This window comes from Miniopterus natalensis, chromosome 5, assembly GCF_054644295.1.
Source record: "Miniopterus natalensis isolate mMinNat1 chromosome 5, mMinNat1.hap1, whole genome shotgun sequence".
Classification (NCBI taxonomy): Eukaryota; Metazoa; Chordata; class Mammalia; order Chiroptera; family Miniopteridae; genus Miniopterus; species Miniopterus natalensis.
This window is the reverse complement of record NC_142085.1, coordinates 17849073-18137430: the sequence shown is the minus strand read 5'-3', so window position 1 is coordinate 18137430 and position 288358 is coordinate 17849073. Positions and strand designations below refer to the sequence as shown.

The window sequence follows — 288358 nt, the reverse complement described above, 5'->3', positions numbered from 1 at the left end:
ATTCCTGGTCAGGGCACATGCCCAGGTTGCAGGCTTGATCCTCTGCAGGAGGCAGCCGATCAATGACTCATCATTGATGTTTCTATCTTTCTCCCCCTCTCCCTTCCTTTCTCTGAAATCAATAAAAAAATATTTTAAAAAAATTATCTTTGAGCATCAGTAATCTAATAAGCATCAGAGGATATATTAGAGATAAGATACCCTTAAAAGTGTGTACTTTAGAGCCAAACTCCCTAGGTTCAAATCCCAGCTCTGACCAATCCTAGCTGTCTGACCTAGCCAAGCTGTTTAATATCTCTGGGTCAGTTTCTTCATATATATAACATGGCGGGTAATAGCACCCACTTCACTGGGCTACTGTGAGAACTAAAAATTAATAGGAGGAAATTGATTGTGTTTGATACAGACTCTTTATCATTATTAAATCAACGACTAGCTTCCTCCAGCAGCATTTTGTCAAGTGCCATAGCAAGTAATATTTTCCAGATCCTCGAGCACTCTCAGTGTGGAGAGTAGACATGGAATTTGGTCAGTGGGTCACGTCCCGTCACTCTGGGAACTGCCCATGGCCCCACGGTGAGTTTATGTTACACTTGGACTTTTTCTTTAGAACAGGCATATTCATCCCCTGTCCGAGAGCTAAAGCAGTAGGGAAAGTATAATATATATATATATAATATATGTTATATATTTATATAGTATATATATAGTATACTATAGTAGCAATCCACTTTTCTACACATCTCATTCAATTCAAATATCCACAATACAATCATCTTAGACAGTCTCTTTATTACTTCTTGTCAGTTAATACCCGCAGGCTTTTCTGCATTTTATTGAGCCAGTGACTGCGCTGGGTAAGTCACCTTTTGTTATGTGTGAGTATTACTTACCTCCTGATTCCATTCCTACCTTCCTCCAGGCACAGATCCCTTCCCTTGCTAACCGTGATGTGATGAACATTAGACAGTGAATCTAATGCACAGGACCTCTGAATTTCTCAGGAAAATTGTGAGCAAATAAACAGAAGATATTAAAGTCCTGAGATAAGTTTGGTCCTGCTTATTTTGTTTTTCTGCTCATTTTTATAGAGGAAGGTGATTCATCATTTGAGTGTATAAACAGTGCTCCTGACAGGCACACAGCCATTATCTAGAATGTGAGAAGATTCATCTACCCGCATTTATAAAAACGAGAAATTTCTCTGGCCAGCTCTGGGTTATAAAACACATCACTGGATGTTCTACCTGATAATGCTGAGATCCCACAGAGGAAATTAGTTGTCATGAAATGCCCTTAATCATGGAAGTGGTCAAAGTTGTGCTTCACAGGGAACCTAGCATCGTAAAGCATCACATTAGGGAGAAAGAAGAGCACAGAAAAGGTATAGTATGGGGTCAGAGCTCTGGTCAGATTTTTAGAGGTGACTTGAGTCTCCGGTACTGAGCTGTTCTTAAAGGGGGGAGGAAGGGAGAGAGAGGGAGAGGGAGATGGAATTTTATTTTGTCTGTTTCTCTACAAGAAAGGGTGTTACATATCCAAATCAAGCAATTCTTAAAAGGATATTCTTTGCTTCATTTTTTGGCAGTTTGCCTTGTTTTTCTTCACCTGCCTCCCAGACCTCATAAATTTGAACACCACTGTGGGTGGTGCAGAGCACAAAGAGCTGTGTCCACAGGGCGCAAGGTGGGGAGAGTGGTGGTGAAATGGAGTTGCCTGGTCATAAGGCCACTAGGGTGGGAGAGTGCAAAGCCAGTGTTGGGGTGCCAACTTTGCCATTTGTGTGCCTTACACAAAGAACTGGGGTGATTATGGGAATATGCCCCCTCCAGTCTAACAGGAAATACCACAAAAAGTTAGACAAGGGCTAGTTGGAAGACCAGGAATATAAATCCTAAAAATATCAATATCCTTCCATACAGAGTGTATATCCCACTTTTCTCTTTGAACATTTTGTTATAAGAATTTCCCTGTAGCATTAAATAGTCTTTGAAAATGTCCATTTTCAATGGAGAAGAAAGGGGACATCTGTAATACTTTCAACAATAAAGGTTAAAAAATAGAAGAAAATGTTCTTTTCAACAACTGAATAGTAGCCATCATAAGTAATGTTAAAGTGTTCTCAATCATTTCTTTTTATGAGAGACTTAGGTTGTTTCTCACTGGGGAGCATTAGTAATAAGACTTTGGTGAATATTGTTATACCAGGATCTTTGTCTCCATCTCTGAAAGAATAAATTCTTTAAAAAACAAAATTACTAGGTCAGACCCTATATTCCTTTCTTAAGTTCTTTAATTAGACAACAAGCATTATTGGCAAAAATCGATACTGAAAACACACACACACACAAGTAACTCTTGTTAAGCCTAGAATTCACCTGGCAGAAGCATAAATATTAGATGGAAACAGAGAGTAGCCAGCAAAGCTTACAGTGCTGTGGAGTAGCAGACTATATGATTTGCAGAGGGGAGAAAGAGCATAGGCCATCCTGGTGAGTTGGTTAAGTATAAATAGATTAACAAAGTTTCTGCTGCTTTAGGTCTATAACTCGGGCAAGTCCCTTAGGCCCTCTAAACCTCAGTTTGCTCACTTGAAAATTGGGGGTGTTCACCATGTTCATGGATTGGAATACTTACTATTGTTAAGTTGAATGCTTTCCTTAAACTGATCTACAGATTAAATGTAATCCCCATTACAATCAGGACAATGTTTTTATAGAAATGGACCAGCTGATCGTAAAATGTATATGAAAAGGTGAAGGATATAGACCAGCTAATGCAATCTTGAAAAAGAAAAACAGTGTTGGAGGACTCACAGTACCTAGCCTCAAGATGTACTATAAATTTTGGTAATAAAGTTGGTGTAGTATTGACATAAGGATAGACAGACAGATCAATGGACCAAAACAGAGAGTCCAGAAATAGACCCACACTTATAAGAAGTATTGTTTTGACAAAGGAACCAAAGAAATTCAAAGGCAAAGAAATACCTTTCAACAATTGTTGCTGGAATAACTGGTTATCCACATGAAAACAAAGCAAAACAAAACAAAACAAAACAAAAACACCTTGGATCTCTATTTCATACCATACACAATACAACTCTATACGTGGTAGAAAGATCTCTGAATAACTATTTGAGAATCTTGAAGCAAAGTTGATAAGAGAAAGCATCTGCCCGCAGGCTCAGATCATGTCCTATCCTTAAATGTATCAGGATTAACTTAGTCTAGACTATGGCCTGGCCTTCAGTCGTTTCCCACACCTTATCAACATATTTACAGAGAAACATAAGTTCAAAGTCCAAAATTACCATGAATCTAAGGAGTACAATAACCTCACACTCAAAAGAGAACAAAATTCTAAAATAAAAGTATTGAGGTGAATCAAGAATTTTTATATAAATATAAATATTCTTAAAGAGATAATTCAAGATATTAACACTATAAAGAATAAGAAATCATTAAATTGGAAATATGTAAAGCATAATAGCTGGAAAATTACACAAAAGATGGAATGAAGAACAGGGCAGAAACAGATAAAAAATGAAATTAGTCAATTGGAAAATCAGACGTGAAGGAAATCTCTCAGCCCTCAGAAGGATAGAGATAGAACATAGAGAAGCTAAGCATACTCCTCCCTGACCCTATTATATAGTGTCCACCCTCTCTCGTCAAGAGAATTAAGGCCAGTTATCCCACCATTACTGTGACTCCCTTCTGATCCACTGGCATGAGAAGCCCAAAGCAGCCAGGTGGTAGATTCAGCTTCAAGTCAGTGGAGCTCTTACTTTGTCACTGGTGTAGACATATCCCTTTCTGGGAACTAGGGCCTCTAACCTAACAGAGCCTGAAGTTATGGGGATAGAAAGAACAAATTCTGCATGTGGGTCACTGGGAGCAATGGTGTGGGGACCACTCCTACTTCCACACCTTGGTTCCCAGATATGTGCATTCTAACTACTGGGGATATAGCACCATATAATGCCCTTGTTTTAGTGCATAAACTCCAAAATGGAAGACGACACTCTAACCCTCAGGGTGTGTTCTCTGAGAGGCCACTGCGTCATTCAACTATGCCAGCTGCATCTGTACCAACGGGCTCATTGCTACACCACTCGCAAGGAAATTAATCCCTTGTCTGAAGAAATGTTGTAGGACACCATGTTGATATGAGGCGTTCTGATGTCTTTTGATGGAGGTATTACTGACATAGGTGTAAACCTCAGTATGGACAAATTGTTGCTGTTTTGCTCAAGCGAAGCTTAGCACTCGTCTCTGATGCTGACATTCAGCAGTAACTAGATAGGCCTCGGTGAGCTGCATCCCATTCAATCAGGTGCCTGCATGCCTCCATCCTTGCCACAGTGACTGCTCATGGGCCTGTTGCACTAGTACTAGAATATATCTCTCATATCCACCATTTGGGGTCTTTCTGAGCTGAATTAACAGCCTGGTTCTGCCACTTAGTAGTTGTGTGATCTTAAATGAGTTAATCTCCCTGAGATCCCCTTCCCTGAGTGGGCACAGGGAAAGACCCATTTGGATTTCACCAGGCTGTAAGGCTGCTTGGAACCTTGCCTGATATCTGCTTGCATTTAAATAATAAGCATTATTATAATCCTAGTAATCGTGGTATTTACTCTATTTCATGCCCAAGCAGGTGTCCTTTGTACCCACCTCACCTGTGCTCCTCCTATTCCTTCATGCAGCTACCTAGTGGAGTTTGTTACTTTTTCAATGAGGCTTTAGTACCCATTCTGGAAAGTTTTAAAACGCCCCTCCTACCTTTCCTGTTCCCTTGCACCCCACCCCCTTTTCCATTGGCTTTGTGATTAATAAAAATGTGCAAGCACACTTGCGGCATATGACAATGAGGTCACCTCCAAAAAAGACAGGAACGCACACATGCATTCATACTGACATGCCTATTTCTTTTGAGTCACAGGCAGTGGTTTGATGACTGGTTCATATTCCAAAACTGGGTGGCACTGAAAACACCCGCCATGACAACACGTGCCACACAATGCGCTGAGAATAGGCCAATAGACGTTGCCAAGAAAACAAGGAAAGAAAAGCATACCATTTCTCAATGTGCACTAATAAAAAAACAAAAGTAATTTATACTTTTCAATGTATAAATTAGTCAAAGGAATGGCTGAGCCTTGGCAATCGCATGAGAACTGGCAATTCCTGCCAAATGAGTTAGTTAAAAAAGTAATGCTCATTTTAAAGTCAGTTAAACATTGACATAAATTAAATGTCAACGTGCTGGACCATGTGGCACCTGGCATCGCTGCTGATTTGAAATGATCCCTGCTGCTCTAGTCACAGTGCACCCTTTCTCAAAGACCTTCAGCTGCTCCCTACTGCCCACTGGATGAGTCCAAATTCCCAGCATATGACAATGAGGTCACCTCCATAAAAGTTTTCAAAGCCTTCCAGGACGAGGTCCCTATTCACTATTCCTAAATATACCTTGGATTTTCTCACCCCATGATTTTGCTTAGTCTTCTCCATCATTTCCATCCACTCTGTTGAAATTCCACCCACCTCTCAAGATCTTGCTTGAACGCCAGCCTCTTCATGATCCACTCTCATGCCTACTACTGCCATGAAATCCCAGTGTCTTCTTCAGTCAGAGCTAATTTCTCAGTCCCTTGTATGTCTGCACCGCCTCTGTTTGTTTTTCTCATGAACAAATTACTACATTTTGCCCCGAATTTAAATGCTTAGATATTTAGCTTCGGTTAAGTCACCCATTCTCACTGAATATAGTGAGTGGCCATGAGAAACTCAGTAATGTTGGTGAAGGTCTTCAAAATGTAATTCAACAACTGTTAAGCACTACACAAATGTAAAATGGTCTCATCACTCTATTTGGTTGATTCCACAGGATGGTCATCCTCCATTACATCACGTGGTTAAAGCAGGGCAATGGGGCCTTGAATGTCAGGTTCGTATTGTATACTTTAAATGAGTGAATGTCATGCTATGGGAATTATATCTCAATAAAACTCTTATTTAGAAAATAACAGGTTAAGCCTCCGTAACTGACGGGTGAGTCGGTTTACGCTGGCCCACCACTGTGAAAAGCACAGCTAACTCTGGCCAGTGAGCCCAGGCATGCATCCAACTTGGGTTCTAAGCAAGAACAGGTGAGTAAATCAGCAAAACTCCATTCCCATGAGATAGATTCTCCTATGAAACGGGGTCTCCCTTAGTAAGCAGAGACTTGGCCTGCAGATGGCTCACAGCAAGGTGTGGGGGGCAGAGTCCTTTGGGAAATCAGGCAGCAGGTGACAAAAGGTGTGGGTGAGTATAGGTGAAAGTGTCTTCAAGAATCGCAAGGCTCTCAAGGATTTAATATCAGCAAATTCATAAGACGTTGAATTTTCTGATGAATGTCAACATCGCATGTGGATTTTTTAGACCAAAGGCTACTCAGAGAAAAAAAAAAGAAGGAAAACTTGCAGTGCTTCTATCTGCCAAGTGTCCTCTTTGTCACCTGTGACTTTATAGCTCCCTTAGGTGAACTGCTGCTTAGTGACTGAAAAAGAGCAGAGCTAAGTTTAAGCAAATTATGAGATGCCCGCTTTGGGTGTGCTCCCTTTACTTTCTTTTCTGGTTTTCACGTTCCTCTAGGGTTCCCAGGCTACTTAGTCGCCCTCAAGAGAAAATGCTCAGCCGGCTGAGCCATTCCTCTCAGGGCCCTTCTCCCCAGCAATCTCTGAGTGAACAAGACAGACTTAGTCACACACACATGAGTAAAAGGCTAATTGAGATGGATCTTGCATCGCTCCTGGGAGAAAAGCCTTAGGGCAGAGAGATGAATTTCCAATTATGAAAATGCAGCCATCCAGAAATGAGGCAGGGAATGCCCTCCCATGATTTCCCCAGCCTCTGCCAAGAAAGAGATAAGGGCAGAGAGCTATTGCTACCTGCTTTGCATATTCATGAAGTATATAACACTTACCAAAGAACCCTCAAGCAAAGAATGTTTACATTTACATTTTAAATGTAAGAATCTAGAGTGGAAAAAATATGCTTTTGATCTGGGGGTAGGACAGTATTGTTTTTTAGGTCCTCCCACAGTCATAGAAAATTTGCAGAATTACAATACCCATGATAAGCCAATACTTTTTAGGATTAATGGTGAGGTTAAACCAAGTACTTTGCGGCTTCAAAGGGATGTGTTCTTTACAAAGAACTGAAAATGTGGTTATGGCCTAATGTTTTTACCTCACACACTACAAATGCATGTACAATGTGTACTTGTCTTCTTCTGAGAATGTCTTTCAAAACAGGCCTGAAACCAGATACCAAAAGACAACTGTCCCTTCTTCCTGCAACAACACATTCTAGGCTGAATTCATTATTCGACAAATGACATTCAGTTCTAACCTAGGAAGTAATTGTTTCTTTGCTGTGTAGTTTCCAGTCTTAGCTTCATTAGGCGAAAGAACATGAAAATCAGCAGAGCAGGGGGCCCCAAGAAGTTCCTGCATTTGCAAGTCTTATGTCCTGAACTAACATGCTCTGCTACACAGAGAAAATGACCAGGAAAAGGCAAAGGCCACTAGGCCTAATCACGTCCTTTTGGGGGGATGATCACAGAGTAAGGAGTATTTTTTGTTGTTGTTGTTGAGAAATAACTTATGTATGGTAAATTTTAATATTTTCAGATGTATAGTTCTCTGAATTTTGACAAATTTAGATAGTCCTGTAACCACCACCACCACAATCAAAACTCCCTCACATCAGAAAGTTCCCTTGTGCCCCTTTGGAGCTAATCTCCTCCCTTCATCCCTAATCCCTAGAAAGCATCAGTATGCTTTCTCTCCCATAATTTTGCCTTTTTAGAATGTCATATAAATGGAATCCTACAGCATCTAGCCATTTTTTTATCTGGCTTCTTTCACTTAGTGAAGTGCTTTTGAGACTTGTCTATGTTTTTCATTCCTTCTTAGTCCATTTATGGATATAGCACAATTTGTTTATCTGTTCACAGCTGCAGGACATTAGGGTGTTTCTAGCTTTTAATGATTATGAATAAAGCTGCTATTAAAATTTGCTTATAAGCTTTTGAGAGGATATCTTCTTCATTTCTCTTGGCTAAATACCTAGGGGTGGAATTCCTGGGTTGTATGATAAGTGCATATTTAACTTTATGAGAAACTTCCAGACTGTTTTCCAAAGTGGCTATTTCATTCCCACCAGCAAATGTATGATAGTAGCATTTGCACATTCCCATCAGCACTAGGTGTTGTCAGTTTCCTTGATTTGAGTCATTTTAATAAAAATTTGTGAACTTTTGATCTAGGCTGAGCTATAAAATTAAACATTCTGCTAGCTAACGTGTACTGGGTTGAACAGTGTCCCAATAAAGTTCACATTCACCTGGAACCTCAGAATGTGACCTTATTTGGAAATAGGATCTCTGCAGATATAGTTAGTTTAGTGTGGATGAGGTCTTGCTGGATTAAAGCGGGTCTTCATTCCAATGACTGGTGGAAGCTATGCAAAGATGGAGACAGAGAGGAGAGCCTCCTGTGAGGATGGAGGTATCTATCAGAGCTATGCGGCAGCAAGCCAAGGACACCAGAAACACCAGAAGCTAGGAGGGATAGGAGGAGTCTTCCTTAGAGCCTCTGGAGGGAATGCGGCCCTGCTGACATCTTGATCTCAGACTCCTAGCCTCCAAAACTGTGAGAGAATACATTTGTTGTAAGCCACCCAGTTCGCGGTAGTTACTGTAGTCCTAGAAAAATAATACACTATGGTACAATTTACAAAATACAATAATACAAACAAGTTTATTGGGTTATCTTTGACTTACATAAAGCTTTCAGAGGATAAAAGCATTATAATTATTTATGTAAAAATATAGCTCTAATTAGTATATATATATATCATTAGCAGCCAAAATTACTAATAGACATAAAATACTTGGACTAAGGCTTTGACTAATCTATAATTTATCTTTTTACTGAACTTCTCCTGATGAGTCCAAATTAGCAAAGTCCTACTGCTTATCAAAAACCAAGGTCAGTTCCAAGCTCGAGTCCCAGTGGTCCCTAACCTATGGTTGTTGAATATGTGAGATCCACATTTGGCAGAATGTTCTACAAAGGATTAAGAGACAGGCTTTCTTTTAGTTTAGTTGTTTGTTGTATAACATATTGCGACCTTACAGATTTTTAAAATTATAAAATCATTTGTTCATTTTCCCTGTATAGACCAGTTTTGAAAACAAAACTTCTGTGGCAGAGCCAGTCTTGGTTATTTCATAAAGAACAGATCGTATTTCAGTTTTAGCGCAAACTTCCTCCAGCTCCTGAGGAAGAGAAGAACCCAGCCTTCCCCTATTAGAGTGCCTTAGGCAGGCAGAGGGACCCCCATCCCCACCCCAAAATCCATGAAAGAAGTTGATTCTTCTGTCATTGCATTATTCAGAAAAATATCACCAGTTCAGTGACGATTATATTAATTCCATAATATAAAATAAAGGAAGAGCTACAGTCACTATCAGATTGTGACTTATGCTACCATGATTTGCTGAGTAGTTTCTGCAATTGGACAGGAAATGAGGCAACAGGCCCAGCAGGAGGGCTGGTAAAGAGTAAGCAGAAGTCCATGTTTATACAGCCGTTCCTCTTTCTGTACTATTTAAGCCAGATTATTTTTCCCCATCAGGGACGTAATTTGTATAACAAGCCTACCAGTTGAACACTAAGTGTCATTATACTGATATCTGGAAAGTGTGCCTGGCACTCACTGAGCCCCTCAGGAGTCATTTTCTGAGTTGTGGACAGTGGTTAACAGCTGTACCATCCTATTTCACAGGGGTAGCTGGAGAACACAATCGTGCCTCCATAAAAAGTTTGCAGAGCAAGTCGGAGTGTCATCTGAACAGAAGCCAACAATGTTCAGCGACCCGTACAAAAGGCCTGTTTTTCCCTACCTCTGTTCTCGAATCAGCATAAGCTGTTCTTTGAGTGTTTGGGGAGAACACAGGGTTGGCCTATTTTAGGGGGTGAAGCACTGATAATATTGGACCACCCGTTCCAAGTTTGGGCAATTTCAAAGGACAGGGCTTTGGAGATTTGGAACAACCTGTACAACTTCATTGTCACTGTGTCCAGCTAAACACAGAAACCAGCCTCCCTTTTAATCGCCATTCCATGTGTGAAAATCATAAACTCAAGTTGCTACAAATAAAAGGCCCCAGCAGATTACCCCAATGCCCTGTGGGAGGGTGTGACATAATCAGCAGGGAGCCAATGGGGTAGGGAACTCTCCCCTCTATAAGAAGTAGAAAGAAAGAGAAAAAACTATGACCAAAATGTTTGTCTCATTTAACTAAATATCAACAGGAATGTTATGCATTTTACAGCTCCAGTATACCAGACAGGAAACAGGAACGCCAAATGGAGGAGCCAAAGTCACTGGTTTTGCTTTCTGTTTTATGGGTTAATTAGATGTCAAAACTTAACTTGTGACAACCAAGCGGATATTGTCCATGGCAGGGTGGTCAGAATTAGGCCTGGGAATTGGGTAGATGAACGCATCCTTTCAGGGGAGCTCAAAGTCACTGCTATAATTGATGGTAATAGCAGTGGCATCAAATAGAGTTGGCATCAAATTGACAAACTGTGCACATTGCCCACCACACTCCCACTGGCCAAAAAATACCATCAATTATAAAAAAACTTGAAAAATTAACTCACTACAGTAAGGTAACAGAAGAAACAGGGCCAAAGACTTCCTGAAAGCGAAATAGGACCTGAAGTTCATAGCTTTACGGCTTATTTGGAAACAAAGCTAGAAACAGAGTCGGAAGCCCAGCTGCAACTATCAGCATAGCTGTTCCCCCCTCTGTTTGTGCAAATTAACCTAATCTGACGCTGGCCTGGTTCAGTTGGTTCATTCTCAGGTGCCTCCCTATGGCAGATCCCTGAGACCTCATATTGCAGAAACCTGGACAACAAACATCGGGGCTGGAGAGCTGACTAAATGAAATCCTTTCAAAGAAAATTTCTGTGAGGTAAAGCAGGTACCAACACCAACTAAGAAAAATAAAGAAAATTTCAGCTGATCAATGATGAATCTCTCATCATTGATGTTTCTCTCTCTCTCTCTCTCCCTCCCCTTCCTCTCCCTGAAATCAATAAAGATATATTTAAAAAAAAAAAAAAAGGAAAAAAACACACAAAAAAATCTTAACAGAACAGATAAGAGAATAAAAGTCGCTTTTAACAAAAACAGTGTGTGAGCCCACAAACCAGTGGGGTAGCGCATTATGATCTCTCTGCATCACTGACCACAGCACCAGCGCCCATCTAGAAAAGGCACACTTGGTGGGGGGGGGGTAGGACGCCAGGCACAGCAGGGGGTCCGCCCTCCCCCCCGGCCCCGCCCCCGGCGGGCCTCCCCGCGGGGTCCGCTCGGGCCTCTTGCTCCTGCTGGCTCCCGCCCCTCCGCCCTCCAAACGCAAGGCAGCACCGCCCGCTCCGCTGATTGACGGGCGCTTCAGCGACTCCCAGGAGTCCTCTGCCTGTACGAGTCTCCACCGGAGCCAATGAAAGCCAAGGGGCGGGGCCCGCGGCGGGACGCCGTGCGGGTCAGGTGCTCTGCGCGGAGGTTGCGTGCGGGAGAGCGGCTGCAGGTTCCGGGGGTCCCGCCCGCTCCCGCCAGCTCCCCGCCATTGCGCCGGGCCTGCGGAAGGGAGGCCCCTCCAGGTCCTGCCTCCCACTGCCCCAAGCCGATGCGGACGGGTCGGGTCGCCGCGAAGGTAAGAAGGGGCCAGCCTGCCTCCCGGGCACCCACGCGCCTCCCGTGGGCTCACGGTGGGCCCCCAAACAAACCCGGAGTCCACGCACAGCCCGGGTGCGGGCACCTGCCCGCCTCGGTGGGCGTTCCCTAGGCCGGGACCCTCCCCAGCGGCCAGGAGCGCATGCCTGGGGGGGCACGGGGGGGCGATGCATCTCCCTCTCGTCGCCGTGGACGCGCCCTGCACGCACCTGCGCATCCTCCACGTTCCCCCTCCTCGCGCTTCCCGGCGCCTCTGGCCGCCGGGTTTCCCAGGCTGTCGGGTGGGGTGCGGTGGGTGGCGCAGGGTTGGAGGCGGAGAGGACCGGGAAAGCGGGCCGGTGAAGTCTGGACCCAGAGCTAGGGATTCCGCCGCCGTGTCAGCGTTTTGTGCAAGGAAAAGAAAGCGGGCGGGTTCCCTTCGTCCCACCCCCACCCCCCTGCTGATTGCTCTGTGCCATCGAGGTGACAGTGCTGGTTCTGCTTCCAGCCATTCCGAAGCTTTACACAGCACGTACCTTTTGTTTTCCTTTGTCCCCGGGAAGCGTTTCTTTCCTGCCTACCCCAGTTGCTGAATGAATTTACTTAGAGGAAAATCAGGTGTTTTGTGTAGTTGATTCTTTTTTTAAGCTTATATTTGGTTCACATTAGCCTTCCTTGTGTTAGGAAGGTGATGGAAAAGGGAGAGAGAGGAAGGAACCACCGTCCTCATCCATATACGTGGGCAAATATATTTTCAGTTCCTTATTGGAACTGATTTTTAACGTCCTGTCCAGAATGGGAAACACTATTGCCATTTGAGAAATAGTTTTGTAATTTAATTTGTAATCGTCTTGAGACCAATACGTAAGACAATTTCAGTTTAACTAATTTAGTTCTGTGCGTGGTGAAATCATGATTTAAAAACAAACAAAATAGAATTATTGCATCTAAAAGCAAAGCAAACATGCCAAGCAGTTTTTATTTACCTATAGCTATAATATAGCAAGGCAAGACAGGGTTTGTTTTTGAGGTTTAGAAATGTCTGTAGTGTATTCAAATTAGGAAAACATCAAAGCTGAATTCAGGAGATTTCTTGGCACAAACTGTTGTTAGAGCCAGTTTTTGGAGCTTATAAATACCTAAATGCAAGAATGGACAGGAAAAGTAGACAGCAAAAGATCCTTGCTTGATTGCAAGCCCAATGAGGACTGACAAAATTTACATATGTATTTATGCATATTGCCTCTTATTAGCTTTCTTGAATAGAATAAAATATTTTTAGAAATATATGCAGATTGATAAAACAACAGCAGACCAACAGCCTTGGTCTAGAAAGATAATTTAATCTGGAAGTGCCTTTTCTACACTGATACGATTAAATGTTAAGGAAGTTTGACATTAGGAAGGTCAACATCTGAATAGACACCTCTCCAAAGAGGACATACAGATGGCTAATAGGCATATGAAAAGATGCTCAACATCACTAATCATCAGAGAGATGCAAATTAAAACCTTACACCTGCCAGAATGGCTGCCATCCATAAATAAGCAGCAGGTGCTGGTGAGGGTGTGGAGAAAAGGGCACCCTCGTGCACTGCTGGTGGGAATGCAGATGTGCAGCCACTGTGGAAAATAGCGTGAGTTACCTCAAAAAATTAAAATGCAACTGCCTTAAGACCCAGCTATTCCACTTCTGGGAATTTATCTGAAGAAACCTGAAACACTAATTCGAAAGAATATATGCACTCCTGTGTTCATTGCAGCATTATTTACAAGAGCCAAGATTTGGAAGCAGCCCAGGTGTCCACCAGTAGATGAGTGGATAAAAAAGCTGTGCTACATTTTCACAGTGGAACACTACTCTTCCGTAAAAAGGAAGAAGATTTTACCTTTTGCGACAGCATGGATGGACCTGGAGAGCATTATGCTAAGTGAAATAAGCCAGGCAGAGAAAGACAAGTACCATGTGATTTCACTCATATGTGGAATTTAATGAACAAACTGGACTAACAAACAAAATAGAGACAGACTCATAGATAGAGAGCAGACACACAGCGGGGGGGGGGGGGGGGAGTGTTGAGGGGATTGAGAAAAAAAAAAAAAAAGAATTCATGACTTTGGACAACAGTGTGATGATTGTTGCAGGGTAGAGGGGGTAGGTGGAGTGGAAGAGGGTATAGGATAAATGATGGGGAAAAAATAAAGAGAAAATAAAACAAATATGGAAATATCTACTAAAATAAATATTAAACAAATATGGAAATATCTACTAAAAATATGTTTCTGTTTATACTTAGAACCTAATTGGTTTAGTTTAAAGAAGGCTATGATTTGATTATTAATAAATGAATGCATATTATATTTCACAAATGTATTTGAATGTCACAAATTTATGTCTCTTCAAGAAACCAAGTTCATGTATTTTTACTTCTCTCTAGTAACATCTCTAACCATGATGAACCAAACATAGGCTTTGGCTTCCTAAATTTTTTTATTTACTTATTGGTTTTAGAGAGAACGGGGAAAGGAGAGAAAGAGACAGAAACATTGATTTACTGTTCCACTTATTTATGCATTCATTGGCTGCTGCTTGTATGTGCCCTGACCAGGAGTCAAACTTGCAACCTTGGCATATTGAGATGATGCTTTAACCAACTGAGCTACCTGGCCAGGGCAGGCTTTGGCTTTGAAAAATAGAGGTGTGTGTATATATTTTTAAAAGCATTATTGGATTTGCTGATGATACTCTCTTGTTGCTAAGTTCCTGTAGTAGGTCTAACAGTGATAAATATGTTCACAGGTGTTTGACTGTCAGATGTCTGGTAAACCTGACAATGTTTCTGAAAAGTTGTATGTAAATTATACCATATTTTAAAATGATGTTTTGGAACTTATTTGAGTAACTCCTTGGGAATGGTTTGATTTTTGATAAATTCTTGGAAAGTAAAACAGCTTCTAATGCACCCAAACTTCTTAGCTTTATTATATAGGTAGCCCCGAGGTCTCTTGTTTAAGGTGGAGTTCTGCCACATAATTCTTCCACGCTGCGATTTATGGTATAACTGGGATTACTAAGAACCATTACTCTCAGTTTTGAGTAAAGTATACAAAACAAAATGATCTACTATATGCTAGTAACTTCTCTATTTTTTTTATGCAGATCATCTTTTGCTGAACTGATCAGGTACTTTGAAAATGACCTCAAAACGCCTCCGGGCAGCCTTCATACTTGCTGCGTTAACACTTTCAGTTACATTTTCTCTCCAGCCGGACCAGCAAAAGGTTCTACTAGTTTCATTTGATGGATTCCGTTGGGATTACTTATATAGAGTTCCAACACCCCATTTTCATTATGTTATGAAATCCGGGGTTCGTGTGAAACAAGTGACTAATATCTTTATTACAAAGACCTACCCTAATCATTATACTTTTGTAACTGGCCTCTTTGCTGAGAATCATGGGATTGTTGCAAATGACATGTTTGATCCTATTCTGAACAAGTCTTTCTCCTTGGATAACATGAATATTTATGACTCTGAGTTTTGGGAAGGAGCAACGCCAATATGGATCACAAACCAGAGGGCCGGACATGCCAGTGGTGCAGCCATGTGGCCCGGATCGGATGTCAAAATACATGAGAGCTTTCCCACTCACTACATGCTTTACAATGAGTCTGTTTCATTTGAAGATAGAGTTGCCAAGATTATTGAGTGGTTTACATCAAAAGAACCCATCAACCTTGGTCTTCTCTATTGGGAAGAGCCTGACGACATGGGCCACCAGTTGGGACCTGACAGTCCACTCATGGGGCCTGTCATTTCAGATATTGACAGCAAGTTAGGATATCTTATACAAATGCTGAAAAAGGCAAACTTGTGGGACACTCTGAACCTAATTATCACAAGTGATCACGGAATGACCCAGTGTTCTGAGGAGAGGGTAATAGAACTTGACCAGTACCTGGATAAAGACCATTACATCCTGATTGACCGATCTCCAGTAGCAGCTATCTTGCCCAAAAAAGGTGAGTCTGTCTGAGTGTTGGTCTGAGAACAGGTCTGCATGTGCTCAGAGCAGTCGAGTGGGGAATTTTTGCTTGCCTGTGTCGTGGTAACATTCTGGAACTTAATTCTTAGACTCTGAAAAAACAAAATCTCTGTCTGTTTTTTGTTACTGAACCAAACTTGCGTTCACTTCTTGGTGAGCAAGATCCCAGACATTACACCAAGAGTGGTTTCCACACAAAGTGCAATTTATTTGCTGCTAAATAAGGAGCCCATGGTGAATAATTTCCAAAGCCCAACGTGGGGAGCCTCTGTGATTTTATCCTGTCAAATCAATGAATATTCATGATAGAAATGTTTGTCCTAGTTTGTAAGGGTGGTGTAGGGTAGGTGGGGGCGCAGTAGCAGGTCCTGCCTCTTCTTGCAGCTCACGTTCAGAAAATGGCATCCAGGGCCTCAGAATTGGGGACTTTAATATTGTATTATAATGAGTTCTTGGTTGCCTTGTGTGGGAAATAGATGCTTAACCTGTTTCAGCTGGTTCTTTTTTGCCTTCAGTGGTGTCTGCAACTGCTTACCTGGAGGCTAGCTGCTTCCTGGAAAATATGCTAACAGAATTTCTTTATTGAATTTATTGGGGTGACATAGATTAATAAAATTGCATACATTTCAGGTGTACGATTCTGTAATACACCATCTGTATATTGTGTTCATCACACCAAGTCAGGTCTCCTTCTAGCACCACTTATCCCCCCTTTACTGTCTTCTACCCGCCCCCACTCCCCTTTCCCTCTGGGAATCACTGTACTGTCGTCTGTGTCTGAGTTGTGTGTTTTTTTTCTTTGCTTAATCCCTTCACCCCTCTCACCCAGCCCCTAACCCCCTCCCCTCCGACAGCTGGCAGTAGCTAACAGGATATTTTATTTCCTCATACCAACCTGATGGTATCACTTGGAGTCTAATTTTTCACTTTTTCCTAGAATATTGCAGTCAGTACTGTCTGTATATTTTTGGCAGGTGGATTTAACCATTTGGAATCATTGACTATAATGAAAGTTGCAGCCTCCTCAGAAACAATGAGATGGGAAGATAGAAAATGAATGATTTCTTAGAAGCCCTAAAAGCCTTTGGTAGATCCTTAGGACCCGCTTAATAGGGAAGCAGTGGAGTGTAGGGAGGAGAAAGCCTTGGTCAACCTGAAATTTCATTTTCTTAACTCTAAGTAGGGGAAGTAATAACATGACCTTAAATTTTTCTAAATCTCCCCTTGAAGCCTCATATCAGTCCTGTCATCTAGTATTGCATCCCCAGATCACAGTGTAAGTTCAGAGCCAGACTCAGACTAACTGGTCCCACTTCTTTTTTATCAGCTCCTGAGGCTAGTCTAGGTATCAAATGAGAGAAAAGATTTGGAAAAGCTGAGTACCTCACAAATGAGAGTTCTACCCCTCACAGGGGAATTAAGAGGATCATAGGAAACAGTGAATGTTAAAATATGCATACATGCCTGCACACAAACTTCAACAAAGTCAGTATAAAATAGCAAGTTGTTTGTTGTTTCAGAAAATCCCATTAACGCGTCAGTTTTCTTTATAAGATTGGTTTGGTGTCGCCTTGTCCAGTGTGGGAGGCAGGGAGGAACCCCTACCAATGGATTTGAAAAGCAAGGAAAGGAGTGAAGACAGTGCCAGGGTTTACTGCATATGAAGGTATAGGGAGTGCTTTGACAAGACCTCCAGGGTTTTAAAGAACTTTTCCACTTTACAATCTGCTTTCCATCTCCAGCCTGTCCTTTCCCAACCCTCACCCTCTTCTCACCGTACTTTATCTAGAGATTCTCTACCTCTGCACTCAGTAACTACCAGAACGTAACCCTTTGTTTGAGTTTGGGTGTTGCAGTATTACCTGCGTTTGTGTGTGTAAGTTATTAAGAAATCTCAAATTAGAGATTTCAGGTTGTATAAAATGATCTATTGCATAAGGTGAATTTACTTAGAAGATTCATTATTTCTCAGTTTTCCCCCTCAAGATTTCTCAGAGGGGATGGGAATTCTAAAGTGTCTGGCTAGATTTCATTATGTGCAGCTTGCTGGCTTGTGACCTCGGTGGGGTGTCTGCATTGATTGACCTCCGTTGCCATGATTGTTTGATTGTAGCAGTGAGGGTTTTGTTCTGAGCGCCTCTCCTCCCTTCTCTTACAGGCAAATTTGATGAAGTCTATGAGGCACTAGCTCATGCTCATCCTAACCTGACTGTTTACAAAAAAGAAGAGATTCCAGAAAGATGGCATTACAAATACAACAACCGAATTCAACCAATTATAGCAGTGGCTGACGAGGGGTGGTATATTTTACAGAATAAGTCAGATGGCTTTATGTGTGAGTATGTTACAGTTGTTTCTTCCCATTCTGCATCTGTGTGTGCTAAAGTGGACTCGATGGATAATACAGCAGTTTATTTACTGATTGAATAACTAGCTAGTGTCATACATTAATAGCAAAATAAAGATCCTTGGGGCTTTAAAAAGGGGTTACCTCCTAAAAATGACATATTTACTTCTCTTGAAGCCAAACCAAAACTGTGCACAGTGACCTGTCCCACTAATTATAACCATTATGGTCCTGCGAAAAACATAACTGAAATTTATAAATTGAATTATTTTCTGTATCTGTTTTATATTCTGATTTCATTAGAATTTTTAATTGATTTTAGAGACAGAGATTTGTTGTTCCACTTATTCATTCATTCATTGGTTGGTTCTTGAATGTGCTCTGACCAGGCATCAAACACACATCCTTGGCATATTGGGGTGATGCTCCAACCAACTGAGCCACCCGTCCAAGGCCTGATTTCATTGGAATTGAAACTCTATTTTTTATTTGCAGTTATCAGCTTTCAATTTTTTGTTTTGCCCTCTTGTGGCTCTACCAAATGTAGGCCAGCTTTGCTTTACACCTTGGGAACATTTCTAAAACGAAGGAAATGTGTCATGGAAAATAATATATCAAGATGTGTTCTAATACCTAGCGATGTAATTTTGGAGATATTGCCAGTGAATAAATTTAGAATATAATGGAACTTCCATTTAAAATTCAGACGTGCAAAATAAGGTACTTTCTTTCATCCTTAGTGTGTGATTTTCTCTTCTCGTACTGTTTTTAACAAGCAAGCCAAATGGAGCAGTCATCCACAGGGCTTTACTAGTCTTCATTGTGTCTGTCATCTGCATATTTGCTCTCAAACTCTCTGCTTCGTATCACCAGTGATTGACCATTACAGACTGAATTCCCCAGGCTCCTTTGTGAACTGGTTTCAGGTTAGGGTTGGCCATTAGAACACCCTGACAGGAGTTTGGAAGCCAGGAGGAAGGGAGAAGCCGGGGTATCTGTACCCTTCTCCCTGCCTCAGGCTGTGTCCCTAACAATGGCTTCATTTCCATTTCCTCTGTGATCCCAGCTCCCTCTGGACAACTGTCTCTATGGCTTCAGCTGTTACTAAGTAGCCCTGGCTTTTGGGCTCTGGTAAAACCAGTCACCTCTTCCTGTGTCCCTCCAGCCCCGGGCTTCTAGGAGGTTCCCTCTGTTCGCAATCACTGGATAAGCTTCTCATCCCATGTTTGCTTCTCAGCTCTTTGGCACTTTTGTAACTAGTCTCCACATTAAACCCCCTCTATTGGACCCCCTGGCATGGGCTTCCTGGTTGATTTAGATATTAACACACACTACTGATCAGTTGTCAGTTCACTGGGATTTGTTTCTACTCTGTTAATTGAATGTTGAAGGAACCACATTGTGTCAAACTATTTAGAGATGCTTTTTAGGGTATTGGTCCTTGATATATATGAGATGTACAAAAATGTCCCTTTAGGTAGAATTAGGTTTCTATCATATGTATTGAGAAAATGAAAAGGAGTTGCCTGCCAGTGGCTCTTGTAATGTATACATAATTCATAGTGACAGATTATATGCCATAATGTAATTCATACATGTATGTAGTTTCTGGTCCTTAAAACTGGTTTTACATATAGATAATGATCTGTAAACCAGTATTTAACCGCACAAGGTACCCATTTTAAGAAGGCCTTTAAAAATAATTTCTTTGGCCATGAGAACAGTTGCCACCTTTCTGTGTTCAGATTTTCATGTATCGTGCAGTTAGCTCTTATGTTAGAAGTGTTGCTCAAAATTTTTCAGTTAACATGAATTTAAGGTGCTTTCTTGAAATTTGGTTTGGTGAACTACAGTTACACAATAGATCGGTCATACCTATTTTTGACAGAAAACCTTAATAATGCTTCTATTTATATTATATCGTGTTCACTTATTCAACAAAATAAATATTGACCACTGCAGTTCTTCTCAGCCTGAGTTCCAAAAGAAATTAAGCCCTGATGTTCAAAAGCAGAGGTTCTCAAAGTGTGTTTCCTGGACCAGCAGCATCCATATTACCTGGGAACTTGTTAGAAATGCAAATTCTTGGACTCAACCCAAACCAACTGAATTAGAAGCTGTGAGGGTAGAGTCTAGCAATCTGTTTTTACATGTCCCCCCAGGAGTCTCAGATACACTGAAGTTGGAGAACCACTGCCCTTAGGCATCCATTATTAAATGTTATCTACTGGATCAAGCCCTTATGGTAGGGGCTACCACTATAAAACAAAGTCCCTATTCATGGAAAAGGTTTTATAAGTCATAATGATTTCATTACAAATCTGATTTTCTAATAAAAAGTGGGATATGAGAGAATCACCTTTGTCTTCATGACTGAGAGTCTAGATCCCAACTTCTTATAGAAATGAACAGAACAATCATCCAGTCAATTGCAAACTCTATAATGGCATATTTCCCAATGTCGATGTTATCAATAGACTGGCATAGTACCCTGTCAAATAATTACAGATGATTTCTTAAATCCAGGTTATTTTTATTTGAATAAATGCAAAAGAATCATGGCGTTTAGAAAGACTTTTGGTAGATTTGGCCAGGCAGATTTGGAATCGCTTTGAGGAGATGACTAGGGGTCAGTTCATGACTTTCAGAGAAAATGATTTGAGATTTTTTTTTTTTTAAATGTTGTACTCTCCCTTTGGGTATCTCCCTGTAGCTGTGTAGGTACCAGAGGCTGATTTGCTAGTCATTGTCCTCACCAACTTTAAAATAAAGCCAGTCAGTTTTCTTAGGTTGCCATCTTATCAGCAGTAGTTCCTTCAACTTTGCACCCTGATACCATGCTAAGCACACATGCCTTTAAAATGCAGCTTTTATTATAGGGACTATAGTCAACAATATTAATAATAACTATCTATGGTGCCAGGTAGGCACTTGAATTATCAGAGGGAGCACTTTGTAACCTATATGAATGGCTAGCCACTGTGCTGCACACCTGAAACTAATACAGAAAAGGTGTTGAACACAAACTGTAATCGAAAAAGAAAATAAAAAATTGCAGTGCCATTCACAAAAATAAAAAGTAAAGTGCAGCTTTTATTATGCATGAGTTTTCACCTTTCAATTTTTTTTTAAATATATCTTTATTGATTTCAGAGAGAGGAAAGGAGAGGGAGAGAGATAGAAACATCAATGATGAGAGAGTCATTGATCGGCTGCCTAGCCCGCAGCCCGGGCATGTGCCCTGACCGGGAATCGAACCCCAATTGCCTGGATCCTAGGTGGACGCTCAACCGCTGAGCCACAGCCGGCCGGGCTTTCACCTTTCAATTTTGTATCACTTGGCAAGTCAGAAGACTCCTCAAGTTTTTACTTTACTTGTATCCACACTAAGGCACCAGTGCTAAGATCCTGATCTGAACCTTGAAAATCAAGATTTTACCCTCGAGTCGTGACCTTTATTTTTTTTCAGTTGTGGAGTGTAACTGTAACTAGAGGTTTGATTTTTGTGGGGGGTGTTTTTGTTTTTCTTTATTTTTTCCCCTTTTGTTAGTAATCATGGATTTATTGGTTAAGAGCACCTTTATCTTTTATCTTTAGAATAATCATTAGATTGTTCATTATCTTTAGAACAATCATTAGAACATAAAAGGTACCTAACAAGTAGTTTTACCTGCCACCAAAAAAAAAAAATCCATTCCAGCCCGGCCGGGCGTGGCTCAGCGGTTGAGCGTCGACCTGGGATCCAGGCGATCAGGGTTCGATTCCCAGTCAGGGCACATGCCCGGGTTGTGGGCTCGATCAGTGACTCTCACATCATTGATGTTTCTGTCTCTCTCTCCCCGTCTCCTTTCCTCTCTCTGAAATCAATGAAGATATATTTAAAAAAAAAAAAAATCCATTCCATTTTCCCTTGACTTGGCCCAGCTTTACCCCTTACCCTTCCTCCTGTGCTGCGTAAGGTCACGTTGGCCTGAGAAAGATTTGTGACCATTTGCCTTTTCAGTTCCTGAAGTGAATTGTGATGTTGGCAACAGCAAAGGTTGTTTGTGAAAGACTGTTTTAAAAGATTGGATAAAGTTTGCATTTACTTGTTCAGACTCTGACAGTACAACAGTTATTTCCATTTTAATGCCTGCAGGTTGGGTAACGTTTTCATGCATTTTATCTTTACAGTAGGCAACCACGGTTACGATAATGCATTAGCAGAAATGCATCCAATATTTTTAGCCCACGGGCCTGCCTTCAGAAAGAATTTCACAAAAGAAGCTGTGAACTCCACCGATCTGTACCCACTGCTCTGCCACCTCCTCGATATCCCTGTCATGCCGCACAACGGATCACTCAGGAGTGTCCAGGACCTGCTCAGTTCAACAGCTTCCAAAGCGAGTCCTCCCACGCAGAGTGCTCCACTCCTCCATGGTAGTGTCAGACCGGGAGAGTACACGCGAGGGGAGGCATACGCTTATTTCATAGGGGTCTCTCTTGGTAGCATTCTAGTTGTTGTATTTTTTATAATTTTCCTTAAACATTTAACTCACAGTCACATACCTGCCTTACCAGATATGCAGGCTGAAATAGCTCAACCATTATTACAGGCCTAATGCTACGTAGAAGTGGCGATTGTGTAATTATGTCAGTGTTTAAAGGTTTCAGATTCTAGGAAACTACTTAAATGTTTGCACAGACCATTAAGCAATTATATACATATTGAGGCACAGCCTCTTTCTCACACACATGCACACACATAGATGGACCAAAATACACATACCTCCAAAGGATTAAAAATGTGGAAGTGTGTTTCCATTGTTCTGTCTGGCTTAGGGAGAGAAAAGATCCTGCTTTATTTGGACTTGGCACATATAATGTATATATGTAGCAACTCTGCACTAGTTAACATACCTTATATATTGCACTTTAAATTACTCTCCTAATGGGTACTCTTATGTGAAATGCACTTTATTGACAATTATGTCTTATAACTTGGTTGAAAAAGACAACTTTTTACCCCATGTCACAGAATACTTGTCGTTCAAACTGAATGAGTTTCTGATAATTTCTGAGTAATGTAGAAATTTACTTAAATTGGGAGAGCAAGAAGAAAGTGAAAACTGTTGAAAATTAAATGGGACAACCTTTGTGCACTGAATTTTGAAGGGATGCACTCCTAACAGCAGGATGTATCTGGGCATCCCTTGTCCTATGTCTTTCTAAAGGACTTAGGTTGTCATTTTACACCCCCACCCCAAAAAAAGATTCAATTACTGGCAGACTCATTCTAAACATATTGTTTCTGTTATAAAATTCATTATTGCTATTTCCTGAATGGTCGTTTTACTGATTTTGTTATAACACCATGAATATACATTTCTTCCCTCTGTGGTCCAGCACTGGCCTGAATGTTAGAGATCAGGCATCATCTCAGCAATGTTTTCTCTTGTTCTATAATTACTTGCTGTTTTGAAAACTAAATCATTAATTACATTAAAAATCAAATTAGATAAAACAATGTTTGTTTATTTCTGGTAACAACATAGTAACAGAGCACAAGCATCTTTTAGATGCGAGTATTTGAAGATGCAGAATTAGCCTACACGCTATTAGGTAAAATGTAGGCCACTTAGTCCTTGAAAAGAGCTGTATGGAGCTTGGGGGAAAGAATTAGGCAGGACCATTGTTCACAGTCTACCCAGAACAGTGCTGAAGGGCCCCTGATGGCCAGAATAACTCTTAGAAGTAACAGGTGTTGAAACAAGAGGCGCCTAGAGTATAGCTTTGTTTCATGAAATATTTGACTACCTGCCCGTCAAGTGTTGAGTGGAATCAAAGATGAATCCAAGTTCACAAATAGACTTCACCTCCTGGGTAGGTTTTGACCAGCCTGGTCATCTCAGCTCCTCTCATTCTAACCACCTGGAGCTGTGCTTTGGATCTACTAAGTAGTTGGCAGATTGGAGAAGGGGAGGCATTACCTACGGTTTCTTGGAGGAAAGAGGAAGCCCACAAAGAACAGCTTTCCTCAAAGAAAGTAGAAACCAGTAGAAACACATGGCCCACAGAAAATGTTGGGATTTCCTGTATAAATATGCACCAGCTGGCTAAAGGGAACAATGGGAAATGTATTTCAGAAAGAAAGGATACATTAGATGTAGAGAACAAAGGTGGCATGGATAAAAATACAGTTGAGTTTAAGTGCTCCCTAAAATGAGGTGGGTGAATTATCTGTAAAATGATTCCAACAAAAAATGTTAGCACCTAATTCTCATTTCATTATATAACCTCTTAATAGGATAGAACAGAATCACTGGAAATGTACTATGGATTAAAAAGCTAACAAGTTAGATAGTAGGTAGCAAACTCAAGAAGTCTGAACTCAGCGTTAGAGATCCTAGAAATGCAACCAGTCACGTTGGCTTGTTTGTAGCCATCAACTTAACCTGCATTATTGAGATGCCAGTATAAGGACTGAAAGGAAACTGGTCTGTTTAAAACATATGTACTACTAAAGTGCTATCTGTTCATTGAATCTGTTTCATTAAATTCATTTTAGAAGGTGCTATTACCTTAGTAGTAAGGAGAAGGTAAATTCTGTAACTGATGAAATCATTTAAATTCTGATATGAAGACTTGATTATTGACATGTTCCTTTTATTTACAGATACTTATTTTCCTGTAAGATATCAGCAGGAGAGTTTACCTGAAGGAAAATAAAAGTTTAGGTTGCTGTGAAAAATCTAGTCACTCATCATTCTTTGATAGCTTCTTTTGTTTCAGTTTTACCCACGTCTTCATGGCCATTCTTTGTATGCAGTTAACAAAAATTAGCACCTAGAAATGAAATTTAGACAAGCTAATCTAATTATAAATCAGACTTTTTAGAAGGTCAGAGGAATGAAGTTCCCCCACCCCACTATTTTTGTTCAACATCCTCCATCAGCTATTTTGTACAATTACTCATTTGATAAGATTTTTCTTACTCAGTATATGCTTTGCTATTTCAATCCCTTTGCCACTTGTCATTTTAATTTAAAATGTCTTTAAATGTAAAATTGCTTTTCAAAGTGCTTTCTGACCTCTTAAGGTAAAACTAGGATCTTATTATCAGCTTCAGTTTCTTATAAAATCTTTATCGTTTCTAGAAAATCTGATGAAGATCCCAGCTCTCCTAGTTCTCATATTTTCAGCTCTTCATTAAGGGTGACATACTCAAGAAGCATAGTAGCATCAGGAGGGACCTAAGGGACCATTTGACCCCCTGATTTAACCAAAGCTATGAAGTGGCTTGTGTGACATATTAGTACAACTTGAAAGCAGGACCCAGGTATCCTGATCCAGTTTGGGGTTTAGGACCTCAACACAATGAACTTCGATGGGGCACAGTTCAGTCCATAAGAGGCAAGAAATGTAAAACAAAAACAATAAAAGCTCTTGGAAAAATGAGAAGCTGTTTAAGAAAATGTATTGATACCTCTAACTTGATAATTCTTTGTCTTCTACAAAGGTGGTCAGGGTTGGTATTGAGAAATCTTACGCCAATTTATGTTTCTCTTTCCCTCTCTCTTCCTCTCTCCCCTCTCCCCTCTCCCCCCTCTCCCTCTCCGTCTCCCTCTCCGTCTCCCTCTCCCTCTCCCTCCTCCCTTTCATAACATTTGTTTTTAAATCTTCGGTTCCCTGAAATTTTACACTTATTACCTAAGGACACTCCACTTGCCACTCAGGGGTCACTTTCATTTTTAAAGGCTTATAGTTCTTTGTTATTCTAGCAAATTCTCATTGTTTATGTTAGTTTATACTTTCCTTTAATTCATTTTCCTTTTACCCTTTTTGGCACTCATATTAGTTGGATGTTGGAACTTCTGAACTGGTTGATTATCTCTTATCTTCCAGCTCTTCTTTTTACCTTCTGTTACACCATTTGAGAGAGTTCGTCTTCCAAGCCTTAGTCCTTTTATTTTTTTACACATTGCAAGTTCTTATTTGTCTAAAGTTCTTGTTCTGTTTCTTTGACATACGTATTGCTATTTAACATCTTTTATTGAAGTAAAACATACTCAAAAAGTATATAAATACTACATGTTGTCAATTACCAATAAATGAACAAATTCATGTAACTTCGCTTTAGAAAAGGAATAAAAGATGGAAAATTATCAGCACTCCAGAAAGACCCCCCTTAAGACACAATCTCTATCCTGACTAGGAACAAAATACTTTCCTCTATTTTAAATTTTATCTAAATGGAATCATACAATATATTCATTAATGTTTGGCTTTTTTCACTCAAGATTAGGGTAAGATCCATGTTCTGTGTGTATTAGTGGTTTATTTTCATTGTTTCATGAAATTACATGAATGTACCACAATTTATGTATTGTTTTTGGATATTTGGATCATTTCCGGTTTGATGTCACTATGAGTAATGCTGCTATGAGCATTTTTAATGTGTTTTTTGGTGAATCTATGTATACATGTTTTGTTGGATGTATTATATGAATCCACAATTTAACCTGTTCTTTTCCAAAAGCAGAGTCTGAGACAAAGGCTTGTTATGCAGGCAATTTATTTGTGTAGTGTTCCCAAGAAACAAGAGTGAGGGACAGGGAGTGAAGGAGAGATGTAGAGAGAGCCTCTACAAGCGTAAGTTAGAGAATTGACCACTGTTCTGAGTGCCCAATCCCTCAGGACCTTCAGATGAACCTTATCAAATGTATCTCGGAACTGCGTGCCTGAGGAGTTGGAGAGGAAAGCAAAGCATTTACCCATCAGCCTCCAACCCCACTGGTTGAGTGGCACATGGGTATTAACTACAAGTACTTCTGGGTAGTTCACACACAAGTGCCAAATGTGATCTCATAGGCACCCAGTGCCATAGTGTCTGGGCTAGGAAGAAATACTAAGCATTGTTAGGTTGTGTCTGTGGGAAGCTGGTCTAAGCCAGGATGAAACTGGAGTAAAGGGTGGGTTGAGTGGATTTGGGGTGGTGTACAAGAGATGTCTAATACACCCACGTATGTATGGATTCTTCATTTTAACAAAGGTCATTAGTTCTGTTCATCTATTTTTCTATTCTTGTGTCAACATCATACTGTTTTAATTACTATAAGTTTATGATAATTCTTGACATCGGATAGAGTAAGTCCTATCATTTTACTTTTACTCAAGATTGTCTTGACCCTTTATGTTTCTATAAAATTTTGAGTCAGCTTATGCAATTCCATAAAGAAACCCTGCTGGAATTGCTTAGATGCAATGATAAATCTGAGAATTGCCATCTTTACAAGATTGAATCTTCCAACCTAAAAACATGGTATAGCTTTCTCTTATTTTGGTCTTTCTCAATTCTTCTCATTGTCTTAATTTTCTGTGCAAAAATTCTGCATGTGTTTTGTTAGACTTCTTCCTAGAGATTTCATGCTTGTTGATACCAATGTAAATCATGCCAGTTTTAAATTTTCATTTTCTGTTTTCTGCTGATATATAGAAATACACTTGATTTTTACACATTACTTGACCTTATTTCCAGCAATTTTGCTAAGCTCACTTCTAGTTTATCTGATTGCTTTAGACTTCCTATAAATGCAATCATGTCATCTGTAGATACAAGTTTTATTATTTTTCATTTCTTATATTACTTTTCTTGCCTTATTGCACTTGCTAGGACCTCCAATGCAGTGTTAAATAGAAGTGATTGGAGTGGGGACATCCTTGATTTGTTCCTGATTTTAGGAGAAAAAACATTTAGTATTTCACCATTCAGTCCATTAGCTAAAGATAGGTTTATGATATTTAAATATTATAATTCAGTATGATACTGCTGTAGATTTGTGGCAAAAGATACATTTTATGTGTATATGTATGTTCATTGTCAGCTTTAAGTTCCCTTCTATTCCAAATTTGGTGAGTTGTCTAGTTTCAAATAATACACAGGTGGTAAATTTGCCAAATTGTTTTCCCACATTTATTAACATAACCATGTTTTTCTTTTCCCTATTAATATGGATAACATTGAGTGACTTTCAAATATCAAACTAATGTTGCACTCCAGGGATAAATTCTATTTGTTCATGAGTATTATCCTTTTGAAATACTGCTGAATTCAATTAGATAATATTTTGTTAAGGAATTTTTGTTCATAGGGGTTGGCCTATGATTTTCTTTTAATATCTTCATCAGATTCTGGTAGCAGTGTTATACTGGCCTCAAAAAAACAATTAGGATGTGTTTCTTTTCCCTCTATTTCCTGTAAAAGTTTGTGAAAATCATTTCTTCCTTAAATGCGTGATAGAATTAATCAGTAAAACCATCTGGACTTGGAGTTTCCTTCGTGGGGATGTTTATGATAACAAATTAATTTTTGTGATAAGTATGACTACTAAAATTATCCATTTGGTTTTGTATCAATTTTGGTAAGTTGTATTTTTCAAGGAATTTGCCATTTTATCCAAATTGTCAAATTTATTGGCATAATGTTGCTAATATGTGCTAGCTCCTTTTTTTTCTTAGTTTTGTTAGGGGCTTATCAATTTTATTAATACAGGGTGTCCCCCCAAAAATATATACACAATTTAACAGTTGGTAGTTCAAGTTTGAAAATGAAATGTATTTTAATAAACACTGCCTTTGTAATTATTCAAAATGTGTGTATACATTTTTGACACACCTTATATTTTAAAAAACAAATTTTGGCTACATTTTCTTTATTACGCTTTTCTATTTCATTGATTCTAATTTTATCATTTTTTTCTTTCACTCATTTTGGATTTTCTCCATCGTTCTACTAGCTTCCTAAAGAAGAAGCTTAAGTCATTGATTTTGAACCTTTCTTCCTCTCAAAAACAGGCATACGAGGTTATACATTTCCCTCTAAATACTGCTTTAGCTGCACACTACAGAATTTGGTATGTTATAAATCATTTTCATTCAGTTGAATATATTCTCTCATTTGTACTATGATTTCTATTTAGAAATGTATTGCTTAACTTTCAAATATTTAAGGATTTCCTTAATCTTATAGAATCTAATTTAATTCCATTGTGGTCTGAAAACATACTTTGTAAGATTGCAAGTTTTTGAGATTACTTACTGAAACTTGCGTTATGGTCTTGCATATAATCTATCTTGGTGATAATTCCATGTGCATTTGAATATGTTGTCTGTACTTTGTGGCTGTAGTCTTCTCTAAATGTCATTTAAGTCAATGTGGTTGATACGATCACTCAGGTCTTCTATATCGTTGCTCATTTGTTTTTTCTTGGTCTGGTTGTTATATCAATTGTGAGGGAAGTGCTAAATTCTTCAGTCATGTTTATGGATTGTCTTTCTTTAGTTCCATCACTTTTTGATTCATGAATTTGTAAGTTCTTCTTTTAAGTGTGAACATTTATAATTGTTGTCTTCCTAATATATTAGTCCTTTCATCATTGTGAAGTGTCCCTATCTCTGGAAATTCCGGTCTTGAAGAGTACTTTATCTGATATTAATATAGGTATTCCAGCTTTCTGACACTTTGCATGGTATATAACTATCCTTTTGCTTTCCATTTGCAGTTTTGTACTTAAAGTGTATCTGTTGTAGACTGCATATAACTGGATCTTACTTTTTCATCCCATCAAAGTCTCTGCCATTTACTTGGAATGCTCAGTCTATTTACATTTAGCTATTGATGTAGTTGGATTTGATTTTCCATTTTGCTTTTTACCCCTCATTTGAGATTGGTCTGTTTTCTTTCTTTGGTGCTATTTTTACCAGGTTTGATATCAATGTTATATTCAACTCAAAAACTTACATATTTCTTTTTCTAAAAAAACAGTTTTATTAGGCAACTATATAACAAGCATATCTGCTAAAGAGGCACTAAAAAGATGATTATTATCTTTTAGGCCTGATACTTTTTTGTACAATAGTTTATAATTTCCTCAATGTTTAAAACAGAAATTGGTTTTAGTTTTCTTTCTCTACTGGAATCACTTTTGTTAAATATTTTTCCTAGAAAATTATCCATTTCATCTGCATTTTCAAGTTATTTGTGCCAAATCGTATATAGTAGGCTCTTATAATTTGTGTTTTGTTTGGTTTTTTAAAAAATTGTTTTCTTTCCTACTCCCCACAAACCCCCTTTTTGACTAGCTTTTCAGCCCCTCAGCTGCCTCTTCCAGAACTGATTCCATTAGGAGCTCACTTTCACAGATTTCTTCCTTCTTCTAAATCTTGGCCTTTTGACTCTCACTTTCTTGGTAATTCCTCACTGCCATAGCACAGACCTTTTATATTTTGCCCAGATTTCTAGTCCTCTGCAAGAAGGTAAGTTTGAATTAAATATTTGACCATTTTACTGGAAACAGAACTGCGTTTTGTTTTTTTTTAAATAAAAACCTTCACTGAAATTTTGTGTAAAAAAATTTCATGCTCCTCATTAGAAAATTCAAGTATGTATAAATCAATACTACTGGGTCTGGGTCTGACCTATAGGAACCCTTTTATAAAAATGTGTATTTGTGTCATGGAGTTGTCTAGAATTATTTTTGCGTTAATTTCTATTGATCCTTTCCACCACCTCTGTCTATAAAGGTGAAGTTAGCATGGTAGATATGAAAAGAATGCTGATTGGGTCAATGGCAGTTCAGATCTTTAACACAGGAGGGAGGTCTGAACTACAGACATATAGCTATAAACCATCATTATAGAACTGTCAGTGGATGAACCACTAGATTCAGCTTATTGATGGTTGAAATCAGATTTCAGAGGTGAAGGAGGTATAAGGTATGTGAAAAGTTAGGAGGTTTCTTCTTTGGGCAAGACTGTGCCCAAAGACTGGGTAGTTTTGGCCATGAGACAGACATGAGTCTCAGGACATAGCAATTTCAACACTAACCACTACTTACACACACACGTTATGATCAGTGTGTTTGTGTGTGTGACAGGACTCCAGGACCCAACAGGCTCACCTGGATTCTCACATAGTCTCTGAAGCAGTTTGTGTGTGTAGGACTATGATGATACCTATGGACAGGCACCAGGAAGGCTGGGGATGGGGCAAAGAAGTGAATCTGGCATCCAAACTTCAGGAAGTACAGGGCCTAGAAAATGGTTCTGGATCCAAGGACTCTGCAGCAAGAGTGAAACCATGAGTAGACCCAAGTGATTTGTTAGCTGTTCCACTTTTGAAATGCTACTGAACTCTTCCAGAGTAAAGGAAGTGCCTTTTATTCTCTTTCCCACAGTTCCTGGCAGTGTTTACAGAATGTACAAGTAGGAAATGAATTAATCGCTATTCTACTGGAGGAAACTTTGTTGAATCTACACTTACTTAGACATTAAATATTTATGGCTATGTGCAAAACAAAGTTTAAATACTATAATCCTCCCTTATCCCTAGTGTTTTCTAATCAGCTTTTTCAAACTTCTTTCTACTGTAATCCAATGAATTATAGTCCGAAAGCTCTGTGAAATTTATATTGGCTTTCTTTCCAATAATGTCCTTATGCTGGATTGTATACTTATACATTGTTTTAGCTTTTGTACACTTAATTCTGGTTTTTAAAAATCTGTAAAGGAATGCTTCTGTGGGTTTTTTCAGCATTACTAAGTCAAAATCTGTCACAGTGTGTATATTGTGCATAATGACAAATTTAAAAAATTATGTTGACTCTATATTTAGTAATACAGTAAAAATGTTTTGGTAGATTTTATTCAAATAAAATTTTAAATCATAAAGTAATTATGAATTCAAACTATAATCAAAATATTTTACTTTAACTTAAGGCACTACATACAAATTTTTTAAAGCAGACTCATGTCATTTTATTTACACACTATTTTAAGAATTGATAATAGACACTTTTCTCTCATCTTCGTCCTTCATTTGTAGCTTTATGTATTCACAGTGAAGTAAAACCCTCCAAAAGACATTAATTAAATAAAAGACGCATTCACCCTTAAAACTCACCGTATATGAGCTACGAGAGAGAAACCCAAGAACAATGCAAAGGCATTTTTAATTCTTCAGTGTTCCAAAAATGTATCTTTAACGTCTTAGACCAAGCTCCAAGGAACAGTAACAGGAAGCCTATAGTACAGAGCATTGGCCAGAGAACCTGCACACTAATGACAGCAGCAGAGCTGTCCCTGTTATAAGTAAATATACGTACTCTGAATTCACTGAGTTAATAAAAAATGCTTAATAAAAAGTTTTCCTATTACCTTTGAGTATTGTTGTCATAAACAAACGGCCAAATTCTTTCTACCACCCAAAAAACATAGCAGCATATTTGCGAATTATTTAGCAAAACATACCAAAACTTTAATGTAAAAGGCTAGCTTTCCTAAAAGATTTTCTCTGCATTAGAGGATCATTGGCTTTAACAGTGATAACGTTTTATAGATACAAATGGATTAACACAAATTTCAACATAATATATAAACATCTCTTTGATTAAATAAATTCTGTTCTTATCCCATGAACACAGATATAAAAATTTACGATTTTAATTAAAATTAATATTTTGAGAATGAAAAACAAGACAAATAGGTAAATTGTCTTTTGTTCAACAGTTAAGACACGGCATCCCTTTCTATTCCATCCTATATAAAATCTACTCGCAGGCTGGATGCCACGTATAGTTTGCTGAAACTCGTATCCACCAATCAAGCTACTGTGGTCACTAAAACTCACACCATTCCAAGGACCAAACTCAAATAGTATAAAATATCCTGCTACTATTGTAAAATACCCACGGCTTTAAATGTGACTGTCCTAGTCTTTATTGTTATTTAATGGCAAATGAAGTAGAAAAGAAAATTTTCTATTTCATTCAAACCAACTATTAACCTGTAGGAAAACTTTTATGAGGAAAAACTTAAGAAATATGTCAAAAAGAAAAATTATTCCTATTTGCTCTACTTCATTTATTTATTATGCTGTTCTTAGTCAACTTTGGACCAATAACAGCATGAACTATTTATGCAGGATGTGGAAATGCTTCTCCAGAAGCCCAGATATGATAGGCACAAAATACCAGGGACATGAAACCAGCAGTGGCCAAACAAGGTGAATTATATACTTGCTGATTAGCACCATTGTTCTTAACCATCACAGATAATCAACATTTATCAGGGCTGCATATTTACTGAAGGTTATTTTTGTATCTGCAAACCGGTTGCCTAGTTTATACTGTCAAAACTTTGGAGATCACACCATTAATATCAATTGCTTGCCTCAAGTCCTAATGAATGGTTCTTGAATCCAAGTTCTCTAATAGATATAATCTCATCTGCCACAATTCAGTTTCTTCATATTAATTTTGATTATTAGAAGGTATCACCTAGCACTCAAGCTAGGAAATGTTAGGCGATGCTGAGAGTTTATTCTGCTACTTAACATAAGACTAATGTAAAGAAGCAAAAGAGACTAAATTCCATTTTAAATATAACTACTATATTGTCTAAAGAATAAGGCATAAAAGTCCCAAAGGTTAACATAAAAATCGTTTTTCTCATTTCTGACCCATCAAAACCAGATTTGTAATCAGGTCATAAATTTTTCTGTAGCTCTTGGATACTTCTAATTATAATAATATGAGCAAGTTAAAAATGGTAACAAAAATTAATGAACTTTTAAAATTACTAGTTTAACTTTTGAGTTAGAAGGTAAACAAGTATGAACTGGAAATATAACCCTTCCGTAGGGCTGTGTTCTAGGGGAATGGGGAAGCCTACCTCTGGTCAAGTCTATCTTTGATCTTCCATAAGTCACATGAAGTGCACGCCCATACATGCTAACACACTTGTGCACACACACAAATAGCTTACACAAAGGCATTAAGCACAAACAGAAATGCACTTTTCCCTATTAAATTTCTTATTAGCAATAATCTTCAAAAGAAAACAGTTCAACAACTTAAGGGTCTTAACAAAGACACAATGGTGAAGACAGGCTTTGTAGTACACTGATAGTTTTTAATAATAACTTTTTGTAAAATAATATCTTCATGTGCTTGATCTTTTCTGCCTGGTTAACTGTTTTTATTAACCATCAGAGAGAATTTCCTAACCCAAGGGTTTACTTGGGATACAAACTCGACTAAAGGTAAATATAAAAATATAGGAAACTTTTCCTCCCTGATACACAAATTCTACTAATTACATAAAGATTCCATTGTTTAATTTACAAATATAAAAATTTATTAGAAAAGCATACCTACTTAATTTTGTTCTATTTTCATCTAAAGATGTATCAAATTTTCATTGCAAAAAGAAAAAGGCAGAGGCAGTATGTTTCTTAAAAAATGTTTCTAGTTAGATAAATAGTGTTAACTAATGATTTACTAGCAATTTTTACTATGGTCAGGATTTTTTGTTTGTTTTTGTATAGCTATGAACCAAAAGAAAACACAAAGAAAGGACAAAATAATTTTAGCGTGCTTGGTGTAAATGCTTTGTCTTTCAGAATATACTTTTCCAAAGTTATAACACCTTGGGTGTATCCTTGATTTTGTGACTAAGCAAAAACACCTCGAATAAACCCCAGCACACGTTACTCAATTAAAGGGTCATCATCATCTTGTAGCTGAAGTCGGGAAAACGGCTGCCGCCGGCCGGACAGTCTATTCTGCATGACAATGAAGAGGAACGTTAGGGTGGTTAAGGCCAAGAGTGCACCAATAACAATCCCAATGGCTTCAGGGAGTTTCACACACCACTGGTCAACTAACAAACACTGAATGTGGCCGAAGCTTCCATTATTGGGATGTGGTTGCAATCCCAGGATGTGGCACATCATTGGATAAATATCCACACTGTCAATTGTGCTGTATTTGTAGCCTCTGTGAAATGCAGGACCGTGGGCAGCCAGAAATGGATGCATACTAGGCAAAGAATTATCATAGCCATGGTCACCTACTGAGAAAGAACAAAATGATGTTAGTAAATAAGTCCCATCTTTCTATTACAAAATAACTTGCTTTATGTGTAAAGACACTGGAGTCTTTCTTGCCAGTGTGATTCCCATCCGTTAGAATTCTGGTCAGTTGGACCAGGCGGGCCAGAAGTAAAATTTTCTATTTTCTTCAACTCGGGCCAGAAGTAAAATTTTCTATTTTCTTCAACTCAGCCATGTTCCCTTTTTCATACACACACCCTGCTTCCAACTGGTCATGGAATCAGGCTTGAAAACTATTTCTCAGTCTTCTGTACTTATCTTTCAGTCCCAGCCCCACCTATTTCACCTGTTACTCTCCAGCACTGTTTGCAAAAGCCCACAGCAAACTGCACCAGTGATAAAGTGGTTGGGCTGAAAGTCCTGAATAACTGGGGAGAGCGGGAGCGAGTTAAAACCAGTGAACGGGAGGAGGTGAACCTGCAGACTTAATCTATGTCAACTGCTCATGTGATAAGAAATGGGGTTATATACTATACTTCTGGTTCACTGACAGTTATGCGATGAACACCTCAACCTGAGGGCCAGGTAATTGCGAATGGACAGCGGGATTCTTGTACTGAACGTGAAGTCTACCCAGATGACTCCAACTTGTAATGGCAGTAAAAGTCTAACTCAAGGAAAGGTGCAATGGTCCCTAACAGACTCCAATACCAGATGCTGAAGTTTATTTTAACAAATACGGCCACCTAATGTACACCACTTGCATTCAATAAGTTCCCACTTTCATATGAAGTGCAGGATTGAGTGATGACTATACCAGTGTCTGGTTTATTATTCTCTGTATGTTTAAAATACTTCAAAATAAAAACACATATGACCAATATAATAAAAAGCAGAATATAACACTATACAAATATAGATATTATGATTTCAATAGTGTACAAATATGCAAGTAATAGAAAACAAGATTAGAAGGGTAAAAAACTCCCACAATTAACATCTGTCTGTACCTCTTTGTTCTCTTTTCTAAACTTTTCTGTATTTTCTAAGTTTTCAACAATGGGTATATGACATAAATATAAATAATATGTAATTCCATTAACCCTGGTTTTATTTTTGCCTGATGCTTCTGAGTAGCTATAGATCAAAGATCTGCAGACAATAGCCCCCCACCACCAAATTCAGCCCTCCACTTGCTTCTGTAAACAAAATTTCAGTGCAATACCCCATGTCAGTTTATCTATACATTCAAAGGGAGACCAGCTGGCCCACAAAACCTAAAATGTGTATTTACTATCTGGCCATTTACAGAAAGTTTTCTGACCCCTGCTATCAATTACAAAATCAGATTTTTTTTTAAAGTATTCAAATTAAATGTAACATATGGATAAATGACCTTGTTTCAGGGAAGACCTGTAATTCTCCCCTATATAGTAGCTCAGTTTTAGGAGGGATTTTGATAAATCTATTTTGTTTACCCAGTACATTTTTGTTTGTTTACTTTCTGGTTCTTGCCCAATGTTCTAAACAGCTGTAGCATTCAGGTAAATTATTTCATCATTGGGGAAGACTTAGGGTTACCTGGACAAATTTTTTTAAACATGAAAATAAAAAGAAATTTGAACTAGCTAATCTCGTCCCATTTACTTTGTTTCTTTACTTTTATTTCTTTGTTTCCTTCTCTTTCATTTTCTACAAATGAGAACCCATCTTCAAAGTTACTGAGATTAACTGCAATTTTGGTAAGAAAGTAAAACTACACCTTCACCCTTAAGGTGACCCAACCTTGTAACGTAAGGGTGAAATTGTGGTTACTGTGAATTGCTATCAAATAAAAACCTGAGAATTGAATGAAGACCTCACAATTATATAGTTGAAAACTGAACTAACTGTACTGTGTCAGCATCTCTAAATAAAAGTACCCTGTTAACAGGACAATGTCAATATATGATTTATCCCTAGGACACAAGAGAAATACCCTAAGTTAATACTTACATTTTAGTGATGAATTATTTAGCACAATTGTCCAGCCTTCATCAGCAACCAAAATAACAGGCTGAATTCGATCATTATGTTGGTAATGAAACCTGGCAGGTATGTCTTCTTTGAGATAAACATTCATGTGAGAGCTACAGTTTTTTAGTTTGTTATAAACCTCTGTTGTATCTGAAGAAAAAGGAAACAGTAAAGGAAAAAAGTAATTGTTGATTGATAAGGAAAACATACCTCTAACTAAATAACTGGAAAAAAAATCCTGAACAATACCATCTATTGAATCACCTTTAATTCTCAAAAGAGAATAATCATGTGACAGTGTAGAGCATGCACACGCGCGCGCGCACACACACTTTTTCAAAGCATTCACAGGGCTCTTTTTTCATTTTGTTATTATTCCTGGTAGACTTTTTATACAAAGGGGACAATTTTCACATGTGTGTAATTAACTAGTTACATATTACAACACTAATTCTAAGATCAGTAAACAAAAGGTAAGGTATATCACACAAAAATTCAAGATGTTTTTAAGGGTAAAAATTACCTTTTTCCATTTGTGTGAATAATTACGAAATATATCCAAAAAACAAAGAAATAATCATTATGAACCTAAATCTTAAGGTAATTGTTTTAAAACTTGTAAAGTAGGAGGAAAACACATAATTCCACTCTGAGTAAGTGTAAGAACATATGACCCTGACCTGTAAAAGCCAGAGCCTCATTCTTTTACAAAGCCGGCCTTCCTGAATCCATGGCCCCATTCAAACACCCCTTGGCCAAAGTTCACTTACTTATTTTGGGAAGTATCGCAGCAACTGGGGTCAAATCTATGAGAGTGTAGTCTGAATGATCGAGGCAGAGATCCAAGTTTATCAGTCTGTCCTTAGAACACTGGGCCATCCCGTGATCACTTGTAATGATCACATTAAGATTTTCCCACAATCCTAACATCTTGAGTTTGTGGACTAAGTCACCAATAAGGTCATCTATTTCTTTCAACACTCTGCGCATGCTTTCTTTATCTTCGGGTCCATATTTATGTCCACTTGCATCTGGTTCTTCCCAATAGAGTGCTGCAAAAGTAACCGGTGGGTTCGAACTGCTCAGCCACGTGGTAATATTATTTAGTCTCTCCTTAAAAGACACTGTGGAGCTATAATTCATAAAATAGGAAGGTGTGGTATTGTGAATGGGTATATCGGTACCGGGCCACATAGCAGCAGCACTTGATCTGTTTTCCTGAAGCTCGTTGGTCACCCAAATAGGTACTGCCTCATTCCACCAGAAAGGATCCCTGTCATTAAAGTCAGAAAAATGTTTCTTGGTGATTACATCATACATGGAATTAGCAACAATGCCATGGCTTTCTTCATACAAGCCTGTCACAATACTGTAGTGGTTTGGAAATGTTTTTGTGATGAAAACATTTTTAACATGGTCTACTAAAACGCCTTCTTTGATAAAATTCTGGAGATGAGGAAATTCATAGTTCTGGAGATAGTCAGCTCTGAAGCCATCAAAGGACACCAGCAGTAACTTCGGCGGCAAACTATAGGAAGAATTACCTCTACAAGCCGTTATAAGTCCAGAAAATAAAAGTATTGTTAGTAACTTCATAGTGAATGTGTTGAAGGAGAGCAATCAGGGTTCCTAAAATACAAAAACACAATGCATAAGCAGTAATGCTACTTGATTTGAATTAGGTTTCAAAAGTTTAACCATTAGAAGAGAACCAACATTTATAAACTTTTTATATACCAGTTTGACCTCTATCAACTTAAAAATTAAATAATGTCATTTACTGAAAGGTAATTGAATAAAGCTAAAATTGGAAAAACTAAAAACTGCTGTTACTTGTCCAGTTTCCTACTTATATATGTCCTGTCCCTGAAGGGGAAGTGGGCCATTCTTATACTCCATATAATACTTGTGTTTGCCAACTTGCTTGTCTGCAATTAGAAATTTAGTTATTCTAAAAGTGTAATAAGAACAGATGAAGAAACATAAATTATCCTTTTTCACAAAATAGAAATAATGCCGAGCTTTCAGAGGCTCCAGAGAGGAAGATTATTTTTCTCATTTAATGGCTAGTACCTCAGACATAGGTGGTAGAAATTCTACTGTATTGGCTCACCACCAGTTCTTGTTGAAAAATACTGGCATACAATAGAAGAATAAGAAATAAATATGATTTGAGAGAACGGACCCACCTCCATCTGTACCTATCCAAAGGGACATGAGGCTGACAGTCAGGCAATGCCTACAGGGACTTGGGAGGCCACAGTAACTTCTGAAGAAATTCAACAGCTGTTGAAATAAATTTCATCACCACATCCCTCAGACTTCCCTCTCGCTGTCAAAGACATAAGTATTCTACCTAATACAGCAGGCTCAGCGCTCTCCCGGATTTTTCATTCTTTTTTTAATAATCCACGAATTACAAAAAGAGCTTTCTCCTAATCAATCTCCCTGCCTTCAGACTCTCTCTTCTTTGGGCCCTAGAAGAAAAGGATATGTGACTTAGGTAGAGTGCTTCACAGCAGACCAGCAGGATACCCCTCCATCCTCACGAGAGCGCAGCACAGGAGTGAGCCGGCAGGCTGGAGGGCTGGAGGTAAACGGAGCTGCATTCTCCGAGTTACAAGAGGTAGGGTCATATATTGAAAGGGAGAAGGGTGGTAAAAGGGTCGGAGGTTTGAGGAACACAGAGACATGGCCAGTGTGGAGAATGGGAGAGAGTACAAGGAAACAGTAGGCTTTGTGGTCAATGTTGACAGCGGGTGCCATGAATTTTTAGTGACACTGTTGATCGATTTTCTCTAGCAATTCCCTGGCTCAAGAATGAACAAAACAGGCAGCTGAACGTACCTGGGCTTGAAACTGAAGTCTGATGAAGGAAGCTGAAGTTGATATTATCTAATTCTAAAGAACGGCTGACATTTGAGCTGCAGAATTTAAACTGAAACTAACATAGATGCAAGCAGAGGGGCTTTTAGACTAGAGGTTCGGATGAAGTCAAAGAACTGGTGTTTTGAAAGTAACTTCTGGTGAGAATTGAAGGATGTGGGATTGTGGTTAGAGTGAGGTGAATGAATTCATCCTGTCAGAGTAAGAAGACTGGAAATATGGCCATGGGGATATGCATCTAGAGGTTCCAGGCAAAAACAGGAGCAACTTAACTAACACGATGATTAATTTCACAAGTCATTTATTATGTGTTCTTTCTCCCAACTAGACTGCAATTACTTGAAGGCAGAGACTTTTTTTCTTTCAAACATACTACCTAGATGATCTGTGTATGTAGTCACTCAAAAACAAACAGGGACTTAAAATTTTGAAGATCAAAGGCACAGAATCTTGTTTGTGAGGATCTCTGGGTCTGGAAAATCTCCAGCATTTTAACCTGAGATGAGCTGCCTCCTGAGTGTGCTGCATGGATCCTCTGCTGCTGGCCCATCCAGGAAACCAAAACCAGTAAACAATAACAAAAACCACCTCTCCAAAGAAACTAGTGACAATTCTAAGTACAAGGGACATTGCACAGACAGAGCTCCAGTCACACCGCAGCAGTTTCAGCTGTCAAGAATCTGTAATACTTTCAATAAAGATAAATTTTTTAAAAAAGAATCTAGATAGCAGTACTTCTCTTTTTATTCAGTATTTGGTGCCCCCCGGCCTAGTGCTTATGCACAACTCATCTCTTCCCTCAGAGTCACAGCTGGGTTCAGACAGCAATATCATGCTCCTGCCCTAAGTCCCAGTGATCGGGGAACTTGTGTGGGGGGCACACGGGTCTCCATGAAAGCTTGGAGAAAGCAGATTCCCTCGTTTCTCTCTGAATATAGCTACTTCCCCATACTAACATATCTGTTTCTATTAACAGTAGACTAAAACAGCAAATAAGTGGCACAGTATCTTAGAGATACTCATAAATCTATTTTTGTGAAAGTTCTTTATTTACTGGTCTGGCTCTTGCCCTGAGTAACTATTCTCATTTCCCAATCAATCCCACTGCACAAACTATTCTGCTGTCAAGTCAGATCTGATATAGTATGTAAAACTGAATACATTCTCTGCACCAACAAACCTTCTCACTTTCCTACGTTCCCTAACACCATTCCCTCGGTCACACAGAGGTGCTCCTGAGCACACCATCAGTTGCCAGACTAGTCAACTCTATGTTCATATCATCTATTACCGCAGCAGTTTTCAACCTTTTCCATCTCATGGCACACTTAAACTAATTACTAAAATTCTGTGGCACATCAAAAAATATATTTTTGGCCAATCTGACAAAAAATAGATATAATTTTGATTCATTCACACCAGACAGCTATCATTGTGTTGGCTGTTGTCATTTTTTAGTTTGACAGTCTAAGGGAAAAGACGTCAGTGCCCCTGACTAAATAGTCGGGCACTGCATGTTTTAAAAATTCTTGTGGCACAGGGTTGAAAATCGCTATACTACAGTATAGTAGACATATGAACCACTGAGTGGACCTTGCTAAAAGTTCAGCTGTCCAGCCCTGGTCTGTGTGGCTCAGTTGGTTGGAGTGTCGTCCCGTGCACTGAAGGGTTGAGGGTTGCATTCCCAGGTCAGGGCACATGCCCGGGTTGTGGGTTTAATTCCTGGTTGGGACACACAGGGGAGGCCACCACATCAATGTCTCTCTCTCTCTCTCTCTCTCTCCCTTCCTCTCTCTCTAAAATCAATAAAAACATATCCTTGGGTGAGGATTTAAAAAAAAAAAGTTCAGCTGTCCTGTCTCCACACCTAGGAAATGCTAATTCAGTCGGTCTAGAATAGAGGTCAGGACCCTGCATTATTAACAGCTATCCATTCTTTTCCATCTCCACTGCTGCCCTACTTCTTAAAGTCCTCAATATTTCCGGACCAGAACACTCTATCTTTTAACTGACCTTCTTACATCAATCACCCTCCCCTTTCTTACCTAACACCTGCTCCCAACTTATTTTTTTCTGGGCAGAGCCCTGTTCACGATGATTGCCTAATTTTAAAAAAATGTTCAGCCCTAGCTGGTTTGGCTCCATGGTTAGACTGTCAGCCCACAGACTGAAGGGTCCTGGGTTCGATTTCAGCCAAGGGCACATACCTCAGTTGCAGGCTCAATCCCCTGCCCAGAGATTCAGAATGCAGGGCTGATTCTTCTTAAGAAGGTACTTGTTACTATACAAATATTCAGCTTCTCTTCCTTTTTTCAGAACACTCTGGGTATTTACCTAGTTGTATAATACTATGAATAAATCTTAATCATTTTTTTTCTAGCCAAAGCCTCCTAACTCATGTATGCTTAGGCAACAACCAAAATTAAGAGCTAAAACTATATATGTATATTTTAAAAAACCTCTTAGAAGAAAACACAGGAGTAAATATTTATGACCTTGGGTTAGGCAAAGTCTTCTTAGATATCGCACCAAAAGCACGAGTTACAAAAACAGAATAAATTTGACTTCGTTGAAATTAGATACTTCTGCGTTTCAGAGGATACCATGAAGTAAAAAGACAATCCACAGAATGGGAGAAAATATTTTCAAATCATATATCTGATAAGGAATTTGTATCCAGGATATGCTAAAAAACTATAACAACTCAATAATCAAAAGTCAAATAATCTAATTAAAAATGAGGAAAGAATACTAAAAAACACTCTCCGAAGATACACAGATGGCAAACAAGCACATGAAAAGATGTTCAACATCGCCCTAGCCAGTTTGGCTCAGTGGTTAGAGTGGCAGCCTGCGGACTGGAGGGTCCCATGTTTGATTCCAGTCAAGGACACGTACCTTGGTTGTAGGCTCAATCCCCCACCCTGGTTGGGGAGCGTGTGGGAGGCAACCATTTGGTGTGTCTCTCTCACACTGATGTTTCTCTCCCTCTCTCTCTCTTCTACTCTCTCTGAAAAGTAATGGGAAAAATATCTTCAGGAAAGGATTCAAAAACAAAAACAAAAAAAACCCCACCACAATGAGATACCACTTCACACCCACTATGATGACTACAGCAATAAAAAAGATAGATAATAACAAGTGTTGGCAAGAATACAGAGAAACTGGAACTTTTATACACTGCTAGTAAGAATGTAAAATGGTACTACCACCACTTAGGAAACATTTTACATTTTGGCAGTTCTTCAAAATAAAATTACCACATGATCCAGTAATTCTACTACTAGGCATATGGCCAAGAGAAATGAAAACATTACTGTGAGTAAAACTTGTACACAAATACTAACTGCAGCATTATTACTAAGAGCCAAGAGGTAGAAACAATTCAAATGACCATCAAGTGATAAATGGATAAATAAAATGTGGTACATCACACAATGGAATATTACTTGGCAATAGAAAGGAATGAAGTACTAATATATGCTACAACTTGGATAAACCTTGAAACATTATGCTAAGTGAAAGAAGCAGTCACAAAAGATCACTTATTATATAATTCCATTTAGATAACATGCCTAGGCCAGGCAAAATTATATAAATGGAAAGTACATTAGTAGTTGCCTTGAGCAAAGGGTTGGGAGAAATGAGGAATAAATGCCAATGGGTATAAGGTTTCTTTGGGGGGTGATAAAAATGTTCTCAATTTGATTGTGGTGATATCACACAACTCTGTAATATTTTACACTTTAAATGACTGAACTGGATAGTATGTGAATTGTATCTCAATAAAACAATTATATATATACATATATATATATAAAGAGTAGAGGAAAATAAAATTATAATCTTAAAAGCAACTGAAAATGCCCTGCCTCAAAACAGGAAACATTTCTGAAGTCTCATTTTACCTCAAAAATTATGTGAAATTTATACGTCATAATACAGACTTGAGTGTTTTAATGTGAAAATATTTTATACTGCTTCCCATATGCAAAAAAACTTCACCAACCAACCAACCAAAAACAAGTGTCCACCCCTCTCTCACACAAAACACATATGAATCAAAATCTTTCTTCCCCAAATATTGAGTGAAAGGGATGCTCAAGATGCATGGGCTATCTATCCTGAGGTCAGTAAGCCCTTAATACACTGCTGGGATCCAAGTGCCCCAGTCCTTGTCTCCAGGATTAGAAGCACAGACAATGTGGAAACCACGAGGATCCCAACTGAGCTCATGCTTAGCAGATGGGCACTCTTAGGCAGATCTAACTTCTGGCTTCAGTTTCCTTGTGTGGAAAATGGGGATGCATGAAGTGTTACAGAACAGACCCTCAAATTTAGTTTCCTTTTATCCATTCTAGTTACAAAGCTGTTATATTACAAAAAAGTCTGTACTAGGACAGCAGATGGTATTATTGTGAAACTATAAAATAACTAGAAATAACTTAGTCTAATCCCTTCTTTTGAAATATGATGAAGCTGAATGTCAGTGGCTGCCCAGGCTCAGAAAGCAATCAGTAGCTTTACTGTGCTATTACAAATTTCATGTCCTCAACAGGTTTATGAGTCTAGTAACAGCAAGTTAACAAGTCTAGTAATAATCTTCAAACTATTAACAGAACGTTTCGTGCCAGAACATCTTTCATTAGCAGTGCCTGTATCTACGCCTTTCTAACGGGGAGTGTTAAAATATACTAACCTAAAATATAACTAAAACACCAGTGAGTTCTCAAGTAGTTTTCAATGGATGAAAATCACTAAGTGTTATATTAGAAAACATTGGGAGACATTCTGTAATTTTTCAAAGCAAAATAATAATAATAATAATAATAATAATAATAATGAAGGGAAAAGAAAACAGACTCATCTAGACTACTTCCAAATATCCCCAACAGCAACCAGAAGTAGTAGGTAGTCTTCTTCAATTGAGGGGACACAACGCTCCCCCTCACCAAGGATAACTTTCTTACCTGGATGGGAGATAGGTCAGGCAATCCTCACTGGCATTCTTAGCCCGTATGAAGTTGGGAGACTACAACAGTTACAGCATGTGGTGAAAGATACTTGTCACCATTAGCATGCCATCTGCTTCATTCTAAGCACTTCCCAAATATTATTTGCAATGAAACACACAGCTTTAAAACAGTATTGTCTATGCACACAGAAATCTTAGGTGGTTTCCTTTAGATGATTATTGGTTATTATCTTACGACTCTAAGGAAAAAACATAACGACTCTCTAAAAGCCTCTCAGTCTTTTTTAGGATACTAAATCCCTCTCCAGTCGTCCAGAGCACACGAAACTGTCCAGCGAGTTTCTTCGAAGCAGCTACAGTTACGTTACTTTCTACAGAATAAAACACACCCTCCAGGTGCTCCTCGTGTTTTGATCAAAATTTCTCCCAAATATTTTGCGGCTAATTTAAAAGGAGGAGACAGTTTATTTATATTAAATTTCCTTACATTGCCTGGGACAACGTCTGGGAAGAGGAAGGAAATCATAACATGAAAAAGAGCAGGTGACTTCCCATAGCACTTGGCAAGTCTGCAGGCTCCGGTGCGCCCGGCGGTTCAGCAAAACCCTCCCGGAGTCCGCGCGGGTCACCGCCGTCGGACGCGGGGCGCTCGGCGCTCGGGGCCGCCCCCGGGAAGCCCCGCCGCCGTCCGGGGGCCCGTGTGCCCGGGGGCAGTGTCCCGGCTACAAAAAGCACTCAGTCGTTTATCTAAATCGTCTGGTTTTGTGGGAAATTCGTTGCTAAATGGGATTATATAATTAGTAAGACCTCGAACCTAACGTTCCGACGGCGGCGTTTCTTCACAAGCGAAAGCCCGCCCCGCCCCCCGCTTTCACCTTCGCCCCTCCGCCGGCCTTGGGCCAACGCCCCTCTCTTCACCCCTCACCCCCCATCCTCCCCACCCCAACCCCAACCCCACCTGCTAAACCGTCCTTCCGCTTCCCACCCCGCCCCCCGCCGCGTCCCCGCCGGAGTCCCGAGAAGTGCTGGGAACCGGGGGGCCGAGGAGAAGGGGGTGTTTCCCACGCCTCTGCCGTCAAAGCCCCCCGAGGGCGGACAGGGGCGGCATCGCCCTCCGGAAGCGTGCGCGCGAGGCTCGCACTCACCCGCCGCCGCCGCCGCTTCTCCCCAGCGCGCGGCTCCGGCGCTCGTGGGTCCCGGGGCCGTGGGAGACCTGGCGGGACAGGGGCGCGGCTCAGCCGGCCCGAGGCGCCTGCGCAGTAGCGGGCGCCCCTCCGCGGGGAGCGGCTCCGCTCTCCCCGACCGCGCGCTGCTGGGGGCGCTGCGGCGCCGGCCGCCCGCCTGCGGCGCGCCGGGCGGCGGAATCTGAGACCTGTCCTCCGATTGGATGCCGGGGCCGCCGTAAATGTAACTCCCTTTCCCATTGGTTAGGCTCGGGAACAGCCTGGCGGCGGGGCTTCGGTGGCGTGGACCTGGCCTTGGAGGAGAGGTTCCTTCCTCTCGCCCCACGTGCCCCCCTTATGTGGCCCTAGGGCCGAGCGTCCTTCAGGGCACCTGAGCCCGAGTGAGTCCGGGAAAGGCCCAGGCTATTGCCAAGTCCACGCCTATTGCCACTGCCACTTTGCTCCTAGTTAATGTACACCCTGCGGCTTAGGTGTCCCCAGCAAAAACGACTTTGGCTGCCCCAGGGCCTAGGACAAATCTTGAGCAGCTGCGGCCTCGTCCCAGCGAGCTGGGGAAATACGATGTAGCTCTGCCACAGCCTCGCTGAGCACTTCACGCGTGAAGCTGAGGAGTAGGCAGCTCACAAGCCAAGTTACAAGAATCAAAGAAACATAGTCCCTGCAGGAGGGAATTAGTAATGGGCACCAGCAAAGAAATGGGCACGTCTTTAGACAGACTCCTGGGGGATTGTGCTCATCCCTTTCGTTGGAGGCTTAGTCAATGTAACGTTAAGCTTCCTAGTAGAAACAGAAATTACCAAACCGAAGTAGATTTATTTGTTAACACTTGGATTACCCAGGTACACTTGGCAAAGAGCAGGTAGAATCTTTTTTCTCTTTGTAGCTGCGTTGCCAGACACAGAACCTGGCGTGGAAAACTACTTACTAAATAACTATTGAATTTCATGGTACCGTTTAAGGTGCTCCGTATTCTAGTATTGAAAATAGTTTATCCCGTGTGATTCTGTTCCCTGACAGGAGCCCTGGCCCGGAGGGGGTCTGCCTAGGGCCAGCTGGCAGTGTGTGGGTTCTTGGCTTCGGGAAGAGCACACTTCACAGCATGAGTCCAGGTGACTATGAGGGTAGGTTTATTAAAGCCGGTGACAGTGAAATAAGGAAGGGCTTAGCAAAGAAGCAGCAGTGGGAAAGCCTAGGCTGGGCGGCTTTAGCTCACTGGGAAGTCAGAGAAAAGGAGACTTTGGAGACAGGCTCAGGGAGTTACCCTGGGGTGGGCTGCTGCTGCCCACTGCTCCCCTGGTTGCAAGTCTCCTGGGGTCCCTTAGAGTTCAGGAGATGCATGGGGGGGGAGAGGAAAAGGGGAGGGCGAGGGCTTGCTCCCCAGAGGGAAAGCTTGCACTGGGTCCTTTGCTTTGAGAGTTTTTCATCTCTCTTAAGGGCAGGAGTCTTAGGGGAGGTCTCTGGGGAGGGTTTCAGCAGAATATTCATCACTTTTTCAGGCGTGCTCTTTCAGGGTCCTGGCCTCCACTGATTGGTCAGTACAGGCCAGGAGGTCACTAGCCAATGCAGCTTATCCTGAAATAGCTATGGCATCACTTGTCTGGTTTTGCTGCTTTCCTGTGCCTGAGCTGAAATACAACTGAGTCCTAGATGTTATCTTTAGGGAGGAAAGGTCCAGGGGTCCAAACCGTATGACCATTGATATGATATGCTGGAGGAAGAAAGGTCCCCTGGGGGCAAGATCCTTGTTTTCCCACGTTTTCCAAGACTTTCTGCCCTGGTGACCTTCTGTACCTGGCCCATTGTCCTTGCTCTGCTTATGTCTGTCTAAGTGTCTGCCGCACCTGGATTATTAACCTGCAATAGTGGACCTTAGAAATTGTGGAGGTCCAGAAAAGTCACCCCAAGTGTGCCTCTGTGGTATTCAGATTGTTTTTAGCTGAAGGCAACTTTAGCCACCAACTCAGGAGATACTTCTGCCCCATCCCCCTTAACTGCCTAAAGACTGAATTAGAGACCTTGCCCATAAGAGATTATCAGCAATAACCTTTTGACCCACCTTTATAGCAGGACAAACTTTGATTTATTAAAAATCTGCTCTTCTTATCATCCTACAGTGACCCCTTGGAACCCCCAAGATTCATGACATCCCTAGTTCAGAATATGTTATATACCTCAGTTCCCCCTTTCTGTCTCTGAACCTCTAGTGCATGTGGGGGTCTCTGAACCAATGATGTATGCGGAGTTCCCATACATAAGTATATATTACATTTTTTGGTTATTTTCTCTTGCTAATTTATCTCATGATATTTGATTATTAGACCAACCAGAAGATCCTTCAGGTTCTGAGGTTGGCCCAATGGGTCTTTAGAGTAATGCCATCACCAAGACCCTGGAGTCCAGAGGCAGCTGCAGAGATGATTTGTGGCTAGATATATTCTACTGATTATAAGTTTGTACCTTTGCGAGTTAACTCCAGTGTCAAACTACAAGGCTGGCCTGTGCATTGCTGACTTGGGGCACCTTGGATTCCCAGGCTGTCAGAGCTGGAAAGCCTGGCAGAGGCCACGTGGTTCAGTCCCTAGCCCCTTCCAGACCTGAGTCTGAATACTCACTCTGCCACTCAGTAGCTGAGCAATCTTGGGTCAGTGTCTTAACCTACTTGAGTCTCCATTTCTCATTTGAGAAATGGACCCTCTTACAATACTGACCTCTTAGGGTTATTGTCAAGTACAGTAAGTGATGAAGCAAGTACTCATTACAGTGTCTGCCATGGTAAGTATTAGTGATTATCACTATGAAATGTCCTCCAAGCTGAACAATGAGATGCTTCCTCTCTCTGATGGCCTTCAGGATAATAGCTCCTGCGATAGATATGCCAGTTAACTAGAGGAATTCTGCTTGAGGCTTGAGCAGCCCCTTTGTCAGCAAAGGAAGGAGGGGGGATTGATACACACAAAGTAATAACTCCAGAATGAGACTCAAGTCAGGGGGAGTGGGAACCAGGAACAAAGGGTTTTAGAAATTTTGCGCTTTGACCCCTTTTTGGTGACTGTTTACAGTCCCCACCCACCTCTTCACCTCGCCCATCCTTCCTTCTCTTGATATATAAGACTGAATTTTGAGCTCTCATAATAAGATGTATTTGAAATTAGTTTTCTTATCTTCTTGAGCTAGGCCTGCACAGGAACCTTGTCCATGTAACAGGCTGAGTTCTGGGGAATTTCTATAATGTCCGGTTTAGTGAAAGAAAAAAAAAAATCAGGCATTTGGGGCACGTGATTGTGCATATTCTCTTTCCCTAGGTGTGTGATGGTTTCAGAAGAAGACAAAATTGACTGCCATGTAGATCGGGTGCGTAGCGGAGATAGCAGCTGGACGCGCTTCAGGAGAACAAGGCTCCCTTTAGCCACTGCCACTGCCCAAGTGACTGGGTTAGGTCAGGGAGTCCTCTGCGGCCTGGTCTCCTTCTTACAGGCAATGTGGCTGGGGACAGAGGGGCACAATGATTCCTAAGGCTCTCTAGGCTCTGAGCTTCTGTTATCCTCCAAATAGTTACTATTTCAGCCACGAATGAAACCTGTCTCAGATGGGCTTGAATAATAAGGAGATTTAGAATCTTGTTAAACAAGATGTACAGAGGAAGGGCAGGCTTCGGAACTCCTTAGATTAGCAACTCAACAATGGCACCACCAAGTACTGGGTTCTAACCCTCCACTCAGCTGTTAACAGAGTTGGCTTCTGGTTCCTTTGTGTTAGAGATTGAAATGAACTGGGAGCAAAAGCCTAAACCCATGATTTATGAATGAATGTTATGTCCCAGAGCTAACTGAGTTGGTTAAATTTACAAAAACAAAGTATAACTAGAGCCTTTGCCTCCACGGCCAATGTCAGGTTTGGAAGCAGCACTTAGAGGCAGGGCCACCCTCGCCCCACCCCTCTACTCCCCCACTCCTAGACTCAAGATTTAGCATTTCGTTATTAGCATAAACTCTTTTAAAATTTTGTATCCTGTTTTCAAAATCAAAGACAGCTCTTTATGAAATTCTTTCTCTTTTAAACTCCCAATTATACTGACAGGAGTGGGTCAGAAGTTAGAATTTACAGGGCAAAGTTTCAGAGCAAGAGCCACACCCTGCCTGATTCCTGTCCACCTCTCAGGAAAACAATTCCTGTCCACTGCTCGGCTCTCATTAAACAACAAAACCGAAACTGGTAAATTAAAAGTCAAATCAATTTTAACTTTCAATATATATTTTAAGTTTCACTTTTAATATGTATTAGATGTTAATGTAAAAAACATAATACAGGTTTTATCTTAAATATAAGTGGGAGAGGATCTCAGGAATCATATCAGAGATTTTGAAAGTTTATTTAACTAAAACTCTTCACCCGCTACATTTTCAGCAAGATTACATTTAAATAACAGAGTCCGACTGTAAGCTATTTTTAAAGGCTCCTATTAAAAGTGATTGTATAACATCCATTCTGCACTCTTAAGAAATTTTTTCAAGTATTTAATAAAGTTGTGCGAGAAACAGTATAAATTCTTTTGAGGCTTTCCTGTCTGGAAGGCAATGTGCTCAATTTATCAAAAGGTACAAAAATAAATAAGATTCAGTCCTGCCCTCCAGGTGCCTCTAATCTAGACAGCCAAACGGAGAGGCTTGTGCCTGCCCAGAATTCACTTGCCGGTCTTCTGATGGTCCCTTAGGAAAACGTTCCATTTCGCTCTTGGTCATGGGAGTCATATGGGGCCGGCCACAACTCCCCTCGGCTCCAGCACCGATGCCTAGGTGACCACCTATCCTGGTTTGCCCTAAATTGAGATGTTTCCTGGGACACTGTTGGTGCTGATGAGGCAGGATAGTAAGAAGCTATGAAAATTCCTTGGCAAATAGAATGGAGAAACTAAGACAGACAGCTGAACAAACTGGTCGTGCAATTTAGAGCCAGATGCAGAAGGTCACCTCCCTATGGAGAACATCTAGGCCTCAGTAGTATGTCAGCACCAGACCCAAAAAAGCAGCAAAGCCAGGTGGGCGACACCAAGACCAGCTGCAAGGACTAATGACCCTGGCACTGGTCAATCAGTGAAGACCACGACCCTGCAAGGGCAGACCTGGAAAACTAATGAGTGTTTTGCTGACATCCTTCCTGAAACCTCCCCTAATAGTCCCATCTGCAAGAGAGAGATGAAACCCTCAAGACAAAGGACCCAGCTCACTGGCTTCCTCCTGGGAGCACACCCACACCTTGCCCTTTCCCCTCTGCATCCCCAACAGGCATGCATCTCCTAAACTCTAAGGGTCCCCAAGAGATTTGCAACCAAGGGAGCAATGGGCAGCAGCAACTCGTCCTAGTCTAACCCCCTGAAACTGTCTCTAAGGCCCCCTTTTTTCTGACTTCCCAATGAGCTAAAGCAGCCCCACCTTGGCTCATTTCTTTCTATAGCATTTTTAAAGAACCAAAGCAGCCCAGCCTAGGCTCTCCTGTTGCTTCTGGAATAAGGTGAAGTTACATATAAATACATTTTCAAACAGCCCTTGAGCGGTGGCCAGGTAGTTTATTTGGGTAAGGCATCATCCTGATACACCAAGGTTGCAGGTCAGGGCATTTACAAGAATCAACCAATGTATAAATAAGTAGAATAGCAAATCCATGTCTCTTGTTCCCCCCCCCCTTCCTCTCTCTCAAAAATCAATAAATAAAAATTTTAAAAGAAAGAAAAGATTTTTTAAAACCAGCACTTATCCTTTGTACATTTGAATCATGCCTTAAAAATTAATTTAAAAATTCAAGCCCTGGCTGAGTAGCTCAGTTGGTTAGAGCGTCATCCTGATATGCCAAGTTTTTGGGTTCCATCCCCAGTTGGGGCACATGCAAAGAATCAACCAATGAATATAAAAATAAATGGAACCACAAATCGATGTTTCTCTCTCTCTATAGTCAATTAAAAAAAGAAATTAAAAAAACTTCAACTACACTTTGAGCTCTGTGATGTGTATTTTATTAGACCTTTCTTTTCAACCCATAATTTGAAAATGGCTGAAGTCATTTTGCACATAAGGAAGCAGAAAACATTAAAATAACCTAGGATGTGAGTTTTTCCTTCTATTAACTCACCTGTCAACCCTCTCCCCCCAACACACTTTTTTTTTTTGGTTTCTCAATATATCTAGAATGCACCTGGAATGAACCTAAAAATATTTCTTCCCTAAAAATGGTATATAATGTATGAAATGGTTATTTCTAAGGCTATTTAACTTTATGAATGACTAAAGAAAGTTAGAGGCAAAAAGATCCTCTTTAATTGAACTCAACCCTGCCTTTTACATGTAGAAGGCTTTAATTGCCTACTTAATTCTAAATAGCAAACTTGAAACAGCACTCCTTTCCTGAGGACATTCTAAAGCCGTCAGATTATAGTGCCCTCCTTTGTCTGGCTTTCTGAGGCGAGCTTGTATAAGCTTCTTGGGTAATTTAGAAACTGTCTAAGCAGAGGAGCAATCTTATAACTCAAGTTCCTTCCACCTGAGCAGACTCCTGTGGCACTAGTCACTTTGCAGGTTGGCACTGGTGCATGCCGACCCTGGGGCAATCAGTGAGCACAGAGACTTTCTCTTCTACAAGACGCATTTCACACCCCCAAAGCTTCCTTTGGTGGATTAGGCGGGAAAGGTAGGATGTCTCAGTCAAAATCTTTTCATTAGATACATTAGCAGGGTTTACTGTGTGTCCAACTCTGTGCTAACCCAGGGAAGAAGCATAGTCAAGAGTTTGCTTCTGCAAAGACCTTGCAATCTAGTTATCTGTCAACCCAACAAGGAGACTATCCAAGCAAATGCCTGGGGGGTGGTGGTCAGATGCATCATCTTGATTAAACTTATAAATCAGCCACTGCCTGGCCTTAATAACGTCCTGGACTGGCTTGGGTAAGAATGAAACTTAGTGTTTCTCTTGTTTCAGCAAGGGAGGAAAACATAGACTCATCAAATGTGAAAGCTGGAAAGTACCTTGGAAGGTATGTGAGCCCATTTGCTGGCCAGGTAAGGGGGCTGAAGCCTGGAGACGGCCAAGCTCAAGGTTACAGCTCCTTACCGTCAGACCTGGAACCTCCACCATTGCAAGTCCTGAGCTCTTTCCTCCTCTCTTCACGTCCTCATAACTACTTTTGTCTTTAAGCAATAGCTCAGTGCTCTGAGACAATTAAATAGAATGGCCCAGAGAGCAGACATTTGGAGAATTCTCAGCAATGTTCAGGCACCCAGGAGAGTGAAAGGCAGGTTTCCTTGTTTCCTTCACTATCAGGATGTATTCTTCATCTTAAGGCAAAGTTCAGGATGGACACACTCTGAAGCAGCTCCCCAGCTGATACCTCACAGTGGTCCCAGCATAGCATGGCCACTGTCCTGCAGCGGACCGCGGGATCCAGGTGGATGGAGAAGAAAAACACCACCAGCAACATTGCTGGTCAGCTGGCACCACTTCTGTGGCTGGTGCCCCAGGGCTGTAGAGCATGTGCACAGAGATAGAGAGGTTACCAGTGACCCAAGCTCCTCCCCCAGCTCTCAGGTGCTCTGAACCATGCTTCCCTGCCCCTGATGCCAATCAGTGTGGCCCAGCAACCTGACAGCTTATTTCTTTGCCTTCTATTTCTCTCCTGCTTGTGTGACCTGCCATCTCTCAGGGCATAACTAGTTAATTGGACCCACTCACAATGGGGAGGGCGTTGCTAAAGAGATGAACCGAGGTGTGGATGCCAGGAGGAAGTTCGTTCTGGCACATAGAGCCCTGTATTGGGGAGATCCACCATAGACTACGAGGCTTCGCTCTTGGGCTGAGATTAAAGGGTAGAGGGTCAGCCCACCAAATTAAGAGGATCTGATGTTGTGGGACGTTCCCAAGAAAGTGACCTATGATGAACCTGCTGGTCAGATCTAGGGTATAAAGTCAAGATTGGAGACATACTGTAAAAACCGGCAACAAGGTCAGACCAAGACCAGAAACAAGGCGGGCTTGACGCTGAGTCCTAGGGTGCTGGGAAAGAGCTTATTAAGTGTCCCCTTCTTAAGTCCAGCTTTGGTTCTAGCGAATGACAAGGGATGTGCTCAAGGGCCCATCTATGGTGAAAGGAGGGATGAGCAGCGGAAGACCAGGCAGGCCACGACGTGGTCATAGGCATTCTGTGCTTGAGTAAGGTCTATTCATTCCTGTGCCCTCAGGGCTATTTCCATGGCCTTAGCTCTTGGTCAAACCCACGTTGCTATCCCCTGCCTTGAATTGTCACCCTTATGAGCTTTCCTAGCCTAGGCCCTTATATTTATAGAACATTAAACTGAAAATAGCTAGAACAGGAGACATATAGCAATCACAGGCCCATAGCAACCATTTCAATTGTTTGGCAGATAATATGTACCAATGATCTTGGTGGTAAGGTTTATCTCAGGATAGGGAAGCGTATGTCTTGAGGCAGGAGGTAGATGAGCTCAGGGAGGTGGTTAAGAAGAATTTTCACTTTTTATTTTATATTTTTATGTAGTTTAAATTTCTTATATTGCACCTGCCTCCATGTATCTCTTATATAATTTAAAATAAAAAGTATATACAATGATTTTCCAAAATTAGAATAAAATGGAGTTGAGTCAGCTTGGGCCCCCATACATCACCCCCGCTGTGTTCTTAGTGGTGCGGAGCTAGAAGACGGAGGGGGAGCGGGGCTGAGGGGAGGGTGGCCGTGAGTCTGTCGCTGGGCAGAGCAGCTCCTGCCTCCTGTGCCAGTGCAGGTGGCACTAGAGCCAAGTTAGGAGCTAACTCAGGGCAAATCCCACAGCCTTCCCACAGCTCAGTTTTCTCCTCTTTCACATGAGAGTAGGTGCAATAATATCAGTCCCAGCCAGCTCACAGGGTTGAGGTTCTGTTTTGGTTCGGTTTCCTTTGGTTTTGCTTTTCCCTGGCTACTTGATATTTCCACCCATTGTAGCTGTAACCTAGTGACTGGAGATGGAAACAAGGTGAAGGGTCAAAGGCAGACAAAGTGACCGGAGCCACATTGGAACGAGTTCACGAACTGATACAGTTATGATGACCTCCTTCCACCCGGTATCTCCGGAGAGCCAAAAACAGGACCTAAATATTACCGTTTCCAAGAAAAGAGAACTAGCGGCAGCTGGTCAGAGTGGCGAAAGAGAGGTCTCAGCCCTGCTTTTGGTGGCCTTATGAATTTTTACGAACCAAAGGAAAGCACTGGAGACTTTCCTTGAGGTGCCGGTCTCTCCCCCTATCCTTTTAGAAGGCTCCATGGACAAAATACCATCCAAATGATCGCTATTCTTTAAGTCATGTTAATGAGAAAAATGTGCATTGAAAAAAAGTTCCCTTCCCTCCCTGGCGACAGGGCACAGAGAACACCAGCGCAGAGGCCCATGTAGCCACACATCTGTCCATAACTCAACACGTGCACAACGGCACACACCTGCAGTTTCTAATCTTACCGTGGAGCTAGCTTCATACTGTTCCTGAGCTTTAGACATACATATAAATACGCACACGTGTACATACTAAAACAAGTAAAGCAGTCTGGAAGTGCGGGAAAGAGAGTAAAAATCTTACCGCCCAGAGGTAACTGCTCATGGCAATTGTGTGTTGTGTGTATTTTTGAAATGTATGTTTTCTTTTGCCTATATTTCAGTTTTTCCTGTATTGATGCATCAGAAAGACCAGTAATGAAATCATAGCTCTCTAGTTTCCAGCCTTTCAATGTATAGTGATAGAGAGAAAACCCCTGTGCTCTCCTAACAGAAAGCCCTGCTGTGGAGGGAGGCCGCTTCCCTGGGGCTCTCTCAGTCACAGCCTGAGGGCTGCCCTGCAGTAGAAAGCATACTCCCTTTCTTCATTTTCCTGTCCCCCTCCTCACCCTAGGAGCAGGTCAAACATCCCAAAGGTCCAGAAAGTTCTGACATTCGGGCAGGACCCCTTCTCCTTCTCTGGGGAGTGTCTGCATATTTAGAATTCAGTGGGATGAACTCTGCCACCTTCCTGGACTTTAGTGTTTTGATTTGTCGCTGGCCTGACTCTTGCTCCATTTTCTTTCCCTTGCTCTAATTAGAGAAACTCTGAACCTGTAAATTCAGCAAAGTTTCTAATCCATCCGTTACGCGCCTGCTGTGTGCCCACCACCGCCACCTCCCTGGCAGGCAGCAGGGCAGCCAGTGCTGGATCCCAAGACCCGCTCCCAGGCTCTGGAGGATTCTCAGAGCCAGCTCCGTGTGGGCGCTGGACCCTGCTCAGCAAACAAAGAACAATTAGCACATTGTTCTCAATCTAGTTCACAGTGTTGAACCCTCTAAGCCAGGCACAAGCTCCCTCCTGGGGTACTTTGACTTTCTAATTGACTGGTGTTGACCCCAGGCTGGGGACAGGGGTGGGAGGAAGGAGGGGAGGAAGCGGTGATTACACCCAACCAGTCTGGGAGCCCTTCTGCACCTCCCATAGACAGGACACATGTAAGGGCCGCAATACAATTCTCATTTTTGTTTTTATTGTTTGCCACAATGACTCCTTCAATGCTACTTTTGAAATATCAAGCATAAAATTTTCTCCAAACAAATATTTTGGTGCCTGCCCTAAACACATGCTTAGCCTGCCTAGAAGGTAACCCAGCTGTGCTGACCAGACATACACACATCAGGATGCGGGAAACAGGCAGCATTCTCTTAGATATCAGCTCTTATAAGATTAAAATCATTTCTGCCAATAGGGTCTTATTATTTCTGGGAATCTAAAACCGAAGTTTGTTCTATTTTATTTATTATTTATTTACTTATTTATTTATCTATCCATTCGTCACCCAAGGATATTTTTTTTCCATTGCTTTTCAGAGTGAGTGGGAGAGAGAGAAACACTGATGGGAGAGGGACACATTGATTGGTTGCCTCCTGCATGCACCCTGACCAGGGCTGGGGATCGAGCCTGCAACCGAGGTACATGCTCTTGGTCAGAATCAAACCCTTCAATTCACGGGTGGACTCTCTAACCGCTGAGCCTAACCAGCTAGGGCGAAGTTTGTTCTATTTTAATGTCAACTCATCAACCTATCACACTTGGGTACATATGTCTAAGAGCTGGAAGAAAAGGACAGCCTCAAACCTTAAGAATCTTTAAACAGCATTCTTTTAAGTAAAATTATTTATTTTTGCAGTTCCATTTGAAGATTTTTAACTTGAAAAATTTAAGGTCTAATTATGTGATAAATATCAAAATCACCAGGAGAACATTTAAAAAGTACAGATGCGCCCTGGCTGGTGTGGCTCAGTTGGTTGGAGCATTGTCCCTTACACCAAAAGGTCGCTGGTTCGATCCCCCATCAGGGCACATACTCAGGTTGTGGATTTGATCCCTGGTCGGGGCACATGCAGGAGGCAACTGATCCATGTTTCTCTCTCACATTGATGTCTCTCTCTCTCTCCTCTCCTCTCTCTTCCTCTCTTTATAAAATCATTTTTTTTTAAAGTACAGGAGCCAGGCCCCTTCAATAGTCTCTTCAATAAATGGTGTTAGGAAAACTAGATAGTCACATGCAAAAGAATAAAAGTAGATCACTATCTTACATCATGCCAAAAATTAAGTAAAAATGGATTAAAGACTTGAACGTAGTATCTGAAAGCATAAAACTCCTAGAAGGAAACACAGGCAGTCAGCTACTGCACATAGGTCTTGGTGAAGACTTTTGTGGATCTGACACCAAAAGCAAAAACAGCAAAAGCAGAAATAAGCAAGCAGAAATATACATATACATATATATATGACCTGCATAGTAAAGGAAGCTACCAACAAAGTGAACGGACAAGGAGCTGAGAGAAAATAATTGGAAGTCATGTATCTGATAAGATGCTAATATTCACTATATATAAAGAAACTCATACAGCTAAAGAGCAAAAAATACAACCTCCCCCCAAAAACCCTACAAACAATCTGATTAAAAAATGGGCAGAAGATCTGAATAGACACGTTTCCAAAGAAGACATAAAGATGTCCACCAGCTATATGAAAAGATGCTCAACATTATTAATCAGGGAAATGTAAGTGAAAACCACAGTGAGATATCACCTCACACCTGTCAGAATAGCTATCACCAAAAAGAAAGGAATGACAAGTGTTGACAGGGGTGTGGAGAAAAGGGAACCTTCATGCACTGTTGGTGGGAATGCACACTGGAGCAGCCGCTGTTGAAATCAGAATGAAGGTTCCTCAAGAAATAAAAACCAGAACTCCCATATGACCCGGCAATCCCACTGCTGGGTATTTATCTGAAGAAATCCAAAGCACTGATTTGAAAAGATATATGCACCTCCAAGCTCACTGCAGCATTATTTACAAAAGCCAAGATTTGGAAACAACCTAAGTGTCCATTGGTGGATAAGTGTGTGTGTGTGTGTGTGTGTGTGTGTTTGTGTAATAAAAAAAAAAAAGAATGAAAACATGTCATTTATGACATGATGGACCTCAAGGCTTTATGCTAAGTGAAATAAATCAGAGAAAGACAAATATGATCTCACTTATATGTGGAATATAAAAAACAAACAAACAACACCTCCCCCCAAATTAATAGTTCTAGAGAACAGATTTGTGGTTACCGGAGTTAGGGGTAGGAGGTGGGCTTAATAGATAAAACTTTGTGGTTTTTTTAGTTTAAATAAATTGAATAAAAATGTTTAAATAGTAAATAAATAAATAGTTCAGGTGCCCAGGCCTTTCTCCCACCTGCCGTCCCATGTAGATTCACTTGTCCCGGGGTAAGCCAGCATCTCTATTGCCTTAAACCGGCACCCCACCCAGTAAGGAGGTGTGCCTGCACCAATTAGTGCAGTGACTGACTAGTCACTGGTTTCCATCTGCAATCAATTAACAAAAAAGGTTATCATTTCTGATCAACTCATCACACACACACACACACACACACACACACACACACACACAAAGATTACATGACAGTAAAATGTACCAGAGAGTTAGATTTATATTATTCTTAGAATTGCAGACATTTCTAAGTAAACTGTTATTGGTGAGGTACCTTCTGTGTCCCCACCTGTTGCTGGTGGAAGTGGAATTCTTGCGATATCGCAAGGAAAGAAAAGGAATTCCCTGAGACCTGCACGGGAGGATGAGTGGTATTTATTTCTGTGGAATTAAACCCCTGGGTTTCCAAGGTCCCATTTCCCTCCATCCCACCATGGAAAAAGTCCAATCTTGTCTTCAGCAGAGCAAGAATTAAGGCCACCGCCCAGAGTTTTCCCTCCATATGAAAGCACAGTCCAGTCCCGCACCTGGCTGGCTTAGCTTGTGTTCCCAGCTGCAGCCCGATGCATGTAAGGCCTGCCTGGCCATGGGCCATGTGGCTGCTTAAGGCCACATGTCAGGCAAGTGCAGGGCGAGTGCAGGTCACAGAGCAAGAAAGTTCAAGGGAGCAGGAGCGAAGTAAGAGAACGAGAGAGAGAGCATTCTTTATCTGGGGATTATAACTGGGGGATTAACCAATTAACCCTCAGGATTTTGTGGGCTTGCAGTGGCGCCCCTCATCCCCACCCAGCCAATTATCTTTTTCCCAGGTTAGACACAGGCAAGCAGCTTGCCTCAGTCACACTGACTTCACCGGGCATGCCTCAATCTGCCTCTTTGCCCGATTCCTTCCCGCAGCCATCTGCAGGGAATGGATCAGTGGTTCCCCGGGGAGTGTGGAGTTGCAGCTTCCTGGTGCAGCTGCCCAGATGACCATGCTTATAATGTCTGGCCTTCCTTTGCTCTCTTCCTATGATTAATATTAATAAACGAGCTAACTGCAATGATAATAAAACTCTCTCAATATATGTTACATTTTAGCCATCAAGACATTTCATGAGGGTACTTGTGAATCATATATAGCCTGGAATGCTGAACTTCAGGTCTCGGATGAGCTCTCCTGCTCTCCTAACCACTCTAGTTGCCACTGGCAACTTCAGTCCATGTTGACTTGTGTTTTTCAGGACGCCTAGAGAGCTTTTGTAAATAACGGAAGGTTCTGCACAGACCACTATTTCCAGGCTTTGCCAGATTGCTTTCCGTCTGCCTGAGCACACCTGGTTTATCTGCCCAGGCCGTGAGCAGCAGAGCTCTGCCCTAGCCCATCCAAACGGGCATCAGCGGAATCAGCCCGAGCTGGGGTTAGGGCAACGGATGTAGGCAGAAGTGTTTACTCACTGCTGCTGTTTTTTCATTTAAACATTTTATTATGAAAAATTGTCAAGCATTTAGAACATCTAAAGAACACCCATAAGTCCACCATCTAGATTCTAAAATAAACATTTTCTGTATTTATTTTACCTGCATGTCAAACCATCTGTCCTTCCATTAATTCATCTTGAAGTCAATGGTCCTGTTCCAGGGACGCTCAAGCAGCTCTGTGGAGGGGACCACGGAACAAGAAACTGAGGCCTCCTGCTGAGAGCCATCTGAGTGAGCCATGCTGGCAGCGGGTTCCGCAGCCCCAGACAAGCCTCCAAATGCCTGCAGCTCTATCCTGCACGACTGCAGCCTCCTGGGCCAGCCTGAGCCAGTTTCCACAGTATGAAAACAGTAGCCTAGGGCTGCACGGGCCCCCCCCACAGGCTCCATGCAGAAGCCTGGGTACAGCAGCAAGCAACGGATTGCAGCTGGGAACACAAGCTAAGCTAGCCAGATGCTGGACTGAACTAAACTTTAATACGGCACAAGATCTCTGGACACAGGCTCTGTTTCTGGCCCTGATTTTCCTTGACGAGACAGGCGAAGATGGGACATTGGGGAACTCCTTTAATTTTGCTTCCCTAATAAATCATCCTTTCTTGTGGGTCCTTGGAAACACTTTTTCTGGAGACACCACAAGAACCTCACTTCTACCGGCAATAAAAATGTGGTCCCTGAACCAGTTCTACTAGCGTTCTATGGGAGTTGTTAGAAATGCAGAATCTTAGCCCCACCCCAGACCAATTGAATCAGAATCTGCATTTCAACAAGGTCACCCGATGGTTCTGATGCACATTCAAGTTTAAGAAGCACTGTACCAGGGGATATAAAGGTACAAAAGATATGGTTATTGTCCTCTAGAATTGGGACAGGATAGAAATGGTGGTAGGGAGCTACCCCATGTAAGTTAGGTGGGGCTATAATAATAGGATATGGTGCCTGCACCATCAGTCATGAAATCAAAGCCTGGAGAGATCACAGAGGGCTTCAGGGCAAAGGCATCACTTATTTGGGTCACAAGCAATAGACAGAAAGGGAGGGGGAAGCTATTCTTAGCTGCACTGTAAGGTGCTTAACCTGGTTAAAAGCAAGGATTCAAGAATTAGATTGGGGGGGGTGGAGAATGCAGTGTTTGGACTAGAGTGACAGTCCAAATAAAAGAGAAAGATGTAAATACAGTGACCTCATGATTTCCAGTCTTGTACACTGTACACATACAAGATAGCATGTAGGTGGATAAATAAATGTACATGTTCATTCATTCAAGGAGACTTAGATTTTAGTTTGAGGCTTCAGGACATAGAACTAACAAGATAGAACCTATGTGCCGTGATTATTAACAGTGACAGCAGATTCTCTTCTGCCGTAGTAAAGAAACTGCAAACATTGAGAGGCAGGACACCAAAGGACCACAACATATTGGCATGGAAATTGAGGACAAAGAAAATTTTATGTGACTATCTATACAAATGTGTATTCACAGACACAAAATGAAACCACTCTGATTTTGGTGTGGGCAGTCCAGAAGTTAGGTAGATGTCACCACATATATTCTACTTGGTTATGGGCACTTAATTACTTAGGTAAGAAGATGGCCCAGGGCAGGAATAAAGCACATTTAAAGCTAGTTTGTAGATTGGCTCTAGAAAAAAAAATCATTAAAGAGAGAAAATCTTTAAAAGGACTACAAAGGGTTTTTGTAACTGGAATTGCCCCCCCAAATGCTATCCCACTTGTTTTTGTTTGTCATACAAGTCTAAGAAAACACCATTTGAATTTAATTTTCCCTAGAAAACTGAGTTATTGTAAAGTATAGAAAGGGACCTGGGCTTGGGATTCAAACAGACTTGGGGTGAGGTCTGGCCTCTCTGCTCACTGTCTGCCTGACCTTGGAGATGCTGTTTACTCTGAAACTCAGTTTCCTTGGGTGTAAAATAAAAAAAAATAAAAAAAATCTAATTGTTCTATAGGGTCATTGTGAAGATGGAACGTTCTTCACGAATTCCTTTCTTCTTTTATTTAAAAATTTAAGACTTGTTAAATGAACTGTACTTTTTAAAATGGGAAATGGAGCTTTAGAGGGACACATGCAAATAAAATATTTTAAACATATGTTTTGAATTTGAGACACCTCACTCGCAAAGCAGAATAAGATGGGAGAGAGCCATCAGACCAGGATACTGTGAACTGCGCCTGTCCCCTGGCTTTTTATCCAGGTGCAGCTCCGGGGCTGCGCGGGGCCCGCTCTGAGCGCGGATAACAGCGCCGCCTGGTGGAATATCACTGAAAAAACATTCAGAGCTTTCAAGTCGGGAGGGTGATTTCTGCATTCATCCTTTCTTACACATTACATGGGTTTGCCTTTGTTAAATCGCGCTCATTTTTATTGCATTATCTATCATTATGGTTCAGTTATAGACATCTTATATTTTCCCTGGCACTACAGATCTACTTTTGCAGAACATAACTTTTAAACTTTTTCTTTTCACGATCACAGCAATCTTGAGCTGTGGAAGTTCAGTGTCAGCTGTTAGGGCACCTGGGCCCTGTAACTTAGTGTTATAAACACTCACCAGGTAATACCTGTTTTACTGCATTCTCTGATAAATCATGCAAATTCCTGTCTATAAGTGTCTTTCGAAGGTTGCAATTATTGCAAAATGCTAAATGCAATTATCATGCTTTCGAGTAGGTGTCAGGGTTATTGAAAGAAAATAACTCCCCAAATACATAATAATTAATGCACAGTAGAACTAAGTTCCATTAAGATAACATGTCGTGAATATTTATGTTACTTATACATTCTTTCCCTTCCATAATCTCTTCATTCTGAGCTCTCAAACCAGCGTCGCTTGGCGGTGGGAGGAGGGTTGGAAACCAACACTCAACACGTCTACGTAATCTGCCAGGCTCTGAGGTTTTGCACTTTTTTTTTCCATTTAAACTTTCCACCAACATTTTGAGGCAGGTGTTATTTTCGCTTTTTACAAATAAGAAAACCATGGCTCAGAAAAGGTAAATGGCAGAGTCAGCATTTGAAGCCGGCCAAAGTTTCCTCTACCCTGTACTGCATGTTGCTAAAACAATGCGCTGTTCACTCTCCCTTCGTCTTCATAATTTTTGTTAAACACCTCAATAAACCTCAAGTTGTTTTCTTCCCACAATTTCATAATTTCTCTTCTCTGATTCCCACATCTGCCCACTCTGCACTCAGATGTACACCAAAACCCAAACAGAATTTAAATATGTGTGGACAGATTGAGTATACTATCGGCAGACAGAAAAATCTAAAGGAAAATCATCAGCAGTCTGAAGATCCCTTGCAGAACTTTTAGTGCGCCCTTCCCTGCTGTGACCTCGTCCCCGGCACAGTGACAGTGTCACAACCTGGGAAGTGCACAGAGCCAAGAACAATGAGTTTCCTGTTTTATTGCCGGTTGGTGGGGCCAATCACTTATTTAAACAAAATCCTTTTGCCTTTTAAAAAGCCATATGGTTCTGCAACAAAGAAAAATACCTTTGAATCTTAAATCAACAAATTATATCAGCTAATATTGAGTTTGCAATTTGAAAAATACTTTGCTAGTCTTATACAAATATGCTTGCATGTCATGTATATATACTATAGAATGTCAAACACTTTTTTTTGAAGTGAACACACGCTCAAGGTTTTATTGCCACGTGATACAACAAACTAGGAGCTTAGGACTGGATCCCTCGGCCCCTTCTCTTTCCATCTCCTCCCAGTTCAAAATGCTTGCATCTCTTTTCAACCAGCGTTCTCTTAGATCTGCAGTTGGGCACAATGCATTCGAGCCTCAGCACAGTCTTCTTTGTAGTTTTAGTCTTTTTTGCTAAAATGAACTTAGTCTGCTCAGCAGGCCCACTCTGCTTCCCTGCGCACCCGGAGGGTCCTTGCCTTTCTTGTGCCCTGTTGCTCTGTGGGGTTGGTGTTTGCCACCCTTCCTACAGAAAGTCCGGGGTTTTTAGGAATGTTTACCATGTTTGCGAGAGCGTTATGGGCATGGGAAGCATAGTGTTAAAAAATTTAAAAGCAGAATATGAAGTTGAACATGACTTCCATTAAAATACATACCTGTGGGTAGGAAAGGAATATGAGAATGTCGATGTAATTATCTTTGGGTGGTAGAATTGCAGCCTATTTTCATTATCTTTTTCTATAATCGGCATGAGTCACATTTATAATCAGAAAGAAATCTTCTTAATATAAAAATCTATCTTCGGTGCCACAGCAGGAACCCAAGAAGCTGCGAGCGGCAGCTGGGTACAGCTGTCGGGGGAGGGTGTGCTCCTTGCCGACTGACGCCAGGGCGTTGGCCTTGGCAGCGCTGGGCAGCAAACGCAGAGCTGCAGGGTGAAAGGACAGCTTCCCCGGCCCCCGCATCTCCAGCCCCGAGGAACTCTAGGGCTGAGGTTGCTTGGACACATTCCCTCCCTGTACCCGGGCTGAATGTGGATGTCCCATTGTAAAGTCCAATAGACCAAACGCTTCAATAAGCAACACCAGCTCCTAGAGAAGGTTTTCTCTGAGCACCTTTCTCTGTGTTGAATCCAGATGGAGTTTACATGGTTGTGGAGTTGACCTTCTTTCTGTATTATGTGTCTGCTCATCCTCAAGATCATCCAAGGAGCATAAAAGTCAGGTTTCTGATCCTGGCATTCAAGGCCGTATTCTCTTCTTCTCTATTATTTCCATAATCGGCATACTCCGCTCAGCCGGATTTACTCTCCATCATTATGAATTCTCAGCTCTGCATCATATTTCACACCTTCCCCTCCCGTGTCCACTCCACTTGTCCAGAGCTCATCTACCACCTAAGATACTCACTGTCCCTGCCCCTCCCCAGCCCAGAGTGACTTCTCCCTCTTTTGAAATTCTACAGCCCAAAGATCAGACCCCACTTACTTATCACTAAACATAATACGTCACACTGTCAATTAACTTGTCTTGTTGGAGCGTTATATCTTACGCTTAATCAGATTTCAACCTTTTAAAGTGCAGGGCTATCTCTTAGAGGCGTTTCATAACCTTCATATTTTCAGGTTTCACAGTTTTAGATAGATCCTCGAAATAAGACAGCAGAAGGTTTCATATTTTTATCTTAGGGATAAAGTTTAATAACAACAATAGCAGTCGCAGTAATATGGTAGTCCCCTTATCCAAGACTCTCAGCAGGTGACTGAGACCGCAGACAGTACCAAACCCTATATATACCATGTTTTTTTTCCTATAAATACATACCTTTTCACTTAAAGGAAACACTCTGTGTCTTTTCTTTGTCATATCTGAATTGCCAGCATCACTACTTTGGCATTTGGGGGCCATTATTAAGCAAAATAAGACTTAATACAAGCACTGCAAAGCCACCACCATTGGTCTGCTAATCAAGACAGCTGCTGAGTCACTAATGGGCAGCAATGTAGATACCGTGGATACAATGGCAAAGGGGTGACTAACGGCCTGGGTGGGACAGATTTCCTCACACTATTCAGAGAGACACACAATTTAAAACTTACAAATTGTTTATTTTTGGAATTTCCCACTTACTATTTTCAGACCATGGTTGACTGCAGGTAGCTGAAACCGTGGAAAGCAAAACCTTGGAAAGCAAAACTGGGGATGAAGGGAGATTACTGGAGTACCCATTGAAAGCCAGCCAGGCAATGCAATAAATAAGCTTCTTACCTACTTTATTCAAGTAAAACCTTCAATAACACATACTATTATTCTCATTTGACATACAGAACAGCTGAGAATTAGCAGAGATGACAGGAAGTGAGAAATAGATCTTCCCTGAAAAGTGGAAAATGAGTTTTTACCATTAGCCATTCATTCCTTTGGGTCAGCTTTTGCATTTTTTTTTGAACTGAAAATATTACTGAGTGAATAAGTCATTAGCTTGTTGAGAGGAAGTGGCTCATTCGAGAAGAAAAGTAGTGATGAGGGGAGGGGCGAGGTGGAGAAAAGAGGGCAGGAAAACAAGAGGAGGTATTGGCACCTGGAGAGAAACTTGCCCCCCTTAATATACCTCATTAGCCTTTCCCCTCTTTGGATTGTTTTCTTCCCCTTCCGAGGTCAAACATTCGTGGCGATGTTCCTGAAGCCCAGGCTAGGGGGTCCTGTTTGAAGGCACAGGTTTGCCAAACACAGCAGGGCCCAGTCCGTCATTCCGGCACCTGCTGAAGGGTGGCGAGTCTATGTTTGAGGATCTGCAGATTGGCTGGTACTGAACTCAAGTGAGGACTTCTGGCGAAAGTCAAATATTTGAGCTCTGTAGGAAATTTAGGCCTAGAACTTTCCCTATCCTCTCACCTTGAAATGTTAAGCAGATGCCAAGGCCTTTTCAAACAGCTATTTTGGGCATACCCTCTTCATCTGCAAACCACTGATCAGAGCAACGGTGAGGAGGGAGATCCAGGCAGAAGGCTGCCGCCTGCTGCGCCCCCCAGAGCTAAGCCAACCCCCTGCTGCAGGGGCCAAGCAGCTCAGAGGAACTGCTCCCATGGGAAACTCATGGCCACTGTGTCTTCGGTGTCCCCAAAATCTCAGCAGAGGGTTATCAAATCCGAGCATAAATGCAATGACGTGGAGAAAATCATATCCATTAGAATTCTCTGCAGTGAGGATACTGGGTCTGTTCCCAAGAAGTTCCTGGAAAGCCTACCTGGGAAGGAAGGTGAGAAGACCCCCCCCCCCCAAACCAAGGGTGAGTGGAGCTTGTCTGAAAGGTGGTCTGTGGCAGAGGCTGGGAGAGTCAGTGATTCCTCTGAAAGTGGAGGAAAGGAGAAAGGGAGGGGGAGAGGAGGTGAGTGGGATTTGGGGTGGTCCCGTTGAAATGATGCTCCCTGATGGGACTGCTTCCTCAGATCCCCAAAGCTCCATGAAAGCTATGAAATTTGGGGGTGTGAGTCGATTTCTTTTTATATAAAAACATGAAAAAGATGGCATCTTACACCTGAATGATACATGGATGGAATTGGATTCAGAGAAAGAAGTGAGGAAGGAAATTGTGAAACTGGGATTTTAAGGCCTATTTCCTCAAGTGTATAAAGACTGGGGAGGCCCTGGTGGATGCCTCAGTTACAGAAAGTGATGGAAAATTCTCAATCACCTTGCTGATGGTCGTCTCCAAGCGTTGGTGGCCAGGATGTTGCTGGCACCTTAGGCTTAATGCAAATTCCTCTGCCTGGCTTATTCCCCCTGACGGTTGTGTTCCAGGGAGTAGTGGGCTGGGTTTAACTATCACTTAATGACAGTAACCAGAGAGGTTTTGTCCCCAGAGGAGGACTTCTAAGGCAGTTGTTAACATGGGGCATTCCTTGCCCCTGGACTGTAGATGTGATCCTTGAAATCTTTTGCTCACGTACTCATTAAAAGAAGTAGTAGAAATCCTGCAACCTTTGGTATATTTGCAAGTGAACATATACGAAATTGTTTAGTATATACTCTTCTATTTCTGGCATCCTTCACTCAGCATATCGTCTGAGATTCGCTTTGCAGTCTGTATCAGTAGTTCATTCCTTTGTTATTGCTGACTAAGCCGTGCACCACTTAGTGACGAATCATTCTGAGAAATGCATTGTTAGGTGATTTTGTTGTTGTGTGAACATCATAGAGGGCACTTAACGCCAACCTAGATGGCTCCTAGGCTACAAACCTCTTTAGCCTGTTACTGTATTGAATACTTAGGCAATTATAATACAAAGATAACTATTTGTGTATCTACATATATCTAAACATAGAAAGGGTAGAGTAAAAATACGGTATAAAAGATTGTGTACCTGGGTAGGGCACTTACCATGAATGGAGCTTGAGGACTGGAAGTTGCCCTGGGTGAGTCGGTGAGTGAATGGTGAGCCCAGTCAGTGAATGTGAGGGCCCAGGACATTACTACTGTACACGATTATAGACTTTATAAACACTGCACACAGGCTACGCTAAGTTTATAAAACAGCACAAGATTAAACGAAGCACGTAAGAGAATGATGCAATCAAGGGATGGGGTAGACCCGAGAAGTGTGAAGCTGCTGCTTGCTTAATGCAGTGTATCGCTTCACAGCAAACCTTTTATAAGTAGAAAGAGTACATTCTAAAATAATAATAAAAGATATAGTATAGTAAATAAATGAACCAGTAACATAGCTCTTTATTATCACTATCAAGTTTTATTTACTGCACATAATTAATTGCACGTGCTATAATTTTATACGGCTGGCAGTGCGGTCGGTTTGTTTACATGGGTGTCACCACAAACACGTGAGCAATCCATTGCACTACAGTGTTACGAAGGCTATGATGCCACTAGGAGGCAGGAATTTGTCAACTCCGTTATAATCTTATGAGACCATCATTGTACATGCAGTCTAAGATTTGCTGAAATTGTTTAGTCATTAGGGTAAGTGTATGTTTAATTTTATAATAAACTGCAAAACAATTTTACAAAGTGGTTGTACGATTTTACATCCTCACCATCAATGTATGAGAGTTCCAGTGGCTCAACATCTTCACCAGCACTTGGTATTGTTTGTCCTTTTAATTTTAGCTGTTCTAGTGGTATGAAGTAACCTCATTTAATTGCATTTTCCTCATGGCTAGTAAGTAATGTTGAGCTTTTTAAAAATGAGCTTATTGGTCATTCATTTATCATTTTCTGGTGAAGTGTCTATTTAAATTTTTGCTCATTTAAAAAAATATAAATTGTAAGATAGTATGCTTAGCCTAAATACATCTCAATTACATTGAATGTTAATATACTAAACAGTCAAATTAAAAGGCAAAGATTGTCAGACTGGATAAAAATATAACTATCTAATGCTTTTATAAAAAGACACATAAAAGTTGAAAGTAGCCCTGGCCAGTGTGGCTCAGTTGGTTGGAGCATTGCCTTGTAAACTGAAAGGTGGCAGGTTTGATTCCTGGTCAAGGCACATACCTAGATTGAGGGTTCCATCCCAGTTGGGGTGCATGCAGGAGGCAACTGACTACATTGATGCCTCTCTCTCTCCATCTTTTTTTCTCTCTCTCTCTCCCCATTACTCTCTTCAAAATAAAAAAACAAAACAAAACAAAACAAACATATCTTCATGTGAGATTAAAAAAATAAAATGGAATGGAAAGTAAAAACCTGAGAAAATATATACAAAATCACTAACCAAAAGAAAGTTGATATCAGAAAAAGGCAAAAATATTACTAGAGATAAAGAGTGACATTTTCTATTGAAAAAAAACAGTCCACCTGCCAAGACACTATAACAATTCTGAATCTATGTGCACCTAATAATATAGCCTCAAAAAAATATATGAAACAAAAACTGAGAGAACTGAAATAAGAATTAGATAATCATAGGGAGTATTTTAACTTTATTCTTTCAGTAACTAATAGAACAAGCAGATGAAAATCAATGGGGATATAAAAGAATTGAATAACAAAAATTAACAAACACGAACTACAGATACTACACCTAACAATGGAAGAACACATTTCTTTCAAGTGCACATGGAGTATTTCCAAGGTTGGCCATATGCTGGGTCCTGAAGCATGTCTCAAAACAAAATTTAATAGATTAAAATCATAAAGACTAAGTTCTCTGACCATCATAAAATTAGACTAAAAATTAGTAACAAAAAGATAACTAGATAATCTTCAACTATTTGAAAATCAATACACTTCTAAATAACTCATGAACAAAGGGGAAAAAAACAAACAAAATGAGAAGTATTTAGAACTCGATGATAAAGCATATAAAAACTTGTGGAGTGCAGCTGAAGCTCTACTTAGAGGAAAATTTATAATCTTACATGCTATATTAGAAAAGAAGAAAAGCTGAACACCAATGATCTAAGTATCTATCATGATCATTTTGGGATTAAAAAACAGCAAAATAAAACCAAAGAGAGAAGAAAAAGGAAATATTAAAAATAAGAGCAGAAATCAATGAAATTGCAAAGAAATGTACAATGGAGATTATTAATAAAGCCAAAGATTCTCTAAAATAATAAGTAAAAGTGGTAAATTCTTAATAAGACTCATCAAGATAAAAAGAAAAAGTACAAATCACTGATATTGGGTTTAAAAAACGGGGGTATTGCCTTAGCTCCTACAAACATCATATAAACATGTCATGAGGATATTATCTTAACTGGTTCCCTATGTAGGCTTTGCTTCTGTGAAGAGTTTATGCTTATTAACCCCAGCAAGTTAATTCAAGTTAACTTGGCACTTACGTTCTGGGGGGGGGGGGGGTAAATCAATAAATTGGCATTTCAGTTTCTAAACAGATATATTTTTTAGTTTAGTTAGAGTGACCCAGCTCTATAGTGCATGAAAAACCCTGTGCAAACTAACCAAATTGAGTCTGTGTACATGCAAAGCAGAAGACCAGACATTGGCGCCAAAGCTGTTCCAGACAATGGGCAGGACTGTGCTACATCCCAGTTGGATCCTTTCTGTTGAATTACTAATTCGTAAATTTCCCTCAGTTGTATGTGCCATAAGATCACCTCTTATGCATATTTATATCCTGCATGTAGTGGGATGAGTAGAATTTTGCCTAGTAGAGGAGACATATGTGCAAAATCACAGGGGTAGGAAACGGCACAGTGTATTCAGGGAAGATCACCTTTCCTGGTTACAGAGGAGGACATTTGGGGGAAATATGAGGGGAGAAGCTGGTTGGACAAACAAGTTTGGTTCTGTTCAAGATCCTGGAACAGACATCATCTTATATATGCTTGAGCCCCACTGAAGGTTTCCAAACATGGGTATGACATGTATTTCAGAAAGTACGCTAGCACATTCTTAGAAGTTCTCAAGCTAATGAATACATGTCTTATTTCCTTTCTTAGGTTACAAGTAACAGACACGTGGAGCCCTCAAAATATTTTTGATTGATAAATTGGATGGGGAGCTCTTCCTTTTACAAGTAAACAAGCCAACTTGCTTTATACAAAGTTCTGTGGAAGATCCACTCGTCAGTTCTCTTCCTGCAGGAGTTCACAACATAGTAAGGTGATACGATTATACACAAAATACAGAAAGAAACCAGACCAGGAGTAACAGGACATGATTCTAAATACATCTCCTCCATTTCAGTTGTTTATAAAACAAATATTTAATAAGCACCTATTATATGTCAGGTATCTACTAGACTTTAGGTATACAGTTGTGGGCAAAATGGCCATGGGTTTTGTTCTCATGAAACTTACATGTCCGGAGGGCAAAGATATGAAATAATCACAAAAAGTCATTCAACAAATATGTACTGAGAATCTAATATTGGTCAGGCACTGTGCTAGGTTCTTCAGATCATGATAAAAAAAGCAGACCGAGATCTGTGCCCATTTGGGGTTTATGTAATAGTGGAAGAAAACAGAAAATAAACACTCTCAACATAATAAATAAGTAATGTATATATCTTATTAGAAGGTGATAAGTGTTATGGAAAAAGTAACACAAAAACTCAGGTAGGGGTTTTCAGTAATGCGGAGGGGATAACAGATAAGAGTTGAGATAGGTTGTCATATTATACAGAAGAGCCAGAGTGGTGTCACTAAGAAGACGGGGTTTAAGAAAAAACTTAGAGGAGTCTGGAGAATTGACGATGTAGACATCCAGGGGAAATGTATTCTGGGCAAATGGAGCAGCCAATATAAGTATCCTAATATGGGAGCGTTCTGGAGCGTTCCAGGCATAGCAATGAGGCCAGGTTGTCTGAAGCAGGCTAAGCAAGGGGGAGAAAAACAGGCAGAGGGGAGCTGGTGTAGGTTTTGTAGGGCCTCGTGGGTCATTGCAAGGAATTTGGTGTTGACTGAGAGAAATGGGAGCCGTTGCAGGGGGTTGAGCAGAGAGTGATATGACCTGACTTGCATTGTAACAGGACGGTTGGTTTCATGTTTCAACCTGTAACTAAACCATGACCAGTGTGTGCTGAGAAGGGATTAAAAGGGGCCACATTATAAAGCGTGTGTGTGCGCTCTTGGGCCCCAAACTTGACCAGCCCTGGTGCCCCGCGGGGTCAGCACCGTGAGGAGTTGGGAGCAGGCCGTGTGCACATGCACAGGTTGTTCCATACTGTTCTTCGGTAATAATGCAGAGGGCACACAACTCAGTGCCCGGTCACAGTTACACACTGGAAGTGCGTGGCAATTAAACCACACATTCTTAAGCAGAACAAAGTCACCCCGGCCGAGTGGCTCGGCTGGTTGGGCATCACCCTATACACCCAAAGGTTTGGGGTTCGGTTCCCAGTCGGGGCACATACACAGGTTGCGGATTCGATCCCCGGTTGGGGCGTGTACAGGAGGCAACCACTAGATATTTCTCTCTCACATCTGTGTTGCTCTCTCTCTCCCTTCCTCTCCCTCTGAAATCAATGAACATATCCTCTGGGGAGGATTAAAAAGAAATCTAACAATGTCACACAATAAGGGTAAAATTTGGTTCTTGGGGGACAAAAATCTTTCTCTATGTATAGAGCACAGGTTACACATGGTATGTAAACAGATATCTAGTATATCTGCAGTATTTTCATTTCAAGGGGAAAATATCTAGAAAGGCTCTTTTGGGGGTTGGGCAGAGGAGAAGGGTGAGATCACGGAAAAAAAATGTTGGAAAACGTTGGCTTAAAGGAGCGAGTGAGCAGCCGCAAGATCACCGAGCTGGACGTTAGGAAGATGCAGCTGAAATCAGCTCTTTAATTCTGTAGATTTGGGCCACTGGCTTCCCCTTTCAAGGTTTTAGACTTTTCTCAAATGTAAGATAAAATGTTAGGTGGATGATCTCTTAGGTTTTCTCCTGCTAAAATTGTGAGGAGGCATTGAGCTGGAGCTTCATTCAATTAACACCTGATTCTGGAACCTGTGGTAATTCATCAGGTATGTGGACTCATCAAACCTCACTTTTCAGTAAGATGAGGGTCTAGTGTCAATAGCCTTGAAAGTCTGTCTCTGGCCTCTCCTTATCTATTCTTTGAGCTAGAATTCTAGAATTCTCAAAAGCCGGAATTCTAGAAATACTGCCTTAGTTAGTTCCACAAGATTTCTGGATACAATACTGGATGGAGCTAAGGGTACAAATGAATTTTGTCAATAAGATGTTCATCAAATGTTTTGAAACCTGTCAACCGGAGTTGCATTGTTTCTCAATTTTTACATGATTTCTAGACATTAAAGTCCCTTTGCAATTCATCTGGGTTGTCACTTCCAAGAGAAAGATGTATATGATGTGGTGATGGGAAGTAGGAATTAGCAGAACAGAGTAACAGATTGGAAAACAAAGAGCCTGTACATTCATAGCATTGCAGATGGCATCTTCCAGGCAAATTTGTGTATACACTTCTTTGCTGCTTATGCCAGACCTGGGCCAGTTGTGTGAAGCAAACCTTGAATAGTTTATTCTGTGTCCATTAGGGTTTTAGTTTATCTTCCTGGCCCTCTACCTATACTTAAAAGTCCCTGGAGAACAGAGAATTGATCTTCTAACTCACACGATTAGTACTCAGTTCAGTATCCTGTTTATAAGAAAATCATAGTGAATGTTTGTGTCCTGTGATGATCACCCAGATTTAAGAGGGAAAAATAAAACTCGAAGCCATAAATCTTGGAGTTGCTTATTTTTGGTGGCCTGTACCCATGTGCCCATAGACCAGAGCATTATCTATTTTTCCTTCTGCCACTTAATCACCTAGTGCTTTTTCCAGATAAGAAATGCAAATAGAGTTTATTACTTAACTGGGGTACATATAACTCATTTGTCATTGGGTATCAATACTCAATTGTTTTGTGTAATGAACCCAGCTATAAGTAAATGTTACCATAGTGAAGAACTGAATTATAGGGACTTCTTGACTATTGTCAACATATGAGGCCAATTGGAAGAGGGAGCTTCATTTAGTGACAAATAGTGAAATATTCAGAATTTCCAGTGTGGATTGGGAAGAAATTCAATTCAACCTCTAGTCAATCCAAAGAATCTGGGAGTTGGCAATGAGGAAAACCCCAGAGTCTAGTTGAAATACCCTTAGGTCCTGGCCAGATGTGGCTCAGCGATTGAGCATCGACCTAGGATTTAGGAGATCACAGTTTGATTCCTGGTCAAGGCACATGCCCGGGTCGCGGGCTCGATCCCAGAGTCAGGGGCGTGTAGGAGGCAGCCGATCAATGACCACTCTCCCATCATTGATGTTTCTCTCTCTCCCTCTCCCTTCCTCTCTCTGAAATCAATAAAGATATATTTTTAAAAAAGAAAAGAAAATACTCTTAGGAGTGAAGGGGTTAACTGAGAGTATAAGCTTTATCTTGTGGCCAATGGACTTGTGGTTTGCTGATTACAGTCTCTGGTAAATGATTGTTAGAGACCTGTCATTGATACCTGTTGCTAGTTTCTACATTTCAAAAGCCCGTCGAGTCCCCTGCAAGGCAGTGCAGCATCCTCTATCCCTTAACCCACTTTTGGATCTACTCAGGTCTGCGTGCAAAAGGATCTATCAGATAGCGAACATGAATGACGAAGACAACTCCACGTATGACACAATCCAAAGAGAGAGGCTGTATGAGGTTCCAGAAGAGGCAGCAGAAAATGAAGGTGGCCTTTACGATACCATCCATGAAGGCTTGAGGTCCGAAAACAATTCATATGCCACTTGGCTGGAAACCCATGAATATGACCCTGTATCAGTTGATGCTGTTGAGAGCGAGGAGAACGGCTTGGCCTTTTCCCAGCCAGAAGCAGAGGGCTACCTCCTGCCTGATGAGGTCTGTCCCGGGGCCCAGGATCCTCAGCCAGGTGAGTCCCAGGAGGGCAGGGACATCTGGATGGAAGAATTACACTCACCAACTCAGGACCAGGAGACTAGCCCAGAAGAGCTACGGGAGAACAGAGGCTTGATGGGGGAGAACCCACCTTCTCCTTCAAGCTACACCACCCAGGAGAGCAGTGAATACTTCCTCACCTGCTACTCTGCCGCTGACGATGGTTTCGAAGAAAAGAAAGCAGCTTCCATGGACCCTGAGATCGTCCTCTTTGTGAAGGTAAGGGCTGCCGCTGACAGGCACACCTGCACATGCAGGTGGCATCACTGGTGTTTCATTTTGCTCTGAGTGACCAGGGAAAGATGCGTGGTGTCAGGGTCCTCTGATCTCAATACGTAGTCATGAGTCGGGCTGATTGAATCAGGGTTCCCCGGAGATGGCTCAGAGCTGCAGGAACTGGAAGGTGCATTTGAAGTGTGTGTCTAGTAATTGACTGTTATATACAATGGGCAAAGCATTTCTTAAGAGTTCACCTAGGAGTCAGCAGAAATTGCTGCTCAAATCCTTACCTTGTGACAGACGCGAAGTATCTTTTTCTGTTTGTTAAATTTCTTTCATCAGCATGATTTTTAAAAACAAAACCAAAGCTTGTGAGAGAAAGTGAAATCTGCAGTCAGGTGCTGGACTTTCCTTCTTAACGTTTCTAAGGTCACAGGGACTTCAGATAGATGGTCAATAAATGTTACCTCTGTCACCGAGCTTGCCCTTTTGGTACCAATATAACTAAAATAATGGATGAAGTGAAATGGTTTCAGCTGTATTAAGACACTAATTATCAGTGTTAATGTTTAACGCTTATGGTATTTAAGCAAAGAACTTTGGTGATCTTTGTATTAGACTGATTTGTAATAAAGATTATGGCTATGAATATTATTAAAACATAAAAAGCATTTCAAAACTGAGAAAATCATCTTAATTAATCGACATGGGAGAACATTTCCCCGACGTTCATCCCCCACAATATTCATATTTACATGCATTTTTATTTTTAAAAAATATTTTTAATTGATTTTTAGAGAGAGAGGATTTTTAGAGAGAGAGAAAGGGAGAGAAATATTGATGCGAGAGCAAAACATCAATAGGTTGCCTCCTGCATGCCCCCTATTTAGTTAGGATGGAGCCCACAACCCTGGCATGTGCCCTGAAGGGGAATCAAACTGGCAACCTTTTGGTGCATGGGGTCACACCCAACCAACTGAGCCACACCGACCAGGGCTACATGCTTTTTTAAAAGATGAAGACAATATATTAGTAACACTGCTATTTTTTGCTAATAAAAATGATTATTAACCTACAAAACTCCAGTTCCTCTCATTTCTCCCCTTCTTGGCTTCTAAAAACTCCTCTAGTGAAATATACTTTATTTACAAATTTAATGCATTATTATTTTCTACTCTGTACTTTTCCCTAGTGGTTTTGTGTGTAAATTGTGTCTCCTTTATTCTACCACAAGGTCTTCTTAAAAAGCAACTAACAGAGTGTTTGGCTCATACTTAGGTAACCCACTGAGCATTTGTAGGGGAAAGACAAGGCCCTCGCTCTCAAGAAAGCAGTGGGTGCAGGAGGCAGATCACGTGGCTGAGTTGGGTGAATAGAGGAGGAAGCCAAGTGTTCTAGGTGTTCTGGGAGGGGGAGGACCTTGGCTCAGGTGCATTCCAGCAGCCTTCCAGCCCCATGTCCACATCAACGATGTATTCATTTCCAAGAAGAGCCCATTGTCTGAAAGTGAGGACTAGGTCTATTTGTTCTCAGGACAGACAGCTACATTCCTGCAATTTCATGCAACAGCCAATCATCATCACCACTGGCACCAAGACAATTATTTATAAATTTGTCCAAGTGTTGCTTTCAACAGAAATTAGCCTGTCGCTGGTGTTGAACCAAACAGAAGTCAGGGGGGAAAATAGGTACTGGCATCTCCAGCCGGTACCAGTGACAGGAAGAATTGCAAAGGAGCAAAGTGTGATTCCTAAGTTATTTATGATCTGCAGTACCATAAAGCAAATGTTGGATTTGACTAACTTTTTAAGTTTCCATTCTTTTTAGTATAATTATGTTAACCAAGATGTTATAGAGTGCACCATCGACCTCAGCTCCTGTGTGTGGCCTCCTTTTAAGGATATTCAGCAGAACTCAATACCAAGAGGGGCAGTTAGGATCCCTGCTCTTCAGTCCACATCCCCTCTGCAGGTCTTAGTATGTTGCATGGAAACATGACATATGAAAATGGGTGAAAAGGGCTGTTCTACTTGCATGGGAGTGGAGGGCCTGAGTATAACCTGCTCAGGCACCTCCTCTTCCCAGCAACCCAGAGCAGATGTTGGAACCCCCAAATATGACAGGGCTCAGGCGTGCTCACCACCCTCCTAGTGGGACTTGTCACTGTACAGTCCTGGGGTTTCTTCTCCCAGGCTGTTAGTGTAGACCCCGTGGGCTGTGTCTACACCTGTACTCACTTATGTATGTTCCCACCTGTTCTAGACCAGTCAGTGAAAATGTCACGCAGGCTTGTAACTCTATATCCAGCCAACATTTTACTGAGGCTCAACCATTTCAGGGCATTGGCCAAATACTTAATTAAAACATATCTTTATTTATGCATTCAGCAGATAGTTACTGTGCCCGGCCCTGGTTTACAACCATGAAGAAAACAAAGTCCTGGCTCCATGCATTTCACTTTCTAGGGGCAGTGACAACCAATGGACAAATAAACAAATAAGTAAATACGAAATACGTCCAATGGTATAGTGCCATAAAGAAACATAAAACAGAATGATGGGGTGATTATTTGCCTATTGCTGTCGCAACAAACTACCACAAACTTAGTGGCTCGAAACAACACACATCAATCTCTTACAGTCCTGGAGGCTGGAAATCTGAAATGAGTTTTGTGGAGCTAAATCAAGTGTCGGCAGGGCTGTTCCTTCTAGAGGCTCCAGGGGAGAATCTGCTTCCTTCCCACCTGTAGCTGCCAGAGGCCCACCTGCTCCTCACTCATGCCCTCACCGTATCACCTTTCCCCCTGCTTCCATCCTTGCTTTGCCTTCTTCTGATCACACTCTCCTGTGTCCCTGTCATAAAGAGTCTGGCAACTAGTTTGGGCCCACCAGGATAACCCAGGGTAATCTTCCCGTTTTAAGAGTCTTAATCACTTCTGCAAAGCCTTTTCTGCCACAAAAAGTAACATTCATGGATTCCGAGGATTTTTGGGAGCAGTCATTCATCTTCTCACAATAGGACCAGGTGCTGGTGAGCCAGGGAACAAGGAGGCAGTGTGGCTGGACTGGGACAAGGGAGGGAGGTGAGGTGGCAGCAGGTGAGGCTGGAGTGGTGGCAGTGAGCACAGAACAGACAGTGAGGTTGGAGAACTAGGAGGGAAATCTTTCATGGCAAACTGGGGGACCTGGACTTCATCCTGAGGGGTAATAGAATGTCCTGAGCAAAGCACTGTGTAAGCAAATGAAAAAGCATTTCCATTTACCCCATAGAGCAGGACCAAACACATCCACCAAGCTTCATTTCTAACATTAGCCCAAGTGTTCAGATATACATTGAGTATAAAAAGAATACGTATGTTTAAGTTATTTTTTCACTCAACTATTTGGATATGTCCAAATATGTAGCTCTCTGGCTTCATACAGTCAAATTTCTGGAAAAAGTTAGCAAGTATGACGTTGACCTACATAGTGTATGTATGTATATCCAGTTATTTATATTGGGGAGATATATGGATTCAGCCCAAAGTTTGGATTGAAGTTGTCTCAGTATAGTTTCCAATAAAAAAGAATTTGTATGGCCTGGCTTACCTGGCTGGACTACTCAGAAGTTGCACATTTAGATGTCTGGAAATAGCTGGAGCCCTGAAAGGGTTTTCCTGGTCCATGGTCCCTAGAACACCCTGCTCTAATGCCAGTAATAAGGACATGTTAAAGCATATCCTTGGAAATATTTGTGAGCAGGTGCAAGTCTGAGCCTGTTGCATGTACCCAATTGTCCTTTCCTGGAACCAAGGGAGCATATAGAAATGGAACAATGGGCAGGTTTGAACAAAGATTTCTATTCTTGTCATAATTTATTTTTAACTAGGGTGCTGGAAACACCAAGTCCCAATTTTATTCAAAACAATTTCCTAGGTGCCCCTATGAACTAGTTGGCTGTGTGAATTAGTGCTATCAATTAAAGAAGTCACAGAATTGTAGAGCTATGACAAGAAAATCAAAAACAGAGGAGTTAAGGAATTTGCCCAAGGATGCCTGTGAATTAGGAGCAAGCCAGGACCGCAGCCTCCCAATCCAGGACTTTTTTTATATTGGCATCCTGGGGTGCTAGGTGTTCATGAATATGCAAAATTCTATGCAAATTTTTTGTGGAAGGTGATCTCATGAGGGTCCATGGACCCTATCTGTGTGATGTATCCCACCTTCCCTACCCGGGTACTTACGCCTTCTGTGTATGTCCTACTTGGTTTCTGTTTAGGCCTCTCCTGGTTTACCGAGGGTCATCTTCTCTAGTGTCTCTGCATGGTCCTTCACCTGTGTGTGTTTGTGTCCTGTTCTCCTCTTCTTATAAGGACACTGGTCATGTTGGATTAAGGCCCACCCTAATGATCTCATTTTAACTTAATTACCTCTTTAAAGACCTTGTCTCCAAATTCACATTCTGAGGTAGTAGGGATTGTGATTCAACATATGAATACCGGGAAGACACAAGACAGCCCATAGTACTTAATGCTATAATTACCTCTTAATGTCTTTATCTCTCCCTCTAGCTATGCACTCTTGAAGGAGGGCCTGCCTCTTATCCATTCTCGTATCCATGGTCCATGGCTACTTACTTGAGGATTGAATGGTGGAGGAGGGAATACATTACCCAGGGATCCTCACGGCATGGAGGCAGTGGCCTGCAGCAGTAATGAGAGTGGTGCTCCAAGTCCCCTATATTAGTTTTGTAGAGCTGCTGTAACAAATGACCACACATCTTATGGCTAAAAACAACAGGAATTTATTCTCTCCCAGTTCTAGAAGCCAGAAGTCTGAAGTCAAGGTATTGGCAGAGTCACACTCCCTCTGACAGCTCTAGGGGAGACTTCCTACCTCTCCCAGCTTCTGATGACTCCTGGCATTCTTTGGCTTGGGGCTGCATCACTCCCATCGCTGCCTCCATTACCACAAGGCTTTCCCTTCATCTCCTTTCCCTTCTTTTCCCTGATAAAGACATGTCAATGTATTTAGAACCCAATCCAATTCAATCCAGATGATTGCATCTCAAGATCCTTAATTTAATTATATCTACAAAGACCCCTTTTCCAAAATAAGGTTAAATGTACCAGTTCTGGTTGGACATAGCTTTGGGGAGGGAGGCTCTCTTGAATCCACCCCAGCCCCTGAAGGTAGGACTGAGTTGGGTTGATCGGAACATCTGGACACTGCTGGATCCATATTTCCCAACAAATTCAAGGGTTTCTGTGGGAATTTAGTGGCGCATGTGTATTGTCATCTAGTTAGTTCTCAGACATTGATGAGCATGCCTGGCAATGCTCTTAGCATTGCCCTGAAGTTGGGCAGAAAGCCAGTATTCTGAGAGCTTAATTTGACTGGTTGAGCTGTGAAAGGATGTCCCAGTTAAAGGACCTGAGGGTTCACCTAGCAGTCGGTGTTAAACAGCTCAAGGAGCTGCCTGTGGTAACAGTGTCACCACAGCTAACTCAATGTGTCTTGTTCCTGGGCCTGTCTTTGTTTTTCTGCATCAGTATAATTGAGCAAATACTGTTCTGTCAATAGTCATAGAAGGCAAACTAAACACAGTGACCAGGAGAAAGGGAGGGAAGAGAACATCAGCTGGCTGGGTTGGGGCTGCCAATCAGAACACTGGGGACGGGGGACAGTGTTAGAATAGTGAATTGCATGGCGGATCCTTTCCTGGACTCCCATTTTTTAAAGGATAAGTCACCAGAATGTCAGCTCCTTGAGGGAAGGGACCACGCGTTGCTTATCTCTGCAGCTCAGTGTCCTATGGGGCTCTGGGCTTATCACAGGGGGCTTTGTAAATGTTGGTCAAAGTGAACTAAACTCTCAGAAAATGTTCACCCACCTACTGGAGTAAAGGCCATCCCTTGGAACAAAATTGTAAATCAGATACTTAACTTCCCTGCTTGAAGCCTTGCCCATCGCCAACACCGTCAGGTTCACCCTTGAGCATCATATGCAAGGCCTCATGTCTTGTCCCTAACAACCCGAGAGCCTCTCTACCTCTGGTCCCATCTTCTACCACTCCTAGTCTCACTCCTTATGCCCCAGGAATGCTGAGCTCCCCACAAATGAGATGCAGTTCTGCCTCATATGGCTTTGCCCATGGCAATCCCTTTGCTTATAGCATCTCCTCCGCTTTGTCATCAGACCAACTCCTTCTTTTCTTTCTGGAATTATGTTCCCTGGGAGGCCGTCTCTGAGCCTCCAGGTTGTTTGAGGGATACTATTTCAGTGCTTCCCTCCGTCTTGGGGCTTGTCACCTGATAGTGCAATCATCTGGGTAAGGGTGCGCCACCACCACCCCATCCCTCGCTAGACTGAGCTCTCCAGCCACATCTTGCTTACCTGTGCGTGTACACCCACCGTTAGCACAGAGCCTGGCCCACTGTCGGGGCTCAGGGACATTGATCGAATCGAATGAAGCTGATCTGGTAATGGGAAGAGCAGTTCTTTTCTGAAGGGAAAGCTTATTAGTGTTGTCTGGGAAACGTGGTCATTGTTAACTAAAGGCCTCTATGTCCCTGTATTCATTGATATTTGAGGTGGGGTTGAGTAGATGGTGAGCCCTGATACAAGTCAGCTGGTGAGAAGAAATAGGGGGAAAAGAGAAGGAGAAATGCATATTTACTGAACATTTACTTTGAATAATGCTTTGTTAAGTCACCTGCTTTATTGATATTATCTCTGTAATAGGACTTAAGAGCTAGGTCCCCATCTGGATTCAGACACTGACTAACCGTGAAACTGGGGCAGTCACTTACGCTCTCTGGGCATTAAATTTCTCACCTGTAAATGAATAAAAATGGTTGAAATGAGTTGAGCCCAAAAGCCCCCACTGGTTCTAACCTGCTGTGTGTGGAAGATTTTTTTCTCCCCTATAGCTAAATAGTTTCCCTCCCATGGGGGACCCCCTCTCACATCTTAAATTTAAGTTATTCTCACGTTCTCTGAAGTATATAGTAAACATACTATTAGACAAGTCTGTGATTTTTAAACTAGGGGAAGGAGGAAATTGTGAGTAAAAAAGAGACTCCCTCACACAGAAACAGGATTGTGGCTCAAGTCATATCGAAGAGAAGCAGGTTTGGGAGCCCAACTGTCTTTTCTCCTAGCTTTGAATAAGTTAATTGTTTGCATGGTTCAAAATTTGAAAGGTACAAAAGCTAGAGTCTCTCCCCCATCATACTCCCTCAGACACCCCATCTCTAGTTGCTGATGCAATTCATGCTAGAATTTTTATGCGTGTGCTTCCTGAGACCTTTCGTGCCCATTCCAGCAAAAATGTGTGTGTTCATATATTTGAAATTGTCTCTTTTTCTTTCCTTTTCTTTAATACGGATGGTCTCATATCATATATCCTATTATGTATCTTGTGTTTCAGGGGGATCAATTTTACCCGGACATAATTTACATACATTAAAATGCAGCAATTTTGAGAGTGCAAGCCAATAAGTTTTGAACAAATGTATACAGCCATGTAACAACCATCACAATCATAACATAGAATAAATATGTGCACCACTTCAAAAAGTTACCTCTCGACCCATCTCCATGTGTCTACTTCCAGCCACCCTTTGACTCCCAGAAATGACAGAACTTCTGTCACTCTAGTTTTGCCTTTTTAAAAGTATCATATAAATGGATTAAACCTTGTGTAATCTTTTGAGTGTAGTTTCACTTTAACATAATGCTTTTTAACTCATTCATGTTGGTACCTATATCAGCAGTTGGTTTCTTTTTATTACTAAGTAGTGTTTCATTGTATGATTATAACACAATTTGTTCATGCATTCAGCAATTGCCAGACACTTGGGTTCTTTCCCAGTTTGAGGCTTTTATTAATAAAACAGCTATAAACATTCATGTGTAAACTTCTGTGCTGAGTCTGTTTTTATTTATCTTGGGCAAATACTTAAGAGTGGAATTAGCAGGTTATGTTGTCAGTGAATGTTTAACTTTTTTTTTTTTTTTAAGTCTTTCAAATTATTTTCAGAATTTCGATGAGACTTCTAGGTGTTTCCTTTCCAGCACTTGGTATTGTCAGTCTTTTAAGTTTTAGGCATACTGGTAAATGTACAATGGTATCCCATTGCAGCTTTAACTTATATTTTTCTAATGACTAAGGATATTAAGCATCTTTTCATGTCATTAAGTCTTCCTTGATAAAATATCTGTTTAAATATTTTGCTTACTATTATTATTTTAACATTAAGTCTTATTGAATTTTAAAGGTTCTTTATATAGTCAAGATAACATGTTTTATCAGACAAGTGTCTCACAAATAGTTTACACCTCTGTGGCTTCATTTTTCATTTCATAAGTGTCATTTGAAGACACTGGTTTTTTATTTTCATGAAGACCACTTGTCAATTTTTTTCCCTATGGTTTGTGCTTTATGTGTTTTATCTAAGGAATGTTTGTCCAACCCAAGGTCACAAAGGTTTTTCTCCTATATTTTCTTCTAGCAGTTTTCTAGTTTTAGGTTTTATATTTAGTTCTATGATCCATTTTAAGTTACTTTTCCATAGGTTTGCCCCCCCCCCCCCCCATAGCTCCATTCTCTCTGACAGTTAGATCCTCAATGTTTTGCTCCCTTGACCTTCTCAAACTCCAAACTACTTTCTCCTCAACTCAGAGAGACTGCCAACCTGTGTCTGGGTCCTGTTCTACCTGTCCCCAATGTCTGAATGCTGCTGTTTCATATAGTTGGCCTGCTTCACTAGTTGTTCATGATAAGGTTCTAGTTGTTAAGGGTAATCTGGTTCCTTTTACCCCATCCCGGCCAGCAGTGGAGGCTGTCTTAATTGACTTCAAGGTGCCCATTTCTCTTGAGTTGCTTCCCCTTTCCTCCTAAATATTGGCCCCTTGAATTCAAGCTTGAATTGCAATTTGGGATATAGTCACGAAGCTCAACTGAACTAAAATCTAATGGTAATGACATTAAAGTGATTTTGTGGGGACAACTATAGCAAATATTTGGCATTTAGGCAAAGATTGCTTGCTGGCCTTCCTTGTTTCTATTCTCTTTTAACAGTATGTTGTCTTTTGCAAAGCCTTTATTTTTTACGTTAAGTTCTCAGCAGCGAGGAGACAAGAAAATAGATGTCTTAACTAATAATTCACAACTACAAGAGAAAATACAATATCATCTTCTCCTCTTTTAAGCTCTTACCATTCATGCTTCTGGTGATTCTATGAGTTCCCTTGGAAAACTCTAGGAAAAGTGGACTTTACTACCACCAAAAGGGAATCCCACTTTCTGCCCAGTTGAGCATTGACCTATGAAGCAGGAGGTCGTGGTTCGATTCCCGGTTGGGGCACATGCCCAGGTTTTGGGCTTGATCCCCAGTAGGGGGCGTGCAAGAGGCAGCTGATCAATGACTCTCTCATCATTGCGTTTCCATCTCTCTCTCCCTCTCCCTTCCTCTCTCTGAAATCAATAAAAACATTTGAAAAAACCTGGGAATCCCATTTTCAAGCTACTTCCTAATGTTGTTATGTGCTGTTGAGTGGGCTCCGACGCCTGATGACCCTATGAATTAGTGACATCCATAATGTCCTGTCCTCAACAGCCCTGCTCAGCTCCCGTAGACTCATGTCTATGGCTTCTTTTATGGAGCTAATCCATCTCATGTTTGATCTTCCTTTTTTCCTGCTGCCTTTCCTTTTTTTCCAGCAATATTCTCTTTTCCAAAGAACTCTGCCTTCTCATTATGTGCCCAAAGTAGGACAACTGCGGTTTTGTCATTTTTGCCTCCCACAATGTGTCAGGTTTAATTTGCTCCAGGGCCCACTTGTTTATTTTTCTGGTGGTCCAGGGTATCCATAGAGCCTTCCTCCAACATCTTATTCCAAATGACTAAATTTTTTCTCCATTAGCCTTCTTCACTATCCAACGTCCACATCCATACATAGCCATTGGGAATGTGAGGGTGTGGATGATCTTAGCCTTGGCCTCTAATGACACAACTTTGCTCTTGATGATCTTCACTAATCCTTCCATTGCTGCCCTTCCGAGTCTCAGCCTTTTGTTGATTTCTTGGCTGCAGCCTCCATTTGCATTGATACCTTCCAATACCTTCTGATACCCAGGTCCAAAGTGTCCAGAATGAATTTGTGTTTGAATTGTACTATGTACATAGGAAAATGCTCTGGCTGGCAGCTCTGCTCCCAGATACTACTCCTTTCAAAAATACATATGAGATGACCTCCCGTGTGAATGGAGCATGAACTTTGCCCTGAAACTGAGTGTTTTGTGCAATCTCGTAAGGACAAAGGTTAGGAACCTGGGCCGTAAGCCATGCCCCATTTTTATGCTTTATAAGCAGAACCTTCCTCATCCCCCCGTGAGCCTGTGGGTCAGTGGAAGTGCCAGACCCATCAGGAGCTGTCAGCTTTGCATTACTGCCAGGGCTTGGTGTACAATTGTAGCCTGGCAACAGCCAAAATAAATAAGAGAATTTATTGTTTGGGAAACCACTAATGTTCTGAGGTTTCAATGATAACAATTGCATGGTAAATATGTGAGGTGGTAATGGGTAACTGACAGGAGTGCCTTTTGTTAACTGGACCACAGCTGCATGTTGGTTTTTGCCTCCATAGAAGTATCTTTGTCCAGTTCTGTGGTGGCAAGAAAAGAATTTGGTGGATAGTTTTTTTCTATTTATAATAGCAACCCTCCACAAACTGGCTTGGTTCTTCTAGATCCGTGCTATTCAAAATGATAGCCATTAACCACAAGTGGTTATTTATATTTAAACTAATTTAAATGAAACAATATTGAAAATTCAATTTCTCAGTCATGCTAGTCCCATTTCAAGTGCTCAACAGGCATGTGTGGCTAATGGCTGCTGTATTGGAAAGTGCCAATAGGGAGAATTTCTATCATCACAGAAAGTTCTGTAGGACAGTGCTATGGTAGGGTGACCCGGGTTCAGATCTGGCATGAAGATCAGTGAACTGTGTGGTCATGGGCCCCTCTCTGGACCTTTATTCCCTTGTCTAAAAATGAGAGTTTGGGTGATTGGATTTAGTGAGACAGAAGAGTGTTCATGCCCACAAAATAAAGAAACTGCCATTGAAAAGGATTCGAATCTATAAACAGTGTCTGTGCTCCAAGTTTCTGTGAACCAATTGGTTTAAAATATTAACTGTTTAGGCAAAGCTCTACTATGAATAATCAGTCTTTGAAAATCTCAATAAAAGCCCAGGCCAGTTGTGAGTCTCACTGTGGCGGGCTATCCATCAAAGCTGCAGTAACTTCAAAGACTGAAGATGTTGCTCCTCGAGCCACTAGGGACAATTGTAGCAGTGAGCCTGGCACCCAGACCCAGAGATCAGGGTCTTTCTCCTCAGCCAAACAACTTGCCAAGTGAAAGCAAGGAGGGTTATCTGGGGTGGGGGAAAGAGGTTGTCACTGAGAAAATACAAGGGTAAAGTTTGAACAGTTGTAAGTGTGGTGAGTTCTTATTCCATAATAAAAATTTTATAGGCGCAAGAATGAACTGAGGTCAATTGCCTGTTCCTTCCTATGTATCTCTGATCCATTGCAAATCAACAGGCCCGTGAATCTTTATTGAGCCTGCACTCTGCTCTTCACGTGCCCAGGCTGTGTGAGATAGAAAGCAGCCTAGGAGGGGCCTGGCCGTGAGGCACTGGCCAGCTGGCTCAGGAGGAAGATGAGCTCCGCGAAGCATGTAGAAATGAATACAAGAGTGTGGTAGAATCAAGTCCTAGAAGACGTGATTCACTGTAACAATAAACACTGAAGATATTCAGAGATGGAAGAGCACTGGACTTATCAGGGAAGGCTTCATGGAAGAGGCAGGCCTTAAGGTCTGATGGAAATGTAGGCACCTGAGGGCAGGTAGGATCAGGGAGGAGATTCCAGGCGTCAGCAGTTACATTATCTCTCTCAATCCTATGTCAGCTTGGGAGGCAGGTTAGTACAGTGGTTTAAAGCTGAAACCCTGGAGCTATACTGCATGGTTCAAATCTTGGTCTTGTCACTTACTAGCTTTGCAACCTTGGCTGATGCACTTAGCTTCTCACTGGGTCATTATGAGGATATAATGAGTTCATTTATGTAAAAGCCTTGGGGGCAAAATTGGTGCCACTCCAATCTCCTTTTCTCAGGGGTTGTTTTTACTTATAGTATTTAGATTGAATAGCTGTTCTTGTAATAGAAATCTCAATAATTTGTATTTCCTTGATCTTCCCACGATTTCCTGTTTGGTTTTCCTGATTTTTTATTTTTATGATTGGTAAATATACCTTATTTAGGTCAAACCAATCCGCAGAATTATCCCGGTGAATACCTCCGTTGATCTTACCAAAATACTCATGTCGTCAGAGCCCTGGACAGGAGCCACTCAATCACCAAATTGAAGGATGGGTCTTAATGTGCTTCCCAGGGTCACACTTGAATTATACGGAGACACTATTTGGTTTTATCGCTGTCAGTGTTCTTCCAAACTCTTTGAGGGCAAACTGGGCCTTGATGCCCAGCCAGAATTAATTTGAACAGTGCATGACACCCGCTTGCTGGTCCATGACTCCTGAACTAAACTGACTTCCTTTTGTAAAATGGGCTAGTGATGCTTAACTCCTACTGGCTTCTACAGGGTAATAGAGTTCAATTCCATTCCATTCAACTGACATTTAGAGAGTGTCCCTTCTGAGCCTGGCTTCGTGCCAGGTGTCTGGGACCCAGTGAAGATCAAGTCAGGCACAGTCCCTACTGTCATGGAGCTAATGTGACCTGCTATCGTTTCTTTGGGTCCCCTAAGGGAATGTAGGAAACATAGAGGAACCTGGTGAAACATTGCCTTGTCCTTCCCATCTCAGGACACATTGAATTCAGCAGGAGTTGTGATTGGCCAGAAGAGTTCCCGTTCCCAGATGTGAGTGAGCTGTGCCCTGTAAAGATGCTGGAGCCCAGCAAGATGTATGAGGAGGTGACTGGTTTGCCCAAGGTCTCAGCCAATGGTTTCACAGCTTGAGATGAGAGAGAAAGAACTTCCAGGCCTCACCTTCAGGAGGGACTCCTGTTTATTCCTTATTATGACATCATCAAAGCATTTATAAGATTTTCTATGCATTTTAACTCCCTAGATGACTTAGAAGAGGTTTGGCTGCTTGTTATAGGAATCCTGATGATGATTTTAGAGGCAGGGTTTGATTTTCCATGTGGTGGGAGTTCCGGAGCGTGGCTGTCTGGGCGAGGTCAGCTGAGTCCACCATGAGGCTGAGGCAGCTCCCCCTTACTTCTCACTCTCGCTGATGGATCACCCTGTAGAACAGGGCAGGCCCAGCTTCCCCAAGGTAGAGGCTTGCCCCCCACACCCGGGGAAAAATGATGCCTCAGAATGAAACAAAACAAGAAGAGTGCACAGGGAGGGCTCATATCCAAGCGCTGCCCCTTTCTAGCTGGATGACCTTGGGCAAGTTGCTTCACCTCTCTGTGCCTCACCATCTTCAAGAATTGTGGTAAAATACCCATAACATAAAATTTAACATCTTAACCATTTTTAAGTTAAGTGAATATCATTCAGTGGCATTAAATGCATTCCCATTATTGGGCTACATCACTGTCACACACCCAGAGAACTCTTATCATCTTGCAAAACTGAAACTCTCTACCTGTTCAGCGGTAACTCTTTATTGCCCCTGCCCCCAGCCCCCAGCAATCACTGCTCTACTTTCTGTCTCTGTGAATTTCACTATTCTAGGCACCGTACATGAGTAGAATCATACAGTAAGTTCCACCATTTTTAAGTAAGGAGAACAGTAGCTTTTTTGTTAATGTGCTTACGAGGATCCCAATTACACATAGAAAGCATTTCACCCAGGCCTAGCATGGAGCAGGCCCTCTGTAAAGGATGGCTAGCATTTTAATATGTTAATGGTGCTGCGCTAGATAGTTATGGGAGACACAAAGATGAACAGAATAGGGCCCCACCTTCAAAGACCTTCAGCTCAGTAGGAAGGATTTCATATTTTTAAGTAACAATAATTAAGGCAAAAAGTGAAAATTTTCAAGAGGAAAGTATTGACAATGTTCTTTGGGAATTTAGAAGAGGAAGATGTTACTAGCTAAGAAGATCAGAGAAAACTTCACAGAAAAGGAAGCATGTCTTTGAAGGATTTGGTCTAATGGAAATGGCCATAGGGACACTTTGTGAAGAAGGACTGCATGTGCAAAAACATTGTATCAGTTAGCTCAAGCTGCATAACAAAACACCACAGACAGGAAGGCTTAGCACATTTATTTCTTAACAGTCTGGACACTAGAAGTCTCAGGTACCAGCATGGTAGGTCTGGTGACAGCATTCTTCTTGGTTGTGGATGGTGGCTCTCTCACTGTGTCCTCACAGGGAGGAGAGAGGTTGTCACTTGTCATAAGAACACTATGGGATCAGGGCTCCACCCTTATGCCCTCATTTACCTTAATTACTTTCTTAGAGGCCCCATCTCTAAATACAGCCATGCTGGGACTTAGGGCTACGATGTGCACCTTTTCAGAGGATACAAACATTAAGTCCCTAATAGGCATGCAGGTGAGAAATAACCTTTCTAGGGAACATTCAACAGTATAATTTGATGGAGCATAAAGGGACTGAAGGTGGAGGCATGGGAGAAACAAAATTACACCTGAGGATTGGTCTGGACAGCAAAAGGCCTTCAGCAGCAGCCACGGCTTGTAGGAGCATATTGTGTCTGCAGCAAGGAGTGTCCAGGGGTTTAAACTAGGAAGCTGTAAGGTTAGAACTGTGCTTTGGGACAGTGATTTTGACAGTGGTGGGTTTTACAGACACTATCTTGGAGCAGAGAAATGGAAGCATTGGTAGATTGAATACCTAGCTCCGAGTCCCCCAACCAGACCTTTCAAGGGGCTTTCCTGAGTGCCAGCAGTCCCTGTTTGACTGGTAAGGACCAAATGTCGCGTTTGGGGAACGGGCCCTGGGTAGCCTTGTGAAAAATCAATATGAGGGGCATTGTCCCTGGTCCACCTTCAACCAAGACTTTCCAATCCCAAAGCAAAACATCCCCTTTATCTCAGCAAGAGGTTTTGAATGGGAACTACTGAGGCATCCGCTGACCAGAATAACTCGGGAGGTTTTTTGCTGACTGCTTGCTGCACACACAGCACAAGAACTGATCTTGCATTTCGCGAAGGAGATATCTAGTTGTTGGAGAGGTTGTAAATCACCAAATCTCAATTAGAGAGCTCTTCAGGGCAAGATTACAGCATGGATTGCCTCGCCCTGGGATAAAGTTCTCCACTGCCTCCTGAGGCAATAAGTCCCAGCGGCCACTGCAGACAACTAAAAATAGCCACAGTATAAAACCCCAGCTCCCAGACCCTGGAGAAAAGAGCGCCCTGAGACTGCCTGCGATAAAGCGTTGCCTGGTGTTTCCTAACACATCACCAGGCATGAAGGGTTCCCTGAAACCACTAACCCACCTCACCCATTCAAATGGACTTACTGGGTGGGATGGAAGGCCCTTTGCTAATTGTGACTCAGATACTACCTAGTGGAACTCCTTGGCCCACAGACAAGAAAAGTGAGGTCCTGCTTCGCTCAGCCATCTGTCGCTCTTCCATCTACACACTTCCATCTTTTTCTTCGTTCAGCAGGCAGTGCTTGAACCTGGCTCCATTCCCCCCTTCATTCAGTGTCTCTGTTCAGATACCACCTCCTCACCATCACAGCACCTCTTCATTGCTGTTTCTTTTCCCTCCCGTTTTCTTTACACCCCTGGCATGGGCATAGTCCTTGGGGATTGCCCGTCTGCCCTATGAGAAGGTTGGCCAGCTCCAGCGGCAAGGGCTGTGCCCGTTTGGGCTCTGGCCCTGGACAGGCTGTGCCGAGAGCATGTTGTGTGTCAGGCCTGGCCCTGCCTTCTGTGTTCTCTGTAACTCATATTAGGTGCATGTTTTTCCTTCTGGGTTTGGCCCCTGCTTCTTGCTATGTCTCTCATATTATCTCTCTCTTTTTTTCCTCTACGTGTTGAAAGATTTTCTTTGTTTTCCAGCTCTTCTATGAAATTTTTAATTTTTGACAGTTACCTTCTAATTCCTAATAACTCTCATCTTATTCTCTAATCGTTCCTTTTCCAAAGGGGGAAAAAGGGAATGCTACCTGATGAGGGCTGAGAGACAGAGGAGGCCGATCAGCCATCCTCACTTCAGGGAGACAGGAAGGCAGTGGGTCTCCAAATGCACAAGGAGAGAGAGTCCACCCTGGCCCTGCCCCACCCGCACTGGAGCCCATCAGATGGCTTCCCGTGGAGCCTGGAGGTCAGGACCACCTTCCCTGTGGGATGGGAGTTAGCTGCCTCCAGCACAGCTCTCCTAAGGTAGATTTTCAGCGAGTCCCTCTACTGGACCCCCGTGGCACCTCCTGCCTACCAGGGGACTGGCCAATTTCAAGCTCACAGCTTCTCTGAGGTCCTGGCAGGGAATGTGGCCCCCACCTCCTCTGCAGCCCCCTTGGGATTTATTCTGAGTTATGGTTCTCTCTGTCTTTACTTGGGGAGGCTGTCACTCTTAATTCTGCATTTTGGTAATCTTTATACTACTTTGAGATGTGCAAAGGTACAAGTCTAAGAATCAGGTTGAAGAATTCCCCTACCATCAGCCAGCGTGCCCCTAGCTGCCTTCTCCCTTCCAGAAGTTTTCTCAATCCCTTGTCCTTTGCTGACCTTGTCTCTTTCTTGATTGTGAGATTATTGCTTTTTATACTCTTATGCTCTTATTTCAGCAGGATCTCAGGAGGGTCTGTGGGTAGAAACCCATCGATAATATTTTATACACAAAGGGTTTTAGATAGAGTTTGGAAACTACCAAGTTTAAAAGTGTTTAAACGGGGCTCCTTACTCAGGACTTCTCAGCACTTTAAATTTGCAAATATGCACTGCAGATCTCTAAGAGAGGGAGTGGATGGAGCATTTCCCAGTTATTTGACAGCAGATTTTTAAAATTTTTAAAATTTTTTTTCAGGGAAATCTCATGTCACGCTAGTGTTTCATGAAATACACTGAGGAAAATGCTGGATTGATTTACTGGTATCATGCTAGCCCTGGGACTAAAATACACTAGACATTTATAATGTTTGCTGAATGCATGTGCAAAAAGAGGCCGAGTAGATGAGTCTTAATACCACCCCCACCCACCCAAGTACCAGATTTACTTGGCGGCCACGGTGCCTAAGCTCAGACGTGAGCACCGTGGAAAGAACACCAGGGCCGGTTCAGACCAGCACAACCACGAGGCGCACTGAGCCCCAACCTCCCTATCTGGGGTATGGGAATACTGTCCACTCTTCTGACTCTGTAAGGCAATTATGAGTATCAAAAGGTAAAATACACGAGACAGTATTTTATAAAATGTAAAACACTAAACAAATACAAGGAATTGTTGTTGTTATGAAATTCTGTTCCCTTGTTGCAGGAGTTAGAACGTGAAAGGGAAAGACATCTGAGTGTCCTCTCTGAACGTACCATAGGGCTGGCAGCCCTGTTCCCCCACATTTAGAGATGGCCTGAGCCATTAGTCGGAGGTTGGAAAACTTAGAAAAAAGGAGAAAAACCCTACTCATTCATCTGGCTTGCCCCTAGAGCCAACCCAGGGCTTTATCATCACTGTGCAAGTGAAGATTTGAGGTAGAAAAACAGACATGTGGAGATCTTTAGGTCTGGAGAGGATCATGGGCATCATCTGATCCAATGTACTTATTCTAAATATGTAGACACTCTGGCCCAAAGAGGTTCAGAAATTGGTCCCAGTCACATTGAGATAATGGTAGAGGCAGAGCCAGCAAGCAGGTCTCCAAGTTCAAAATAACATTTACCAGGCCTTTAGTACAGGTTGGCCACCACCCCTGGGGCTGGGGGATACCTAAGTGGGAGCATGTTTCTACCTTGAAGGAACTCACAAGTGCTCATAGGGGACAGTAACAGCAAATACTAGAGGAGAACAGCATGAACGATATCATATATGATAATTAAAGGTTGGGCCATTCAGGTACGTGTTCTAAGAGTTCAGAAAAAGGGCCATAATTGATGGCTGAGATGGAACATTTCTGTAGTTGGTATTTTCCATTTTTAGAAATTCTACCCCTTTACCTCAAAATTTCTTAATGGGAGATTACTACATATTTTATATATTTGCATATACACATATAGTTATACACTTCTATTTTATATACATATATAAATCTATATATAAATCTATTTACATAGATTTATGCATGTAAATATTTATGTGCGTAAATAGATAAAATATATAATCTCTTGTATAATAGATATGACTTGGGGGGGTTGTAACTCTTTTCTTAAATCTTCATTCTTGTTATCTTTACAATACTTTGAGATGATCACAGATACAAGCTGAAGGATCTGTTGTAAATGTCAAGGGCAGTTTCTTTGAAAACTCCAAGAAGAAAGAGGACCTGCAAGCAGAGTCCATTCTGCCTCAGATATGTTTGTCAACCCCTGAGCCAAAGTGCCTCAGAGCCCACATTCCTTCTGTGGCAAAAAGTAGATGAGAAAACACCCATGTCCTTGGCAACACCGTTTGTTTGGTGTTGAAGGACTATCCTTGTGTTTGGCAGGCAGGCTGATCATCTATTAGTATTTTAATTTTTAAAGTTTATAGAGCAGCAAATTGGTTTGGCATCTCTCCGTAGCTTTGCCCTAAGACAGGATGATTCATTCTTGGCAATTAGCGGGCATGGTCCCCCATTAGGAGGAGTAATGAAATGATGCGGTTGGGCATCTCAGGATGCCAAGTTTATTCTGTGTTTGGACAAATGGCATATTGTCTTAGGTCCCATTTCTTAAAAGATATTTTTAAATTGCCTCCCCTTCTTAAAATTTAGGTTGGAGAATTCAATTTAACCAAAGAACCAGACAAGAGCACAGGGCATTCAACAGTGTGTAGCTGGGTAGACCACCCTACGGTATTTTCAGTTGATAAGATTAGCTTTGATGGCTCTATATGGGGGTGTGGTCCCAGAGACGCAGAGGAACATAGAGAGGGATTCATGGGTAACTAAATAAACAGCCTGCTGACATCCATATGGTTCAAAAATGGTTTGTTTCTGATGGTATCTATGGGCAACAGTCTTGTGCAGTCTCCGAAGACTGGAGATCATTTCTGAAGGCATATCTCACAAATCAGGTCTCTTGACATACTCCACAAAAAATGGATCCTAGGGATAAAGAAATTTGAGAGACACTGCCTACTGCTTTCTCCTTGTACAGATTCACAGGGCACATTAGCCTATGAAAGGAACTGAGAGCCCGGCAGGCGTGGCTCTGGGGTTGAGCATCGACCTATGACCCAGGGCACATGCCCCGGTTGCAGGCTCGATACCCAGAGGGGGACGTGCTGGAGGCAGCCGATCAGTGACTCTCTCATCCTTGATGTTTCTCTCTCTCTCCCTCTCCTTTCCTCTCTCTGAAAATTATATATTTTTAATATATCTTTATTGATTTCAGAGAGAGGACAGGAGAGGGAGAGAGAGAGATAGAAACATCAATGGTGAGAGAGTCATTGATCGAGCCCGCAACCAGGGCATGTGCCCTGACCGGGAATCGAACCCTGATCGCCCGGATCCCAGGTCAATTCTCAACCGCTGAGCACCCCCGGGCTGGGCAATAAAGATATATTAAAAAAAATTAAAAAGTAAATGAGAAATCAATGGAGAACTGGAACCTTGTTGAGCCCAGCATTCCCCACCATATTGAAAGCAGCAACTGAAACACCCCCTACGGCGGAGCCGCTGTCGTCCAGACCTTCTGAGGGAGGCTGTCCACGCAGCCCACCAAAAACTGGCGGCGATGACAAAACAGTTAGTCTACGCCATAGCTGTATTTTTGCCGCTGAGATGATTTCGGAAACCCAATGTTTTGCCTCTTGTTGAAATTCGTTCTGCCCGTTCCTACCACCAGAGTGAAGGGCCTCACCTGGATCTGAAGGCTGTGCTGAAACTGGGACTCGTACCTGTGTCCTTTGGTCTCCGAGGCCCATGTTTCACTATGTGTTATTCTGCCTGATGTGTGGGTGCATGTCAACCCCTCCTCTCTGAAGACAGTTCAGTGGCTGGGCACTCTCATGTCTCCTATATTACCCGCATTTTCTGCAAGAAATGGAAAAGGAAAAGAGGGGAAGGGAGAAAGGGAGGGAGGAGGCGGAGGGAGGGAGGGAGGGAGGGAGGGAGGGAGGGAGGGAGGGAGGGAGGGAGGGAGGGAGGGAGGGAGGGAGGAGAATTAAGTCCCCCTAGAGGTCTGGGTAAGACTTAGCCACAGGAATAGTTTTGAGCATTTCTAACACTTGCGAGGTTTATTATCATTATTTTATTTTATTTTTATTTAAACATTTTTTCCCATCACCTTTACCCCTCTGTGCCCTCCATCACCTCCACCCCCCCCACATTTTCCAGCGGCTTTCACAACTCCCTGGGAGATGCTATGCTTGAACAGAGGTTAAAAGCATCATTATTTAAACATCATTATTTTCATCATTATTATGAAAACCATCTGTCTTCTCAGGAGGGAGAAAAGAGGCAAAGATAATGGTGGATGTGATGGTCTGGGGTTACTCTGGGAAGATTTTCCTGTGGAGCAGCCCTTCAACGGCTCTTCTCAGCCGTCATTTGCTGAGCAAAATAGCGTTAGTGTGACGAGCCCCTTAGCTTTAGCAAATCTCCCTTACCCAGGCGCTGCAGCGCTTACTAAGACAGGAGGCCTTCAGGAAAGAGCTTTGGAGCAGCACGCCCCTTTGTTTTCCTCCCTTGCCTCTGGCCACTCTGGGTTTTAAATTCTCAAATTTGAGTTCTCAAATTAAATTGTGTATATGACCTTCAGCATCACTTGCCAACCAAGAAAGCCCCTGCTGCGCTGGTCTGGACCTCGAGTTCTGAGGGCTGAGCCGCCCTGGCAGGGCCTTACGTGCTCTCTGCTGGCTCCTTCCCCCGGGGACAAGGGGCAGCTCAGCCCTCAGGAAATCAAGTCCACTTTTTTCTTTACCTTCAAGGCAAACTGGTGTTTTCTCAAAGTCCTAGTAGAGAAGATAGTTCAGGAAACTAAGGAATAATTCTGGCATCCTCTCCTCAGCCCCTGTCCCCACGACACTCCTGCCTACCTACCCCAAAGTGACCACACCTGCGTGTGCACAGGTAAGGTGACCGTTGAGACTTGTATTTGAAAGGTGGTAATACCAAATACTTAGATCCATTGTGCACTGCTTATCCAGGGCTTCCAATGACGAGGGAATGGTAAAAATTTCATGAAGACTATTTAATAGGAGAAAATAATAAAATGTGGAAGGCAATGTATATTGATAAATACCAACTTATAATACAGTAAATTTCAATTTTATGAGATATAAAAAACAAATCCTTTTGTAGAACACAGATAGGAAGGTGATATATCAAATTGTTAAAGGGGTTATATTTGTATAATGCCTTACAAGTGCTTGTCCTTTTTTCTTTTTTATATCTCTCTATATTTTTTAGACTATTTACACTTCATAAATTACTTACTAGACTAAAAAATTGTTTTGTTAAAAATAGAAAATAAAATTACCTTGGGGATTTCCATAATAATGAAATACATTTTTATCTGGCGTAATGCTTTTTGATTGATAAACAGGTAGCCATAGACCTCTAACAGCATTAAGTAAATTTCCACAAAAGATTCCAAAATTGAAAGGCCAACTATCTTGTTGCCCAGAAGGCCAGTGACTTCATGGTGGCCGGTGTCTCAGAGAGTGGGTCCCCTGAGGCCTGACTCTGAATGCTTCATGAAGTCACACTCGCTCTGCAGGCCAGAGTGAATCATGCTTCCCACATCTGGGAGCGGAAGGAAGGGAAGGAAGCAAGGAAAATAATAATAACATGGTTGTTATTGTATTACATAGAGTAAATTTCAGTGTGTCCGGCCAGGTGGTAAAATTATAGAAGCCCACCTTTCCCAAAATGTAAAACACAGTACATCAGATCAACTGTAATTTCATTTCATTTTGGGATTTTTCAGAAGTTATTGTCAAATTGGTTTATTTTCTGACCTCTTGCAACTGCCTATTAAAAAGAGGCAGCTAATTCCTCTGGCAAACTTTGTGGAAACTTGACACAGAGGCCTGGGAGTGGCATTAAAAATGCAAGGGAGCATTTTACTCTCAGAGGAGATGGGGTGGAGAGGGGTTGCTGCCTGCTCAGGGCCCCAGGTCAGCAGACTAAGAATTATTTATTTATGGAAAGTGAGCGAGGTGTCAGCGGGGCTCTGGGGAGGCTGAGTGCCCAAGAATGAAGTCCTCATACACAGCCCATGGATCTGCCACAGCCTGGATGGTTACGGAGAGAGTTCTGAATCTGATTTTCATTGTCAGGTGATTTTTTAAGATCCATTTTGAATTCAAGCTGATCTGTTGCTTTCTGTGGCTTCAATAGGGTAGAATTTAGATTGTAGCTTTTATTAATTGTGTTATAACCCTAGGAATCACCTGGTATGCTTTTTTTTTAAATTCATTTTTTAATATATCTTTACTGATTTCAGAGAGAGGAAAGGAGAGGGAGAGAGAAAGAGATAGAAACATCAGTGAGAGAGCTATTGATCGAGCCCACAACCCGGGCATGTGCCCTGACCGGAAATCGAACCCCGATCACCTGGATCTTAGGTCGACTCTCAACCGCTGAGCCACACCTGGCGGGGCTGGGTATGCATTTTTATACCTTTAGGAACTCCGTGGTCCCCAAAGACAAACCCTGTGAGAGAACTAGATGACTGTTTAATGAGAGAATCGAGTTCCCCAAAACATTTGCATCCAGCTCACAGGAAGAATGACAAGAGCTCTGCTCTCCTCCGGAGGTGAAGTGCAAAACCACCAGGTCTCCATGCACTTTTGACCTGGGCCTGGCAAGTTCATAGCAATACTGAAAGCAAAAGAGTTCAGAATCACGGCATAAAATTGCCCAATTTATTTAAATTTCTAGAGAGGTCTAGTCTTAAGCAAATTGATGTTGCTGGTAGAATCTGTCTTCCAGAAGCCACAGTTTCCCTGCACCCACTTCCTCGGCGCCCGCCCTTGTCATGCCCCTTTGCGTACTCTCTTCCAGCATTACTCTGGGGAGAAAATCTGCTAAGTGCACTCAGGCCAAGGGTTTGAGGTGGTTATTGTTACCAGGACATTTGCTTTTTCTGCTAGTCAAGCAGCCTTCCACTGTAGCAAGAGATCCCTCATAAAACTTCAGGCCCCAGAAGTTCTACAAGGAGAGAAACTCTGAATTTTGCATTTTGAATATCATGCCAGGGATGGCCATCAACTGTGCTTATGTCTGCTTTTGGATTTGAGGAGCACCCCATATAGACACTAAACACTCTTTTGCCCACAGCCTTTTGGTTGGGGCTATCTTTTCTCTTGGCCAGAGCACAAACATATAGCAGCAGGCAACGCATCTTACTTAGCTTTGCCGACCCCACAGCATCCCTCTGAGATGGCACCTGGTGGGTCTATGAACTGAAGGAAGAGGTACCACTCCCTTTAAGCATAAATTACAATGCCCTATGCAAGATGCACACAGAGAGCTTCTCTTCCTGTCATTTTTCACATTGGGGAATGGAGGCTCAGCAAGGTGAGTGAGCTGTGCTTCAGGGAGTAAATGAGGCATGAGAGAAGGGGTACCTCTCCTGTACCTCTCTTCAGTGCTCCAGTGACCCTCCAACTTTGAAACAGCTCTCCCATCTTGATTTCTAAAAAGAACATGAAATAACACATTTGGAGTTTGCCTTACTTGATTTGGCAGCACAAACGATAGAAAATTAATTTAACTGCTATGCCTCCACCACCTCCAGTCTTTCTCTTAAATCCAGCTTTATCTCATTTCCTAGACCTCACATGTATTAGAGAACATGGGGGGTAAGCAAATGAATGCACTGATCTGGTTTCACAGCCTAATTCCCTGCTCACCACAGGTATGGTTCTGGGCTAGTTACCTAACTCTTAATTCTCACTTTCTTCATCAATGGTGATAAACATGTTTTATAGGCTCTTGTAGGGAGTACATACAGCACTGCATGCAAAGGACCCAGCACAGTACCTGGCACACAGGAGGTAAGGCACCATTAGCATTACCAGGAGTCCCATCAGCACCATCACATCCAGGTAGCAGCAACCGACTCTGTTGTGCTAACAAGGTAATGCCATTAAGCGTGATGTATGGACGGGCTAAGTAGAGTCACAGATGTCCCTGTGAATTATACACTGCTAACTATATCCCTGCCTGTCAGGCTGCAAGCTTGCTCTTTGGAAACAAAAACAAGTAAGCAAGGAAGAATGTGAGTCCAGAGGTTGTGCTCAGGCTTCCTGCTTGAGGGATGCTGTGTTTTTACTGTTGCAGGGCAGGTAGGTGGGGGAGCAGAGAAGGTCTGGGTGTCTGAGGCCTGGACTCTAGCCTCGTCTCAGCTACTAATGAGCAGCAGAGGGACCTTGGCCAAACACTTCATCATTCTGGGCTTCTGCATCCTCGCCAGGCAAATAGGAACTTCGCTTCAATACTCTCATTTCCCTCCAGCTTGGACAGTCTATTTCTACTTCACTCTTTTTTTTTTTCCTTTCCATTTTCCAAATGAGAAGACGAAGCAGGAGTGTTAACAAGCAGGAAAGCAGCGCCCCCTAGGGTCTCTCAGAGGCCTGCCTGTAGGAGGCTGTGAGTGGGAAAACCCTTGGGGGAGCCCCTTGGGGCTAGGCGCCTCCAGAAGCCCCAGTTCCCTGTCCTGCTCCTTGAGTGAGCCTTCCATATTGTTTCATTTTTTAATCTTTTTTAATATGTTGTTTCTATCTTAATGGAAATTGAAATTACCCATTTTGAAAATTTTAAAATCTCCAAAGGAAAGAAAACACCAAAGACAAAAACACTAGAAAAAACTTGGAGGTACAGAAGCCCAAGTCAAGCAGGAAATTATTGAAAAAAAATATGAGCTGTCATCATTTATTTCAAAGATAAATTTGGCATTTAATGAAGAAATGTGCTCTTTTTGGTGTTTCCATTGAGATGGTCAAGACGATGTTCAGAATATTTAAGAAAGATAAACTTCAGTATTTTATCAATGCAATGCTTAAAGTTTTTTAAAATAAGGCTCTTCTTGAAAGCCCACTTTAATGTATAGTTTGGTTATGACTCTCCTTCCTGACATGAGGCAACAGTTACTAGAGAGCGTGATTTTCTCCGGAATTAGAGAGTGTCGCAAGGCCCCTCCCACTGTGTATATGAGGGGCTACAACCCACGCTTTTGTTTCTAATCCGGAGCCCTTGGTAGTTTCTAGAAGGATTGCTATAGTACTCATTGCAAGGATAACATTCAATACAAATCATAATCCACGTTAACTCACTGTGTGCCAGGCCCTCTGCACGGTTCACACGGGCACCTCATTTCATCCTCACAGCAGCTCAGTGAGTTCGTTACTATTGTTAGTCCCATTTTATGGTGGGAGAAATGGAGGCACAGAGAGTTCAAGTAACTACCCCCCAATTCACAACTTACCAATACTTGTGGGCTTCCTATACACAGCCAAAAAACCTACCTCAAGCTCAAGTTAATAGATATATACTCAGATCGATGCCACTAGACTTTTTTTTTTAGTTACCTCTGTATTTTGGATTTTGAAACAATTTTTTTTTGTTTTTGACAGTTCTTCCTAACCATTGTGAGGCTAAAATGAGGAGCAGAGAGTTGGAATAGGGGCTAAACGACAGGAGGTAAACAGACTCCAGGGAAAGGAGTGGAGGGGGCCTAGCTCGGAATTGGCCAATTAGGGGCTATTTGGAGTGAGGTTTAGTGTAAAGTTCAATCATGACACTTTATAAAGTTAGGGTCCCCGAGCAAGTATATATAAAAGGAAAATCTTAATTCATAGTAAGCCTGCATTAAGTTTTGTGCACACGCATTTCTATTTTCTTCTCTTCTTTGGTGAGAGCACTGAGATGCACACTGACTCACACTCACATGCATGATTTCATGCTGTTCTGACAGTTTTTCCCCAGGTGCAGTTCCTCACGTTTCACATTAAATAGCTGCACAATATTATTTGATCATCACAATGTATCACAATTTGCTTAGTCATTTCCCTATTGTTGAAGCTTCGGATTATTCCCAGTTATAAATAGCACTGCTATACCACTTCCAGACCATTTTCAGTTTGGAGCATTTTTTTCTGATGTATATTACCAAGAGTTTTATTTCTGTCTCAAAGTGTGCCATAGGTTGTATCTGTTGCTACACGGCTAGATTGCTTTCTAGAAAGACTGAAAAATAAATCACAAGGCTAAGAGCATTGAATTTTTAGCATTCCATTTTTCTGATTTATCCACCGAGACTGCTATTTATCATTTTAACTTATTTTTACCATACCATCTCCAGTACTTCAAACATTACAGCCACTACCTTCAACCTCACCATCGCCAACTCAACCCAAAACACCATGACTATCTTCAACTACCATCACCATCACTACCACCACCACCATCCCCCAACACCACCATCACCAATCGCTTTCACAAATACCACAACTTTATCAGCAAAACCACCAGCACCATCATTATTTTCCCCACCACCGCCACCACCACCACCACCAGCATCACCAACGCGATTACCTTCACTAACAACACAAACATCACCATTGTCGTCAGATAGTGCTATCACCATCATCTTCATCACCACCAACACCATCACCAATACCACCATCACTGTATTCCACTTTCATTTCCACTTCCACCATCACCTACCATTAATAGAAACATTCAGTAGGTAGCGAATACTATACATTTAAGTTTGTTTACACTAATGATTTTGTCCTCACAATAATCCTTCGAGATGTATAATAATCTCATGTTACTGATTAGAAAACAAATGTTGAGAGCTTAGGGCCCTTAATTAAAGACACGGCTAAAAAAATGGCCAGCCCAGGCCCTAAGCCTATATCTCTCTGACTCCAATGCCTGCAGTTATTTTAATCAATGCACTGTGGTGTTTCAAAGGTCTTTTGCTTACATTTCTTTAGTTGCTTTGAAACTGAGTATTTTTCCATGTGGTGGTTTATTGTCAACATTTCCTTGTGTGTACCCCCCTTCAATTTGTTTCCTGTGACCTCATTTTGAATGAAAGTTGAATATTGACCTTAAATAATGAGATCAAGTCTCTATTTTCTGTGGTAAAACTTTCCCTTTAACACTGACAACATGTAATTTTCTCCCTGAATTATATTTATCTTTTAAGCCTCTTAAAAAAAAATATTCTATTTTATATTTAATTATAAATTTGGGAATCAGAAATGTTTCTCCCTTTTTAAGTTAGAAAGAATGCTTATTTTCTTCTTACATTTATCATTTTGCTTTGACCAAAATTTATTTAGTATATGTTGGGTCCCAACCCTGGTCAGGAGCTTTCTAGGTATAATTGGGAACTGGCCCCCATTATCTAAGGGCAGGAGGAGACTGAAGAAAGAAGCAGACCAGTCTAGATTGGTAGGTGGCATGTTAAATAAGCAAGGAAACTTATATACAAGCTTGTCTCGGGTGGCTGCAAGAGGAGCAGACCTCTGCATCCACTCTCCAAGATATCGAAATTTTGTATAGAGGCCTTAACTGGGGTCAGTCACATACCCAGTCCAGAGGGGCTCAACACTGTTTTTATTTCAAGGCTGTGTCCTCCAAACAGCTTCTAGGAGGAGGGAAGGCAAACAGAACACATAATGCAAAGCACAGGGGAGGGGACAAAGGACCCCCCATCTTGGCGGTTCAGCTCCTGGGTCAAACTGGAGGTTACATTTTCTTGATGACCTTCCCCAACAGTACATGATATGAGGTGTAACTATAATATATGCCCTGTACTATGATTTGATAGTTTCCATGTTCTAAATAATGATTTTTTCTTAATTTGCATATTCTATCTTTTTCATTTAGTAAGTTCTTATAAGAGTTTTAATCTGTTTTTGAAATGTCCTATTCCATAGTTTTTTCCTGCCTTTAACTCAATATCATATAGTTTTGTTAATTGTCACTTGTTTTAGAATTTAGAAGATAAACTCTTTATCAATCCCTTTGGAAAAAAATCTTTTTGGTGTTTTTTTTTAATCGCTTGTTGTCCTGGAGTAATCTTAAAGTTAGTATTTCAGATTTTATAAAATATACTATAGAATCTTTAATTGTTACCATACAAACAGGGAGGTTTGTTATCTTAAGAACATTTGGCTTTCCATCCTTGAATAAGGTTTAATTTCTCACTTATTCGTATTATTTTTTCTCCTATCACATTTATTTCTTTCAACATAGTTTTCTCATTTGTAGCTGAATTATTATCTAAGCATTTCGTTATAGTTTTGTCACCAGAACACATTAATTGTATAGCATTATAAGGTTAATTATCACCTAAGTATCAAAATACAAGTAATTTTAATGAATTTGTCTTTCCCCAACTCATTAGCTTTTCTGAAACTGCAAAATCCAGGAAGACAAATAGTTCAGATGCTGTAACAATTTTCTCTGTCACTTGAAAAACAACAAATAAATGAGTAAACACTATGACATCTTCTTTAAAGGGAAATGTTTCAGAGGCAGGGCACCCCTATGAGCAAGTCTGGGAGAGGGAGGTGGGAAGAGGGGAGAGAAAATCCTGGCACATGGATATTCATTAATATAAACTAACTTTGGTTGAGCCCAAAGGAACTGAGTTGTTTTTTTAACTGTAATGTGAAGTTGGATTTTGATGCTGCTAAACTTCCCTTTCTCCAAGCTCTCTCTTTTTCAATTGTCTGGGCTCCTATGAGCTGACATTGGCAGAGAGTAATAGTCAAAACTGGGGTGTTAGCTGGAGAAGTCAAGCCAACACAGCCCTTATTTGTCCCCTTTCTAACAAAGAAGGAGCACTGCCCCTGGATACTAATGGGATCCGGGGACATGAGCACCCACCTGGGTGAGCAGCACCTCTCTGAAAGGCAGGGTCTTTAAGTTTGGAGCCTAGATTTTGCAGTCACAGTGAAAGTAGATGAATTCAACATCCATTCAGTTACTCAACACATGCTACCGAGCCATGCAATCTTCTGACTGTAGGTACAAAACATCTGAGCTTCATTTTTTTTTTATCTATGAAAGTGGAAAGGGGGAAAATGAAGGCATTGAACCAGGTGAACCAGCTCTTAGGTGCTTTTCACTTAGGATTTAGAATTTGTAGGTCGCTACCACCGAATGGCTACCCAAGGAGCTTGCCAATGAGCTCAGCCTAATAAAAAACTAGTGCTAGTAAGTGAGCCCTATGAGTACAATAAGTCTCACTGGGGCCAATATTGGACTCTTTCTGAAGGCCCAGGTCCCAGCCTCTAACCCTGAGGCTCATTGTTACTGGGCTATAATTTCAGTATCTTCCACCCACTGAGCAATTCGCCTTTCGATGAACCCCTGTCTGTAACTAATTACCAGTCCTTCCTTGGGTTCTTCAGTTTCACGCCCCCACCCCACACTTTAAGCCACCGAGCAATTGTACACACCCAAGGTGGGCAAGAAGTCTTCAGCAAACCAAGGGAGCCCTCTGACATTGGTGCTATTCTTTAGACGTTCCGTCCAGTTAGGCATTTGCTCATCCCTTTGTGCTTTCACTACTTTTTTACTGAGCACAGTCTATATGTCCACATTCTTGGGCCTTCCCGCCCAGTAACACAATTGAAATGATTTCTCCTTTCAAGCTAGCCAAGCACACCAGTCAGTGGACAAACTGTGACCAAAAGATTGTATTTCAACGAAATCAAGGTTTACATGTCTCTCTGCAAAAGAACTCCTAAGCATTATTGTAAGTAAAGGACCAAATAATTAATAGTCATTTACCAACCAGAATGACAGCAATATCCAAGGGAGGAGGTCCTCGATATTCCTGAGGGAAGCCAAAGAGATAAAACATAGTGCCTGTATAAACATGTTAACACCTAAGGTTAAATAGCAGTTGTTAAACCAAGGATGGGAAAAAAATATATTTTTCCCCCTGTATTTTTTCCTATTTGTTCTGGAGGAAACTTTTTGAGTAAAGGGAGGGCCAGAGAATTTGGAGGGCAGGGACTCCCGAGTAAGACTCCTCATGTTATTTTCAAAACAAGCTATCACACACACTCTTATATTGAAAAACACGTAAGGTTTACAAAACCGGAACCCTTGGGATTCCACTAATAAAATGCCTGATCCTGTGCAATACCCCTGAATTTATTCAACATCCACTTATTTATTCAACAAATACTTCCTGAGAACCATTCTGGCACTGTGTGTGCTCTGTGGGGAAATGAAAAGAAGGGTAGGACGTCTACCCTAATCTCAGAGACACCAACCTCTGGTTGGCGGATAAGACTCACAGAGTGAAAGGAAAACTAATAATAGGACACAAATAAATAAATTGTCAGATGGCAAGCACCAAGTCAAACAATAAGTGACCCCGAGCTACAAGAGGAATAAATCACTGTAGGCTGGAGGAGTCAGAGCAGGCTTCCTGGCAAGGTAGCACTCCAGCCTTTGAACACAGGGAGGACACAGGCCAGGCCCTGTGACTGGGGACAGGGTACTAAAAATCTACTCTGGTTGGGACAGAGCCACTGGGTTGGCCTGTGCTCCAGCCAAGCAAGTGGCCATTAGAGTGATGACTAATGGTGCAAAATGACCAGTGACTTCAGCCCAAATGACCAAAGTGAGGGCCTAAGGTAGATGCAGGTTGTGCACAGACTTGATATAATTCTATACTAGTTTTGCAAACACAATTCTGAGAGATGCAGCTTCCAGATGCAAGCAAACCCAAAGAATAAGGGGCATTGTTAGGGGCATGGGGGCAGCTATGTCATTGGAAAGGAACGGAAGCATCAGACAATTGCCAGGTAGTCACTGAACAGCACCTGTTTTAAACAATGCATCCTGAAACAAGCGGCTATACCTGCCGCTTAGTCCAAGCGCCTGCTGAAGGAACATGTTTTCTGCTCTGTTCGCTTTTTTTTCTTCTTCTAATATTAGTCAATGACTTGAACATTGCTGTGGTCTTTCGAGGAGAAGGTCACAGCACAATATACAATAGGGGAAAGGAAGCGGCTATTAAAAGCCAAGAGGTCTGAGTTCCTGGCCTGGTTTCACCATTGATACTCTTGAAAACTTGAGACCGGTCCCTTAAACTTTCTAGATCTGCTTCCCACCCCTCCCCCCTCCCCCAAGATGAACAGATGATGGCAACATCAGCCACCTTCATTATCTTACAGGTTTATCTGGGTATGAAGTATGGTGATACAGATACATTTTTTACATGCATTGAGTGCCTATTTCAGTCAAGTACTTTTATATTCTTTGCATCATTTAATGCTGAGAACAGTAGTTCATATTAAGTATTAGGAGCCCTTTTCATCAATAAGAAAACTGTGGTTGGAGAGGTTGACTTATTTGTTCAGGGCCACGGAGCTATTGCAACCTCAGTTCTTCGAAACCTTCTTTCTTCAAGAAGGCCTGAGACAGAAGGTCTGAGAGTCGTGGAGGTGGGATGTCAGCCTGTATCAAGCGGGCATGGAGCCATCCAATGAGACTAAGGCAGAAAGCAGAGACGGGTGGCAGGGATGTGACCCGGAGCCCAGAGGGCTGCAACCTTTTCATTCCTTAAAAAAACCGTGTGAACCGTCGGAGCCTGAAGCGCCTGTGCTGGGATAATTCCCCGGCTCAGGGCTGCCTGGAGGGCAGGCCTTGCCTTCCACCTGGGACGGAAAGGGCTCTCCAACAAGCAGCCACCTCAGCTTTGGTTGCTGTTAGGACCTGCTGGGGAGCTTTCAGAACAATCCCAGTGCCCAGGCCGCACTCCAGACCAACAACATGAGGATCTGTGCGGATGGGAGGTGAGGTTAAACATTTTGATAGCCCCCCAATGTGGCCAAGTTTGAGAACCACTGATCCTAGAACACAGAGGAAGGGTTCCCCCAAAGGCAAATCTGCGCTTCCAGTATTTTAAGATCCAGACTCTCTTGTAACGGGGACAGGCTAAGTCTGATAGCACTGTCTGTTTGTTTATTTCTGTTATGTTAGCAGGTGGTGAGCAGGGGTTCTGAGGTCCTACCCAAGGCCTTTGTTCTCTAACACCTATCGTTGCCTTTAAAATGAATAAATTCTTGTCTTAACATAGGATTTTGTGGCCATCTACTCTGCTTACCCTTAAAGCTGGCTCTTCGGGTGTCATTTAAGGATCAAATGCTGACTTTATAAAACGTCCTTCTTATTAAATAGAACAGTCAGCACAGGAGGAAGACAGAGGGAAGACCTCCCCAGATACAGATGTGTCTATAGATAAATTCATCTATGGATAGAAAGTTAATTTTAGAAAGTGATGCTTGTCTCTCACCCTTTGATATTTTTTCTCCCTTCTCTCTGGGGCCTTCGTGGGGCACTCAGCCTCCAGACTTCATAGCTTCCTGGGCTGATAGTGTCAGGGACCCCCAGGTGGGGGAAATAAAGGCAGGAAGGCTGTGGTGAGCCACAGAAAGTGTCCAGCCCCCCGAGCTCTCCCTCTGCTGCCTGATGGTGGGGCTTCTGTGGGCATGAGAATCAGCCAGAGCTTAGCAAAAGTCTAGATTTCCGCCCTCGAGTCAGTGTTTATGGGAGGGGCTCAGAAAGCTCTATTTTTAAGAAGCTCCCTAAGTGATTCTGGTACGGACTGTCCCGGGAAACTCGGCTGGCCCCACACCCTTCTTGGAATGCTGGCCTTTGTGTTCCCTTCTCCTTTGATGCCTTTTGTATACGTGTGGCTCTGTGTGTGTGTGTGTGTGTGTGTGTGTTGCCCTTTTCACATACAGATGTGATTGTAGCCTGAGCAACTCACTAAGTTCTTCTCTGTGGCAGGCAGATGTGAGGACAAGGGTGGTAGGAGTGTCTCAGTGTGTGTTCATTGAATGAGCCAGAGGAAAGTAGGATACGTCAGTGTGAGGATGCTGGCAAGGGACCAGGGTGCTGAATCCAGGACGAGTATGTAGAACAGGGAATTGGCTTCTCAAAGATAAACGTGGTTGACTTCACAGCACAGGGCAGCCCACATAGCCCCAGGGAACTCGGAGAGAGCTGGGTATAGTCTAATTATCAGGCCTGTGCCTTTCCCCACAACTTTCACACTTGCTTCCTGAAGAAAAAAAGCACAAACATTTCCAACAACGTCCAAAGTAAAAATTGTAAAAAACGAAAATGGAAAAGTTTTCCCTCCCAATTCTAATATCCTGAAATAACCATTATTTACAGTTTAATATGTAGCCTTCCAGACTATATATATTATATAAAACTACATATGCTTTGCAAAAATGAAACAAATGCATGCACTCTGCCACAATGTATTTTCTTCTTCATTTAATAATATATCCTGGGCATCACTCCATGTCATTTATGTGTGTCCTTTTTGTGATATCTTCTATGACACGGATGCACCAAAATGTAGCCAGTCAAACTGCTGATGGATATTCAGTTTGCTTTTAGTTTTTTCTTATTTCAAACAATGATGCAATGAACATCTTCAAACATACATCCTTTGCTCACTGAAGAGTCTCCCGTGGGTGGACCTGCTAAGTTTCTATATGACCCAAATATACTTTCAAATTTGATATATAACAGGCCTACCAAAAAGGTTGTACCAATGTGCACTCCCTACTCCTACTGCATATTTACCCACACTTTTTCCCTGAGTCCTTTAAAAACATTTTCTCAATTAAATAAGTGAAAAAAATCTCTTGGTGGTACAATTCCAGTTTCTTAACTAGGTGGCATGCCTTTTCATATACTTACTAGTCCCTGTGTTCCTGGGAACTAACTGTTCATATCTCTTACCTGGGTCGAGGCTCACCTTTGTGTTTTCTTATTTTCACTAAGACATCTGTTGGGAAACAGCAAACAGTCATGTGCTCAAGAAAGTAAATCCCAGTGAGAGGGTGAGGGGTGAGGGAGCCATTTTCCACTTAAGATATCAGAACCAGCAATTAATTAAAAAGCACTGCTTATTACTATTTAGTGTGTAAGATCTCAAGAACTGAAGCCACATCTTATATTCTGTGGTAGGAATAAAATAGGATCTTAAAAAGTATTTATTGAACAAATGAGTGGATGTGGACAGATAGGCCTGCCCAGACATACATCACATGCCTGGCTCTGCGCTAAACCCGGTGAAACAGGTGAGAAACATCAACCCTCTTTAAAAAATGTGAAGCTTTGTTGAGACTGTAGATATGTAAAGTGATAATGATAACACAGGAGGTGATTGGTGGAGGGCTGAGTAGATATGTCCTGTACTTGGAGACCTTATGTCTACAGGACAACGGATACCTAAACAAAGAACTTCAGTAAATAGATCAAGAGTAGAGGTTCACACAGGGTGCTATGGAAGGGTGACTTTTAAGGATGAGAAATAGTTAGCGGGGTAAGGAAGCACGGGGAAAGTGTTTCAAGTAGTGAGAGCAAAGACGCAGAGGTATGAAACAGCAGGGTGTGAAGGTAGGAAAGCAAACCATGTTAGGGTTTCCAGAATCTTTAGGGCCTGAGGCCAGATGAGTCCAGATGAGCAGATAGGTCATGACCCATCACGTCATGCTGTGGAGCCTGGTCCACACTGGGCCATGGAAGGGCTTTTAGAAAGGGCTGGAGACCTGACCTGCATTGTAGATGGCTCCCTCTGGCTCCCGGGTGGAGGGTGGACTTCAGGGGCAAGGTGAGTGGTCTAGAGAAAAGACAATCAGGAATGTTCTGTGACCGTTTAGGGATGAAGCAATGCAGCTGTGGCAACAGGGCTGAAAAGTGGGGAAATTGGAGAGTAGGGACTTGGTGACTAACTGGGTTTGGGATGACACAGCAATTAAACAAATATATGGGCTTGGTTTCTGGTTTGTGTGTCTGGATAGATGTTGGTGTTACTGACTGGGAAAGAAAACACAAGAGAGGATTTGGGGAAGATTATTAGGGTGGTATTTTGGAAATGTTGACTTTGAGGAAATTGGGACGCCCAAGAGAAATACTCAGCAAATAGTTATATATTAGTTTGAGGCTCTCAAAGAAGAGATAAAGGCTAAATGTTAAGATGTGGGGATGAGTGAATGAATTCTAGATGGCACTGGATTTCAAGGCTGGGCCTTTATAAGCCTCACCTATAACTCACTCATAACCAGGCATAACTCCCAGGGTAAGTGCACTGTCCCTCCAAGGGCACATCCCAGCTGCTGATCTGGAAGGAATTGTGGCCTAGATTCTTGAAGCCCTTTTTGCCCCTAATCGGAGCAGGGGAAGATCAGCAGAGTATTAGTAAAGAATGTAAAGGCTGAATGAAAAGGAACTACTCACCAATCAGTTATTCAAGTTTCCTTCCCAGAGATCAATTCTTCTGCCCAGCAGTAGTTTGCTTGTGGTGAAAAAAACAACAACACACACACACACAAATCTGGGGTTTGCTGATATGGATGCAAGGTCAAAACCAAGGGCACTCTTCTTTGTGAGATGTGCTCTGTTGAGTAGCAAGATTGGGAGGGGGCTACTTTTTAGCTCTCATCTGTCACTGTATCAGCAGGACCTACTTTTTTGTTTAATATTTGTCCAATTGAATGAGCCAGAGCTTAGCTGTAAGAGAGGCAATGCACAAGATAAAGGCATCCAAGTACACCAGAGTGTTGTGGAGGCCACTGCTTGCTCTGTCGCTTTCCAACCCAGGGACTTTGGACAAGTTATTTTACTTCTCTGAATCTGAGTTTCCTCATCTTGTTAAAGTGGGAATAATCAGAGAAATATCTGCTCTCTTACTTCTCATGACAGCTGTTATATAAAATAAGAAATATTTTTGGAAGTCCCATGGAAATGTTATCGTTTGAAGATGCCCGGAAGAGAGCCTGAGCTTAATAGGCCTCAGTGTGAACAGTTGTCAAATAAATTCCACGTGAACTACGCTCACTTATTTGCTCATTTATTCAACCCATTTATTCAACAAGAGCTCGGTGAGTGTCTACTCGGTGTGAGGCACTAGGGAGAAAGAAGGAATGGACATCATGAAAAGATGCGGAGGAATCCTAAATGCCTCCCACTAAGTGAGAGAAGCCAATGTGAAATGGCCCCACACTGTATGATTCCAACTCTATGATATTCTGGAAAAGGCAAAACTATGGAGACTGTAACAAGATCGGTTGTTCCCAAGGCTGGGGGAAGGAGGGATGACCGGGCAGAGTGCAGAGGATTTTTAGGGCAACAAGACTTCTCTGCATGAAACCATAGTGATGTGTATATCATTATATATTTGTCCAAATCCATAGGCCGTGCAACACCGAAAGTTCATCTTAATGTAAACTATGGACTTTGGGTGATAACGTTCCTCAGTGTAGCCTCACTGGTTGTTACAGGTGCACCACTCTGGTGTGGGCTGTCGATACTGGGGGAGGCTGTCCAGGGGCAGGGGCAAGGGGTATCTAGGGACTTTGTGCTCAGTTTTTCTATGAACCTAAAACTGTGTTGTTGTTGTTTTTAAAAGCCTATTTTAAAAAACAAGGAGAGAAAGAGAGAGAGAAAGAAGGGATTGTGTATGTCTTGTGCCTTATAGGCCCCTACAGCTGACTGGAGGAGAGGGGCCTGTGAACAGATCTTCAGATAGCAATAAATGAGAGGTGTGGCCACGCACGGACAGGGTGTGAGCAGGCTCCTTCCTTTCTTATTGTTGGGATATTTTGTTTTCATTTGTGGCAGGTGCATGTGGAGGGTCAGTATTGTTTATTGTTCAGACAGGAGCCCCTGATCTTTTATCTGCTGCAGGGTATATGCTCACCAGTGCTGTGCAAATGCAACTGCTTGTGGTCCCCTGGGACCGGGGCAAGGGGTACTGTCCAGGCGGCATCCACATGGACCGTGCGCAGCCTCCCTATGACCAGGGGGAAGGAGTTGACGTTGACTGGCGAACTTGGCCAGACCGCTTTGGCGTGGCTGTTTTGCATCCCTCTGCCCTTTAATTTGGCGACTTCCCGCAGGGAGCAGGGTGCAGTGAGTAAGGCAGAGCTGAAGTCAGCAGTTGACCCTTCAGGCCTTAACCTTGGGAGGCTTCATCAAGAGTATTAAGTCTGGTGCCTACTGATGCAATTGCCCTGTGCTGTTCATGGGAGACATATAGCTGGGTCTCCATTCAGCATTATTCATCTTGGGACTTCATTTTATGAGAGAGGAAAAAGTGACAATGATTCAGTTTACAAGATACCAAAAGAGTAAGGTAAAAAAGAATGAATTTCAATGTAATTGAATGAAATTCAAAGTGATTTTTTTAAACATAAAACCCTTTAGAATAGCCTTTGGGATTGGGTTTTGCTTCCCCCACATGTCCTAGCCTGCTGTAGATGCAGCCAATGAGCAAAACCAAGTGGAAGGGACCTTGAGATGAAAATGTATATTGCAAAGCGTTTTAGACTAATGCCTGTCTTTTGTACAGGGGTCACTGCAAACCTTTTCAAGTGCATTTAACTGAAGAAATTATCAATAGTTACAGAGCAATGCGGAAAGTCATTTGCTGCAAACAGCACACATTCAGTGGCTCTGGCGTTATTCCTTCACGCTAGAACTGTGTCTCTGAATGAAAACCTGTGGGAAGATTTTCTCCAGCCATGTATTAAAATTACAAAGACTACATAATGTACAGTGACCCTTGAACAACACTTTTGAACTGCACGGGTCCACTTACATGTGGAATTTTTCAATAAGTACATACAGCACTACTGTAAATGTATTTTTTCTTCCCTGATTTTCTTAATAACATTTTCTTTCCTCTAGTTTACTTTATTGTAAGAATACAGCATATAATGTATATATAACATACAAAATATGTGTTGATCATCTGTTTATGTAATTGGTAAGGTTTTGGGTCAATGCTAAGCTATTGGTTGTTAAGTTTTTGTAAAGTCAAAGTTATACATGAATTTCCACTGCTGGGTGTTTGGGATCCCAACTTCCACGTTGTTCCAGGGCCAACTGTAATTTCATAGGAAAAGGTGGAAATGTGACCCCGTGATGTAGATCCCATAGCGATACTGTGGGGGAATTCAAGCTAGGCCTTCAGTTCCTTGGCAGAAAACGCTTTCTCCTGCCCCAGGGCCTTCACATATCCTGCTCCCTCCCCTCTTTCCTTCAAATGTCAAATGACTGGCCCTTTTTTACCTTTCAGGTCTGGGCTTGTCACCTCCTTACAGATGCCCTGCAAAGGAGGTTCCTTCCACTTCCTCTGTGCTTTTTTTAACATTATAATCCAGATTCCCCAACAATATTTATCACGTTTTATAATTATAAACATATATATTTTTTTTTACTTGCTTGTTTTGTCTCCCACAGTGGATTGCAGGGGCCACCAGACAGGAGCTACCCACAACTGTTTCACCCTCCAAGACAGGCCTAGTGTCTCTAAGAGTATTTGGTGTATAATAGGCGGTTAATAGAGAAATGAAAGTGAAAATGATAAACTAACTCTGGTCATTGCTCCCTCAATATAAGAGAACATTTTTGTGGGGCTGCTGGTAGACCCAAGTGCTCTCTCCTCGGGTTATGAAAACTTAGGCGATGAGTGTCTTTCCTCAGTACAGTCAGATTTATTTCAGTTCTACAGGGTGGGGCAAAAGCAGGTTTACAGTTGTGAGTATTCGAAACACAGAATTAATTCTTGTATTATTATTTATTAATTATATTATTTTTCATACAAACAACTGTAAACCTACTTTTGCCCCACGCTATATTTTCCTAAAACACATTGTATCTACTCAAGCTAGAAATGGGGTGAAGAGTGGGAGCACCCTGTATGTATTTTAGGCACTGCGAGCTCCTTGCAGACAGGGCCTGGGTCTTATTCTTAAATTTATCCTCAGCACTGAGCACAGTGCCTGGCACATAACAGCCAACAGAGGTATGCGTGCTGAAGTGCTGTCTGCCTTCTCCCTGGAAGAAGGAAATTGAAGCAATTCACGGTAATACTCTGTGATTTTCTGTCCGCCCAGCTTCATGGGAATGAGGTTAATCCTCCTGGCAGATCATAAAAGATTGCACAGTTGGACAAAATATACGACAAAGACAGAATGAAAGCTTACTCCCTGAATATAGATTAAAGAGAGCCACTTATTACAGTGCGGCAGAAATAAATTTTCTCTGTGTCTGCTTAGCTGTGACCAGCTAATAATGCATAGAAATGTTTTATTATTCTTTTTCTCTGGGATCTGAAGATGGAGAGAGAGAGAGAGAGAGAGAGAGAGAGAGAGAGAGAGAGAGAGAGAGAGAGAAATAGAAATAAACAAAAAAGACTCCAATATAGATATGTTCCTAGAATTCTCTGGGAAGAACAGACATATTGCTGCCCCACCTTAGGATAGATTATTTTTAAAATAATGATGACAATTCAGTTAGATCAACTCTGCCCAGTTCCAAGAAGGAATTTGTAATTTTTCCAATAATATTCTATGCCTTTCAGGAAATAATTCCTTATGTAGCTTAAAGAGCTGAAACGATGACAGGGAGACAGATAAAGGATGAAGGTCATCCAGCATGGTCAGGGTCACGACAAGTCTATGTTTTAGTCTTTACCTGGGAGCATTTCTTACTCAAATGCTCCAATAGCAGGTCCTTACTTAGCCTTCGCTTCCAGACTGGGCCTGTATGGATGGATGGATGCATTTAACTTTTCTATTCATTTATATAATTCATTAATAATAAAATAATACTAACTAGTGTTCATAGCACTAACTCTCATTAAAAGCAGATGTTTGGACGTCAAACAGACCTGGATTCAAATCCAGCTCTAGAGCTTTCTGGTTCGTTATGTTTACTGACTGACTAATGGAGTAATGATAGTAGCTACCTCAGTTATAGGGTCACAGTGAGGGATTGAGTGAGAAACTGCCTTGAAATGCAGTGTTGCCTTATATACACTGGGGGAAAATAGCCCTTTTGTTCTCTATTTATGTTAGATCCATTATGTATTATTAACAGTATTATTTAAACTCTACATAAACTTCAGGGAATATACTGTTATCCCCATCTAACAGATAAGGAAATTGAGGCATAGAAGGTTGATGACCAGGTTACAAGGCGAGAAAGTGGCAGGAGCCAAATATTGAATTTGGAACTTCTAAGCCCAGTGCTCTCCTCACTATACTGTTCAACATTCTCTCTGCTGGGGGAAAAAACACAATTCTTGGAGACATTGTTTTATGATGTTATTTTATTCTGTAGCTAGCTATGGTGACCTTAAATCTACACATAGGGCCTTTCTCTGCAACTTTGCCGATTTCTGAACGTATTTTTTACTTTCATTTTGTATTTTAGTTCATGAGCCTGGAAAGGCTATATGGTGGTTTTTTAAAAACAATTTATTTCATTTTTTTTTTAGTATGTTTTTATTGATTTTTTAGAGTGAGAGGAAGGGAGAGGGAGAAAGAGATGGAATCATCTTAGCGGGTTTCTCCATACGTCAATCACTGATGAGAGAGAATCATCTATCGGCTGCCTCCTGCACACCCGCTACTGGGGGTTGAGTCTGCAGCTCAGGCATGTGCCCTGATCTGGAATTGAACCAGTGACCTCTTTGTGCGTGGAACTTGATGCTCAACCAACTGAGCCACACCGGCCAGGTGATTATATAGTGTTTTTAATAAGGGTCTGGAACTTTAAAAATAATACTTTTTATTCATCTCAGGATGTGGCCTCCTTTCTCAAGTGCATCGCTGTTGTTGACTCATGTCTTCCTTACAATATCCTGAGATCTTTTTTCTCTTATGAATTATCTATTACCCATAGCCCTCTTAATTCTATGCAGGTTCTAACTGCTGTGGATATAAATCTCCAGTTGCAGACATCACAAAACCCAATTCAAGTTAGTATGAGCCCAAAAACAATTTTATTGACCATGAGAACAGGAAATTCTATTAGTAGCAAGTTTCAGACACCTAGAGATCCAGTCATTCAAACAACACATCAGTATGCGGACTTCATCTCCATCTCTTGCCCCCCTCCCCTTATTTTTTTAAATCTCTGTTGACTTTTCTCTCAGTTAGAGTCTTAGTGGGTTTCTCCATACGTCCAGCAGAAGGAAAAAAATTGTCTCTTAAACACATTTCTGTCAAAAGTCCCAGATTTGAATCTCATTGGATCCAAGTTGACCATGTGTCCATTTTGAGCCAATCACTGTGCTCAAGGATTCGGTGCTCCCATTGGCGAACACGAGTCACCTGTCTACCCCGAATCTCTACTTGAACCTAATGAGCTGTGAAAGGAGGTGTAGATTCCCAAGAAATATCAGCAGGTCCTTTAACAGAAGGGTGGATGGATTCTACTTGTCACTCATTACAACAACCCTTCACTTTTCCTTTTAAAACTTTAATCTGTTTGGTCATGGGTATTTGCCCACTTTCCTCAAAACATGCTGTATTCTGCTCCCACTTGTATAAATGCTGACTTCTCCTCCCAAAGGTCCCTCATCTTGTTTCTCCCCCAAACCCTGGTCCTCTTTAATACCTTGCCCTTTAATAACCATGAAAGGCTATCTCCAGTCAATTGGCAAGATGGGCCTGTGGGCCAAAAGAAAGTCAGATGTGTGGATAAAGCTAACATGGATCAACAGTTTTTAAAATTGTTGTTACGTGTATTTATCTTGGGCCCTGTCCAAGTTTCTTTTTAAATGAATTTGTGTAATACTTGCATTTTTATGTGATCTTGCTGTGACTAATGTATGAACTTTGCCATCCAGCGAGGACAGTCACCAGAGCAGTAAATCCTGCCAAAAGTGCCTGGTGATGCAACAGACTATGACCTCAGATCCCTTTTCTCCTGACTTTTGTCTCCCATGGTTTTCCTTTCTCTAGAGGCTGGGTATTTTTTTATTTTTTGTGTGCCACCTCCCCTGCTTCTTTTTTCAGCTCCTGTCTGAGTGTCTCTTAGGTTAAGCAGAGTAAAGAAGGGTTCCAGAATCCCCAAATCCAGCCATTCCTTATCCAAGACGAGTCATTCACGGATTCCACCAATTTAATATGCATCCCCAAGTCCTCCAGCCACATCCTGCTTCACATACGCAGTAAAGCATGGTGGTTAATGAGATGGGCTTTAATGATGGAGAGACTTGAGTCAGAATACCAGCTGTGTTATTTACAGTTACCCATGTGACCTTGGGCAAGTTACTTAGCCTCCTTAAGTCTTTGCTCCCTCATTTGTGAAATGGGACTGTTACCACCTGCCTCACTGGCTTGTTACAGAGATGAAGTGAGCTAATAAGGGATGCAGGGATCCTGGCACATGATGGGAACTTAGTAAATGCTAATTATTATTATTACTTAATTCTTTCCCATGTTTTAGTTCAAAATTAGAATCTGTCTAACAACCTCACACCGTAATGTCCATTTCACTGATGTCAGCCTTTAGTAATGAGTGTAAGGGCCGAATCCCTAGGAGGCTGTGAATTAAAGAGGTACCAGCTATTCATTAGTTGAGTCCATCAACAATTATCTATTGAGCATGGACACTGTGCTGGGAATATTATCAGTTTATTAATGAGTTTATAGCAAGGGACTGCTCCACTCTGTGGGCCATGCAAAAGAGACACAAAACTGGATTCCTGTCCTCAAGGAGTTTTTACTCTTGTGGGAAAGACATGCCTCTCAGCCCATGAAGGAATAATGCGGGAGCAGAGACAGCTCATCATCAGGAGATGGGCACACTGCGTGCTCTCAGGGGCTCTAGGAAGAGCAAGAGCAGCACCTGGCACACAGTAGGCACCTCCAAAACACTGGTTGGAGGACTGAGTAATGAGCGAATCAGTGGGATGAGTGACAGTTTTTGACAAAGACTATTGGCCTCAGTCCAGCACATCCCCAGGCCTCTCCCTCTGCTGAGCACAAGTAGAAGAACTGCTATGGGGACAAAGATCACTGGCACTGTTGAGCACACCCAGGGACACGTTCGCTTATAAAGGAATGAGTAGAAATAACAACCCACCCTGACCTGCCTTACAGCCCAATCTGTGACCTTCTGCAGGTGTGATCCCGACCGGACTCACCTCTCCTTGCCCACACCCTGTTGTTCCTCCCACAGTGACTCAATGTAACTGGTGCTTCTGCAGCTCTCATCAAAATTTACCAGTGCCCTCAGCTTGAACCTCCAGCCCAGGGGGTTGTTCAAGAGACTCCCTGTAGAGAGTGAGAGGAACCGCCTAATTGTTACAGAAATAGCTGCTACCCTGGGCAGAGTGAGCAGGTTCAACTTTGTATCATTAAATACATGAAAGTTGGAGGTTGTAACTAATGATATGGCTGTGCTCTGGTCCTGGGTAAGGAGAACATTTCCGGGAAATCATTATTTCATGATAAATGTCCTTTTATCACATATACACACATTCTCTCAGTCTAAATATGATTGTTTTATTTTTTATTTCCATGAAGGTGTGTTGATAGGCCTAATGCAATAGATTTGTTTTATATTTCTGAGGTCAATGGTAAAATAAGATCTGACGTTAAGGGTCTGAAGCAAAGAATGAGTGAAAAGGGGATGTGGAAACAGAATCTAATGGCTTTATATTTGCAAAGTTTTTAAAGTAGCTTGATAATTTTAAAAATTTACATACAGAAAATTCTCTTTTTTGGCGCACAGTTCTATACGTATTAATGCCTACAGAAATGCTTATAACCTCTACCACAAACAGGACACAGAATATTCCATCACCTGAAAAAAATTGCCCGTGCTGCTCATTCGCGGTCAAACCCTCTCTCAGCCCAACACCTCACAGCCACTCATTTCCTCTCCATCCCTGTAATTTTGTCTTTTCCAGAATGTCGTATAAATGGAATCATACAGTACGTATCCTTTTGAGACTGGCTTCTTTTGCTTAGTGCGGTTTAGTTGAGGTTCGTTCACTGTGTTTTGTACCTATCCACTCCTTTTTATTGCTAAGTGGTATAATGTCATTGCATGGATGTGCCACCGTTTGCTTCTTTATTCATCCACGGAGGGACATTTGGGCTCTTTCCAGTTTGGGTCAATTATGAATTATGCTGCTATCAGTATTTATGGCCAGGTTTTGGTGAGAACCTGAGTTTTCACTTCTCTAGGATAATTCTCAGGAGATGTCAAGTGGGTCATAACGTAAGTGCATGTTTGGCTGTATGCGACATTGACAGGCCGTTTTCCAGAACGATTATACAATTGTGCACTCCTGCCGACTATGTCTGGGAGCCCCACTTGCTCTTCACTCTCGTGACCGTATGGGGTTGTCCTGGCGTATAGTTTAATCGTTCTCACAGGTATTTATGGCATTTCTCATTTAATCTGCATCGCTCTGCTGAATGATGATGCTGTTCATCTTTTCACACGCTTATTTGCCGTTGGTCTGTCTCTTTAGGTAAAGTGTCTGTTCAGATCTTAATGGCTGTTTCTAAAAACTGTGTTGTTTGTTATCTTATCTTTGAGTTGTATGATTTTTTACAAATTCTGGATACAAGTCGTTTATTTCCTCCTCTCCTCATTTCTGGAAGAGATTGTATAGAATTGTTTTTTGGGTTTTTTTTTCTTGAATGTTTGGCTGAACTCATTAATGAAGACATCTGGACTTGAAGTTTTGGAGGTTCTCCCTAGAAGAATTCTTAACTATGGATTCCCTATCTTTGGTGGATATAGATTATCTACTTCTTCTTGAGTGAATTTTGTTAGTTTGTGTCTTTCAGGATTTGGTCCTTTTATCTAGGTTTCTAATTTGTATGCAGAGAGTTGCTATAGTATTCCTTTATTATCTTATGTCTGTGGAGTTTGTAGTGATATACTATCTTTCATACCTCTTATTAGTAATATACATCTTCACTTGTTTTCTCTTAGTAAATCTATAGAGAAGTTTACCAATCTTAGTGGGCTTTTTGTTGTTTTTTTACAGTTACCAGCTTCTGTTTTCATTGATTTTCTCCACTGTTTTCTCTTATTTCAATTGCATTAATTTTTCTTACATTCATTATTTTATCCCTTCTTGCTTTGGGGTTAGCTAGCTATTCCTTTTCTAGTTTCTTAAGATAAAAGCTTAGATTATTGATTTGAGACCTTTATTATTTTCTAAAAACAGCATTTCGAGTACAAATTTCTTTCTAGGCACTTGTTTAGCTGCATCTCACAAATTCTGATATGTTGTATGTTCATTTGCATTCAGTTCAAAATATTTTCTAATTTTTTGAATTTCCTAAAAGTATTCTCTTGAGACTTTCTTGCTGGCCAATGAATTTCTTAAAGTGTATTAATTTCCAAATATTTGGATGTTCTCACAAAATCTTTTTTTATGGATCAAATTGATTATTTTATGGCTAGAGAACATATTTTGTATGATTTCATTCTTTTAAATATGTTTTATGATGGATGTGGTGTATGTTGGTGAATGTTCCATGTGTACTTCGAAATAGTGTGAATTTTGTTGTTACTTGGATGGGATAGTCTGTGAATGTTCAGTTGATCAAATTGATTGATAGTGTTGTTTAGGTCTTCCATATTCTTGCTGATTTTTGTTTTGTTTTGTTTTGTTTATTTGTGCTATCAATTGCTAAGAGAGGAGTATTGTAGTCTCCAACTGTAATTGTATATTTGTCTTTCTCCTTTCACTAATCAGCTCATGCTTCATGTATTTTGAAGCTCTGTTATTAGGTGCATACACATTTAGTGTTGCTATATCTTCTCCATGAATCGACTCTTACATCATTATGTAATATTCCTCTTTATCCCTGATAATTTTTGTTCTGGAATCTATTTTGTTTGATGTTAATATAACCACTAATTTTCTCTTGATTAGTGTTTGCATAGTATTTCTTTCTCTACCATTTTACTTTTAATTTATCTCCATCATTATGTTTAAAGTGAGATTCTGTAACAACATATGGTTGGGTCTTGAGGTTGTTGTGTTTTTTTTTATTCAATCCAACAATCTCCAGCTTTTACTTAATGTGTTTAGACCATTTTTATTCAGTGTAAGCATTGATATGGTTGGATTTAGATGTGCCATTTTATTATTAGTTTTCTATTTGCTCTCTTTTTCCACCTATCTTTTGGATTATTTGAATATTTATTGCCATTATATTTTCATTTCTCTATTGGCTTTTTATTATAGCTCTTTGTATAACTTTTATAGTTGTTGCTTTAGTGTTGTTACAATATACATACCTAACTTTTCTCAGTCTGCTTAGAGTTCATAGTTTACCACTTTCCAGTAAAGTATAGAAACTGCACAAATATATAAACCTCTTTACCTCAACCCTTTATGTCATATCACTGAATCTTAATATATTGACTACTATACCCATAAGACATTGTAATGTTTGCTTTTAACAATCCCAGAAAAGCATGGATGTTGCATAGACTTGCCTGCCATCCGTTCATTGGGGCCATGATAATCTTCTCCGTATGGTTCCAAAGTGGGCACTGAATGTATATTTGAAGTGATTTTCTGGTAACTATTTATCTGAAACTTGCACCAAGTTTGTGAAACTATGATCATTAGAAGTACAGCCTATGATTGAGGAAGTGTTTTCTCTGAACAAATCTAGAATTGATTCTAACCAATTAAGCTTTTACATCTAAGGGTGAAAAATGAAGCTTTCTTATCTTGAACTAAAGCAGAATTTAAAACTAGGAATATGCTCAGAAATATTTTATGACCAAAGCTGATTTGTTTTGCTACATGAAGGTGTATAAATTATCATTTATTTGTAGGGATGTCCAAATGGGAAGTATTATCTAGAAATTAAAAGGAACTGTTTCATTTTCTAATAAGCAGTAGATATTTGGAGAAGATGAAATGAAAGCCAACTCTGCTAAGTTTGGGATTAAGAAAAGTAGAAGTCATGCCATTTGTTGTTTAGCTCAGAGCCAAGAAGTGATCGCATGTGTAAAATATCTTTCATTCAGACAAAAACCTCAAAGGTATTTTTATGCATATAATTGTATTTGTCTCTGCTGCATTGCTATTGCAAATACTGTCCACACTCCAGAGCAGGACAGTGATGAATCTGTGCAGTATGCAGCGAAGCTACCAGTCTCCCTCTACAACCTTGTCTTTCCCAGAGGATGCAGTCATTGGCTCAGTATGTACAGCTGTGAAGGTTTCTCTAAGGGCTTTGGTGATGCAAGCCCAAAACCAAGGAGGAAGAGAGCAATTAAATTTCACCTTGATTAAGCTATAGTATACTGTGTGGGTTGCAAGTTGAACTTGGTGACTGTTTCTTCGGTGAGAAGGAGACAGTTATACTTGGAGTTTATGGGCAAACAGCTTGCCATAAAAGGTGGTCAAGATACCTTGCCATCTTTTCTACCTGTCAGAGATACCTTCTGCTGTATGAGGCCTCTTCCTCTCCCCACTCCAATCATGCTAAATAATCTCGCTACATGCTGACTCATGTAGCCCCTCCATCTGCCTAATTCGTGTGGCAGCCTTAGTTTTCTTTGCATGTGACCATTATCCCGAAATGGATTTTCATTTCCATTAAGAGGGGGGCAGTGTCCTGTTTCCCCAAAGTGACTTATCTTGTATGTAATAAGTTTGAAAGAGGCAGTTAATAGAGGAGTTGAGAGCACAGGCTCGGTCTTACTGGGTTCAGTTCTGACTTCATCATTTCCTAGCTGGATGGCTAGGGATAAGCTACTTAATAACCTAAACATTGATTTTGCCACTTGTAAAGTTGAGATAATAACACTATTTGTAAAGATTAAACAAGATATGTAGTGTACTCAGCATTTTTTTCCTGGTACACAATAAATACTATTACTTATTTTTATCGCTACACAATTATTTTTTTATAAAGCTGTGAAACAAATTATATTGGTAAGTAAGGCAAGACAAAGCACAGAGAAGGCAAAGAAAACAAACAGAATTTGACCAGATTCCATATGTAAAAGGCCTAGTGCTTATTTTTAAAGGAAATGAAGGGTGGCAACGTAAACTGGTACAACTACTCTGGAAAACCATGTGGCAGAGCTTACTCAAGAAGCACCTTCTCATCCTCTATAACCTAGCAATTCCACTCCTAAGTATGTCCCTAAAGAAGAGTGTCTGCATAGTCACTGAAGGACGTTTCATAGAATGTTGTTGGCAACAGTATCCATGGTAGTCATTAACAGGAAACTATACAAATATTCATCAACAGAAGAATGAATATATACCTTGTGGCAATGAAAATGGGTGATTTACCACTGCACACAGCAGAATGGATGAATCTCACAAATGCAATGTAAGATTCCAGGCAAAAGTAACCTGTGCTGATACAAATCAGGCTAATGGTTACCCTGGTCGGGGAGAGGGGTGCGGGGGAGGAGAGGTAGAGAGGAGAGACCAAGAGGAGCTTCTGGGGGCTTGTAACATTTTATTTTTTCATCTGCTGTTGGCTTTTCATGGGTGGCTTCAGACTGTGAAAATGAATTGAACGGTGCACTTAGGATATGTGCATTTTTTTCTTAGCTCATCAGGTTTCCCTTAAAATCAAACAGAAAATAGAAAGGAAATAAGAGTAGGGGGGGAGGGGGGTAAGAAGAAAAAGAAAAAGAAACGAAAGAAAGAACAAGCCCAGAAGGTTAAAAGACACGGATTCTTGGCCAGGCTGCACCTGACCCGGTTGGCTCACCCCTCTACCTTACTAGCCGCCCTGGCCAGTCTCCGCCCCACTCCGCTTACTCTATAGGCCCTGCAAGAGGGTGGCAATGCCCTGTTTTCGGGGGTCCTTTCCTTCCCCTCCGGCTCCCCACAGCTCTCTCTATTCCGAGCATTGCTAGGGCAGGAAGGGGCTTTCCAAGTGCAGCGCGCTGGTGGGATGTCATCTGCGGGAGGCAGCGCTTCATCACTGAAACTTAAGACTTAAGGCCGCCGCGTCTCTTCCCTTCCTTCCCCTCCTCTTCCCTTCCCCCCTTTACCTTTCCCGGGACATCCTGTGGGCCTCGGGGCGGCCCGCGCCCTGCGGGGTGCCCCTCCCGCCCCGAGCGGGCTGACCCCGCCCCGCGGCCGCCGGCTATTTTGGGCGGTTGGCGGCGACCGCGGGATCGCTGACAGGCGCGGATCCTGTGACACCTCCTTGCAGCCCAGCACTTGTTGCTCCGGGACCTGCTGCCATCCCCGAACCCACCTTTTTCGCTTGCCCCCCTGTCCCCTCCTGGTTTCTCTCCTTTCCATGTGATCACCCGGGACACCGATTCTCAGACCTCGCTGTCCCGGGCCTGAGAACGAGATCAGGGGGGAGAAAACCGCGACCGCGCGGCTCAGCAGGGGGCCCCCCCTGGGCTGGAGCAGGAGCGCACAGAGCTGGCCCGGGCGCCGCAGAGGTGGCGCCTCCCCGGCCCGGGACGCTGGCCCCGGGCGCCGACGGCATGACGGACTCGGCGACGGCTAACGGGGACGACAGGGACCCCGAGATCGAACTCTTCGTGAAGGTAGGTCGGCGGCTGGGCGCTCGCGGCACCCGCGGCGTCGCGGCGGCTCACGTGCGCCCGCGCGGCTCGCGCTGGGGCGCTGGACCCTCCCCAGGGAGGGCCGCGCAGCCCTGGCGGTCCCCTGGGTGGCCTTGCTGCGAGCCCGAGCCCGGCCTCTGGGCTCCGGGCGGGATGGGGTCAGGTGCAGCCTGGCAGGTGGCTGTCTTCTTGGAGAGTCCGCCGGCAGTTTGTGTGTCACGGCGGCCGCGGGACAGGCGGTCACCGCTGCGGGTCCAGAGCCCTGCCCCGCGCGAGGTTGGCTTTTCCTAACCGGCATCCCCGGGGGTAGGGAGAGAGACGGTAAGAACCTGGCTGGACCCGTGAACCTGTCTTCTAAAATTAGGAGGGGGTGGCGAGGAAGAAAAGGAAGCGTCAGTGATAGAATTACCTTTGGCAAAGCAAAAGTAACGTTTCTTAAAACCCCCTTTTCTCTCTGTTACTCAGAGCTGCTGAAAGAACAGCCAACGGAAACAAAGATGTTTTCTTGCTTTGGGACCTGCAAAGCAGAAAGCAAACATTCCGTTCTCCAACGTGATTATTATGATTGTCTTAGTCATGGATCTGGAAATGCTAAGGGTCCGGCTATTGGGAAACCGTCCGGGTCAACCTGGGCAGCCTGGGGTGCGGGGGCCACAGTGAAAAACGAATTAGTCGCCTGGCCCCTTAGAGGCAGAAACAGTCTAACGTCAAAGCAGCTCAATGCGTTTGCAACCTGTTAGGAGCAAGGATGGAGGCCGCAACAGTTTCCCGTCCGCTGGGGTAATAAGAAAGAAACATTTGATCGGTCTTTGGTGCCGACACCGCAGAAGCCGGGAAACCTGAGGCGGCAGGAGAGCTGCCTCCAGGGTGGTGCAGACGGAGCCGCCAGGGCCTGGGGGAGGGGAGTCGGCAGGCTGCCTGGGAGCCGGGCCCTTTCGCCGGGGGGAAAACAAACCCTTAGAATGCAAAGTTTCCCTAGAAATATGCAGATCACCGAGCAGGAAGAGTCCTGGGGATTTTAAAAGGCGAGTATATTCCCTGGGACAGGCGAAATGATCTGTCCTAGTTGGCCCCGGGTGTCACAAGAGCTTGTTAAATTTCTTCCACCAGGGTTTTACATTCTTTGTGGGGTTTTTAAACATTAGCTGGAGAAATGACACCTGTCATTTCGTGACGCTTGCTTTTCTCGGCCTGTTTCTCTCCCTTCACACGTGGCTTCTGGTGCCCTCAGTTGGTTTCTGGGACCCCTTTGGCAGACCCAGTAATGAGAGGGGTCTGGTCCCCTGGAGGCTGGGCAGCGGGGACCTGAGCCTCAGCCCCCAGGCCCGTGGTGAGTAGGGAAGGCTCTAACAAAGCCAGGAGTCTTGCTGCTCTCCTTGAAGAAAGCTATTCTAGGGCTTTCTCAGATTCCCCCGGAGCAGGTAGTTTCACAGTGTCAAGTTCCTGAAAGATATTTGAAACACAAATTGACTCTTTAGAGCCAAAGAAACCCTTTGCCCCACTCTGAGGTGTGGACACCAATTCTCCCTGCACCTTTGGAATTTCACGCTGGCAGCTTTGGAGGTTTTCTCCATTTATATAAAAAGCTCACTGCACAGCCTCCTGTGCCCCCAAAGAATTCTAGAATGCCCGTGTTGTCATTTGTGTTTTTTTTCCCTAAAGAAAAGCAATCCATGAGAGCCAGGCAGGCCTTCCTTCATGGTTAGCTCAGAAACCAGATTGATGGGGGGAACAAAAAATCAGATAGGAAAGCTCTTTTGACACCCCCACCCCCTCTTTTCAGCTTCTGGTCAGTAGTTGTCATGGACAGGGAAAAGGAAAGGCTGAGAGTAATTGTGAAATAAGACACTGGCCGTGTTTTACACAATTTCATCTCAGAGAAGCAATGTCCTGATTGACAAAATTAGGCATTTCCAAGTTTGACGTTTCTCTTAGCATTATGGTCCCCATAGGAAGAAGGCTTTCTTGTTGAAGGTGGGGGGTACCTGAGGTGTTTTCTGCAGAGCAGGGTAATCGTCAGCCCACATTCTAGGGAGCCTCCCAGGCAGGCTGGCCCCACCCAGAAGGAGTCAGGATGTTGCTTATGTTCAGCACTCCCATGGAACAACCCTTCAACCCTTCGACCCGGCCTGTCCACTGGGTGTGTCATACAAAACCTCGGTCGCCCGGGGAGTTTCAAGGACATACCATTCTGACCCACATCAATTGATAATCATTACCTATTGCCACTGCAGCTGCTAATGATAATAAGAATGATAAAAGGTAGCATTTTGGGGCTTAGGAAACACATTCAAGTACTTTATCTCTTTGGATCCCTAGCATCCTTGCTCAGGAGCCTTGGTCCACTCATGTGAAAAATGAAGGAAACAAATAAGCATGACTCACAGGGACCTCTTGAGACCTGCTGCAGTCAGCACTCGGTGAACTGCAGCTTGCTCTCCTTGTAACAACCGAGGGACATAAGAATGGTGATTACTTCGGTTTTGTGGTGGAGCAATACATGCACTCACAGAGCGTATGTGAAATGCCCAGAGTAGAGGGTAATCACATTCAATTCTAGTCCTCAAATCTAGAGGTTCAGACTCTGAATTTCTTACTGTCTTCTAAACACCCGTATGCCAGGCCTTGTACCTTCTTTTGTCAAGTTAGGCTCTCAGGCGCCATCCAAAATGACAATTTTTGATAATTTACTAACCTGTTCTCATGTGGTCCTGAAATACCGTCAAGGAGCATAGCAATCCCTGCTCTGCTCTCCAAGGCTTTCCCTGCCAGGGAACATTCTGATGGTGACTTTTAAGAAATCCTTTCCCAATGTGTTAAGCCTCTTCATCTATAATAAGAAAGGTTTGAGTAGATAACTTCTGATTCTATGGTTCATAATATCCATGTATGGGGCAGAGGTTTGGAGAGACAGGACCTGAGTGACTCTGAACAAACTACTTAACTTTTGTGAGTCCCAATAGTTTCCCTCTTAAAACAAGGGGGTGGTTGTCAACAGGGTGATCATATAATTTATTGTCCAAACCAAGATACTTCTGAAAGTAAAAGGGGGTACTGCCGATAATTAGGCTGGGACACAGGTGTACTCTGGAATTGCTCGGGGCCAATCAGGACATGTGGCCACCCTGGTTATGAAAATACTGTCACTACTGACTTGCTGTCAGGATCCCTTCCACAGGAGCCAATAGGTGAAAGCGCTTTGTAAATGGAAAATTGGAATAAACACATGAAAGTGAAATAATGATATGAATTCCACGGCACACAGAACCTTTCTTGATCTGCAGGTCCCTGATTTGCCTTAGGATACAAAAGCCTAGCTCCTTCCTCACTCGCAGGGCTATTTTGAGAACAAATGAGATCTTATGTGGCTTGGACTTTGATCAGAAGGGGAGGACCACAGGTTAGAGAACAGATAATTGGCAATGAGTGTGGTTTATTGAAAGAAAAAAGAGCAAGGAAGTAAAAGCAAAACAGAAAGTGATTTAGAAAGGCAAACACAGGATGTGCCGAGTAGTGAGATCGAGACATCCCTTCCGTCTGTACCCAGCCCGGCTCCTAGATGCAGAAAGCCACCCAAGTGGGTGGTGTCGATGGACCAATTTGCTATAAATGTCTCCTGGGGCCACGGGTGTGGGTTTCAACAGAAACCAGTGGTTCTCAGCCTTGGCTACCTATTCAGATCTTGTGGGGAGATTTTAAAACTCCAGGTGCCAGGCTGCGCCTCAGGCCAATTATATCAAAGTTTCTGTGGGTGGGACCCAGAAGCAATATTTTCACCCTCACCCCCAAGTGGAGAGCCACTGAGTCATAGGCAGAGGCCGGCCTGACAGCAGGCAGCTTCTGCCGCAGCTGAAATAAGTGGGCTGCCTGGTGAGATTAACGCCCAGAATTTGTAACGGCTTCGGGGCACCGTGAGCAGGAGTGCTATAGATAGAGAGCTTGTGTCCAATCAGTGCTCAGTGAACAGATGCTGACAGGCGTAAAGCCCTGTCCACAGGGCTCTAGAACAGTCAGTGCCTGGGGCGGGCTAGTCAAATAGTCATCAGTTCAGCATGCGGGGAACAGAATGGAGTCCTGATGATTGTCTGGTGGAAATGACTGGTCCTTCCATTTACTGAGTGATCCGAAAGGCTCTGACAGTGGTGTAGGGTGAAGTCAAGTCATGGTGACACACAGTATAGTCATCTGACTTCCAGAACAGACAAGAGCCGATCTTGTGGCCTTCCCTCTCGGCCCTTGGGCAGCTTGGCTAAGCATTGCTGGCCAGGTTTTGTCATCGCTTCATCACATTAAGCAACTGTTTTTCTGTCCCACCACTCCAGGGTTTGATCTGCAGTCTATAATCCAATATAAATTCATCTTCCCTGCTATGTCAGTGAGTGCATCTTTTCCTGGTAATGTACCATGGGAGTGCTAGTGTCAAATGTCGGCTGATGCGCAGCTCAGGTGCCATCTGGTAGGAAGTGGAAGTGAGGACCAGGTATCTGAAGATGCTGAAGTTCACTGTCAGTGGTGTCAGCTCCCGCTTTCCTACCGACTTGTGTTAGTTAATCTGAGTGTTTGTTGACTCTCTCCACTCAGTGAAGAGTTCATTGATTTAGGCAGTCAGGTCAAAAGCTTTTTATTTTTGGTTCCTTTTGAGTTGCCAGGTGCAGGGCCCATGTTAGTGGTGGCAGGAGGTGCAGTGGAAGACTGTCAGGCTGTGGGTTACCTGCTGTGTGGTCCAGGACAGGCTGCTTGGCCTCTCTGGGCCACAGTTTTCTTACCAGTGCAATGCTGATGATGGCAGTGCATATTACATGGCGTTGGTGTGAGCACTGAATGAGCTGGGTATGAAACTGGGGTGCAAGTAAGCCCCCTCTGCAGGCCCAGTATAGCCCAAATGGTGAGAAGCTAAGCCCTTGAGCTTCCCTTCCTTGATGTGTCTGAGAAGTCAGACTCAATCCTGTCTGCCCCTGCCTCTGCTGGTCAGGACACAGACCACTGGGAGCTGGAGCACAATGAAACCATCCCTGGATCTGATTGCCTCTGATGGGGCCGCTGCTCAGAGAGCTGGAGATTCCAGAAGCCACTGTCCAAAGTAATGCGGCTGGCCTGACTGCAGGGCAAGTGCAAATCCCTGACCAATAGCTGGGTTTTTAGGCTTAAAGGAAATTCATCCAAGGGAGCTCCCACACAGTTCTGGGGGCTGGGCCAGGAGGCATCAAACCACTGGGTGTTGCACTGGCCTCTCATCTTTCAGCTGCATGGGGATGTTACTTCAGGGGCTCCATTCCCATCCTGTCACTGGGCTCTGGGCAGGGCCTCCCCAGGCTCAGCTGAAAGGTGCCTATTACTTTGACCCTTAGGTGGTAAAGAAGGCTCTAGAGTCTTGGTCCTTTAGTTCCAAAAGGCCCCCGGGGCTCTCTGTGCAGGTTTTCCAACTCCCTCCCCAGCACAGCCTAGCTTGGCTTAGCCACAGTTGCTCTTATAGAAAATATACACACATGGCTGCATGTATCATCTATCTGGACTATACAAAAACATAACAGATTCTCAATATCTGCTGTCTTTTAAAACTATTACCAAGGAGGTATCCTCTGTAGTCTTTGTCATCAAGGCTGGGAATGAGAAATAGTCAAGATCCAAAGCGGCTAAGCAGGGGTTTTCTGAAGACCTGAATCAGTGTAGGGGGCCTCCCCACCCCGGGGCACCTGAGATCCACTCCTGCTGGCGTTCTGAGAGGTCAGCTCCAACTACCAGGAACATTTCTCGGCCAGTCCCTGAGTGAGAATCTACTTTGGAAACTCATGTATTTACTCAAGGAGTATCTTAGCTCTGAACTGTGAAATTCTTTAAAGATAAGTCAGATAGTCTGCTGTCAGAACTGGAATGAATCTCTTTCGGGAAAAAGAAATGGAATTGTTAACGCTAGCAGAACCCCTGATCTCTGGTGGCCCAGGAAGAGTCTCTGAACTGTATTTATTGTAGCTCACAGTGAACAAGGCTAGGCCAATGGTGCTCAGCCATCGAGGTGGGAGAAAGTCACTGCCAAGCTCTTCACATGGACTTGCCCAGGTCCTGTCCCCAGAGATTCAGACTCAGGCGGTCTGGGTGAGGCCCAGGCATCTGTAGCCTTGAAAAACTACCCCTGGGTGATTCTGGGATTCATCAAAGACAGAACCACTGGCCTGGACCATGGGTGGATAGGGCTGGACTTCCCAGTGGGGCACCCAAAGGGCAAGATGAAGTCCTGTCCCCACTGGAATCATGCATTTCACAGGATGGAGGAGGCAGAGGCAAATATGCTTCTTAAATTGAATCACCCCAGATTGACCACAAATGAACCAGAGAGGGGAGGAAAGGAATGCTTTTGACCTTTCTCTCATAACTTGATTTTATTCCTTTGTAATTTTTTTTTTTTTATGACATGGGAGTGACAAGTAATTTTAAAAGCTAGGCATGAAGGAAATGTTAGTAATATCAAGAATTTAGGGAATTAAGGGATTGAAAACAGTCAAATAATTCACAAATATGTATGGAGCTGCCTACTCTGTGATACTGAAAGCTGGAAGGGGGGGAGGGGAGGTCAAAGAAGATGGGGTCCCAGCAGCCCTCGGGCTTGCAGCTGAGGAGCAAAAATGCAAGGAAACCTCAGGCCACATGAGTGACAGAACATGAAGTGAAGGGTTAAAATGACGGGACCAGTGTGGTTTGCAGGCCTGCTCTGGGGGAAGGAAGGACCTGAGTTGTACTTTTAAAAATTATTAAGATGCCAGAATGTCTAGGAGTGGGTACCATGTCAAGTCCAACATCAGTCTGGACGTGAGGATGTTCAGGGCCCAGTGGGTGTACAAGGTTGGCTGAAGAGAATGGTATTTGGAGGGTGCAGTTGGAAGAAAGATTAAAACAAAAACAAAAATAGTGGGAAGGGGTTTGAATGGCAGGCAAGTGGTTCTGCCCCCTTGTGAGTGATGGGGGAGTAAGTAACGAAGTTTCTACACAAGGTAGGAGCTAGATTTGGTCCCTGCTTAGAAAGGTCCATATGCTGTGTGGCGCGATGTGGTGGGAAGATTGATGAACTAACTCAAAGCAGGAAGACCTGGATGCCAGGTCTGTTTGTGTGAAACTTTTTCAAGTTTCCTCTTTTGTAAAATGGGACTGACAATCATAACATCATAGAATTTCTGATTTGGAAAATCCTCTTAGAAGTCATCTAGTCTGGCCTCCTTTCGTGGGAAAAATTCACAGTCTAACACTGGGACACGTGCTCTATGGATTTAAGGAAGAGAAGTGAGATAAAATGCGAGCTGCTGGCTTCGTCCCTGCTCCTGTGCCTGGATTCACTGTGACCACATGGGGATACAGAAAGCCTTGAGGCAGAGGCCAGCCATGAGGATTCCCCAGCTTTCCTGCCCGTTGGCTATAATGAGCCCAAACTAGAGCGGGAAGGAACAGTCGGCTCTGCAAGAGTGACTTGAATACAGACTCGGGCACAGGCCTTGGAAGAAACATGTGCCCATAGATGTCCTGGTAACTCACCTCTGGAGAGCCAGGTTTGCATATTTGGGATGGTGATGCCATCGAGGGGCTTGCCCCTTATTGTCGAAGACTCTGTGAATGGACTGAGTGCAGATCAGCTAACTGAGCTCGAGCCTTCAGTGCCTTTTCGCCATGGAACCCCAGGACTCTGATGGAAATAGAGCCCTGAGGAAGGGAGTTGTCATTAGTGAGGACAATGTGGTTTTAGAGCCGTTTTGCTTGAGGTGATGGCAGCCCAGGCAAGCCCGGGCGCCTACGAGAGCTGGAAAATCCGAACAAAGCGCAAGGGGAAGGTCAAGGCTGGGAACGTGGGTCTGAACGTCTGCTTAGAGCAGAATAAGTTGAAGGAATGACTTCCCTGGAGGACGAAGCATGGGGAAAGGGTGAAGAAGGACTGTGCTTGAGAAGAGCCCATTTGAGGGGAGGAACGAGGCCTGAGCTGAGTTAGCCGAGGCGGTGAAGAAGTGAGCAGAGATAGGAAATAAATGTAACGTCCCGGGTGCAGGGCACTCTGCGGACAGTGGCTCGTGTAGAAGCAAGAAACGTCAGATGTGTCGTGCAAGACCTAAGTGTTCTGTCTGGCTGTGGCGAAGAGGGTGTGAAGGGTGTTGGGAAGGTGGGCAGAAATGTAAGTTAGGGTCAGATCCCGAAGCACCTCTGACGGCAGGCTGAGCGATTTGGGACTTTTAGTTCTAATGCAGAAGGTTGCATGTGCCACCACGTGCTCATGGGGCGATGCCATTCTCTTTTAAAGGAGAGGAAGGGCTTAATTATCTACAGTGGGGTGCCTGGTGCTGCTACATCTGGAGAGGTATTCTGAAGTGGCAGGTCTTCGAAGTAGTCTCAGGTCCCCCACAGGCTGTGGTGTTTGGAAGTCTGGTGCTGGTTACTCTACACCCTCCATCCACCTCTAGGACCCTTAAGAGGACTTTTCCGCTTCTGTTTATCATTCTAGAGTGAAAGAAATAAGCATCAGACTGAAGGAAAAACGCTAAAGGAAAAACGGAGCAGGTGTAGTGAATGGAGACCAACTGGGAACCCATTGCCTAGATTGAAGAAGCGAAAACCACGCCCCATTTACAATGTCTTACAAACCCAATTGGGGGTTGTCATGGCAACAGTGTAGGTCTCTTGATTCAGCCCAAGGCTCCTCTCCCTTCAGTGTAGGCCTCGGCTTCCTAATGCTGTCAGTGAGCAGAGGCCTAGCAAACACAGCAGGCGCCTGCGGGAGGGGGCCATCTCACCTGCCTTTTATTCATTTTCTCATTTGGCTGCTGTGGCACTTTGTTGTTGTTAATCTTCAGGTTTTTCCATTGATTTTTAGAGAAAGTGGAAGGGAGGGAGGGATGGGGAGGGAGAGAAAAAAAGAGAGAGAGACATCGATGTAAGAGAAACATATTGATTGGTTGCCTCCCACATGCACCCTGACCGGGGCAGGGGATCAAACCTGCAACCCAGGTACATGCCCTTGACCAGGAATCAAACCTGTGACCCTTCAGTGTGCAGGCTGACGCTCTAACCACTGAGCTACACTGGCTAGGGCTGGGTCCTGTGGCATTTGATAGTCATCGTAAAATTTAAGGTCCACAGAGTCTGTATAATTTGTCTGTGGTCCTTTATCACAAATGCCTCAGATTTGCCCTGTGGAGATAAAGGATTCCGGGCAGGGCTTGACCATAGGACTCTAGGAGAAGAGAGCCACTTGGGAAAGTTATGTGACCTGCCCTGGTTTGGGGACTTCATGAGTGTATTAGAGATCTGATCTGTTTAGCAGGGTTATGATAAGTGTCAAATAAGATAAGAAACACAAACCCCTTTTGTAAACTAGAGCTTCCACTGTTCCAGAGAAAGGCATTGTGTTGGTCAGTATAGGCCTCCCTTCTGAAACCACAGCCCGTGAACTGACTCATGTAATAGCCCAATGCCATGCTTGATGAATGGTCTTCCCTGCTCAGGCTCCTCCCCCTCTGTATCTTGCCAGACCCGAGGGCTGCCAACTCCTCTGCTGGCCCCTGCAGCCAGCTGTACAGGCGGAAGACCCAAGGGGGGCGGGGGGATCACACGGGAGGTGAGCATGGTCCCTGCCTGGAAGTGGCCAGATCCCTTCCAACCACTTTCCATAGTCCAGACCTCAAGCGTCATTGAGCGCCGTTCCCAGAAAAAAGGCGAAACCGGTTTGGCAAACAACAAACCTGTCTCTACCATAGAAATGATGTATTTTCTCATTTCCTACCATGTCATCACCTGATCACCCACTAAGGCAGCATCCCGCCTTAGCCTCTCTCACCTCCCGTCCACCATGCCTGGTACCATTGGCTTAGTCTTCCTAGAGTTCTGTCTTTATCACACTCACTCCTTTACCTGCTAGATCCAGTTCAGCTGCTTCCACCTGATATTGAGGACACTCCAGCTAGGCCTGCATTCCCTCCCGTACCTCATTTTCTGTACTCTCTTAAAATGGTTCTTTATGGGCCCATATTGTTTTTGAAGCATCCTCGAGTCTGCTCTTGATTTTATACTCACACAGCCCCTTTGAGGAAGGAAGAGATTTAACCTTCATCATGGACAAGGTCACCTGCTGCGGCCTGTATGCTGTGTTGCTCTACGCACGCTGAGGGAGAAACCTTGAGATTCTGACTCCGGGCTTTGGCGGTCTTCACGGGGACAGGGTTTCCCTGCTTTGCACAATCACACCATCGACCTGGGACACTTTCCAAATTCTAGCACAAACCTGTGAATCACAGAGTCTTCAGGGGAGGGTCCCAGACATCTGTAATTAACTACTGCCCCAGAGGCTGCTGCACGGCCCATTGTGGGACCCTTGCTCGTAACCTAACGTGGTCCATGTGAGTATATGAATCTAGAGAAGTGAGTCTAAGGGTGGAAATTTATATTTAAATGGTACAAATGTGGGAGAGAACTTTGAGGGGCAGCGGGCCTCCCAGCTGCCCTTAGGTCACCCCAATAAATGTAGTATTCCAGTCTTATGAAATAGTGGTCCTTGACTTTAGAAAATGTTCCATGACCTATGGAATTATAAAGAATCATGGGCCTTTTTTTTTTTTTTGGCACAACTGGTCATCCCCATCCCCAGAGTATCAAGTGCTTGAAGTGGAAATTGTTGGGAAAGAGATACTGGGGGGATGGCAGGGGATAAAAGGGTAGGAGAGGCAGGGGGGAACTGACTTGACATGAAGTAGAAGAGTCAGTCTTCACTCTTGAGTCCTTTTTGGTCCTATGAGTCTCTGCATTTTTGGAAGTCAGAGAATGAGTTTGGAAACTGAATACCAGTAGCTGTGGCTATGTGCTGTTCTGAACACCCTACCTAATATTAACTCCTTCAATTCTGTGGGTAGGTCCTGTTATGACTCCCAGGTTATATAGAAGGAAACTGAAGCTCAGAGAGGGAGTGCCCTCTGACCAAGGCCACAGAGCTGCGACCTGGTACAACCAGGTTTCAGACCCCCTCCTGGGTCATCAGATCTGTGCTCTCTACTACTGTGATTCGCCCAGACCCTCCCAGCTGTGCGAAGAGAAAATATTCGTCTTGAAGCAAGAGACATTTCTGAAATTGCCAGCTAGACCGCTCTAGGTTTTGCCTTTCCTTCATTCTCCATAGGTCGCAACGAATAGGCCAAGGTCACGGCTGTGCTCTGCACAAGCAAACCAGGCAATTACCAGGTAGGGGCGTTAGAGCCACAGAAAGGCCCACCTGTTCTCAAGTCTCCTTCCCACTCCTCTGCCACAGTAACATCAACTCCATCCATTGATCGACCCCTTTGTTTTAGGTGATGGTCCCCCATTTCTAAAAAGATGTGTTACTCTGAATGGGCTGCACATGGACACTGTAGCCCAGCTGCCACCTTAGCTGGGATTGCTCTATCCGGTCAGGAGACAGGAGGAAGGGGGGAGAGACACCGAGAGTACTGCCTGCCACTGGGTACTGCGTGTGCTGTGCTAGTGTCTGTCAGGAAAGGAAGTAAAAGTAGAAACTGTTGTGTGATGTGGGGGTGGCTACCAAGGGCAGACTTTTGCCCCCCAAGAGCAGGCCACTGACCAAAGTGCCCCAGGATTCCAAGGTAGGCTTTGCAACTCATCCTTGCAAGGATGGAGCCCCTGATTGAAAGAAACCTTGCCTTTATTCCAGTGAGTCCTTCTGCACTGCTGAGAACAAGACTCATTTACAGGTATATGGAGAGTCCCACAGTAAAAAAAATAAAAAAAATAAAAAAAATGCAGACAGTTTCCCAGGGCACTATAGAGGTAAAAAACATCAACTGAAAGAATATTAATGACTTTATTTGTGGAGTTCAGTGGATTCCATTGAATCTGCATGGGATTTTAGTAGCTTCCAAGAAGCCTGCTATAGAACACTGATGCCCAGGGAGGTTAGGCTGTTACAGTGCCACAGAGCAGACTGAAGTCAGAGTGGAGAACAGAACTGTCACTTGAGGGTCACTCCTTGGGGCCCAGCCTCCCTGATGCTAGGCCCTTCCTGAATCATTCTGAGACACGTGCCACGGTCACAGGTAGCAAGACTGTGGGAGGCATTATAATAAGCACACTTTTTAAAGCATCTGCTATGCTCTAGACATTGTGCTAGTCCCTCTATTTAATTCACTACCCCTAATGCCACAATGCCATGGGGCAGGTATATCATGACCGTGTTATAGATGAGAAACCTGGTGCTTGGGAAGGTTAAGTCTTTACTTGGGGGCCCATGGACAGTGTAGAGTTGGGATTCAAACTCAGTTCTGGCTGATTCCAAAACCACATCTTTTAATGTATGTTCATAATTAAATATAACACAATTAAAGCCAAAGTTGCTTGCAATATACTTTCTGTATGGCAGCTATTTATTGGGGTCCACCAGGTGCTAGGCCCTGAGTCTGGTGAGAACAAAGTGCACAGGACAGATCCAGCCAGGCCCTGGCTGAGCCTGCAGCCTGGGGGTAGTAGGGACAGGGCAGCTGCTGGGCATGCAGAAGGACTGTGACCCAAGGGCAGATCTGAGGCTATGGGAGCTCGCAGCCATGGGGCCTGGTACTGGGAAGGCACTGAGCAGAGTTCTGTGCAACACAGGGAGGGACTTGGGGCTCAATTCAGTGGTGGGACACAAGGGGAGAATCCCAGCTAAGCTGTGGTAGAGAAGGGGGAAGAAGCCACCTCCCTCTCCCCCCACCAGACCTGTTGCCATGGCAGATTCTGGAGGGAGCAGGTGATGAAGGGGCCGCAGGCTCTGCACCCCTATCAGGACCCCAGGAGCTTCTCTTGACCAGGAGAATTAGGGTGACACTAGAGAAAAACCATGGACTGTCCCTTCTGGCCCCTCTCTCACTTTAGGTCCCTTTAAAAAGCTATTTGAAGTTTATCTAGGCCTAATGCTCTTCAGAAAACATTTTTCTACCCGTGTGCCAAGAATTACACCATCGTGGGTGAGGTGCCCTTCATTCCAGAGTGGGAGATAAAGGGCTCTGGTGGGAACGCCTGCTGGGTAACACTGCAGTGGAGGAGCACCTCCCCATGTGTAATCAGACATCAGTCTAGGAGGGAAAGGAGTGGTCATCAGATGCGCCCCATTGACGAAGGATTTGACGTGGGGAAAGGGTGGTTTACGGGAGCTGAAAAATAGGCCCGGATGGAAGATAAAGATCATGTGTGCCATGGCTCTGCTCCCCTCACTTGGTGCTGATTTCCTTCAGTGGTTCAAGCAAATAGGACAGGAACCAACTGACCGTGGGGGTTTTAAAGTCACAGGTCACGTGGACCTGCTGCTCATGGCCGGCTGTTTCCTATAGAGCACCATGTATGCCATCATTTTATGATTCATGTATGTGTTCCACATACAAATTAGATATACTTTATATACCTACTCTTCTCCTGGGGCTTGAGATCCAAGACTGACATGTCTGTATCCATTTAGTGCTTGGCAGACACCATATACTCAACTAGTCACATTGCTATATAAATCCACACATATCTTTGCATCTATCGCATAGTCACTCTATTTGTTGAGTAACAGCAATTCAGTGGAACTCAGGAACCTTGCCTTTTGCTTCTGCTTCCTGTTCTATTATTTTGGACTAGTCATTGGGTTTCTTCATCTTTAAAATAAGGGGATTGGATGAAATATCTGAGGTCATGATTCTTTGATTCTACAGTGCAGTGAGCCCTGCGTGCGGCCCTGTGGGCTATCCCAAAAGGACTCTCAGGCATTTTATCATCTACTTGGTAAGGGTCTCGGGGCTCCCATAACCTGACCCCAGCAACTTTTCTGGAAAGAGCCACACAGTACACACCATCGGCTTAGCTGTCCATACTCTCTCTGTCCCACCTACCCAACTCTGCCATCGTAGCACGAAAGCGGCCATGATGAATACATAAATGATGGGTATGCCTGTGTTCTGATTAAACTTTATTTACAAAAACAGGCAGCAAGCTGACCCCTGACCTAGGTGCCCAACTGACAAGGAATCGAACTGATTTGGTGTGGTGCCCGGAGCTGTGGGCCTGGCCTCGCTGTGAGTGATGAGGTTGGACAGGCTGCCTTCAGTGGAGGTGGCCGTCATCACTCGTCGCTGTCCATTCCACGAAGCATTGAGACCTGGTGACCCCAGGCTTGAGCTGTAAGATGAGGCATTCTGAATTTCTAGGACAAGGTTCCTATGTGAATCCAAATGATTCCTATTCCCATTCTGCATGTGATGAGATATTCACGGAGGCTGAGGCTCTGGACTTTGTTGCCAGGCCCATGAAAAGATGTCCGTGGTCATGGACTCAGGTTCTCATGAGGAGAGCTGCACATGGAAGGAGCTCATTCCCAGCTCCCACGCCCTCCCTCTTTTTTCCTCACTTCCCCTGCAATGGGGTGTTGTTCTGTCAAATTATTCCCTTGACGTTTACTGCTTGGCCTGGCTTCCACCAAGATGTGCTGCTTCTCTGGGCAGTGTCCTGATGCCAGGGTGCAGGGACATGGCCACCTGGCAGTGAGGAGGCCCAACAGGGTCTGCTGGGGGACGTCACTCAGGGAGAAAACAACGATGACCTCATTTCCAAACCAATCTTGCCCACCAAGTGAGACAGGTAAAGAATTCAAACATGCAAGCCAACCTGTGAGCCTCAGCTGTTCCAGAAGGTAGATTCCTGAGAAAGGAGAGTGTTGTCTCATCAGGCAGACATTCCTAATGGTAAACACTTGGGGTGGTTTGTTTATGCCCTTGACTCCCATGCCCCTGATCAAGACACTTGGCCTCTCTGGGGAATTTTTCAACTATGAAATAGATGGAACTACATTCCTGGGCCTGCTGGATCCTGGCCTCTGTTCAAATTGTGTAAATTCATGGAATCCACTTATGGTCTCTGGCTGTTGCTGACGTGTGTTGGTTAGCTTCCACGTTAGCCAGTTTTAGTGTGTGTGTGTGTCTGTGTGTGTGCACCTAGTTTGCGCGTATTCAGGTCTTGGCAGGAAATTGGTTCTTTCTTATGCCAACAAGTAACAATAAAAAGCATGTTGTTCATTATTCATATGTTTATATTTTGCAGAGTATTTTCAACTGATTTCAATGTTGACATGTGTAGTGGACATTTGTCCTGCTTTGTTACTGCCCAGCACCATTCAAACCCACTTCTTGTGGGCCCAGGGTCTTCAAGGCAGAAGCCAGGAAATGACTTTCTAGACCAATTCTTTTTCTGCTTAAATTAGGCAGAGTGAGTTCTGTGGTTTGCAAAAGAATCCTTATCAATATTTCCTTAAAAAATTGTGCAACAGAATCTCCTTTGAAGTCTTAGTGATTCTGTGACATTCATTATAATACATAGTTTGAGTGCTTAGAATGTCCTATTAGGATATTTAACACCAAATATTTATTTTACAACTTTAGTAACTTTGTTGGGATGATTTAATGGGGCTTGACAGAAATGTAGATCCAGGATCACATGTGAGCCTCTTTATGAACACGGAGTCATCTGAGCCTCTGGGCCTGCGTGGGGGAAGCTGGGGTAAAGCCGATAACACCAAGTTCTTTCCCTGTTTCCCCATCATCTTTATGCCACCAAAGGGAAGCCCTCCCACTGAGTGAGAACATGTGGCAATACCCAAGATTCTCCTTCAAGGGTAAAGAATAATGGCAATAATTAACATTTATTACACTCTTCCCATGTGCTTTCTAACTGCTTTACATGTACTTACCATTTAATCCCTACAACTCTGAGCATTAAATACTATTATTAGTATCCCCATTGTAGAGATGAGGAAACTGAGGCACTGATGGTTAGGTGGCTTGTTTAAAGTCACCTAAGTGTTCCTAACCCAGCAGTTCCCTGAATCACGAATCCCTGAAGGAATGACCTAAGGAACCAAAGCAGTCACTGTGGTGTGTGGAACTGAAGGGACCATTTTTTCAAGTCAGCACTGGGCATCACTGATTTAATCAGTTAGGTCCCCAAATGACTGCACATCAGAACCTTCCAGGGAGCTTCAGAAAATACAAGCCCTTAGGCTCCACACAGGAACTTGGGTGTGGGAACGGAAATCTGTATTTGCCTTAATGCCAGACTTTTGCATTAGAGCCTCTGGCCTCCAGATGCGCCCTTTTCTCTGCCTGAAATGCTCTTCTTCCTCTCTCCCCTTTACCTTTCTAGCAACCAGCTCAGGATTGGCTTGTTTTAAAGAGCCTCCGCTCTGATTGACACACGTACTCTCCCGTATGCCATTGGCTCTCAGATCCTCTGTCTCAGCTAATAGAATATGGATTTGTGATACCAGCTTTAGGTATGATTCAAATAGGTGTGATTTCAGGCACACAAGAAAAAACTATAAGGTTTTCCAAATGGTGCATCTACCCTTAAATGACTTAAGTGGTTATTATACTTCAGTGTGGGTGAAGCCTCTGAGGTCAGGTGTGAGGGAGGGTGAGGGGGACAGGACTGGTGACGGTGGGGTGAGGGGAGCAGGAAGGTGAAACCGAACGTGCCTGCGAGCCCTCCACATCTGGTGGGCAGCTCCCCTGTGTCAGGCCCAGGACAAGAGATGGAGGACATGGTCCCTGCCCACAGTGAGCTTGCTCCCTGTGTGGTAGACAGAGGGACAGTGGACAATTTCAGTACCTCCCTCACAGGCTTGTTGGGGGGATCGCATGAGTTGATATAGCAAAGTGCTTAAAACAGTGCCAGGCACCTAGTAAGTGCCCAACAGGTGTCACCTATTGTTATTACTTGGTTGTATGCATGGCCCTGTCCTGCTCTCTTGTCTACAAGGCTCTATGGCATTTCTTATTTCAAGTTTCTGGCCTTTACACCTTCAGCAAACACTTGCCTCGGTATTTCATCTTGTGTCAACAAGGTCCCTGAGTGCTTTCAGTGTCCCAAGTTGTTGCCAGGCGGGGCTCAGAAATGATGAGAATGAATCAGGGAGCCTGCCCTTGATCAGATTGGAGGGGAGGCTGCACTTCCATGCCTGCTTCACACTGAGAGACAGAGGAGCTGGAGCAGGAGGAAGGCCAGTGGAAGAACTGCAGGGATTCAGGGGAAGCAGCCACTTCACGCTGCGGTGGGGTGGGTGGAGAAAGTGTTCACAGATGCCTGACCTTGGAGGAAAAGCCTTGAAAAGAGCAGGACTGGTAATACAGACGGGCCACATTTTCTCTTGGCACCCAGTACTCAGACGTCACCTGCACTGTCATTTAACCCTTACCTTATAAAGCAGGTCCTCTTAGAATCAATCCCCACCTTACAGATGGGGAACCTGAGGCTTAGAGACATGAAGTCACCAATATTCAGTATTTCAGAACTGGTAGCAACATGGTCAGGCAGACAACATGGGGAGTGGAGAAGGCATTCTGGGCAGAGGTGGCAGTAAGGCTTAAGACTCCCTTCCCATAGCTGAGGATAGGAGATTAGGACAGCTTTACAGGGCAGGGCAGCAAACCCCAGCAAGGTGGCCGCTGCACAGCCTCGTGGATACCTGGGCCTCCCCAGGGTGGCAACGGCCAGGTGAGGGTGGCAAGCATGACGTGAGGAGCCGTCCCAGCTGCTGCACCAGGCACAGCCCTCAGAAAAGGGGCCAGATGTGTGTGGGGAAGCCCCCCTTTCTTCCCCTCACCCCTGCATCTGACAGTTCTATAGATGGGGTGACGGTGAGCGCTGTCTTCCTCAATCCAAGCCTGTCTCTAGGAAATGACTTCCAGAAACAGCGGTCATTAGTTTTCTATTGGTGTGTCACAATTTACCACAAATTTAGTGATTTAAAACCAATACATTTATAACCTTAGAATCTGTGGGTTAGGAGTCTGACAGTGGCCTAGCTGGGTCCCCTTCTCAGCATCTCACCTGGAGCTCAGAGCCCTTCTCCAAGCTCTTGCGGTTGTTGGCAGATGCAGGACTAAGGCCCTCAGCCCCTCCAGGCCCCTCCCAGCTCCCTGTCACACGGCCCTCCCTGCGCCACATAGCACAAATTTGGACGTTTGCACTGCAAGGTAGTTGTAAGGGAATGTATTCAAAACCCTTGTTACCTGGTAAGGATGTCCTTCCTCCCTTAGAAAATACATCGATGCCAAGTCCAAGGTCAGAGATACGCTCTTAACCTAAGCTTGGGCAGAAATAGAAATAAAGTTGGTGAGCACCCAGGAAGGTGAAAGTAAAACTTTAGTTTCCAATACAGTGATGTCCTTCGAGTACTTAGGTAGAACTGGGAGTTCCCTCAAGTGGCATTTTAGATTGATTGGTGATTGATAGGCATTTTACATCATAGTAGCTTCAAGGCCAACAGAGGAGTCTCTCCTTTAGAAGCTTTCTCCTAGATTAAGTCAGGCGCACTCAAGATACATTTCTTTCGATGAACTGAAAATCCACTGATTTGGGGCCTTGATTACATCTGCAAAATTCCTTTACTTTTACTGTATTCTCTTGGCTAGAAACAAGCCATAGATCTCATCCTCACTCAAGGGAGGGCATTATAAAAGAGCACAAAAGACAGGGTCATGAGGGGGTTGCCTTCAGGTCTGTCTGTTGCTGGTAGGTTTAACTAATTTTCCTCCACACATAATAACGTAGCCAAGAACCTCATATACACCAGCTTCTCATGTCATCACGACTACAGGAGGAAGGAATCAGTATGGGCCCATTTCACAGGAAAGGAAATAGGTTTAGAGTCCCTTTCCCAAAGTCACACAGCTGGTAGGGACAGAACCTGATCTTGAATTCAGGTTTGTCTGACATTAAACCGATCAACCAAAAATCTATGTGCCACTTAAGGGAGCTGAGAGTCTTACGTACTCAGAGGACACCATTGTACTGGAAACTAAAGTTTTACTTTCACCTTCCTGGATGCTCACCAACTTTATTTCTATTTCTGCCCCAGCTTAGGTTAAGAGCACAGCTATGACCTTGGACTTGGCATCATTATATTTTCTAAAGGAGGAAGGACACCCTTACCATGTAGAAGGCTTTTGCATTCGCTTCCTAATAACCACCCTGCAGTCTGAACGTCCAAATTTCTGCTACAAGGAAACTCACCTGCAGGCTCAGGGAGGGTATGTGATTCTACACGGCTTATACTTTTTGGGAGTCAGATAATTAAACTCACTCCCTTTCTATCACACTTTGTTCCAACAGGCACTCGTGGGCCAACTCAAATGTTTTTCCAAAACAAAAAGGGAAGAAAAAGAAAAGACAAGAGGAGGTTTCTTTTTGTCTGCTTTAGACAGATGTATTTTTAGCTGCCTCTTTAACTCACTGACCTGTTCCTAGAATGGAAACTAGTGACTTAAACATGAATGGAAACCACTTTAAAAAATAATAGCAAGACACTGGGGCTGCCTGTAGTGAAACAGAGAGTGAGGTTTTCAGGGGAGTATAGAGAATCTGCCTTGCTTTGCTCTACCGTAATAATACATTTCGTTTGTAAAACAGACTGCGGCCTAGAAAGAATATTCACATAATTATATAACTGAATTGTTCTAACTACTCTATTTACAGATGAGGGAAAGTTTCCGGGAGAGGTTCTGTGTCTTGCCCAAGGCGGCAGAGCCCATGAGAGGAAGGGCTGGGTCTACTGCACAGGCACTTACTGCCGGCTCCGCCCTGTGCCCTCGTGTCTCAGGAGCAGAGATTAACATGTGAGTGGAGATGTCACTGGAGAGAGCTTACAGATGTAAGATGAATCCCATCATGGCCCCAGAGAAACACCCAGGGTTGACCCCAGAGTTCAGCCGTTAACATTGTGTTGGTGAAACTCCTCAAACCACTAGCCTAGGACAGTTGTCTCCCATCCTGGAGGGTGACGTGACTCACCCTGCACTCTGCCCCTTGCATGATTTTGGTGCCTTTAATTGGATGCCTAGCTTGCTCTAACGAATTTTTTGTGTAGGTTAATATCTCTCCTTTACAAAACAGAGCCAGGGCAGAGAATGCTTGTAGAGAGCAAGCTGGGCCTTTCCCATTTCCTCATTCAGGTTAAAGTGTTTTCCCTGGTTTACATGTTTGCTGACATTGTGAATGTAATGTTGTGAAGGTGACACCCAAGATACTGGTCAAACAGTGATGTCACGCACAGAAAAGGGGTGAATCTAGAAAACTACTTTGGTCAATCTGCCTCTTAATCTGGGGTCTTTTCCTCACCTTTATTTCAGAATTTCAAAGTAATTTTGACCTATGCCAGTCAAAATGATTCTTTCTTTAGAGGTAGTATGAGCAATTAGAATATTTATAGAACAATATAGCTTTCGCAGGGTGCTGGGGCTATTTATAGGAGAAGCTGGAAGGGGAGGTCTCTGAGGCCTTAATGATGACAATCAGGAAAAGGGACATGGGAAATGACACCTGGAAAACATCAGTGGGGACAGGGAGAGTATTCAGAATTAGAGCCAATCGTGCTGTTTCCTCCTTCCCTTAACATTTGGACAAGAGTGAAACAAGGTTCAAATGGATGTCAAGTGCAGCTTAGAAGGGCTGACCAAGCCCCACACGTCAGCACCCCCAGACAGCAGACCAGTTCCTCCCATGTGGGCAGGAGATTCATGCTGCTCCCTGGGAGTGGGCCTCAGTACTGACCTCTGCACTCAGCCGGGCCCCAATAGACTGAGACCGGCCTTGAGCTTTCCCTCCAGGTCATCGCCCCCTGCCAGTACCTGCAGCTGCGCTGAGACGACCAGAGGGGACTGCATTTGTCTTGCCCTAGAAAGGCTCTGCTCTCCCTTGGGTACCACTGCTAGCTGGCCGAGCACTACAGTGTGTAGGTCAGTAGCAACCTTGGCTTTCAAAATCCTATACCTTGAATCCACATACTTTCTGACTTTAAACTTAATTTGTCTTTGAAGGCAAATTAGTAGACCCCTGATAAAAACAATACTATGTAAGAATGCTATGAACCATCTTGGGTTTATTGATGACAAATGGCCACAGAGATTCATGCTTTGGAGAAGTGGCTGCTCCAGATAACTCCCGAGGCCCCTTGTAATAGTTAACTTTTTGTGTCAACCTGACTGGGTTGTCAGGTGCCCAGGCATGTGGTTAACATTATGCTGGTGTGTCCCTAAGGGTGTTTGTGGATAAGATTAACATCTGACTAAGTAAAGCAGATTGTCCTTCCTGATGTGGGTGGGCTCAAGCCATCAATTAAAGACCCAAATAGAACAAAGAGGGAACTCCTCCTGCCTGATTGCCTTGAGCTTAGAACATCAGTCTTCTCCTGTCCTAGGACTTGGATGGAAGCATCGGCTCTTCTTGGATCTGGAACTTACACTATTGGCTCTCCTAGATTTTAGGTCTTAGGACTCAAATTGGAACTCTGTCATTGATTCTCCTGAGTCTTCAGCTTGCTGACTGCATATTGTGGAAATTCTCCTCTGCCACAATCACATGCACCAATTCCTTATTATAAGTCTATTATAAGGGTTCTCCAGAGAACCAGGATACTCTGTGGGTTTTGTTTCCTTGGAGAACCCTGACTCATATAGATTTGGGTGCTGCTGTAACAAATACCTAAAATTGTGAAGGTGGCTTTGGGAGAGTCATGGGTGTTGGGTAAAAGGTAGACATGGGAAGAGTTTTGAGGTACATGCTAGAAATGTGGATGTTAAAGGTGATTCTGGTGAGGTCTTGGGAGGAAATGAGTAACAGGTTATTGGAAACTGAAAGAAAGATGATTCTTACTGTGGCATGACAAATAACCTTGCTGATTGTGGGCTAGTGTTTCGTGGAAGAACTTGTGACTGATGAAATTAGATATTCAGCAGAGAAGATTTCTAAACAAAGTATTGAAGTTGTGGCTTGAACCCTCCTTACTGCTTGTACTGAAGTGTGAGAGGAGAGAGTTGGATTAAAGAACGGGTTGTTAGGCAAAGAGGAACCAGAACTGAGATTTGGAAAATTCTCAGTCACCCATATTGCAAAAAAATGAGAATGTTTGCTCTGAGAAGAACACCGAGGGTGTGTCTTAACAACCATTTGATAAAGAGATCACGGGTGCAACTCATGGACTCAATCAGCCATCTCAGAAGAAGCCAAAAATAGAGATGGGGTTATATCAACAGACACCCTGCCAGCTGGGACTAAAGAGAACAGAAAAAAATGAGACAAAATGAAGGAAGGCTACTGGACTTCATAGATCCTAGAGGACCAGATCATAGAGCTAACACACACTATTTTTCAAGAAAAGTGGAGAATGACCCTGAAAGCAATTCAGACAGAGATCATGAGGGTGCCTCCTCCGTTTCATAGAGCGGGGCCATTGCCTCAGTTTCAATAGACCAAATGGCCTTCAACCAGAGCTGTAGGTCACCCTGCAGAGCTTTGGGAGCAGGACCCCTACCCAGCAGAGCCGTGGGGGCAGGACTGCTGCCCTGGTGGGTTTGAAAAGCAGGACACTGAGTTAAAGAGAATTATTTTTGAGCTTTAACTATCTAATGAAATTTGCCTTGTTAGGTTTTGAACCTGCTTGGGACCTATCTCCCTTTCTTATTTCTTGTTTCTCCCTTTTGGGATGGGAATGTCTATCCTATGCTTGCCCCACCATTATATTTTGGAAACACATAACTTGTCTGATTTCAGAGATTCACAACTGAAGATAAATTTTGCTTCTGGATGAATGTTACTTGAAGTCGCACATGATTTAGATGAAATTCAGATGAGACTTTGGGCTTTAGAGTTGATGCTGGAAAGAGTTAAGACTTTTGAAGCTGTTGGTGTGAAATGAATATACTTTGCATGTGAGAAAGGCATGGATTTGGGGGGCCAGGGTAGAATGCTGTGGACTGAATTGTGTCTCTCTAAATTTCACATGTTGGAGCTCTCCCGATGTGACTGTATTTGGAGATGAGACTATTCGGAGGTAACTAAGGTTAATGATATAATAAGTGTGGGGCCCAAATCTAATGGTATTGGTGGCCTTATAAAAGGAGAAAGATTTCTTTCCCTTTCTTTCCTCCCTCCCCCTTCCTTCCTCCCTCCCTCCCTCCCTCCCTCCCTTCCTCCCTCCCTCCCTCCCTCCCTCCCTCCCTCCCTCCCTCCCTCCCTCCCTCCCTCCCTCCCTCCCTTCTTTCCTTCCTTCCTTCCTTCTTTTTTTCTCCACCATGTGAGGAGCCAGTGAGAAGGGGGGCATCTACAAGTTGGGAGGAGAGTGCTCATCAAGAACCACATCAGCTGGCATCTTGATCTTGAATTCCCCAGCTTCTAGAACTGTGAGAAATAAACTTTTGTTGCTTAAGCTACTTAGCCTATAGTATTTTGTATGGCAGCTCCAGCAATCTAGGGTACCTCTTTAAGATCTTAGTGTTGTGATTACCAAAAAAAAGCATCTTCTCTGGTCTACTTTTGCCATCAGCCACTAAGTTAATAAACATTTTCTTCATTTCATCTGAGTAAAGCACAGCAGAGCATTTAGGCATGTGCACAGCATGTTTCTTTCTCCAATGCACAGCAACAGGTATCTAACTTCAAAGGGCAGGAGACGATAGTGTTGAATGTTGAGTTTGAAAGGAGGAGCAATGACTTTTGGCAGAGAAATGACCAAGAAAGGTTTTGTGGAGTGAGAACGGATGTTAATAAATGTCTCTAGGAAGCAAACTTTTTGCAGAACTCTCTACATACCAGCTAAGTTAATGGAGTCACATGCTTGGGTTAAGTCCACAGTATCGCTCATGTTGCTATTTTCAGCATCTTTCACTGGCTGCCAATGGAAGACTATCAGGTCTCCAGTTTCATGGGCAACACTAGCTTTCAGGAGCCACACTAACTTTCAAGGGAGACACAACTGCCACTGATACATATGAGTAGTTCATGGAAAATGACTCGGGTTAACACTGTTCTAGAATTGTGTACAAGCAATATGGCTCCAGGTTGTCTGTCCCTGCATAAGCCTCACGTTGGGCAAGGTCACAATTACTGCCTCTTTGTAACCTAAGCGATTAAGTGATGCCATGAGTGCTTGTGGGCTGCAGTGGAGATTGCATCCTTACAGGATCCTCTACCAATGAATGAGCAGAGAGGAAATATCAGCTCTAAAAGTAGAAAAGACCTCATAGCTTCATCAATCCCAATAGTTTTCCTGGTGACAAGAAATCTTTTTTGGTCGAACTAAATCACATATGGGCCTTAATATATAAAAAATAAAAGAGGGGCTGCTCTGACTCAACCTTCTCTCCCCGCCCCCCAAAGTAGCTCTGAGCACTTACACAGAACACTAGAGCTCCAAGGACCATGGCACCCTGACCCCAATTCTTGCCGACCCTGCCCTCTATTCTTAGGCAACAAAGTTATTTCCTCCAAATTAATGCCCGGAAGGATTTTCGCTTGCTTGAGGTCACACAGCTACTCATGGGACTGGAACCTGGGTTTTCTGACTCCCAGCCAGTGTTTCTCACCCTTTAGATGGCCTTGTCTAGTGACACTAAGGAATCTGACAGCCCTGCATTCCTGTTACACCAAAGAACCCACTGACACAGGAAGACAATGATGGTGTGTTAGCCAGGAGCTCAGTGAAAACTAATGACACCTCAGAGTGGGCACTTGGAACAGAGTTCAGTAATGGGATTACTTACAAACAGGGTTTAGAGCCACCATGAGGAGATAGTAGAGAAATATATCTGGGCAAGAAACAGAAAGGACCCTCTACCTAGGCCTGAACCTTTACCTAAACCCCGCTACTGGAAGGAGTGTAGCCTTCAGTAGAGGGGTGTAGCCAACTTACAGTAGCCGTAGAGTACCCCAAGTTCATGCCCTTCCATACCTCCTATCTTCCTCTGGTCCGCCCTCGTCAACCCCATCCTCTGCAGCCAGAGGGCAGGGAGCCCTTTGGTACAGTGCCCCTGCCAGCCTCCCAGGGTTCAGGCTGAATGGAGAGGGTGAAGAGTGGATGAAGAGAGGGACAAGCAGAGATCCCCAACACAACTGATTAGGAAGTAGTCACTTCACTGTGGCACTGCCTGGTGAAACACTGTTTCCAGGTGAGCTTTATACAGAAAGGTCACTATGGGAAGAAATTAGGAGATTAAATATGCACATTTCTTGCTCTGCTGTACTAAAATGGTGCAATGACTTTTAAATTAATACGTGAGATTAAATACTTTTGTTTCTCCTCTGGGTAGAATGAATTGCTTCAGGATCTATTCCCCGTTTATCTCTCTGGACCAGGAGTGCGGAACCTTTTTTTCTGCCAAAGGCCATTTAAATATTTATAACATCATTTGCTTTGCAGGCCATACAAAGTTATCAATTTAAAAATTAGCTACCAAAAAAGCTCCTAGATTTATTGAATTTCGGGTCCCATCTGCGGTTGCCTTGGCAGGACCAGACCAAATGATTTCTCGGGTCATACACGGCCCACCCTGTTCTAGACCCATCTCTCACCATTCCCTCCCTCATCGCCAGGTGACAATGACAGTGGACAGCTCAGGGCTCCCAGAGGGGCCGAGCTTTCTCTCCTCCCAGACACTGCACGTGCCTCTCTCCCTACCTTGCGGTTTCTCTTGGTCCCTTTTGCCTGGACTTGGCTCTTGGAAGCCTTTCGGCCCCTCCCTTTCACCCGTCCGGGTTTGGGACTCTCTTGGGTGTTCCTCCAGCACCCTGTGAATGGCTTTGTCACCACTCCATCCATTTCCTTCTAAAGGGCGTGCTAGATGTTCTGGGTCTGCCCTTGAGGCAGTCACAGGGTCAAGGATGGCGATTACTGACCTTATTGCCCCCGTATGAAGACAGTTCCTGACACAGCTGCTCAATGAATGTTTGTGGAGGGAAAGAAGGATTTCTTGGGCTCCAGTCTTCTCATCTTTGAAAATAAATTGTCATGGAAAACTTTGAATTCTTTCTGAATGATCTGATTGATGGCTATAAACGAAGGCTCTTACCTATCGATTTATTTTTTTCCCCTTTGAAGTCCACTTGTAGAGCTCCGTTTTGAGAGTAACCAATGCCGACAAAGGCTGCAAGTCCACGAAGCCTCCCCTGCATGAGGCACAGGCACCTATAACTCCTGGTGACCGGTGTCAAGGTTTATGGAGCACATGCACTGTTACCGGTTTGGACCTCAAAACAAAATTAGGGGGCGGGGGCAATTAGTCCAAATGTCATTATCCCCATTTTACTGACAGAGGAAAACTGAAGCTCCCAAAGTCACACGTGTTGCCCCAAAGTCACACAGCCAGCTACAGATCAATGTTAGGCTGGGCCTCCTGACCCTCGGCCCAGCATCCTGTCCCTTCCAGCACAGAGAGTCTAAAGGACAGCACAGACGACCTGAAAGACAATTGGCACTGTCTAGCTGAAGACAGTGGACCCACACCAGTCCAGGCAGGCTGGAAGGGACTTAGAATTAATTCTGCTCAACCCTCTCATCTCACACATAAGGAACCGATGCATTGATGATTGCTCTGATATTTTTCTTCTTTTTGAGATGCTAAGTACTTTTTAAAATTTGGAGTGCAGGTACAATTAAATTTTTGTATTGACTTTCCCTTTCTGTCCCACTAGAAAGTTGTCCCACACTTTCTTAGAATCTCTTCTCAAAGGGCCCAGGTTCTGTTCATCTCTGAGTCATTCATTCAAAGCAACATTTTTTGAGGTCCTACTATGTGCTGGACATTATTCCAGAAGCTGGTGAGACAGATAGGACATAGAGAAATAAACGAAGTAATTTCAGATTATAAAAAGTGCTATGAAGGAAAGAAGCAAAGGGCTGACTTAGATGGGAGAGGGGGTTAAAAGGCAGCTGACAAAGGCACATATTTTAGTCCCTAAATCAGGGCTTAGCGCTTCTCTATCAGGTGCTGAGGAAATATTTGGCAAATGAATGCATAAATGCGACAATTAAAATGAATGAATGAATGGTTATTTGTATTCTCTTCTTTTATGATAGGTTAGATTTTAGTTATTTATTTTTAGAATTTATCTCTATTGTTGAAAGAATTACAGATATCCCCTCCCCTCCCCATTGTATTTCCTTTCTAACCAGACATCCTCCAACCTGCCTCGACCTACCCGTTGCCTCTCTGTACCAGCCGGCCCATACCTAACAGTTGCGTGCCTCCTCCCGCCCCTCCTCCCCGCACCCGTAACCCCTGGGGTCAGCTGAGAGCAGTGCAGGCCTGAGCCCAGCTTGCAGAGCACTGCACTCCCTCCAGCAGGCTGTGAGGGACCTCCCCATGCCAGGATGTGGCGTGGAAACCCCCCCATCCTTGACATCACTCACCCAACCTGACCCCCACTCAGGAGTGCAGGGACACTACTGTTTCACTGGCCCTTTGGTGGCTCTGCGTGTGACCGCACACACCCCTTCCCAGAAGGTGTGGCACTGTAAGGCTTCCTAGCAAGAAAACTGACAAAGCCCTCCCCAGCCATCCCCCCACATTCCTCCCTGTCCATGCGGCAGCATGGATTTTAGATCAGGTGGGTCAGACTGTTAAGAAGTCCCTGGATAGAGGGCTGAAGGCTTATCAGATTTATTGAGAATAATAAATATTCTCACTGGGCTCTCGCTGAATATATGCCACAGGAAGCTCAGCTCCTCCGTTTCATTGGTATTTCATCTTCTTCCATTTCTCAAAATGTGCAGGCTTTTCCCTGTGCAGCTCGTAAAAATAGGCAGCCAGCCTCAGTAATTCCCTTTATGATCCAATCATTTCTCCCCTCTACCAAGGCTTATTCCATTTGTGGATTTATCGCCATTCTTTTCAGTTCCCACAAACTCCAATTGCATGTCATTTAGACTGACTCCCAGACAAGAGATAAAAGTGTCAGTCAGTACTAAAAGCTAATCATTGACTTCTTAAATGTCCCTTATTAAAACCACTCATCTATGCAGCCATGCAACCTGAGACCCACGGAGTTGACCCAAGTCTTTATCTCTGTGTGTGAAATCTTTCCCGAGCGGTGGAGCTTATATAAACATAATGTCATGGGCTCATCCAGGGAAAGAACTGGCAAAGCCTTAGAGGTGAACCAGTCCAACTCAAGGGAACGGAGTCCCAGGCAGGGGTGGCTGGGCCTTGTCCCAAGGTACCCAGCCTGAGAGGGTGGGGCTGGGACAAGCCCCTCCGGGTTGTGGCCCTGTGTTCTTTCACTGCTCCAAACTGCTGGCTCTGCATCTCATATCAGAGTTGTCCCCTAAGGGCAGGCTCACCCTAGCTTTGCCATCGCCCGGTGTCCTGAGTGTCCCAGCCTCACAGCAATCCTTGGCTGCTCTCTGTATTCCATCAGATACCGAGTCTTCCGTTCAGAGCGGTCCCCTTGGCTGACGCCCACCAAAGCTGAACAAAGGCAGGGAAATGCAATTTGCCTGACCCCCCAGAGTCCACAGTCAGGGGTCTTTATTAATTTTCAGCTGAGTCCCCACTGCTTACGCAAAGGGACCGTGATACACTAGGTGGTCTTTGCCCACTGCCTAAGCTTCCTGCTGGTTATAAGTCATAAGCCTTGGAGAAATGACATTACTTTTGCAAGTACTTTTCATGGGGCGCTGGGTGCCAAGGCCGTTTCTCACCGGTGTTTCATGTGGAGGGTGAGGGGAACTCTGAGGACTACAAGGAGCAATGCGTCAACTCTTTTAAAATAGCAAATGCAGTAGATAACTTTGTATGATGTTTTCTTTCTAGTGCCAGTTGGTAAATGGAGGCCAGGATAGTAAAGTGTGATTTGGGGAGGCTGGTTTTCCCAGGCGCTGATCTTATGCGGTGGGAGTATTTCATTAGCTACTAGAAGTCCGACAGGGTTCAAGAACAAGGCGGGAGCCCCGAAGGGTAGGTGGTGCTCATGTGCCCTCGTTGGATGTCTCTAAATGTCACTTTCCAGAGAGGGACTTTGGAGTCAAAGCTGCTATGAGGTTTTACATTACTAGGAAATCTATTCAGGTGGCAATCGGGTCTTTAAGATACTAAATAATACTTCAGTGAATTGGGAAAGAATGTGACTCGCTTAGAGGGTCTCTTTCATTCAAGGGGTCCCTTTGGGCTGAAAAAGGGACATGTGTCCCCTCCCCTGACTTTTCAGTTCATCTTTGGTCAGTGTATATACCTCTTAACATTTGTCCTGGGTCCTCACAACACTATGAGGTGTGAAGGGAATGCTCCTGTCCTAAATATAAATAAGGAAACCAAGGCTCAGAGGAGGGAAGTGACATGCCCAAGGTGATATTCCAGTGAAGGGTGGAACCAGGGCTAGACTTCGGGTTGTCTGACCCCGCCCATGGTTCGTCCCACTCAGCTGTGTGTTTTCCTCAGCCCCTGGCTGTGGCTCTTTTGGAGGGCTGACCCCTAGCCCTCTCATTGCTTTCTGTCCCTGGCAGGCAGGGCAGAGCTTCTCAAAGGGTGGTTCCTATGCCAGAAGCATCAACTGGGACCAGGTTAACAATACAAACCCTTGGGCTTCCCCCCAGACCCACTGTATTTAAACAAGCTTTTCGATGGCTCTGAGGCATGCTAACATTTGAGAGCCACTGTTGTAGACATTCTCAATAAATATGGTTGAATGAATAGTCCTAGACTTTCATTAACATATTTACAATATTTAAGAACTCCCATTTATATCTTTATTTGAAAACTTCCAATGAATTCTCAGGAACCACCGCTTATTAACTAATCCCCAGAGAGAGAGGGGAATATTTGATCACTCAGTTACAAGGAGGTTGGCACTGTGTTCCTAGCTGTGGAAAGCATGGAGAGAAAAGAAGGTACCACTGGGACAGACAATACTGACGGGCATGTCAGGTCAGATAGAAGATGCTAATGTAAGCAATGTTTATTTTGTACCACAAACTATCCTTAAATGCTATATGTGAGCTATCTCGTTTAATCCCGGCCACAACTTTATGAGGGATGTGCCACATTGCATTCCCACTTTACAGATGAGTAAACCAAGGCCGGGAAACTTGCCCAAGATTACAAAGAAAGTAAATGGTAAAGTCTAGTAGATTGCAAAGTGCAGGGACTTACCTGCTGTTGTATTTTGCCTTTTCATGCTCTGCATCTTCCGGACACCATTAGTGCCCTAGCCAGTCATAGAGGGGAATGCTGAGTGGAGACTCGTTGGATATCTCTTGTACCTAGAACGGTACCGAGCACGTTGTTAATGACTAATATTTGTCAGTGAACGAATGAAATGAACTATCCATAAAATAATTCTAACAGGAATTATTAGAAAAGCTTTGCCAGGGAGGGTGGGATCTGAGTTGGTATTTGAAAACAGAGACGGGAAAATGCATTCCAGAAGAGAGAAAGGGAACAGACAGAAATACAAATAGAGCAAATGGGACTCTGACAGGGGTGGTGGGTAAGCGTTCCCTGGAGGCAAAGGGAAGGCCCTGGAAGGGGCACATTGAGAAAACCGGGAAGAGAGAGTGAGAGCCCTGGGAGGCAGCCCAAAGGGGTCAGATTTTATCCTATTATCAGTGAAATGAAAGCTCATTGGAGGGTTCTGCGTATGGGCTCCAAAAAGCCAAAGAAACAATTTAGGATATTGCAGCATATTTGTCCATTATTTTTATTGAATTTACTGGGCTGGCATTTAGTTAATAAAATTATATAGGTTCAGGTGTACAATTCTATAATATATCACCTGTACATTGTATTGTGTGTTCCCACCCCAAGCCAAGTCTTCTCCCATCACCATTTATCCCCCCAGTACCCGCTTCTACCTTCCCCACCCTCCTTCCCCTCTGGTAATCACCATACTGTTGTTCTGTGTCTTTGATTTTTTTTTTTTTTTTTTGCTAAATCCCTTCACCTTTTCCACCCAGACGTGCAACCCCCTCCCCTCTGACAACTACTGTCAGTCTGTTCTCTGTAGCTATGCGTCTGTTTTTATTTTGTTAGTTTATTTTGTTCATTAGATTCCACATATAAGTGGGATCATATGGTACTTGTCTTTCTCTGACTGGCTTATTTCACTGCGCATAATGCTCTCCAGGTCCATCCATACTTTTAATTTTGCAAATGACAGAGGAAAATCGGCTGGACTAGAGATCTGAGGGAGTTTGCTGGAAGTCAACAAGAAAACAGCCTTTCCCCCAAAGTCGCAAAGCCATTCTGATCCATTCCAATTTGCATGGAGTCATAATAATTACAATATGCCTGCCATTAAGGCTTGCTGGGGCATCTGATGAAAATGACATTTATAGCTCACTGTAAGAAGCCTGAAGTGCTGTCATAGGAACGAGGCATGTGAAATCCAAAAGACTGCGGGGCCAAAAACAAAGAATGGAGTAGTTGCTATGCTCCGTGTTACTCAAGGATAGAACAGAAGCAATTAGCCAGTCTATCTACTTAAAATAAGTATTTATCACAAATATTCATATATTTATTATAAATCCCCATATAATATTTATTATATAATATTTATTATGTTATTTATTCTAAGTCATCATCTAGCTTAAACATGGCTGCTTTGCAAAAGACAGAGCCCCAAAGGAAGTAATTGTCTCTTTTGCTATGTGGACAGATCTGTTTGAACTACACTGCCCATTCAGTACTAAAAAAATCAAACAAAAATGGCAATGAAATAGGCACCTTGCATACACGCAGCGCACACATAAGAGTCACCCCCAGGGATGGTCAATAATACCCGTTGGTTATAGTTGTTGTTTCCCTGACTCGCTGCCTTTTTACCTGATCTAGTTACTTTAGGAAAACTCAGGTCTGAGCCGTAACAATGTCCATAACCCATTTCAACAGAGTCTGGAGTGATTATTAAAACTGAGAATCATTAGATTTAATCCAATGAAGAATAAAATTGTAGTGTTTTTAAATTTAAAACGGGGATCATACTATTTATGCTACTCTGTGACTTGCCTTTTTCTCCTATGAGGATACTTCCTCCATGAGAATCCAGCTCCTTCTTTTTAATGGCTGCATACTATTCCATAATATGGTCACACCATGCTGTAAGCAACCGGTCTGCTATTGATGCGCATGTTGTCTACAGTATTTTGCTTCTGAGGTAAAATATTAGTGATTATAAAAGGACAAATTATATACAGAATTTAATTCACTTTATATATATTGTTGGTTGGCAAGGAAACCCCTTCTTTTCATTATACTGGTAGAAACTTTGAAGCAGAGAATGTTTTTAAAAGAAGGGTTAGCTGCAGCGTACTGGCTCTCTTGTTTTTCCACGCTTCTTATGCAGGTTTTCTATGACCTGGGGGCTGCAGGCAGGTGGCCTCCCAGGCCACTGCACTGCTTGGTGGTGGGCACTGGGACGCCTGGGAGGGGCACCTTCAGGAAACCCCATTCACTAACCACAACATGTCAGTCTTCCATAACTTAACCTCTCAGGCGAGGGTCCAACATCCAACTGGTCCCCCCAAAGAGGCAGGTGACTTCAGGGGGTAGAGGATGGGGCCTGCACAGGATGGATACATCCTACGACTCTAGGCTCTGCTGGCTCCTAATGAACGAGCCACATCATGGAATTTCAATAAATAATTTACCCCGGCTCCAGTTTCAGCGTCAGTGTCCGCTTTCAGCACGAGGCTGCCACTCGTCTTGGCCAGCCGGCCCCTCCTCCGCACAGGTTCGAAATTAGGCTGAGATTCGCTGACGTTTTTAGAACGTGGCAGGGCCAGATTACTATGTGCAAGGGTAGAGATTTTTTTTTCTAAGTAGGAGTACTGTGAGATCCAGATGTGCAAAGATGCACTTTTTAAAACCAAAGAGAAGAACTGGACATCACTGCCCTAACACAGAGCTTATGAAGGTATTTGCGCTGTTGCTGTAGGAGGCCTTTGTCTTCCAAAGCTTCCGAAGACCAGCCTTCTCAGTAAGTCTGGGGTAGGACCCGAGGATCTGTATTTCTACCACGCTCCTAGGGGAGGCTGACGTCCCAATCCGAGCAGCATGGCTATAGACAACCTAGACATCTCTATCAGGAAAACTGTTCCTTTCAGGGCCACTGCTGGGAATTCCAGGGAGAGACAGAAAGCTCTTAATGGGACTGGGTTGAGGGGTGCACTCGTGTCCATTTTCCTAAGAGGACCGCGGAGCTGCAGGGCATGCAATTGTAGCTATAATTTCCATCCACCCCCAAAGAAGGACTGGGCGTGGGGCTGCAGTTATCACTGTGCCTCCTCCCTCGGAGCACTGGCCTGGCGTTATCTCATTTCATCCCACAGGGAACTCGTGACGCAGGTGCTGCTGCTCCCATTCCCGGTTCCAGATGAGAGAGAGAGGGCTTTGAAGCCAATTCAAGCCATCTTTTTTTTCCCCTTCTGGGTGAAAGGGTTGAGAGAGGAAATGCCTTACTCAAAAACTAGTGGGTAATCACATGCTCTTACTTATATAGATTTGTCTTCAAGGCCTTGTTTCTCTCCCAGCCCCATAGTTCACGTCTGAGGCTGTGGTCTTTGCCTGCAGGCAACATTTTGAACAACTAGCATGAGTATTCCTGGCCCTGAACTCTACCACGAGACTGAGAAGAGAAACATCACACAGGGCCTGTTTGACGACTTAGTAGAAAGACATTCTGTTAAAGAAAGGTGTGGTAAGAGCAAATTGGGAGAACACAGGGGACAATGACATCTCTCATTTTAGTTTTGCCCATTTCGTTGACCCCTTCAGCAGGAAGTGTGTGCGGAATTCCATCTGAGGTTAACATTATAAATAAAACATCTAACACCGAGTGGCACTGACATTCTGTCCCGTTGATTCTTGTGGAGACCTCAGAATTTTCTACATTATGCTGCCAGCAGCCTCTTCCAATAGCTGGGAGATGAAGCATCCGTTCAACTGGTTTTGTCATTCATGAGCCTCCATCAAAAGATACTTTGGAGGGGTTGATCTTAAACATTAGATAAGATCTACAACCCTATCTCCTATTAATCCTTGAAGGCCATTGCGTAGCATCATCTAGTCTAAACATAGCCCAACAATAGCAGGCTTCCTTCCTCAGAGAGGTTTTGGAAGTAAAAGGAAGTTATTGTGATGGTTTGTCTTGGCTGACAATGGGGGAAATGGTTTGCTGGGGGCTGGGATGTGGAGGACACCACCATGGTACAGTGTTTCACAAACAGGTGCAAATATTCTATCTGGTACCTTTAAACTAAAAGGAGATGCGAATGATATACTTTGATGAATATCCACAGTGACATAAACTTCTATTCCAAACCTATGGGTGGAGCAATCCCTGTTGAGCTGGAAACATGACTGCTCATCTTCTGATATACCAAGTGACCGATCTGAGGAGTCCTCTCTGTGGACCCCAGTATTAGGATGCAGAAGTCAAAACAAGGTGTTTTGGTGCCTGTGAACTCGAGTACCCCAGAAGCACCAAACCACCTTCTGAGACTTCTAGGAAACATCCAGGGGAGCAGAACAATTTTGCACCTGACTTATTTTGGAGTCTTATTTTAGAGTCTGCTTATTTTGGAGTTATTTGAGGTGTAATTTTGCATCTTTATAATGGCCACTGTCATTTTTTTCCTCTGAGGCATGAAATGGTGAATTTGCAGTATAGCTCATCACAAACCAGGGTCATTGCTAACTTCCTCATACACAAAGAATAATGCTGAAAAAGTGAGCATGGAGAGAAGCAGAGAATTCCAGCTTCAACATTATCCTGTCATTCCTTCATTTTCCAGGCAAAGAGCAGAAGGCCACACTGAGGCAATCGTTTGCTCAAGGGCGCATTTATCTTGCAGAACATCTGGGACCAGCAGGAAGGGCTTCTGACTCACACTGGCTGGGCAGAGAGAGCAGGGGGGTGGAGGGGGACCTGTCTCTTGTAGGGCTTCTGAAAGAAAATGTGGTAGGTCTTGGAAAATTTTCCTTTCTGAAAAGAAACATGAACTCCACATCAGGCTGTGGCTTCCTGGGTGATGACCTGGACTATTGTGTGTGTGGTATAGTTAGTGGGTAAGTTTATTTTTTTTATGGGAGTACAATAAATAGAACATTTCCTGCCTTAGTCTGCCATTTGGAAAAGCATTCCATTTCCCCTTTGGGCCGAGGGGATTACAAAAGACAGACTCCTTTTCAATTATGTCTGGGCCTGGGCTTGAACACATAACCCAATGGGGAGCAAGCCCTGATGGAGTTTTTTCAAGGCAGAGAAAATGAAATCAGGTTTCCTTGACACAAAACCTGGCTCAGTTTCCATGAGTGTAGCTGTGAGGCTGTTTTTCAAAAGCCCCTCTAAAGCGGAGGCTGTAACCACCCAGGACCACTAAGTTCTGGAGGAGCTCGAGAGCAGTTAGTAGGTGGGCTCACGTGACAGAAGGCACTTGGTTGGTGGAACATTTCCCTATTGCATGGTGACACAGAGACTTTCTCCTGTGACCTTTAGTGTACTGGTGACAATGAAGACAGCTGGTATGTTGAGTACTTGCTCTCTACCAGGCACTGTGCTCCCATTTCCCTGTGTTTCTCCTTTAATCCTTGAAGTCACCCGATGGGAAGAAAGAGGAGTGTGGGGAGGAGGGATTTAGCTTCATAGCTTCTCTTCTGTGCTCTTCCTGGGGGCTAAGGAGCTTCAGTGTGAACCTGACTTCTTGTATTTACCCTGAGTGAATCCCCCACTTTAAAGCAGAATAAACTTTGCTCAGAATCTATACCTTACAATAATCAGAATTTTTCTTCCTGTGTCTTCAGCATTTTATTCCTTGAGAGAGTAAGATAACAGGTAAGCAATGGCTAACAAGAGCTTCTCTAAAGATGACTTTTGAAAGGATTCAGTTCCCATACCTTCTGTGATTATATCTAAATTACTGACATTGATGATTTTGACTGAGATTTCAACCGTCTTCATTCAACTGCACACTCCTTAGGTGATTCTAGTATACATCCCAACTGTGAGCAACAGCAGGTGAGAGGTGGCCAGGCCTGGTTCAACATACAAATTCCCTTGAGAGTTTTGAGAAGAAAATAACAAACAAACATATTGCCTGAGCCCTACTCTCAATTAATGAAATAAAAATAGCCAAGATTGGGGCCTGGGCATGGCATTTTTAAATGAGTATTAGAATAGACTTTTCAAGCTCTATGTAATACTTCGTTGACATAGTACAAAGTACTAATTTTGCAAAATATTTTCTAATGGTACCTGGATTTAAGTAACCCTATATAACAAATCTCATGACTCAGATTTGGTTTTAGTGCTATAAGCTTTTAATCTGTCATAACTGGAAGGTTTGGATAGATGAGAGCTTACTGGGCCCAACTGAGAGGGAGGATGACAGATTTTGTGACTTCGCTGAAGTCTTTATAGATCAGCTTGTGATAGTAAAATGCTATATTTAAACTCAACATTCAGGGTAGGATGAGTATTAGCTGAGGAATCTCTGCTGTCACAGGATCCCAAACACCACCCTCCGTGGGAGAAGCAGAGCTTATTGTCAGGATACCCCTTGTTTGAAAATTATGGGACCTGCAGGCTCATTCCCTGAATGTAGGACAAATGAAATAGATGCATGGTCAAAAGCTGGAACTAATTTCTATAGTATCTTCAATAACAAATAACAAATATGTCAAGGGAAGAAAGCAAAACTTTTGACAGTGGCCTAGTTAAGCCGAAGGCATGTTTCCTCCATTAGGACTGCTACTCTCCTGGGGAGGCTTAGGTGAGAAGACATTTTCTTCAAATTCCACCCATGTGGGAAGGAGTTCTGTTTCTTTGAAGCTGTAGATTTGTATTGCTCTTTGATTTCCTGTGCTTCAGTGCATTTCTGAGGTGGAAGAATTCCAGTTTTCAGTTTCTTGATCTAAGCACTGCAAATCATAACAATGCCTAAAGAATAGAATGACGGTTCCATAAATATCTGTAGCAAAGATTCTTGGGTATTGAGAGAGCACAAAGTCTCTAGCTGGATTCAATAGAAAGTCACCAGGAATCTGTCACAAAACCCAGTCCCTCAGCTTCATCCATGGATCTTCCTTGAGTTCCAGCCCTTCTTGTCTTTGGATCCTGAATCACATGTGAACGATATTTGGATGGAGAACGTAGCTCTGCACAGGAACTCAGCAGCCTTGCAGAGAACAGACCTACACATACCTGTCTCCCTTCATGGTCAGCATGAGATGGCCTTAGTTTAGGAACGCTCTTCTCCGACCCATGGACAGTGGCCATAGTTCCTCCTGTGTTTGCGTTCTCTATTGAATGTATAGCTCCACACACAAAACTTTGAACACCGAGGCTTTGCTGAATTTATGTGCGGTCAAAGAGAGCCCTCCTAACTCTTTACTAAGGCACAGCATTTCACAAACGGGTTTTTAAGTGAGTGCTTCCTAAATGTTTGTTGTTGTTGTCATAATGACAGTAGCTCTAAATTTATAAAGCATATTATCATTCAGTTGTAAAATAACCCTCCAAGGCAGAGATTTCTGGCCCCAATGTACACAACATGTAAAGTTGTAGGTGGCCTCGAGCCTGAGGCCACTATTAAACAAGGCGTCACTCAGAGTGAGAGGCATCCCTGGACCCTGCTCTCTTAGTCAGACTGTTAAACTGAGTAGCCTTCTGGGCATGGGAGGGGATATTTACATAACCACATTTAGCTGCTTATTAAACCATTTGGCAAGCTAAAGTGTGGATGGCAGATACTGGATTGATGGACTACCTGTCTCAGGTCATATTTTTAAATTCAACCGGGATGACATTTAATTTTGTGTGTCACCTTGGCTGGTGTCCAGATATTGTGTCAAACATCATTCTAGATATTTCTGTATTTTTTGGATGAAGTTAACATTTAAATGAGTAGGCTTTGAGTAAAGCAGATTATCCTTCATAATGTGTGTGTCATCCATTCAGTTAAAGAACTTAATAGAAGAAATTGAGGAAGAAGAAATTCTGCCAGCGCACTGCCTTGGGGCTCAAATGCTCCTCTTCCCTGAGTCTCTAACCTGATCACCTGCCCCATCAGGTTTGGGACTCGCCGCACCTCCACAATCATGGGAGCCGATTCCTTAAAAGAAATCTCTCCATAGGTAGATAGAGAGATCAGGGATAGAGAGAGATGATAGATACAAGGGAGGGAAAGAGGGAAGGAGGGAGGGAGGGAGGGAGGGAAGGAGGGAGGGAGGGAGGGAGGGAGGGAGGGAGGGAGGGAGGGAGGGAGGGAGGGAGGGAGGGAGGAAGGAAAGAAAGAAAGAAGGAAGGAAGGAAGGAAGGAAGGAAGGAAGGAAGGAAGGAAGGAAGGAAGGAAGGAAGGAAGGAAGGAAGGAAGGAAGGAGAGAGGGAGGGAGGGAGGGAGGGAGGGAGGGAGGGAGAGAGAGAGAGAGAGAGAGAGAGAGAGAGAGAGAGAGAGAAAGAAAGAAAGAAAGAAAGAAAGAAAGAAAGAAAGAAAGAAAGAAAGAGAAGGAAGGAAGGAAGGAAGGAAGGAAGGAAGGAAGGAAGGAAGGAAGGAAGGAAGGAAGGAAGGAAGGAAGGAAAGAAAGAAAGAAAGAAAGAAAGAAAGAAAGAAAGAAAGAAAGAAAGAAAGAAAGAAAGAAAGAAAGAAAGAAAGAAAGAAAATAAATCCTGGTGGCTCTATTTCTCTGGAAAACCCTGACCAATACACCCGGAACTTTTCATACTATATTGCACAGGTAGCCATCGGCACAGAGTTGATTTAGCCTTTGTAGTCAACTTTACATAAATGCTGAGAATCTCTGAAGCCTCAAATGTGTACTTGTTACCTGGCTGCTTATTAAATAAAAAAATCCTTGAGTAGCCCGGCCAGCGTGGCTCAGTGGTTGAGCCTCGACCTAGGATCCAGGCGATCGAGGTTTGAGTCCCGGTCAGGGCACATGTCCGTGTTTCGGGCTCGGTCCCCAGTCGGGGGTGTGCAGATGGCAGCTGATCAATGACTCTCTCATCATTGATGTTTCTATCTCTCTCTCCCTCTCCCTTCCTCTCTCTGAAATCAATAAAATATATTTTTAAAAAAATCCCTGAGTAACCCATGAGTTAAGCCTTTTGTGGCTGCTGAGAAAAATGTCCTTCTGTAAGGATAGAACTCCCTGTCTTTAAGGCAACCACAGACCGCCAAGTCATATCCCTGCTAATTAGGCTTACCAATCAAATTATTAGAAAAACAGACAATTTAGTATTAAAAATGGTAATAATAAGGAATGTTATCTGACTTACACTCATATGAAAAAGGGGGCAGCTCCAAATACTGTTATTATAAAGAAAAATTCTTACTCCTGCAGGTGATATCAGTCAGTTCAGTGCTCTCTAGATGAGTCATTTTATTTCCAAAGAAAGTCCTCTTCCTGTGGCCTTTGTCACTTTGACACTCTTTTCTGTAAGATCACAGCCTGCCCAGCACAGTGAAAAACCAGGAGTCAGGAATCAGGAATTAGGGGACTAGGCAACTACTACAGTTCCAAATTGTCAGAACTTTCTGGACTTATTTCCTTACCAGTAAAAAGAAAGAGCTGGACTATATCATTCCTAAGGTCAGTTCCAGCCGCATTGTTGTAGCATTTTTATCTAGAAACTCGAATATAATGTTTAATCACTGGAGTCTTCAGGGACAGGGTTCATGGGATAAAGCAACAGATACTTGAAACGTGCCATAAATGGTGATGTAATTAACTTTCTGTAGGAAACTAAGATTTCTTTCTTCTAGTACCTCATTCAGGACTTAACCTGGTTAGATTTTAACGGAATAAAACAAAGAGCCTAAAATACTTGCATTTTGAAATATCAGATATTTAAGCCTCTATAGCAGTCTGGGTCCCATCAGGAGAGAGAAATCACACAGCAATTTAAACAGAAATTAAGCATGAAGAAGGGTTAAAGATGGTAAAAGAGTAACTATAATATATAGAAAACTCTGTATGGCATCCCAGAGCTGAAGGAGAATGGCCGAGTAAGGACAAACTTGGAAGAAGTTAAAGTCTCACTGGAGAAGGAATGGTCAGCCCAGTAGAAAGCATAGAAGTGCATTGGTTTGGCTGGGCCAGAGCTGCTGGGGTTGCTGGGCAAGCAAAGCCCCCCTACAGAGTCCAGGTGGGGAGCAGGCGGTCAGCAGGGGTGGCACGGGTGTGCAGTGGGACCCGGGTGTGCAGTGGGATCCAGGTGTGCAGTGGGATCCGGGTGTGCAGTGGGACCCGGGTGTGCAGTGGGATCCAGGTGTGCAATGGGATCCAGGTGTGCAGTGGGATCCGGGTGTGCAGTGGGATCCAGGTGTGCAATGGGATCCGGGTGTGCAGTGGGATCCGGGTGTGCAGTGGGACCCGGGTGTGCAGTGGGACCCGGGTGTGCAGTGGGATCCAGGTGTGCAGTGGGATCCGGGTGTGCAGTGGGACCCGGGTGTGCAGTGGGATCCAGGTGTGCAATGGGATCCAGGTGTGCAGTGGGATCCGGGTGTGCAGTGGGATCCAGGTGTGCAATGGGATCCGGGTGTGCAGTGGGATCTGGGTGTGCAGTGGGACCCGGGTGTGCAGTGGGACCCGGGTGTGCAGTGGGACCCGGGTGTGCAGTGGGATCCGGGTGTGCAGTGGGACCCGGGTGTGCAGTGGGATCCGGGTGTGTAGTGGGATCTGGGTGTGCAGTGGGACCCGGGTGTGCAGTGGGACCCGGGTGTGCAGTGGGATCCGGGTGTGCAGTGGGATCCGGGTGTGCAGTGGGATCTGGGTGTGCAGTGGGACCCGGGTGTGCAGTGGGACCCGGGTGTGCAGTGGGATCCGGGTGTGTAGTGGGATCCAGATGTCAGCGGGAACGGGAGGCCTGCAGGCCACGCAGGGCTTGCAGAGTAATTGGCAGGTCTGTGTGGATACGGGGCCGTGGGCAGGCTGCATGCAGGCTGCAGGGGGCTCTGGCTGCTGTGTCGACGGGCTGCAGGAAGGTGTCGCCAGGCCAGAGCTGCAAGGTGCTAGGGCTCGCGTCCCAGGCCTGTGCTGGGCCGGCCCTCCTGGCTGTCCTCACACACTGCCCACCCCAGCCCTCACTGGAGACAGAGGAGCGTCTTCCTCCTGAAGGGTCCTCAGAGCTCCCGCTGGGAAGCTGCCTTCATGCCACATGGGAACAGATTCTCCCCTATTCTCACAGAGCTTCTACTGAAGGGGTATTTGGAGTTGAGAGACAAACCCATAAGCGACACAACTGTCCAGCTGAAACGTCATCTGTCTTCCGGGATCTTCTCTGAATGACGTTTCCCTCTTCTGGACCTTGATGTCCTCAAGAGGCCTTTGGCAATGATCAGCTTCCCCTCGTTATCTGGGGTCAAAGCTCCATGTACCTGGTGTGTTCATGGGACGTCTTCAGCCAACAGTCCTCAAATGTTCTTCATGGACTCCTGGCGTCCCCGAGAGCCTTTCAGGCATTCTGGGAGGTCACAGCTATTTTCAGAGTACTACCAGTTCTCCCTGGGGTTGACCTTCAGGGGTCAAGCTGCTGGTGTCTCAGCCCAAATCGAGGCAGTGGGATAAACGGTACTGGGAGTCCTGCTCGGGCAAAAAAAGAACCGGTCTTATTTGTGAATGTCCTTGATGAAGCAGTAAGAAGCATATGACATAATCCAGTCTCAGCCTTTGAGTGCATGTCTCTTAAACATCCCAAGCACTGTGGTTGTCTAAGGAAAAGCATGAGTTTCGATATGGTATTAAAGAAAAATAACCCATAACTATCGGAAAAGTCTATTAAGTGACTCCTCCCTTTTCCAGCGTGTCTCTGTAAAGCTAGAATTTATTCATATGTGTACTTCAACCAGCTTACTTACTACATTACTAAATTTCTTTAACAAATAGTTCCTTTAGATTAAAACGTGTTATTTACATTATATGTTTATGGTTATAATATTTAAATGGATAAGTAAATAAATGTTTAAAATATTTTCAGCTTTCATTTGTGTAGTAGAATAAATAGTGATAGCTATAACCCACATATACTATCTTTGGGATCCTCAACAATCCTTAAAGGCATATAAGGACTCTGAGACCAAAATGTTTGAGAACTGCAGTCTAAATAAATCTCCATTAACCACTTGAATTCACAAAATTGCAGGAAGTTCTAAGTGAAATGATTGAGGCCAAGAGAGGGAAGCAAATGATCTACTCAGGATCACACAGTGAATTGGAGGCAGAGACGGGTCTAGAACCATGGTCTCCTGCTCTATTCTCAGGGCACACTTCAGAGTGCCAACGTCAGAATTCTGAGACTATCAGGCCATAAAGAGGGAGTATATATCACCCCCCTCGCCCCACATGCATCCATTCTAACAGGCACTGAGCATCAACTAAGCCTCAGGCAGCTGTGCCTGTTGCTGCTGAAGGCAAAGTGTATAAGACATGGCCCATGTTTGGGGTGTAGACAAGTTCTTGTGTAGGGAGATACTACATGAAAGGCAATATCTGACAGCATATAATGATTTACCCAGCCTAGAAAGTATAGTGTATAATCATACAAGCTATATAATTACATTATGCTATTGTTATCACATGTGATATTATATACTATATATTTTATAAGTTTTATTTTGACTTACAATATATGATATAGTATAATATAGCATAGATACCTTAGCATAACTTATGGCCAGTACATTTACTCTCTCTAGGGAATAGGAAGGACTCTGGGTTGTAGCTGGCAGCTGTGAGCATGCCCACCAGGCCCATGGCAAAGCAGAACTGTGACCTTGAGAAGTTTGCCATTAGCTGTGCACCATTCTACTTCCCACGTTTGCATTAGTTTCCTGCGGCTGCCATAACCAATTGCCGTAAACTGTGTGGCTTATAGCAATAGAAATTTATTCTCTCGAAGTCTGAAATCTGGAAGTTTGAAATCAAGGTATCAGCAAGGCCATACTTTGTCCAAAGTCTCTGGGGAAGAATCCTTTTCTTGGCTCTTTTAGCTTCTGGAATTTTCTGGGAATCCTTGGGGTTCCTTGGTTTGTAGATGCATTGCTCCAGTCTCTGCCCCTGTCTTCTTATAAGGACACCAGTCATATTTAAGGTCCACCCTAATTCTATGTGACTTAATTTTAACTTGATCTCATCTGTAAATACCTTATTTCCAAATAAGGTCACACTCACAGGTTCTGGGCGGACATGAATTTGGGGGAAACATTATTCAAACTAGTACACCCCTTTGTGCCTGTCTCTAGCCCCTCGTGCTCAGAGCCTGTTTGGACCGAAGTCCGTCTGGATTTTCTCTCACACCCTTCAGGGCCTGAGGTCCCACTGAGCCTCACTTTGTTCTTCTTGGTTGATATTTCAAGTGGTTGCCACAAGCTCACCACAGTTAACCCATGAATTTAACAAATGGTTTATTCAGGCCATGGGACTGGTGAATTGTGAAGGAGGGAAAGAAAAAGCTGAACAATTAAATAGTATAGAAGCAAATAACCCACTTAAAAATGGGCTAAGGACTTGAACAGGCATTTCTCCAAAAAAGACAAAATGGCCAGCAGGGATATGAAAAATATGTTCAACATCAATAATTATCAGGGGGAATGCAAATCAAAACCACAATGAAATAGCACCTCATGCTGGTCAGGAAGCCTAGGCTGTTATCGAGAAAAACAAAAGGCAAGTTTTCGGTGAGGAAGCGGAGCAACTGAAACACTGCACACTGCTGGTGGGAATGCAGACTGGTGCGGCCGCCCTGGAAACAGCGTGGAGGGTCTTAAAAAATTAAAAACAGAACTATCATCTGGTCCATTAATTCCACTTCTGAGTATTTCTCCAAAAGAATTGAAATCAGGATCTCAAAGAGATATCAGCACTCGCATGTCCATGCAGCACTATCCGCAACAGCTAAGGTGTGCTGACAGCCTCAATGCCCGTTGACAGATGAAGGGAGAAAGAAGGTGTGGCCCCTCAGCCTTACAAAAGAGGAAATCCTGGGATATGTGAAACATGGATGCACCTCAAAGACATTAGCCACGAGATCAGTCGGTCACAGAAGGACGACTACTACCTGATTCCATTTGTACCAAGTATCTAAAATAAGCCAAAGTCATAGAGCCAAAGAGCGGAATGGTGGTAGCCAGGGGCAGGGGAGGGGGAAATGGGGAGCTACTCTTCAACGGGCAGGAACTTTCAGGGTGGCAGGATGAATAAGCTCTAGGGGCCTCTGTATACACTGTACCTACAGTCAACAGGAGGATTGTACAGTCAGAAGTTGTTCAGAGCATAGATCTCGTGGTAAGTGTTCTTACCGCAATAACAGAAAAGAAAGCAAAAGAAGCTCAGCGAGGGATGTAAAGACCGTGGAGGTAAATGAAGGACCTGCACACATTATTTTTATTGGTCCTTTGGCAATTCTCATTTTCCAAGCCTAGAATCATAATTTAAGACAATGATGGAAGTGTGAGGAGCTGTGACAGCCACCAGCCTCTACACCTGTACATGGCTGGCTGAGGGCACGTGGACCAAAGGCTAGGACCCATGCATGCACTTACAGCATCTCCCAACTCTGTGACCTTGAGGGGACATGTTACCTGTCTGGGTCTTCAGGTTGGACGCTGGGCATGGTGGTTAGGAGCTCTGGATCTGAAGCCAGATTCCCTGGGCTCGATCCTGGGACCTCGAGGCCAGTTGCTTCCCCTCTCTGTGCCTCAGGTTCCACATTTGTAAAAAGGTGATAATATTCCACTTCTCATAGGAATAAATGAATTAGTAATATATGAAAAGCATTTAGAACAATGCCTGACAACATAGAAATCAGTTATCTTTACTATCATTATTATATAATTTTTTTGGCCAGCTAACAAGAATTGCAGTAGTTTACTGGTTCCTCCTTCAGTTCCCTTATACCCCCTCACTGCCATGCCACCAGAGGTAAAACAGAGGCCAGTATGTGAACATGGCTTTTGTTTTGTTATTTTTAATCCTTCACTTGTTCCTTACATTATAACCAGCCCTGGGGAAAAGTTCCTTTGTTACGATGTCTTAAAGGACCAAGACCCAGGTACCTGCTGAGCGAGTCCTTCTGGGAAGGTTCCTAGGGAACTGACATCATCAGCTCAAGTCAGCTCAAGCTATTATTAAATTAATAGTGGCCCGCCTGAGAGTGGCTTTATCGGTAACTCGAGCCCTGTGGGCAGGCGCACCTGTGCCCTCGCATCTTTCAGATTTCATATGCCGGAGCCCGCGGCCTCTTAGCTGCTCGGGTGGGTCCGTTTCCAGCACTGGGGAAAAATGAGAACTGATTAAGGATGGGGCTCTTGGTGTAGTTGAGAGAGAGGTAAAATAACTGTAATTTCATAGCAATTACCTACAAGCAACACCGGCAAAGGCGCCAGTTTCCCATTATAAACCCGAGCCTCTGCTGGGAGCGATTTGCAAGGCAGAAAGAAGCACACAATTGGGCTCTCAGTATGAAAGGAGGCCTCGCCCCTCTCTATTCAGAGGCCACAGCAGAACAAACCTCAGGGGGAAATAATGTGTTGAGCTTTGGGAATGCATTTTTTTCCTCCTTGGCTTTAAAAAAAAAAAAAAAAATCTTAATAAGTCCTTATTTCAGTATGTTAGTTGGATTGCTTGCAGCTTGGGGAGGAAGCCCCGGGGGCCTTCCTTCTCCCTCCCTGTCAGAGGAGCGGGGGCCTGGGCCACCAGATGAGGCCAAGGTGTCTAGGGGAGCCAGCAGCAAACCAGACAGAGTTGGTGACCTCTCCCTCTAAGTACCATGTCAGGGATAAAAAAACGCTCCTGGGAAATAAATTACATAGCGATCAGTTCTGCAACCTTTCTGTTTGGGAATGGATTCTTATAAAATTCATGTCTGCAACCCACTCAGAAGTAAAGATAGACTCGCCTTTCAGACATTAAAAAGCAAAAACATAAAACATGTTCCCCGGGAAGGGGAAGTGTGATGAGCAGAAGCATGCGAGGACTCGGTAATGCTGCCTGGTGTTACATACACGTTCCTTCTATCCCCCACGCAGCCCACAGAAGGTCATAAGTTCCCTAACTAAATGCATTTTTTAATCCCCCGTGCAATTTTCTCCAGCGCCTTGCACATAATCGATAGTCAATATGCATTCATTCAGTAAAAGGATAATTTAAAATGAATGGTTTATTGACACTGAAGGTCAAGTACTAGTCAGAACTAAGTCTGTTGATTAAAGTCCTGAGTCTGCTGACTAGTGAGATATAGGGAGATAAGGTCAAAGTCTGAGGTATCTGCACTCATGGCACCCTCACAGAGCAAGGGCCAGAGGGTTAGAGAGGGTAAAGTACCGGGGAACATATTTTGGTTAGGTAGAGCCAAAGAAAATAATTTCTAATGGTTAGAACTGTCCTCAGAATGTGCTACTTTGAGAGAGATAAATTACTGGGTAGTGGAGACAGTCAAGCACAGACTAGATCGTTACTTGGGGTGCAGCAGTTGGTGGTCCAGTATCATTGGTGTTAGACTATGTCATACTGAATTTTCTTTCTCCCTGAGATGTTAGGGTTCTGTGGTTTCAGAAAGTTATGACTCTACATAATCACCATGCTGGAAACTCAAATTCTGTTCAGCACATATTTATTGAGCTCCTTACCCTGTGCCAGGCATTGCCCTGCATAGACACTAGGAAGACAGGGATGAATGATACGGGTTAACTGCCCTTTGAAATTAGGCTGGTACATGGTTTTAGTGAGTTCTCTTGAGACCATTGTTTAGAGTTGGAATCCTCTATTTATTTTTGCTAATATGCACTTCCCAACTCAGGACTCTGCTTCTCTCTTTTCTAGGCTGGAATCGATGGGGAAAGCATTGGCAACTGTCCCTTCTCTCAGCGTCTCTTTATGATCCTCTGGCTGAAAGGAGTCGTGTTCAATGTCACTACTGTGGATCTAAAAAGGTAAAAGATGCTCTATTAATGAGGACTATGTTTAGCTGCAGGAACAGAAGACCTTCCATGAGGGAGGGGACAAGCCTTCCCATGGCTCCTGGCAGCCTCCTGCTCACACCTTGGCCAGACCCCTAGTCATAAGAGAGGCTGCAAAAGCCAGTACCTCTCTTAGGGCTGAGCACTTCGCTGCCCAGATTAGCCAAGTTCAGTTAGCAAGGAAAAAGGAGGGAATGGGCGTTCGACATGCAGTAGAGAGTGTCTGGCACGGCGATACACACGGGCACCCTAAAATCCAGGAGTTGGCCATTCCCATAGTTCTAGGGTCCCCATCCTGGGGGACCCTAGCAGGGCTTCGGGGGTGAGAGTTGAGTTTCCAGGGAGTTAGGATCCAGACCATTTCTCCTGCTCCCTTCCCGTCTTTATAATTCCTTAGTGTGAGAGCTCTGGATTACACGCAGAGTGGAAAGTTACTAGTGTTCCTTTTTTAAATGCCTGGTGAAAATACCAGGCATCGTTTACTTTCAGGAGCCACACTCTTTTTGTCCTTTATTATTTTCAATCAGTTTATTCAATATTATTTTGTATTAACCCACACTTTTCCATCTTGTTTTCTGTTTCCTCTCTACTGCTTATCCTTTAAATGTGGAATTTAACACTCTCTGAGCGTTTTTCATATACCTTGACTTTCTTCCCTGTTAGCTTAGCATCTTCTCTTAGTCACCTTTATATAAATTATCCTGTACCCAGAACGCTGCTATCTTCTACATATGTCTACTTGCGGTTTTCTATTATCACTTCAAAATCTATATGGAGAAAATTATATCTGCTGCTCTTCCTTTGAGTTGGGCTCCCCTCCTGAATTCCTCTGTTCGCCCACTTTCTAGGCTGAAATGTTTCCAGCTCCCTTCTCTGGCCACCTCCTTTGTCAATCAGTCACCGGTCCGGGGCATCCGCCCACTGTGCTCTCCCACCTCCAAGTGCTCTAGCTTGTTCTCACAGCCCACACCTGGTTCAGGTCCCAGAGCTGCCAGATGGATGGTTGGATTGTTCTGCAAACTGGTCTTCCCTCCAGATCCTTCTGGGTTCCTCCTCTCTCTCTCTCTCTCTCTCTCTCTCTCTCTCTCATTTTTAATGTTGTCATAAGGTTATTTTTCCTAAAATGATTCCCTAATCACGTGGCTTCCCTGGCTCAGGACACCCCTGCCGCTTCCCAGTGCCTGTGGAATGACTCATCTGCTGCCTTCCTTTGTCTTTGTCTTTCCCTTGGTTCTTCCCAACGTCCTCCCCAGCACCTCCATGAGCTATGGCCTCTGTCGGGTTGGACTGCCTTCTGCTGCGTGTGTTCTCTCTGGCCTCCAGCCCTTGGCTAGGATGTTACCTCTGTCTCACAGAGGCTGTCCCCACTCTCCTGAATGGACAGATTGTCCCAGGGCCCCATGCAGCTCAGCCCCTCCCCTGGGAAGCCACCCCCTCCCACCCCCTGCTCTCAGACTCGTCTATCACTCCAGCCTCCCTCCAGACTCCCCCAGCACCTACTGTCCACATTGCCTGGCATCATCATTCAGTATTTCACCAACTCTGGTGTCTATAGTCCCAACACTTTACAACTGGTGAGTGCTTTTCTATGAAAAATATCACACAACAGATGACCTTGTGGAGGTCTCACTTCTTCATTTTATATAAGGAAATCGAGATGGACACATTGAAATGATTCTCCCAAGGTGCCTTCTAGAATGGAGGAGCTGCTTCTAAGGACCTGGTCTTCTTGGTTCAAGCACCATGCTGTTCACAACACACCAGCTCTGAAGTTTGTTTTGGCCTTTGAATGAGACCTTAAGTCCCTCAAGAAGAGGCTGGGTCATGTGTTGTGTGGTTTTTTAAAAGTTTTCTTGTATCTGCCATAGCAGCTGATTTATTCAGAACCCCAGCGAATATCTGTCAAATAAATGCATGTGCGCCTGCTATGAAGTTACTGTCTGTGACAACTAAAGAGCGTGGACTCTCTTCCAGTTTGAAAGAATAGCTTCCTTCCGTGGAGAAGAGGAGGCCTCCGGATTATCACCCATACGCATGGGCTTGTATGTTACCCGGAGCTCAGAGGGGAGAGGGAGCCACCCAGCATTCCTCACATGCTTATGGTGTTCCCTCCTATCTGTTATCACATCTGAGCCAGCCAACACCCTTGCTGTAGACAGCAAGTATCGCCACTCCTGTTTTATAGATAAGGAAACTTTCCTACTGCAATCAAAAAGTTACAATATGCTAAAAGAGGTTTAGCAGTCTCTAAGAAAACTGATTTCATATCCTGGCAGCACCATTTATTTGCTGAGTGACCTTGAACAAGTCACCTTACTTTGGTGAGCCTCGATTTTCTCACCTGTAGGATGCAGTGCCTTGCTTAGGGTCACTGTGGGGAGTTAGTGAGCAGGCCGTGGGAAGCATTTACATGCAGCCCTGGGCCTGGCTCAGAGGAAGAGCGCCACGCGTGTTGGCGATTCTCAGCATCCTCCCTGCCCTCGTGGAGCTGGCGATCAGTCAGGGGAGGACTGGTGCACATTCATTAACCCATGAATTTGACTTGGCAATGTGTAATTTAAATGCTAAGTATCTAATTTCAACCATAAATGCTGTAGAGGGCCAGCAAAGACAGAGGACCGAAGCATCCACTGCCAATGTCCGGGGAGCCTCAGCAGCCGTGGGCAATTCTTCCCAAAGATGCCCAACTCCAGAGGCCACTATTATCTTGGGTCACGGGGGGGGGGGGGAATCTCTGTATCTTTTTAAGCCACAGAAAGGTAATTGCGAAAAAATAAAATCTGTATAGATTCCCCTGCCCAGCTGAGAACCCAAGCATTGCCGCCTGTGTCAGCTCTGAAAAAAAAAGGAGGTAAAGAATGTTCTTTCATTGTCTGAAGTGAGGGACACGCACAAAGCAAACAAAAGGACTGAGGAAATTAGATTTTAAAAGTACTTTCAGCCGCAGTGGTCTGAGGAGCTCCAAGTGCCCAGCGCAGCCGGGCGGTGAGTGTGTCCTGGGGACGGTAGGGGAGTGGCACCGTAACTGAAATTCCTCTCTTCCCCTCCCAAACCCATTACGCCAGGAATTTTTCATTACAGACGCCTCTCCTCCCATCGTTTACTTTTCTTCAGTTCCTTCATCTGATGTTTTCCCCCCGGGACTCCCACGAGAAGTGTGGCATCTCTCAGAGAGCATTCGGGGTGAATGTGGGTTTCGGGCCCTGCTTGTGCTATTTGTTCCCTTCCTACCCCTTGCTCAGGGCACCCTCTCCCTCGCCCCATCTGCCAACCCTTCTTCCCCTGACTTGGCTCCATCCCTGCTCCTGAATTCTGACCAGTTGGTGGAAGCCTGAGCACACGGGTGGGTGGGCATGGACAGGGCCCCCCGTCAAACTCAAGGTCACTGCCTTCCTGTTGAATATGCCCTTGAGAACACAGATGACACTTCTTAGTGTGAAAGTGCGATGATTGCATTCATTAGTATATATAAAGTTTGGAATTCTGGATTAGCCAATTGTGCATTTAAGCTAAATGGTGAAGGAACTTTTGAAGCAGAGCCCAGCCTCTGCCCTGAGTACTGAAAGCGTGGCCCTAACTGAGATCGTCACCTGTCATTGCTCTCTCTCCTTAATAGTGCTCGACTCCTTCCTCTGAGCTCGCCCCTCTCTCAGGGACTTCCTGTGTGACACCGCATCCCTCTGAACCTCCCCAGCCCCCCCGCCCTACACTGTAAGTTAAGCCTGCTGACGGGCAGGTTGAACAGCACAGGGAGTCTAATTTACGATAAGCCCCAGGTGTCCCTGAACTCACGCGAGGTGCCCTGGTGTGAGCCACCCCCTGAGTCTTGCTCTCTCTGCAGAAAGCCAGCCGACCTGCACAACCTGGCCCCCGGCACCCACCCGCCCTTCCTGACCTTCAACGGGGATGTCAAGACGGACGTCAACAAGATCGAGGAGTTCCTGGAGGAGACTCTGACCCCTGAGAAGTAAGGAGCCGTTTATTTCCTCAGCTAAGGATGGGGAGGGGGCCTGTGGGAACTGAAACTATCAGTGTTCCCTCTGAGGAGGCAGATTCCAAAGGACCCTCATTGATTGGGAGCGCAGGACCCTCTTTTCAAAGAGAGAGCCTGGGGCGCCCCTGCTCACCCCCTCCACAAAGTCCAGCTCCAAGAGTGGGTGCCCCTGTAATGGAGCAGGCCACTCCCCCTAATCAGGATGACTTCAGGAGCGCTGGGAAGTTAGCAGCCCTCCATCTCTCTGTCCCCTGTCCCTCTGTCCCCCTAAAGAAGTCCTCTCTCCACTTCGCTTTGCCTGGAAGACCCCCCAAGTGAGGGCAACGTTTCCCTCATTTCAGAAGGAGAGCTGACGGCTAATGAAATGAAAACTAGCCAGGAGAGCGGCAACCTATGACTTAAAACCACACCAAGGTGTAAGTGAGTCGTAAATCCGACCAGGTCTGGTCTGAGCTGGTAATTAAATATGAGAAAACCGACCGAAAGCAGCATCTCTTCTGAAAATGAGCACAGGGAGGGGAGAGGCCAGAGGCTAGAGGTTCCGCCGGGCGAATGAGCTGCTCCTGGTGGGAAACAGGAGTAAAGAGGAGGCAGAGGCAGGTGAATTCTAAAAGTCTCCAGAAACTAGACTTGTTCATTATACTGAATTGTAATTGGGGATTAAAACAACCTCAAAAGGTTTTTTTGTTTTTGTTTTTTAATAGAAAAATAATATTACATATAGAGTTGGGATTTTATCCTGTAGGTTAAATGGAAAAGTTCTAAGCACAAGTGCTGGAGAGTCAGTTTTCAGGCTTACTTGTGGGGTGGGGGTTCCTGGAGGTAAGAGGGACAGAGGATAGAAGAGTTGGAGGTGGAGGGATCAATTGGGAGAGCCCTGGTGTGTGGCTCAGCTGGTTGGAGCGTTGTCCTGTACACAGAAAGGTCTCGGGTTCAATTCCCGGTCAGGGTACACACCCAGATTTTGGGTTCGACACCCCACCTGCCTGGTCAGGGTGTGTGCATGAGGCAATCAATGGATGCTTCTCTCTCTCCCTCTCCCTTCCTCTTTCTCTAAAATTAATTTTAAAAATATTTAGGTAAGGATTAAAGAAAACAAAAGAAATTAATTGGGAGAAGCTAATTGGTGATGGTCCAGGTAAGACAGACTGGAGGGCTGAGCTATGCAAGTGACAGTGACATGGAGGAGAGGGGTAGGAAGGATTCAGGAGATACTCAGCAGGTAAAGCCTGTGAGACTTTACTAAAATCCACCACCTTGCATTTATTTTAAAGTTTTATTGATTTATCAACACTTATATTGCCCTCATATTGCCCTTACTTTGTGCAGCTCAGGAGATGGGAAATCATCCTCACTTTAGAGTTGGGGAAACTGAGGCATGGAAAGGTTGAGTAACTTGCCTAAGATCATACACCTAGCAAATCATTGTGAAAACTCCCAGTCGTGCTCGAATTAAGACTTGAACATGTATAAATTCTTCTTTAAAAGTATCCTTTGTTACCCAGATTAGAGCAATTAACTTTCACACTAAGAATGGGACCAGGCTCACTGGAAGTAGCTGAGTGTAGACTTTAAATAAGTACATTAAGCAAATTAGCTGAGCAGCCCCACCCATAACACCCAGCTCAGCCACTCAGGTCTCTGAACTGGTCATAGACCACTTTGCTGAGAGGGGCCCCAGGGGGCCCAGGCTCCATTCCTCTCCCTTGGGACTGGACCTTATGGTTGGCACTGGTTTCTTAGGAGGGAATGGGGAATAGAAGCAGCGAGGAGCACAGTGTCCCTCTTGGTCCTTTGCCAGGCGGATGGATGGAAGTGTGTGGGGACTGGACTGAGCTGAGCCTTGACACCTCAGGTCCACTCCTGATTCTGCCAGTGATGTGCTATGACCCCTTGAACCAGATCCTCTCCACTTTGGGCCTCAATTAGCCTCCTCTGTGAAAAGGTGACCCCAGAGCCCTTTCTGCTCTCAGATTCTTCACCCCCATCCTCGCCAGGCCCCCTGTCCAGCTGTGCCTTTCCCAGCTGTTTCTATAACTCAGAGGTCTCCAGTCTATATCTACAATGGGACTAAGGGGGCCCATGTGACCCCTGGAAGTGTATGCCCCACGTGAGTGAGTACAATCTTCCAGAGGAGGGCCATCATCAGATTTATTATTATTTCATCAGATTCTGAAATTTCCATCACCCCAATAGAGCTAAGATGTCTCCTCCCACCTCCCGTCCACCCACGTTACCTGTCCTGAGTTCTACAGCCTCTGGTCTGGGTCTTTTTCTGGACTGCATTTGTATGTAGGAGCTTTTACTAAGTGCCTTCCTGCCACGTCAGTGGCCCCATCACCCACAACACCCAGCTAGCAGAACCTTGAAACTGTTAAAACACATACAACTTCAGAAGGCCGCCAAGGTGGGGGCCCTAGTGATGAGACCATTCACCATTCCAGAGCCCTCAGGAGTGTCCCTCAGATGCCTTGGTACAGGTCAGACTGGGGCACATGCCACAGTTACTTCCCGGTATGTGTCACCAAGCCAATGCCACAATCCCACAACGGGAGACCCGCCTTTCTGCCTACAACAAGCCACCAGCCTCTGCCAGCTTCCCACTGACCTGAGATGGGAGGTTGGTGGCCTGAGTCCTGAGGTCCTGGAGGAGCAAAGCCTGACCTGGCTCTGCAGGGGGCAGCAACTCCCCCACAACTGTTCAGGGAGCCCTGGTCGGCCATGTGTTTCTCATCACTCCGCTGTTTGTAAAAGCTGCCAGAGAGCCAAGAAATTGTGGGAGACTTTTTCCCCTTAGCTTTATTTTTTAAAGGAAAAAAACACACACATACAAACACTCCAACAATTTTTAAAAATAATCACATTTGGTCCCACAAAGCATTTGGTGTTGAAATGAGGAACCCAGGAAGTCTCAAACAGTCTCTAAATTAGACTAACTTCCATTCCTTTCCTTAGACTGACCCAGTTAGCACTCAACAGGGAGGCACTGGGACTAGCACTGGTCCTTACCTGTGACCTCTGTGGAATGGCCCAACTGATAGGACTCAGAACCCAGAGTCAAGAGACCTTACTCCGGCCACCCTTCTACAGTGTGTCTTACAACCTTGGACAAGCCCCTGTCCTGCTCAGACCCTCCCAATTTTCTCATCTCTGAAAGGAGGGGGTGAAACTACCTGGTCTGTAAGATGCTTTTCAGCAAAAGTTCTGTGATTCCATGAGTTTTTCTAAGTGCTTTTCCAGAGCTGATTGTTGTTTTAAACAACCCTGCTGTATAGATGCTGTGATAAAAATTCAGTGGGGAGCAGTAAACTGATTGTTTAGTTACATGGCACGGCATGCAGTTAGTCAACTAGCAAGATATTACTGAGCGTTAACAGGGTTCAGAACACTGCCAGAGTTGGAAGACACTTTGAATTCATTATTTTAAGAAATGTTTACAGATATCTCAGAAGAATATTCTTCTAACCCTCTGGGAGATGGAGAAACAGCCTCAATACCAAAGACCGAATGGCATAGTGGCTATGAGTATAGACTTTGGAGTCAGAAAAATGAGTTCTAATCTGCACCACTAGGTTGTGCTGCAGTAACAAATTAGCCGCAAGATCTCAGTAGTTGAGCAGAACGTGGCTTTATTTCTCACTCATGCAACAACGGAATGGGTAGTGTGGCCCTCTCCCATCTTTAGCTCTTGGAATACATTTCCTTCAAGGCTCCTTCAGCAGGGAAAGAGAGAGAAAAAAGATCATGCAAAAATGATCTTTTAAGGGCAAGGGCTGTGAGTGGTTACATCACTTCCCCTCCCATCCTATTGGCGACAATCCAGTCACATGACCCCAACCTCACTGAGAGGGAGAAGCTGGGAAATGCAGAGAAGCACATAGATACTTACTGACCATGAGTGGTCTCTGCTACAGGTAAATTACTTAATTTAAAAGTGTATAATATTTAATTCTCACATCTATAGAATGATGACTATAATGTTGATCTCGAGGGACTATTATAGAAGATAGTGCTGCTTAGCCTAGTGATGGACATCGAGTAAGAGCTCATTAAATAGCAGCTTGAAGAGTTAGAAAAAGAGATCGGTTCCTCTTTTGTGACTATCTCCCAGATCCACTTATAAGGACAATTGGTGAGCTTGGATCTTAAAACCACAGATCCCAGTGGGTGTCTTTTAATGAATAAGCTAGATTTCGTCTACCTCCAAGGCTCATTTTCTTAAGCAGCAGACACAGAACAAGGCAAGCACACAGTCAAGGAGCAGAAGAGTCAGAAGCATTTACTTGCTTCTCAAGTGAAGCTTTGGTGAGGCGAGGAAGTAGGAATAATGAAAGGACAGAGGGGAAGTCCATCCACTTTTCAGCTCATTAGAAAAAGGGAGGGTCAATGCTCAAGCTGCTCAGGAGCCCCTGAAATCAGCACAGGTCACTCCATGAGGACAGGAAGACTGACTGACTCTTTTTCTCCAGTGTAGTCCCAACATCAGAGTCAAGGCCTGACCCCTGGTAGGCACTTACTGCATGTTGATTTAATTGCACTGGGGCCCTTCTGTTCAGTGGCATGGCGATCAATGTCTATAGTCAATGAGAAGCCAGTTGGGACTCCAGGCCAGTCAGAGCACTTCCTTCTGCAATCATATATATATTTTTTGCTACTACTTACAAAAGAAAGGTTTATTTTTGATGAGAGGCCAACTGTTTTACTTCCAAGAATGAAGCTTAAGTGCATGTCTAAGATGAATGCATTTGAAATAAGATATCTTAAAAAGAGTAGAGAGAAATTTTCATTAATTAAAGGAGAGTTTGGCAAACTTTGCTATAAAGAGCCAGACAGTGAGTATGTTCAGCTTTGTGGGCCATATAGTCTCTGTCACAACTCCAGTCTTATAAAGCGAAAGCAGCCATAGACAATGGGTAAATGAACAGACATGACTGTGTTCCAATGTAATTTTATTAATGAATACTGAAATTTGAATTTCATGTTATTTTCACACGTCACAAGATAACATCCCTCTTCTGATTTTGTTTTGATCACGTAAAAGTGTAAAAACTATTCTTAGCTCCTGGAGGTACATAAGCAGATGTTGGGCTGGACTTGGCCTATTGGCTGTAGATTGCTAACCTCTGAGTTAGAGACATTCACCGTTCCCTGACTGTCACCAGGCCACATCGCAACCTTATTTCAATGATGTTTCTATGAATGAAACACTATTCTCTAGCCTTTTGGAAAAAGGGAATGGACTCTATAGCCCACCTATTGCTTATTTAAAATATAGTGTAAATATGGAGCTAAAATAAATATGCTTAATATCCTGTATAGTAACCCCCCCAAATCTAGTTACCAAAATCTGTGAGGTTAATATTTGAAGACACAGTTCCCATAAGGACAAACTTCAAATGGGACATTATGCTATACAGCAAGGTCTCAATTAGTTCTAGTGCTTAGAAAACAGCGCTACCGAGGTCTCCCTGAACATGTAGCCCTTTGTCATCCATTGTGGATTGGGTACCACCACCCATGTTTGGCTCATACTGATCATGAAGAAATGATCAGATTACTGGAAGTGTGAACAAATGAGGACATTAAAAAAAACCTAACAAACCCAAACCCAAATGAAAATGCAATTTCTAGGCCCTCCTCTCTTTACATTATTACCTTATCAAGCAAAAACAAAGCATTTGGCATATATTAATAACGTAAGGCAATCAATTCTAAGAGCATGCCAGATTCTATGTGCGAAGGTAAAAATAGGAAAGGGTTTTCCTAAATTCCCATGTCTTGGTAGATTACTTAGCATCTTGCAGTAAAGCTTGTTTTGTGCCTGCAATCAGAGCAGATGAACTTGATAATTCCCCGTACACTCAGGAAGACAGGCATGTGTGCAGAACCCATGCAGAGCGCCCCCTCCTGGTGGATGGAGAGAGTTCAGCCACGGTGTTCTGCCAAGCCTCAGCAAGGGTTTGGGGGCTTTGGAGGTAGAACAGTCTATCTGAAATTAAACAGCTACCTAACATGGCCCAAGAGTGGACAGTCCTAGCTAATGGGCCAGTGGAGGAGCAGGAAAAAACGAAAGAACAACAAATAATTTTTAAAGGCTTTTTGGTTCAAGTTTTTTAAAACATTAAACAAAAAAACCCATTTTGCTTTCAAATATAAAGCAACCAAACAGTTCCCAGTTGACAGCTATTCACCCAGAGATCACAAAGGTTCACAGACTTGATAATAATTATAACCAAGCAACTGTCTTACATCTCCTCTCACCCCTGCCAGGCCATACACATAAAATGCTTGTGAAATAACTTTTTAAAATCATAATTGCTCATTTGAAATGAATGGTGTGGATGGAGGGGTCAAAGCCATGTATTCTCACACAAGCAAGTTTATCTCATTCTGTCTCAAGAACTGTTATCTCAATGGTAAACAGTCCTAACCCCAGTTTGCCTTTTAAATTCTGGCTTCAAAATGAAAGGATGTGTAAGCGAGAGGGGCTGGAGCCTTGCAAATTTGTATCTACCCTTGGAAGTTAAACAACTGAAAACCCTCGTCCTGCTGATGGAGCCCGGTACTGATCTTATTACTGCACACAAGTAAGGAGTGTGCAGAGGATATTTCAGAAAAGGACCACGCGCATCCTTCTTTTCAGGAAATGGTTTCGAGGCCTCGGTGCCAAGCTGCCTAGCATCTCCTTGCTCCAAGAATTAGCTCTGCGCCGCCAAGATATAATCACAGGCCTGGGGGTGGGTAGTTATTTTAATGTGCATTGGGGACCTATCAGAGATCTCACCTGATACAGAAGTAACCTTGTTCAGAATTTTGATCCGGGCCTTTTATTGGTGCATTGGTGCTGGTGGTCCAGGAAGAGGACACTTCTGGGCCCTCCGAGTGGTGTTCTGGTTCCTGCCTCCTGACTGTGTCCCCTCAGGCTGCTTGCTGGCCTGTTTTTCTCTGTCAGCGACCTAGGGCTGAGACACCTACCCTCCCTAATGGATGGGAGTAAAACCCAAAAAGATTAGTGGATCCAGCTAGAAACAGGAGTGTTGCTTGTGATGGGGACAGATTCTCCCTTAAAGGAGCTCCTGGTTCTCACTGATCCTAGAACCCCACGTCTTTCATTCCAGGTACCCCAAACTGGCTGCAAAACACCGGGAATCCAACACAGCAGGCATTGACATCTTCTCCAAGTTCTCTGCCTACATAAAAAACACGAAGCAGCAAAACAACGCTGGTGAGTGAGTCCCTGCCACCAAGACCGCCTGGCAGCACTGTCCCTGCCCAGGGCATCTCAGGTACTCGGGCCAGAGAGGCACCTGGGAGCAATGCTGCTTGTTGTTCCCCCACCCCATGTCCCCCTGGACACAGGGGAGGGGGCTGTAGATCCTGCCTTCTGGCTAGTGCAGGAGACAAGGCCATAGGCTTTACTGCTGGGCTGCGGGGAGGGATGCAGTGTGTGTTCCGAGCCAACCTTAGTGCGTAGAAGGGTCCCACCTCCGCGTGCTATGGTCTGTTTGTCCTAAATTCACAACCCTGCCTGTGTCCTCAGGAAGTCCTGTTGAAACAACAGCTTCCTCTGGTCCCTAAAAGACTTCTTGGGTGGTTGTCAGAGGCCATGGTGGGACAACGTAGTCACCTCTGTGGCGAATGCTGAAGGCAGAGCCTGGCCGGCTGCATTCTCCCCACTGCAGGTGCAGAGGGTGCTGGGAAGCCACCTCTCAAAGCCCGGCTCTCCCTCCATCTGGCCTTGGCTACAGGGCTCAGGGCTCGGCTCTCTTGGGCTGCTTCTCAGAGGGCTTTGACTGCCTCATTTAAGCTCACAGTACTTTCAGTCCCTCCTTTGGCATTGTCCTTCCAGAATTAACCAAAGTGATTCAAACAGAACTATCAAATTGAGCATGCAGAGCACCTAAAGAACTGTTAGGCCCTAGAGAATAAAAGGAACACGGGGGAGAAAGTTTACTTGCCCTCTGAACAGGAGAGTGAATGAGAGAGCCATAGGCGGGAGCCTGGATGGAGCCTAGCACAGAGCCAGAGTAAGCACCTCGGGCGTCTCTGTGGGTGAATGGCCATCAGATAAACACACAGTGGACCGAAACCAGGTGGCACCTCACAGATGCTCCGGGGGCTCAGAGGAGAAAAGCGTCTCTTTAGACCAGCGATTTGCAACCACTGTGCCACAAAAATTTTTAAAACATGCAATATCTGACTATTTAGTGAGAGGTACTGACCTTGTTTCCCTTAGACTGTCAAATAGAAAAATGACAACCGTCAACACAGCAATAGCTGTCCTGTGTGAATGAGGCAAAATTGTATCTATTTTTTTGTTCGATAGGTTAAAAACATGTATTTTGGTGTGCCGCAGAATTTTAGTAATTAGTTTATGTGTGCCCTGAGATGAGAAAGGGTGAAAATCAGTGCTTTAGACCCAGGTGACCAGGAAAGGCAGCCAGGCGTGGCTGAAAGAGAAGAAATTTGGGCAGGCAGGCACACGGTTGGTGCAGCGGGAAGTAAATAAGCCGGCAAGAGTTACTGAGGACCTCGATAGTGCCAGGCACAGAACTAGATTCTAGAAAAATAACTAGAAAAAGACCCTCCCATTCTCTGAGGCCTGGTTGAGGCAGAAAAAAAGGCTTACATTCACAAAATGTCAAGTAACAAGACAGGAGGTAAATGATGACTTAATTCAAAGGGAGTTTGAAGAGCTGATTAACTGTCGTGCGAAAAGGAGAAACAATATCTGCCAAAGGTGTTCAGAGCAGGAAGAATTTACCTTCAGGGACTTTGAGAAAGCTCCTTGAAAAAGTTCCAACTGGGCCATAAAAATTAAAAGGGAGTCAGTTGTCTGGAAGCATTGGGTGGATGTTGCAGGGAGGGTGGGGAAAGCCCAGCAACAGAGACCAGGAAAAGTGGTCAGAGCCTGCGGTGCCAGCCTGGGAGAGTGGATTTTATGGAAGGGGCAATGGCAGCCTTTAGAGGTGTATGAGGAGGTACTATACGGAGAGTGACCTTTTAGGCAACAGAAGAAGAAGGAGGTGGAAAATATTTTAAATATATCCAGCGTCCTTGTTTTTCTGCCTTTGGACCCTGTGATGGGTTGAGTAGTGTTCCCTACAAATTCATGTCCACCTGGGACTTCAGAGTGTGGCCTGATTTGGAAGTAGGGCCTTTGCAGATGTAATTAGTAAAGAGTCTTCAGATGAGATCACCATGGATTTAGTATGGTCCCTAAATCCTATGACTGGTGCCAGTATCAAAAGAGGAGAGGACACACAGAGACATAGGGCAGAAGGCCATGTGCAGACAGAGCAGAGGTTGGAGGGCGGCAGTCACAAGCTAAGGAGCCCTTGGGGCCCCCAGAGGCTCAAAGAGACAAGAAAGCCTTCGCCTCTAGAGCCTGGGGAAGGAGCGTGGCCCTGCCGACACCTTGATTTTGGACTTCTGGCCTCTAAAACTGAGAAGATAGATTTCCATGGTTGTAAGCCACTCAGTTTGTGGTGCTTTGCTGTGGCCATCCTGGGAAGCTCATGTGGCCCTTCACAGCCGTCGTGTGAAAGGACAGATACTGCCACTTTCCCAGCTGAGGACTCAGAGGCAAACGAGAGGACCAGGGGCTTGTCCCCGTGTCCTCGCCTCCCCTCAAACCCCGCAGGGCTGGCTCTCTGCTCTAGTGTTCAGATTCCACATCCAGCGCCCTTGCCTCTCAGCCACAAATATCTTCCTTCATGCTTGTCAAAGCGCCCTCAGAAAGTTTATCTCATCTGAGCTGTCCAGATTTTTCAAGTTATAAACGGTATTTACATATTATCCGAACTTACAGTCCTCCCGCCCCCAAAGCCAAAGCTATGGTTTCCACTGAGCATCGAGTATCAATTTCTTATAAATTCCACACTGGCCAACGTTCATTGTTTTCCCTTCTTCTATTTCACCGTTTTTCTCCGCGATGGTTTTGCCCTTGTGATTCCTTCTCCCCCTCACTCATTTGCACATTTCCAAGCTCCTGCAGTTTTGCTTCCCCGGAGTCTGTCCCCAGATCAAAGTTCCTGGCGCTGTTCTCTTCTGCTTTTTAACGAGACGCCACGTGTTCGTCCTTCAATGTAACCGTTGTAGCCCACTCGCGCCCCTTCCCCTTCACTTTTCCTTTGTTGACCCCATAGCCCCTGGTTATGGTCAAAGGGTCCAAGGGTTCTTAGGCTTAGCAGCCAGAGGTCAAGTGTCCTGCAGAAAGCAGCCGTGGCCCTGCCCACAGCAGAGTCCCGAGTCCCCTGAGGCGGTCCACACCCCCTCTCTGCCCCGAGGAGGGACAGCGCTGCACTGGGCTTAGATTTGGCTACAGGAGGCCCTGCTCTGGGCCCCGCACATCACTCGTTCCATCTAGCAAGGAAAAGGGATGTCGTTTGTTCAGTATTGAAGATCTGGAGTGTTCTGAAGCAGGATTGCGGGAGGGTTCCAGCTTCGTCCATCCCACCGTGGGCCCCTCTGTAACCTGCCCGGACTAAGGCTGTCAGCCCTGCCCTCGCCCTGCATCCCGCCTCCTCGCGTGCTGCTCGGCCCCAGCAGCCTGGCTCCACCGTGGGCAGCGCTGGTGGCCTCTGCCTCTAACGTCCTCCGGTCTCTCTGCGGGTATCGCTGTCGCAAACCCCCGCATCCTGCCACTGCTCCTTGAACGTTCCTCTGAGGTGCCACCGTGTCACACAGACCCCAGGTCACCCAAGACCCAGCAGCCAGCCCCAGACTCAGCAGCTCCGGGTCTCCACGCTCCCGGGCACACACTTGCTCTGTCACTCTGCCCTGGGACATCAGTTTGGGTCCCCAGTGTATCCCTTCCCTTTACACTCTACTTGGACATGTCACCGCCACTCTCTGTCATATAAGAGGACCTGGGCTGCTTTCTCTGAATATCCATCTTATATTTTGCATTTCTTACCCTCAAACTGCCATTTGAACAGACGCTGAAAGTCCCTGGCAAACCCCTTGGTGCTCAAGAACTTCATTTTTGCTACTGCTTACCCCAACCTGAGCATAAAATACTGTATTTTATTTTATTTTTCACACTCTTTTACCTTATACTTTAAACCTATGAGTTCTACTGGTTTATGTCACTTTTTGTACATAGTATATGTTCCAGGCAATTAACAAATCGATTTAATTAATGTGCTGCTTTAGTTCTTTATTCTTCCTTATTATTTTTACAGCGCCTTTAAAGCTGCTTCTAACCCTATCGCATGTCCCCCAGATATAGCTGCTACTCGAGCATCCAGAGCTTCTCCTGCTCGACTCACACTCGAATATTCCCTCCGTCAACCTGGTGCACACGCCCACTCCCACAGGGCTCGCTTTCCCCTTCTCGGATGTCTGAGAAGCCCCACACCCAATCTCTTATCTGATCCATCTGTCCTATGCAGCCCTGTGACTTTCCCCTCGCATCTGTATTTTCCCTCTTTTAACGCACGTAGCGCACATACATCTCAACCTGCTAGCACCACGTATTTCTGTGCTACGCGGTGTTTGTCCCAACTTGGAGGATTTGGGGGATTTCGAGCCTTCCTGGGAATTCCATCTCTTCGCCCTTGAAGTCTAGCTTCCTCTTGAATTCCCATCTCTGTATTCCTGCCTCGTGGGCCTCTTTCTGTTTTCAAATTTATACTCCGCTTGTGCCAGAAGGACTTTATAGCCGCTCACAGGGACACATAAAGCAAAGCAAAGCAACCTTCACTAGCGGGAGGTGAGAAAGAAAAACAAGGGGGGACCATAAAACGCAGCTCCGGGTGAGCCGAACAGTAACAGCAGCTCCCAGGGCCTCGATCGACAAACAGCTGACCACAAATCTGGCTCTCAACCCGGCAGACAGGAGGGACCCCCGCCGCTACATTCGGTTCTCCAGAAGACAAAAATAAACCAACCTCCCAGAAAAATGACAGGTATTCCTGATCTGGGGCCTTGAGTCGTAGGCACGGAGGAGCTGTTATTTTCATTTCTTTGGCCTTTCCCTTCCATGACTTCCCTTCCCTTTGGCTGTAGACTCCAGGCGAGTGACTTCCAGCTGATGTGACTTCTCCCCATTGTCCCCCTGCAGGCACTGTCCTCACCTGGCACTCCCCTCCACCCTTCACCTGTGCCCTGTCTGACCCTGAAAGCCATTTCTCCTCTTTTTCCACCCCATCTTCTCTTGAAGACCCGTGAGACCTCCCTGCGGCCTCGGGCCGGTGTCACCAACTTTCCCGCTCCTCTTTGTCACTCCCAAGCTTTGGAGCAGCCTGCCTATGCCTGCCTCTTTTTGTTATGACAAAAACAAAGATGTGCCTGCCCCTTGTTCACTTATGGAAGACACTGATCTCTCAGCATAGTCCTCCTGAAATATCTGTCCCCATGAAAACCTCCTAACTTCCTACAGACCTTCCTTGGGCATGCTGGACACAGTGCAATGCGCTTAGAGGACAAGTCCCATACTCAGATGGAGTTGTCTCTCTGGCTTTGTCATTCCTTAGTTACAGGTGTAGTGGCCACGTTTTCAGAACTGAAAATCAGATGCCTAACCAATTGCCTTCATTGAAAATAATCACATTTGTAGAAACTGGCACCGTCCCAGGAAATCCAGGACACCGTGTCCCCAAATGAAAAGTACCTGGTTGGGTCTGAGCCTTCTGTTCCCCCATGTCCCCAGTTCAAATCCAAACCTGGCTGCCACTGTGGGGAAAGGGGGTGTATCACAGTCCGCACCAGGCCCTGGCCCCAGATCCTGTGCCAGGACTAAGGAGTCGCCATTGACCATGAAGTTCTCTGAGCAGTCGTTCTGTTCCCAAATAAGAGTCAAGGTGTCCTCATGCCTATGGCTTCGCTTCAGGGAGCTAGATTTTCCTGAGAAAATCGACAATCCTGAAGACTCTCTAGAAACCTCCGTGAGCTCATCCCATCATGGGGAAGATCATTCTTGATAGAAATCATTCTCGATGGACGTGCGATTGAAGGGTCACGTTGTGGTTATTAAACCAGCGTCAGTTGGTTCACCCGCCTCTCCCTGTTCCCCGCACCATGGCCCAGAGCTCAGGTGAAAGACAGTATGGACAGACCAGCTGAGCTGCGTGCCTCCTTCCTGCCTTGTCTCCTTCCTCCACGCAGGCCCGAATCTTCAAAATGCTCCTGTTCTCTCTCCTCTAAAAGGTGCCCCTGTGCTGCACCAAGCGCCAGCCCGATGCTGACGGAAAACGAATCTGTCTGTAGCACTGGCAGTTTTTCTTTCCCTGCCGTGTTCTCAGTGGTTTGTGTCCACGTGGGCAAGCTCATCCCTGTCTTCCCACCTCGCAGCCTGCCTGGGGGGACCACACCAACAGACCCAGGGCCCCTGCGGCCTGCTCCGCTCCGCCTCGCCCCCAAGGTCAAAGTGCCTTCTTCCCGGCCTATACCCCTCAGTCGTAATCAAATCTGTAAGACCCTTTAAGAAAATATGTTCAACAAGACCACCCCCATTTGATATATAGGAAAACAGAGGCTCCCACTTGATATAGAGGGAAACGGAGGCTCGCAGGCTTCAACTCAATATTGAGAAATTTACCATGAAATCTGCCCAATGGGCCGCCAACTAAAGAAGTGAGTGTCCCATTGATGGAAGGATACAAAAGGAGGCTGGTCCTTTGGAAGAAGAAACTGTCTAATCTAAGGTGTCATTTATTATAAGACACTGTTATTTTAAGTACCACCAAGAAATAAAAACTGCTTTCAAATAGACAAAAATTCTTTCACTTAAACTATAATATTTTGCTTCAAAAGTGTCAAATGTGACAAAACGTGCATCTTAGTCTTGATGAAATGTGGTAGTTGATTCCCACAGCCCTTTCTAAATCAAACATTCTATCACTTCTTATAGGCTGTGCAGTGAAAGGCGAAACCCTCCCTTCTGCTTGACCTTGAGCTACCCTGTTGGAAGGAAAGTGAGTCAAGGTCAGCATTGGCCCTGACTCTCTGGGACTGTAGTCCCTCCTGCTGCCTGGAGGTCGCACTTATCTCTTAGGTCAGGGGTCGGCAAACTTTTTTCTGTAAAGGGTCGGATAGTAAATATTTTGGATTTTGCGGATTCTGCAGGCTGTCACAACTGCTTGGCTCTGCTGCTGGAACTGTATACAATGGATGTGGCCGTGCTCCAAGAAAACGTCACTTATGGACACAGAAATTTTAACACCACATTTTCAGGTGTCAGGAAATATTCTTCTTCTTTTGACTTTTCCCCAACCATCCAAAAATGTAAAAACCACTCTCAGCTTGAGGGCAGCGCAGAAATAGGCAGTGGATTGGATTTGACCCTTGGGCTATAATCTGCTGAGCTCTGTTTTAGGGAGTCCCAGGCGGCAAGAGCAAGCTCTTTTAATTTCTATGCCTCCTCATCCGAGATTATAATAGGGCTCTTTCCTGTAGCATTGTTCATTAAATGAATTTACGCATTAGAGCACTAGGGACAGTCCCGGGCACACAGTCGGCACCAACATGTTACAGCTATTACTGATTTCAGGAATCCTCTTGAAGGCACCCCAGCTTTTAGTGTCATATAGAAGCACCGGCTGCCCTCTTCTGGCGGGTGGAGGAGTCAGCGCCAGACACATGAGGAGGCCTGTGGGTTTTCAAGCATCTGCATAGACTCAGTTATACCTCACCTTTGCCTGGGGGGGGGGTTCCAGAAGAGACCAGGTCTCCTTCGGGGGCTCAAGGCCACCTTCCACCATCTGTCCCCCACAACCACGGTAGGGCATGTCCACCAGGCCCCACGGCTCCTCCAGGGGTCCCTGGCTGCCCGAGGACAGGCCGCCCCTTTTCCTCTCCCTCCTCCGCCACCTCCAATCTGTACTTTTACAAACCTCCTTGACCTAAAATAGAAAAGTGTTTGAAAGGATTCAAAGCGGCCTGGGAGGGCTGTTAGCCCAGAACTAACAAGCCCCTGACTATCAAAGGGCCGTGCTTTCTCTCAAAGCTCATGAAAGCCGCCTGCTGTCGGGGTGAGGGCGGGAGGAGGGTGTTGGGAGGCGAGGCGGTGCATTTTTCCAGATTCCCCAGGATGTGGCGAGCCGTGTTTAAAGGAGAGTGTGTGTATTTATTATTCCAGGCCACTTCAATCGCAGGGCGCCTATTTCCTTCTACTCTCCCCCCCCCCCCCCCAGCCTCAGCCCCCGGGTTGGAGGGTGGGCTCGGTCTGGAGGCCTGGCCTTTCCAGGGGGACGCACGGCCCCCCACCTCTCATTCAGCCTCGTGCTCTGCAAAACGTCGCAGCAACATGAGCTAGCGCCGCGCTGCTCGGCACGGGAGCCACCGAGGCTGCTGGGGCCCTGCGTCTACCCCGCCGGAAAGGCGGGACCCTCTCCTTTGGAGGGAGACAGCTGCGCCCCAGCCCCGGCCCACCGGCGCCCTGGAAGAAGCCCTCAGCCAGCCGGGGTGTTCTCCTGTCGGAGGCTCCCGGGTGGTCCCCGGGACCACCGCGGTGGTGAGGTAACGAGGTGGCCGTCCTGCCACTTCCCCATAAAGCAGCCATTGCTGTCTCCTTTCAAAAAAACGCCTCTGGCCACAAAGGAACCCTTCAGGCTGCCTTCCTCGGCCACCCCGCGTGCAAAGAGCCAGCTCGGGGTATTTCGCTTGTTTGTTTGCTGGGTTCGAGTTCTGCTTTGATTAGCATTCTTACGAGGAAAGACAAATAGGCCGGCTCCGAGGGACCCGTCCCCGAGGCTTGGCGCGTCCTGCACGGATGCGCCCGGGGCGCGCGCTAAGGCGCAGGGCGCAGGGCCGGGAAGGGCCGGGAAGGGCCGGGAAGGGCCGCTGCCTCCTCCCCACCTCCCCGGGCGGCGCAGGGGATTCCTCCCGAGGGTCTTGGGTTTTGCTTCATTATCAGGCAGATGCTGGCAGTTTATAATTTCACAGATTTTGCTCCCGAAATGAATCCTCGGGTGGTCATAAGGAAGGCAAGGGTTGGTGGCCACGTGGCTTGTGCGAGGGGGCTGCTCATGGAGGGCGGGGCGCGAGGGCGGTGGGGGGGTCCTGCGTGGGTGGGCGCGTTCATTAGTGGAAGGAGCGGGTGTTAGCTCTGTGGGCTCCGGGCTGGAGCAGAGCGGAGACCACCAACACCATCGCTCGGGGTGGAATTTCCCGCAGTCTGACCAGAACCAGCTCGCCTGGCCTCGCCTGGCCTGGCCTGGCCTCACAGCAAGGCCTGGGGAATAGAGGAACGTTAAATGGCTAATTTGCACAAGAGCGAAATGCTCTTTCACCTCTGGCTACTGTTACCTCATCCTGTGCAACCAGCACCTCTTGTTTTTCTGCAGTTTACCCATTTGCATGGGTCTGTCTCTCTCCCCCCTCTCCCCCCTACACACACACACACACACACACAGACAGAGCTTGTATGTGTTCTGCAATTTCTGCTCGCTGGCAGAAGCCATTACACGTCTCCTTAAATAAACAGGGTCATATATCAATTAAACTGGAAAAACTGCGCTGCATGGAAAGTTGTGTTAGCGACAGGGCACGATAGGGCCTCGCAGCTTCGCCTTCAAGCACAATGGTGTACGTGGGGACGCGTCCATGTTTCATGGCTTTGGTGGTTTATAAGGAGGGCCCTGCTCGTGACCCCTCAGTGGTGAGCAGAACACAGCTTTGGGAGAACGTCTCCTCCTCTCTGGTGACTCTCGGTGGAGAACAGCCCTGGGTAAATCGCGTGTAGAATGGGTTCCCCCAATTTTGGTGGAGCTGGGGATGACAATGACAAGATGTGACATCCAGGCTGTGTGTAAGCCTTCTAACAAAAACTTCCGACAATTACAAACTTCCGGTGTCAGATTCGTCACTGCCTGACCCAGGATGGAAACGTTCGCTCCATTTCACAGGAGAAAGGCTGAAGCCTGGAAATGTTGTTCAGCAGACACAACGGGGCCAGTGAAGGACACAGGACAAGCCAGGCTTTCCTCTGCTTTTAAGCTCTTTTGCTGCAAACTACATGACAGCGAAACATAAGAATTGAAAACAGGTTAAATCCAGCCTGGTATTCTGAATGTATCTATCGGCTGCTTAGAGAGGATAATTTATTGGAAAAAAATAAGTTGCTACACAGAACTTTGACCCTAAACCCCTAATCTTCTTTAAAAATCTGCTCTAACTCGTCCAGTGTGGCTTAGTGGCTGAGCCTTGTCCCATGCACCAAGAGGTCGCCGGTTTGATTCCCGGTCAGGGCACATGCCAGGGTTGTGGGCTCTATTCCCAGTAGGGACGTGCAGGAGGCAGCCAATCGATGATGCTTCTCTCTCATCAGTGTTTCTATTTCTCCCTCTCCCTTTCTCTCTCTCTCTCTCTCAAAATCAATAAAAAATATTTAAAAAAAAATTTGCTCTAGGGCTGTCTTTCAGGAAGCACCCCAGCCCACTTAAACCCACTGGTGACTTTAGCCTGAGTAGCCTCAGTAGCTGAAGAGATGCATATGTTTGGGACTTACCTGTCCAGTAACACTTGGTTTTGCTTGCCTTGTTATCCGGACCATTTTCCAATTTGAATGGACATTTGAGTCCCCCGGGCATCGCGTTACCCTGCAGATGCCGATGCAGCAGGCCTGGGGCGGGCCTGAGAGCTCCCAGGTGATGCCGCTGCTGGTGCAGGAAGGTGCTTGGGGAGGCAGGTTCTAGGCAGCGGTCTCCGTGAGGGACTGTTCATCGTTATTGTCCTGAGAGCCCGCTCAGCATCTGGCTCGGGGCAGGTGCTCCGTAACATTTGTTAAGTGAATGAGCAAACCCTAACCCAAACACTCATTTACCTGAGAGGTGTTGAGAGGGCCCAGCCTGACTCATCAAGGTCAGGGCACTTCCTCCAAGCCACTTCCTGTTCCAGCCTGTCCACCCTTCACCTTGAACCCTGGGGCCACATTTCAGGCACATCCATTCTCTTGATTACCTTTAAAACTTTTCAGCCTTCAATGAAAGATTATGATGTTCTGTGTCTAGAACTATCTTTCAGCCGAGAACGTACAAAACTTTGATAGCCTACGTTATAGTAAATCAAGCTTCACTGTGGGAAAACAACAACACAAACTTCATTTCGAACCAATCAATCAATAAAAGAGTGTAATCTGAACAATTCTCCTGAAGACCATCAGTGGGGTGGTGGCGTTTGCTTGAGTGTATTTTTTGGTCACCCTTATTTTTATAAACTACATTTAAAGAGCACTATATTCACTGTTAAAGGTGAACTTCACCAAGAATCAGAAGAGAAATCACAGAAGACTAAATTCCAGTGTCACTCCATCCCGCCAGAAGCCAGAGGTCAAATTATTTTTCTAGGTAGCCCTGGATCATAGTAAGAAAAATGTTTCTCTGTGCCCATGTCCAGAACCCCTTTTGTTCTTAAATATTCTGGAGAAGGGGGTCAAGTCACGTGACTTACTGCTTCCACATCCAGCTCTAGCTCTGATGGTCACATACATGCCCGTTGACATGCACACTGAGTTACCCATGTTTTGTTTCCATCGTGGGAACCTCAAAGATAAGTTTTACTCAGCACTTTGCCCATTCCTGGCCCTGACCTCAGTTCTCCCTGTGTCAGTTGGCAGAAAGGTGCAGGCTTGTGGTAGTTTATGCTCCTCATTTGGCTCCAATGACCATGCAGGGGGGCATGTCAGTCCAAACAAGTGGAATCCTTCCATCCATCCCCAAGAGACCCAGTGCTATCATCACACAGAAAAAGGGAGCCACTGGGGGTCCTCTAGGGAGACAAAGCCTAGAGCATATGGAGACATACAGAGTCACATTTTAGGGTCCCTCACCTTTCCTCAAATCCCACTGAAGAGCTCTTTTTTTTTTTTTCTTCTTCAAAAAACACTTATTCAGTACCAGGTACTGTGGAAGGTGCTAGAATAATAATGTAATGATGAAATATTGGCAATATCTTTGTGTATTAGTGAAGATTGTGTTTGGCTGCATATACTGGAAACCTGATTACAGAGGCTAAAGCAAATATTTATTTTATTTTACTTAGAAAAAACCTATATAACCTTTTACTATGTGTCATGCACTGCTCTGAGCACTCTTTATAAATGTTTATTTGTTAATAGGAGCTTGGTTCTCACATAACAAGAAGTCCAGAGAGTAGAGTTCTAAGCAGTATAGTTGCTTAAAAAAGTCTTGGGTCCAGTTCTTTAGAGCACCGGACTCTCCATCTTTAGCATGTGGCTTTCATCCTCATGTCACAATATGGTTGCTCTACTTCCAGACATTACATCTGAGTTCCAGGCAATGCTAGCTGTGTCTTGCCTTTTCTTTCCCAGAAGCTTATTCATAAATTTCCACTTACATCTCATCGGCCAGAAATTGGCCCTTTGCCCTTGTTTAGCTGAAAGTCTGGGAATCTGGAAAGATAGTTATTAGTGACCAGGCACATTGCTACTCTGAAAAAAATCTGTGTTCTGTGTTAGTAACAAAAAAAGGTAAGAATGAATTCTTGCATATAATTTACTTTCAACTTCAGATGATATTTTTAGAACTATGGTGGAAATATCAGATCTAGCCATGCCAAAAAAGAAAAAAAAAGAAAAAAGAAAAGAAAGAAAGACACACTACTTTAGGCTTTCCTTTGGAGTTCATCACACCTATATCATTACCCCGCCTAGATTTTGGGAAACAGAAGCATAAAATTGCACTCTTAATCTGCTACACCCTTACTTCAAACTTTGGGAGACGCAAGACTCACATAGTAAAAACTGTGCAACTAAAACACCCAGTGAATAGCTTCTCCCCAGACTGTAATCTGTGTGGGGGCAAGCGAGGGCACCCAGAGAACTGCTCTGAGTAAGGGGAGCGACAGGTATAATTGTGGCATAGCTGGGAAATTCTGCAAAAGTATCGGCCACCCCCAGCCCCTGCTGAACCTCCCTTCTCAGGTTGCCCTTTGCACTGTTAGGAAGAAGGCTCGCTCTGGTGGGGCTGTGGTTACGGCTGCAGAGTCAGAGAGAAAGGACCAGCTGAGTAGGCAAGAAAAGACTGCAGACTCATCTGGGATGACTTCCTCAGGGTGGAGGACAAGTCAAGGACAGTATTTGTCAAGCAGGCTATTTTTCTAGCTGTTTTGTTTGCTTTGGTTCTTATACACCAGCATCCTCCCAGATTGCATGTAAGAACCACTCCTTGCAGGCCAGGTAGCTCTCCAAGCCCTCTGCAAGCATGACTGACTGTAACCCCATATGTTGTCCTGTGTTATGATTTTCATTTTGCAGCTGAGCAAACTGAGGCACAAGAGGTTAAGCAACCTGCCCAAGAGAGTACGTAGCAGAGCCGGGATCCCAACCCGGGCTGCTGGCCCCACGTCTGTGCTCTTGACCTGTGCATAACACACAATGAATATAACCCATTATTTAAAACGTATGTGGTGCTGAGCTTTAAAACAAGAGTAGGTAGGTCATTTAGGAGACTGATCAAATCAGTTCATAAACCAACATATACTGATTGAACAACAACCATATGTGTTTCCCTAAATATACTCAACAACTCAGCTTCACCATTGGACAGCAATCCCAGGAGGGACAAGGGGCGCCACACCTGGTCCCCAGTGGGCACTCAATAGATCCCTGTTTAACAAACGAGAGAATGGGCAGCTGGCAGAGAATTCAGGACAGTCACAGAATGAGTAAAACCAGTAACTATTTAAATTTAGAGTTGTGGTGACAATTTTTAAATTTGTTAATGGCTCTTGTATAAAAGATGTGGGCCTTCGAGGATGAAGCAAGACAAAATGTGGTTGAATCGCTTCAGCCTGCGTGTTTGGAGGGAGGGAGAGCAGAGGAGAAAAGTCTCTAGGTCTAAACACTGGAACAGATGACCCTGAGAAAGTTAGAATCTCCCCTGACCAGCTCAATCCAAATGTTTGGACATCAGCACTTAACCTAATCTATGGCCTGATACTTAAAAATAACCTGTTATAAAGTCACTGTAAAAAACTCACAGTTTTCAGCCCGATTCAGGCTGCTACATAAACTACAACCAGCATTAATAGCTTCAGTCAGCATTTATGTCGTTCTTTCTATTAGCACAATGGGTTTTACAACCATTTATGAGTTTCTGGAAAGCCTAATAGAAAACACACATACATGTTCGCTGTGGAGGACCCAGAAGAGTTTTTTTAAGGTGTGGCCAGCAGGGGTCGCCACCGCCCCATTCTAAAGCCTGGGCTCCCTAATAGGGAACACATTCTCTCCCGGTGGCTCCAGCAGCGAGCCTCCCCGGGGAGTTTCTGCAGTTTCCTCTTTGGGTTGGCTCCGTTCAGAGTCAGTCTCTCTCCGTCTCTCTTTCCCCTCCTGTTGATAAATACACATTTGGGGTGCTTACATGGTACAGACTGTGTACACAAAAGAAACCCTAAAGGTAAAGACTTAAGTGATTATCTTTGTCTTCAAATTTACTATGGCTTTTTAGGAGACTCAGAAAATTATCTGAATCTGGAATTGTCTATACTATCCATGTTTCCCTTCATACTTAAAAAAAAAATCCTTATGAAGGACACGCTGAAGCTGTCTTAAATTCTTTACCATGCTGGTGTTTTAAACACAGCCAAAGACTTGCCTCTCAAAACATGTTTTGTTGTTGTTATTGGGAATTATACTTCTGGACATAGAGCAGAACCCAGCTCGATTTGTGGAGCTGTGTAAAAAAACGATGACTCTTTACAATGGTCCCCTATAGGGCTCGGGGAGGAAGCTATATAGAGATCTGTCTTTTCCTCAAGGAGAAGACCCCGAATGCCTCAGAAATCTGTCAGAGCCCCATCCGCTGGGTGGCTCTCTCTGCCAGAGAGGCATGGGGCATCCAACTGGGTCCTACCTCTCAATTCAGCACAGTTGTAAGACTTGGATCCTGCATTGGGAGTAAAGAATCATCTACTGGCCTCTTACTGGAAAGGACCATAGGAGTTTGTCATTTAATTCGCCCTCCCTTTCAAGGCCAAAATCCTTCTAGAACAAACAAATGATAACCATGGCAGCGTGAGCGGCCAAAGCTCCTCCAGCCCAGCTGATGCAGCGCAAGGGAGCAGTAGGGAGCCTGTTGAAGCTGCTGTTGTCTTTTGCTTTCTCATAAACCGCTGTTTGTCTCCCCACCTTTCCTGTTTTCACCAGTGCCTAGAAACGGAGACCTGGGAATTGCTTCCCACGTAAGAGCCCCTGGGTCTTTCACAGCCAGAGCCAACTTGACAACATCCCTTTCTCTGGCTGTGAGACCAAGTCCAGTGTTCTCGGTCTGATGCCAAAGGTGGACATGAATCCTCCGAATGACCGGACCAAGAAAATTTGGCACACCCTACATGGCCTGCAGATACAGTGCGAAACCCAAAGGATGGTTCCAGGAGACTCTGGATCCTGAACATGGGAAATGCGAGAGTGGGCTTTACCCTCTCAGCTCCAGGAGCCTCCTTGCCCTGGCGAGCTCTGGGCTGCTCAGACAAGCTCCCTTCAGACAACTTCTGCCTTGGGTTGGTCTCCTGCTCTCGGACTTTGGCTCAGTCTCCCCTTCCTTCCCATTCTCTCATCAGCATGAGTTCGACAGCCATACCAAGAGTAGCTCTCTTCTGTTAGGTCCCACCGTGCACCAGACTCTGGACAGGATGCTTTAGTAACAACTGTGAACAACCAGAACCAGAGGCAGAATTCGAACCCAGGCCTCTTGGATACCAAAGGGACCACTCTGCTACCATGTCTGTTATCACAAGACCTTTCAGGGAACCCTGGTTCAGGGCTACCTGACAGTCCCACCCAGGTTCTCTATGTCCCTTCCCTGATGGTACCAGTGACGTGCTAACATAGCCAGAGGGCCCGGGCACAGTAGAGGAGGGCCATCTTGGCATAGATATTGTTTTAAGAGACAATGGGACTGTGGGGATCAGCCTGCTCTGTACTTTAGAAGAGTCACTATGGCTCAGAGGGTGTGGCCCCCAGCTTTCACCTGCTTGATGGTACCAATGACGTGATAATTTTGCCTGCTTGATAATTTTGCCTCTGTGTGGTCATTCATACTTGTAACCCAACTACAACTGGGCCACCATATTATGTCTTTAAGGACTTTTCCAAGGAAGAAAAGCTACTTGACTTTAGTTCCCCAAATAGGAAAGATTAATGTAGACCTTTTACAGAAGGTTTCTTGGGGGCAGGAAACTGCACTGCCCACCACAAAGCCAAATATCCTGAAACTCCCCTCAGAACATCCATGTCTTGTCTCAAAACAACAGCACCCACATTTCCGCCCACCTGGCCTGCACCTCCCCTTCTCACCCTTCGTCACTCCCAGGGATCCGCTGCTGCTCCAGCCCCCTCCTCTCTCCTGGGCACCTTGCAATTGGACCTCCCTCAGTTTCTAAAGAAAGGCTTCTTCCTCTAAAAGGAGAGGGGAAGTGACATTAAATTCTTATTTGATTTCTTTTTGTTCCCATGACATTATTGTTCATATTTAAAATGATCAATTGTCAATAGGTGTGGTCATCTTTGTATTTTTCTCCAAGAATATAGGACGGACAGAGAAATATTTTGATCTCCCTTGAACCACCGCTGTGCTTTTTTTTTTTTTTTCCCATCCTTTGGTTATATCGACATGATTTCAAAGGAGGAGATGAAAAGTAAAACCTTCATTCAGTCCTCCGGGTATTTCTCAGTATCTAGATAGTTCTTTCTTCACAGGCAAAACCCAAATGGATGGCTCACTTTTCACCCAGGCGTTTTGCTGTCTCACAGACAATGTGATAGAATTGGTCCAAGTCCAGGTGGAGTTGGTATTTGTTGCTGAGAAATGATATGCAGGGTCCTGGTAGATGCTCTCCAGTCAAGGTCACTGAGAGCACCAGGAACTCCTGACATCAAGGCATTCATAGCAGAACACAAATGTTATCAAATTGGCTGGAAGGGCCCGGCTGGTGTGGCTCAGTTGGTTCAACATCCTCCCATGCACCAGGAGGTCACCGGTTTGATTCCCGGTCAGGGCACATGCCCAGGTTTTGGGCTTGATCCCCAGTAGGGGGTGTGCAGGAAGCAGCCAATCGATGTTTCTCTCTCATCAGTGTTTCTGTCTATCTCTCCCTCTCCTTTCCTCTCTCTGAAATCAATAAAAAAAATATTTAAAAATTAGCTGGGAGGTAGGGCCTGAGGAGTGATGTTCTGACGGCCACACTCCTGCCAAAGGAGCAAGGGTGTGTGGGAAAGGTCTGCGGCATTAGAAGAAGGCTGCTGGGTGGGTGGCCAGGGAGCCAAGGGGTGGTCCTTGGCACACAGGGACACCTTGCAGAGTGGAAGAAGTTTACGTTTTGGAATCCAACAGACTGCTTTTAAATCCTGGTTTTTCTCCTAACTCATATAGTAGGGTTACTATTTTTAAAATACTTTTCTCTTGGCCTTTCTGAGTTGATGATTCTAATCTGTCCTAGGCACACATCAGCCCCACGAGAGATGAGGATTTCTTTAGAGGAATTCCAAGAAAGAAAAAGAAATTTAATATTTAGCTTCCGATATTCAAAATAGCATTTTCAGCAAGACAGTAGCTTTGTGAGCCAAGCTATTGTCTTAAAATTTCTTTATTTCTTCATTTTAGCACATGAAGAGCCAGGCCTGGAGGGCTTAGCTTCCAGGGAGGCTCGCTGCTTTGTGGTTGACGGACCATTTGACACAGGAAAAGGCCATCCCTTCTTGCCCAGGGGACTTGGGGATGAAGGAGAGGAGACAAGCATAGGCGTCAAGGAACTAGAGACATGTCCATAAAGCCCCAAGGGGACACTTTGCTCTGGTTTCCTTCCAGGGTTTTGGAGCGAGGCCAGCATCCCACCTCTGACCACCACCTTAGGGGCAACATCCCGGGTTACTCTGGAAGAGTAGAGGTTCAGGGTAACTGGGAAGAGATGCAGGACTTGTGTGAGCTTCCCCAAACCTTCTACCCCATAGATCCCAGGACATCCACCTCCCCGGTGCCATGAGGTCACAGGAGCCTTCCCCCCCCTTCCCATGACTCAGGATGAAGAACAGACAGGGATGTCTGAGAAACAGCATTTTTATGCAAAAGAGACTGAGAATTCTCCAGAGGGACCATTGGATTATTACATCAGACTAGGTTATAATCCAGAATGCACTAAATTAAAGTTGTTCTCTCACCACCCAAGGGTAGGGAGCTTGTATTAAAACCTCACAGTTAAAAACAAAGGCAGATACATTTTCTTTGTATGTCAGGAGTCGTTTGAACAGTTTGCTTGCACGTGTATGCCTTGGATAAGTCCAAGATTCTTGATCTGTTAAATGGAGATGAACATTAACTCCCATATCGATAGCTTCATTGTGTATTTGAATGCTAGATGGCATAAACATCCCCGTGGTCCACTTCAGAAGTTCAGTAAGTGTATTTCTTGCTGGTCCTGGGGAGCAGGGTTAGAGCGGTGAGAGGAACCCAGTGGGGCAGAAGGTGCTGGGCTTGGGACCAGCCCCATAGCCCCTGCCTCTTCCATGGAGAGCTGAACAGACCCTCATCCAGGATCCAGGGGTCGGTCAGAGGTGGGCCTTCAGTTCTCTCTCCCAAGTTCACATGCCCGAGAAACTGAGCACAGCAACCTGGGCCCGCGGAGCTGCGCCTGTCTTTCCAGGACCCCCCTTGGTATCTGCTCTGCTCCGAGTGAATTTGAGCCTGAGGGGTCCGCATGGCCTTGGGCCGGTCAGCACCCCGGTGCACAGAGCTCTCCAGGGAACCAGGGCTGAGCTGGGCTTGCAAGAGCTTGTTGGAGGCCGAGCTGGAGCCTTGGCTCCCGGGTCCCCATTCAGCCTCCATGCCCTGGTAAAAGTATATTATTTTCTTAGCTCAAATTGCCGTTTCCAAGTCATTATTTCTCTATGACGAGAAAACAATATTGGGTCTTATGTAATATCAACCTCAATGAATCTGGAAGTGATCATGGAATGGGTGGATTTTTTTTTCCTCAAAAAAGAGAAAAATAAATTTGAGATTGTTTGCATATGGCTGAGGATATTTATGAACTACTCCCCCTTGTTTCCTCATCACATATTTTACCTAGTGCATTTGTGTGTGGTACGGAATAAATCTCCATGGGAAGGGGTGGAGAGGGGAAGAAGGCAGTTACAGGGCTGCGTATCCATCAAGTGCCTGGGACGTCAGTGGTCCTGCGCCTCGGGGTCCCCTGCCCTCAGGCTTGTTTGCTGCGGTCTGAGGGTAACCAGTCCCGCTACTCAGAAGTTTTTTGGAGAGAGGGTTTTAAATGCAAACACTGAAGGAATTAACATCCTCTTATTACTCTGGTTTCTTTTACATCCCCCTCGCTCTCACCAGAGCAGAAAGTTCAACAGCAACGGTTTCATGACCTGGGTGCAGTCAGCCGAAAGAGATAATTAAGTTCTATGGATGCCAGACTGAGCCAGGGTCAGAGCAGTGAGTTGGCAGATAGGATGGAAAAGACCTGGCAGTGCATGTGTTGGCGCTGGCATTTGTTATTCGATAATATGCAGCATGTTAGCACACAGGCCCATGGTGTCTATCCCCCCTGGCTGTGCCTCTCAGCGGGGCTTGTCACTGAGAAGGATCCAAGGGAGCGTAGGATCAGGGCTGTGGCTGTGCATTAAATCAGCAGGAGAGGCAGGGCTTCAGGGCGTCAGCCTTTGCCTCTCCTGCTGGGGCAGGGTTGCTCATTTCCTCCTCTGGGGACTGGGCCCCATGATTGGAGCTTCTTAGAATCCCTCATTCTCTGTCATAGCTTGGATTTCTCAGGAACAGAGTGATGAATGGTATGGGGTGAGGGATCCCGGAGAGCAGGGTGACTGTCACATTTGGTGATGCAATAACAGTAGCTGTCATGCATTGGCGTCCTACTGTGGGCCAGGCACTATAGGAGGCACTCTCCCTAGCATAACCTGAGCTAATCCTCACAATGGCTTTGTGAGGGGTAGAGATTTTTAGTCCCATAGTTGAGATGAGAAAACCAAAGCTCTACAGAGTTGAGAAACTCGCCCAAGGTCACTTTTAGTAAGTGCCAAGGTGGAAGATGTTTCCAAGACTTGTGAGATCTGAGGCCAATACAATAAGTACTAATAAAGAATTTAAAAAATCAACTTCAAGGCCTTGGAAGGGGCCCACGCAATGACAGGACCTTGAAGCTTAAGCCTTAGCAGCCTCACATTAAATCCACCCTGGGCAGGGTCAACATTAGCTCCAGGCCATATGGCCCCATCTCTGCTGCCACACCTCCTCTTCTCTCTACTATAGTGACCACCAACTGAACCTTCACATTCCTGATCCAAACACACAAGGGGGAGAGATGAAGCCGACACACAAGGACATTCTCAGAACAGGCCACTTTGGTATTGCGCAGTTGTGACATAAAGCAATAATGGTGCCCATTGCCAAAGTTTACCCTTCCATCTCAAGAGGTCACTAGAAAGACAGTAAATTTTTAAAAAAATAATTTCTAATTTTTCAATCACAGTTGACATACAGTGTTATATTAGCTTCAGGTATACATCCCAATGATTAGACATTTATATACCTTACAAAGTGATCCCCCTGATAAAACTAGTATCCATCTGACACCATGTCATAGTTATTAAATATTATTGACTATAGTCCCTGTGCTGTACTTTACATACCTGTTACTATTCTGTAACTATCCAGAACAATCTTCCCAAGGATCTTCCGTTGCTGTCCTAGGCCTCTTTTACCACACATCATGATAGTTCCTAGACCAGGCAACTTGGGCACAGATTTGAGTGGCCTGGTCAGGTCTCCCAGGGGCATTTGGAATCAGAACCTGCCCTGTCTCACTTCCCAGCATATGTCTCTTCCCCTTTAGATAATCAGTTGGTCAAATTTCAACAGGCATTCTATTCGTTTTTTTTTTTTCTCCATTTAAATTAAGATTTTTGTCATAATCTCCAAAACTGGAAAGGGTAGAAGGATTTGAGGAAGCAAACAAACCCAGTATAAAACACAAGTAGTTGGAGGGGGGAAGGGAGCCTAATGAGCGTTGCTGAGTACCCACCCTCCACTATTGCTCTGGAACAGGCTTGCAGTCCCATCCCAGTCTAGACAATTACTAAGGGGAATACAAGCATTTTTCCCAGCCCTGCTCACTCTGTTCTCCCCAACTGGAAACACAAAGCAGATGATGAAGTACAAGCTCAAATGCTGCAGCAGGGAGAAGAAAGCATTGAGAAACTATGTCCAGCCTCCAGTCTGTTTTTAAACATTCCAGTAAGCAGCCGATGGATTTCTCTTGGGCTGGGGTCATTTCATTGTCTCAGACAAAAGGCCTCTATGAAAAGACAAACTCAGGTTATGTGAGGAGTAGCTAACAGAAGGCACATTTGGGGAAATCTGAACAAGAGACAGTCCCCTGGGCTCTTCCTCCGGGGACAGCACCCCTTTTTATCTGCTGGAGTTAACATCAGGACTGATTCCTATGATCTCAGCGTCACACTGTAAACCAGAGTCTGGGAAAAACAGCTGTTGGGAGGGGGGCTGATGACACAGTAGCAGGGGCCTGTGATGAAGGACGCAGCAGCCATCTCCCCAGCTGCGAGCTGCGAGCTGCGAGCCCCGTGGACAGTTGCTGCGTCCGTGCTCCAGGACTGGGGAGTCTGTGAGGTTCTGGGTGGAATGACTGCCCAGTGAGAGTGAGCTCCTGGAGTTATTCTCTTGACTGTTCTGTTCGGTTACTGTGACTAAGTGGATGACTGGAGAGATCATTATTGGGGCAAGGCTGTAAAGTCTTCTGCCACAGTGTCTTCCTATAAATGTTCATGCTTGGAGCTGCAGCCCTGACAGGTTTCCAGGCAGCTGTGGTTGCATGTTTCTGGTGTAGCCCATTGCCTGGGCACTGGCCCTTACCTCTGGGACAGTGCTGATTTTTAGAACATGCCTCGAGTGTGTCTCCCTGACACCCACTGGCTCTTCGGGGGCAGCACCAAACAGGGCCCCTCACTTTCCCATGTCTTGTCCTCCTGGAAGCCTATTCCCTCCCTTCTCAGTTGAGTTAGCCATAGGTAACGCTCCCACAAAACCTGGTGCCTATGTGTCCTAGGACTGCTATACAGTTGCTATTTACTTGTTTAACAGGCCTTTCTTTATATAAAGTTATGTAGGTTAATTGTGGAATATTGGAATATATATATATACACACACACACACAAGAAAGAAAAATGAAAGTTGACTATTGTTGCATCTTCTGAAAAGTACTAAGTTCTGATATATATGCTAATGGTTGCATCTCTATCTACCTACCTATCATTTATCTATCTATATATATTTTTAAAATATGTTTTTACTGATTTCAGAGAGAATTAGGAGAGAGAGAGAGAAAGAGAAACACCAATGATGAGAGAGTCATTGATCGGCTGCCTCCTGCAAGCCCCCAACTGGGGATCAAGCCAGCAACCCGGGCATGTGCCCTGACAGGGAATTGAACCGAGATCTCCAGGATCATAGGTCTGATACTCAACCGCTGAGCCACGCCCTGCAGGGCATATCTGTCTATATTTTCAAAAGGATTAGCTAGTGTCTGCTGTTTGGTTAAGGCTTGCATTTTCAGACCACCTGCATTGTGCTCATGGCTGCCAGGTATTTGTATGTTTGGGGAGCTGACAATGTGATGAGGGGACAGGGTTTGGGATAAGCTACTTTACTCTGAGACTGCAGTTGTACTCAGTGGCAAGGTTGACTAAAGATGCTCCTTTTGCTGTCCCATGCCAGCCCTTGAGAGAGGCCTGACCAAGGCACTAAAGGACCTGGATGACTACCTGAGCACCCCTCTGCCGGAGGAGATCGACGCCAACACTCTCGGGAACGATGACAAGGGGTCCCGGCGCAAGTTCCTGGATGGGGATGAGCTGACCCTGGCCGACTGCAATCTGTTGCCCAAGCTCCATGTGGTCAAGGTAAGAGACCTCTACCCGCAAATGCTCGCAGATCCTCCATCTCAGACGGGAGTCACCTGTGCAGTTAAGTCAAGGACAGTGCCACCTGCTGGTCGGGAGCCTGGGCTCTAAAGTCACATGAATAGGGACCCAAAGCCAGACCTCCGCTGCGTCCTGGCTGTATAGCTCCTGAGGTTCAGCTTTCACCTGTAAAATAGGCACAGATTGCCTATTTCCAGGGTTGGTGAGAATAATATGCATGAAGTGCATGGCATATCGCAAAGGCTCGGTAGATAGTAGTTGCTATTGTCATATATATAGTTACGATACGCCTGTCACTCCAAAGGCCTTTTTCGTGCCTCTGCCTCATAGGTTTCCACTGGCCACACCCCCACCTCTGTATTAAACGTGCCCTCATATGCGCGTTTTCTTTGTGTGCAGACCCACCTTCTCAGTCCCTCCTGCAACCCCCTAGGGCAGGCAGGAGTCGCCTTCCTCATCTATCAGTTGAAGGGAGGGATGGAGGCTGCAAGCAGTGACATCATTGTATTACCATTTTCCTTTCTGACCATCTTTGATGGGCAGTGTAATCCTTTCCTGTACGAATCTTAGGATCTGTGAGTTGGAAAGAAGGGGATTCTGAGGTTATCCCAAACAATCTCCCATCCCAAACCGGGCCATTCTCTGTGCATCTGTGCAGCTGTGACCACACATTTCTGATGATGAAGAGCCCTGTGCCTCACAAGCCAGCCCTGCCATTTTGGACGACTTTTATTATTAAAACAGCCTTCCAAACACCTCCCTGTATCCTTTATTCTCTGGAACAACGTGGGACGAGGCTGCTCTTTTCATCTCATTTGAATACAGCGGTTGTGTCCCCCAAAGTTCTCTAAACTAACACTTCTCACATCCTTTCCTACCCTTGTCAGCCTGGAGAAAAATACAATAGTGTCATAGAATTAGGCTGTTCTCTGTTTGTACACATGTTTATGTCTTACTGTCTCAGTCAGAAAATAAGCTCTGCGAGGACAGGGCCTTCTCTAAGCATGATGGTGGCCATAGGGTGGACCTTTCAGAAACACCCATTGATTGATCATTTTATCATCTAGTTGTGTCCTTATGGTAGCCAGTTTCTTCCTACCTTGCCCTGAGAAGAATCAGACTCAGTCATTGATCAGCTGGCTCTCTGCCTGTCTTTTCCAGCCGAAGTCCTGGGCTAGATATACAGGCCTCCCTCCAGTCACAGCACACACCAGCTTGAGCTGAGGTCACATAGCCGGGTGTGCACTGGTGTTCCCGGGGGCTCGGTCTGAGCTGGAGCCCTGGAGGGAATCACGCATACCAGGGCTGATGGGCTGGGCAAATACAACCTTTCCATATGAAGACACTTTGGGTTCAGGGCCAAGCCCATGGTCAATGGTACATCCAATGGTAGAGATGCCAAGTGTCATCTCTTTGAAGTTATTAATTAGTGCATGCCCCACTCCACCCTCCGAAACATCCTTTATTCTCTTTTCCTGAGGTACAAGTGACACCATTAGGGGCGATATGATTCCAGTTCAGGTGATGTAATGGAAAGACTCCCATTCTAGAAGTCAGGAAACCCAAATTCTGGTCTTATATCTGCTGCCAAAATTGGCAGCATTAGCTGGGGCAGGTCATTTACTCTTTTTGGAATTCATTTTTCCCATGTTTTAAAGAAGAGAGGTGGATCCTACCCCTCCTCATTTCTTTTTCTTCTCTCCCTTCCCTCCTTCCCTCTCTCATTCAGACATGTACTGACTGCCCTCTCAACACTCGCTTGTTGACTAAGGTAAACACATGGATCTCCCAGGCCGTGTGCCTCATCCTATAATTTCTTCAGTTCCTAAAAGACTGAGTTACGCCCCTGTCCTTGGATGAAGTTCAGTGAGTTGTTCACTGGGAGAGGCTGGGGATCAGAGGGAGGATGGCCTGCAAGGGACAACGGCTGGGCCTCGCCTGCTGTCTCCTTGGATTTCTGCTGATCCAGCTTATCAGATCCCAGAGACCTGGCAAACCTCTGAACTGCAGAAAGAGCGGAGGGGAGCCAAGTCAGGCCTCCAGCTTGGCTTCCGACGCCAAAACTTAATCTGGGCTGTGGGAGCTAACTGTTTTCATATGAAAGAGCAAATTCAGAACTTGAGCTTGGAAGTTCCTGCAAACGTCAGAGCTTCCTGTGCGAATCTCACCCTCTCACTCTTATGTGTGCTGTCCTCTCTGTCTCTGTCTCTGTCTCTGTCTCTGTCTCTGTCTCTGTCTCTGTCTCTGTCTCTGTCTCTGTCTCTGTCTCTCTCTCTCTCTCTCTCTCTCTCCTGGCTCTCCTTCAGGTTCATCTCCATCCATGGAAGCCAAGTGGCTCTGGCCCAGGTGCTCACCGAGTACCTGGTTTGAACTTTCATTGTCTGGCTCCCTCCTAGGTCTCATCTCCCCAAGTGAAGCCAACACCCGAGGAAACAACCAGTTTTGTGACTAAGGCAGGTGCCAGGTTTAGGAAGGCAGGACATGGCGGGCATTCGTAGCCTCCAGTGGGACCCTCGCCTGGCGCTGTGATCTGTCTAGCTCCTGCAGCAAACAGGAAGGGAGCTATAAACACAAATATATTTTCACAAATTGCACTTCTTCTGTTATTGTATTCTTCAAAAGCTTGAGGATAAATTCCAGCATGAAAAGACTTGAGGCTGCTGCCTCCGTCAGGCTGTAACCCACAACTCCTCCATGGGCTTGCTCCTTAGCAAGGAAAGCTTCTTCCAAAGGCTTGGGGGCAAACCCCAGGGACCCTTAACTTGAGGGGAGCAGAGACAAGGAGAACTGGTGGGGGTGCTGGCCCCAGCATTCCCTCTTGGCAGTGTCCTGCTGCAGGCTCTGATCCCGTCACCTTTGCTTGTTGGCCACACCTAAGCTGGACAGACATGGCTGGGGGCCTTCTCTGGTGACTACAAACCTGTCATTTTAACTGAGAGAATTTAATATGAAAAAGTAGTAAGTACTGAAGAACTAAGAAGACAAAATGTATAATAAAGTTCCACCTTTAGGAGGCAGCTACTACCCCCAGGGCAGGGGGAGCAGATGGAAGAGATTGGAATTGTGACAACTTAGAAACTTCGATGAGGGGCCTTGGGCCTCTGAGGTGGGGCACTGCGCAGCTGATACTGGGGGTCAAGTTCAGAGGACAGCCAGTGGGACTGGGACCCAACCTCTCTGAAACAGGGTCACTGTGGGGTGATGGCCTTTCTGAGCTGGTGTGATGACACTGGTCCTGTGTGTTGGCAAAACAGCAAACTGGATGCAGCTGCTGTTACAGGAGCAAAAGAGACTGACAGGAACAGGAAGCTAATAGGAAGGGGCACATGGGTCTGCCCTCCTCCACCATCGCAGGCTTTCTCTCTAGTGCCCCCTGTTGGTAGAGCTTAACAGGGCCCTGCAGGCAAAGCACAGGTGTGATTTGCAGTCTCAGCCCCAGCTCACAAAGAAGCAAATACAAGGGTAGGTTTGGAGATAAGCAACAGTAGCCAAATAACTGGCATTGGAGGGATTCTGAGTAGAGATATTCCTTTATCATTTACATAGGGCTGAGTGGCAAAGTGGAGAGAACTGTGCATTGGAAAGCAGGGACAATAATGAATATTAGTGATTACTCTGTGATATTGATTGAATTAATTTTTTTCCTGTGTCACATTGTGTAAGCCACTAAATCTCTGGTGGCTTCAGTTTGCTCATTGCTAAGGATCTTCAGTCTCGAAAGTTAAGTGATTTTATTACATTTGACACTAAATGCACTTTGATGTTAAGAAACTGAAGATGGTAAAGATGAAATATAACTTTATTTTTTTAAATAATTTTAATTTTTTTATATATCTTTATTGATTTCAGAGAAAAGAAGGGAGAGAGAGAGAGAGAGACATCAATGATGAGACAGTTGTCATTGATCGGCTGCCTCCTGCACATCCCTGACTGGAGATCAAGCCCGCAACCTGGGCATGTGTCCTGATTGGGAATCAAACCTCGATTCCCCGGATCCTAGGTCGATGCTGACCCTCTGAGCCACCCCCAGTTGGGCTATAACTGTTTATTGAATCCCTACTTATTTAACCTCTTTACCTTACTTTTCTCATCTGCAGAGTGGGACTGTAATACTCTCCCACTCTGCTTAGAGATTTAAGCAGCTTGCCAAGTGCTCACAGCAGTGCCTGGAGCAGAGCCCTAGTAAATAAATGTTTACTGTTGTGGTTACTCTCATCAAGAGCATTACTGAGGTTATTGAGGGGGACAGAAATGAAGAAGGTGTAGTTCCTGTCCTTTTTCACACCTAGAGAAGTGAGAGAGACACTAAAACAGTAACTGTGATTCAGAATAGAACAGATCTTAGTGTTGCTGTAGACAGTCAAAGCTAGAGTAGGAGAATGGAGGGGGGAAATGCATCTTCCTTGGAAATGTGATCATATCTATGAGACTGAGCCTTTCATGCAATAACATGTCACTGTTCATCACTCAGCACGCTTTCCAGGGAACCCTGCACATCACTAGCAGCAAAGTGAGGGTGAAAGCCCAGCGTGGCTGATCTGGGGTTCTCTAAGTGGGAGGATCCTGACCACTGGCCCCTCTCTAAGAAGAAAGTAAGGAAAGGAGTCAGAAGTCTGTCCAGGAGGGAGGCTACCCTTTGCTATCCCCACCCTGACCCCTAGGGGGCGAGAGGAAGGACCAGCTAATGTACAGGCCTTTGGGCACAGTAGTTTGCACTTTGCAAGCTATTTAAATCTCTAAATAACTCTACAAGGCACAGTGTATTATATTCCCATTCTGCAGATGAGAAAAGTAAGGTTAAATAAAGCATTAGGGATTTCCAGACATTGCCAACAGAACATTAAACTAAGGGGGTGAGACACATGTGACTGCATAGGTCACACGTCTGTGAAGCCCTCCCTGGCTAGTGAGACCTCATAAAAGAGACCACCTGGCCCCTATCAATAAAGGAATGCACGCAAGTGGGTAAAATGTGGGTCTCAATGAATCATAATAGTAGGTAATGTTTCTTGAGCACTGAGTCTGAGTCAGCCATCCTGCCAAGCATTTGTGTGTGTTACTCCAAGGTTGGCCTATTATTACTTCCATTTTACAGATAAGGAAATTGGGGCTCAGAGAGGTTAAGTAACTAGTCCAAGGTCACACAGCTATTCAGTAGTGGAGTCAGGATTGCAGATTCAGTGGAGTCCAGAGCCCATGCTTTTAACTACTATGCTACTGTTTCTCTCAGCACAAGCACCTCTCTCCCCAAATGCCCAAGTCCTCAGCCCCCAGGGTGGTGAACTAGGGAGAGAACAGACATCGCTCTTTGTTCACTCCCACATTGTACCCTGAAACTAGATGTGCACTCCAGCATCTAACTTTCTGTTTATGTTTTATCCCCTCCTATAAGTAAAGATGCTTATGTAAAACAAAAATGGATAAGAGAACATAGAAAAAAATTGACTAGAATTCAGTCAGTGAGACATAACCACTGGTAATACATTGGCACATATACTTCTAGTGGTCATACATATTTCTCCAAGAATGTTATACTTAACCTCAATCTTAACGATCTACCTTGAAGAGTTTCCCAGATCACTGGAATTCCCTGGGCAGCATCATTTAATGGCTTTCCAGGATGCCATTGTCTTTATTTATAATAATGTATTTACCCAATCATATGTTGCTGGACATTTGTGCTGTGTACCATTTTTTTTTGCCATTCCAAATAGTCCTGTGATCACATATGTGTATCTAAATCTTTGTGTACATCCAAGATTATTTCCTAAGGAAAAAAATCCCTAGAACTGGAATCACCAGGTCAAAGGGTAGATTATATTAGCTTAAGAAATATAAAATAAAATACTATAAAATGAAATAAATGAAAGCCAAATCAGAAGGCAGCCCTCTCCCCTTGCACTACACTTGCTTTTCTGCTGTGATGCATGGGGGCTTTTGCTGTGTGCACATCCTGGGTCCCACCACTAACACCTCCTCAATGATTTGTTTTCTCCCCTCACACCATCTCTGTCCTGCTGTCTCTGTTGTAGATTGTGGCCAAGAAATACCGCAACTACGACTTCCCGGCTGAGATGACAGGCCTGTGGCGGTACCTCAAGAACGCCTACGCCAGGGACGAATTCACCAACACCTGTGCCGCTGACTCAGAGATAGAGCTGGCCTACGCCGACGTGGCCAAGCGCCTCAGCCGCTCCTGAGCCCGCCACCGCTGCCCAGCTCGGCCTCTCCCAAAGGACTCCAGCCCCACAGACCCCCCCCCCACGTCGCCTCCGGACACGCCTTTTTCGGGCAGGCCACACCTTGCTGGCATCATGGGACTGCAGTCTGCCGTCTTTCGTGAAGGCCAGCGCCAACCCCGTCTGACCACACAGGACCCCGTGAGCAGAAGTGCTGGGAAGGGTCACGCTCTCAGCCTTCGGGCCGGCCTGGGCTCGGTGTGTTTGGGGTCAGCGATGGAGAACGCTGGCCCTTTCTGCCAATATCAAAATATCTCCTCTGATGCATTAGAAACCTACAACACCGTGTCCTGTCTTACCCTCCGCTTCTTCAGTAACTCCAAGGCCAAGGACAAATGCCATCCTAGTTCTTATTAGAAAGAGACCCCCTGCTCTTAGGAGAGACAGAGAGAGTGAACGGAGAGGGACCGAGCAGGCTGTGGATTTGGGCATCTGGGAGACACACCTTGAGTCATTCACTACTTTCTGACACTCCTGTCACAGTGGGCACGGACAGCCAGATTGGAAAAGCACTCCAGACCCGGTCTCAGTTCGCTGCAGTGCAGTGACTGCCACAATGCTGTCACGTGCCCGGCTGACACCGACTCTGTCTTCATGCTGTCCAGGCCTCGCCAGAAAAGGGAATTGGCATGCGATTCCAAACTGGGGGGACTGGGACTGGGACCGGGAGGGGAGGGGAGCAGTGTTGATGCCAAAAGGCCCACAGGGGTCTACCAGCCATGGGGTTTGCTTGCTTAGGGGTAGTTGCTTTGTTGCGGGTCACATGCCTGGATTTGATATGTTTGTCTAAGAGTGAATTTTCATCTTAGGAGAAAACCGATGAGAGTGAGAGGTGGAGGGATGGGTGAAGATAAAAAAGTCCTTTATGATGCTCAGTATTCCCCAGAAATTTTTAAGACAGGTCTTCTGTCTCCTAATCTAACTAAGTCTTGAACTGGTGATGTCCTGCAACTACCAACCTTATAGCAAAAACCCAAGAATCGGCCAAAAATGACTTTGCAGTCTCTTCAGGTTGCTCCTGGATGCAGAGCCGCTGCCTGGGTGCTCTCAGGCAGCCGCTCTGGGCCGGTCCAACTGCAGCCTCCCCTGGGCAGGAGTCACATTGAGGAGGTGGCACCATCGTGGAACCTTAGGAAGAAAGTCCTTGAGCCTTTCTGACTGGGAAACCATGTGGTTTGAACTTGAAAAAAAAACCCCATCTGGGTTAATGTTCCTACCTTCTGATTCAACTACCAGATGAAAAAAAAAGGAAACTTTTTTAAAGATAATATTGCTCTCCTTAGTCGTTCTTGAGTTTCACCTCCTTAAAATCTTACCCTATTTGAGCATGGGGACCAGCACCGAGGGAACTAAGAGAAACGCTCTGGCTCTGGGAGGAAATCCACCTGCCACAGACTCTCACCTTCAACAAGCCTCCCTTCTCTGTGGCCTGTCGGTGGAGAGTGAGGTTCCCAAATGCCAGAAAGCCCCAGCACTTGGCTCGTTGCTCAGGGAGGGTGGCCCAGCATGGGTCCTTTCCACAGAAACATCAACACGTTCTAACCCAAGCAATCCCGGGACCTACCTGCCTCCAGGGATCTCTGAAGAAAAAGGCCACCGGACCCTGTTGATCAGAGCAGAGGGGAGGAGGCAGGGGACCTCCTTCAGCCCACTGAGGAAGAGGAAATTTCTCAGTAGGACATTTTATAAGCCTGAGAGTTTTGAAAGAGCAGAATGAGTTGATTCATTTCCACCTCTTAAAGGATCCTTTCCACAGCTCCCTGGAAACTTGTCTCCCCCCCCCCCCCCCCCGGGAGGTGTTTAAAAAGGAGAAATGATGGGGAAATAAAGCCCCACACTGGCCTCCTGGGGGATGAAAGCTTGAATGATCCCAGAAGGCCTTTTAATTAGTGTGAAATTCTGTTGTCCTGGGAAATCCTTCCCTGACCTTCCCAGCTCAGGCGCCATGACCTAAGAGGCAGCCTGCTCTCCCGAGACCCACAGTGCGCTGTCCTTGAGGCACATTTGGGCAACAGAGGAAACAAGGGGCCCAGTGGACCAGCTGCCCCGGAGGAGTTGGCAGACACTAACAACCCGGATTTAATATTCAGAGTTCCAACAACTGGCGAGTCTTTAAAAGCAGTTTTTAAAAACAAACAAGCTAAACCAAATCAATATTGTTTCTAGATGTTCCTTCTGTGGTTGACTTAATTTTACATAAATAACAACATTAATAGGCACTTGAGGGGGGCAGTTATATGATTAATTATGACCATTTAAAATAGGGGAAGGAGTTAGAGATGGACGGATACTTAATTCAGGAATATCTTTTTATTTCAACATTAGATTATTATATAATGCAACTATTGACTTAGAGATTTAAGGTCTTATGACCAGATTTATCAGAGTATTTTAAAATAATAATAATATTACCTTCTGATTATTTTTTTTCTGAAGAGATTTTTCTTCACATTCTTCAGCCTCCTGGGGCTTTGGCCATAACCTTGTCATATACACAGCAAATCATCTCCCAGCAACAGTGCGGTAGGTTCTTAGGTGTCCCCAGAACCAACTCAGGGAGTCTTGAAGGTTTGCAGTTTGACCCCACACTCCAGAGTTTTAAGACAGGAGGGAACCCTTGTCATGGGTCTTGAACGAACATTGATCCCTTGGAAAGATTTCAGTGGCCCAGAAAGGGGATTAATTTGGCTTGAGATCCTATTTTACTTTTTATTTATTTTGCTCCTGTGACTTTCATGTCACTGTTATTTTGTTGTTGTTTTTTGTGGGAGGCAGAGGCAGAAACAGAAGTCAAACTCCGAATGACTGTGTTGAATTTACCCATCTACTCAGCACTGCCTACCTCTCAGTTTGGCCAGAGTGAAGATATTGGATAAGATTTTAATAACTATAAAAGAAGAGCTGGATAAGTAAAATCTTGATTGATATGGAGCATAGTTCCTTCTGCCATTTGCCGTCACCTCTTGATAAAGGAAGTCAAATAAATGCCTGACAATTCGGAATCGCAGGCAGGAATATGAGGATGTTGTGTGAAACGAGGGATAATAGCTACCCCGGCACAAAGCTAATGCGCTGAAAAGTGAAAAGCACTCCTTCGGTTGGTTTCTTTGGCCGCAGGATCCCAGACTAGGTTCGGCTCCCCAGGGAACGGTGCTGTCCTGCGTGTTCACTTCTGCTGGTGGGGCCAGTGAGGATCTTGAATTCTCATCAGGAAAAAACACCATGTTTTCTAGCATTTGTCAAATGAAGTGACAGCACCTTTTCACCACACCTGGGCCCGCTGGCCACTTCGCCAACAGGCGATACAAAGCATTGTAGAGTTGTCACAAAAGGAATGGATCACACCTGGAATGGACCCTGAAGATCTGAGAGTCCCAGGAATTGGCAAGATCTGGAAAAATAAAATGAAAAGAGGCGGAGTCAGGAAGATGCAGGTCTACCCAGTAAGAGTTTTTCATCCTGAGAAACGAGTGGGACTCTGTAACTAAAATGAAATTGGCCCAGAGGCAGCAGATAGCCGGGAGGGGTTTGTGTGTCTCGGCTCCATTCCCACTGGCCTGGAGCCATTGCAGTAGCAGAGTGGATCAAGATGATGGCGTCTCCCTCCTTGGAAAGGTGAAGCATTAACTTATAGTTAAAATTAAGTCCACGATTCCCAAGGGATCACTTCCTTATTTTTGTATATGAAATTAAAAAGAATGTTAAGCATTAGAGAATTAAGCATGTTAAGCATTAGAATGTTAAGCACATCACTGGCCTTGGGCCCTTTCTGCACACAAGACCTATTGTCTTCTGTTCATTGCTCTTCAACATTGAAACCAAACAACATGTGCCCCCTCATGAATGCATATTCCTCTCCCTTTGTCAATATTCTCCTCCCAGCTTAGTTTCAGGACAGTTTTATTTCATAATTAGGTATGATTCAAGTGTGCATAATTTTATTTAATGTTACTTAAGGAAATATATCCAATTCCTCCCTCCCCAACCAAACATAAAATAAAAGATGGCCTTATTAGAGGGTTTGGGCTAATCTGTGTGTCTACAAAAGCAATCTGTTTTATGGCAAAACATAGTTTTAAGGATCCAGTTATCTAACGTTTATTTTGTGTAGCTAGAGATTTCACAATATTGACTATGCCTATATTTAAAACATAAGATATCCAGCCAATGTTTGAATTTGTCTTACTTTGCTGACCACCTGATTGTCCCATTTTATAAGCTGAAGAGTTAACTAATTTAGCAAAAGATGCCTAGATTTTAGGAAAGAACAAACATCTCATTTTATAAAGACACTTGATTTTCTCAAGACCTTTAACTGTGGTGATAAAATAACAGAACTTTCTTTCCAGCTTTAATGAATGTAAAATGCCTTCTAATGAAGATATTGCTGAGTGTTTTCCTCATCTGAACCAGTTATAAATTTGTTTCTCAGCCTCGATTGGTATTGATTGATCCAAATAAAGTTGGTTTATTTTCAAATACTACCAAAAGAATCATCAGACTTCTCATTTGAGGTGGGGATTTCCTGTGCTATTTCCAATGACAAGTATGAAATACTTTTTTTTTTCTTTCTAATGAGGTTTTTTTTTTATTTTCCATTATAAAAGAAAATACAAACTTCTGGTTATAAAATAAATGTTTAAAAATATATATGTTCATTCTCCTTAAACATTAAACTTTTATTTTTAAAAAAGATGGGAGAAGAAAAGAAACTGCACAAAGCTTGGGACCAAGCCATCCAAAAACTGATCTTTATTTTAGCAAGGCTAAGAGTCTATCATAGTACATGGCTAAGTAAAAAATAAAAATCAAAAATCTGATGTTCCTTCATATTTCTCATTTCAGTTTCCTGACTGTATTGTAGGACCTTGGGGTAGGCCAACAGAGACAGTCCAGGGGTGATGTAAGAAACACCTTGAAATGCTGGCCTACCTGCACCAAAGCTTGGCCCTCAGTGGCCAAGCCCTCTCAGCATTCTTGGCCTGAAATTCCCAACCTACACACCACACCACTGACTCTGGATTAATGTCCCCAGAGTCCCCAGTAAGTTTTACCTTGTGGGAAAAGGCATTTGGAGAGAGAGGTAGGAAGTTCAGGATGGAAAACGAAGAGATCAGAATTCTAATCGTAGGTTCATCATTAAGTTACTATGTGACCTTGAATGAGGCCTCTTCTGAGCCTCCGTTTCCCCAAGGCAGCTATTGAGGTCCCTTGCCTATGAGATGATGAGATTCCTGATGAAAAGTAGTTATTGTTAATAAAGGGTTATTTCGAATGAAATGACATTTCACCCAATTGGAATTTCAATCTACTGGAAGGTCTCACTCTGGGCTTCTTTCATGGAAAGGAGATGATCACCAGAAAATACATGAATATTAAGAATTTGGGATTTTTTTCTTTTAAAGTAAATTTCAGGCTATCTTGGAGTCAATTCATACCCATTCCAGTCCCTTATCTTTCTAGTCTACACCCATGAAATCTACAACTATATGCAATGGAAATGACACTGGGGCCCTGCAGTTAGGTTCATTAAGTTGCAATTATTTAAGTAGAAAGTAAAGCGACTCAAATTTTGGGAAGATTTTTAATGAAAAGTATGGAATTATTTTTAAAGTTTGAGATTAACCCTTTACAACTAGAACATCTCAATGCCCCAAACCTTCTTATCTCTGAGTTTATGTAGGACTTGGAGTCTAAAATGGACAAGGTACATAATGCAGGTGTGGTGACAGAGACCAGCTTGGAATCAAGTACTATTCTCCTATGGAGCAGAGCTTGGGTGCAAGTCATTTTGTATCTATCTGGAATTGTTCCTGTGTATTAGTCACTTCCCACCACCCTCTCCCCAATTAAAAACTAAGCTGCTTGAAGGGATGGAGTGTAGGTTATCCAGTGTTGTACCAGATCTCACCTTGTCTAGCACTCAGCAAATATTAGGTGCTTAAAAACATTTGTTATCAGTCGGCTGGAGAGGTCAGGAGACAGCATTCTAGATTTCTGGGTTCACCTCAGATCTCACTCTTCATTTCCCTGAAGTCTCTGACACCCACTGCACCTTGTTTCTGAAAATGGAGTGATAACAGAGAGCCAAGGAGAAAAGCGGGTATTTGTGTTAGTTAAATATGTTTCTAATATACTTCTGAAGAATGGACCTTTCTAAAACAGTCCATACAGCATGTATCCGTCTGTCTGAAAAGATGAAAAAGCTGCCCAGTGCTTATTGGATCACATGGTTGTGATTATGTGATGATTTAGCCAGTTTCCCAAGTTGCCCACAAAATTCTGCCTAGATTAGGTGTTGTATTTAAAAATGGATTAGAAACCTTGAGATGAGGGTGACTCTAGTCTTAGAATTACCTGGCTAAATACGGGTTAAACAAATTTATCTTTTTTTATGAATATATGTTCTTTAGAGAGAATTGAGAAAATACAGAGAAGCAAAAAAAAGAAGAAATTAAAGAATATTTGTAATCCTTACATCCAAAGATAATCACTATTAATTTGTAAATAATTAGATTCCCAGGCTTTTCCTAGTGAGATAGAAATATAACTATGAACTTTTTAATAAAAGGGGCTGCTATTGAGAACTGAAACCAATGTACTTCCTGCCTCTATGATAAACAACTATGGGTAAATCATATTTTCTTGTTTCTGTGCCAAAAGATACTGGGACCAGATAAAAATAATTTACTACTTATTCCAGAAAATCCTTGCTTACTTATGAAGACCAACAGCTTGCTCAACAATATTTGCTTCAAGACCTTACCTTATGGTGCCCACCAATCCAAAGCTACTATGTCAAAAATTGCCCAACCCCAACCAGTCCCTACATGGTAAACCCACCTTGTAATCACTCACCTCTGGCCTCAGAACCCTATAAATATCCTCCCTCGGTTTTGCTCTTCAGAAAGACTTTCTAAAGAAGGTATTCTTTATTGAAATAAATTTGATGAACTTGGCTTTTCCCAATCAACAAGTTTTTCTAGTGTGTGTTTTTTTTGTAATTGTCAGCTAACATTCTACATCCTGTTTTTAATGTTTTTCACCCATATATCAAGAACACGTTTCCTTGCCCCTTTTCATCTGTAACATCATTTTTATGTACCATAATCCATTTAACCAGTTCCCCCTTATTTGGTCTTTAGGATACTTCTAATTTTTTACTCTTATAACAATGCTATAATGAAATTCTAATAAGCTAGGTTCTCTGTTATCTCTGTTTCCCTCCAGAATAGATTTCTGGAGGTGAACTTGCTAAATCAGAAGGCATACATATTTTAAAGCTCCTGATATATATTGCTAAATGTGCTTCCAGATGATTCTTATATATGCTTTCTCTTGCCAGAAAAGTATGTATATATTAGGGCATTAGGAACATTTATGGGAAGCTTATTTTCTTAAATCACTGCCACTATTGGGTTTTATCATTTTTTCCAATTCTTCTTAGTTTGGTAAGTGAAATATGCCTGATAGCTATCTATTTGTGTGCTTGTTGAGGATCTCTCCTCGGTGCACAATTCCACTTTCTTTAGTGTCTTCAGGCTCTGTCTCTTAGAGGCCAGTGTGCTAGCTTCCTCCCCTGCAGCTCAGCTACCACCTGTCTCCGAGGCTGCGGCCTCATGGAAGGAGTTGATAATAAACTGCTTCTTGCTGCAGTTGTTCCCCTTTGGGCTTCTTGGTATATTTCTAAGTAGAAGAAAAAAAAAAAGTAGGATATTTTCTTTAAATAAAGCACGGGAAAATTTAAAAAGACAAAAGTCTTTACTTTAGGCCACATGAGAATTGCCATCTTAGATCAAACCCAAAGTATATCCTGCCAGTAGAGTCTCCAGGGTATTAGGAACATATTATGGTAAGCTATGCATGTGTGTTGGGGGTTGGTAGGGGTGCTTTCTGACTTATAATTTTGGAAACATTAGTTTTGGACTTAGGAAAGCTATTTTCTAACAGCAGTTTCTACCAGAAACTCTCACAATAAGTTGAGCATTTGGCCTTTAGAATAAGGTCAGCCCTGTCCTCAGGGAAGACGAGTGTGCAGAAAGCGAAGAAAGAAAAATGGCAAGTCATCAGGCCCTACGCTGGGATTTGTGGAAGCATGTAGGAAAGGGAAGCAAGAGAACCTGGAATGCTGTCTGTATTCCTACGGTAATGAGCTCCCAATTACTGTGGCCTCTAAAGTAAGACCCAAGAGACGGACAAATTCCCCACCTTAAATGCTAGTTTAAATGGTGGGGAAAGGAGACTCTTATTCACCTGGAACCAGAGGGCTTTTGGGAAATGGTGTCCCTTCCACATTTTCATGCATCTCATGACCCCTTGAGTACTTTTTCTTATTGCCGTGTCCATGATTCTCCGAGAGGTTCTCAAAAATCAAACTAGGATGGCACTACCTGGCCTTAATTCATCCAGATGCCATATAACCCGAAAACAAAAGCTAGGAGGAAGGTGGTGAATGCGAAAGAGCATGAGACTCTAACTGATCTGCTGCATAGTGCAGACCACAACAGGTCCAAGTTCAACATCCAAGGGAGACATGGAGCCCAGGAGCTATCATGCGGTTATTTAATTCTAGAAAAGGGAACTATATGAGGGTGTTGAGGGGAGTAATGAAAGGAGCAGTTAAAATGTGAATTGCCCACTAGAGACTATTTTAAAATACTGTTTTGGAGTACCTTGCAAGGAACTCCAAAGTCAATAATAAAAGACCCTATAAATGCATCAAGGCAGAAAGCCAAGTAGATAATCAGTGAGATTGCTCGACCCAGAACTGCCCTGGGAGATGAAATGGAGAGAATGTGAAGAGGCAGCTCTTTTCCTTTGCAACTCTGTAAAAATGAAGGTAATGCGGACATTCTCACTTCCTCTCTTGAAAATCGTGGGCATAAATAGGCTTAATGAACTGAGGGCAGCAGATGCCAACAAGAGGTATCCTGAGAGGAAAGCCACTAGATAAAATTCCTGGTTAAAAGATGGGAATGAGCACCCCTAGCAGGGGCTGTAACATGCTCCCTACAGGCAAGAACACAGTCCCAGCTGCACTCACAGAATCTTGATTCTCTGAGATATCAGCCCAAGGCTACTGTGCCCAAAAAGACCAGCCAAGTGCTGGGCTTCCTCTGGAAAGGCCTTGGGGTGACACAGAAAGCTCTGCTCTTCCTGGTGTAAAACCAGCATGTGGCCGTGCCTGTCTGAAGTTCTGATGGCCATGTGCCAAAGACAATCAATGGTGGTGATGGGCACCATGGTGAATGCCTATCCTTGTATCCTCTCATGCCAAGTAGAATGTATCTACATTATCTCAAGTTCTTTTCTTAATTTTTAAAAACTTTCAATTACAGATGACATTCAATATTATATTAAAGGTGTAGGGCTTAAGAAGTACAAACCGGCATTATCTAATTCTTACAGCACTCCCATCATGCATACTATTTTTCATTCACAGAATGGGACTCTGAGGCCCACAGCAGTTAAGCAAATCGCTCATGTTCACAAGCCAGTAGGAGTTAGGATTTCAACCCAAAAGACTGACATCAAGTCTTAAAGGCGAGGAAGAGAGACTAGAACAAAAAAATAGTTTTCTTTAATGAAAGACAGAGCTGTACTATGATCAAACCCAAAGTAATGAAAAGCATCGTGAGTTGCTCACTAGGTAGAAGTATGAACCAGGTAACACATAGTATGGGAAACCCTGAAACTGCTCAAATTAAACATACAAATTGCTCAGTAATGGATCTTGGAAACTGTTCTGTAGAAGTACATAAAGAACTTCCTCTGTTGTTTGTTTTATAGGGGAACAGTTTTCATTATATGGATGTACCTTTATTTATTAATTTAGTTGTAAATATTTTTTAATTGAAAAAAAACACCAGCAAAAACCCATGCTCACAAGAGAAGAAAATCCATGCAGTTCAGGAAGCATTACAATAAAAAGCCTGTGACATTTCGACTGCAAACATTCTAACCCACTTCCCAAAGGCCACCACGGCTAAAAATTTCTTGTATTTACTTCAAGAAAACTTCCACAAGTACACATACAAACACCAAACTGCACATATATATTCATTTTTAGTGAGAATATAGGATACGTGGGTGTATATGCATGTGTTATATGTATTTTATAAATAATGAGAGAGCAATGTTTTTCTCTTGCATTTTTTATTGGATGCACCTTGGAGGGTTTTCTGTATGAATACATGCTTCACGTTCTTTGTAACAACTGCATAGTGTTTCACTGTATGAATGTGACCTAATTCACTCAACCAGTCTCCGTGTAATAGACGTTTAGGTCATTTCCAATCTTTCTCTATTGAAATGATGCTGCAGAGAACCATCCTTGCAGGTGTTTCTGAGTGTGTGTGAGCAAATATTTGTAGGATATGCTCTTGGTATGATGATCAGATTCCAGGAATGTGCATTTAATTAATGAATTTTCATTTTTATTCTAATTTTAAATAGTAAATGCATTCACGTGGTTCAAAAATTAAAATAGTTTAACAAAATAAATATTAGAAAGTCTCACCCCCCATCCCTGATTGTTATACTTCCTTCACCATATGTAAATAAATATTTTATTAGTTTCTTGTGAATCTTTCCAGATTGTTCTTTATTCAGTTGCAAGAAATAAAAATATATTTTTTATTCCCTCTGTTCTCACCCCAAGAGTACATACTGCATACATTGTTCTATGTCTTACAGTTTTTGCTTAATGTATATAACAGATCTTTCGATAAGTGACATAGGGCTCATCCCAATTTTTTTTTACAGCTGCATACTACTTTATAGTGTAGACATTTCATAACTTAACTCATTCTCTTTCGATAGAATAGCTAAATCACTAAACTTATTTCTAAATATTTGCTACTTCCAACAATGCTATAATGAATAAAGGTGTACATACTTCGCTTTGCACTTACATGAGTAGACATGAAAATACGTATAGCATGCTATCATTTGTCTAAAAGGATGAAGGAAAAACAGAATTATAAATCTTTGTTGGATGGCAAATTTCTAATAATTCCTTGGAAGGATAAACAAAAAGCAAAGGATGTTTTGCTCTGGGAGGGATGGGAACGGAGTGGAAGGGAGCAATGTAGGAAGGAGGGTTTTCTGCGTTCATCTTTTTATGTTTTATTGCTAGAATCATGTGCATCTGCTATAGGGCTACATGCCTATTTTGAAAAGTATGTAATATGTGTCAAAATCTGTTTATGACATGTTCAGATGAACTCACGGGGACAATTTTTAAAAACAGGCTGATCAGGGCATCTTTAGGTTCTTGAAGCAAAGTTATAAATGACCTTATCTTCACTTCCTAAGTCATCCCTCGGTTCTCTACCTGGCTTGTCGCTCAACCATCAGCATCACTTTTCAAACATTTTCTTCCCCAGGTGGTTAATTTAATATTGCTAGTATTACCCCCTTTTTCTGAAACCCTAGGGACATTGGAAATTCCAGTTGACAGGGCCTCCCTGCAGAATTACATTTAGGAATGTGATCAATACAAAATCCCACATATCATACATGGATCCAGGGTTCAACATCGGGTGAGAGACAACGTGTGGCTGCCGGGCATCTCCGGGCAGCCTTGGTTTGTGAAGCTCATTCAAGGGCCCACCTGTGAAATGGGACCACACACTGCTTTGTGATTCAGGACCCAGGGGCCCTGCAGGGCTGAACCCTGGGAAGCTGCTCTCGCTCAGTCTCTTCTCTGAACTGCTACTTCTGTGAACACCCAACAGTCTGCGACCACTTGGACCTTAACTTAAATTCCAGCGCTGTCTTGTTAGTTTTTCTTTAACTGTGCTCCCTCTCCAACAAGTCATGTCGTAACCAGAAGGAGGTATTGGGGGAATTCTAGCCATTGAGCTTCATAGACCATTTCCCCCCCCCCCCATTTTCTCTCCCCTCTCTCTCAAGAGTCCTCCCTGTGACAATTAGGTGCCCAGACGCTTCCCTGTCCCTCTGCCTAACAGCCCCCTTGTGTATTTGTATTATAATTTTATTACACATGAGTTTACTGTACACTATATTACATTGTATTATATCATATGTTATCTCTTTTTAAAATTAGAGCAAAAAATAAAAAGCCATTGACCATTTTAGAGGGTGAATGCAAAGTTGAGGTGACAATAGAGCAGAGACTCAGCAGCATTCCAGGTATTCAAAAGATAAATCGTATGGAGAGCAACTTTGCTTTTTCCATATCTATGTGTTATGGGTTGAATTATATCTCCCCAAAAGGTATGTTGGCCTCCTTCCTAATACCTGGTACCTGTGAGTGGGATCTTATTTGGAAATAGGGTGTATGTAGATGTAATCAGGGTAAGATGAGGCCATACTGGATCAGGGTGGGCCCAAATTCAATAGGACTGGCATCCTTATAAGATGAAAATTTGAACCCAGACACAGAGGAAGCTTGGCTATGTGAAGACAGCAGCAGAGATTGGGGTCATGCTACCACAAACCAAAGAACACCTGGAGCCACCAGAAGCTGGAGGAGACAAGGAAGGGTTTGCCCGAGAGGCTTTGGAAAAGTATAGCTCTGCCAACACTTTGATTTTGGACTCTGGCCTCCAGAACTGAGAGCGATCCATCTCTGTTGTTTTAAGCAGCCCAGATTGTGGCACTTTGCTATGGCAGCCCTAAGAAATTAATGCACGGTGTATTTGCTCATTTCTAAAGGATGTCATACACGTGCACCCCTTTCCTAGTCTGTTTCCACATATTCCCAGCCAAAGAATGAGGTCATTCCAGCATCTTCAGAGAGACTGTTGCTGCACAAAAGGTGGGATGTCAGTGGCCCATGCCTTGAAGCCTGAAACCAAGAAGCCTGCTCATGCCACCTCCCTAGCATGGCCCGAAAGTATTTGAGAGCTACTGCACTGATTGGGGCCAAGTCACGCCCCAGGAATGTTCAGGACATCCGAATCCAGCTCCGTATCATTACTTTGCACGCAATCCCACATCCAAAGGGCTTCCCAACTGTCTTGCTCCAGGCGTTTAGAAACCGTCTTCCCTTGCTTCCCTCCACCTCACCCTGCAAGGAGGCACCCAGCAGCTCTGCCCACCTGAATGCCTGTGAGCTCTGCAGTGACGAGAAAAGGGCAGAAAAAGCACATTTGCAAAGCTGTTTGCCTGAAGAGCACCTGGAGGACTTATTTGGCAGGTTTTCCCTTCAGATTTCCTTTCAGGTGATCACGGATTTGGCAGTGGGGCACTTGGCTAATCCTCAAAGAACACAAATCAAAATGCCCCGTTCTCCTGCCCCATAATTATGTTATCCAGCTACTCCCCTTGAGCCGGCGATAAAAGGAAGCCTACCAAGTGGGTGCTCGACAGGTGGCCTTAAAAGGTTTAAATTGCCACTTGAAGCTGGGCTGATGAAAGGGGTCTGTGCAGGTGTGACTGAAGCAGACAAGGACAGGACACACTTGTTCAGGGTGGGGCCGCTCAGAGTTCACCCAACTGGCAGAGGGTTGGCAAAGTGTCTTCTCTGTGGTTCACCTTTCATTACTGACCCAGATGCCAAGGCAAAAGCCTGGGCAGTGTCAGGGCTGAGGGCTGCACCCAGACAGGTGCTGAGGATCCTGCTTCCTTGTGGCCACATCTATGACCACAGGCCAACCATATTTCAGGACCTATTCTTTTTTTTCTTTTTAATATATCTTTATTGATTTTAGAGAGAGGAAAGGAAAGGGAGAGAGAGAGATAGAAACATCAATGATGAGAGAGTCATTGATCGGGTGCCTCCTGCACGCCCCCGACTGGGGATCGAGCCCTCAACCCGGGTATGTCCCCTGATCAGGAATCGAACCCTGATCGCCTGGATCCTAGGTCGACGCTCAACTGCTGAGCCACGCTCGGCTGGCAGAACCTATTCTGAAGAGAGCCCAAAGAGCTCCTTTTGGTAGTCTTACAAAGCTCAGCTCATTTGGCATTTAATCTTTCAGATACTGTTCTGGCCAATTGGGCCCACTCTTTAGAGTCCATCTTCAGTGATGTTCCCCTACTTTCATCCCGTGGAAATTTGCTGAAGTAGTTTCTGTGCCATATTGGTTACTCTAGATGGAGACTTAGGCTTCCTCACAAAACTCATGTTTTTATTATGTTTTCAGACTTTTGAGGGCCTCTCATCCCTCTTGGGTCATCTCCACATTTGAGGCTTCTTGACATACGTCATATTTTACTTTTCTCTGAAACTCTTGAATGTATCTTCCTAAAGTCTGCTGATGACATCTTAAAACTCAGTGTTCCCTTAGCTTGTAGGAGCCCTAGAATGAGGGGTACTTTCTCTCTGGGGTTCTGTGACTTCCTTTTCTTCAACGGTCCTCTTGTTTGAAATTAGATTCAGAGGATGTCCAGAGAGTTGTAATTCCCCATCTTCCCATCTTTTCTCTGTCAGGCTTCTATCCACAGTGGGGAAGCGCCTTCTGCACACTTCCACTTTGACGACGGACTACTCGCCCACCCTTCTATCAGACCTGCGTTTGGCAGAGAAAAAAATCTTCTGTTGACATTATGGGCACAACATGACTAAAATATTTAGGGGAGGACACTGGCCGGTGCGGTTCAGTGGTTAGAGCATCGGCCCGTGCACCAAAGGGTCTCGGGTTTGATTCCTGGTCAAGGGTATGAAACTGGGTTGCAGGTTCAAACCCCAGCCCCATCCAATGCTTGTGCAGGAGGCAACCAATCGATGTGTCTCTCTCACATCAATGTTTCTCTCTCTCTCCATCCTTCCTTTCCTTCCACTCTCTCTAAAAATCGATGGAAAAAGTACCCTTGGGTGAGGATTAACTATATATATATATATGTGTATATATATAAATATATATTTAGGGAAGTATAATCCTTGAGTTGTGTAGTGGGCAGTCTCTCAATTAGATCTCTCAATTGAATTGCCTTTTTTTTTTCACTTTTGATGAAAAAATTGGGATTTTTAAAAAAACTTGTTTTATAAAGTACACAGTGTTTTTCATGCATTATTGACAGTTTATCACATTTGGGGCAGTTACAAATCCTAATTAAACTCGGGAGAGATGAAAGAATGAGAAGTCCATCATCCCCAATAGGCCTTTGCTCCCCGGACTTGTGATTGTCACGGCTCAGCCTTAAGTTCCATTCCTCGCACATAAGGCTTTTTGTCTCCCTTCATTCCTGGGCCTTGGGAAAGGGTAGTCTCACTGCTGTAATCAGTTAACACCATATCTCAGGGCTGAGCAAAATAAAGGATTAATTTCTCATTCAGGTCACAGCCCAGCTGCAGTGAGGGAACCCTGAGTGGCCTCATGGCTATTGCATGCTCCTTTACCAGAGACCAACTCGTCAGCCTTCCTTGTGCTAGGGGTGGCCATGTGACCAGGTTCTAGCCAACGAGAGGGAAGGTAAGTCTTTGGGGCTTCTTAGATTATCTTCCAAGATAAAAGGAAAACACTCTCTTTACTTCCTCCTTCCAATTCCTGTGGGAGATCTGGTGTCAGAGGGCAATGCCTTTTTATCTCCAGAATTTCAGTCCTGTACTATCTCTGCCTCTTATCTCACTTCTTCCACTCCTGCTTTTACATCGTAGCCAGTCATCTAATAAAAACACACTCCCCGTTATATCACTTCTCTCTGTAAAAATCAAACCTGACTTTGTTGCCTATAGGATACCTCCACATGCCTACATTTAAGGATGAGGCATATCATCCATGAGAAATAGGCCTGGTCCTGTGGCAGCCATCTGTTGACATGAGGCAGCAAGCTTGAGGGTGAACAGCCAACATATTGAGGACTAGCCAAGTAGAGGGATGGAAGGAGCCCAGGCCCCTGGAGGTATCACTGGGCTACTGATCGGTCCTAGACCCTCTCATTATGGACCTCCAGGCTCCCTATTATGAGAGATCATTACTCCTTTTTGTTACTGTTATTGTTACTTGCTGATATAGACCCTTCATGGTCTGGTTCCAACCTAACTAGTCAGCCTGTTTTCTCCCTTCATCACAATGTCTCTCGCCCTCTAGCCACTACAAGCTACTTAAACATTCTCATCCCCTTTTCTCTTTAATGATCTTAATAAAGCTTTGTTCATTGATCAACTGGTAAAGGCTTGCCTTTCAGCAATGATACCCCATCCCCATGCCAGAGGCCATCCTGCTGTGACCACAGCTCACACCACTTCTCTGAGGCTTTCTGCTCCCCACACTTCTCACCATGTCATATTCGAGTTGGAAGAGACCTTAGAGTTTTGCTACATTTTGTTACAGCCATAACTACTAAGTGAAAGGAAGGATTCTGTTAACATTGAATTAAAATGTAGATAAGACCTTCATTGTAGGACTTCTCAGAGCCCATACTATGCTAATATGTGCTGGTAATCTCTGAGAAAGGAATGTGGTGACATTTCTCAATGACCCACCCCACTAAGGGTCCCTTTTCTCTCAAAGCATTCCCTTGGACTCAGTTCTGTGGAAGACGCCGTGAGGCACTCTGACCCACTGCACCCTGTCATTCTACAGGTGGGGGTTGACTTCCTTGGGTCCCAGAGCCAACCAGCAGAGAGGCTGCCCAATTCAGGGTCTCTCCACCCCTCAGTGGCTCCACCCCGACTCTGAGTCTCTCCACCCCTCAGTGGCTCCATCCTGATCTCCACCCCGACTCTGAGTCTCTCCACCCCTCAGTGGCTCCATCCTGGTTTCCGCCACTTTCAGGCCACACCACTAATTTAGCACTTCGCATGGTTGGTCATGTACGCACTTATGTCTAGAACTAAATTACAACTTTCTGAAAATGGGGGGCATTTCAACACTCTTCTAATGTCCTCCTCACTGCACTGACAGCCAGGCATGTGGTCAATACACTCTCACTGGGGAATGAATGGTGAAGGAATGAGCGAGAGAGGTAAACGTTTATCACGGTGTTTTGAAAAGTCATCAAAAATCTCTCTGGGGAATCAAATAGATGCAGCATTATTTTATGCACTACTAAGACAGGAAATGCTTTCCATGACCTCACCGCAATTCAGCCTCATCATCAATTGTAAGGACTATCCCAATTTCAGGGATACTAAAACAAAAGCAAATGGCGTATCTTAAAATTGATGAAATACAGTAAAGACATCTACTCAAAGCAAGACGCAGTTCTACAGATCATCTCAGTCCATTGGAAACTCATTTCAAAGTTGCCCAAAGCCTCAGAGTGGAAAAGGAGCGGGGAGGAGGGAAGGCCTGGAGCCTCAGTGGTAAAGAGGACAGGGAAGAGCATTCTGCCCAGGGCCAAAGTTGTGAGTGCCTTGAGGTTTCCGAGGGCGGTGGCCCTTGCTGCCGGGCAGGCTCCAGCTGAAACCCGACAGGCAGGGCACACAAATGGCATCAATTAATCTGAGATTGGTAATGACATGTTTGTTTTGGATTGAAGGAATGTCATTGTGGCTTCAGCGCAGCGGTTGAGTTGGAGGGTGGGGAAATGCAAGTCCTGGACTCACAGTCATGCCACGGCCCTTGGCAGCCACCCAAGAGCGTTGCGAGGGGTTTCTGGAGTTGGGAGTCTCTGGACAAAAGCATTTTCTCCAAGAGCCTCAAAGAAGCAGCCTGAGCCCGTGAACCAGAGGGTAATGAGGATAATGCTCATGGCCAATGGCCATGAGGCAATGCTCTAGAGTCCATAGGTACGTCTTCACCTCTCTCTGACCATGGAAAAGACGGGCCAGGGGAAGTCATTTCCCCGGTGCCAGAACGCGGTCCAAACTCATGAGTTTGACATCTCAAACCAGACCCATGCCCTCGGCGGTCAGGTTGGGTTTCCTTTGGCCAAACACAACCTCCTGCACTTGGAGAGGGTGGCCTGGGTGGAAGGGCACTTACATGGCTTATTTAAAAGGGCACCAAAGTCTTCTGGGAGAGAAAATAGCTCTTTGCAGAGAGATTTTCATGATTAAGTGCAAATGAATCTAAAACACATGGATCATATTTCCCTGAAATTACACACAGTTTTCAAAATTAAGGGGGGAAAGGAATGGTTTTTCTGGTAACCCCAAAACATCTGAAGCAGAAACACACACACACATGCATGCACACGAAAATAAACCACCGATGGTGTCTGAGGCATCCTATAAATGCAGGCGGCAGCTGAGCCTGCCCTTGCTCCGTGAGTAAGGTTGAGGCCTTCGCTCAGGGACTAGGGGAGAGTCGGGGCTGGGAGCCCTCCTCGGGCTGAGGCGCACTGCAGTGTGAAGGAGGGAGGCCGGGCAGCCAGGGAGAAAGCCCATTTTCTGTCGGTTAAACCTCTCCATTAGTTACCTTTACCTTTATGAATGCTGTTAAGATTTGGGCTTTAACATACATAACTTTAAATCAGTATTATCCTTCATGGTCCCGTGATTTGTTGGCTCCATATGTAACCTCTTGGCCCATTAAATTGGCTCCAACTCAAATCCTGTTGTTCCTTTACTTTCCGCGTTCTTTCTGTTGGGAAGGGGCATGGAGCCGAGGAGGGTGCGGGCGGAAGAAAGGAGAAGAAGCTGGAGAAAGCAGGAAAAACGGAATTCCTTCTACTGAAATTTCTAAATGTGGAACTCATTGGGCCGGCTTTGGGGCAGAAAAACACACACCTAAGAGTTTAAATATTTGTTGACGTTTGAATTTCTCCCGGCACCCATCCCTCTCTTGTAAAATAAAGCTGAAGCTAGCAGCTCACGTCTAGCTCTTGAAATGTCACCAGCACCATTGCTATTTATTCTGATTTTCTGGGCAACGCCCGTCGGTTCCCCGCTGCAGCTCAATTAAGCGAGCTTGGCCTCTCGCGGATCTGGCCTGACAGCTGCATTGAATTTGGGTTCACTGGGTGATTTATCGGACCTGCTGATGTACAGCCGCATGATTTAGGAGTGCAAAAAACCCTGGAATGCACCAAAAAGCAATATATGCATTATTATTAATAATAATAATAAAGATAAATGTCAGCCCCAAGTGACTCTGGTGGCCCTTGCCACTCCATTTAACATTTTAACGGTGGCATGTGGCCCCTGCGTGGCACTTGGTTCTGTCTGGTGCCTTCAAGGAGGCTAAGAAAAGGTTATTTGTCAAGTGCTGGGTTGGAGTTGGGGGGTATTTTTCAAGCTCTGGGTCAGACCAGCCCAGCTGCATTCCTGTCCCTGTCATTGAACGAGCTGAACTTTGTCACATTATTAAGCTGTCAGCAACGCCAGGGCGTTGTTTAGATTTCTGGTGGGAACTCCTCACACATGCTCCAGGGCTCCATGGGGATTTTATCAACACCATTGTAAAACATGCACAAATGAGCTGCGCTGGAATTGCCCTGGGAAGACTGGGCTCGCTCGGCCTCATCAGACGGGATGGAAATACCAGAGCCAGGCTCGGGTGCCACCCACGGGCACCCCCTGCAAACACCCACTGCACGTAGGTCCCTTGACTCTGCTGTGTCACTGCTCCCTGAGTGTCAATGGCTGGGAGTCCTGCCTTGGCCTCAGTCGGGCGGGATGTGGGAAGCTCTGAGTTCAGATTCAGACAGAGCAGATGTGGCCCAATGGGGCCCTTCAGCTCCCCATTTACCCTTCCTTCCCCCCACAGTCCAGTTTCTCCCTCACCCTTGAGAGTCGAATGTTCACATATTCTTAGTCTTCCAGGCTGGGAGCTGGAAAAACTACAGATACAAATTAGAGAAGTGAAACTACCAGGAGCTATGGGGTGCACTGTCTCTGCAAGGACGGTCTGCATTTGAATAGGACTGGAAGCAAGAGCTGGGCTTCCAGTTGGCCACCAGCAAAGAGACACCAGGGAGGGGTTTAGGGATGGGGGTCTTAGGCAGCCCTCAAATCACAGCACCGCACATAGCCCACCCTTCACATCCGCATGGAACCGCCTACAATAGTGGATACTTGGTGTGGAAAGAGGGCATGGCAAATACGAGTGACAGGGGGGACACCTGCAGTGTGGTTTCAGGGTCTGTCAGGTCTCTGAAATTAAATGAGGGAAGCAGCGTTCCCACCACGGCCAGCCCCACTACAGAAGGGAAGAGGTGAGCCCCAGCACAGCCCGGGACACCTTGGATCTGTCCAGGTATCTGGTTAGCCTTGAGCAGTGTGGAAAAACTCCGTCCCCTCCTGGCTCGGTGACCTCAGGCCATGCCCATCCGCGCAATGGATGTATCAGTAGCATGCGCCTTGTAGGGCGGTGCGAGGACCTGGGAGACAATGCAAATAGCATTGCTGGTTATGCTTCTGAACGTAGCAGGCAGCTCTGACGATCTGTTTTCTAAGAATGCAGGCCTGGGCACTCCTGGGCACTCCATCTCTCTCCGCTCTGATTTGTAGCAGCTCCAGGTTCCCAGGCTTGGCTGTGCCATGAACCAGCTGTGTGAACTTGGAAAACGCTCTGGACCCTCTGGCCAGTGAGGAAGGTGCACTAATGACTGTCCTCCTCTAACTTCTGTGATTCTATTTCAACTCACACGATCAAAACCAGAGCGAAGGAGCCAGAGCCACTGTTCAGAATCCAGGGGTCTCATGAGGCTGACACAATGTAGGCTGTGACACTTACACAACTGAGCTACCCTCACCTAAGTGAAAACACATGGCCGCTTCCCCTCCCACTCCAGCGCACACAGCACGTGGGTGGTCCCCGCAAAGATGTGGAAAGGACTGTGTACCTGTTCTGAGGATTTTTTCCACATAAGAAGAGCCCCAGATCGTTCTGCAGACCTCCCACTGTCGGCAATCTGGTCCATCATCTGGCAAAGAACTCCTCAGGGATGGGAAACTTCTCCTAACTAGGCCCCTTGTTATCACCACGGGAGCCGGCTAACAACCTCATTAAATCCAGTCGGTCCAGGGCTTCTGATGGATGCTCTGGACACATCAGGTGGAGGCCACGGGACTCTCCTGGGACATGCAAGTACTGCAGTTCCTCTCCTCTGGAGTGTGTGCTGTGGACGTTGTGAAAAACAACCGCAGACGCTGCCACATTTGTTGGCGGGCAAGGCCCGCGAAAGCAAGTTGCCGCCTCAGGCGTGAGACACAGAGATAGTGAGTGGGACAGGCCACTGGCATGCCATGGCTCGGACTTGGGATTTAGATTCAGGAAACCTGAGCGACATCTGGTTCTGCCATCATGTAACCCAGCAAGCCACTTCCACTCACCGCACCACCTCCTCGGTTCAGAACGGGATCAACGATGACCGCATCTGCCCTGCCTCCTCCTCAGAGGACTCAGGGGACTCAGGAGAAGAAAAGGAAATGGGGCTCCTAACACCCATCTCCAAGCTGATTAACGCAAATAATACGCTAGTTCTTGACGCAGAAGCAGGCATGCAGTAAGAGCTCAGTAACTATTCACTGCTGTTATCATTGTCAATCTATCTACCTTCTAGGTGTAGTTAGTGCTGGATGCTGAGCTGGATGCCATAAAATATTATTTCATTTAACCCTCACATGTTATAGATGAGGAAACTGAGGCTCAGGAGGATGATTTCCCCCAGGTCCTCTAGTCAGAGCTGGGACTCACATGCAGGCACTATCTCCAAAGCTCCTTTACTTTTAACTGAATGAAATATTGTGTGTGGAAGCACAATACTGTTGATAACTCATATCAGTATTATTTCATTAAAGACCCCAGCTTCTTAGAAAAACCTCTATCAGTTAGGATGCATTTGGCCATATGTAGCAAGATGCTTGCCTGTTAGTGGTCCAGGTGATAAAGGCATTTAATTATCTTACATAAACACAAGAGGGAGGTGGTTCTAGATTCAGTAGCTCTGTGAAGTCAGAGCAGCGAGTTGGGTTGGCATTTCCATGATTCTCTGATCATCCCCCTCATGGCTGCCAGATGGCTGCCAAAGGGCCAAACATCACGTCTTCACACTACAGCATCCCAATGAGGAAGGTAGGGAGGGGTCAGAAAGGCTTTTACTCATACATCTCTATTATTATTATTGTTATTTTTATTATTGTTGTTGAGAATAATCTTTCACAGAGGCCCCTAGCAGAGTTTTACTTATGTCTTATTGGCTGAATTGAATCACTGGCAATGGGCAAGAGTAGCTATAATTGAACTAAAACAATCATATTTATTCCCTGGGATTGTAAGAAGAAAATTGGAGTGCTGCTTAGCAAGAGTGGAGAGGGAAAGTCAATAAGGCAGTCAACAGTTCCTCTACACAGTATTCAAGCTCCTAATGTCCCATCTCATAGCCCACCGCCTCTCTGCACCCCTACCTGTCACTGCTCTCTGTTGGACGCTGCTCTGTCTAGCTGGTCTCCTCATTACCTGACCCATATGCCACGCTCAGGCTTTGGTGTGTCTTCTCTTGGTTTTCTCCCTGCCTTCAGTGTCTTTCCATCATACTTTGAGTCCACGACAATTCTTTTCCACAATAAAGGACAATCATAACTCATGTTCATCCCCAGTAACTTCAGTCTACACCATTATTTCCTTTTTATAAACTAAGGGACATATAATCTGAAAGAGAGGTGGTCTAGCACGGTGGTTATAAGCATGGACTCTAGAGGTCCCCTGAAGTTATTTGATTCCTGACTATAATATCTGCTAGCTGTGTGACTGTGGGTAAGTCTTAGTGTTTCTGGGCCTCAGTTTCCCTATATGTAAAATGAGATTAATGATGGCACCTACCTCATAAGATTGTTGTAAGCTCTAAAGGGGTCAAAGTAGAGTGTCTGGCAAGTAGTGAATGCCATTTGTTTACTTTCGCTTTGTTATTAAACTACCCCCTTCATTACTTAAATCCTAGATTGTAAGACAAGGAGAATATCTAGATCAGTACATTCATATGGAAGTTATGAAAATTGAGGTCCAGAGTTTAAAGCTGATGTTCTGAAGGTCACAAGGGCAATTACATATTGTGTTGGCAAGTCCTTGAAATATAGACATTTTGATGTCAAGGGTGCTCTTTGGGAAATGTTCTGAAATGTTTTTGGACCTCTTGGTCAGGGTTTCTCAAGCCTGGGACTTCACCACAATCATCAGAACCCCTGGGAACACGTCAAAAATTATGATTCCTGGACTTCGCTTCAGATTCCTTGAATCAGGCTTTCTATGGCTAAGGCTCAAATCTGTTATTTCAACAAATTTCTGAGATGATTTATGAACTAAAGATTGATAGTTGGAAGGACTGGCATTTCCTTCAGACATAGGCTCATGTGGACAAGGAGAAGGATATCCCTAAGGACCAAGGTGGACCTCCATGGGGACATGAATGTAGACTCAGACAGGGGGCACAGGGTAAGGATTTCTTGGCTCTAGTTTAGTTATTCAGTCAAAACCATAAGATTTTAGAAACTGAGAAATTTGGCAAATGCTAGGAAGTTTCATGTTGAGGAAGAAGACAAGATGGAGAGGGGCACTTCCCCAAGACCTGGCGTATCACTCAGTTCTCAATCTCGGGCATTTTTCCCTGTGCTAATCCCATTTAAAATGTCATTGGGAAAGGCTGACAACTTGGAGGACAAATGGGATAAAAGATCCCTGTATTCATTTTCTATTTCTGCATAACAGATGACCACAATTTAGCTGCTTAGAATAACATACATTTATTATCTCACAGCTCCTGTGGGGCAGGAGTCTGGGCACAGTCCAGCTGGATCCTCTGCCTCAGGATGTCTCACAAGGCTGCAATAATGGTGTCACATGGGGCTGAGGTCTAATCTCAAGTTTCGACTGGGGAAGAGTCTACTTCCAAGCTTACATGGTTGTTGGCAGGATTCAGTTCCTTAAGAGTTGTTGAATTGAGGACCTTGGCTCCTTGTTGGCTATTAGCCAAAGGCTGCTCTCAGTTCCTGGCCTTATGGGCCTCTCCAACATAACAACTCACTTCATCAAAACCAGAAGGAAGGCACAATCTTTTATAACCTAATCATAGAACTGTAGTTGGATCACATAACCTTATCAATGTTGCAGTGTTTTATTGGCTGGAAGCTAATTACTCAAGGGAAGGGGATTAGACAAGGCTGTATCAGGACTTGGGTACTTGGGAACCTTCATATTGAAAATTTTCTATCTCAACCAAAGTGGTTAAAGCCATTGAAGAGAACTGTGGAAGATGGAAATATGTTACACGGGCAGGATTTTATTAATTAATCCACATGTATTATCTCTCAAATTACCTATTACACTAACTAGTTGTCTCATATTTATTCATCAAATATTATTGATGATGAACCAGAGGTATACTACATTATACTAGATGTATAAAACAAGGGACTGCCCTCAAGAGGATTTTAGTCCAAAAGGAGAGATAAATTATTATAATACATGCTATTAAATTCCTATTGCCAAATGCCTTACTGTGAAACTACCTCTGGGAGTGAGAGCACAGGATCTTCTAAAATCTCCTATTAAATGCAAATATATTATTCCAGGAGGGAAAACTCAAGTGATACAGTATATTTCAGCAAGGTTGGCCTGACAGTGACAGAACAGGTGTAAGTAAAAACACAAACTCAGACATGGTGTCAGGCTGGTGGGGGCAACACTGTTCACCTTTGGAGGGCTATAGAAGGGCCTCTCCTTGACTCTGGAGGGGCTGTGGCAGAAAGTGCTGGAAGGGTGTAGGCAGGCAATACCAAAGGGACATTCTTCAGCAGCAATTCTGCCTGGGGTGGACTTACCAACAGTTACACAGAAAGGGGCTTGGTAAAATATAGACTCTTTTAGCCACCACCTCCTGCCTCCAAACATTATTAATCCAAAAGGAAGTATAACAATAGGAAGGTCATTAATTGATTTTATGAATCCAACAAGTATTCATTAAATGCTTTCTCTGTACAAAGCACATGGGCTCTGTCTTTGCCCCTGTGCGACTTGTTGTGGGATCACAGCAAGATAACTCCATACCCACCTTGTAATACATGGAGAGAATCACTCTGCAGCTCAGATGGCAACATGCCCAGCAGAATAAAACGTGGCCCCAGTCCTCCTCTCACGGAGCTCTTTGTGAGAACAACAATGAAAGAAGCCAGCCTGACATTTATAAAGGGCGAGGCTCAGGTGAAAAGTGCTTCTTGGAAAGGGTGGGCTGAGAAGTTTGGAGGCAGCACTTGACAACAATGCTGAAGGGACTGCTCCTTTGAAGATTTTAATATGTTCCCTGAACTCCCATTGGTCTGGGAGAAACTGGGACATAGAGATGAACCAACCATTGATTAGACAGGAGGCACGATGCTTGCCTCCCAGTGCCAGGCCAGGGAAGGGACATCAGGCTCACTCTGGGCCAGGGAGGAGGGAGAGACAGGTCTCTAGTTGAGGCTCCTGAGCATAGTCAACTGCTTTATGATCTCCAAAAATCATGGTTGGAGGAAGAGAGGAGCGAATGTTTGCACTAAGCTACTTAATTCTTGTTCTACTTTAAGTACCTTTTTTTTTTCTTTTTTTTAACACTACAAGGTATCCACATCCAATCATTTTTAACCTTGCTTATACTGGTCACTGAAGTTTATGACAGCTCATAGCTCATGGAAATTCCGTATGCAAATAACGAGTGCCTAAACTAGTCTCTTTGACCCAGACCAGCCTCCCAAGTTCAGGGCCATTCTCCTTGGAGGTCAAGGACCCTCGAAACTCAGTTCATGCTATGGGGCCAGCATGGTGGAAATGCATCAAGATGGGCAGCTGTACCTCTGGCATTCAGAGCTTCATGAAAATTGGGTCTAGAATGGACATCTAATTCCAGGGGCTCAGGAAGAAAGTATTTGAAAATTCAACATAACTTAGAAACCTTGAAACTCTAATTACAATGCAAAATCCAGGGCCTTAATGAGGTGAGAAAGTGTTTATTAGTGGCAGAATAAGGTGTCCCTTGGGATGACTACTACCATTTTACAGAGATGGTGAGTAACAAAAATGAGGAGGGAGGCTGGAGTGAGGGAGAGGCACAATCTAGCTTGGTTGTAGATCTTTTCTTGAGATGGTACTCATGCTTTGCCTTTATTTTTTAGCTTCCTGATTTTAATATTTGTGATATTTACACTGTCAGAAAACAAAGATATGCAAAATACATGTCACAATTTACTACATTGAGTTTAAATAATATGATTTGTTTTCTTCCACATTTCTAACATTAACCCCCACCTCATCCCTGACAGTTTTTCTTCTGGAACAGGGGGACCCCACATTAAGAAATGCCAGGTGGGATGCTATGACATATGAGTACTGGGAAGGAGAGGAAAGGAGAGGGGATACACGCCTACTGCAAGTCCATCACCCACCCACCCTTGAAGCTATACTTACGACCTGGAACAAATCCGTAATATTTGCAGAAAAGTTACTAGAAAATGAGGAATCTCTGAGTTTTAGAATAAGAAGGGAGTTGGAAATTCTCTGCTACAATCTATTCATTTCAGAAGCCAAGAAAGGTTGGGTAACAACATACAAGATCACAACAAACAAGGAGCAAAAACTAAGATACAATGCCAGCCTGGCTTCCGAGCCTGTATTCTTTCTCCACGCTGGGCCTCCCCTAACGAGCTCAGACTTTAACAGCGCAGAGGGATTCAAGCACCAAACACCCCTTCTCAGGCCTCTTGCAATGACCACTTCCTACTTGAGCATGTGAACCCCTACCCTGTCCTCCAGTGGGCAGTGTGTCCTGACTCCCGTGTGTCTCTTCTCTGGTGCCCCACCCACCCACATACCCAGCCACCTCCTGGGTCCCAATAGACACGAAGATGCTTGTCCAGTTGAATTGAGCCCCTTGGTGGTGGAGACCCACCCGCCTCTGTTTTGTAACTTTCCCTGTGGTGATGTTGTACCAACTTCTTACACACAGAGAAACTAACAATAGTTAACAATAAGAATCTCAGTCGAAGGAGATGTGACTATTCAAAAAACAAATACTATGCTTCAGTTCACAGAGCAGAGCTGATCTGGAAATAATCTGGTTTCGATATGCCGCTAGTGTAGCCCTTTGAATGTAAGACCCTTGCAGAACTCACTATCTCTAATTTCTTTTATTGCAATTTTCCAATAAAATCTGGCAGTGGCCCAAGTTCTCAGAGGACTAATAAGGATAAGAATGTCCCTGATTTTCCTTCAAAATGAGAAATCATTTCAACGTGAGGCGTCCAGCCGCAGCTGGCACAATCCCCAGGGGTCTCTGGGTTTTAGGAGAGAGACCCGGGCCTCTCTCTGGCCATCCCAACAGCCTCCCAGGCTTATAATTATTCAGTCAGCAGCCCAGAATTGTGGCCTACTTAGTTTTCTCTAAAAGCACTTAAGGACAGTTTAATGAAAGGAAAGAGCAGCAGAGAAAGGGGAAAAAATGCTTTTTTTAGGAACAGAACAAAATATCATGTTTTCTTCTCTCTCTCTCTCTTTTTTCCCTTTTTGCAATATTTCTCCTCAGAGAAAATTATAGTCTTTAAAGCCAGCAATGTGCTCTGTATGTTTTGCTTATTACAGTGGTTAAAATGAGAACCATGGGTGCTGCAGTATCATTATGACATTCCTCATACCCCTGATATATTTGTGCAAACATAGCTGTGGGCGCCGCATGCAGACGATGCACCCGTGCCGTCGGGGGGCTAGCTCCTCCGTCTTCGTTTGTCTGCACAGCTTCTTGCCTCTCTCCGGCATCTGGAGCTTGTCTCCCTTTTTACAGTTTCTGCCCCTTCGCACTCCATTCTTGTTTAGCTTACCTTCTTTTCCACCTCCCTCAGGCAGCATTAACATCTTTTCGTGCCAAACAATTTGCGAAGGAAACAGGTCAAGTTAGAACTGGAGGAAAATAGAGGCTGTCACCTCGACGCAGGGGTTCTGGTGGTTGCTCTCTTCCCTTGGGTGCAGATGGGTGCCTTTCTCGATTTTCTGTTCCTGTCCGTAGGACCCCAGGAAGAACCACCCCCTCCTCCACAGGGGACCTAAGAGACAGAAAATAAAATTTCAATACCATCCAATGGCTCTATTGCATGGCACTGAGCCAAATGCTGCTGGGACTCAAAGGAGCTACACCCCCCCTGCTTTCCACTCCCTGCTCGAAAACGCTTTCAGTGCACAGGAAAGAGAGACAGGGACCATTAACAAGGCCACGGCCAAGGGACATGGGAGCTCAGAGGAATAAGGGCCTTCCAAGGGCAGGAAGACTCTAGAAAGCTCCATAGATGGGGCTCCAGGAAAGCAGAGAGAAGCGAGGCGGACTTTTCAGATAGAAGGAGCCGTAACTGCAACAGCAGCTCAAGCAAGTCACCGCCGTCGGTCCTGAGTCAGCTGGACACCGGGAGGCCTGTGGATTTTCCATAAGAAAGCTTTCTACGCAGGCATTCCTCATATCTGTATTGCCCCATTTGCCCACTTTGTTGACTTCTGGTGCTAATGATACAAATTTTGTGAGTTTGAGTCTCTTAAAATTTCATTTCTACTTAGCCTTTGGATTCTGTTTGGGACACAAGCACTTGGAGATTCTGGCTAAAGCCATGGACTTTCCCCAGAAAAATTAGCAAAAATGCAAAATTATGCTTGTAATTTCAGGTGCCCCCTGAAGCCTCTTCTAAAAGCCCAGGTTAAAAATGCCTTGACTACATCACCCCTGAGACAGAGATGCCCAGAACGTAGCAGTTGGTCAGATTGCTCAATAAAGGCTGAATGAATGAAAGTGATTTCTGTGTCTCCTCACTCGCTGGCCCCCACACTTCCATCAGTCCTCCCTCCTTGGGCCACAGACTCAAGCTACCTGCTGGTCCTGGTGCCCGTGTGCAAGATTCTCATTGGACCCGCTCACTGTGGTTTTTGTTCCTATCCTGGTGTCCGAGAACTTGTTCTTTTATTTTTTCCCTTTTAAATTAAAAAAAAAAATTACTTGAAAGGTATACACATGACTTTGGTAAATTGCTTGCTTGTTAGAACAAAAAGCAATATTATGGAACATAAATCCCATAACTCAGTGGTTTCTCTAGAAAGGCACCCGATGTTCACTGCAGCATTATTCACGGTGGCCAAGACATGGGAACAAAGGAGCCGTGGCCCATGTACACAGAAGAATACTACTGAGCCATGAGAAAGGGTGAAGTGCTACCGTTTGCGACACCACGGATGGACCTTGAGAATGTCATGCTAAGAGAAATAAGTCAGACGGAAAAAAGCAAGAACCATACGATTTCGCTCATATGTGGGATATAAAACTGAAACTCATAGACACAGACAACATTCCGGGGGGGTTACAGAGGGAAGGGGGAGGGGGTCGTAAAAGGTAAAGGGCATCAAACATATGATGACAGAAGACTAGACTTTGGGTGAACACACAATACAATGTACAGATGATGTAGTGCAGAACTGTACACTTGAAAGCTACATAATTTGATTAACAATGTCACCCCAATACATTTATTAAAATTAAAAAAAAATACAGTATATTTAAATCAAGGGTAACTCTGGCCAGTACAAAAGTAATTTAATACCTAGAGTATTGGATATTTTGAATTCTCCTCATTCTGGATGCTCAACTTGCATCTTATCTCCTGAAGGCTGGACTCTAACATCTAACGTGGCAGTTAACCAGTTACAGAAATCCATGCCAACACATTACAGGGACAGAGATAGACAAAACTCTCATTCTTCTGGTTTCTGTCCCAGGTAAGCCCAGGTGTCTTCATGGCTGCTCCCCAGAGGCAGCGCCTCAGTCTTCTTTTCTAATCATGAAGTAACTCCAGCGAGAGGAGCTGAAGCCTAGTGGATGGGGCCTGTGTCCTGGGAAGGTCTGAGGACAACATGCTTTGCGGTGGGGGGGCACTGACAGCACCCCTCTGGTCATACTCTGTGTTAAGAAAGATTATCTAAAATTTGGAAATAACACAAAAGAATTACTGAGTGCCCTTTTGGAGTCATCCTAGAGCATCATCTCATAAGCCTTCCAAGAGTAGTCTGATTCTGTTCTGGGAATATAGCCTGTGACTCACTGTTTAATATGAAGAGCCCAGACTTTGTAAAGTTGGATGTTAATTTGTAGGAGATAAATTGCATATAATTTTTATGTGACAGAGATGCAAGTAATGTCTGTTTAATAAAAAACGTAACTTCAAAGGTGACGGTTGTATTGTCCTGTGGGACATTAGCTAATTTTGTATTTAAGGTTTCTATCTTACTTCAGCAATGTTTCTTTCCTTGACTATATATACTCAGGTTCTCTGATTCTCTTTTATACTAGTTTTAGCATCTTGCAGCATTCATTATTTTTTTAAAGAGAGAGAAACATTGATTGATTGATTGATTGATTCTTGTATATGTCCTGATCTGAGATCAAACCCACAACCTTGGCATATTGGGACAGCACTCTAACCAACTGAGCTTCCCAGCCAGGGCCATCTTTCAGGATTCTTGATTGATGAATTCAGTAAATCTTTGACTCTTGCTCACTCTCTAGTTGTATGGGAATTATGATTTTAATTTTTTTAAAACTATCAGCTACATGTCAGCTATGGGCAGAGGCCAATGTCGGAGGCATTTTAGCATCCAGAGCGCTGTAGAGCAGCACTGCTCAGGCTCCAGTGTACATACAAAACATCTGAGATCTTGTTGAAATGCAGGTTCTGATCTGGTAGTTCTGGAGTCGGGCACTTCTCACAGCCTCCAGGAAAGGAAGGCCAACTTTACTGGCCCGTGGACGGCACTCAGTGAGTCTGCAGAATGCAAACAGTCTTCACAAAAGATTGAATGAATCTGTGTCCCCTCGCTGTCCCTTGCTCCCATATAGGCATAGCAGAACCAACCCAAGAGCCAGTCCTGACTACCAAAGAACTGGGTTTGGTGGGGAATTTGTGGGAACTATTGAGGGAGGTTTAAGTGTATGTAAAGGCGAGAGGGTAGGCGGGTGGGGCAACATAAAGGAAATACAGTGGTTCATGCTGAACTGTGATTGCTCAAGCATTAAATACAATCAGAGGGAAAGCCGATCTCCCAGTGCAAAGGGAAACTCCCAACTGCGAGTGCTGCCCTCCAAGCAGCACAGCTCCACCCTCCCCTGAAGGGACGCACCCGGACCCTCTCTTCCCCAAGGAGCCTCCAAGGCTGTCAAGTACACGGACAGCTCTCAAACTCCGTGTTTTCTGTGGCAGTTGAGCTATTTGCAGCCCCTCGGGGAAGAGGAAAGGTGAGCCCCTGCTGTTTTCAGTGGGCACATTTCAGCACTTTGGTGGCCCGACTCTCTCTGTCGCATGCCTTCCTACATCATGGGGCACTCATATTTTTATCTCTCACATTTCTGGGAAACACACAGATTTCAGAGATTCCAAGGAACACACAAAGGTTTAATTTACTCCTACCCAGGGGTCTCTACCAAAACGAAGAGGCAGTGCTCCCAGGGTGAACAGAGAGCTTTGGTTCTGGTTCTCGAGGCCTGCTCATGGACTGGACTTCCCTGAGATGAGGCGGAAGGGGTGGGGAGGGAGGGAGGAAGGGGGGAAAGAGGGAGGGAAAGAGAAAAGAAGACAGGGAGGCAAGGAATTATTCATAGAGCTGGATTTATTTCATGAAAGGCCCTTCCCTTTCCCTGAAAGTGTGTTCTTCCTTTTTGGAGGTGGTGTTAAATGTCTTCATTGAGATGATATTGATAGTAGATGACAATTTTTTTGGTTTTGTTTACAGTACAATAAAACATTGCTAATCCCATCTTAGCCCTCAGTTTATGGGGGAAATTGTTCTACTCTGGAAAGCCATATACCCCAGAACCACTTTCCCTTGGCTCTCAGGCTGCAGGTGAGACGCGCCTGAGTAACGGAGCCTAGGAGGCACCTGTAAAGCCAGCTCTGGCCTCCAGGGCTGCCGGTGGGGGAACAGGCAACCTCAATCTGACGCAGGGGAGCCCCTCTCCTCCCATCGCCAGTGTGCCGAGGGGGAAGCAACAGCTGACAAAACAGGTCGCAGAGCCTCTTCCGCAGTGGGTTAACACACAGTTTGGAGGCTGGGAACGAGCTGGAGTTTGAAGATCTGGGAGCGAGTCTTGGTTCTGCCATTTAAAAACTATGTGAACTTTTGCAAGTGGTGTAATCTTTTGGAAGCTGAAGAAACTTTCAAAGTTGCCAAGATAATAAAATCACTAACGTATATAAAGAGCTCTGTAAAATGTAATATAAAAGAGCTGTGAAAATATAATCTATTGTTACAAGACCCCTCCCTCGCCTCCTCCACATTTCCTCATACAAATGAAACACTGTTGGGTGGAGAGCTAGATTCCCAGCTCAGTGTGCTCGCTTTTGTTCAATGATCTCAGAGACCAGCAGTCAGATTTTCAATTATTTATTCGATTTTATTAACCTTGGGCCTGTCAGAGCATCAAAGTTATCCAGGTAATTCAAATGCGTATCCAAAGTCAATAATCGCTATTTACAGAAATGAGGTAGAGAGAAGATATCTAACCTAATGAGGTAAGTTACGACTTATCAAATCCTCTTACATACTAAGCTCATTTAACTCTTAAAAAATTGAATATTATTGTTCCCAGTCATGCATGTAAAACAGAGGTTCTAGAGATTCATCTGCCGTCCGAATTCACACCACCAGAGTGGCAAGGACAGGATGCTAACCCAGTTCAGGCTGACTCGGAGGCTCTGCCCTCTACCCTCACTGTCCCGCTATCACCGCACTGAGCCTCAACTCACTCGCCCTGAGGGAAACCCTCAGGGAGGATACCAAGGGTCAGAGTGTCCCAAATTTACTGCTTATCAAAAGCGCAACTTTGCACCCATCCCTTCTGATAGATCCTGTACAATTCATGGGAGAAATATAAAATCTTCTCAAATAATTTCCAGGGAAGCAAAAACAAAATACTTTGCAATTGTAAGATTTAGAATCACTAACTTTCTGTAATGAACTAACTCACCATTAACCAAGACTTGCTCTTTTGCCTTAACCAAAATACGAATGCAGTGTCATTTGCTTTTCTTGGTAGGGCTGGTGAATGGAATTGCTCATACTTAAAGGGTTAAATAAAATATTTTTATACTATTTATGTTGAACATTAGCTAGCTCCCTGGACTAATACTGGACATTATCCCATCAGTGTGCATTAGATGTAACGTATGCATCTGTTACTGATGTTAAACATCTAATTGGGGGAGTGGAAATATAATATAATAAAGAGAATGTATATATGAGGAAAACTGAACTCCAAAATGCTTTAAATTACAACATGATGCCTTCCACTTTATTTAATCAAGTCCTTTCTTATAACTCAGTTAAAATGAGAGGGAAGAGAAGAGAGGGAAAGTAATACTAAAATTTATTCCTAATTTTAACTCTGAAGTATACAATAATCATAGTGATTTGGTGAAATAGTTTGAAGTTTCCAAAGTAAAAAAATAAAATAGTTCTGTGTTTTTCCTGTAAGGCTTCTTTCGAGAAGATAAATACAGAAACTTTACCTTAATCATTCTAATATTTCAACCCAGGAAAGTTAAGATGTTGTTAATGTTAACGCATATGCTGTAGAAAGAGACACGGACTAACAGTGGTGGATCTGAATGACAAGGGCCAGAGCCAGAGGTTTACTGGAGTTCTCAAAAACTTATGGACCAAACAAATTCAACTGACCAAGTATTTCAGTGGCACCCATTGAAGTGACCCAAGTCAGACTAAAAAAGCCACACCTGCTTCTATATGTCAAAATATAGAAGACTTAAAAATGGGACTAGAAAGTAGAAAATACCATCTGTGTACCTAAAAAGTCATCCATCTAGACCATCAAAGAATTCCATCTCTTTCTTCCTTCAAATCCCTACTGCTCAAGTCACCAAAAGGTGGTGGCAGCCAGTAATGACTCTGCCTCCCATGGCAGCTGTGGAAGCCACATTTTCTTACTACAGGACACTTCCAGCTCCAGGGAGATCTATAAGAACAAGGGTCAGCACATCACCCCTGCTTTTCTAAATAAAGTTATGTTATATGGGAATGCAGCTGTGCTACTTGTTTACATATTGTCCAGGGCTGCCTTTGCCGTGCAATGGCAGAGTTGAGTAGTTGACTCACAAAAGGTAAAATAATGACCATCTGGTTATTTACGGAAAAAGTTTGCCAACCCTTGTACTAGAAAGGCACCGGCTGTGGAGCACCAAGACTGGCATGTCATACACTCCAAAGCTCTGGTTCCCAACCTTTCTGTAACCCCAGCACACATGATGGGGAAAAAAACCCATATTCCCATCAGTAATACCCTCTTAACTGCTGTAGCGGAGACACTCCCGTACACACACACATGAGAAAAGAATTTTCCATGAAACTAGTGAAATTTAAGCTTCAGGATCATTCACTTGCCCAAGGCCTTGGGAGGGGCCCTCCTGATATGTTCACATGGTTATATTTTTTGCAACATTTTGAAAAAATAAGATGTAAAGACCATTGTCTCTTTCTATTTCAGCTTTCTTCCACCAATCTTCTCCATGTGTTGGGTGGTGCTAGAGGCATGAGGGAATTTTGTGGATCCAATTAAACAGAAGTTGAGTTAAGGATACAGCTAATTTGGGTTCAGTGGGCCACAGAGATAGACAGAGAGAAGCTATCTATAGCACTTCGCTTTGTGGCTAAGTTATTGCCAGTCCTCCCAAGATAGGAATGACTTGAAGGAATACTGCAACTGCCCACTGCAATGATCACTGTGACACAAAAGTGCAGACATAGCTGTCCTAGCACTCACTATATGGACACGTCCTATGGCACCCATCATTGAAAGTGTGTGGCCGTGGGGGAGAAAACGTTTTGAATTGTATGAAGCCAGAAGCTCGACTATGGGAACTTCTACCCAGCCTTACAGTTCACATATGAAAGAAACGTAATAATTTCCCCAAATCTGACAACATTCTTAAAATGTTCAATGGCACTATTAATTATAAGTTGTGATGCTGGAAAAACAAAAAACTTTTTCATCAACAATAAAGAATTCTTTTTTCTATCAACTGCCCTAAAGCAAAGGTCAAATTATCTTGCTGTTTCTTTCTGCAGAGAGTGATATTACAACATTTGCAATTATATAAAGGGATGGTCAAAGAGTATGCAGCCAAGAAACATGGGAAAACTAGTATTATAAAGTGTGTCAAACTATCAATAAAAATATCATGTTGTATGCTGGATTTTGTGATGTTTGTGGTCAGCTTTTTAAAATTAGTAATTGCTTGTATTTTTTTTTCATTCTAAAAAAGTTATTTATACTTTTTCATAAATAAGGCCCTTCAAATCGTGTAAGTTTTAGGCGCACAAAACCTGGCCTACATACATACGTGCACACACTCGTATGTTATTAAAGCACATATTTTCTGTTTTAATGCTGGCCATCATAACTCACTACATGGATGTCATGCCTGGTAATGAAGTAGGGATTCATAGTTGCAAAATACTTTCTTAAAAGTCTATACACACCAATTATTATTTTAAGTGAATCCATTACTAAATGGAGCTTATCTCATTGCAAGCTACCTTGCTACAGTCGTCTGGATGGGATGGAAAGAGCATAAATTTCAGAGCTCAGTTGAACGGGACCTGGGTCCTGACCTCACCTTTTGGGCCCTGTGTGTTCCTGAACATAATATTGAACGTTCCTGAGCCTCGGTTGCTTTACCCATCAAACAGGGGAAATGGAGCCAGCTTCACAGGGTTGTCCTGAGGGTGAAATGGAGAAAGCTGTGTTAAAGGCATGGTTCAGAGCCCGGCCCAGCAGGCCTTTCTGCTGGCGGCTCCTTGACTTCACCATTAGCATCTCTCTGGGAGCCCCCAGCCTCTCCCGCGCACAGAGCACAGCTGGCAAAGACACTCAGAGGAAAGCCTCTGTAATTAATGTCATATTCACTCAATTTCAGGTCTAGACAATATTTTTCTAAAACAATTGCTTCCAAGGGCCAGAAATAAAAACAGAACAATGTCAGTCATCAGAACTCTGAATGGGGAGGGTAAATCCTGCCTGACGGGCCCATTCTAACTTTGATCCGAAACTCCCTTGTCCCCTGGGAGACGTGTAGTAAATGATTTCCACACTTGTCCGCAGTTGTCGGTCCTTGCTGTGCACCGCCCTGTGTCTCAGGAACAGAGGTAGGAATGCGGGGAGAAGATGGCTTTGAGATTCTCCCTTAAAAGATCCAGAAGGCTCGCTGGGGTAGCAGATATTAACTGCCCTCCGGAGGTCACCGTCCTAGAGACAGTGTGAGGTGGGTGCTCGGAAAGCTGTGGCAGCCACAAACCTCAGACCTAGAGCATTTCCCCAACCAGCCTTCCAGGGTCCGACGCCCCGTCCATCGTCTGCTTCCAGGGCAGCTGCCCATTGTCCTGGGCCAGCAGAGGACACGCCAAAGGGAATTGCACTATACCTGGTACTGGGTCTGGGGAAGGGGTCTCTGCTTGTCCACGTTCCCCCTCTACTCTCACCCCATATTCATTCTTCCTAACTAGTTAGGAGCAGACTATGGAAGGTGCTGGCCACAGCCACCGAAGCGTCGGGATCTGAGAGGCTGGCATTTGGTGGAATTCTGTGCACATGGTACCTCCCCGAAATGGGCAAAGCTCTAGTCCCGTTGCTGACAACTTAAATCTCCAGGGAAGTTTCTTTACATCTCACAGAGAGAGACTGAGACTAGAAACAGAGCAATGGAGAGGCTGACAAGAGGGAAAGGGGGAAAGGGATCCAGTTGGAGACACAGAGTGAGCAAGCTGGAGACAGGGGCTGAGTGGTCCTTGCTCCAGCCCCAGGGCGTAAACCCAAGGCTCGCTAGTAAATAGCATCCAGCGAAGCCAGCAGCTGTTCCCACAAACACAGGGCACAGACCACCCGGCACTCAGATTCCTGTGCCAGATCCTGGCATTTGCCACCCGAAGGAGTTTTCTCGGTCAGCAGGGGCCCTGGGAGGCATTCACGTCTGCCCCACCACCTTAGGTTCCCGTGTTTGATCCAAAAGGAAAGTCTACATTCCCCCCACCTTCCCTCACCCCACCCTACTCAGTAGCTAGTGACATTTAGGACAATGCTACTCACAGCAAGAAGGAGCAGCTCACCCCAAAGTGGCATGCCACCCCCAGGGCACTTCCTTCACCAGGCACCCAGCAACCCATCTCCAAGTTCCCCTTTATCCCTCCCCAAATAGTCTTTCTCCTGCAAGTTCTCCAACCCAATCCTAAATCCCCTTCTCTCATGAGAATGTTCTCAGCTAAGTACAAGGGGGAATTTGATTTAACTAAATCTTACTCACGTGTGAGTGACTGACAATCTTTCCCAACCCTTCCAGGAGCATTTACATTGTAAAAGAGCAACTGACAGCAAAACCGAACAAAGATCCACGATGAATCTCTCCTTGGTAGGGTTCTGGATAGTGTGGGAAAGGGGAGGGAAGATTCCAGGAGGGGTGGGGGCCTTCATGGAAGGCCAAGCTCCTTCAGTCCCATCGTGAGGGCAACTGCTTACTCTCTCTAGGGCTTGAGCTGCCTCAGCGTCCAGGTGGTCACACCTCTCCTTGGATCAGAAACTTGATACATAGCACCTAACAGGAGAGTCAGGTGACATAAGGCAACCGTTCTCGAAACACAGGCTCCACCATGCAGGCAGCATGGGCACCTCATGCAAATTTCTCTGGTGCAAATTCTCCCTAGACCTACTCAGATACCCAGGGCGTGCGACCCAGAAAACTCTGTGTCAACAAGCCTTCCAGGGAACGCTGATGAGAACCACCCATGTAGAGCGTGGTGACCTGGGGAGCTTCCTCTCCCTCTGCCCTCTGGCTGGCTTGAAACCTTGAGCAACTCAGTTCACTTCTGTGAACTTCAGTTTCCCCCCATATAAAATAATATAATGGGATTTAATCAGTGTCCTATGGAAACCTGGCTTCTTCAGATGTTCCATGAAAAAAAAAATAAAAATCATTTAGCTCTGGCCAGTGTGGTACAGCTGGCTGGGCTTCGTCCAGAGCACTAAGAGGTCGCCTGTTCAGTTCCTGGCCAGGCACATGTCAGGGTTGCGGGCTTGATCCCCATTTGGGAGTGTGTAGGAGACAGCTGATAGATGTTACACTCTCATATCCATGTTTCTTCTCCCTTCTTCTCCTTCTAAAAAAAAAAAAAAAAAAAAATCAATAAATTATTCTTTTAAAAAGTAATTTTATAACCACATCATTCTGAGAAATCCCTTCTTAGAAATCCTATTAAAAGACTCCAACAACCCAACCATGAATAAAGAAGCTTCTTTAACTTTGTTTAGCTCTGTTCTTGGGAAACATATTTGAGCATGGATCTGCTTTCTTAGTCATGTTCCTTAACATCTGGAACTTGAGGGGTTAGGTGGTCACCAGGGCCTCTTCCAATTCTAATATTCTGCAGGTCCTGCTCCAGGGAGGCCGACTCTCTCTGCTCTGGCTTGTGTTGGCTGCAGCAAATGTAAATCAGCTTGAATGAGCAAACACTCAGCTCAGACAGGGCCTAGGCCCTATACCAGAGTTTAGCTGCACTGTGATTTATGTGCCTTCCCTGGTTTCATTAGTGTCGTGGACGATCTTCCCTTCTCTGCCACCTAGAGAAAAACCAGAAGATGGAGAGGGACATTAAACAGCCTTGAGGGCCAGAGGTGAGGCATGTGGGAGCCAGCAGGAGAGATGAAGAAGACCTCCTGGAGGTGGGGGCTGGGGGCTGGGGGCTGGGGGCTGGGGAGTGAAACTCCAACAGGGAATAACAGGAAAGCGCTGATCCCTGAAAGCAGGTGACGCCAATAAAAATAACTGATAATCATTAGAATGTTTTGCAATTTACAGAGTATTTCTGCACAGAGTCTTCCTTAATCTTGGCAACACAAAAGTTGTGAAGTAGGTATAACTTTTATCTCTACTTTGTAGATAAGAAAACTGAGGCTCAGTTGGGAATTCCTTCCCCAACGTCTAATAGCCTGTAACTAGGGGTAACTAGATTAGATGTTAGGGCTCTTCTACCACCCCAGGTGACAGTGGTCTCCAAGGACACTCTTCTAAATCAATTTCCACCCAAAAGCCCTCATTGATGTGTATAACACTGAATTAACTTCACGCCAGCCTACTACAGCCCTGACAAGACACCCTCTCTGGTAGTGTAATGGTTAATAACATGGTTCTAGAACTTGTTACTCAAAATTGACCCCCAACTCCTCACACTAGTTGTGTGAGGTTTGGGGACTAACTGCATGAAGATTTTAGCAGAGTGCATAGCATAGTAAGTGCTCTCTGAGGTTGGCTGCACATCCATCATTGTGAGAAGACAAATCTTCCCTGAGTTCAGAGACCAGAAAAGATAACAGTAAGCACCAGACAAATGAAAAGTCACTGACTATGCCAAGACCAAGGAAACAAGTAATGTAGAGAATAAACTTGGGACTGAAGTCTTCAGTTGGAATCTTCACTTTGCCATTAATTCCAGGTGGCCTTCTGCAACGAACAAAAATGTTCAGTTTTCTCTTGTGCTTGCTGGGGGTTGTAATGTCTGACTTGCAGTCTACACAAAGTTGCTTGAAGGTTGGACAGGCCAGGCATGACCACTTGTAGCTGACACTGTTGGTTGCCTACATAATAGCCACTCACCCCAGCTTCTTGATAATGTACCCTGACTTTGTTCAGGTACCTACCTCTTCCACACAGTTATGCACTTTAGGGGATGTGCTCTTGATTGGTCTAAGCTCATAAGGGTGCCTCCACTCCCTGGCCAGCAGCTGATGGAAGTCAGGGCATGGAACACAATTCTGAACACTGAGATGTGAGGCTGGGTCCTCTGGAGGTTGAGGGGAAGGTTTCCTTGATTTTAAAAAGAGGCATAAGGAGGAACTGGTATCTCCTTCTCTAGGATATGACCCTATCTGGATATGATACTGATCCTACTGCTGCAAATGCCTTGCTACCAGAAGGGGACATGAGCGTAATAATGCCGATTCTCTGAAGATGGCAGAGCAGAGGGATGGGAAGTCCCTGGGTCTTTGATAATGTCATTGAGCCCCTTAATTAACCAGTCCTAAGATGCCCTATCTCTGAAATTGTCATGTGAAATAATAATGAATTATTTGCCTAAGTCAGGGTACTGTGCTGCTCATCACAGAAAGCACTCACATCTATCTGAGGTGACATATCACTGCTGTGTCCGTTTTATGTATACATGGAGCTATTATTTGTATTGAATGCTCCTAACTCTGTGCATAAGTGGGTGACCAATAACAAATTACCCAGAAAAGTCCCACTGGGTTGTCTCACTCGGGTGACAAGACATAGATCAGTGAGGCAGAATAGAAACTTGGTAAAAAACTGAGCCTCACTGAGCTTCACAGTCTCTTTTCCTTTAATGATATTCAGAACTATGCCTCTCTTATTTTTCATGTGTTAAACAAATGTTGAGTGTCCTAAAGAAGTAACATATAATAAAGGAGCAAATTCCTCCCCTTTACCAAATCTGTTTGTACTCTCTTTTGCCATCCAGATTTCCAAAGCTCCCATCATTGTGTGTCAGGAACACAGGCAAACCAACTGCATGAAATACTCTGAAAGTCACAAGTCCATTGCTTCTATTTTTTTGTAAGTGAAATGGAGAGATGCTGGCAGCACCGAGTGTTCCATTTTCTAAATAGAATGCTTTACTTGGCTGGGCCAGATACGACCTAATGATAGAGATTCGATTGCATTTGAGAGGAAGATAAATTAAAATATAAGTAGTGAAATTGCATATTCTTACTAAACTGAACATATGACAGGATTTTTTTCCCTTCTAATAGCTGTTCCCTCTTGTTATTCTTTCTGGTTTGACTGCAAATGGTAAATGTCTTCAGAATTATTTAAAATAGTGTGGGATTGCATTTGTTCTAAATTTCATACTGGGAAGGCAGGCAACTATTCCTGTAAAGAATCAAGATAATGTCACAGGGACAATGCCTTGGTCAGGTTTGTGACTCTGAGTAATGATAATGCCCACACTCATTTGGGGCGCATAGTAAGTGCTCAACAAATATATTTTAAAGCACCAAAGCACAATATTCTGTTTTGTTTAGCTAAGCAGATGACCGTGAGCATCACCTAAAGGTGGCTGTTTAATATTTTCTGAATAGATGTGAGATGTGAATTGTAATAAATTGCTAGAATAACTGTGTTTATTGAAAAGCTTAGACTTTTTTCAAAAATATGTGACAATGATAACTGATGTTCATGAGCCACTGCACTGGGATTCACAACCTCTAAGTACCTTAAATGTAGGCATTATTATAAAGAGCATGGGACAGGGCATGCACCATACTGGGATTGTGTCCCTGGCTTCTCCACTTAGTAGTTTCCTGCATGGTCACGGGTAGGAAATTCAACCTCTATACCACAGCTTTTTATTGGCCAAATGGATGACAATTGTGCCTACCTTATAATGTGGTTGTGAGGACTGACCGAGACAATGCGTAAAAAGTAACTTGCCAAGGTATCTGGCATATTAGTCCTGTCAGAATGACCCAAAATATAATGAATGAATGAATGAATGAATGAATGAATGAATGAATGAATGAGTTATGTAGGAAATAGCTTTCAAATCCAATACTATAGCCTAGTTCTTTATGATCAACTTATGGATGATACACACAGGAACTCAACTAATCAGATTATTTCATTAACCAGGGAATGCGTCTATGATTGTCCTCTCCTTAATGCATCATCATTGCTTCTTTGCAAATTTCTCTATAGCTCCAAGCAAGCATGAATAACATTCATCTTTTTATTTCCAATATACAGCTCAGCGTTTGCCATATAGCAAGCACTTAATGCACATTTGTAAAATGAGCGAGTGAGTGAATGAATAAAGAATTTTGCCTGGGGCCAGACCTGTTTTCTGTAAAATATTAAGTGACTGGCGGGGAATCCACTGGTAGTTACTAAGACGAGTCAAGAAGAAGCCACTACAGAGAGCCTTCTCTGAAGGCTGAAAACTATAGGCTCCCATTGCTGGCCCTGCTGCCAGATGAAAACCACATCGTGTGGCAATTTACATTGTGTTCTTTTAACATCGAGAGATTCAAGACAGCCCGGCTCCTGCCATCTTAGGAGCAATTCTGCCCCAACACACTGGCTACTGTTCTCTCTATTGAATTGCAACGTTTTTTTCCCTGGGTATCGATAAACAGCTGCAGAGTCAAATTAGTACTGTTTACTGTCAAATTAAGATGGAAACCGATCCTTTCTGTTCTCTGTTTACAAGGCCCGGACTGCTTGTCCCAAGCCTCCAGAGTAACTAAATGCGAACGGACGGCTTCTGACGGTGGATGCTGTCCCAGATCAAACAGAAGGCAGATTTTGTTTGTCTTCTAAAATAAACTATCTTTTCAGGTTCATGGGCTCGGAATAACAGCTATCATATTTCGCCAGCTGGTTTTTATTCCTTTGCTAATTTTACAGCACGGTCTTTTAGAAGGAGGGCTTGGTCCCCGCTCCATTCCTATGGAGCTGGTCCAGTGCCAGGGGAGCGGAATATTCGTAGAAGCGCAGGGAGCCAGGAGGGAGAGGAGGCGGGTGTGCGATTTGGACACATGAATAATAGTGTTCTGAAAACGCATCGTGAAATAAACAGTGTTTATTGTCAAAACCTAAATACTGTTCCAATCTCTAAATAATGGTTTTAAAAATCCTTGTCCTATCCCTTAAACATTTATTTTCCTTCCAAGCTCTTGGCCATTTCGATATTCAATAAGCAGACCTTCTGTATATTCCTCTAAGGTCGTTTCTTAAAATGTGGAACCAGGTCGGGAGTGTGCCACTTAGGAACCATCTGCAGGTCGGCATCATTTTGATGGATTCCACCCCCTTGGGGTCAGGTTTTAAAGACAGGAAAATGCATTGTCCTGCTTACACATGTCCATCTTGTCCACTAGCCTGTTAGGAAGAAGAATCTTGCAAGTTGCCTCACTGCAATCCGGACATATCACTTCTGTTGCATTTTCTGAAAGAGGCAACCTCACAACCAAGTGAGTCCTACTGTGCTCACATGGAGAGTTCTCAGGGAACCCATGCTGGCTCCTGGAGATGACAACTTCTTTATTTCATGCTCACAAGCCAAGTTCCCAATAGCTTGATCTGGAATCACCCAAGAAGCCCATCCCATTGGTTGTTCTGCAGTTATTAGAACCTATCATTTTTATTCTTTTTGAGAATAGAACCAATATTTTGCCAAATTCATTTGCCATTCATTTCACAAAGAGTAGTTTTACATACACAATTTAAGTTAATCTTCATGATAACTGCATAAGGAAAGTACTATACCCCTACTTTATCCATAGGAACAAGAACTGCATCTCGTTTGCCATCCCTTGGCAGACCCTCCTGCAGTCATGTCCTGCTTTCCCTTCCGTGGAATTCAAAGCCTCAGACCTAAGTCTGATGGCTTCTTAGTCATCTCTAATGTGACCCCACTCTTTCACTTTAGATTTCCACTTTTCTTTTGTTTGAAACTCCAATCAAATTGGGTTACTCCTTGAGCCTAACCATGTCTGTACCATCCTGCCTCCGTGTTCATGCCATGTCCTGGTTCTTACCACCTAACGAGGTTCCAGCTAAAATCTCACAGTCTCCACAAACCCATCTCACACACTCACATAGACACACACTGAGCTGTTACAATGGGTGGTCAGTGAATAGAAAGAAAACCTTGCTGGGATGGACTTTGCAGTCCTTAAAGCCAGTGAGATGAAGACTCCAGCTGAGGAAAATACTTAGAGGGCCCCAAGGGAATCATCACCCAGGAATATCAGGCTGAGTAGACCCAGGACTTCAGATACCTCTCATCGCCTTCCTTCTCTCACTGGTGTTACACCTGGAGACACGGGTCCTTCCACCTTCCTCAGTGCATCAGATACAGGAGAAAGCATCACATTCGCATAGGATAGTGACAGTCTTCTCCTGCCAGAATCAAGTGGGGAACTGCAACTAGAACCCTTGCTGTTAACAGCATACCGGAGTCTCCTCCATCTGTGAGAAGCTGGAGCTTCTTGTCCAGCCCACCATTCATTCCATCATTCCTTCGGCAAGAAAATATTAACCACCTACCATTGAAAAACACTAAAGAGAATAAAAAGATAGATAAGAAACAGTCCTTAAGCTCAAGAGTTTATAATTTGGTGTGAAAGCTTCAAAGGTTACAAGACAAAGCAATAGTACTTAAGGCTCCTATCAAGCATACAAAAGCAAACAAAACACTCTCAAAGTCCAGAAGAAAGGGAAAGCTTCCCACTGGTTTTAGAGACACATTAGATGTTGAAGAATGGGAAGTTTTAGGACTAAAGACAAATGTGTGAAGGCAGAAGCTGCAAGGATTTCAGACAATGGCAAGCAGATCTAGGCTAGAGCACATATTCCATGCAAATCATGGGACCCAGTCAAGGTAAGAACAAACACATCTGTAAGCACCAGGCTGATGAATCTGAACTCTTTGTGTTCTTCTGGGTAGGTGATGGGAGCCAGTGAAGGTTTTTGAGCATGGGAGTGACATGATGGACACAATATGTAGGAAGGTTCACCTGGTCGGCCATTCCATGTGCAATGCAAGAACTGCTCATGTCATGTGCTCTCACTCCATCAGCTGGGAAACAACCTGTGAATTTTTTTTTCTTCTTATTCACCCACACTCATTACAAATTATAAGGAAGACTGGGTGGAGCCTGAATATCTTTTTTTTTCTTAATTTTTTTCTTCATTTATTTTTAAGAACAGTATATCTGTGCTAGTTCTAGTTACGAAAAACAAATGGCTGTGGTTGAGGAATGGTTATGCTTGAGTCAGACAAGCTCCTAAAAATTGGAAGGAGCTTCAAGTTGAGGGTCTGGACCTGGTATGGCACAAAGTTCATCATCATCGTCATCATTGTTGTCGTCATTGTCATTGTCATCATGGTCATCACCATCACCACCACCACTAGCAACTACTGAGCTCTCACACTCTACTAGGTACTTGCTATGGACTTGTCTAATCCTTGTAATACTATAAGCTAGAGGAAAGTGGCTGAGCTTTACACTCAATCAGCACAACATTTTGATTCTACATTATCTGTGGTATCTGCATAGTCCAGGCCCAACCTACATCCTGGGAACCAGCTCAGAGCTCAAGCTGGGTATAATTTGGAGTTATGGTTTGGGTCTCTCTTTGGACCTGGATCAATATTCAGATCTGGATTTCTTTCTTTCTTTAAATATTTCTTGAGCATCTGCTATGTCCTCAGAACTTCCATGAACAAAACAGATATGTTTCTTGAAATCATGAGTGATTTTGCTTGGAATGCTAAAGGAAGAGACCTTCACCACCACCTCCGAACTTATAACAGGGAAACCTGGGTATACGACTGGACTCAGATGCTAATTATTCTGGGACCTTGGCCAAGCCTCTAAACCTCTTTGAGCTTTGGTTTCCTTGTGGTTAGAAAGGCAGAATTCACCTGGAGAGTCTCAGCTGTTCATCAGAGTCTGTGCTTTTCAGTGTTTCAGAAAGTGAGTCATGCTGCCATCAGAAGCCTTCCCCAACTCTTCATCTCAGCCTTTCTGCTCTCCAGGGTCAGGCTTCAGTGGAGCAAACTTACCACACCACAAACCCTTGCCCACTGAAGCTAATTGGAATCACTCTCATCTAGGCACACCCAGGCCCCACAAGGGCCTGCTGGGTCCAGCCAGGCTATTTGTTCAGTGTCACTCTGAATCGAAACTTGCTCCATGTTAACTTGACATTGTTTTTCTGTTTACTTTACCTAATAAGCGAATCATTTACCTCATGAAAAGCTCATTTTGGAGTTGGGGTGGAATTCAGGAAAGAACAATGCTGGCCATTCTTCCTGACCACCTCCATTGGTTGAAATACTCGTTGAGAGGTGATGTCATTCCCCGAGACAGAGGCTGGGCACACCGGGACAAAGTTGCTATTCTCCCTTAACTGGAAGAGACCATACCAATGGACCATGCTGGGTTCTGCAGAAAAGGGAACCCAGGAATGCAAAACCAGTCTCATATAGACACTACGAAGTCTCTTGGAATGTAGGACTCTCTTGACCTAGAGTGTGCTATTAGATTGGAAACAGGGTTAAGTCAGGCAGTTTCAAATCACAAAGCGTCTGAGCTGTCATCCATTTACACCCCCCTCTACTTCACACTGAGCATGCAACTTTCTTTGTTCTATGATATTTGGCAGCTGCCAACCCTAAGCCAGTTTGAGTTTTCCTACTCAACTGGGGTTTCAGCCATGCATCAGGGGCCCATCTTTTTTCTTTTTTTCCACCACTTAAAACTATAAAAGAACCAAGAAGTTGATGGGAAGACTGAAACTCTTCTTTAAGAATGGGGAGGAGAGTGTAAATTGTGCAAAGAAGCTGTTTAACACCTCGGGCTAGCCATTCTGTTCTCTGAGCCTCAGTCTCCCCCTTCAAAGAACAGGGATGGTAGCTAGTTCCAGAGAGCTGGGAAGTTTCAATGAGATACAGTATATGGAACACATAGCACTCGTTCCTTCACATACCTATTCATTCATTCAATAATACTCCGTTCTACACAAGGACGGCTTTTAACTCCCTTAAGAATATGAGAATGTAGACTTAGCTACCAATCCTATTAAAACATGCAAGAATTTGTTTCAGCAAATCAATATTTAATAATCACTTCATCTGGGTGATTTTTCTCTTTGTTTTCCCTCTTCTTCCCCCAGCCCAGACTTCAGTGTGGAGGAAAAACTCTTCTTGCCATGGCCCCAACTCAACTCCCTTCTCCATAGATCGTTTTGTGAATTCAGGAAATCAGACTAGAAAAAGATGTCTAGAGAAAAGACACATATGAGAAAGAATGGGTGGCTTTTGATTGATTTGGTTCCCCATAAAAACTCAAAGGGTAAATTCATTCAATCCCTTAAACATCCAGTAAGTGCCTGGTGGACACACTGCTGTGCCATGTGGTAGCTCAGAAGGAGCTGAGTTCTAGACCCCGTTCCAGTACTAATCGGCTCCCTGACCCTGGCCAACTCCATCGCCTCTCTGGGCCTCACCCTCCATAAAGGGGACTGGAATGGAATGACCTCTCCAGCACTAACATTTCATAATGCTGATGAGCACAGGGAAAGAAACTCAAAACTAGCTCCTATAAAAATGGAACAGCTTTGCCATTTCTGTTCTTCATTTGACCACAATTACTTAAATTATTTAGAACATATTTCCATGTTGAGATGTAATTACAGAATTTTCTCTCTCTCTTCCCCCCCTTTTTTTGGTGCTGTTGTTGCCATTTGAATCCAACTTGTTTTGTTCATTTCCTCGGGTGGAAACTTTTAGCGCTGACTGCATTTTTATGAGTGTCTTTAAAAGAGAGATTTAGATGCTTGCAGTCCTTCTGCCTCAGTATGGAGTTCCCTGAAATTTACGGGGGGAAAAATATCTAGTCACTTTGAATCTAGGTCAAACCAAATTTTAATATCTAAAGAATTCAATCAGAAGGCTGGAGTCTACATTACTGTTTTCAGATACCAGATTTGGCAAGTATTCTATTTTGTTATGAGGGACCCTACCCATCTCAAGGCTAATGTGGTACATATTAGCATTCAGGGTCTCAGGAGATCTCATTTTGGTTTAAATTTAACTCTATGTATCCTAGAATTTGTTAGATACGGAATCTCAGCCTCAGTGTAGTCTCATATATCATATCAGACTTACTTTAGTTTAGGGTGATTCAAGCAGTATTAGAGGGCCTGGCCAGGCATGGCTCAGCGGTTAAGCATCAACCTAGGATCCAGGAGATCGCGGTTTGATTCCCAGTCAGGGCACATGCCCGAGTTGAGGGATTGATCCCCAGTAGGGGACGTGCAGGAGGCAGCTGGTCAATGACTCTCTCATCACTGATGTTTCTATCTCTCTCTCTCCCTCCCCCTTCCCCTCTCTGAAATCAATAAAGATATTCTAAAAAAAAAAAAAAAAAAGAGGTATTAAAGGGTTCAACAGATTCTAAAAGTCAATAAGATGACATTTCATTAATTCAGACCTCACTAATTTGGAATTTATTCACTTTGAGCTTACATAGGCAAATATAAATGACATTTAAGGAATTTTTAATATTCTTAAAAAAACATTGTTTTAAGTGCATTTAAAAACGATCTTTTGCATTTAAAAAAAAAAAGTTACTAAATACAAAGGATCCCAAGTTCATCTCCAAAGCTGACATTTGCACAATATATTTTTAGCTATTATTTGTGACACCATTTGTAATTGAAATTACTTCTTAAACACTTTGCAATTCTAGCTTTTTCCTTCTTGGGTGTGCCGGGGCCACAAATTAATAGAAATTAGTAATATTGCTGCGATATAACATAGCATGTGGGAAAATGTGATGTGTTTGATGGCTGTGTGAATTTGCTTCACATGACTCACCCCAGGGTAACGATGAAAGCATTTGTGGTGGCGAGAATATTTGAGGTGAGTTTGGGTAAACACAGAAGGAAAGCCTGTCATCGAAGGATTGATCCAATCATCTGATTATGAGGCCAGTGAGGCCCAAATTTGCCTGAGGTTCCTCTGTTTAGCAAGAAGCGGAGCGAGGCTTAGAAAGCACAGCTCTTGGCCCTCGGGTCAGGCCACTCACTGCCCTGGTCTCTGCCTTACAAAGGGAGCCGAGTCCACTCCAGGTCCATCTCGCTCTTCCATAAATGCCAGCAGGCTGACCCAGTCCCTTAACATCAAGCAGCCACAGAATCACTCGCTTAAGGTACAACAGGAGCCAGCCTGCGAAATTGTTCAGTTTCCCTCAAAACCATATACTTAGCCTCTAGGATTTGCTTTTATCCCAAGGCTTTTATCTGACTCAGTGTTAGCCCCACACAGACACATTTATTGGGTGGGAGACCAGAAGGAGGGAATATATATTTACATATATCCTGCCACATTATTTTGCCTGCCCCTTCTGGTCATTTCCAGTGCCTGCTCTCTGGTAAACCAAGGGTAAGTGGATATTTTAAGGAAAATGTTCGGAGACAGATCACCAAAGGAACCTGAAATTTCTTCAAGTTGAGCTGAGAGCCACAGGCCACAGTAACCTGATTCCTGAAATGTTCACCACTGATCTTGGCAACTGTTTTCTTTCTGGTTTATGATTTTTCAGTAAGATCCCAAACAACCAAAGAAAGAAAGAAGGAAAGAAAAAAAAAAACAAGCAAAGAGAGAAAAGTCTCTAACCTTCCAAAACCAGCCATTTGTCATAGCGATTCACACAGCGACCTCAAGGGAGGTCACTGGTACTTAAGAATTGGCGACTGTGCTGTGGTGAGCACCAAAAGGCATTTTTGGCCTAAGAAACCAATTAGCCAATGATCATATCCACTTCCTTGCTCCTTCCTGAATTTCTTAAACATGTGTTTCTTGGAATCCACCTCTTTTGCCACATAGACCCAAGTGACAAATCATCAACCCCGAAGAACCAATGCTCCACAACAAACCACTAGCGTGTGTTGCAACTGCCAGAAGCAGGAAGGAGTGATAGACCAGACTACCAAATTTGGTAAAAACACACACACACACACACCAACAACCTGTTTGTACTGGGTAATTGCAGTGATGGCACTTAACTTATTTGCAAAATGTTCTGAGGTCTGTTACAGTCGAGAGGAAGCTTGGAAAGAGGGAGGGTGTCATAAGGGCAGACTGGCCAGCTCCCAGGGAAGCAGGAGCTTGATGAAGTTTCCACAGTCCACACACTGGTCCTCAGCCTGGCAGGTCCAGGAGATAGATTTAGCCTGCGCCTACCCAGAAATGAAAGTTCCATTTCTTACAGCCTGGCGTTTGATAACGAAACACACAGGGGGCCGATGTATAAACCAGAGGCTAGTCTATTTAAGTAGCAATGGGGCTGACGCTCTTTGCAGCAGGCATGCTCTCTCCCCTTCCATCCCTGTCTGGAATGCTCTTCCCCCAGCACCACCTTAAGAACCTGAAGACGACTATCCAGGGAGCATTGACTCAACAAAGGCAGGAAGATGGTCTTAAAGGACCTTTCAGCCCAGCCAAAATGCCCCTCTTTCTGAACATGCCTGGATGACCCCTGCAAGTCTGTGTCTTTCTACAATTCCAAGCTCTGTCTTCCCATGTGTTTTCATTTTTTCCTGAAGCTCCTGGAGTCTGTGAGCAGTGGAGCCAGAATTTGAAGCCATATATGTTTTTCTCCAAAGCCCATGCACTCAACCACTTCCAGATGTCCTTGGTATCTTTCTATAGTCTGGGTTTCCTCCTTTCCTTTGGTCATTTCTTTTGAGAAAGTGAAGGGTAGGGCTATTGTTAACCATGGCAGAGAAAGGACGAAGAAGTGAGGAGGGAGGAGGGTCTGTGCACTTTCAGAGCTAACAGTACACTGTCTGGCTACATGGTGGATGGTGGAAAGGACAGAACATCCTGGGATCTGGCTTTTTTTACTTTTTAGTTAAAACAACAACAAAAATAACAACAACTAAAATCCACTTTTAGGTGGTAATCTTTCTAAAATGCTTTGATTGATTTCCTACCTCAGTCACTAAAGTCTCATAAACATAATTGAGCCTTTTTTAGATTATTGACTGTATGGTGACTATAGAAAAATATAAATATAGCTACAATAGGTATAAAAGATTGTAACAAAACTTGGGATTTCTTCCCCTCTTCCCTTTCCCTCATGTGAACCTGTTTTCTTATGATTTCTCTTTAAGGCTGAGCTGAGGCAAGAAAAATTCTTGTTCTGCAAAGATTATGAGTAGTTAAGCTCTGTTTAATTAGAATTTTGCAAGAGCAGTGATTTATATAGCATGATAATTTATAGCTTGGGGGACTGTGGCAATCATATAATCCAACCACCTCATTTTATAAATGAGAAAATGAAGGCCAAGGGGAGAGAGACTTTCTTAAGGATTTTCAATCTAGGAGTAGCAGAGGCAATATGTAAACCATATCTTCTAACTCCAAGCGGAATGATCTTTTCACCTAGTGGGAGTGAAGTTGGCAGTGACCTAGGAAGCTGCCATGCTCTCATGCCTTCCTCAAGTGCAAACATCACCAACTCAAAGGTATGGAAGACACCTTTCCCTTACCCTTGGAAACCCTCTCCTTGAAGACTTAAGCAATGGGTGATGTTACTGGGTGTCTCTCTTCAAAATTGAATTCAATGAGAGGGTTGAGTGAGATGTTTGCTTAGTCATGGATCCTTTCTAGCCTGAGCACATCTCAAGACCCTCTACGGAGAAAATGGAGACCAAAGGAGGGAAAGATCCAACATCTCCCCATGGGTGGAGCTGCAGGAGACAGGCTGGGTATGGGGGCGGGGGCGGGGGGAGACTGCTCAGCATAAGGCAAGTGGAAACTGGTTGCAGAGTCTCAGCTGAGACTGGGCTGGACTGCAAGGTCTGAGGCATCACATCTAAGAGGACTAGTGAAGAGTGAGATTAGCAGAGGAGAAAAGGCTGAGAAAGAGACCCAGGCACAGTGGGGTGCAGGAAGTTGGAGCCTTCTACTGGCTGCCTTGGCTGAATATGACAGAAAGTGGGGGAGGGCAGGGAAATTGAGGCAGTGGCTTTTCTCCTGCCCCACCCAGCACTTCAGGCATTGCAAGTAAGAAGGGGGCAAAGATCCAAATACTGTTTAACTCCGTGTCCAGGGCAAACCTAAGTTACATGGGGCCTGAAGCTAGAACAATTAGCTTTTAAGAAAGAAAAACACAAAGTTATGTTACAAACGACGAATTTTTGTTGCAAATTATGTTACAAGTGTGAATTTTTATTTAGAAGGAGAGAATACATGACAAAAGTTAAAAAAAAGAAGCCCTTAAATACCACAACATCACAAAACAAAAAAATACCCATAATATTTTTACCAACTTCCTGACACACCTTTACACTATTGGGGTTTTTCTTACATGTTTGTCTGCACATTCTTTTTAATGCATCACTTATCTAGGTAATGCTTTTTAAGTATTATTTTCTATATAGGGGGGAAAGACAGGTCAGTCTTCCAGCATGGTAGATCAAAATTTGTTCTTTGGTATTTCAGGGTAACGGTTCTAAGCAGCTATTGGTTGGATGCCTACATTTCCACTGACAAGTGTGGATACCTGGTGTCAGGGAGAACTTTCCACAGCATAGCTTCTGGCTCCACACATTTATATCTTGCATCTCCTCCACTGCTCTCATACTATCAGTGCCTTAGGTCATAGTCACGATGGGTGATAGTGTTGACATGCCATGATGTGGGGCGAGTCTACCCAGCGGGCAGTTGGAGTATCCCTGCCATTCCTCCACCAGGAGGGTTTGCAGTAACCCAACCACACACAGCAGTGATGACAAACCACACTGATACACCCCAAGAAACCTGAATGCAACTGCCTTTTATCCAGATCCCTCAGATGCCCACGGCTCCTCCAGTGTCACCTGACTGGCAGGGAGGTGTTGGAGGGAAGGTGGGGGAGAAGAGACATGTGTCCTAACTGCGTTAAAATAGCTTACTTTTGCAAATTTCTCAAAGACATATGAGCACTAGGGCCTGTCCCATGCAAGTGGGGGAGAAGGGGGAGGGAGAGCCTGCAACTTAAGCCTCATCAGCTTCATAGTAAATCCAGGCCTTAAATCTGGAAATGCCAGACCTGTTGCGAAAGCTCACTCTCCCCCGTAGGCTGGCTCACCTGGTGTCTGGGCTGAGGAGCTGATCTTCTGAGGTCTGTGGCCTGGGAGTGGGGGGGAGGTCCCCAGACCATCCTTGAAATGGATCCATATGTGGCTGGATTTGTCTGATGAGTGGAGAGGAGTGCGAGGAACCAAGACCAGCAGACATCTATATTCATGGGTAGATCAGCACTGGGGAGGAAGGAGAGGAAGGAGCAGCCTGGTGTGTAGTGTGGGAAGCAAGAAGGGGGAGGGGAGAGCACAGAATCACACACACGCGCGCACACACATACGCTCTGTGGTGTGAAGCTAGAAGAGGGGATTTCTTTTCTTTTTTAATTTTATTTTTGTTTAAAATATTACAGATGTCCCTTTTTCTCCCCAATGACCTGTTCCACCCCTTCCCACCCCCCTCCCCAGTCCCTCTCCCCACCATTGTCCTTGGGTTGTGCATATAAATTCTTTGGTTACTCTCTCCCCCTCCACCCACCCACCCTCCCTTGGAGGAGGGGATTTCTAAGGGACCTGGTAAGTCATGGGGTGCTCATGAGTCGTGTCAGGCCCTGGGCGATTGAAGTGTGTGAGACAGAGCGGGGCAGTGGCCCTTTCTTGTCTGAACAGAGCACAGCATGGCTTGCCACTTGGAGGGCTGACCACTTTTGGAGGAGGTGGTCCTGATCATGGAAATGGCATTCCCACAGGGGTGCAGGCCCAGGGGGAGGGGTGAAGGCGTCACTGGGAGGACTGAGTGGGAGAAGGGAGCAGAGAATGCCACGTGGTGACCACCACTGATACAGGGACTCACTTGACACATCCTCCCTGGACACCCAAAATGACCAGGTGGGTGGAGAGGTGTGTGAGGAACCACGATGGGGCTCTGCAGAGGCGTGGGCCTGTGTGAGCAGGTAGGGGCAGAACCCAGCGGGGACTGTGTTGTGGCCCTTAAGTCCTGGGGAGATTCGAGTTCCATCTCATGAACATCAGCACCTCAGCCTGGTTTATAAAAAGCAATATCATTGATCTGATTTTGATAGTTGAGGAAAGACATAGAACCCCCCCCCAACCCAGTTAGAGATGAGAGGGTCAGATTAGAAGGAGATTCTCTCTATTTATTTATTCCTCTACTCATTAAATATTTATCGAGCTTCTACTATGTGCCAGCATAGAGAGTTCTAGCTGATAGGCCGCCGAGGGAACTGGCAGCCTCGCAGGAGCCGGTGTGATATCTGCGCTGGGAGGCAGCACCCCCTTAAGGTCAAAGTTCTGGACTCAGCCAACCGACCAGGGTTTAAACTCATAGCAGCCTCCACCGGCTGTGAGAACTTAGGATCACCCCTTACCCTCCCTGAGCCCCTGGCACTGTGGTCCCCACTTGTCAAATGCAAATCCTCCCAATACTCGCCTCCAGGGTAAGTGTGAGGATTCAAATGCAGAATCCACCAAAGAGTTCAGCCCTGTCCGGGGCACAGGAGAGGCGGGGTGAGGGGGAGCTATTCATGGCTCATTCCTGTCAGTATTCTTTCACGGTCCCCGAGGGGAGTTGGGCTGCTGCAGAGCCCTGAGCCCGACCAGCCCGCACAGCACTGCGGGGCAGAGAGCACAGTCCCACAGGCGGCGGCAGGAGGCGGGGCGCTGTGGCCTCGGGAACATCGGAGCACGCTGACAGCGGCTGTGGGGACCTGGCAGCCTGCCCTCCACAGTAACCGGGCAGCTGACAAATGCCATGAGGGAGGTAGAGAGCTGCACACAGGAGCACACAGACGAAGCCTTCTGGGGGGGGCGAGGGGGACTCGCAGAAAAACTGGAGGAGGGGGCGTTTGAAGGAAGGCTGAGGCCCCACAGTCACCGGTGGGGCCAGGGCTAGAGGACACAGCTTTGCTGAACTGTGTTTCTCCCCCAGGCTGGAGGCTGGGGAACTGTGAGCTGCAGCAGAATGGCCCTCCTCTTATCAGGCCTGGGCAGAGAAGAGGCACTGCCTGGGTTCTGAAGGATGAATAGGAGTTTTCTTGGTAAGACACCAATTTTGGCAACCACCACAGTCCTGTACGTGATGAGGGAAGAAGCAAAAGGGAATAAAGTTGGAAAGTTAAATTGGAGCCACATTGTGAAAAGCCTCCTGTGCCAAAATCTACTCAACCTTGCAGTTTGGGGGGCCCACGGGAGGTTTCTAAGCCAGAAGTGAAAAGCAGATAGAACAATCAGGCATGCATTTTATTAAAGGTTTCCTTTGGCTGTGTGGCAAGTAGATGGTGTAGGTGGAAGAAGGGGTGCAAGCAGTAACCAGAAAATGTAAAAGTTAATCACTCCGGTGCCGGGCGCTGCCCAGCTGGCACACGAGGATGTGCCTGCTCCCCTCTCCGCACTCTGTCTAATCTCCTTTCTCATCCACGGCTTGGGCTGCTAATAGCTTTTCACAGTGAGCCCCCTGCAAGGAGCTTCTGGCTCTTCTGCGTCTTCATCCCAAGGACACATAAGGCACCAGATTGGCGTCCAGAACAAGGCCACTCCCAAAACATCTATGCTTTAGAGAATCAAGGAGCATCTGAACTAAATAAGGTAAAGGAAGTTTGAGGTCATATTTCTAAAATCTAAGATGTCAGAGTAAGCTAGATCTGAGCACCCAGGACCCAAGTTATGTTTTTATGCATAAAGTGATCTAAGACCCTAAAAAATGACCTGAGAACATTAAGAAATGCTCCCTTATGCCTATGTTGATTCTCTTTACCAAAACTATGACGTGGGCTCTTTGCCTCTTGCTTTTTATGTGACCACGGTGTCCGAAGGATGTGAGAGGGGTGGTGGGAAGATGAATGAGTGCCTTTTGTTGGAAGCACAGTCCTTGGAGCTCCCCAGCCCCATGAGCGCCCTGCCAGCAGTCTCACGCCTCAGCCCTCTCCTCTCCTCGCTCCCCCAGACCATGCTCCTTCTTGCTTCCCCACCTCGCCTTATGCGCTCAGCCACATCCAGAATCCCCCCTTCCCCATCCCCCTCACCTCTCCCAGCCCTCCAGGTCTGGAGCTCTCTCCACACCATCCATTGGCCTCCCCTCATAAGCCAGTCTCCTCTGGCCTCTATGGCGCTTCATATTCTTACAGGGACCCTGGCAGGAGGCTGTCCTGTCCATTCTAGATGAGTTAGCTGAGGCTCAGCCAGCCAGAGCATCTTCTCCAAGGCCAGGAGCAGGCTCTAGACGCCGGCAGTGTGGTGCATGCTCTCCAGCTCTCTAGCTCTCCAGCTCTCCAGCTCTCCAGCTCTCCAGCTCTCCAGCTCTCCAGCTCTCCAGCTCTCCAGCCCTCCAGCCCTCCAGCTCTCCAGCTCTGTGACCCACAGGTTTGCAGTGGCTCCACTAATATGTAGTGCCTGTGATATTTTCTTATTTTTTGCCGCGTGTTGGACTTTTCTCCTTAACTGAGATTGTTTAAGACAGGGGGCCCATTATTTGTGTCATTACTTCCCATAGCACCTGTTGCCATGCGGAGCCCAAAGTACTTGGGGAGTGAGCAAGGCAGGCTTTATCTGCCTCCTAAGCTCCTGTCTCATTTTTTTATCCATAAATTCAGCAGCAGAGGGAGGGCCAGTGGGGCTTCTGGATAGGGAGACAAGCTCTCCAGGTGGTTCTGAGTGCACCGAAGTTGTAAACCACCATCCTAAGGGCTTTTCATGTATAAACAAACTCATTGAATTCCCATTTCAACACTCTGAGGTCAGTAATTCCACTTTGGAGCTGCGGGGACTGAGCACAGAGAGGTTAGGTGACCTGCTCAATGTCACACAGCCAGTGATGGTGGAGCTTCCAATCCCTCAGTGGGAGAGAGCGCTTGACCTCGGGGATTTTGGAAAGCTCATGGTGGCACCTGCCTTACCCCTGGGAAAATTGTCTGAAGACAAGAGGATGGTGGGCACAGAACAGGGCCACCTTGGGACATTGGTGGGCTAGGAATATTCCAGTTTTTCCAGGGATCCTGTGTAGCTGTGAACTGTCACTGGCCCCAACTTGAGAACTTGACTGAGTGTGTCTGAAGGTGGTGCTGTAGGAAAAACAAAGTGCTTTTAAAATCCTTCCCTGCCAGGTCCTGATTGTTCCATCTGAGCCTGACACGGAAATTTTCTAATTGACACCTACACACGTCCAGTGACAAGGGGCTCAGTAGAAAGCTGCCACAGCCGCCACCATGGAAGGATGGCACTGATCTTGGACCAAGAGCCTAATCTGTGCCATAGCTATGGGGTCATTTTGTGTACAGAGCAATGAGGGGGCAGGAAGAGCATGCAGGAAACATCCCCACGAGGCTCCCTGGCCCAGCTGGGATTCTCCATCTGGGGTCCTGGGAGGGAGCTGCGGATGGCCACCCTGAAAGGGGAGCACATTCCTGTGGCTGATAGCATGCAATTTTCTTTAAAGTATTCTTAAAGATTTTACTAGCTCTGGGGATTAGGGGTAGAAGAAGGGAAGAGACAGGGAGATAAATAGACAAAAACAGACACAAAGACAGAGTAAGGACATGGAATTGACCGTAGTAAATGAAGCAGAGCTGGCATTACGACCTTTGGATCTTTCTTCTGTGTGGTCTGTCTCCTGGCCTCTAGGAACAAGGATCAGCAGTCCCCAAGCTTCCACACTTTGCCTGTACTTTCCATGTATTAATTTGCTCAATGCTCACAGCCACCCACCGGACAGATGTTACTGTGTCCACTCCGTAGAGCATCTAAGGGACAACACTAGGTTTCAAAGTTCATTCTGTTTGTCACCAACCCAACTCTATGTTATCTCAAAGAGTCCTGATTCTTTGTCAGCAAAATGAGTCCTCAGATATAACAATGACTGGTATTTAAAAATTACTTTTTAAGTGACTTTTTCATTCTTCCCCTCATCCCAGTACTTAATTTCTGCACTTTCTTCTCAATTCTCATCTCATGGACCATGAACTTGTCAAGTGAGTTCAAGTGAGGATATTCATTTATCTCTAAGGACAGAAATAGTGGTGTTTTTTAGGATGCAAGTGCAGGTTCTCTGACCCCATCAAAACCCCACCAAGCCCGGCTGGCGTAGCTCAGCAGTTGAGCATCAGCCTATGACCCAGGAGATCACAGTTCGATTCCTGGTCAGGGCACATGCCTGGGTTTCGGGCTCTATCCCCAGTGGGGGGGGGGGGCTTGCAGGACACAGCCGATCAGTGACTCTCTCATCACTGATGTTTCTATCTCTCTCTCTCCTTCTCCGTTCTTCTCTCTGAAATCAATAAAAAAATATATTTTAAAAAACCACCAATAACTACCATCCTTATCTGAAGCATAAAGTCTCATATTCGTTCACTGAAGCAATATTTGTTCATTTAAAACTTTTCAAAATAAGTCCTTAAGTTCAAAGTGGCAGATTGGCCCTACTTTACCTCTGCTCCCTCCCAAATTCCATTGAAATGACAGTATATAAATGCAAAAGAGTAAATGGGTAACAAACATGAAAGGGTTCCAGCAGCAATCCAGACATTTCACAAAAGATGGCATTGTATTGCTGGATAAAGCTGAGTGAAAAAATCTACACCACAGAAACACATACAGGAAGAGAACCGGGCTGTAGGTGGAGGTGCCCCACCCAGAAAAGTCCTGGAGAGAGTCTCAAATCAGAGCCTGTTACAAAGAGCAGGGCGGGCTGTGGGGTCATTAATTAAAGGCCTTTCTGAATTTTACAGCCACCAACTCTCTTCCACAGACAGCAACTGGCTGCAGTGGCATTGGCCCACGTGAAAAAATGAGAATCCTTTGGGCCTTGGCTTCTGGGACATTCCCCCAGGTTCCTGTTCAGTGATGCCAATTTGATACTACTTGGTTCTGCAGCACATACAATTTTCATAACCACAGTATTTTGCATTCTGCATATTTTCAGTTTTTCAACACAGCCTAAAGAAAAACTTGGAAGACCTAGAATAAGTGTGCTCTTGCGTGTGCTAGTCTTTTGGTCGCCCAGCAACAAGGAGGGAGTAAGTGCCCGCCTTGTGTTAGGACTGCCCTGAGCCCTGAAGGCATCAGAAGTCAAATGGACAGACAGTCTCACCTCTGTGGTGTTTCTATTCTAGACTCTAATAAATAGATACAGCCCAAAAGTTGGTGAATCATGAAATAAGGGTTTAAGTCCATTATTGAAAATTATGAAAATATCTACAAGATTATTGAAGATATTGATATTATGTACAAAACTCCATAGACGAGGAGAGGCAATGTAAAGGTGGTAAAATTCACAAGCTTGTCTCCTGACCACTGTCTCCAAATTACCCCATTTTCCCCGGCTTCTCCTTTCACCTACAGACGGGCTAGGGCTGGAATCCTTGATTCGTTGCTGTGAACGTTGGGCAGCTGACTGTTCACTTCTAAACTTAGGGAGACCGACCGTCACCCCATGGGCTGTAGGAAGGGTACATGCTAATCACCTGGTACAAAAACGTCTGCTCCCTTGATTTATATTTCTTTTTAACCCATCCAACACTTGGAACAATAATACCATTTGTCGATCATGTTTTCTACTGATCATTTTATGTGACTTATCACTGAATCTGACTACGTGAATCTGGCGATTGGTTCTAATGTGCGGGCTCGGCTATCTATATCAAAGGGCTTGTCATGACTCAGGGAAGCAGAGAATGTCCAGTTTACAACATCTGGCAGGAAGATGTGATTCCGTTGACACATCCAACCAGTGCTCCAAGTAGGTGAGTGTGTGGGCGTGTGATGGGAGGAGATACTAGGAACACTTTTACCCTATCGCTCTCAAATATCCCTTTTTCACTGACCACACTGAGATGTCACCTTCAGAGTCTCTCCTTTGAAACTTGAAGAATTTTGGATTTCTCTGGTACCCCATGAAATTGCAAGTGTCCTTGGTCACAGCCACCTGGAAGGGGTGGCTGTCCAGCTGAGAGTACAGTCTCTTGGGACTAAGACCGTTGGGGAGACACCTGGGAACAGTCGGAGAAGAAAGAGGGAAAGAAGCAGAGACTCATTGAAGGGCAAGGCACTGAGGACAGTTCTACAAGCCCCCCAGGTTTCTCCTGCCTACTGTAACCAGGGAGAAGCAACACTTAATCCTGAAGGATGCTGGACAAATAGCATATAAGAGGCCACAGGATCAAGTCCCAGCTATGTGCTAGGCAGGCACTGTGCTAATGTTTCACAGGCATCAGCTCGTTTAATTCGCACAACAAGCCCATCAGATATCACTAAATTATTATTTCCATTTTGCAGCTGGAGAAACTGAGACACAGAGGAGGCAAAGTGTCATAACCAAGTTACACAGCTGTGTGACAGAGCCAGGAGCCCGGACAGCTTGTCTTCAGTGTCATGTTCTGCACCATCACACAAGAAACACAGTCCCCACCCAGTAACAAGCGCACACACACACGAACTTCTAGTTGCCAAGTTCTGCCTTATAGAGCCAGTGAAACAACGAGAGTTTGTTTGCTGTGTTAAGAGCGCTTATCTGACACTAACACCGTAGATTTATCCCTTGTCACTTAGAGCACGGAGCTGGAACTGAAGGGTGCGACTTCCAGGAGGCAGACAGTAGCTCAACCCAAGCAGTATGGTAAGAAAAAAGGGCTGTCTGGTAGGTAATGAGCTGCCTGTCAGTGCTGGTGTGTAGCTTGGGCCGTCACAGGCCAGGATGGTCTATGCTCTGGGGATGAAGTTGGAAGAGGTCAGAATCAGAGCTCCCCAAACCCTGGCAGTCAATTCAAACACACTCCTCCAGGTCGGCCCTCAGAAAGCAGGCCGCCCCACCAACAGGAGGCGCGTGGTGACTAAGACCCCACCCGGCCTCTCGAGAGCTTCCTGTGTGATTCTCGGATTTTCTAATATCATCTTCATAGAGTTTCTGGGAGGAATTTAATAAAGAACAGTGAGGGTTTATTCCTTTCATCTCCTTAAGGTAAATCTGTCTGACCTGCCCGGTCCCTCTTTCTGCTCTGTCTGCTTCCGGAGAGCACTATAGGGATTCAGGCTTATTTAAAAAAAGCAACAAAAAAGTATAATATGTTCTATGTCTTCCCTCCACAGAGGAAATGCTCTGTGTTACCGTAAATAATAATTTGCAGGTCAGAGAAGGTTGTTAAATGCCCTGATGCTTTTTCTCACTTCCCTCCAGACTCTCGTAATTACTACTGCTCTGAACCCAGCGGGCAGAGGTGCATATTTCTCTGTCCAGGAAATGACAGGAGTGTGGTGCCCTCTTCTCAACCTGGTGAAAGCCTGAAAGTCTGTGTATTGGGCTTCTCCTGAACCCATAGCAGAGCAGCTCACGTATGTGCCTGAAAAGAGGCACGTGGGAGCTCAGCAAGTTGTCACTCAACAGACCTAAGGCAGTGGGTGCTGGCACCTGGGTTCTAACTACCACCAGCTGCATGACCTCAGACCAGTCATGGACCCTCCTGGGCATCTGTTTCTTCATCCGTAAAGCTGAGAACACAATACTTACCTTGACTAATAATAAATATCATTGCTATGAGAATTCATGCTTTTATACAAAAATTTCATTCTAAATATTTATGGATCATTTCTAAGGGTAAGGTACTGTTGTATTCAGAGGGCCAGGGGCGCTCATAAACAAAACAGGCAAAAGTCTCTCTCTCTCCCTGGACCTTCACCGAGGGAAGCAGATAAATAGGTAAATAAGCCAAAACCACAAAATTTCTAGTGGTGATAAGTACTTTGGTAAAAAGTAAAGCAGGAATGGGGAGTGCTGGGGAGTGATCAGGTAGGGCATCTCTAAGAGGATGTTCTTTGGACTTAGACCCAAAGGAGGTAAGGACTGGAGCCCAGAGAACATTTGGGGGAAGAGCATTCCAGCTGGATGGGAACAGCATGTGCAAAGGCTCTGAGCAAAGGTGAACCTGCATCTTCACAGACCAGCAAGACCAGGGTGCTGGAGCAGAACACCTGGGAGAAGGTCCCAGGGAAGCAGAGCTAGACAGGGTAGGGCCTTGTAAGGCCTTTGACTTTGACTCTGAGTGAGATGGGAACCTCTGGAGGGCTCTAGCTGTGGAACAACATAATCTGACTTGAGTTTCAAAAGGATTTCCAGCTACTGTGTTTAGAGAGGTGAGTCAAGTGAACTAATATTTCCCTAGGTGTTTTGAAAAGCACAAAATGAAAATGAAATACAGTGTAAAAGAAATCAGCTCCCCAGACCCCTCAGGGAACATGCTATTCTGGAGACCTAATGTGGTAGATTAAATGACCAAATATTCATTGTCACATTCTCCATTGAAAGGTGTTCATGTCCCCTCCCCTTAAATCTTGTTGGTCCTGAAAGGACCTATCCAATAAGATACAGTAGAAGTGACCAGCCTTTTAAAGGACAGGCGGTGCAGGAGGAGAGCACAGGGCTCAGGACTCTACCTCTGAGGCGAGTTTTCTCCCAGGGGCTCCTCTGAGCACAACTCTCCCTTGTGATCTCTAAGCCCCCAGCAAGGCCAGGGGGCCCGAGAAACACCTTCACAAGAGAGATGGTGCCACACAGGGGAAGTGAGTCACTCCGACACACCACTCACCAGCCATATGATATTGCGCAAGTTGTTTGGGCCGCCTGAGCCTAATTTATTCAAGATAATAAGTTCTACTACCCAGGATTGTTATGAAAAATAATACACATTGAGTGCCCAGCGCTGTATCTGGCACTCAGTGACAACTCATTTAATGATCATTTCTTTTTTGTTCCCTCTGTCAGATTTAGCACTAACAGACTGTGGGGCTTCCTCTAGGGCTGGACCAAAGCCTTTCTCCCTGTGACTTTACCTCCTTGATTGCAAGGTCCCACCTCTAAACCCTCTCCACTGGACACAGGATCGCAAAGGTAGGAGACTGTCCACTAAGATCTACTAAGATGGGCATAGTTGGGAGGGGCTGTGGAGGAATCCAAGCCAGAGCAAAATCCAAGTTTGCTGAGTCTTGTTTATAGGAACCTCTGTGGGCAAGGGCTTCCCTGGGGATGGGAAAGAATAGTAATTTGCCAGAAAGTGAATGTTTGAAGAAGGGGCCCAACCCTAGAAACCAGCACTGAGATGTAACTACCTCACCTCCTATACCCTTACCCCCATCAGTTCCCTGAGGACTGTGAGGCCCCCAATACTTGTTTTGGAAAATTTTCAGTCAGTGCTCAGAGGAAAGAGAAAAAAAAAAGAAGTCCAGTAAATCAATGACAGATTTTTCTTCCCATCAGTTGGTTTAAAGTCTTGAGCCAATGTCAACCGATCTAGAATTTCTAAGTGGTAAATAAGAAATTGAATGGTAAGATTTTTATCGGAGCCGCTCCATGAAAGCCAGTATTCAGGGCCCTGGTTTGTCACACTCCTCACGTAGTCTGGGCTCAGGCATGGGGACCGCACCTCATGCCAGTCCGGGAAACTCAGTGAGAAAGTTTTCAACTCCACCTGGCTCCGGCCACGGAGCTTGGGTATGGCATTTCTGTTGGATCTTCTTGTTTCTCTCTTAACAGATTTCTGTACCCTGAACTAGTAGGCATCCAGAATCCAGACCAATGAAGGACACTAAGGGACGCTAAACGGCCTCATTGCTGAGGATTGAACAGTCGGTCAACATGCCCAGCACTGTACCAGGTAGTGTGCGTAACAGTAACAAAAACAACAATAATGGGAGTGACAGTTACTATTTCACGAGCACCTACTATATGCCAGGCCTGAGCGAGCCACTTTTACTATCTCATATCTGAATCTGCTAAAAATGGACACAATGGTTATTATCACTTCAATTTTATATACATATATACCGAGACTTAAAGAAGTTGGGTAAGTTGCTCAAAATTGCACAACTAGAGAGGATAAAGAACTATATGATACTTTTCTTGTTCCCAAAGTGTTTTAAGAAACACCATTTCTCATCAATTATCCAGGAATGTTCTCTTGCTTCTAGCCATACATTGACATTCATTCAGCCAATAAACATGTATAAAGCACTTACTATGTGTATCTGCAAATACAACATGGGTAGCAGAGAAGAAATATGTAGAACAATTATTTATTCAACCTTGGGGAACATAATGCAAGGTCAGAAAGACAGTGAGGGCCAGAGAAGCCAGGGAAAGTTTCTTAGAGAGAGTAAAACTTGAATTAGGTCTTGGGAGGTGGAAAAAAATATGCAAAGGGCTTTTCTAGTTGGGTGAACAGGGTAGGCAGAGGCATAAAGGCAGGAATAAGTGTGATAGGAGGAGGCATGTTGGAAGGAACTGGAGATGGATCTTTGGTGGAAAATGAAACTATTCCCACCCCCTCCAGGGATTACACAGGGGAGTGGCATTTGTCTGGGTATTTAATTGGATTACTACAAATGATCATTCCAATGCTTCAAATTTTTTATTCTCAGAAGGTTTGAAAATGTTTTTAAAAGTCAAAAATGAATGAAAAAGAAACCTGAAACAACCAACGCTACCTTGTGTTAATACTTGAATCACTAACTCTATGACAGAAGTTGTCTACCAAATGATGGGGCAGTTAAAAAAGGGTTTCTGCCCCTCGTAGTGGGTGGAAGCTGGAGTTTCTCTGAACTAATCTCTGTCCTCAGAAGATTCATGTGTGTATGTGTATCTTTTTCAACAATACTCGAGAAAACTGGAAAAATAAGAAAGTGTAATGTCCCATTACCTTGAAGTAGAAACCTCTACAGGGACCAGATCTACTGTGTCCACATTCCCGGTGGATTAGTGTGAAGGTCTTGGAACATCAAAGACTATGTGGAATGCTCACTGCCCTGCTTTCCCCAATAAGCTCCATAATGACAGATTATTCTAGATTTAATGACTGATTCAGGGGATGATGGATGAATCCCATGGCAAGAGACACTCTTGGAGGTGGAGTGGCACTTCCCAAAGTGTAGAACTTATACAATGAAAGTGGGGGGGAAAAAGGTAATCTTTCAAAGAGACAGAGACCCAGGGACATAGATAGGGAGGCAGATTTAGATCTGGGAACACTTTCAAGGGGACAGTCTTAAGACAGGGACAATAAATATTTGGTTTTAAATTGTTTTCTTTCTTAGCAGAGCCTATTAGCTGTCCTTGTGTCCCCTTCCATTGCACAAAATCGTGTCTGGGCAGTAACTGCTCAGTCAGAGGCCTCATTTCACTGCACCTCTTACATCTAAGAAGAGCCACATGCAATGTCATGTGGAGTCTTGGAGCCAGCCGGCTGCCCTGGGCATGGACAGATATTCCTTTGAACCCTTCCTTGCTTCTTCCAAGGGGCTCTATTGCAGATAGTCTTTCAATCATCAGGATAATAAGACACTATAATTAATAACACAGTTTAGAGCGTTTGTCCACAGGTATGATCTCATCTGATATCAATAAGAACCCTATGGCGTGTCTGTGGTCCCTACTATTGTCCCCACTTTAGAAATGAGGAAACTGAGATCATGTATTAACAAAATCTGGTAAGTGGTGGAGCCGTACCTGGAGCTCACACAAGGCTGAACAGATCTGTGTGAGAGCCGGCGGGTCGTTTCCAGTGGCCTTGCTTTGCTTCTTGCCACTGCTACTCTCATGGGACTCATACTCAGCTTCGTTACCTTCAGGTCGTTCCCACTGTCCCTTCTCTCACATTCACACCCAAAAAGGCAAAAGACCAAGGATTCCTGGTGCCTCTGGTTTAGTTTAGAATCTCAAATTGAAATGAGAACTGGAAACGTAGAGGACAGTTCAAACTGAAGTCAAAACGTTCTGACAGTTGGGTAAATCCCTAAATTCAGGCGTCTTTGCTCAGGTTAGTTGTCCAGTTCTAGAAAATGGAGTCACAAATACCATCTCTTAACTATTATCCAGGGATATTCCATTGCCTCTAGCCGTACATCACAGTCAGTCAATAAAAACATTTAGAGCCCTAGCTGGTTTGGCTCAGTGGTTACTGCATTGGCCCACGAACTAAAGAGTCCCGGGTTTGATTCTCACCAAGGTCACATACCTCAGTTGCAGGCTCAGTCCTTGTAGGGGCACCTGCGGGAGGCAAGCAATGGATGTGTTTCTCTCACATCGATTTCTCTCTCTCTCTCTTTCTCTCTCTCTCTCTTCCTCCTTTCCGTTCTCTCTGAAAAGCAATGGAAAAAATATCCTCTGCTGAAGATTAAAGAAAAACAAAAAAGCTTTAGAGCAGGGTTTCTCAAGCTTTTGTTCTCTATGATTCTCTTAAGGAGACTTTTAAGACATTTGTCACCACTCTCCCCATGAGAATTTAAAGCCACAGATAGCCTGTCCATCTGTTTATGCAGTGTGGCCCTTTGAGAGGCCATAAACCATTTTTAAGGTTCTCACGCCCCCTCCCCCAAAACCATTTTTGCACCTTGAGGGCATTGACACCTCTATTGAGAATGCATGATTTAGATCACTGAAGTGTGAAAGATATAAAAATAAGGAAAAAAGTACCTAATCCCTGCCCTCAAAAGCACACAGTCCAATATGAGGTAGGCTTCCTCTTGCATCACCAACAGTCCTAGTAAAGGAGAGAAACCAGAGGCACTGGGCTAATTTCTGCCTAAACCGCCAAAGATGATTTTAAGAGCCTTCTCAGTCCAGGAGTTTCGTAGCATTAGATCGGATTTCAGTTCTGAGCCATGATCAGTGGGGGCTCTACATACAAAAAACTGGCCAAGACCTGTGGTCTGTGTGGAAACAAGGTTGGGAGGCATTCACCACACATTTATGGCACAAAGAATAATTTTTTTCTTAAAAAAAAACCTGTTTATAATGAAACACAAGACAGAATGGAACAAATTCCTCCAAAAAAAATTAAAAAATGGTTTTTTTCAATCACTTCTATTGAAAAACCATTCAGCGGGGTTTAAATAGCCAGCCCCACTCAAGATAATGTTTCACTTTCTCTAACAAGGGAAAGAATTTGAAGCTGAAAAGCCAACTGCTACTTCATTACTTTAATGGAAATCCCCTTGAATTCTATGATCTACTCAATCATAGGCTCATAGGTTGAGTCACACAAAGGTAACAAACGCTGAGAAAGGGGCTAAATGTGAGAGTCACTCCATTTCACTTTAGCACCTTAGAACATGTTATTTTAATGTTTCTGGTGGGGGTGGGAAGAAAATTAAACATGTGCCATGCTCCTTCATTCAGCAAATATTTATTAAGTGCTGCTGTGTGCCAGGCACCATGTTAGATGTTTAAAAAAAGAAGTCCATTAGGGAAGTAGGGCTCCTTCCCTAGTATCCGCAGCTCACCTGGTCTGTACTTTATATATGGGAGGTTCAAAATGCATTATTGGAAAATTATTACACAGGGAGCAGGGGACCCAGGTGCTAGATCCACCTTTGAGCCGGGCTGTATGAACCTCTGTTGGGTGCCTGATGTCTCTGAGGCTTAATTTCCTCATCTGAAAAAATCAGGAGGTTATGCTAAATCGTGGTTCTCAACTACTGCTCTCGTGTGGGGAGCTCCAGGGATACACTGACACTGGAGTCCTATCCAGGACCAGCTGTCTCAGAGCACTAGAGGTGGGACTTGGGGACAGGTATTTTTTAAAAGCTCTCCTTGGGATTCTTCCAGCTCTGTCTTCTTTGCTAAAGGCTAAAGATCGAGCTCTAGAGAGGGACTCACTTAAAAATAAGATGGTAGCCCTGACTTCCTGACCGTGGGCGATTCTCAATGCAAAGGAGGAGAGGACAAGGTTCGTCTCCACTGCCTCCAGTTCCTGTTGTAGTGTGTTTGCGTTTCCTTTACCCCTTTCCCCATTACCGCCTGCTGGTTAACTCCCTTTCTCTCCTGACCAGCTTGCTGTGGCCCAGCGCCTGCTCTACTTTTCTTGGTAAAACATATAGTAGCATTTACTTGCCGCTAAAACAGAATTCATAGCAAGAGTTCCTGCTCTCAGGAAGGATGACCTACAGCAGTGAAATGAAGACACTATGTCCCCTGAGAAAGCAATTATAGGCCTCAACAAATAGGTTGGGACCCTTCTAAGAGAAGGAGTGAGTCTGAAATCAAACCCTATAGAAGAGTACGTTCCCTGTCTATGGAAAAGAGGCATATGGCCTTGACACCTAGTGAAAAATAAAGCATAATTCTTCCAGATTTTAACCTATAAAAGCTAAGAAATGTGGAATCATTGAGGAGTCTGCTGCTCTGGTCAAAAACTTCCACCCATGCTCAGGCTCCCAGGCCCATCAAGGACCCTTTTTATTTGATGTGTTCAAATTTTTGGATGTTCCTCTTAAAAAGAAAAAAAAAAAGGAAATTCCATTAAATTAAAATGTCCTTTTAAAGATGTCCATACACTGAAAAACTCAGGTGTCTCTGTAAAATCCCATTGTTTTATCTACCTGAAGACACAGACACTGAGCTATCTTACATCTACAATAACCTGAACACAGAAGGCATTCAGCCAATTTTCCCTTCTCCTTCTTATAAAAGAAGTATATTTTACATTGTTAAAGTTAAAAAAGGGATTTTTTTCCTCAGTGTCTTCATTTCAGACCCCAAGCCAAAAATCCATGGAGGAAAAATAAGAGCTCCCATTTAACTTTTATTGTCTATCAATTAGTAGAATGTTTGCACCATAATGAATGAATAAGTGTGTGAATGAATGAATGAACAGCTTCCTCTATGGAGGCTTCTTCTATAATTTTCTTGTTGTATAAACCATTCTTTCTTCTTTATTCCCCAAACTGCACTATTTGCCACCACAAGAAGACTTAGACGACTTCTAGATTAACTATGGCCATGCCTAAATGCCAACCATGCCATTTGTACTATGGCCAAATGGTAACCTCACTGCCTTTTTCAGGTATCCCATGAAGTTGCTACCCACACTGGTGTGGCCCCCTGTGATACCCTCATAAAGAACTCTGCTCTGCCTGTCCCATCTGGCCCATAACAGTGCCCTGAAGTCTCAGTTAAAAGAAAGTTAGTTATTCATTCGGATCACATTCACATAACTATTTTTTAAAATTTTTATTTTGAACAAAGTATATGTTCATAGGAAGCAATTAAAAATGTGCAGAGGAGTCCCTTGCACCTTTCACCAAATTTCTCCATTTCACCAAAGTAGTGTATAGTTGGGCAGAGTATCTTTCATCAGGTTTGTTTATGCGAGGAAATGGAAACCAACTGTCCTAGTTTGCTTAGAACTGAGGGGGCTCCTGGAACAGGGGACTTACAATTTTTAAACCAGGACAGTCCCAGGCAACTGGGACAAGTTGGTCACCCTAATAATTTCCATATAAAACTACTCAGCAAACAATATTTTGAGAGGATGTATCCCACCGCTCCTTTCTGCCTCTTCTAGAACTGGCCTCCAAAGCCCCACTGTGCTCTCTGCCTACTTCACTTCTCCTCTGTGGACTCTCACCTCCTGCCAACTGCATCTATCTTTCCTCCCACATTTCCATTTTAAAAATATCCCTTCACATTTGCCTGAGTCTCCCTTTGGCTATCAACATTTATATTTTCTCAATTCACACCGCTCGTCTCAACAAAGCATTGGGAGAAAGCCTCTCATTCCAGTGCAGTGAAAAGAGCCCTGGACCAGAGGCAGGAGGCCAGGGTTCCTGTCCCTCTCCTGCCACCAGCTGGCTGAGTGACTGTGCAAATCATCTTCCACCTCTGGACCCATTACTCCAAAAATAAGGGGATTGGGCTAGAACAGGCTTTCTCTTCCTCCTGACACTACTGACATTGGGGGATGATTACTCTTTGTTGTGGGCGGTGCTGTGCATTGCAGCATCCCTGGCCTCTACCCTTTAGATGTCAGGAGCATCCCTAAGCTGTGACAACCAAACATGTCTCTGAACATTACCAAATGTCCCCAGGAGGTAAATCACCCCTGGTTGAGGACCAGTCTTAAATATTTACTCCACTTCCAGTTCTGAAAGCGTTTGATATAAATTAATCCCCAATAAATTGTGAGTGATTCATAGTTTCCCTTCAAACTCCCCCAAATATTTGCATTTTCAAAGTTTTACCATTTGGAAAAGTCTAGAAGCACCTTCACCAAAATATTTAAAGAAGTTCTCTCTCTATTGTGATGGTAGAGATTTAATTTTTTTCTTCTTTTTTCCTTCCCTCCCCTCCCTCTCCTCTCCCCCATCCCCTCTCTTCTTTTTCTTCCTTTGGTTTAATATCAATATGATCATGTATTACCTGAGTCATTAGGGAAAAAATGGGATGTTTTTCAATCCAAATGAAATCAGTCGGCTGGGTTTCCAAGCCAGTACTAGGGAATATGAGCTTAAACAAGGAGAGATTTCAATAAAATGAGCTACCGCGTCTTTTCAGATGGTTGTATTTACTTTGAAATTTTTTTGATGTACTTATCCAAATCAAATTGTTTCGGCAAACAAACAAGGGTTTCCCAAATATCTTTCACACCAAAAGCAGCCTTCCAGTTCAGGGTATGTCCCCTGGAATTAACACAATCTCATCAACTCTCACCTTCCAGAAGCACAGTCACCAAAAACTACCAGCCTCTGACCCTGGGCCTGTTGGGCTGAGGGAAAATCGTAGAAAAGGAAAACCTAAAACACTTTCAAAAGCTTATGGATTATCCACTTCATACAAACGTGCTAATATTTGATTGAATCACATGAAACTGTCCATAGCTGACTGCGTCTGACCTACAAAAACTGCAATTCCGTACGGTTTTCCCCTAATTACATTCAGTAATTGTCAATAGATGAAGAGTCAGGCCTGTCAACCCTGGTTCCCCCATCAGGTGCCTTGATAAAGGAAGGGGGTGCAAAGGCAGAGAGAAGGGGTGGAGCTAAGGCTTGTAGGGAGAAAACACAGAAACCCTGACCTCTAGATGAGTTGTGCGGGGTCGCTGGGGGGATGGAAACCCTACAGCTGACTTGATCCATGATGTCGCCAAGAGGAAAGGCTGAGTGTCATGGGTCTTCCCTAGACAGCGTGTGAGCCACCTGAGGGCGAAACTGCCCATCTGCTATTACTCTCCTCGGCTGCCTTGTCCTGTGCCTTTCGCACTGCGTTACACACAGCAAGGCCCCGCTCGTCACTGTCGCATGGTTACATGACTGGGAACATCAAAATCACATTCTACGATGAAATGATTCATTTTGACCTTCTTTCATTCATGGATTTCTTCATCCAAAGTGTATTTATTATTCAGTATTGGGGGGGGGGGGAAGAAAAGCTAGATAATGTGGTTGGTTCAATAACTTTGTCGCAGCTCTCAAGATATTTCTAGCTTATGCAAATCAGGCCTAAAAATGTGGTTTCAACTAGAATCCAAGCGCAATGTGGTTCCATGTGAATGGCTTCGTGTTTGAAGTAAGTGAACTAGGGGAAGTCCCTTGCAGGTACATTCATGTCCCCAGTCTCTCTGACAAATGACAGTACTCAGCAAAGTGAAGGGAAAAGTCTACTTGGGAAAACAAAGTATGTCGTTAATGACTAAATCTTCATTAATGTCTAAATCTTCTCACGCTCAGCAACTAATTTTTGGATTCTCGAAAACCATGCGTTTGCCCCTATTGTCAAAAATACGCATTAGCAGCAAATGCTCCAAAAATAGTCCAATATGCCACAGTCAGATGGAAGCAATAGGGGGGTAATTCTAAATCATTCGGATAACTTTGGGGATGCTTTTGCCCTTTTATAGCATTTATGATTTATGGGCAGAACACTTGAATCAGTCCTACCCTTTGGTGGAAAGCCAATTAGATTCATTCCAAACGATTAGAGCTACTAGCTCTGACTTGAGGTCAGTAGAATAAATAAATCATTACTCACGGGGAGGTTGTTCTTCCATTTTCTATAAGAATTTCAGCAAAATTCTCAAAGTCTGAAAACCTCAGATGTTTTGATCATTTCCCTGTTTTGCCCTGACATTTGCATTACTAATAGTTTTTTCCATCATGGCTTTGACTGGCGTTAAATGGCTGCCAGAAATTGGGCAGGACCATTCATCGGACGCACAGCCACCCATCGGTATCGTGCGGTCCTGCGCCCTGGAACTCGCTGACTCCCTTGGTTACCATGATGGAAAAACTCATAACTTCAGCTTAGGCCCATTATCTCTTCCCAAGAGAACCTAGCCTGACATATGTTGCTTTGCTCACCTTTCCTTGAGTCACCCAAGATCTCTAGAGACAAAGAAGACTACCAGAGGACAGAAGGGACTTCAGTACAGGGCAGAGGTCAACAGGGGTCAGAGGACTCAAGTTCACATCCCAGTTTTCTGCCTCCTCCTGCACCAGGAGACAGTCACACTCCATATTTCCAAATCACAGGGGCTAACTTAGCTAACCCTGGAGTTACTGTAAGTTTCCGTTCTCTGTAGTTCTATGGCCGGTTATTATAAAAATATGCCTCTTTTCTTCTGTACTCCCTTCTTCTCCTTTTCCTTCCAATCCCTCTCTCTCTCTCCCTCTCTCTGTCTCTCTCTCTCTTCCCCCCTCCCCCCAACTGGGCTTGCTAAAGCGCTGGCAAATGCTTCCCGGCAGCCAAAATAGAAGTCATTACCAGAAGCACCGCAGCTAAACAGAGGGAAATGTTTAGGTAAGCATTATAATGGGCATGGAAATAAAGCGACCACAATTCAAAGCATAAGTCATCGTAGATGAGAATGCACATGTTTGGGGCTAGGTTTATGAGAAATGAACGGATGATGCTGTGCTGGCGAATCCCCGGGCTCGTGTTTTCCTAGTGCCAGGAGTGATTTATTTTCTGGTAAACAGTTTTGCTCAAGTAGGGCATCCAATTACTACAAACCTTGTTTGGTATAAAAACGAACTGCATAGAAATATATTGCCTTAGCGAGGTTTAACTGGTTGTTAATCCAAACATGTGGCAGAGTCCGAATTCCAGGGCTCAAAATATCCTCTGGATTCTCAGCAGCATCCAACGTCCAGAGTAGGTCATAATCATCACTCTCAATGAGGCGTGACTCCGAGGTAGCATATGGAAAGAGGACATTTCCAGAAAAACCATGGTATGGAAACCAAGCCCACGGGGGAGGCCAGGCCTCCCTGAGGTAGAAGTTCTGTCCAGCTCCTTTGAAGTACGAGGTTGGGCTGCTTTGGGAAGATGAAAAAAAGGTTTTAAAATCCTCCTTTCCACACAAATCTCTTCACATCCAGCTCTGTTCCCTGGGATGTTTCATCACCTTAAGAAATATATTTAAAACAGACACAAGTAAGAGTATCTGTTTATAAGTAAAGCAAAGCTCCAGGATTTTATTTTTGTAACAAAAAAAAAAAAAAAAACACCAAAAAAAAAAAACTTAATTGCCTCCTTCAAATTCTCTGGGTTTGCCTCTCAGCATCCATAAGACCTAATTGTCATACTTTAACTATTTCGTTTTTAAGTATTAAAAAAAAGCTTGAAAGAATTCAAGATCAAGAGAAAAAGAAAAATGAGAGAGAGGGACTGAGAGGAGGGAGGGGATCTGGTCATCAAGAAAATTTAACTTCTGTGTCAAAAAATAATGTTTTTAAAAAAGAGAGGAGATAACGTTTAATACCCAAATCGTCCTGTTTCCCACATCTCTTTTCCGGGGACCCTCCTGCTGTGCTAATAGTTTTCAGTCACACCTGAGGGGTCCAGTGACCATGTATTCTGAGCCCTCCAAATGTGCCCTCGGCCTGCGTGTCCTGAAGGATTTGTTTAAAATATTTTTCCTATTTCAAGGTGGCAATTGGCAGTCCAAAAGGTCCCGGAGCCATCTGAGCCGAAAGGAACGTGGGGTGTCAGCTTACCCCAGCACACAGAATTGCAGCCTCGCCGCAAGGCAGCAGGCCCCTGGCTCGGTGCGCTGGGCACCCGCCACGGCCAATACCCTGCACGCGGACAGGGGCACTGCGCACGGGGCACATGCCCACGGGCCCACCGAGAGCCCCCTCCACCGCCCGGCAGGCAGATCACGAACCCGCTCCACCGCAGCAAGTCAGGCAGATCGCATTAATTTAAGGATCTCAAAGATGGGGATTTCATAGTCTCGCTTGGTGTTCATTCCAACATCTCGCAGCCCTTCACCCAGGACCCGCTTCTTCATCTCTAACCCTAATCCCCCCCGATGCAGTTTCAGCCTCTCCGTTTCTTTCTGTCTTCACTCGAAATGAAAAACAGCTGGACACCATCTCGTGCATAATAACCCTCCATAAACGGGAGACCACGATTGACTCGGCCGGGTTCCTGTCCCCTCCTGGTTAAAGGATGCCAGTGCCTTCAGCGTTCCCTCATCCTCGCTGACTTCCAAGCCTTGTGATTTTCCTGACTCTGTGTCACTCAAATTGCAGAGGCCCAAGCGAGACATTTTATGAGGATCTGACAAATAGTGACTAAATGTGTGTGTGTGTGTGCGCGCGCACACGCACGTACATGTGTAGGAGGGACGTTTAGCTCACAGTTCCAGCAAGTTAATATTTTAAACTTTTTCATTGTAAAAGTTATCAAGGAGAGTTTATATAACACACACGCGGAGTTTAAAAAACAAACTAAGATGAGGAGGCACGCACCCAGCATCAGTAATTTTTTCTGTTAACGCTGACCTTGTGTTTGATTTTGCTTTATTTGTGAGGAGGCGGAGGGTCATTTCCCCACTGATTGCATTTTAAATTGCATTTACATTTAAATCACACTGACTGCATTCTAATCCAGTGACGCCGTTTCAACTCACACATATGTTTGTTATAGCTGCTTTCAGGCCTGACAATATTTAGTGGAGGCATCAAAAGTTTTATAAGATGGTCCATTCTAAAAAAGCTGAACCCAAACCATAAAAATCTTTAAAAAAGGAATGTTTTCGATGAGCCAAGTTTACTAACAGTCTAGCTCTCTATTATTGAAACATTCATGCCTGAGCATACAATTTTTCATCAGGAAATGTCAGGAAACAGGCCACTTAATCATGTTTCTATCAGATGATGGCCGATGGTATCATTTCCATCATCCAAACAAACAGCCGAGAATCAGATGTGCCCAGAATGCAAGTGACTGAAAGACTTAGGTTTAGTGACTGAAACCCCATAGGTTTATTATCACGCATTTTCTACTTCTCACCAGGCCAGTGCATGCTGCTTCATAAAAAAAGCATACTTTGGGATTAAGTGACATTAACAAACACGAATATTTTAGGGGGAAATGTGTTAATTTTTATTATGAGGTATTATTTATCATTGACCTTGGACTCTTCATTAGAGTCAACCTGAATCTTTGCTTGAGTCCAAAGCCCAAAAGCTTCTTAGGCATTAAGCCACAACCTCCAGGTCAGCTCCCCCGAAAAGATGCACAGGGCTTATTCTCAAAGGGCAGGTGGCATTGCCTCTCTCACCCACAGACTACTGTCCCTAACCCCAGAAGCAGCCTCAGTTTACCTACTTCCTCCAGAGCTCTGCATGGCTAACGTTTCAAGCAGTAGAGGAGAATCAGGAGTAAAATCTGAGCTTCCATCACCCTCATATTTATTTTTCTCAAGCGGACTGAGGGATTTCCTGCTTGTTTTTTAGATGTTGTTTTCTTTTGGCTGTTTGTTTGTTTTTTTCATCTACCTCTGTGCCAGCTGATTCACTATCTCGGGTGGGACTCTAACTTGTTTTGTAGTTACAGGTCCTCTTCTCATGACTTCATCAAGGTTTGTACTTGGTAACAAAGGTCTTTTTGTTTCTTTCAAGATTCCAGATCCAAATTTTGAAACCGTTTTTGAACACAGACCTCAACTGGCTTCATCACATGTTCCCAAGAATGTGTGCAGGGTTTGCTTCCTGCATCCAGTCCCTTGATCCAGTACCAACCCTTTCCCTTGGCTCTGGGTGCAATATTTTTAAACCATCTCCGTGCTTCCTGAGAATTTATAGAGATTATTTGCTTCCATTTTTTTCCTAGCTAATTCCTACATTTTATTCTGGTTCCCCTTCCTAAAATTGAGAAACATACAGGACTCTTTTTTCCCTCTTTGGTAGCAACTTCTTTTTTGACGGTACTTACAAGAATTTCTCTCCAGTTGTCAGAATCAAGGTCAGACTATGTTCCCTGCTTACAGCTGCTCCAGGCTCCAGAACAAGGCTGGAGCCAACAGACAGGCTCTGTACAGGATCCAAGGTAGGGATGCACTGAGCTATCAATCTTGGAAAAGAGAACCTGGGCCACTAGGGCCACCCACCTGATAACATCCTGGAGCTTCAGGCTGGCCTTTTAAGGGGCAAAGGGGGGAAAAGAGAAAAAATAACAGCAACACTGATCTGAGCACTACCCGTGGAGTCATTAATGTGGTTTCCAGCAAACTGCTCATAAAATTCATGGCAGCAGCTAATTGCTACCATGTTCTTCCTCATATAGTCTCATATTAAATTTGAAAGAAAGAAAGCAAAGCCCTTTCAAAGCCATATTAATCCATGCACAGCAGTGGAATGCGTGATCTAAAGTGTGCCTCTCCAATCACCACAGCTATGTGGGCTGGCTGTCAAATGGTGGATTTCGTGTCACTCGCAGTACAATGAACAATGCCTTTGCCAGTCCTGGCTCTGCCTGGGCCCAGCTCCCCTGAACCCAGGCAGCTCCATCCAGCACGGAGCACCTTGTAAGGGCACATATGTGTGTGTTAGCACATGTGCAAGAGTGTGCCTATCAGCCCCTAAGCCATCTCGAGGGAATTCAAGCTAAATTTTGGCATGTATCCTCCTGCCTCCACCCTCCACACACATTTGCCTAGAAGTTCTCAGCATAAGAGTGGTGGCCAATGGCCAGATTCTGGCTGCCTCCTTCCCCTCATGAAGATGTTTCATTGCATTATGCCTTGCAAAGTACTAAGACCAGTTTGCCTCAAGGCAACTCTTGCAAGGATTTAAAGAACCACAAACTCAACAAGCCTACCACACTTTCCAAAATTCTCACTAGTGGAAGGCTGCTATTGAAATTAATGATTCCAAGGACTCGCTGAAGCCGGGCTGCTCCTCAGCTGGTCTGCACTGCTGTGGCGCTATCAATTGCTTATGGTCAGCTTCCACTTTGATTGGCCATGGCACCCATTCTGATTGGGTGTGG

At 44.1% G+C, this 288358-nt stretch overlaps 3 protein-coding genes and 1 pseudogene across 5 annotated transcripts; 2 read left to right on the top strand and 2 right to left on the bottom strand.

Annotated features, from left to right (window-relative positions):
* Positions 1-11705: 11705 nt before the first annotated feature.
* Positions 11706-31893, top strand: ENPP5 (ectonucleotide pyrophosphatase/phosphodiesterase family member 5). The gene is made up of 4 exons (XM_016212846.2): positions 11706-11793; positions 14953-15816; positions 17998-18174; positions 22360-31893. The coding sequence occupies exons 2-4, from the start codon at positions 14988-14990 to the stop codon at positions 22785-22787; spliced, it is 1434 nt and encodes a 477-aa protein (XP_016068332.2). The 5' UTR covers positions 11706-11793; positions 14953-14987; the 3' UTR covers positions 22788-31893.
* A 62-nt stretch (positions 31894-31955) lies between these two features.
* On the bottom strand, positions 31956-46140 carry ENPP4 (ectonucleotide pyrophosphatase/phosphodiesterase 4). Of its 2 annotated transcripts, none has more exons than XM_087817429.1 (4): positions 46079-46140; positions 37843-38701; positions 37052-37222; positions 31956-35076 (listed from the first exon to the last, which is right to left on the bottom strand). In XM_087817429.1, exons 2-4 carry the CDS (start codon positions 38666-38668, stop codon positions 34712-34714), a joined length of 1362 nt encoding a protein of 453 aa, XP_087673555.1. In that variant the 5' UTR covers positions 38669-38701; positions 46079-46140; the 3' UTR covers positions 31956-34711. The 2 variants fall into 2 exon arrangements, with proteins under 2 accessions (XP_087673555.1, XP_087673556.1); XM_087817430.1 differs by having other exon boundaries at positions 31956-35073.
* Positions 46141-64075: 17935 nt separating this feature from the next.
* LOC107536820 (large ribosomal subunit protein eL42-like) lies at positions 64076-64376 on the bottom strand (annotated as a pseudogene).
* Positions 64377-74891: 10515 nt separating this feature from the next.
* On the top strand, positions 74892-211792 carry CLIC5 (CLIC family member 5). Of its 2 annotated transcripts, none has more exons than XM_016212695.2 (6): positions 74892-75422; positions 171519-171628; positions 175497-175622; positions 182768-182874; positions 205361-205545; positions 211599-211792. In XM_016212695.2, the coding sequence occupies exons 1-6, from the start codon at positions 74892-74894 to the stop codon at positions 211764-211766; spliced, it is 1227 nt and encodes a 408-aa protein (XP_016068181.2). In that variant the 3' UTR covers positions 211767-211792. The 2 variants fall into 2 exon arrangements, with proteins under 2 accessions (XP_016068181.2, XP_087673250.1); XM_087817124.1 differs by lacking the exon at positions 74892-75422 and adding an exon at positions 124804-124902.
* Positions 211793-288358: the final 76566 nt, after the last annotated feature.

Coding starts and splice junctions, on each gene's coding strand:
- ENPP5 (XM_016212846.2), top strand. CDS start 14,988: ATGACCTCAAAACGCCTCCGGGCAGCCTTCATACTTGCTGCGTTAACA. Junction 15,817..17,997: donor AGCTATCTTGCCCAAAAAAG/GTGAGTCTGTCT, acceptor CTTCTCTTACAG/GCAAATTTGATGAAGTCTAT. Junction 18,175..22,359: donor TAAGTCAGATGGCTTTATGT/GTGAGTATGTTA, acceptor TTATCTTTACAG/TAGGCAACCACGGTTACGAT.
- ENPP4 (XM_087817429.1), bottom strand. CDS start 38,668: ATGAAGTTACTAACAATACTTTTATTTTCTGGACTTATAACGGCTTGT. Junction 37,223..37,842: donor TGCGATACTTCCCAAAATAA/GTAAGTGAACTT, acceptor CTTTTTCTTCAG/ATACAACAGAGGTTTATAAC. Junction 35,077..37,051: donor AAATAATTCATCACTAAAAT/GTAAGTATTAAC, acceptor GTTCTTTCTCAG/TAGGTGACCATGGCTATGAT.
- CLIC5 (XM_016212695.2), top strand. CDS start 74,892: ATGAATGACGAAGACAACTCCACGTATGACACAATCCAAAGAGAGAGG. Junction 75,423..171,518: donor AGATCGTCCTCTTTGTGAAG/GTAAGGGCTGCC, acceptor TCTCTTTTCTAG/GCTGGAATCGATGGGGAAAG. Junction 182,875..205,360: donor GAAGCAGCAAAACAACGCTG/GTGAGTGAGTCC, acceptor GTCCCATGCCAG/CCCTTGAGAGAGGCCTGACC.